Below are 288,358 nucleotides of genomic sequence, written 5' to 3' on the forward strand. Positions count from 1 at the left end.
GTGAGTTCTATTCTAAATTCATCCCAAATTTTGCTGCCAAAACTGTCCATCTACGTGAACCTTTGTGTGGGCTCAGGTGTGTCAAAGTGAAATTGTTCAGATCAAGAGTCAGCTTGGTGTTCGTGTAATTTTAACTCCTGTTGATCCTTTGTTGTAGTGCATTGTTTCAGACGATGCCAGTTTGAATGATCTCGGTGGTATGATTACTCAAATCAAGCAGGGTGTCGAGCATACTGTTGGGTTTGCCTCCCGCTCTCTGCATCAAAGTTCTAAATAGTTGTCAGATTCTCAGAGTCTTTTTGTCAGAGAGGGTTTCAAAGGAAATGTCTGATTTTCTTGGTTAGTCTGGTATTGTTGATCGTCGTTTCACTCTTTATTACCCTCAAGCAAACGGTTTTATTGAGCGCATGGATCGCATTTTGGTTGAGTTTGTTTTCAACAGGGTGGAGGTTAGTTAAGCTGTGCAGAGCATGTTGTTGGCTCATCGCACTACCCCTTGTTTGGCTGTTGGGAAGAGTCCTTTTGAATTGTTGCATGGGAGAGTGGCCACTTTTGGTATGTGTCATGCTTGGATGAGGCGTTGGGGTTTGTGTTCAAGGGCTACCACCTCTCTTGCTGGTAGTACGGGGGGTGGTGAGCTGAGCCAGCCTTCTGCTGAAGCTTCATCCAATGGTTCAAAGTATGTGATGGGATGGAGTTCTAAGGTTCAAGTGGGTGATTGGGTGAAAATCAAGCTTCCTCATAAGGTTCCTAAGTTTGGTCGTCCTGTTCAGGTGGATGCAACTTCTTGTTTTGCAGTAAGAGTCAACGGGAAGAGTTGGGGGAATCGCTCAAGGATTTACAGGATTCCAAATCAAATTGTATGCCAAATGGGTCTGGAAATCGGACTAGAACACTCGTCGGACATGTCTGATCAAGGCGTTTCGAATTCCAGTGTCCCTGGGAGTTCTGCTCATATTCCTTTTTTACGAAGAAGTGGAAGAAATAGAGTCCCAAAGAAACACAAGAATCTGTGAATATTGTTCTTGTTCCTTTTCATGGTTTTTGCATAAATGATGTGCATATTTTGTTGTTCTGTGCTATGAATTGTTACTTGCTATGTTTTGAGTTTTTCTTGCATCTTGACTCTTTTGCATTCTTCTTCTCTCTTTTCTTCTTGTGTTTTTTCGCTTCCTCCCTTGCAGAGTTAAGTTTGAATTTTTCCCCTTTTGTTTGTGTGGTAAAGAAAGGAGATGTTGTAGTAATGCATTTACTTGTTTAGTGAGCCTATCTCTATGGTTGTGGAATGTTGATGTTCAAACCGCCAGGGAATGTTGGTCATTCCCTGGAAGCTGTGGAGACGAATGGTCAATAAACATATGGTTTCTGCATTTACCCTGTTTGGAGTGGTCACGTCAGAACCCTACCTCCAAAGTGAAGACTACTTCTCCGGCATATACGCAGCATATAGGTTCACCTAAAGCAGTAGAGTAGCAGTTCTGCATGTGCACTTCTGCAGAAAGCCTCTTGTCTTCCAGTCCCCGAGACTGACCTCAAACTAGACAGGCATGTGGGAGTGTTCAAAACTGCTACATACATTTAAGTGAATACAATACATAAATGAAACATAACAGACAGTCATTATTATCCAATAGTTATAAAGTGGTAAATCTCACACACACATCATGAGCCCACCAAACCAACCAGGGCTGGATTGGCCGTTGTGCCCCTCAGGCATTTTCCTGGTGGGCTCTAATGTAGGAGCTGTTATCAGACTGGATGGGCTACAATGACCCAGCCATGACCCCCACAGCCGAATTCTAGTCACAGCCTCCTTCAATGTGGGACTAGTTTTAACATGCTTGTTAAGGCTGGTTTTGGTTTCCATGCATATGGAGTGAGCAAATACAAGTAATCAATTATTATTAATCTCATTTTTTAGGCACATACTACCCAGTAAAGTCTCCTGACACAGCTTACACATTTGAAAAAGAGTCATTCAGCTGCTCTGACTGTTTATTCTAGATACTTGTAAAAGAGGATTGCCTACAAAACTCCAAGCACAAGTGGGGTTTTACAATGTATTAGAAAATTCCACCCACTAAGAGTAGAATGTTCTAAAGTAAAAAGGGCGAAAGATGAAAACAAACATTGGAATGTTGGAGCTCTGGGCTTATACCAGCCCTTGTAGGTTCGGGTTTATTCCAATGTCTTCAATGGAGCTCTCAACATACCAATGTTCTACTATAGCTTTGATGGTACCCGTAGCTGGCTTTACCGGCCATTAAAGGCCCACTCCAGCGTTAAAGGCCCAAGCCAAAGGTGAGGGCCTTCAATAAGGGAGAAGACTTTAATGGCCTGTAGAGCCCGCTACAAAGGCTTTTAGAACATTCTGCCCCTAGACGGCAGAATGTTCTAATTTGTAAAACAAAGGCCTCACGGAGCGGAGGGGAATGAATCCCCCTCGGCTCTGTGAGGCCTTTGGCATGTTGGAGCTCCAGCTTATACCGGCCATTAAAAACCTGGAGCACTCCATTGTTTTCATGGAACGCCCAACATTCCAATGTTCTAATATGAGTAATTCTCTTTGCTAGGTATTGAGGAGTTTTGTCAAGGTAAATTTGGTACACTTCACTCTGCCCTTAAATGAGACACGATGCACATTAAGCTAGATCTGTTTTTGGCTATTGTACATGAATGTTTTATTAAAATAACCTTTCAGACTCCTGCTATATTCCTGAGTCCCTCAATATGGAAGCTAGTATTGTAGTACAACTGGGTGTGTCAGTAAACTACACAAAAAGGAAATTTTTATGTATTTGGAGGTTATTAAATTGAAGTGTTTCACTTTGTGGTTACTTCAGAGCCCCGGCAGAAAAACTTTCACATTTCTGAAGTGAGAAGAGGTCAGACTCCAGTCAGAGATGCTACGAGAACCATGTTCAAAACTCCTGTCTCGCAATCCCTCTTGTGTTACTAGTTTGGTTAAAAGCTAGTTTGAACAGTTCAGTGTTAAAGTTTTCCAAACTCAATGTGGTTGAGTTTGATTAATAAGTGTTGACTAAGAATATTCCAGAGTCTTTGTACGTCCAGCAATCTGCCTCTGTGTTTAGATCTTTCGAATAATTTAGATGATAACTAGAGGGTTCTGGTAGAAGCATAATGGGGCTTCAGTTTATGCAAGTATCTGGTACCTTTGTCCTAGCATGCTTTAAAGAAGGTGTAGAAGAGCCAAAATGTAATCCTGGAATCCACTGTGATGGGATTAATATAGTCCTGCTTAAAATGGTCAGGGGATATCCTGACTGTTTGCTTCTGACATCTTTGTAGCCCTGCAAAGGTTTTTTGGGGGAAACCAGATTAGCTTATGTGGTGCCAGTTAAGGATTATTAGGACACAAAGTCTTGTTGGTTTCAGTCTGTGGTCGATATGTGATGAGAGCAAGTCTCAGGAAACTGAGGGCCATATTATCAAGAAAGGGCGATACATTATCGGTGCTTTTATCGGCAGGAAACTGCCGCTAAAGCGGCGATAATGGGCTTGATAATATGGCCTTGTGAATTCCCATAGAAGCCCAGGTTAACACCAGAACCTGGGATTCTATGGGAATTCACAAGGGCATATTATCAAGCCCATTATCGCCGCTTTAGCGGCAGTTTCCTGACGATAAAAGCGCCGATAATGTATCGCCCTTTCTTGATAATATGGCTCTGAGAGCTGCATGTTCACACCGTTTGCCTTGAGGATCAAAAGTAACATCAGCATCTATAAGGATCCCATGGTTCCTTACTTTTTGGAAGTGAAACATTTTACCAAGGCATGAAAGGTAGTAAAAGTATAGTATTATATCTAATGCTTTTATCAGTGCTTTATTGACTATGATTATTGCAATATGCAATTAGAGATACAATGCTTCTTTTAGCAAACAAAGTAGTGCATTATAACAAAATCAAATATATTTATCGTATTTATGATATGTCCATTCTGCTATTACAGTTTGTGGATCATGTTGTTGAATTTTTGCAAAGGCAAAAAGAAAGTTTAAAAATAAATATGATCTTGGCACTCAGCCTCATTTCTCTTAGTATGAAAGTAAGATCATTTTTGTGGAACTTGTAATTCTAGGATGGGGCATATACTCTTTAACTTACTAACTTCCCTCCATCTTTGACTGGAGCTGGGCCTGTGAAGTGCCTGGTATTGCCATCACCATTTAGAACACACTAAAACTAATAAAACAAAACAAATGTAATAAATAAACAAATAAATGAACAAATGCACAGATAAGTTAATACATAAATAAATAATTCAATTCCACTATGGAATTTCATTATTCCCTTTTGTCTGATTTAGTCTGTGTTTGATAAGACCCTGATTACAGGTGTCTCGGAGGAAACTTTCTATTTATGGCAACTAATAAAATCCAACCCCTGGTGTTCCAAATGTATCGAGAATAATAAAATGCGCCTACTCAAAGGGGAATAACTGGCAAAATGTTGTGCTTACTGCTCAAAATTCACATGTGATAATAAATAGTATTTATTTTTCCCTCTTAAATTCTGTCAGGCTTGACCTGTGAAAAATCTACAAAGGGTGAGGACTTTTTTGCACATGGTAATTACCGAGTGTGGTTACATTTTTAAAAATCGAATTCCCCCTCCCCCGAGCAAACAAAGGGTTGCACGGGGGAGGGGTTCTTTCACCCACTTTTAATCAGGGCCTCAAGCTCATAGCATTTTGTAGAATCAATCCTATAATGTGTTCTTTGTTACTATGTTTAATTCTTACTTGGCTTCTCGCAGTTGATTCCAGTGATGTCATCAGTCAAGTTCTCAATACAGTTGCAGATCTGCCTGTTGGAAAGCACAGTGCAGGGCAGGTGCTCACTGCACACTGAAGGAGGCCACGCGTATCCGTGTTCACATGTGCAGGTCCTCTTTTCGCCCACGCCTCTGCATACTAGGAAAAAATACAAGTCACCCTGGGCAGGAATGTGTCACATCTGTGATGGTACTGTTTTGGCTGCCTAGCACCAATGCAGGCACCCTTGCTCCAGCCAACGTGGGTGCCTAAATTGTAAGGTAGATTATTTTTGAGCATGAAGCAGCACCTTTCTGCACAAAAACCATCCCCTGAGGCATTTTCCTCTTTAGCACACATAGAAAGAGAGAAAAATAAGGAGAAATAAAGATATTTCTCCTTGTTACGCATCCCTGGGGAGATGTAGATTTTTGGCTTATTCCCAGGTCTACATACACATAGAAATGGGACTGTGCAAGTAATGTCGCTGTGATATAGAAGAAAAACCACACAAGATGTTAATACTGCCCTCACCGACAGAAATCTGTGGCATGCTTCATCATAGAGCTGCTAATACGCCTCCGTGCAAGCCAACGTTGGAGGTGGAGTAATAGGCAGGGGACACACAACAAACAAATAGAAAAACAGTGTGGGATCAAAAGAAGGGTGCAGAGAAAATACTTAAAACTGACCAAGGGATCTCCAGGAAAACCTTTTAATGATGGACTTCCTGGTCAGATTGAAAAAGTAATTAAAAAAACAAGTGGATGGTGGTATGGTGGGCCTTCACGAACCACCTACCCCTCCAATCTGCAAACTGTTAGAAGTATAACCCTGCAAATCTTCTATCCTCATGAGCACCAAAACCCCTGCCTAATTCAGTAATCAGTGAGGCTCCATTTAATGAAACACCTGTCTACAGGCTTTTACACGGTGTGATAAAACTCCACCCTAAAAGACCTATGCTTTTTACAATATATATATTTGGGCTTACTCCAAATGTCAAATCTTTGCAGCATGTTTACACCCTAATGTGCCATCACACGATGCTAAAACGTTTATTAATTGGAGGAATACACCAAGTTATGCGATATGTACTTACCCATTGTTATGTCAGTGCTAGTGATATTCATGCTCCCATCGCTGGCTGAGAGATTGTAATTTTTCAGAGTCCTTAGAAAATCCGTCACATCATTTATTCTGCTCTCATTATGCAATACAACATCAATTTCTGCCTCATATTCCAAAATAAAACTTTGTCCTGAATTATGAGTAAAATAAGGAAAAAAGTAATTATTTTCAAAACGTTTCTTTAGATAACGTAACAGGTGATGCAACAAAACATTACATGAGCCCATATAGCTGTTGGTAAGACTAGTCCAAACCTATACCAATGGCTGGACACATACTTAAATTCACCCAACACCCTATTATAAACAGTGACCAATTAAAAATAAACATTATATATACAGTCTACAATTCATTACATACATTACAGAAATATAATCTGTAATCATAATATTTAAAATTATAGAACAGTTTCATAGTACAGCTCACAGTCTCTCCAAAAAATACTGCTTCTTTGTTGCTCAATGCTTTAGAACCCTGCCTCACAGTAGCTTCAATAACATATTGCCATTATCAAAGAGATTCAACAAATACTTACAGCCTCTGAATGCCTAGCCCTGTCAAGAGCAGATGTGGAAGTGCATCAATAACAAGAAATATGTTTTCTTATCATCCTACCTGGAACCAACAGCTTTGTTCTTCCGGGGCAACTCTTCTTACTTAATCATTCTACATATGCACCATCTGCAAACACCCAAATACGTTCAAACCAAATTTCCCTAACTTGCTTTGAAGGTAGAATTAGTAAATAACATCAAACTTCATGGTCAACTAAAGCATAAAATAAACAAAATAAAAACAGATCTCCTACCTATTTTTATCTTAGTTCTGCATGCCTACTCCTTCAATCTCTTTTAAAGTTTCAGAGACCTGGAACCCACAGGATGTTTTACAAGAACTCTTACTTACCTAACTAGTAGGTGACATGCTTCACATTGGGTTCCCACCCTGGTTGCCGAATGCTCCCAAGGTGTGCTGCGACGCATGAATACAGCATAGTTGGGTATTTTCAGTAATCAAATAACTGTGTCTGTGTCTATTTAAAGTGATGATTAAAATTGGCTAGATATTCACAAATTTTGATAGTGATATTATTTGTGGCAATCTCAGTCAATATTAAAAGCAAGTGGTGGTTATATGTGGGATAGTTAGTTGGTTCATCTTATCCTGGGTGTGGTCATCAACGTGGCTTCCTTCAGGAGCATGCAAGTAGCGGGTGTATGTAGTAAGTACTTACAAGACTCCTGAAGGATTCGATCACAATGCCACTTGTGTCATATCATTATGTGGTATGCTGTCTATTGCTACCTGGGATACTGCTCAGGATTGGGCCTGTGGTCACACTTTTGTCGTAGTACCTCACCCTCAGTTACACCTTTTGCGATCTTTGCATCCCCAGGAAAGGGGAAAATATATTTATGAAGATGTCGAGCGTTTTGGGCATCGTTACACTACAGCTTTCATAATTTGAGAACTTTGGCATGATCTAAAGTTAAGAGAACTAGTGCTCATTTGATAATGGGTATGTGGCTTTGTGATAGCAGACAGGTGCTTCTCCCAAGCACCTGTTATGGGGGTATGAGCCGAATAATTGGGGTGCACTTTACCACTGTCCTTATCTTACACTGTAGACTTATGTGATAGTATGCACAGGGAATGTAATTAGGCATCTTTATTTTCATATATCAAGTATGGAGTTTTGATGAGGAGGCGCTAGGGGGCGCACAGCGGAATGGCTGCTTAAGCGAGCAGCTCCGCCGGGAAGGTCAAGTACCGCGATTTACGGTTGTGTACACGGCAGATACACGTCTTCGAGGCTCATGGAAGGGAGTAAGAACACCAAGTGAACCCCCGACGCGGCTCCTGGAGTAGTGGCGCGCCCCCATCTGGATAATATCGGCACCGGTAGGAGAAGGGTGCCCAGCACTGACATGGCGCCAGCCCACCTCTGCGACAACTGACGGCGGAGCCAAGCACCGATCACAGACCTCTCCCCGCGCCCAGCGTTTCAAACTTTGCTCGACACCGGGAGAACGCGCGGTGTGCTCTGCAGGAAACCCGACCGGCGCTGACTGGTGTCAAAATCGAGGGAACCTCATATCTATTAGAGGGCACCTCCATCACTGTTCCAACACGCAAAATGGCGGCGCCGGAGGACTCATTGCGGTGATTGCGGGGAGATACCGCCGAAGACCCGGAGCCCCGCAGGTGCAGGTACAGCCTTTAAACTTAGCGAATTTTAACAGCGCGGGAGGGCACGACCTAATCCCACAATTACGACGTGACTGCAGCATACTGACGAATACTGGCAGAATGTCGTTATGGGATCTCAAAATGGCGGCGCCCGTTGCACAATCACAAACGGGCGGCCAGAAATGACTTCACGCGCCATCTCTCTCATGCTGCCCATATAGGTCCTGCACAATCTGCGCGCTTACACGCATGGGCTTAAGACACTCAACGCTTGGAACTGCCCGACCTGCTGACAACGCACATCGTAACCTCCCCGCGTGACGACTTTGGGAGTTAACCACCGCAAGCTCCATTGGATGAATAGCGACAACGCCAACGCCAGCATGCGACCTCAACTGCCTGCCCAGCTTCCTTGACCGCATGAACACCCAGACACCGCACTACTGTTCGTAGGTGCCCACGGGGGTCCCGGTAAGCCCGAACCAAATCTGTGGCTGCTCACGCCTGAAAGCACGACGTGAGAGGGTGCAAGACAATCAGCACTGACCAACTGCACGTGAGAAACGCCGGGGGATCCTATACACACCACAGCGCATGAAACACTGCTGTACGTGTGATAGACCCGGCACCACCAGCATAGCGGAGAGGGATCGACCTGGCCATCCGACCTGAGCCCCACCCAAACGCCAGCACGCCATCGAGTGGAATATCGCATCGCACCGTCCACAGACAGACTAGAGTGGAGGAAGCTCGACCACCGCTCGCGCTGACTGAGCCTACATACCACACGCAATACCATAAGCGACCCTTTGTACCGCCATCACTGCTACCCGCGTAGGTGGCATCTCCAACAAAACCAATCATGGGCAAACCCGACAGACAGCAACCAAAAATCACATTTGAGGCACGCAAGGCCCCAAAAGGCCCAGCGGAGACGGTGGAAGACGACGCTGCGGGTAGCGCCTCGGAAGAAAGGAACATGGTGGACATTCTAAAGGCCATTCAAACCAACCTCCAAGATATAAACGGCAAACTTGACAGCCTCACAGGTCGCATGGACAAAATGAATGCTAGAATGGAGCAACATGGGGAGAGACTGGACGACGCGGAGAAGCGAATATCCACGGTGGAAGATGATACACACACTGCCAACACCAAATGCACGGGCATGGAGAAAGTCCTGGAAGTGATCAAAGCAAAGGCGGAGGAATTGGAAGCGTGTTCGCGTCGAAACAACGTACGCATCGCAGGCCTTCCCGAGACGACCAACACAGGATGCATGGAACCCTATATCGAACAGTTATGCAAAGACATCTTTGGTGAGAGTTCTTTATCCTCTGTATTTATCGTAGAAAGGGCGCACAGATCGCTAGCGCCGAAACCACCAACTGGCGCGACTCCCAGGCCCATAATCGCCAGGGTACTAAATTACAGAGATAGAGATACCATCCTACGTCTAGCAAGGGAGAAGGGCTCCATCACCCATCAAGGTAAGAAATTGGACTTCTACCCGGATCACACCTACACAGTTCAACAGGCGAGAAAGGAGTTCAACACCGCCAAGGCCAAACTACGGGAATTGCAGATACCGTATGCCATGCTATATCCAGCACGCCTTAAAGTAACTTGGGAGGAGAAGCCACTTTTCCTAACTACCCCCAGGGCAGCCATGGACTTCATTAAAAAGGTGACGTCTAAGAACAAAAAGGTGAACCGCAGAGAGACCCTGCCAGAATCAGAGTAAGGTAAGGTATCGAACTGCTACAGTAGATAATATGAACTATGCTATACCTGTCGCCAGGTACCTTACAACACAGCCCCTCAGATCAGGTTCACCGGACCTACAGACCATGGCATATTCAGAAACTGTGTCCGTATGGGCAATACTGAGCAGGTTACACCTGGGGGACACATCATCGTACTGCCCTGCACTAATTGCCTAATTCATGTCGACAGACTCACATTTGAATTGACACGAGAGCTACGACCAAGGTGCCTAAGCGCAACGTGTATAAAGTGGTACAGGGAGCATGGGCCAAGACACTCTGCATGTGCCTACTGTTGTATGCCATATAAGCGGCATGCTACAGACAACACCCTATCCATCTGTTGGTGAAAGCTATGCTGCCTTTACAACCTAAACTCTACATTTCTAGATTATGACCTGACCCCGTCCTTTTGATAGGATGGTGTAAGTGTACCTCCGGCGGACCTCCTAATGGGAGATCCCCAAGAAGTTATGGTTATCAATGATGTTACACAGGGGATATGGCTTCGGCAAAATTGGGTTGCTGATGTGGGTGGGTGTGGGACCAGTTGGGGTTTAGTTACATTGACAATACCAGTATGTTTGAGATGCATTGCTGACTCCCGGAGTACCTTTAAACCATGTGACGTCAATACCCATCAATATCTGGTAACGAATTGTGCACTTTCCGTTTTACATTTAAACTGTACATGGTTATGTGTCATTTCACTGTTGGATAATGGCTAAGAATAATGAGTTGAACCTGTTAACATGGAACGTGCGGGGCATTGTCAACCCGAAAAAGACTAGACAAATATTTGCGAGTCTGGATAGACATCACATAGACATTGTATTATTGCAAGAAACACATATAGCTCCGACCATGTGCAGAAAGATTGGGTCCAGATGGGCTGAGTCATGCCACTCGTCCTCATACTCATCATACTCAAGGGGAGTGATGACGCTGGTCAGAAAGGGTGTTAACTATAGAATAAACAAATCCATTTCAGACCCCAATGGTAGATATGTAATAGTGTCAGGGCTTTTACGTGGTCAACTCCTAACGCTTGTAAATGTGTACGGACCAAATGTAGACTCCCCCGACTTTTTTCAGGAACTATGGAATAGGTTGATAGAATTCACTAACACGACCATACTCTGGGGCGGGGATCTCAATGTCGCACTGAATGACATCCTGGACCGTTCAGGAGCTACTACAGAGCCACATAAGCAAGCCAGAGGCAAGATACACGACATGATGTGCACTTTCCCATTACATGATATCTGGAGAGCTAGGAATCCTGATATGACTGCTGCCACACACATTAACGCAATGTATAGTAGCTGGTCCAGAATAGACTACTGGTTCGGATCTGATAAGGCACTGCTATGGACAGACAACATTTCTGTACTCCCCAGGACCGTTTCGGATCACAATCCGATCAGGTTACAGGTCAGAATTCCATACTACACGCCCCCGCCGTTCAGCTGGCGCTTTAATGCCAAAGCACTTCTGGACCCCCTCTACGCGGACAAAATAGCGACGGCGGTCACAGAATTCTTCCAATTCAATGTAGCGTCAGTCGAAGATCCAGGCATTCTTTGGGAGGCTTTTAAAGTGACACTGAGAGGGGTTTGTATTAGCACCAAAGTGGGAATACTGCGTGACATTAGAGATGAAATAAAGAAATGTGAAGAAACGATAAGAACGTTGGAAATGGAATATGATAGGACGCAAGATGTTACTGTACTTGGGGAATTGAGGAAGGCATTTACCGAACACCAAACATATGCAACTGATGAACTAAAATATATTACTAAACGACCACTGGCCAAACGGTATGGCGAGGGTGGGAGACCTGGCAGAATACTTGCTTCTAAAATATGTGAAGGGAAATCTCCGCAATACATAACACAAATTAGAGATTCCACTGGCGTCCCTCTGACACGACCCGACGACATACTACACCGCTTTGTAGATAATTACAGAGAACTGTACGAATCCAAATCCACACCACCCCGGGTAGAAACGTTGGAATATCCGAATGATATCGCCATTGCCTGGTTATCAGACAGGCAACGTGAATACCTAGCAATGCCGATCACAATAGACGAGGTAAAGGACGTAATTCGCTCCTTACCCAACGGCAAAGCACCAGGCTCAGACGGATTCACCTGCAAATTTTATAAAACCTACGCTGACGCCTTAGCACCACACCTAGTTGCGATGTACGGAAATGCATTTGATCAGGCCACACTCCCACCATCACTACGGGAAGCGGTACTAATAACACTACTAAAGCCCAACAAAAGCCCTGACTGCTGTGACTCCTATCGTCCCCTATCGCTACTAAACGTAGACTCGAAGATACTGGCAAAATTACTAGCAGTCAGATTACAGCCCCTGATGACTAATTTGATATTACCGGACCAGGCGGGGTTCATACCCACTAGAGCAACCTCCCACAACACAAGGACGTTGTTCGCACTGTCCCACTACTTAACCCCTGACACTAAAGCAATTGCGGTCATGCTTGATGCGGCCAAGGCATTCGATTCCATTGAATGGCCGTACCTACTCACGATACTCCAGCGAATGGGCTTTCCACCACGGTTTCTAACATGGGTACAACTCCTATATACCAAACCAGTAGCCAGGGTCCGGGTAAACGGTTATATTTCAAACCCCTTTCACATTGGCCGAGGCACAAGGCAGGGTTGCCCTCTGTCACCACTGTTGTTCGCGCTCGCGCTGGAGCCGATCATATAATCATATAATCACTCGGCCCTACATTTCCCAGGCCGGCCGCTGCATATTTCCATGTATGCGGATGACATGCTGTTATACATTAGAGACCCAGAACAAAATTTAAACCCGATCTTTCGTGAATATATCAAATTTGGCAGACACTCCGGACTGCAGATTAATTGGGACAAATCGGTAATAATCCCCCTAACAGACTCCACCGCACGACACACCATAGATTTCCCGCTAGATTGGCAAACGGACCCGGTCAGATATTTAGGGATCTGGTACAGCAGAAACCCTGAAGAAGTTATCCGCACAAACTATGGCAGAGTACTGGACAAACTGAAGGGACAGGTTGACCGATGGATACAGATGCCATTGTCACTAGCTGACCGGATTGCCATAGTCAAAATGAATGTCCTCCCCAAACTTCTATACCTATTCAACAATATCCCAATCACACCCCCGAAGGCGGTGTTCAAAAATATAACCACGATGATTCTAAGACTCATCTGGGCGGGCAAACAGGCACGCGTAGACCTGCGCACATTAACTTTGCCCTACGAAAGGGGTGGCTTCTGTGTCCCTGACTTTTATTTATACTACCTCTGTGCCCAGGCGCAATTTATCACATATTGGTATCACACAGTTCCTTACCTAACACACACAGCGGTGGAGGAAGGGGACGCCTTTCCGACACCCATCACTGCAGTGATTACGCATAAATGCCCACCGTTACACGCGGCGGATATTAATACAGTGGACACTACAGTGGCCGCTTGGAACTCCATTAGCCGCCTAACGCACAAAACGCCTCTCTATGCTCCCGCGATGCCGTTACACCATCACCCCCAGATATTTGTCACTAATGCACAAGTAGGTATGGGTCTTCTCGCACAGGCGGGTATTGACAAGTTTGGAGATCTCTATCACGATGGCACATTCAGGAACATAGATGAATTATCTTATATCAGCAATCAAACGGTCATGTTCCGCTTCACGTATTATAGGCTGCAAAGGGCAATTCGCGTCCTATACCCAAACTACCCGACTGAACCCCCCTGTTTGGACGCACTGCAATGCGTCATCACCTCTTCCAATTCAACGCACCTAGTCTCCCGACTATACAAACAGACCCAAAGCGAAATCCCATTCACATCCACTAAAGCATGGACGCGTTGGAATGAGTCCTTAACTGACCCACTGACTGAAAAAGAATGGTACACTGCATGCGCACTGATCAAACTACTCACTTCTAATGGAAATTTACGCATTCTGCACCTGAAGTACCTCCACCAATCATATCACACCCCATCACGACTACACAGGTTTGGGTTGCGGGAAGATGCCAAATGTAAAAGATGGTGGGCACAGGGCGCAGACTTTATTCACTTGGCCTGGTCATGCCCGAAGATACAAGACTATTGGGGGCAAGTGATCACAATTCTCCGGAAAATGGTGGGAGTGGAGATTGAATGCTCCATAAAGTTGTGCCTCCTGGGCTTGCTGCAAGGGGTGAAAGCGGGGAAGCGTAAATATTGTGCAATCTCCCTGTTGTTAGCCAAACGACAAATATCGCAATGTTGGGGCGGCACAAGAGTACCGAACACGAAACAGTGGCTAAAAGACATAGCGGACTGTAAGTCCCAATTGCAAACTTATGAAGAAGAGCTGCCGGCAAGGTCCAGACCAAAAGACTATTGGGTTTATTTAACGGACTATTTGCACAATGTGGAAAACCCGGACTCTCCGTGAATCTTAATGTCCTTTGCACAAGTTATCTCAGGTTTAAGATGTGACAATTGTGCACTACTTCAATATTGCCAGGTATACTAAACAGTTGATTATGATGTCTCATTGTAAACATGCATGTTGGGAGGACGGATGCGGGAATGTACTGGTAGTTGTCGTATTGCCATTTCTGATGGTTGTACTTTATTGTTTTGAAAATCAATAAAACAGATTTAAAAAAAAAAGTATGGAGTTTTGATGCTTGAACCCCTGGTTGCGTTCATTTGTTCCACAGTGCGGGGCCTCGTGTACCTGAGCATGGTCCAGGTGAGGTGAGGTCCAGTCCCCTGTCATTCCGGGTGAGCAATAAAGTTTTTATGTTATTGTTTGTACCAGATAAGAATAAGAGCATGTGTGGTTGTTGGAATTATACAAAAAGGTTTTTCTTTGTTATTAACAAGAGTGATGTACACACGTTCTTCTAGATCACGTTGAGTAACCAGTGACTTGGAGGATCAGTACTTGAATGTAGGTACAGGTTGTATCGTTCCTACTAGTTTTGTCTATATTCTTTTCACCGATTAGTTGTGTGTCTTATTTGTATTCACACACAACAGTAGCAACTATTGTAAGAGCAGTGGCCCTGATGAAAGCCAAGGGACGTCTTGCCCGGTAGGCAGAAACATGTTGGCCCTATTTTCGACAGTCATTTGTTTTATACTGTCATTTGCGCTGTCCCTGTTTTTTCTTTTTTTTTTTCTTTTTTTTTCTTAATGTACAATTTTAATTGCATTATGGCTATAACACTCTACTGGTGGCATGCTTTTTTGGCACAGGCTTGGAATAAAAAATAAAGAAACAATAAGCATTGCACTATCGCCAAGACCACGCCTATTGGCTTTGTCAATGCCTGTTTCAAGATGTTCCCCGTGTTACAGCATTCATTTCCAGATACATATTGTGTGTTTTACCAATAGATGTATTCCACAAGTATTTAAAATGTCATTTAACTATACCCGAATCTGCTTAAGCAGAACAATATAATCAACAGTAGACAGAATGATGCACAATGACATATAGACCACATCTGGTCTTTCAGAAATCAGTAAAACTTACAGCCGTCGCTGGATGGATAAACTCATCTCAGATTCACTGAACAGTGCAACATTGCGGCGATCCACTGGGTGGCGACTACGAACAACAGATAACATTTTATTTCAGTAATTTTTTATTGTATATAGACAAAAATATATATTTACATGGAGCATGGTATATACATGGGTGGAGGAAGATGGAAAAGAAAAGGAGAAGAAAAACGCCCGGGATGGGGGGGTTAGCTGTTTAGCTTCCAGTCTCATTCAGCTAGTTCGATTGCCAGTCTTTCAAGTCCTGCTTGTCCTTGTCGTCTGCCGCCCCGTCGTATTGCTTGGTTGCATCTCTGTCCCACGCCCCAGAGGATGGAAAGGATAGAGAGGATAGGGAAAGATAGGAAAAGAAAGGAGCTCTGCAGGCTGTTTCCCTTTTGTGTGCCCTCGGACCAGCGAGGTGTGCCACCTCGTGCATTGTCTAGATTAGCCGCCTATGGGGGTTTGTGCGATGATAAGTAGAGGTCTAGGGAACCCCACATGTTCGACTGCCTGTGAGTTTTTGGCGAGTGTTTCGCTGTGATGTTGTCAGCCCCCCTTAGGAAGGTGATCCAGTTAAGCCATGCCTGTGGCGCAGCTTTCGATGTGTCTTTCCAATTGCTTAGGACTGTTTTGACTGCAGCCGTCAGTAGTAGGTCAATGAGGTCGCGGTCTTCTGTGGTTGCGATTGATGGGGATGTGAAGCCCAGGACTAGGCTTGGGAAATCAATGTGTAGGGCTACTCCTGTGATCTCATTAATAAGTGTTTCTATTTTCCCCCAGAATCCCCTAACCTTAGGGCAGCTGAGTATTAGGTGTACCAGGTCTCCCTTCCCCTTGTCGCAGTTCCAGCAGGAGTCGCTCTCTCGGATCCCCATGGAGGCTAGGCGGGCCGGTGTCCAGTATGCCTTATGTACTAGCCAATATTTGGTCTGGTTTAGGGTTGCCGTTACCTTTTTCCTAGTGGTGGATCTCCATAGTTCTGCTCTCTCGTCCTCACTTAGCACCTTCCCCGCTAAAGCTCCCCAGAAGTTCGTGACCTTATCATTGAGTTTGGTGGATTTGGGGCATAGGGTTTTGTATAGGTGTGCCACTTGGTGTCCTACTGTGTTGAGATTAGCGGCGTGTTTTATGAGGGATGGTGTTAGACTGTTAAGGTTTGCCTTCCTGATTGCTACCTTTATTTTCAGAAAATTGTACAGTTCTATGTTCTGTAGGTTGAGTTCTTCCTTGAGGGTGTCGAAAGTTGCGTGCGTGCCTTGTTTCTGAAGGTCGTGGGCAGTGGAGATGCCGTGCCTATACCATTAGTGCATGTTGAGAACCCTGTCCCTGTACTTTATTGTGGGGTTGTGCCAGATGGACTCGAATTGACTTTTCCTGATGCTTGTTGTCAGTAGTTTGTCGACATTTAGAAGCGCTGCTTTTGTGTTTTTTAGGACAGGGTTGTCCTTGATTGCTGGGTGACGGGTGGCCGTGAGAAGGGTGATGGGGTTCATACCTTTTAGTAGTCCTCGCTCAAATGTCAGCCATGCGGGGGTGTATTCCTGTCTCGGGTCGAGCCAATGAAGCCCCTGTCTGGCTATGCACGCTATCTGGAATCGTTTGAAATTGGTTAAGTTAAGACCACCCAGATCTTTTGAAAGTCTGAGCTTGTGTAGGCTTATTCTGTGTTTTTCCCCCTCCACAAGAAACTGTTCAGCATTTTGTCTAGTCTCTTGTGGAAGTCTTCTGTGTTTATTAGTGGAAGCATGCTCAACATATAGTTAACCATTGGCGTGAGCATCATTTTGATCGCTTCTACTCTTCCCCACCATGTTGTGAATTTGGGTGACCACCATTCTACTCTGTCCTTAATTTTCTGGAGGGTTGCTTGCTCATTGTGTTCCAGTGTTGCTCTTAGATCTCTCTCGAAAAGGAGGCCCAAATATTTAATGGGCTTCTGTTGCCATGTTAGTCCGGACGTTCCTAATACCGTTTTTGTTGTATGGACGTTCAGTGGTTTGCATTCGGATTTGTCCCTGTTGAGTTTGTAACCCGAGACTTGGGCATATTGCTCTATTGTGTCGGTCAGTGCCTTGATGGATCTCTCTGGGTCTTCTGTGACTATTAGTACGTCATCCGCATATGCCGCTAACTTGAAGTTTTCTTCTCCTATAGGTATTCCTGCTATTTCTGTGTTCGTTCTGATCATCGTTAGGAGTGGTTCTATGGCTAGTAGGAATAGGGCTGGTGATAATGGGCATCCTTGTCTCGTCCCCCGACCTAGGTTAAGTATGTCTGATGTGCCTCCGTTTACTACCACCCGCGCTTTGGGGTCTTTGTATAGGGCCATCACCATCTTCCTGTACTTTGGTCCTAACCCAAATTTCCCCATGCATTGATCTAGGAATGGCCATGACACCCTGTTGAACGCTTTCTCAGCGTCTAAGGCTATCATGACTGCTGCGTTGTTACTTTTGGAAGAGTGGTTAATTATGTGGCATAGTAGCCTTGTATTGTCGTGGGCCATGCGGTTCTTGAGGTAGCCTACTTGGGAGTTGTGTATGAGCTTTGGTAGGTATGCGTTGAGTCTATTTGCAAGTATTTTTGCGTATATCTTGCAGTTTACATTTATGAGTGAGATTGGTCTGAAATTCTTTGCCTCGTTTGTGTCTTTCCCTTCCTTTGGTATTACTATTATATTTGCCTCTGCCATTGACTGTGTCATACGTCCCTTCTGGACACATTCCGTGAAGACCTCTTTCATGGTTGGTTTGAGAGTGTGCAGGTACTGCTTATAAAAACCAGCCGTGAAGCCGTCTGGCCCTGGTGCCTTGTTATCTTTAAGGCTTGCCGTGGCTCTCCCTACCTCATCCTCCGTTATAGTCAGCTCGAGGATGTCACGTTCCTGATCTGATAGTGTTGGTGTGGGTATGCTTCCTAAAATTTCTATGCCCCCATCGTCCTTTAGCGTTTCATCTTTTGTGCACAGACCCTCGTAGAAGTCTCTGAAGACCCCCAGAATGTCTTTGTTTGCAGTCTGGGACTTGTTATGTCTGTCTTTAATGGCCCCTATCGTGTGCTGTTTCTGTTTCCCCCTTAGATAAGATGCTAAGTTTTTCCCCGCTTTGTTTGCGGTGCACAGGTTAATAGATTTGTATTTGTTGATCCAGGTCCCTGCTCTCTCACTCAGTATTCTATTCAGTTCGTACTTCCTTTTAGTCAGGCTTGTGAGGGTATTCTTATCTTCTAGTTTGGCTATGTGGCTATTCTCCAGATTTTTTATTTCTTTCTCTAGGTCTACAATTGTTTTATTTCTCTCTTTGTTCATCCTACCCTTGACCATCAAGCCCCTGATGGTGGCTTTTAGGGCGTCCCATAGCATCTCCCTGTCTGTCTCCGGGGTATCATTGATTGACAAGTATTCTTTTATTGCCACCTCTATCTCTGCTTTCGCTGAGACGTCGAGGAGCAGATTGTCATCAAATCGCCATCTTCGAGTTGGCTTTTCATTGTGCTACCCTGATAGGGTTAGGCTTATGTGCGAGTGATCTGATATTGTCCTAGGTCCAATCTCTGTGTGGTCTATGGTGAGTATGCGTTTCTGACATGAGGATGTAGTCAATTCGGCTGTATGAGTTGGGTGGGTTGGAATAAAAGGTATATTCTCTGGCGTCTGGGTTGCTTAGGCGCCAAGGGTCCCTCAGGCTGAGTTTGGAGCACAGATTCTTCAGGATGTTGGGTTTGTTTGTTGATTGGCTCGGTTTGTGTGGGTGTTTGTCGAGCGCTGGGTCTAGAACCTGGTTCATGTCTCCTGCGAAGATTAGAAGGTCGCCTAGTGGTAGTGTGTGTAGTTGTGCTCCTACCCCCTCCCAGAACGGTTTGTCGTCGGTGTTAGGGCCATATATGTTGGCCACGTGAATTGTTTCTCCCGCTCTTCTTAGGCTGGTCACAAGAGTTCTTCCCTGGGTGTCTGCCTGTGAGTCTACCAATGTTAGTTTGGAGTTTTTGCTGGTGAGTGTTACTACCCCTTTTTTCTTGTTCTGCGCTGGTGACCCCACGACATCGCCTATCCAGTTGGCATTCAGGCGCTTTATGTTCTCTGCCTCCAGTCTTGTCTCCTGGAGTACATAGATATCACTCTTAAGGTTCCTGAGGTGGTCGAGCACTTTCCTCCTTTTCACCGGGCTATTCAGACCCTTGACGTTTAGAGATACTATCTTAATGTCAGTTGCGATGCTTGTCTGGTGGTTGTGTGTCATTTGTGATGCTTTGCATTTTGCGGTCCATGTGGCCTTGCCCTGTGTGTGTTGCTGTGGCCCCCTCCTTCTGGTCCCTGGGTTGTGTGTGGGTCTCTGTGCTTACGTCTGCGTTTGCTGCTCCTAGATGTGGGTGTAGAGAGAAAGTGGAAGAAGAGAAAGTGAAAAAAAGTAGACCCATGTATGCGCTCCCCGCTCCCCCCACCCTCCCCTGCCCCCCTCGACCTCCCCTCCCCTCCCGCCCCCCGCCCTCCCTTACTTGCTGAGTGGGTGTGCGACGACAAAGTTCCTTTGCGCCGCATCGTCCCTGAGGTAGAGTTTGTGTTCTTAGTCTGGTCAAGCCTTGAAAGTTAAAGGAGGCCCAGTCCAACTCTGTCTCTGTCGCTTCTACGGTTGTTCCTCGTTTTCGTTTGGCCGTGTGGCCCTTGAGACTAGTCTTTTGTCCTTTCAAAAATTTTCTATGTATCGTGAGGTAGACATGTTGTCTTGTAGTTTGTAGTGCGCCTTACTCCGATTGTCCGTTCTCGTCTGGTGAGGCACTTCTTTTCGCTGCACCAGGGTTTTTTGTCTCTTCCATCTCTTCCGCCGGTGGTCCTTGCAGATAGCGTCTCAAGTCTCCTGGGTTTTCGAATACCATTGTTTTCCATTTTTCCGTTACCTTGAACCTGGCCGGGCCAACGAAGCTGAAATGGGCGCCTCTTTTGCGCAGGGTATCTCTGAGGGCTAGGACACCTTTCCTAGTTTCGACTGTTGACTTAGAGTAATCCTGGGTCAGCACGATCTTGCAGCCTTCCCATGTCAGGTTCTGATTTTTCCTGGCAAAGGCAAAAATGGCGTCGGTTTGGCTTAGTCTCAGCGGATTACATATTATTGGTCTTGCTCCTTTGCCTGTCGTCGGTTTCCCTGCTGGCACTCTATAGGCCTTTTGCACCTCGAACCTCCTTTCGAAGGTTATGCCTGTGAGTTTGGGGATCAGCTCTTCTAGCATGGTTGCACACGAGCCTGCTTTGTCCTCTGCCCCTTCTGGCACACCCAGGATCCTTACGTTGCCTCTTCTTGCCCTGTCGTCCTGCTCCGCTAGTTGTTTTTGTATGGCTTTCGTGGCCTTCTGCCATTCTGCTATGGCCTTGGTGTTTCCAGCGGTTGCGTCTTCCACCGAGCTTATTCGGCCTTCTGCTTCTTCCATTCTTGTGTTGGTTTTGTGATGGTCCGCTCTTATTGCCGCTAGCTCAAGTTGCATGTTCTCCACCTTAAGTTTTGTTTCTTTCCCCACTTCATTACCTTTGTTGATTCTTCTTAGGATGCTCTCTAGGGTGGCTGTTTCACCTTTAGTTTTCAGTGGGGATCCCTGATTGTCTATTTTGGGCTTCTTTTGGTCTCCCATCGTCTTCCCCTCGTTACCAGCCATGGTTCCAATGCCCCTTCTTGACAGAATGTTGCCTAGACGCCCCCCATTTTGGACCACCTCTGGTGTGCTTGTTAGAGTTGCCTTTGATGTTGGTGCGTAAATTCCTTGGGATCTATATCTGCTGGGCTCTCTGATGTGCCTTGTTCTTGTCTTTGCTTTGGGTCCTGCCAGCATGTGCTTTGTCTCGTTCGCGGCTATTGCGCCGCTTGCTCGTGAAACTTGCGGAGCTTAGCGGCTAGGGGCCTTGAGTGGATATTGGTTGAGGCGTGGTTGCTTTGTTTGTGCACTGGGTATCGCCTTGCCACCTGCGCCTGTTGGTGTGTTGATTTCCACCACCGATTCACCTCTGCTTATTCCCTTGCTGTAACAGTTTCTGCCTTGCCTTGCTGGCTTGTGCGCTTTTTAGCCCAGTGCGTCCTCCTTTGCCTCTGTTCTGCCTCCATTCGTGTCGCTTTCTAGGCACTTTGCGCGCTTCTGCGGACTTGGGCTAGCGCTTCCTTTGTACTTTCGTGCCCTGTCCTTCTGTGCCCTCCTTCGTCTGCCAGCCGCAGCCCTCGGGATTTTCCGCGGTGGGCCTCACTATTACTTCTGCTTCTTAGCCCCGCACTCGGGCTTGAAAGCTTACCGCCCCGGCCGCGATCGTGTTCGCTGTGTTTGTAGTCTGCGCGCTCTGCCGGGCGTACACCACTTCCGGGGTACCTTGTTTACTGTGTGTTCTACTTCCGGTAATGGCGGCCCCCTTTGTGTGGCGGGGGTTTCGCTCTCGCTCCCGACCCTTCGTTACCCATCCTTCGTTATCGGTAAGTATGCGTCGCTGCCTTTTTCCGCCGTTGGTCGCTTGTCTGCTCTTTCTGCGGGCCCCTTCACGGTTGTGCCTTCCCTCGTTTGACCTCCAGCCGCTCAGTTTGCTCCGCTTCGCACCTCTCTCCTGCTCACCTCTGGCGCCTCTGCTTCTGTGCTCACTGTCACTGTCGCTGCATCCGGGAGCTCACCGGGGGGTGTTCGTGTGCGGCTCTCCTCCTTTCCTTCTTCCGCGGTTTCCTCTTCTGGTCGCGCTGGTTTCTCCTTTCCTCTACTTGCTGGTCACCATTTTGAGGTTGCCCCTCGGCTGGGTCTCGGGAGCTTCGGGGGCAATTATCTTCGTCTTGCCTCGATCCTTCCCGGCACAGCTTCGGCACGCTTGCAGCCTTGGTCTTCCCCTGCTTGAAACTGCTTCTCTTGGGTTGCACAAACTCGTTTGGCGGGTAGTAGGGGCCTTTGTTCACCTCAGGGGTGCAGAGCGAGTGGACCTAGACGACCGTCCACATTGCCGTCCAAGCCACGCCCCCCGCTGTTCCTGTTTTTTAATTAGGGGATGTGCCACGTTTCGATTAAAGAATTGTTTAGACACACCACCCTATTTTATATTCACCACTTTTTCTGTATGTTGCACTGTATCTTTATCACTTTTCACCAACCATCATAAACTGGCCAACAATTGGAGGTTCATTTTACTGTGGACCGTACCCAGTATTCACAATCTACTGTGTGGCGTGGGGTCTAGATGATCTAGGGACCCGCCAGGCCACGGTGTGGACGGCCAAATGATAGGACGGATCACTTGGTTTGTTTGATGGTTATCCACAAAGTTGACCAGTCTGTGATCGTTGTTCTAGGAATTTTTTTCTAGAGATTACCTTTCCCACTTCCCACACATGTCTCCTCTGTTCTCCTTTGTTTGACTTTTAGCAGTTATTACATGGTGACCGTAGCACCAACTGACATAGTAGTAGTTTTGTCAGTATGACAAGTATAATGTATGGCTTATAGACCTCCTGTGTTCTTGTTTGTGATTTACTAGCTATAAATTGCCAATCAAACTTCAGTATTTTTGGTTGTGTACAGGTGTCTGATTTTCAATTAAATTCATGCTTTTTTTCTCACGTTGTTGCAATCAGTGGTTAAACTGTCTTACAAAAAAGTTCCACAGCAGTTAGGCTTCAGTAGAATCAAACATGCCAGAAGGATGAATCATTTTCCAAACAGTTATGTGACACTGGGGATGCTCCATGTCCTTTTCCACCATGGGAACATGAGGGAGGGAGATGTGTGGTGCAGCCGCAGGAGTGGTTGACTCCGGAGAACAGGGCTCGCGGTCCGATCCCCGGTGCAGGCGGCAGCTCAGCTCACTTAATCTCCCCGACAGCCCTCAGCACCTTGTGAACGCTAGAGGTGATTAGTTCACACTTTACAAATACTGGATACACATACAGCCCTGCCAAGTACCATGCCTCAGGCGTTAGACTAATGCATTTAAATGTGGTGGTCCACAACCACCACACTGAAATGCTAAGTCACGCATATTATAAGGCCTGTGGTCCTCATCTTTCAATTGCTGCTGTCAAGCGCTGGCCTGTTTAATTATCAATGGACTAGCTCAGCAGCCGGCAGGGTGCGGTGCGTGCAGCTTGAGGATGGCCTGGGTAAGCTCGCTACAAATCATGCAAGGCTGCTAGATAGTTGAAATAATCACGATCAGCCATGTGGCATTCCGCACTTGCAATCACATCACAGTTAGTGCTGCCAATGGGCGGCAGATGTATTCTGCACTGAGAGCCCACTCGCTGTAAAATGCATCTGGCAGTTTCACGGCCAAGCGTGAGTCTGATCCCTGAGGTCCCCAAGAGTGCCACCGTGGTCTGGGTGGCGACTGAATCGCGTGTCCGTGGCGCCACCTGAGCATTACATATGTCGACGAGCAGGAAATGGTCTACACTTACCTTTTACTTCGGATGCTATGAATTTTGAAGAGAAACTTTCGAAGGGCAGTTTTGCCCTCTGAGACAAACAGGCCATGTCAGAGTGTAGTGAGTGAATATAGGAGAACAAAATATGAAGGAACGTCACAATCCATATAGCGAGGCATAAATAACCATGAGGAACACTAGAGACTACGAAAAGAAAGACAAGAAGGGATACAAAGAAGATACCGGAACATGAATGAGCAAGGAATATGCAACAATGGCCTGTGAAAAAGAGAAGAAAGAGAGAGGAGAAAAAAAGAAGGAAACAGCTAAGAAACAGGACAAGGCAAAGATGCCAGTCCTGAAAAGAAAGAGAAGAGCTAAGTAGTAGAGGCATGGAGACGCCAGCGCGGGCGCCTGTCCAACAGAGCAAGGAAAACGCGGGAATATAAGCAGGATATATTCAAGAAGAAATAAAGTTATAGCCAGACATGACAAGAAAGAAACCGGGACAAGGCCACAACAGTTGTCAAGACAATAGGAAAATGATTGCAGAGATTAGAAGAAAGTTAGTTTCAGTCATTGGTGTCCATCGTGGGTGAAACGACGGTGAGAAGATATTCTCGAAGCTTCTGCGGATCCTCAAAGGTACGTGAACGACCATTGTGGGTTATTTTGCAGAGACAAGGATGAAGGATTCCATATTGGATGTTGAGTTCCCTCATGCGTGGACGTAGATTAAGGAATTCCTTGCGACGAGCATTCGTAGCATTCGATAAGTCCTGGGATATGTAGATGGTGTTACCAGACCATATGAGGCGACGTTTTGCTCTTGCAGCTTTAAGAACAGTCATCAATTCAGTGAATTCCAGAAAAAGCAAGATGATACCTCTAGGTTTGGCTGGGTTGGATGTCGGTCGACCCAGACGGTGCGCACGCTGAATATTTAGTGGGACAGATTCTGGTGGGAGGCCCAAAAGCTCGTAAAGGAGTTTGCGGACGAAGGTCACCATATCGCCCTCCCCAAGGGACTCCGGAACACCATAAATACGGAGGTTGTTCCGCCTGTTACGGTTTTCAAGGTCCTCAGTGTGAAGTTTCAGCTGCTGTATCTCCTTTTCAAGAACAGGAATTTTTGTAGATACATCCTGGACATCACTAATACGTTGTTCTAGTTGCGAGACTTTGTTTTCCATGACTACCCATCTGTCTTCAATCTGCTTGAGCTTCTCATTAGTTGCCACCATGAACGGTTGTAAGCCACGGACCTCTTCTAAGATGGAGTCTAGCACCGGGTTTTGAGAGGTGCGAATTGGGGACGGAGGGTCATTCTTGAGGCGTTTTGGGTTTGTTCCGGTGACAGACGCTCTCGGATGTCCCACGGTCTGAGACATGATGCCAACAGAGGGGCAGACCAGGAAGACCACAAGAAGAGAAGCCAAACCAAATAATAAAAATTATGAGACCCTCAAAGTAATGAATAGAGAATACTTGGTGGAAGAAGTCCTGGACTGGGTGATATGCAGCACTGGAGAAGCAGTAATTCCAACCAATAGGACAGGCGTCTAGAGGCAGCAAGAGTCAGAGAATCACAGCCAAGGAACCAACCAAGGATATAACGAGGGAGAAAGCAGCAGAGCGTCCATAGGGGTTGGAAACCATGTGGTTTATACGTTGAGCAACGAGGGGTTAATGGCGACAGAAATGCAGGAATAGATCAGGTGCGCAGGTATCACCTCAAAATGGCCGCCTATATGCAGTACTAGTAGCAAGAGAAGAGCTGAGAGGAACTCTGGCGCCAAGATTCATAAAAATGTAGAGGAAGCATTCTGCACAGTATTCATGACATACCTTGTCCAACTGTGACTTGTGGCGGCAGCATATGAACAGGAGCGATGGTAAATCCGCCAAAAAACGGGACGCGAGCGCGGCGGCACAAAATGGCGGCCGCCCACGTCCCTGTACTGAAAATAGAAGCTGCCGCGGAAAAAGACGTTAAAGCAGCAATTTGAAGTGCCGCCGCCGCTCGCAAAGTACGGGGACCATGTTCCGCCGTACGAAATTAACTTTCCCCGGTGTCCGTATGAGGGAAGAATGCAGAAAAGGCAGAGTAGGTCCCGCGTCGTCACGGAGCTCAGCCGGGCAGCGCCATTCCACGTCGGCGTTTTGTATTCCTAACATGTTTGTCTTCCTTGTTTCTCCCTTTAGTTCCTTACCTGCAGTGTTCTGGGCCCAACTGTTACCCTCCTCCCTTACCTCCCATCATGTGTAACTTCGTAACGTGGAATGTTCGTGGTCTTGGCAACCCAGTTAAGCGTCAAAAGGTATTGTCCCACTTATCCAAATTGAATGCTCAGATTGCTTTTCTCCAAGAAACGCATTGTTCAGATGTCGAATCGCTAAAACTCAAGAGGGCTTGGGTGGGTCAAGTGGTGTATTCTCCGGCAATTGATAAGAAAGGGGGGGTTGCTATTTTATTCCGTAAAGGTCTCGATGTTCAAATTTTATCCTCTCAATCGGATGCTGAAGGTCGCTGGGTTATGTCAAAAGTGTCTATACAAAGCAAAACTATGGTGCTACTCAATATCTATGGTCCTGTCCGTCCTGACCCTAAATTCTGGAATGATATTAAAATCCTCATTTCATCTATTGACTGCCCTAATGTTGTCATAGCTGGTGACCTTAACCAATGGTTGGATCCATTCTCAGATAGGCTATCCTCATCCAAATTCCAGCCGGATAAGACTCATAAAGCTTTCCAATCTGCAATTGCCTCCCGTCCCCTTTTTGACGTGTGGAAAACATGTAATCTTGATTCACTCGAATATACATTCTACTCTAATGTACATCATACCAGGTCCAGAATTGACTATATTCTGGTTAGTAAATCTCTTCTCCCTGCTATTCAGACGTCTGAAATTGGTTCTATTTTTCTTTCGGACCATGCACCTGTGTATGCCACTTTTGACCTGTCCCACACTACCACCCCTTTTACTCGCTGGAAATTTAACACTTTCCTTCTCTCTGATTCGGATTTCATGTCTAAAGTTAAGTGTTTTATTTCTGAGTATTTCTCCCTCAATTTACCCCAAGACACATCAGTTTCAAACAATTGGGATGCTTTTAAAGCTGCACTGCGAGGGTTTACAATTTCTTATGTATCTAGGAAGAAGAAACTTAACAGGGCCAAATACAATGCCCAACTCGCCAACATTAAGACCCTAGAACATTCTTACTTCTCTTCCAAGAATCCTGACACTCTCCGTTTCCTTATTAAAGCCAAATCTGAACTTAATCAAATTGCCACAGTTGAAGCTTGCAACACCCTTTTAAAGATCAAATCCAAATTTCATGGGGGTCAAAATAAAGCGGGGAAAATGTTAGCAAATTACCTTAAAATCAAATCTGAACGCAAATCGATTGGCTCTATTCTTAATGAACACACTAATACAAAGGTCTCCTCTGATGAGGATATTGCAAAGGTCTTTCATGATTATTATAAACTCTTATATACAGATGATACACTGCCTGGTGATGAGGATCTCTCTCGTTTCTTTGAAGGCCTTCCCCCTCCTCCAGCACTTCCTACTGAATTTCAGCAATTAGAAGCTGACATTACCCCTCAGGAAATACTTAAGGCTATTACCTTCCTTAAGAAAGCGAAAGCCCCTGGCCCAGATGGTCTCCCTATCGAATTTTATGCCAACTTGCATTCCATTTTTGTTCCTCACCTTTTACAACTTTTTAACTCCTTTATTGCAAATGCCAAAGCGTCAGGTACATTTTTGGATGCCCTTATAATCATCATTCCCAAACCGGACAAGGACCATTCCCTTTGCAAAAATTATCGCCCCATTTCCCTTATTAATTACGACTGTAAAATTTTTGCCAAAATCCTAGCTGCCCGACTAGAATCCCTTATTCCTCTGTTAATCACGACCGATCAAGTTGGCTTCGTAAAAGGGAGACTTGCTGCAGACAATGCCCGTGTTTTTACAAATATTATCTCCCACAGCAACCGTTTTAAGGCCCCTTTAGCTGCCCTTTCCCTTGACGCTGAGAAAGCGTTTGATCGAATTAATTGGAAATTCATGTTTAAGGCATTGCATTGGTTTGGGTTTGGTCCTCATTTCATTTCCCTGGTTAGACTCCTTTACTCTGCTCCCCGCGCCAGTGTTTTTGTTAATAATCAATTCTCTAAGTTTTTCCCTTTATCCAGAGGAACGAGACAAGGCTGTCCTCTCTCCCCTTTACTTTTTATTCTTTGCCTAGAGCCCTTCCTTATTAAAATCCGCTCTAATCCCCTCATTCAGGGATTCACACATTCCTCGATTGAGACGAAACTCTCGGCCTACGCCGATGATGTTCTGGTCTACATGGCTAACCCTGTCTCCTCCCTTCCTCCATTTTTAGAAGAAGTCCGCGTATATTCATCTGTTTCTGGTTATAAACTTAATCTCTCCAAAACGGAAGTCCTACCCCTTAACTCATCCTGTTACCAATATATGTTTGCTTCCACAGATTTTGCATGGTGTCCCTCCAAGATCAAATACCTGGGTATTTGGTTCTCCTCCACCCTGCGTGACACACTCAAAATGACCTTTACCTCCCTTACTCAAAAAATTCAATCACTCCTTCAGACGTGGTCTCCTCTTTTCCTTTCATGGTGGGGTCGCTTAGACACCATCAAAATGATGATTTCCCCACATATTTTATACACTGTTTCCATGCTTCCTGTACAGATCCCTAAATTGTATTTTAATAAGCTAAACTCCATCTGCTCTAAATTTTTGTGGAACAATAAACGACCCCGCATTTCCCTACAAAAACTTATACGCCCTAAATCTGAAGGGGGAGTTCGCTTCCCTGACTTCCAATCATACCATACGGCCTTTTTACTAAAACAAGCCTTTTCATTGGCGTTTGATTTTACTGATACCCCATTACCCAGATGGATTGTAGTTGAGAGATCTTTGTTAAAGGATTTCACTTTTCAACAATCACTTTTTATGTCCAACTGCTCATTTTTGACGCATTACCCTGTGTTGAAATATTCCCATACACTGCTACACAATATTTTTTCAAAAGACTCATCGCCCTTACAGATTTTTCTTTCCTCCAGTATTTGGTACAACAAATATCTTAAATACAAGGGTAAATCTTTCTACTTCAAATATTGGAAAGAAAAGGATATTATGTTTGTCTATCAATTCTTTTCAGATTCATCCGTTATTTCATTTGATGAAATGCTAACTAAGTTTGATTTATCTGTACAACATCGTAATGAATATGATATTATTACGAATGCCATTGTGTCTCACCTATCTACCCTGCCTTCGTTTGATACCCTTCCTTCCCTTACTCCTTCCACCCCTCTTTACCCGTTGTTTACTCAACAAATACCCAAAGCTGTGTTGATTTATAAAATGTTAGTAGAGAATGTTGGTCCTAGACCTAAAACTGTTCATGAAGTTGCTTGGGAAACTGATTTCTCTTTATCGTTATCTATTGATACTTGGAATCGATTATGGTCCAAACTGTTTAAGACTTCGGTTTCGGCCCGTATTACTCAATCACTTTTTTTCATTTACCACAGAGTTCTGTTTACCCCAGTACACATTACCAAATTCTCCCCTTCCTCCTCTCCCCTTTGTTGGTCCTGTTCATCTCACCCAGGCACACTCAAACACCTCTTATTTGAATGCCCACGAGTTCTCACCTTTTGGAAATCAGTTTGGAAATACTGTATGCGTATTTTTCACTTTTCTGAACCATTTTCATCGTTGCATATTTTTCTAGGTTCTATATCTGATGTTTTGGACTTACACTCTTATAATGCAAAATTGTTTGACCTATTCATTGCAACTGCATACAAAGTAATCCTGTCTTGCTGGAAGGATAACTCTAAATTGTCTGTGCAGACTTGGTGGAATTTTGTGTGTGATGAGCATAGAATTGCTATTGCTTCTTCTTCGTCTGTCACCTTAAAAATTAAGTCTGATCTTACTTGGCTACCTTTCTCCACCTTCTTATCCTCTTCTCCCCCCCCTTAACCCCCCTTCCCTCCTTTCTCTTTCTCTCCTCCTCTTTTTCTCTTTCATTCTTTTTCTTTTTTCCTCTCTATAAGATTTTTCTTCAAATTACATGATTTTACTTTACCGTTTTTCTTTTTCTATTCTCAAAAAGTGTCTTTCATGATTATCTCCTATTGACTTTGTGTTATCTTATGTTGTGATATTATGATGTATCATTTTTCTTATGCTTAATAAAAAACTTTATTAAACTGAAAAAAAAAAGAGTGTAGTGAGTGGCAGAGTGCAGTGAGTAGTTGACTTGACTTGACCCAGCGCAGCGCACTTTGCATATGAGCCACAAAAGAAAGTAAAAAAATGTAATTTTTGGAAATATCGTTTTTCTCACTAAACTTTGTGCACGTGCATTCAACTCCTCCAGCAGGCAGATGTGATGAACGCTAGTGTGTGGGTAGTGTAAAAAATGCTACTCTAATGGCCATTTTGAATTCAGGCAAATATCAGCCTGAACTTTTAATACTGTAAAGAGACACTACACACAAACACTGCTGCCATTTTAAAGTCGGGAAAATGCTAGCCCGAAGGACTATTGGGATTTGAAGGTTGGAGGGTGTGGAATGTGGGGACAGGCAGTTGAAAAGGTTATGGCATTATTTGAAGTCATGTTGTTTTAAACTGACAATAAACTTAGAGAAAAGGTCTTCCTGTTGTGTATAATTATGAGGATTACACTGAGGAGATGTGGCCTCACACATCCTGGGAGACTTGGCCCGGCTGCACGTGTGACAGAGAAGCCCTGGAGTAGACTAATGCTACTTGATTGGTTGCCAGGGAGGAGCAGGGAGGCCCAGACATTTACTCTATGTGCCTTATTAGGATAGCCAGACACACACACTACGACCTTCACTTCACTATTCGTGCCCTTTGCTGAGTGCTGTCACACAAACAGCCTCATACAAAGCACACTCTGTAGCATTGCTGAGTGCAGGCATGAGGCAGAGACACAAACTCTAAACACAAGGCTATTTTCATGTTGTGCACAGAACAAGATAACACACAGGGGGAAATTATTGTATAGAAATGTGCTCCACACCAGGAATGTATACAGTTAACACTTGGTTATTTATAGCATTTATTCAGTCTACATAAACTCCTCTTCATTGCTTGATTTTGCTTGTGAGTGTTACTCATAGTTGTTGAAATGGCACTCATAAGTACACCGAATTTATAAAAATGTCACACATAGCAATCTGAAACCTTAGCAGCTATGCATATAAACAACACATGTTTATTCCTTCCTATTGTCAGAGTAGATTTACATGATATTCTGGTGGCGTTGGGAGTGGATGGCACATGTACATGGTCATTCATAAGGTTTATCGATATGCACACAATTTCCACTCCATAGGTGGATCATGCAGTTGACATGTCAATCCTCTCCCACTCCCCTCGGAACTTCTACTCTACACTAAGGGCCAATTCCGATCTTGGTCGGAAGGGCCTCTGATGGGATCCGGAATGACCAAATCTGATTAGGAGCCACTGTTTCCATTCGAATCGTCCTCCATTCTGAATGTATTCGTACGATGTGAAGATCTCGTCTGTGACAGACGAATCGTTTCCAAACCCGAATCTGTCTTTCCGGACCCGAATCATGTTGCACATTGGACTCAGATTCCGAACGAGCGAGTACGTTGCACGATTCGGAGAGCCATTTTGACTCGGTCTCAGCGAGACAAAATGGCAGCCGGCCCCCCTTCACCCGGAGTCCTCCCCATTGGTCAAGGGAGGGTGCGCATGGGTCCCCCTGATCCAAGAATGCACAGTGTGGCAGGCGACATGCAGTGCCCGCCACAGGGTGTACACTTTTCCCCACCCACCCCTTTTTTGCTATGGGAGCCTGTGTACGCGTCGGTATACAGGCTACCATAGAGTTCAATGGGAGTCCGAGCGAATGAAGCCCATCAGCATACGGCTGCATCATACTCGTTCGGTCACGCTCACACAGAGTGATTCACTAGTAAAGCCTTCCGGATCTGAGTCTTATGGAGTACTTTCCTAGTGAGATTGGAATCGGGGCCCTAAGTACAGCAGAAAATCTGCCATACTTGCACTCTTTAATAGATTTTAAGTGGAATTTCAAACCATAATATATATACAAATTTTAAATCTGTAATCAAGTTTAAGAGAATATAACCTCAATGTAACTTTTTACACATAGGTTTAAAGAAATGTTTTGTAAATCAGGTGCAACAGCATGATACCTTGTTTTACTTAATAACATAAGACTATAAAGCAACCACAAGAATATCACATCATTTTCTCTACACATACAGTCCACCTTCTCTTCATCTCTACCATCGAACCCTCATCATAGAAAATTAGAGACCTTCGGGCAAGCTTGTAATGAATGAACCCAAGAACGTTTAAATTATAGGACAACTTTAAGAGTTTTATTGTTTATTTACATAACTAGTTGGAGGAGAGTAGGACCTTACCATCACGTTTTGTTCTTGTGAAGATGCGGTTCTGTTTTGTTTCCACAACACTGCGTTTCTGAAATAAAGCACATTTGCCGTTAGCATGAAATGTGTTTTGTATTCCATTATCACTATAGTGACATGTTTAACTAAGCGTGTTCATTCCACAGTATTGCATGCTGCCTCTCGAAGTCATATTAAGGGCCTGCAACCACACTCCGGTGTACCACAACGGATGTATGACATTACAACGCATGCTTTTACCACGCATGCCTTTACAACGCGGTATTTACAACGCATGCCTTTACAATGCATAGCGCTTTGGGGTGCTGGATAGTGAATAGTTTAATTTACTATTCCAACTCCAGTCCCCGTGGATAGTAGGGAAGGTGTTGGATAGTAAATTAAATCTATTCCCTATCCTAGAGCACCCCCCTCCAGCTCAATGCGTTGTAATGGTTTGCGTTGTAAAAGTTGCGTCGTGAAAGCACTGCATGGTAAAAGTTGCGTTGTAAAGGATGTTTCCCACCACAACACTGAAAAGAATCGATCAGATAGATTCACTATCTACACTCTTGCTTCTCCAGGCATTAAATTGTTTTACGCTCAGGATTCTGGACTGGTGTGAACAGTGGACTCACTTTAATATTGAATTCATATCTTGGTCAGAGGTTGTACGTTTAGAAGGCAAGACCTTTAGTGGTGCCATTCAAATCGAGGTTCAACTGGATTAATGGAAGTGTGACTCATATGTGTTGGAAGTAGGAGTGAAAGAGGTGCTGCAGCACCCTCTAAAAACATGCTGGAGTTCAGAATGTGAAAGAATAATTTAAGATGTCATGAAATGTTGTTTCTATCTTATTACGTAGGATTTGTGTTAAAAAACAATGGTCAAATTCTAGTCTATGTCTTCTGCCATATTGCTGCTTATTCTTTTAATACAAGATTGGTGTTTTCTTTCTTTGACTGTAAACTGAGAGGATTCTGTGAAGTGAACAATGTGGCAATCTTGCTGGGGGACAGGGAGTCTGGAAGGAAAGGCTGTAGGATGTCAACAACATTTAATTTCCACCCATTACCATTTGTGTGCTATATAGTTTTATCTGTGCAAATATTTGGCCATTTCAATGGAAAATGTGCTGTCTGTAAATGACAGTGCATCGGGCTTTAGTAGTATGTGTGACAGTGTGTTAAAAAAATGCACCACCGGCAATACACTACATCTTACTACTCTCCTGCTATATGGGCTTGGCTCATTGGCTACACTTGTTCTAAGTAGAACACTTAAAAGTTTCATAATCCCTATGACTTCAGTGATGCAATGTTGATGGCACACACTAAATGTGATGGGAGGCTGCTTGAAATAAATCTAACCACTTGCAATAGCTCAGGGTAGCACTCCAACACATCGTTATTTTGCTCATCAAGCAGCACCTTGTTGTTTTTGTATTTGATTGCCCAAGTGCACCAGGTATGCCCAAATGTGCGTCCTGGGATCACGGTGCCACTGGAACCAAGCTATACCTGGCTAAAGAGGGTAACACCGGCCCTAGGTTGCCTGTGTTCCAGTTCAGGGGGGATCGGGCCTGGTGATCAGGCTGGATTTTTATTATGAGGAGCAGGTTAAAAGCTGATTTGCAAATTCTGGGTACAAACTGAGCTGGCAAGGTGGGCAAAAAGTGATGGACTGGGATGCAGCCCGAGGGATTGCCAGTGGCTGAGATTGATTCAGCATTCCATCCATCGTCTTGTTTCTGTAGTATTGATGACAGCACCACCAATTTGAAAATCATCCCGGCTCCACTGGTGTGATTCAAGAAAACCTTAAAGTGGGAAATCCAATCTTTGATCTTACAGCTCTATGCTCAATAATGTTGCTACTAAATGGTATATCGTTATGCGATAATAAGAGAGGGGAACAAGGGGGGTGCTTCACTTAAGCCAAAATGAAAGTTAACGGTTTCTGTTTTAGTAAGGTGCATTTATTATATGGCTATGAAATGTATTTCCATTACATGAAATACTATGAAATGTTTTAAGAAGCGGTAAAATGGGTCAATGAGTTAATTCTCGCCACCCCTGACGCCTGTTGTTCACGAGCGAGGGGGGCGTGGCTCTACTAGCATCAGGAGGAGACAAAAGGGAGAGAATGACCATGGAGCAGCTTCAAAAGAAGCACTCACTGCTTCGTGCTCCCCGTAAGAGTGATTACCAATTCTCTTTTTTGGAGGTAGGGGTGAGGTCGGAGTCCTCCTGGTGCATCTGGGGCCCTTTCGGAGGCCTGACCGCTCTGCTAGGCCCATCTTGGGCAAGATGTCTACAACCTGGCTTGATTCCCCGTGCAGCGCAGGATCTACCTGCAGACTGCAGCAACCACCTTCGTCCACCATCATGCAGCCTTCTACACCGATGGCCAGCACCAGCTCTGGGATCTTTCCAGGCCCAAGAACAGAGCTTGTGAGTGCACCCTGATAAACTGGCTGATTGAGCAATGCAAGCACCCCAGCAATGGCGAGAAGATCATGTTGTGTAAATATATAATATATATTTGTTCAACTCTAATCTCTTCAACTTTCCTTAAAATGTAATCTTGAGTGAATTTGTAATGTGTATATATGTACCACTAGTATCTGTAGTAGACATATGTCTATACTACCCTTCTTTTGTGAATTTAGAGTTTATCTGTTTCGTATCTTTTATGTAATTATTGTACTCTGAAGTCCTTATGTAATGGAACTGGTTCTATTGTAAAGCTCTTTGACAACTTCGGGTAAAGTTTGCGGTATGTAAAAATGCACAGAAAATAAATAAATAAATGTGTTGGCCAGGCGAGGACTATTGCTCGCCCCCGGGGGGCACACTCAAGGAAAGTAATGTCAGCCTGATGGGAGTGGCAAAACAAAATGGCAATGGTTCTATTTTAAATGGGGCATTTATACTTTGGCACAGGGTGGGGTCAGCACAGAGCTATTCACATAAAGATATGGAGCAGAGCTGGTCGATATCAACACAGTGCATTGCATGGCAACAATTGAAGCACTCCCTTTGCCTCCTCACTACTATTTAGGCTTCCTAATTGGTTTATGGAAGCTGGGGGAGTGGTTTGTGGAAGTGTTCGGCTGTGCAGCTCCTATTTCAGGGATAATAAGAATGCATCATATATGCTGTAGTCCAAGTGTTGGCTGTTTATTACTCAGGATGGACACCCGAGGGGGGCGAAGTCCGGCCGCCGACTGAAATGACCACCTCTTTGTAGACCTCCGAGACTACGGAGGGGAGAATTCTTCCACACAGCTGCCAACAGGTGTCCCTGGAGCCAGAATGACAGCAACATGAATGAGACAACAGCCACATAACTTTGAGGTTATTTTAAATTACAGTTTAACCAAGTTTTTCAATGAAGTCCTGAAGAACCAGTCTTTCCTTCAGCTGAGCCTCACAACTCATTCTGTCAAGAAACAGTCAGCTGCTCAAGAGATAAGTGACTTTCCTTGCTTTTAAACACTGAGGCTGCTTCAGGGGAATTTAATTACTCTTGAACTCTGTTTGAACTCTTCACACTGGCAGAGGAGAAGGGCAGGAGTTTTCCTGTCAGCAGAGTGTGTGGAGGAAAAATAAGAGCACCATTTATGAAGCTGAGTGAGTCTGTGAAAAATGACTCATTATATCAGGAAACAAAACAGCTTGATTCTAAAGAGTTAAGAAAAATCCCCTTTCTTGAAGTGGAAAGACTGCTGCCTGTTTTTGAACTGCTGTTCTACTTCTCACACAACACAGGGGAAGCATATGAGAACTTTCATCTCTGACGTATTGACAGCTTAGAGTCTGCTGTATAACGTGGGAATTCCTATCAGCAGAGAGCATAGAGGGAATTTGGCTTGGCAGGGCTAATACTGTATTTTTCAGCAACCCTTATTTGAAAACATGCAGCCATAGTCTTTAGAATCCCAGAAGTCTGAAAAATGTCAGGGAACACAGCAGGGGAAAGCTGTGTGACATTTCTGATTGCTGGGTGATTGTTTTTCAGCAACCACTGAAACACAACCTGAATCTGAGGAGTTACGTGGAATTCCCTTTCTTGAAGTGGAAAGGCTGTTGGGTGTTTTTGAATTGCTGTTGTACTTCTCACATGGCGCTGGGGAAGCATATGAGAACTTTCAAACCTGAGGTATGACAGCTTAGACTCTGGTTCACATTTAAGTGGGCAAGGAAATTCCTACCAGCAAAGGGTGCAGAGCAAACTTAGATACACAGGGGAAAGCTGTGTGACATTTCTGGTAGACTGTTTTTCAGCACCCCTTGTTTGAAAACATGCTGCCATATTATTTGAGAATCCTAGAAGTCTGTCCATATCCAAATATTTCTTTTTGTTTATAGTGTTACTACCTAACTACTTTGTGAGGCGACTGGATATCATAATTGTTTACTAGGCAGTACTTATTTCTCGTCTTCTCTAACACTGAAGTATAACAGTTTGACCAGTGGAAAACCTAATAGAAAGCCTTTGTTTACACAAGTAGTAGGGAACACTCTACGTTCGGGTACTTCTACTACTGTCCCACAAGAAACTGCTTCCATGGACCTTATTTTAAAAGAGATCTCTGCTGTTGGACAACAATTGGGCTCTATGGAGGTCAAAATCTCACATCTCATGACAGTATTAAGTCAATAAGGATGGACCTAAACTCTTTTCATACCAAAGCGGAAACTCTAGATAAACAAACCACCCTCTGGGAAGAAAGATTAGATAACGCAGAGTATTGGGGTCCAGATATCTGGCATTTAAAAAATAAAGTAATAGCTCTGGATGCCAGGGCTTGCAGAAATAAAGTTTGCTTTTATGGAATTCCAGAAAAAATGGAAAATAATAAAAATGTGAAGAGCTTGCTACTAACCTTAATACCGTGGCTACTTTTGAGCATCCCCTTGAGTTGGAGAGAGCTCACAGGATTCGGTCAAGAGCTTTCACTTTAACCCTTGAATATACACCTAGACCCTATGGTGTGTCTCCTGCGTCATGAGCAGGTCCGTCAATAACAGCTGCTCATAAACATGGTCCTTATGACTTGGTAGGCCATAAAGTATTTATTGCTGCGGACTTCTCCACTGAAACAAATGACAAGCAAAAAGCATTCCTGCAACTTCAAGACTTCAGAAATGGGATATTAAATATGGTCTTTCAGAACCTGCTACAATGTGGATCACAATGGATGGGAAATCAGGGGATTACACAGAGCCCGAGGATCTAGTACACTTTCTGGACAGTTTAGAGGACCAACCAATGGACTTAACACCTTCACCCTTGACTGAAACAACTATGAACAGTCAACTTCAATTACAGAATGATCCTCAAAGCCACTGTGCTGGTAGATTACATGTCCGTACCTTTAAGAAACAGTCTGACAGAGATAAAGTGGTCACCTGTGTAGAAGTACTCACACAGGAAATTTCCAGAGACAAATCGAGATTACCTCTGAAGTCATCCATGTCTTTTGATAAGGTATCGGATGCTAAACCTTCCACTGTTGCTTCTTCTAGCTAGTTGAGTATATATCATGCTATATACTAATATAATTGTATTACTATTTTACAGCAGTTATTACCTCTCATGGATATGATTCATTTTCTTTTCTCCTACATTGATGTTCAATATACCATGTATATCTCAAACTGTATTTGTATATGAAAATCTCCTAGATGGACTTTATAATTCCATGGCATGGTTCTTTTTATAATCTGTTTGCCAAGTTTGTTTTTCTTTTCCCCCCTGCAGAGTCTGCATCTCGCATTGATGTTTAGACCCACCGACGTAAGACATAAATTGTTTGATCTGTAGTGTTCTTTTCCTTTCTAGCAGTTAGAATGGTGTACTTACACCAATTAGAGTTTAATATTAGCAATATTTTGAGATTATACTTGCACATATTGGTTTCGAGTTAATTATACTCTGTATAGTTTTTTTTTCCGCTTTATTAATTTTCCATTTCCACATTTCCCACATCATTTATCAACCTTCCTTTCCCTTTTTACCCTTTGATCCATTCTCACACAATACAAACATACTATAACATTTCCAGTCAGTATCATGACAACTAGTCCTATGCACATTGTGTCCATCAATCTCAATGGCTTTACTAATTACATTAAAAAAAAGAAGAATATTTTCTATTTAGCCTCCAAACATACAGATAGTGCTCTCATTCAAGAGACACATCTATCCGGTATAGAATCAGAAAAATTAAAACAAGATTGGGTAGGCCAGATTCTTTACAGCTGCAAACCCCCTTCTCACACATTGGGAGTTCCTATATCCCATACAATTACTAGAAAAATTTGTTGTAGCCATTTTGATGCAGAAAAAACTGAAATGTCAAATATTACAGTCCTGGTCAGATGAAGATGGTCAGTTTGTTTTAGCCAAGCTTAAAATCATATTAGGAGTGGGTTCTATCTATGCCCCCACTGGAAACACAGATCCTTTTTTCCTTCATCTAAACAGAATTCTAACAGAGATGGGAGTTTTCAAAATAGCTTTGGAGGATGACTGGAATCTTGCCCCGGATGTGATCTTAGACAGAACAGGCCCCCTAGACATGACACATGGAAGAGATAGAGCGATCCTGGGAGACATCCGTGAAGATTATGGGTTGAATGACATTTGGCATTTCCTACATCCTTCAGATAAGGGGTTTACATATCACTCTGCAGTACATGATTCCTATTCAAGAATAACCTACTACCTTATTTCACATTCTATCATACCACAAGTACTTGATGGTGGCATTTTAGAAATTGCACTTTCAGATCATGCCCCTAGCAGTATAAAGCCCTGAAACGCCCTTGCAGGAAACCATGGCGTTTAAACATATCCTGATATAAAAACTTACAGAAAAATCACAATTACAATTACATTTGACTACTTATATGAAAGACAACAAAGGTTCTGTTTCTTCATCACAACTTTTATGGGCTACTGCAAAAGCCACCATTCGGGGGCAAATAATGGGAGATTCTGCCATAGCCAATAAACGTAGAACAGAACAACAGACTATTTTAGAAAATGATATCAAAACCCTGACACATGCTCATTTTACCAATCCAACCGAAGCTTCCAGATGTAGATTGGAAAAGGCTAAAATGTAGCTTAATACACTATATACTTTGAAAGCAGAATATATGTATATAGACTTTAGGGTCGAAATTACTTACAAGAAGAAAAAGCTGGTTGTGTATCAACGGCATGACTAACCCGTTGCGTGCTGCCGTTGGCCGTCGCGAGCTCTACCTTCGTAGTGCTGCGCACGTCCAACGGCCGACGCGGCCCCACCCGCGCACGGAAACGCCATCACCGCGGCGAAATTACCGCCGCGGTTAATGGGTTAAAACAGAGAGAAGCTATGACACCTATTCCTGCTATTTATAATTGAGAAGGTAAGCTTATAACTAAGACTCAGGAAATAGCTAATACATTTGCAGATTATTATGAGAAGTTACATGGCTCAGTGGTTGATGATGATCACCACAAAGATCGATAATCTTTTGATAAAATAACACTCCTATGACTCAATTAACAGAATCTGCTCATACTAGCAGGTGAAATAACAAAGGATGAAATTGCCCAAGCACTCTCCAATCTTCCATACAATAAAGCACCTGGGGAATTTTACCACTGGTTAAAACCAGAAGCAACAGACACCCTTTATGATGCCTATAACGAAGCAAAGGAAACTGGGAGCCTCTCCTCTTTCACAAATAAAGTCATCATAACGGTCCTTCCCTAGCCTGCGAAAGATCCATTATACTGCAGTAGCTATCGACCAATTTCCCTTCTGAATACAGATTCAAAGTTGTTAGACACCATTCTTGCCAAAAAACTCATACAAGTTATCGCTAAACTCATACAGGCAGAAACTCTCGTAACCATGTATGCAGTTTAGCTCACATATTCTGGCTTTCTGTCAGGGACTGTCCGGGACTATGTGGGGAACACAATAATTTACAACAAGGGGTGGTGATGGACAGAGTCTCTGAATTAAGCAGAGTACTCTCACCCAGTCAAGAGATCAGGGCTAGATCCAACACCGTTTTTTAGCTCATTGCACCATCCCAGTTTCAGAACCTGGCTGTATGCAAATTAGTCTGTCCCTGGCCCAGTGCATCATGGGAACAGGGCAGACCAGACTACAAAACCCAATTCTTACACTGGGAAGGAAACAAGCTTCCGGGGACCGGTTTCTGCCATTTCAGGCGTCTTCGGCCCGGCTTGCTTGAATCCTGATGGTGCAATGAGCAAGGGACTCCCATCTGAGTATACCCTTCCACGCTTAGGGTGGACAAAATAATTTACAACAAGGGGTGGTGATGGACAGAGTCTCTGAATTAAGCAGAGTACTCTCACCCAGTCAAGAGATCAGGGCTAGATCCAACACCGTTTTTTAGCTCATTGCACCATCCCAGTTTCAGAACCTGGCTGTATGCAAATTAGTCTGTCCCTGGCCCAGTGCATCATGGGAACAGGGCAGACCAGACTACAAAAGCCAATTCTTACACTGGGAAGGAAACAAGCTTCCGGGGACCGGTTTCTGCCATTTCAGGCGTCTTCGGCCCGGCTTGCTTGAATCCTGATGGTGCAATGAGCAAGGGACTCACATCTGAGTATACCCTTCCACGCTTAGGGTGGACAAAATAATTTACAACAAGGGGTGGTGATGGACAGAGTCTCTGAATTAGGCAGAGTACTCTCACCCAGTCAAGAGATCAGGGCTAGATCCAACACCGTTTTTTAGCTCATTGCACCATCCCAGTTTCAGAACCTGGCTGTATGCAAATTAGTCTGTCCCTGGCCCAGTGCATCATGGGAACAGGGCAGACCAGACTACAAAAGCCAATTCTTACACTGGGAAGGAAACAAGCTTCCGGGGACCGGTTTCTGCCTTTTCAGGCGTCTTCGGCCCGGCTTGCTTGAATCCTGATGGTGCAATGAGCAAGGGACTCACATCTGAGTATACCCTTCCACGCTTAGGGTGGACAAAATAATTTACAACAAGGGGTGGTGATGGACAGAGTCTCTGAATTAAGCAGAGTACTCTCACCCAGTCAAGAAATCAGGGCTAGATCCAACCCCGTTTTTAGCTCATTGCACCATCCCAGTTTCAGAACCTGGCTGTATGCAAATTAGTCTGTCCCTGGCCCAGTGCATCATGGGAACAGGGCAGACCAGACTACAAAAGCCAATTCTTACACTGGGAAGGAAACAAGCTTCCGGGGACCGGTTTCTGCCATTTCAGGCGTCTTCGGCCCGGCTTGCTTGAATCCTGATGGTGCAATGAGCAAGGGACTCACATCTGAGTATACCCTTCCACGCTTAGGGTGGACAAAATATTTTACAACAAGGGGTGGTGATGGACAGAGTCTCTGAATTAAGCAGAGTACTCTCACCCAGTCAAGAGATTAGGGCTAGATCCAACACCGTTTTTTAGCTCATTGCACCATCCCAGTTTCAGAACCTGGCTGTATGCAAATTAGTCTGTCCCTGGCCCAGTGCATCATGGGAACAGGGCAGACCAGACTACAAAAGCCAATTCTTACACTCAGTAAGAATTGGTCCCCGGTAGCTTGTCTCCTTTCTGGTGAAGAATTGGCTTGGTAGTTTGGTCTGCCCTGTTCCCATGATGCACTAGGCCAGGGACAGACTAATTTACATATAGCCAGGTTCTGAGCTGGGATGGGGCAGTGAGCTAAATAACGGTGATGGATCAAGCCCTGATCCTTGGACTGGGTAAGAGTGGTCTGCTTAATTCAGACACTCTGTTCATCACCACCCCCTTTTCTGAATCGTATGTGGGGAACACAGTCAGGGACTTGGGCAAGGACTAGGCACTGGGTAGAAAACGTAGACAGGAAGAGGAGTACAGCGCTGCCCAGGATCATGCAGGGAGTTAGAGGAGAAAGAGGGATCCAAAGGGGAAGCCTGTACAAGTGAACGAGGGGTAAGACTCAGAAAGGAAGGGCACTCACAAGGCAATTTAGCATTCAGAATAACTACACCCAGGATGAATGTGCAAGACAAATATATGAAACAACATTAACAATAAAGGGGGGTGTGGGGTAAAGCACTCAGGAGCTCCACACGGGAAGACTGAAGCTCAGTACGTTTCTTACCCACAATTACTGTTACAGATACTGACTGCAAATACCCACATGTAGGATATGGATACAAAGGCAGGGTCTGTGGAGCTTATACCTATGGTGATGTTATACATGTAACTCAAAGACAATACTCACAGTGAACAAGAAACACCACCTAGGTAGTCAGCTGTGCCCACGGATCCTGGCGATCAAACAGGAACACGCAAGGCAGTAACAGCAAAGGGGTAGAACTAAACACAAGCACAATAGACAAGGAGCTAGCAAGGAGGAGTGCTTGACAGGAAAGGAAGGAAATGATCGGGCACACTTGGCAGAAAGCAGGTAACAAACATACAAGGTAACAGAAGTAAGACAGCAGAATAGAAAGACAGCAAATTAGAACTGTATCCAAGGAAATGCGAAGTAAGGCAGGGACTGGAAACAGATATACAGAAAGGGAGGCTACAAGGGTATACTAGAATAGTGCAGGTTAAGGAATCAAGAAAACAAAGAAGCATAGAAGGCAGTATTGGGGCAGGAACAAAAAGTGAGGTAAGGCTCAGGAGTCAAGGCAGCACTGCAGGCAGTGCTGGTTCAGGAACAGGGAATCACTAAAGCTTCAAGGAGTCAAGGTAGCACTGCAGGCAGTGCTAGTTTAGGAACAGGGAAATTACTAGAGCTCAGGAGTCAAGGTAGCACTGCAGGCAGTACTGGTTCAAGGAAACAGGAAATAGCTACAGCTCAGGAAACAAGGAGTCAAGAGATGTAAACACGAAGAACTACCATGTTAGAAGATTTTTCGCGCTGAGACTGTGTTTTCAAAATAGATTGAAATAACTTAACACAAGAATTGTTCCTGTTTCGTTTGGCTTTTTTAATCACGGTGCATTGAATTGTAGATAAACTTTTCTCAAAAGATCTATGAAGACGTGAGTGCGGATTTGCACCGAAAGAAACCAATTAGAAACCCCTACCGGGTTGGAATTAACACCGGTCAAGTGCAAGTACATTACACGGCATCATTAAATTTAAGCTCTGAAGAGTCAGAGCAATCAGAACTCTGACGAAACACGTGTCGGCTGGCGTGACATTGCTTGAGCAATAAAGAGAAAATTGCTCTCATCAGAAGAATTGGAGAATAATTTCTAGGATCATACTGACCTAACTAACGATTACATTACTATGTGTCAAATGTGATATTGTGTGTGCATAGGAATTTGTTTTCAAATTGTCAGGTGTTGTTTTCAATACCTTTGTAGGGGTTGAGAGGGTTTCCCCTTTCCTGTGGCACCACCATTTATAACTATTCAGCCAGACAGGCAGTCATAAACTTAGCAGAGCGCAAGTATTCCCTGTGAGTTAAAACCCTGTATCTTTGTAAATACAAGGAGTCAAGAGAGCACTGCAAGCAATGAAAATCAGGAACAAGAAATAGCTAAGCCCAGGAACAAAGAATAACTATAGCTCCGGAACTCAGGAAACAAGGTAGCACTGCAAGCAGTGCTAATTCAGGATAAGGGAAACTGCTGCAGTTCAGGAACAAGGAATACTAAGGCTCAGGGGTCAGGGTAGCACTGCAGGCAGTGCTAATTCAGGAACAAGGAACAAGGAAAACAGCAGCAGGTCAGGAACAAGGCATAACTAAAGCTCAGGAAACAAGAACAGCAAACGCTCAGGGAGCTCTGGAAACAAGGATCGGTCTCACCGGTAAACAGCTACAATGACCAACCTTTGCCTGAAGGGAGCTGGGGCTTAAAAGAGCTCACAGTAATGACTTGCAGCTGGTGTGAGCAGGCTAGAAGCAGCCAGCCACAGGTGAGCTGAATTCCTCCACCCATCCGTGGCCTGCAGGGGCGGAGACAAAGCAGTGAACAGGGAATTCTGGGTAATGGAGTTTCAGGCATGAGTAGGCTGGCTTTAAGTCTGAGCAGGCTGGCTTTCACAAAACCCGGCATGGATTGGGAATGGATGTCAATTCCCAAATAGTGTCCAAATGGCTGGAAGTCAAGATATGCATCCAAGGGAGTGTCAGGTAGCATATTAGAACACTGGAGAGTCCCACAGTTCAGCCCCCTGGTGGTAGACACGAGAACACAGGGAGCGAATCGTGACACTTTCCAAGGATGCTGGAGAAGACAGAGTAGCCTTATCCTTAGAAGCAGAGAGGGCCTTAGACCGTATTGAATGGAGCTATATGTTTCATACACTACACAGGCTGGGATTAGGCAATAAATATATCTCTTCGGTCAAATGGTTATATGAGAAACCATCCGCACAAGTGAATTGTGGGAGTTTCCTTTCAAAATCTTTTTTAGTGCAAAGATGAACCAGCCAGGGTTGCCCTTTATTGCCCCTTTTATTCCTTCTTGCACTTGAACCACTGGCTGTGGCAATAAGACAGTGTTCACAAATAGCAGGCATTCCTACACCAGCAGGGATCTCAAAAATACTTCTTTATGCAGATGACATATTGCTCACACTTACTAATCTGCCTACTTCACTTCCGACACTCATGTCTACCATTTCTCGCTTTTCAATCATTTTTGGCTACAAAGTCAATTGGAATAGGAGTGAAGCTCTCCCATTGTCCAGGGGTACAATGAAAACAGCTAATTTGGACTATAATTTTCAATGGAAAGTGGACCACCTGAAGTATCTAGGTATTTATATCAACACAGGTTTAGAACGTATGATTCAAGATAACTTAGATTCACTTATTGCCAAAACTAAGTCTGAGTATGAAAAATGGTCCCAGTGAAAATTATTAAAGTGCCCTGTTTCACTTATGTTTTAAGTATGTTGCCTTTGACAGTTAAAATATCAATATTGTGAGATATTAAAAACCCTTTATTTGGGGATCTCTGACACCTAGGCTTAAAATCTAAAAAAATATGCTCACAGGCAATATGGGGGCCTTAGTTTACCATGCACAGCACTCCATTTATCTCAATTGGTTTATCTTTGGCCCAGACAAGATGATCCCCCTACTATAGGTTCTTGTTGAAAGACAAACTGTACAGGCAACTTCAGGTTTGCTAATGTTTTTCACTCATAAACCACCTGCTTTACAAACTTTTAACCCTATTATTCAATCTATGCTTAAGATTTGGATACATGCCACAAACTCCTCAAGAGTAACTCGAGACGACATGGAAATGCCCCCCATATGGCATAACGCCTATATTAGAATAGGTAAACAGATTATTTTCTGGGATATTTGGGCTAATGTTGGATAATTTACTCCCTTTAGATACTTACAAGTAAAACAAGCCCTAGTTCATAGACTAGGACCATATCCTTGGTTAGTTGAGGATTCCCCAGTGTTATAATACTTAGAAATTTGGGGGAATTTCCAAGGCGCAGTCTCTGGATTTTATAATCTCATAGTGCATAAATTACACTCATACCCATTACTGGCACAACGTCACGTCAAATGGCAAGGGTTAATTACTGTAGCTTATTCCAATGAAAAATGGCTGGATGTTAATATGAACATGGATAAGGGAATCAGAGAGGCCAGAACAAAATTTACTCTCTTCAAATTTCTTTATAACTGGTATTGGTCACCACAAAAACTCAAGACAGCAGGTTTACTACACAAATCTACCTGTTAGAGGTGCCCACAGGAGGACTGCAATATACCACACATTTTATTCCGATGTCCATAGGAATATTGGTCTTCCATAACTGCCTCTCTATACAGAGCTATACAAGTGACCATTCCTTTAATGGAAAAATGTGTTCCATTACATGATGTTACTGATCTCCCAAATCTAACCATACAAGACGATTGATAGCTATTGCACTCACCATAGGAAAAAATTGTATATTAAGACATAGGAGGACACCAGAATGTCCTACACATGATGAATGGCTTATTGAAATGTATAAAATAGAATCATATGAAAAACTCATTTATAGATTGCAGGACAATGTTGAAACTTTCATCCAAATTTAGAACCCTTTTCTAGCTAATAAATATTCTATTTCTGGTAATATTCCTGATAATATTTCAGATTTTTCTTATAATTAGAAACTACATTAAGAGAATCACTTCCTTTTTCATCTCCTTATTAATTAATTACCATCATTATTTATATTCATGCTGTTGCTGCTGTCACGAAGACTGTTGATACTTTAGCCATTAACACTGTTATTTGAATTAGGACTCACTGTTCACCTATTGGAGTTGAGTTAGGAGGAATATCTCCACTTAAAATGTTATATCTGTGGCTACTATCCTCCAACTATCTATAATATATGGTTTACTACATATAGTATACTCAGCCGCGGCCGGTAGTGGGAGTACCGGCGGGCGGTGACGTGAGGAGTGGGAGGGGAAGGGTGGGGTGTAGTAATGTATGGATTACGGACTTTAAAAGGTAAGTAAACATAAAAATAAATAAAACGAATTTCGTTGCACACACTGCATGACCAAATGCGACGCAGTGTGTGCAACGAAATTCATTTCATTTATTTTTATGTTTACTTACCTTTTAAAGTCCATAATCCATACATTACTACCCCCCACCATGCCCCTCCCCCTCCCCATATCACCGCCCGGCCGGTAGTCCCACTACCGGCCGCGGCTGAGTATACTATCTATATCATCTCCTCTGTAGTCCACCTTTGCTATTTCTTCCTTTTCAGGTTTTATAAGGATCTCAGATATTGTATCTTTTGATATAGTTATCTTTTTTGTGTTTAGAAATCTGAGAAGTTAACATTTCATAGTAATATACTGTGTGACCATAATTTGATATATTGTTTACACTCCTTTTTTATGTATTGTTTATAAACTGATATTTGTACTTCCTAATGAAAATATACAACAACAAAAAAAGGATGGACACCTGCTAGAAGAACGTACTGCAGTCGCAGCATAGCGTTGCGGACTGTTGCCAGGCTTGGGTTTGGCAACTGTGAGGTACAATTGAAACATCAGCTGCCAGAGAGCCCTGCTTCTGAGCACCCGGGTATTGTTTGGGGTTTTGTCAGACTCTGGAAAAATGGTGTGTGTTGTAAGCTGTGATACCTGTTACACAGTAGAAATGTGGCTCTGAGACCATCACTGGTTCACCTGGAACGAGGTGCTTACGCAATTAGAACCCTTGACTGACACGGCTGGTGATGGCTCCAGCTTTTGCCACTTTAGATGTGTGCTGAATGGATTCCTTAGTCAGAGATGATTCAAATTACTGGGTGCGCAGCTTCTCTATATACAGCAAGGTTCCCAGAGCATTGTTTTAAAGAAAATATGTAACACACTGGTCTTCCTCTAGAAGCATACATTTTGCACAAAGCCCTCACCTATTTCAGGGATCCCATGTACATACTACCAGAAAAAAATTAGAAATGTTTTTTTAATTTAACAGTGATAGAGCTGATTTTTTTTTTTTTTTTTTTTTTTAAATCATGCAAGAATAAGCATTTGCTACTGGTCTGCGCACGAGCCGAGCTTCTTGAAAATAGTTTGCATGTAAATGAAGCAGCAGATATCAAGTAAAAAATTAAAAATACTCTACAGATCTCAAAATAGTGTAATTCTTTAACAAAGGGCAGCGTGTCCCCTCAGTACATCAGATTATATCACAGCATTAATAGGTGTTTATTAAAAGTAGTTGTTTTTAAAGATTACATTTAGAAACTAAGCACCACGGGGCAAGTCAATTGTCAAGTGTGGCATATGTGTGTCGTAGAGTCTTATAAAAGACTAGGGGCCCGATGTAGGTAGGACTTGTTTACCGAATCTTAATTACCGAATTTTACCGATTCGGTAATTAAGAATCGATAAATAAGAAGGGAGGACATGTAGGAGCATCCAGATGTTCCTATTACCGAATCGGTAAAATTTCTGTATTTACCGATTCGGTAAATACCGACCGGTAATGCCCATTCATTCCTATGGGCTTTGAAGCCCATAGGAATGAATAGGCATTACCGATTCGGTATTTACCGAATCGGTAAATAGAGAATTACACAAGGGTGCAGGGGGTGTCACTTTGACACCCTCTGGCACCCCCAAAAGAGGCTCGGGTGCCATGTGGCAGGCATACCTGCCTCAAGGGCAGGTCTGCCTGTCATATGGCATAGGTGTGCATGCACACATGTGCATGCACACCGGAATCGGTATTTTAACATCAAATTGAATTTGATGCTAAAATACCGATTCGGTAAGGCTTGTGGGACTCAGAAGAGTCCCACCTACATATCAAATTTACCGATTCTGTAAAATATGTGGCCCTACATACCATTTCTAAAATACCGGTCGGTAACGGCCGAAAATACAGATTTTCGGCTGTTACCGACCGACCTACATCGGGCCCCAAATCAGTGGTCTTCAAAATGTTTAATGCCATGCCCCCCACCCGAGTATAAAAAAAATCATTTACCCCCCCACCGCCCCCAGAATTGTTCAAAATTATTCTAATAAATGTGCAATGTTTCAATAGGTCTAGATTTATTTAAATATTACAGTCATGTTAAACCTTTTAATAATGCAGTCAAACACAATTGCCAAACATACAGTTCTAGTTAGCTAGGCCTCCCTAACATGAAAAAGTATTCACAGTGTGATTATCCAAAACGGGGGCGGGGACGTTTGACGAATATCTGGAGTCCCTTCCCTTTTGAAACCTACTCCCAAACAGATATAAACGACAAAATTTTTTATTATTGGTCCATTACAGAGTGGCTTACTGCTGACCATTTATTTTCAGCTTAAAACAAAGCACTGCTATCAGCATGATGCTTCTTTTAGCTAGAGCTTGGCACCCCCTGGGATCATCTACAGTCCCCTTAAGGTCCACTCCCCCGGTTTGAAGACCCATCTCTGGACTAGAGGGTTTTATACAACACGCATTCTGAACTCATGTATCTGAAGGTGCTTTCAAATGGGATAGTGAGAAAAAGGAGGCAGGTTGAAATAAAATATTTGTCTAGGAACACACGATGTGGTCAAACCTGGAAGCCGCGCTTGAGTCCAAGTTTTCTTGTTTCACGTTGTGTAATTCAACCAGAGATGGGTATCTATTTCTCTCTCTGTTTTTATATCAAAGGTCAATGCTTTGCTTTTAATTCCTTGTGCATGAAGTCAGAGGGAGGGTGCCAGGCAGAAGCCACATGAAAGCTCAGCTCGTTTTGGGCCTCAGGGTCCAAAAGGACTCCAAGCTGAGCCAGAGCCAGGCATCTGGCTTGAGCCTGGCTTGGAGCATTCAGTGGCTCACCCACCTCTACTGAACATTAGGGAATGCAATGTTATTTTTCTTCTAAAGGTTTTTTTGCATTCTCTGAGACAAAATGCCGCTCTCATGGAAATCTGCATCCCTAGTAGTATCGAATGTGCCCTGAAGTTATGTGCGCTCCTGTGATAAGGGTGACACGAGGGCAGGCCTTAGGGTATATTTCAAAGGGATTATTTTTGTGCCACTGAGAGTGGGTGCTTTCTGTTTTCTGTGTACTCATAATGGTATGTGATATTCACAACCTCCCTGCTACCCTTCTCTCCAAGCATGTCAATTTCAACACACCCCAAACAGGGTAAAATGTGTTTGTGATTTCTTAATGACTATGAGGAACGTTCTCCTTAAATTAGTCAGGCTCACTTGCTTCTCTCGCTAATGTTAACTCTTCTCAAACTTTTACGTCCCACCAACTTGAGAAGTGACCAGCCACCACTGCTTCCCTCTGACAACTAATGTGATCTTTAGGTCACAGTTCAATTAGTGTCAAGACTGATTCTACCTTCCATCTGTCTGAAGTCGATAAACTCGGCCCAATAAATTGTGTAATATTAACGCCCGTTATCACCGTTATTAGAACTGGCAGAAGTGGTGTATGACGTATTAAATAAACATTACGTTTGAATTAGGAATATATAGTAAAGCAGAGGTTAAAAATGGTAAGGTCTGAATAAAGCTCTATGAGTTCCTTATCTTGGTTCTGTACTGCCATCATACCTGAATTGAGACTTTGTTGTTGGTGCTCACAACGAAAACGTTGATTTCCAGGAAAAATATAAGCCAGAGGTAAATGCATAAGGATGACATTCTTGGAAAAAGTGGGATCCGTCCTGGGAAACACATAAAAAGAAAAGATGTCAGCAAAGACTTTTTATTCTAGTTCACATACTGACTTTGAATCAGACGTTGCTTCAGTAATGAGTTTGAGACTATTGGGCTGATTGTCAAATACAAACAAGCTCTGGTAAAGCAACTAGGTCTCGCCTATGCACGAGCTATTGAATTGCCAATGTGTTTTAGCCATGTTGTACACCAGCGTGGCTGCTGTTCAGCATGGATAAAGGTTAGGGGCACAAAGGAGAGTGCTGTGGAGTGTCATACAGTGGAAAGGCAAAGAGTGGAGTGGAGCATTGTAGAGCGAAGTAGTACAGAGTATTGTGTATTGGAGTGGCAGAGTGTGGCGGTGTGTAGAGTGGAATGTATAGGAGTGGCACAGAGTAGAGTGGACTGGTGTAGAGTGCACTGTCGTACAGTGTTGCAGAGTATAGTGGCACTGAGTACAGTGACACCGAATGCTGTGGCCCACAATGCAGCGTCGTAGAATGAAATGGCATAGATTCGAATGGTGCATAATAGAGTGCAATGGTGCAGAGTGAAGTTGCACAGAGTGGAGTGGTGCAGAGCAGAGTAGAGTGGCATAGAGTGCAGTGGCAAAGAGTGCAGTAGAGTAGAGTGGTACAGAGTGGAGTAGCGTAGAGTTGAGTGATGCAGAAGGCAGTGGTGCAGACTAGAGTCAAGTGGCATAAAGTGCAATGGCGAAGAGTGCAGAGCAGAGTTGAGTAGCATGGAGTGCAGTGGAGTAGAGTGGTGCAGAGTAAAGTAGCATGAGTGGTCAGAGAACCGCAGCATAGAGTGGTCCAGAGTAGAGTATAGTGCTGTAGAGTAGAGTGCAGTTGTGTAGAGTGCATTGGCCTAGAGTCCAGAGGTTAAGAGTAGAATGACGTTGTACGCAGTAGCATGGAGAGGGGTGGAGAAGAGGGCAGTAGAGTTTAGTGGCACTGAGTGCAGTGTTGCACAGCAGAGTGTCAGAGTGCAGTTGCATAGAATGGAGTAGCCTGGTGAAGAGAGCAGTGGCGTAGAGTACAGTGATGAAGAATAGAGTGCATTGGCATAGAGTGCAGTGTTTAAGAGTAGAGTGGTGTAGAGCACAGTGGCATAGAGTGGAGTGGTGCAGAGTGGAGTAGAGTGCAGTGGTGTAGAGAAGATTGTTTCACAGTAAAGTCAAGTGGCATATAGTGGAGTGGTCCAGGGTAGAGTGCAGTTGCGCAGCGTGGCACTGAGTATAATGGTGTAGAGTAAAGGGGTCTAGAGTGCAGTGATGCACAGTATAGTTGGTGCCTGTTTCGGGATTCTTAAGAGCCTTAGGAAGGTCTTGGAGCTTCTGCCAATCAAAGCCCGTCAAACTCTAGTGCATGCACTAGTCACGTCCAAGATGGACTACGGCAACCTGCTCTATCTGGGGACTCTTGAGAAGAACCTGAGCCGCCTGCAGGTCCTGCAGAATGCTGCGGCGCGGCTGGTTCTCAAATTACCCAGAAGAGCATCATCTAAAGCTGCGCTCCAGGCCCTGCACTGGCTCCCGGTGAGAAGCAGGGTGGAATTTAAAGCACTATGCACATGCCACCGGATAGTTAACGGCAGGGCACCCCTCCCTCTGCAGGGCCTGCTAACACAATATGAGCCCTCCCGTGATCTCAGATCTTCCGGCTCTGGGCGCCTATCCATTCCTAAGGTATCTAAAGTACGGATGGGCGGTAGATCCTTTAGGTATCTGGCGGCCTCAAGCTGGAATAAACTTCCTGTGGCACTGCGCCTGGAACCTTCAGAGCGCACCTTTAGAGCCAAGTTAAAAACCTTCCTATTTGCCCGGTAGTTGGGTCCCTGTCCCGGTATTTCCCTAGCAGCACTTGCCTCTTAGCGCGGGGACACGCCGTGGTGCGTCACCAAGCGCTCTATAAGACCCCCTATTATTATTATTATTATTATATTAGAGTGGCATATAGTGGATTGGCATAGAGGGCATGGGCATAGATTTGAGTGTTACCCTAGTAAAGGGATTTGGCTTAGAGGGTACTGCCATAGAATGCAGGGGCGTAGAGTGCAGTATTGCAGAATGGCATAGTGTACAGTGGCGTAGAGTGGAGTTGTGCACAGTAGGAGTGCATGTCCTTAGATTCCGATGTGGTGTAAGTGTTGGATGAGGATGGGTTGGGTGACTTTGTCAAATAAACTGGGTTATGGTCTTATGTGGAGAACAGACGAGTAAAAAGTGTCATTCCTAATGATTTGTCATTATTGCTGTGAGATCATGGATATTTGGCACTCTTTTTTCTGCTATGTGCAGCTCAGAGGCATATGTGTCAGGTTCTTGATGCCCCTCTGATCTGTCTTAACCTAGAACACAAATAAGTATACATTCCCAATGAGGACAGGTGACAAAGGATTATACATGAGAATGATTTAATTAAAAGATTCTGAAATGATCTTATAGTGGTCTATTCTAAATAGATAAGGTGTGCATTAAAATATTCTAATCTGAACGATCCTTTGAGACTCCATTTAAGGTTGGACAACAAGACTCGTTTTACAGCCAAAAGACCATACAATAAAGTGCTTGTATTCCATTGTAAATGGAATATATGACCTCATTTAGAAGTGGAAATATGGCCGACGATATCCGCTGGGACATCAGCGACCCCAACATCCACCGCCAAGTTGAAAACTGCCCACCTAATTTACAGAGCACTGCTGTGTCAGAGGGGATCTCTTTAGCCAAAAGTGGATTCACCATTGTGGCAGAAGCAAACACTGAGTGCTGGGCACCCTGCCATGTCACTGTAGAATTTAAAGAAATCTGTGAAACAAAGTTAGGATGGTCTACAAGTTGTTTCAAACTGGAGACATATTGAAAGGGGTGTTGTTTATATATTCACATGACCTTTGCAAAAATAAAGCAGGTAAGAAGGAACAGTGACTATAGTAAATTTGTGTGACATTAAATGAAGCTACAGTAATGCACTTACCTGGTTCCATCTTGTTTCTGAGCGATTATCACTAATATTATCATGATGGAAAATAAGAACTCGGAGCTAGTAAATGATATACAGGGCTGTGTATTAAATACATCTAAAGATGTAAGATATAAAATAGTATTATGATGAATATCTATTCACAGTATGATACAGCTATGCGGAACCCGCGAAAACAGAAATACTGGTAGGCCTAGCTTTGGATGAACCATACTTACGTCAATTAAAAGTCAACTGTAGGTATTCGGATCAAATTAGCCATTAGTTTCTTTCAGGTCAGCAGGGTTTCTAAAGAGTTAAATAAATAAACATATGAGAATTATATCATTGGTTCCTATTTAGCCAAAGATAAGTTTTTTTTTTCAAAAAATCAATCAGTTAAAGGCATTAAGATCAAGTGACAACATACTAAACACACGTGTGGACTTTTCCACAATGCACGTGTGGTACACTGGCTAGAATAGGAAGTCAATCCGTCCACTTCACAGATGTAAGCAGGTTTCCCTAATGGTTCCTAATGGTTCCTTGCTTCACATTTGACAGCTAGGCTAGAGCAGCAAGGAAGACATTAGGGAATATCTACGAAGTGCCATGGATAACAGCATAAAAAGACATTAACACATTTGAGAAATGACGCACCGATAGGTCCACAGCCAGTGAGGACTATTGTTCAAGGGAATCGAAAAACATAATGGGAAATATGAAAAAAATACCCATAAGAATCAAAACTAGCTAAATTTATCAAAATAGGAAGTCTAGAAAAAAGCTCCAGAAAAAGCACATATTCAATGCATTATCACAAAGGGGAAAAATCGCAGTTGTGTGGATAGTAACCATAACTTAAAAATGTTAGTGTTTTTCCAGTTTTAATTCCTTATCAGAACTGCAGTTTAACTGTAGTTTTGTAAGCTAATTTCTGAGGGGTTTTTAAACTTTGTTTAGATGTTATAAACAATACGAACCATATCTCCACGATAACCATGGCTCTGTCCAAACTCTAAATGGCCGGCTAACCCCTGCTGCGCATTGCTTTCGGCCATGCTGTGAAGAAGTTGACTGCATTGCCGGCCACCTACTGCTGAGCATGGCCTTTGGAAGAGTTTTGGGTTCATGGACCCCAGACACATGTCACCTTGCTGGACCTTCTGTAGGGTCCTCAGACCCAGTCAAAGGTACGAGAAACATCTGGTATGTTCAACAAGGTCCCATGAGTCTTAATGGGTTTAACTTAGCGCATTCTTGGAAGACTCCCAGTTATTGGATCCCACCCAGTATGGATTTCGGGAGGGACACAGCACGGAGTCCGCCCTCCTTAAATCCACTGAGGAAATCAGGACCATACTGGATCAGGGAGGAAGCGCCGCCATGATAATGTTAGATCTCTCTGCGGCTTTTGATACTGTCCATCATGGAATACTGATGGACAGGCTACAGGAGATTGGGGTGAAGGGTACCGCCTGGAAGTTGCTTAAATCCTTCCTATCCAAGAGAGTTCAGACTGTGTCGCTTGGGGAGTTCACAGCCAAACCTTTCGCTTTGCCCTGTGGAGTCCCACAGGGGTCATCCATTAGTCCGACTCTTTTTCATATTTATGTTTCCCAACTTGCTCTTTTGATTGAATCCTTTGGTTTTAATCTAACATCATATGTAGATGACACTCAAATGGTAGAGTCACTGCTACCTGATGGGATACAGGAAACATCAACCCGCTTCCAGGATTGCATGACAGTAGTTGGTAACTGGATGACCCAAAACTGCCTTAAGCTTAATTCCAGTAAGACAGAGGTGGTTTTGTTTGGCAACAACCCGGCCTTATGGTCACCAGCATGGTAGCCGGATTCAATGGGCCCTCTTCCGACTCCGATAAGGAAGGTAAAGAACCTAGGAGTCTATAAAGATAATACGCTTAATTTCAAGGACCAGATGAATGCGGTGACTTCTGCAAAGTCTTACATTTTGAGATCTTGCAAGAAGATCATGCCGTTTCTTCCTAAAGATTGCCAACAAACGGTCATCACTGTCTTGGTCATGTCCAAACTGGACTATTGTAATAGCCTTTATCTCAATATCCAGGAAGGGCTTATGAAGAGACTTCAGTTGCTGCAGAATGCACCAGCCAGTCTGCTCTCCGGCACACCTAAGTATGCTTCTATCTCAGCTGAGATTAAAAAGCTACACTGGCTGCGTGTTAAAAACGCGTCCGTTTCAACGCTATGTGTGTGGTCCACAAACCCCTTCAAGGCTACAGACCCCTTCAGCTGAAAATTAACTTCCAGTGGTATGTTCCTAGAAGACAGGGCGCTCCTCAGAAGCAAAACAGATATCAGTGCCCTTTGTAAAGAAGTCCAACTGGGGGGCAAAAGTTTTGTGGTTGAAGCTGCCAAGGCATGGAACAACTTACCGATGCATCTAAGGTGTATAACCAATCACCTGAACTTCAGGAGGGCCTTTAAGACCTGGCTCTTCCAGTCTAACTAGTTATCCACTCTCTTCCGTGTTTAGGCCTCCATAGGACATTTGGTTTCAGAGCCAGGACACCCTCGGGTAACAGTTTGCGCTTAAAAAGTTTCAATAACATGACATAACATAACCATGAGCCAGGGTTTGTGGACTTAAGAGCCACATCGGGGTCTTAGTAGTAGTAATAATTCTTTATTTAGATATATAAAAACATTTCTTTAAAAGATTATTCCAACACATTAAGTACAATTTTGCAGATTAAAAGAGTAAAAAAAAAGGAAAATAAAATTTGGCCTTTCTTATCAGTGCTTACTGCGACATATCAATTTAAAAATTAACACTCCCGGACAATGCAGGTAAAGTTAAAATACATATCATTCTACACAGTTATCAGCAGAGCCTTAGCCGTTTCCAATTTTTTTAAAATACTGTAAACTTGCTGAACGAATTTGACCAATTTTATATTTAAAACAGTATTCTCTAAAGACAGAGCAGCAATAAGGGCGTGCCTACAAGTCCGGACTCCCAGCCTGTTCCATTCTGGCCTGAGTAGGCGTCTGCGTTGAAGAATAAAGAAAGTGTGGAACAGAGGGAGTTAGGGTTTAGTGGGACTGAGGGGGGAGCTGGACCATATAAACTATTAAACAACAAAGAAATGCCACCACCCTCGTATCTTAATGAAAAGAAATCTATCTAATAGAGACCAAGTGCAACCTCATGAAACTTGGTACGGTATTTTTATTTATACCAGTTATTCTTGTTTTTGAATTTTTTTTTAAAAAGAAGTTTTTTCTTTATAGCAGAAAAAGGGGGAAATACACAATTGGACAATTATACAATATTTACAATTCTGACAACAACACGCTGAATCAAGACAATATTACAAGAACACAAGACATTATATATACAATATACATCTTCATCATTGTTTTGAAAATTAATTCATAAATTGAACAAACAAAGCGATGTGAAAACAAGAGCAAGGACAAAAGTGCAACTTCTTCAAAATTGATCATTCAATGATATAACTTGCTCTTGTAAGTATGCCGACGCGTTTCAGGTTCGAGTATCGAATTTTCGAACCCTCATCAGGGCTTTGTTATTCGTCTGTGTGGGGTACAAAAATAATAAAGTTTTGTTGAAAGCCTATACACCTCAATGGACTGCCTCCTTTTGTGTGTTAGAATTCTAAAGAGAAATACCTGTGTTTTTCAGGCAGGGCATCTTTTCATCTATACCTCTTTAAGACGTGGCTTCAAGCTTTTATTTCTAAAGTGAACAAAGCGTGAATTGTGTTAAGGAGGGCCCGACAGTCTTGGCGCTGCTCCGGGGTCAGAGCCTCGGAGAGTTGGACCCCGTCCACCGAACCATCTTTTTCCCCGGCCCCCAGTAGGTCAGGGAGGGGCTCGGAGTCCTCTTCGGCCCCACTGTCTGTAGCCATCAGCAGGCTGAGCTCCGAGCGCACGAAGTGGGGTTTGAGTCTGTTGGCGTGGAGGACCCGGAGGGGGTTCCGGGGGGATTCCATGTCGATGAGGTAGGTGACGGGGCTCTTACGCTTGATCACCTTGAAGGGCCCCGTCCATTTGTCCTGTAAGGCACAAGGTTCGATGAGGGACATCACCCATACCTGCTGGCCCGGCTCGAATTCGATGGAGGAGGCATGTTGATCGTACCACTTCTTCATGTCCTCCTGACTGGCTTCAAGATTGGCTTTGGCGAGCTCTCTGAATCGCCGGGTCTGATTACGGAGGGTCAGGAGGTACTTGTAGACGTCTGAAGGGGTCTTCAGGGGGGCCATTTCCCACTCTTCTTTAACTAGGCTGAGAGGCCCGCGAACAGGGTGTCCGTACAGGAGTTCGAAAGGGCTGAAGCCGAGGGACTTCTGGGGGACTTCTCGGTAGGCGAAGAGGAGGCACGGTAGTAGCACGTCCCACTGGCGGCGTAGGGGTTCTTCCAGCCCCATGATCATCCGCTTGAGAGTGCGGTTGAATCGCTCGACCAGTCCGTTTCCTTGCGGGTGATAGGGGGTTGGGAATTGGTAGGTGACTCCGCACTGTTGCCATAGGGATTTCATATATTTGGAGATAAAGTTCGGGCCCCTGTCGCTGACGACTTCCCTGGGGAAGCCCACTCGAGAGAAGATCCCCATTAAGGCTCGACCTACTACTGGTGCTGTTACAGTTCGAAGGGGAACCGCCTCAGGATAGCGGGTGGCGTGGTCCACCAGGACCAGGATGAATCGATGCCCTTGTGCTGTTCGGGGGTCCAGGGGCCCCACAATGTCTATTCCCACCCTTTCGAACGGGGTGGTCACAACGGGGAATGGTTGAAGAGGTGCCTTGAGCTTGCGGCCGCTCTTCCCGCTGGCCTGGCAGGTCGGGCAGGACCGGCAGTGGGTGGAGACGTCATTTCTCATTTTCGGCCAGTAAAAGTGAGTCACCAGGCGGTTGTATGTTTTGTCTTGCCCCAAGTGTCCAGCCAGGGGGACATCATGGGCCAAGTTCAGAAGTTCAGAAGGAAGTCTCTGAAACGGAGGGGCACCACCAGCACTCGACTGGCCCCCAGCTCCGCTATTCTTTGTTCGCTGTACAGTAGGTCATTGTCCCAATAGATCCAGTGGGCCCCTGCGGTGTCTCCTGTGCCCTGGGCGAGCGCTTGCTGTCGCAGTCCCTCGAGGGAGGGACATGTCTTTTGCTCTTGCCGGAATTGTTCTTGGGTGGGCCCCCTTCCTGACGCCACTGAGCCAGGTCCGGGAGGTCTTGGGGCTGAGCGGGCTCTTCGTGGGTTTGGGTGGGTTCCTCTGAAGCGATCGGGGGAGGAGGTGCTGGCCATTCGGGTTCTTCAGATCTAGGGATGGTGTCGGCGGCCATGGACCGGGTTGTTACGCACGCCCAGCCCGGGAGGCCTAACATCCCCAGGTGCTCTCTTCTTTCAACGGCTGCCCACGAGATCGTTCCCCAGGAGGCAGTCCACGGGGGCATCGTCGCGGACAGTCACTTTTAACATACCGGAGACTCCTCCCCATTCGAAGGGGACGCAGGCCATCCGACACAGGCTCTCCGAATTGTCGGCCGATCGGACGGGGCAAAGAACGTTTGGCAGGCTTTGTTCTGGGGTCACCAGGTGACAACGGACGGCCGTCACACTGGCCCCTGTGTCACGCAGGGCTTCGGCCTTACGCCCATTTATGTTCACCCACTGGCTGTATTTCCTGGTGTTGGCTGGTAGGGGAGCCCGCGGGATCAGGTCTCTTCCCCCTAGGCAGGCCAGGGTCATGGCGGCAGGTTCCCACTCGGGCTGCTCCTGCTCATACTCTTCAGGCTCTTCGGAGACTTGCTCTTCTCCTAGGGCGGCGGCAGCCACCTGGCGGGGTCCGGTGGTCTGGTTCTTTGGGCAGGTCGGGTCACTGGCATAGTGGCCGACTCGCTGGCATCGATGACACGTAACGTTGGCTCGGAACCCCGGGCGCATCGGGGGGTTGCCCCGGCCGGCCGGGTGCGGGGTGTTGTTGACGGGAGCGGCCGGGACGGCGTCTCTGCCCCGGCCCTGTCCTCCTCCTCCTCCTCGGGGACGATGATGACCTTGGTTGGTTCTGTTCTGCTCGTTTGGCCCACTCCGGGTCACTCGGGTGCTCTCCCATCGGTCAGCCTCGGCGGCGAGCTGCCGTGGGTCAGTCAATTTACTGTCGAGGAGGTGCTGCCTGAGCTCGACGAAGCAGTTGTTGGAGAGGTGCTCCCACACAATGAGGTTGAAGAGCTGTTCGTAGGTTGTTACGTTGCTACCCTTGATCCATCCCTCGAAGGCTCGGCTGAAATAGTTTACATATTCTACCTCTGGCGGTACATCTCGGGCGTCAGCCCATATCGACTGAGGAGGGCGGCCTTCATGTGGTCATAGGACGTCATTTGATGGTCCGGAAGCTGCAGCAGGGCATCCCGGCCTTCATTGACGAATCTCCCCCATAGACCGGCTCCCCAGTCACTTCGAGCGATCCGGTGGGCAGTCATGGCGATCTCGTAGGCCTTGAACCACTGCTGTATGTCGTCGTTCCGATAGTATTCACGGACCACATCCTTGGGGATGTGGACCTTCTGTTCGGTAGTACCTGGGGGGCGCGGTTGCTCGGACACCCCTAGGTCTTTGTTCTGTTTGCGCATTTCTATCTCCGCTAGCTTGCACTCGTGTTCGTATGCCAGTTTTTTTTCTTCGAGTTCTCTCTGTCTCTGCTTTTCCTCTCGCTCTTCTTGGAGCCGTAAGTGTTCTAAGTTCATCTTTTGTTCTGCCAGTTTCAATTCTCCGTCTAATTTGAGCCGTGCCAGCTCTAACTCGTGTAGTCTATTTTTCTCTCGTTCTCGGATCTCTTCCCGGGAGAGATCCGTTCTCCTTTCTTCCGTCAGAGTGGTGTTTGTTTCCGGGGCTTCGGGGTCCCGGGGTCCGGCGATATTTGTCTCTGCCCAGGATTCTAGGGCGTGTTTGAAGTCCTCTTTCGTGCTCAGACCGGTGGTGGCAATGCCTAGTTCTATGCAAAATTGTTTTAGCTCTCGGTGGTTGTACTCTTCCAGTTTTTCCATCTGGAATTTCTCTGCAGATCCGCTCTCTCTGGTCGTCATTGTGGATTAGTCGTAGGGTGAGTTACTCTCTGTACGGTTTACGCGTTGGTTCGGATCGCGCCGCTGGCCACCAATGTTAGACGGGGACCTGGAGGGTCGGCCGAGCACAAGGGGAGAGGCCTCCAGTGAGGGCCGTCTCCAGCGATCGTACAGACAAGTAACTTCCCCCCCCACAGATGGACACCACACGAAGATCAGAGTAACACCTTTTATAGGCAGTTCTTGAAGTAAGGTAGTACGATACAAGGAGATCAGGACACGATGATCCTCTCAATTCTAGTCTCTAGTAGGGGAAAGGGGTAGCGGGACAGTCTTGGTACCTACGGGTACTGAGGTGAAACGGCGGTAGCTCACAATCCTCGAGCTCGGTGGTCGGACGGGTCGGACCGCGACAGCGCCAGCAGGTCCCGAAGAGATCGTAGGTGGCAACGGGCCGCGGCAGCGCCAGCAGGTCCCAACGAGGATGGAAGGTACAACGGGCCGCGGCAGCGCCAGCAGGTCCCACGAGGATGAAGGTGGCAGAAGGCCGCGGCAGCGCCAGCAGGCAGGACGATAGTTCACAAGGCAGGGCTGCGGCAGCGCCAGCAGTCCGTCAAGGATGAGTTCTTCTCGGTGTCTCTCGACTCCAGGATACAACTGCCTTCCTGCTCTGGGGCTGCCTCGGTTATAGGTCTGGCGCCCTTTGATGTCCGGACCCTCGCACTGGGAGGTCGGGAGGTCCGGGATGAGGGAGTCCAGACACCCAGCAGGGGGGTGGAGCCAGCAACCGGGGAGGCTGGGGGCGATCGGCACCTGGCGGGGGAGAGCCATCGACACTTCTTTCTCCCATTAGCCTGCCAAGTGGTCCGTTCACCTCCTGGATGGATGGTGGTGCCGGGATGGCGGGGCCTGGCCGGGCCCAGGGTTGGGGTCGAGCTGAGGCCACGCGGCCGCGTGGTGCAGTGTCCAAGATGGCGGCTGGGCCGGGCAATGGGGCTGACGGGGGCCCGTGACACAGAGATATCCGGGAGCAGGCGTCCCGGAGGGGACGGGTTGCGGGTTGCTTCTGCGGGTAGCCCCCGGAGAGCCGGTGTCTGGGCCCTGTCGTGCGGGGAGGGAGCGAGCCCTTCGTGGGGCCTGTCCAACAAATTGTGTCACAAGCTTCTCCTCAGCTCCTAAGGACTGTGTAACAAATATTTCTGCGCCTTATTTACCTCACTGCACAGCGTCTGATGCCTTGTGAAGGGAGGGGATTGTGGTCACAGGGCCGGCCTAATCAGAGAGAAAAAAGTAATCGTATGCTATTCATTTCACTGATAGAAATATAAATATCGTGGTTCCGTTTGCCTCATACCTTGAAACAGCCTGTTCAAGTTCTGTAAAGAATGTTTCCCTCTATTGTTGGCATGCTGCTTTTGTGTAGAATCACCTGTTGTGCAAAATGAGGGCTAATAAGTATCTGAGAGAGAGGGCGCCGAGTTAAATAATTCAGGCAACCATCTCGTATATTCGGCAAGATCCTACCTGTACTGCTTGATCAATGCCGGTGTTCTTTCCGGAATGCTCGCGGAGTCTCAGTCTGCTCGTTGCGCACTGAACAGAGAAAGGAAACCCTGTCAAGAAAAGAACTTATCTATAAAGTGACTGGTACCGCGAGTGGCTCAGAAAAGGAGAGCGTACATACCTTGAGAAGTACGCAGATCACCTTCACTTGCTGCCTTCGCCATCCACTTCTCACTGAAGGGTGTAACAGTGACGAGTGGCCATTTTGGTTATTTAGCTTGTTTGCTTTGCAAGGATTGTGGGATATGTAGTCCCTTAGTATGGATCTTATGCGCAATGACGTTAGTAATTGCTTAAAGCCAGGAAAAGGATGACACTACATGTGCAGACCTTATCTCACTATTGTACAGTTATTAAAAGCTGATGAATCACATGTGGGCGTGCGAACCGGAGGGGTGATTTTGGAATGACATATGGAATATTTCATATATTTAAGTGCATCTATCAACATCGCGAATGATCAACCAATCAAAGCCGTGATATTTCGGACATACTGTTAAGCCCTGTCAAAGTACTATTAAATTTCAAGATAAGATACGCTTCCTTTTGAAGCAACACTCGGTCAGCCTCTGCTGGGCGCTGTACTGCACTCATTATGAAAAGTACTGTCCATTTGAAATCATGCTCGCTATGGGACATCTCTAAGAAATGTTCCACCATGGGGGCAGTTTGGACCTTCTTTTTAATTCGGGACCTATGCTGGCTAATGCGTAGGTTCACTTGCTGATTTGTCTTGCCAATATAGATTTTTGGGCACGGGCAAATTATTGCGTACACGACATTTTTAGTCTTGCAATTGGAGAAGTTCAAGTGTTTCCACTTGACTCCATGATGTTCAAACTCTTTCCCCTCAATTGTGCTGGAGCACGCAACACAGTTACCACACCTATGGTGCCCTTCTACCGGCTTCATATTCCAACAAGACAAAATGTCATGTTTTGGTTTGGGCTGTGCCAGGTTGGCTCTTACAATTTGCTGGCCAATACTTTTGTTCTTTTTGTATGCAAAGATCGGGCGAGGAAATGGACATTCTAACCCGTCTAGGATGTGCCAATTTTTTAGAATCATTTGCCTCATTTTATGTGTGTCAGGGCAGAAAGTGGTAACACAAACCGGACGGTCCAGTACCTTCTTTTCTTTTGGTTGTAATAAACATTCACGTGGAGTGAATCGTGCTCGTTTAGAGTGTTTCAACAATTTTTTGGGGTAGCCTCTGTGGGTCATCTCCTCACAGAATATCTGTGCATGGTGGTCAAACTCACTGATCTCTGTGCAATTTCTGCGTATTCGCAATAGTTGCCCGTAGGGTAAATTGGCTTTCAAATTTCTTGGATGGTAGCTCTTGTGATGCAAAATGGTATTTTTATCGGTCAATTTCTTGTGTAGGGAAAGCCTGGATTTGTTTGGGGATATTTTGATATGGCACAAATTGGGATTTGTTCCTCAAGCCTGTTATTTCGTTATCTACCAGTGCTGGTTGATTGAAAAAAAGGCTTTGAGCCTCAGCTTCCTACAACATTCAAGTGTCTCTATTTTGAGTTTGGTGAAGTCAGTCCTTACACTAGGGACAAATTTCAGACCGAGATTCAAGACAGACTCTTCATGAATTGTCAATCTACGATCAGACAAATTTACAACAACATTTGGTTTTTCTATGATTTGTAAAACCTGTTTCTTGTTCGCATTTCCCATGCAGGTTTGTACCTGCTTTTTTGTTGTTGACCCCTGTCTAAAAAAGACACTTGTTTTCTTGAATTATTCCCCCTCCAGCACAATTGAGGGGAAAGAGTTTGAACATCATGGAGTCAAGTGGAAACACTTGGACGTCTCCAATTGCAAGACTAAAAATGTCGTGTACGCAATAATATGCCCGTGCCAAAAAATCTATATTGGCAAGACAAATCAGCAAGTGAACCTACGCATTAGCCAGCATAGGTCCCGAATTAAAAAGAAGGTCCAAACTGCCCCCATGGTGGAACATTTCTTAGAGATGTCCCATAGCGAGCATGATTTCAAATGGACAGTACTTTTCATAATGAGTGCAGTACAGCGCCCAGCAGAGGCTGACCGAGTGTTGCTTCAAAAGGAAGCGTATCTTATCTTGAAATTTAATAGTACTTTGACAGGGCTTAACAGTATGTCCGAAATATCACGGCTTTGATTGGTTGATCATTCGCGATGTTGATAGATGCACTTAAATATATGAAATGTTCCATATGTCATTCCAAAATCACCCCTCCGGTTCGCACGCCCACATGTGATTCATCAGCTTTTAATAACTGTACAATAGTGAGATAAGGTCTGCACATGTAGTGTCATCCTTTTCCTGGCTTTAAGCAATTACTAACGTCATTGCGCATAAGATCCATACTAAGGGACTACATATCCCGCAATCCTTGCAAAGCAAACAAGCTAAATAACCAAAATGGCCACTCGTCACTGTTACACCCTTCAGTGAGAAGTGGATGGCGAAGGCAGCAAGTGAAGGTGATCTGCGTACTTCTCAAGGTATGTACGCTCTCCTTTTCTGAGCCACTCGCGGTACCAGTCACTTTACAGATAAGTTCTTTTCTTGACAGGGTTTCCTTTCTCTGTTCAGTGCGCAACGAGCAGACTGAGACTCCGTGAGCATTCCGGAAAGAACACCGGCATTGATCAAGCAGTACAGGTAGGATCTTGCCGAATATACGAGATGGTTGCCTGAATTATTTAACTCGGCGCCCTCTCTCTCGGATACTTATTAGCCCTCATTTTGCACAACAGGTCATTCTTCACAAAAGCGGCGTGCCAACAATAGAGGGAAACATTCTTTACAGAACTTGAACAGGCTGTTTCAAGGTATGAGGCAAACGGAACCGCGATATTTATATTTCTATCAGTGAAATGAATAGCATACGATTACTTTTTTCTCTCTGATTAGGCCGGCCCTGTGACCACAATCCCCTCCCTTCACAAGGCATCAGACGCTGTGCAGTGAGGTAAATAAGGCGCAGAAATATTTGTTACACTGTCCTTAGGAGCTGAGGAGAAGCTTGTGACACAATTCACGCTTTGTTCACTTTAGAAATAAAAGCTTGAAGCCACGTCTTAAAGAGGTATAGATGAAAAGATGCCCTGCCTGAAAAACACAGGTATTTCTCTTTAGAATTCTAACACACAAAAGGAGGCAGTCCATTGAGGTGTATAGGCTTTCAACAAAACTTTATTATTTTTGTACCCCACACAGACGAATAACAAAGCCCTGATGAGGGTTCGAAAATCCGATACTCGAACCTGAAACGCGTCGGCATACTTACAAGAGCAAGTTTTATCATTGAATGATCAATTTTGAAGACGTTGCACTTTTGTCCTTGCTCTTGTTTTCACATCGCTTTGTTTGTTCAATTTATGAATTCATTTTCAAAACAATGATGAAGATGTATATTGTATATATAATGTCTTGTGTTCTTGTAATATTGTCTTGATTCACCGTGTTGTTGTCAGAATTGTAAATATTGTATAATTGTCCAATTGTGTATTTCCCCCCTTTTTCTGCTATAAAGAAAAAACTTCTTTTTCAAAAAACAATTCAAAAACAAGAATAACTGGTATAAATAAAAATACCGTACCAAGTTTCATGAGGTTGCACTTGGTCTCTAATAGATAGATTTCTTTTCATTAAGATACGAGGGTGGTGGCATTTCTTTGTTGTTTAATAGAAGAATAAAGAAAGGGCATATACAAAGCACGTGCAGAATAGTCTCATTTGCTGCCCCACACCCTCTGCACATTAGATCGTCCCTTTTTCGGCGCCATACTGGGAGATTTTGAAGGAAACGCCAGTCTCCCAGTCTAAGGGCTATCAGACATCGCTTTAGATGATGAGAAAATGTTACCGAAAGGTAATTGCCCGGGGATAGTCGTTTATAAGAGTTGGCTACTGCCCAAGCATGACTACGTTTCGCAAGAAGGGCTTTGTCCATAATCAGGGATTTCAATCTTATGCATTTTTTAATTGTGTTTTTAAAGACAGTCTGGCTTGGATTAAGAGCCCAGAGATCCGCAGCAGACATTTGTTGAATGTGGTCATTTAGGAGGCGGCCAAATGATCCCCCCGGGTTGTTCACACTGATTTCCTTCCAGACTAGGAATTCCAGGGTACCTGCTTCTGCCTGTCTTAATTTGTGGATCAGCTTAAGATATGAGCCAACGTTGGAGGCTTCATAATTAATTAAGCCCAGCTCTAGTCTGACCTGTGCTGGCGAAGAAGAACTCGGCAAGTGAACCAGTTTCTTATAGAGTTTGGTTGTACGTTTATTTAAGGTGTTATTCATTTTACCCTTAAAAATCTCTATGCCATACGAAAGTATGGGCCCGATCTTTGCTCTAAGCACTTCCAGTAGGGGCAAGACAGTGGGGCCTGAGAGTCTCCTCGATAACTTAGCCAAGGACACCAATAGAGCTGTAGCCTTGGCTGCAATCACAGTGTTCTGTTTGGTGAAACTGCCCCTGGAGTCAAGATGGACCCCTAAGTATTTGTAAGATTGGCAGATTGAGAGGCTTTCTTTATCTATCGACCAGCCTCCACCGCTGTAGCGTTTTTTGCCAAACGGGACAATCATGGTTTTTTTCATGTTAATTTCTAACTGGTTGTTGGCCGTGTATTGCATTAAGGCATCAAGGAGTCTTTGTAGCCCCACTCTGGTGAGACTGAACAGTGCCAGGTGGTCGGCATATAAGAGATTACATAATGCCGTACCTCCTACTTTGGGTGGATGGCTGATTACCTTCTCTAGAGTGCTTGATAGGTCAGCAATGAATAGGTTGAAGAGGAGGGGGGCCAGCACGCATCCCTGTTTGACACCACGAAAGGTCGAGATTTTCCGGGAGAGATGCGAGACAGACCCTAACTTCACTCGAACCCATGTGTTGGAATACAGCAGGATAATTGGATTCAGAATGTTGTCTGGGATTCCCCACTGCCTCAGTTTTTGCCAGAGTGCTGCCCTGGGCACCCTGTCAAATGCTGCTTTGAAATCAACAAAGCAGCAAAAAATCGACTTCGAGCTTGAAAGAGCTTTGTCAATGATGGTAGAGATTGTCAGTAGATTTGTCATTGTACCTGAGTTGGGAACAAACCCTGTTTGATTCAGGGGAATCAAATTGTTGTCCTTTGCCCATTGTCTGAGATCCTCCAAAATGAGGCCTGCAAAATGCTTTGCCTCTATATCCAACAGGGCAATTAATTTGTAATTGTTCGGATTGCCTCGTGCTCCAGCTTTATAAATAGGATGAATGATAGCACCTCTCCAAGAGTCCGGAATTATTTGAGAACTCAAGGTGTAATTAAAGAGGTTTGATAGCACCATAGACCAGAAGGGGACATCGGACTTGAATAGCCTTTGTGGCAGGCCATTCGGGCCCGGTGCTCCATCTTGTCTCCCTTTTGTCAGTGCTTTAGCTACTCTTTCTTCAGACATCGGGGTCTTCAAACCCTGCCTTGGAGTCCGTGGACCCTGCAGCAATATTTATGTTTGTATTTTTATCTCAGGGGCCTATTTGGAGCCCCTTGCCCCCCACATAAGCCAAGTTAGTCAGGGGATGTCAACAGTGATGGCCAACACAAACAAAAATTGGTGGAGCGGATAGGGGGTGTGGGGGCAGAGCAGGGGGTCAATATAAAAAAACTAAAGACTTAACTAAAGCTGCCAGCTGCCTCATACCTCTGTGTTCCTCTGCTTCCTGGTCCCAGCAGATTCGCTCATGCTATTACCAACCATGAGAGCAGTACAGGGATTTGCCTGAGCGGGATGGTTTAAAACTGTGCTTTCTCTCCATAATGGCTGTGCAATACAGTACATGTCTTTTTGGCCAGCCTAAGATGGTCGACCAAAAAAACATGGATACTTACAACTGCACATATCATTCCATTCCTCATCCCTCTCATGGCTTGGCCCGCCCTCCCAACACACGGTGGCTCAGCCAGCAGCCGAAAAATATTATGATAATAAAATATTCTTTTATTTTTCAGCTGCTGGCTCTAAGCTAGTGGGGGGACACTCCTCCGCCACTGTGGAGGAGCCGGTGCTGGACGTCAATCCTGTCCCTTATCATTCCTAGTTTTTTTGTTTTTTAGGACAAGGCACTGAGCCCAACATCTTTCAATGGTGATATGAACACATTTTTCCCTCTTACAGTTGGTCAAGCAGGTGCTTAGGGTCTGTGGACCTAAACTATTATCAGACATCCATCAGGCATTTGGAGGCACATGCATCAAGCAGTTTACCATTTGCAAACGGGCCAATTCGCAGCATCAGCCTGTTTACGACTGGTAAAATGCCTTCTCTGATGCATCAAAGGCATTGCATTCGCAAAATAGGTAATCACAATCTTTGTGATTACCTAATTTGCTAATTCATTTAGGGAATCCTAAATGCGATGCATGCAGGATTTCCAAAATGCGACTTTGCATTTAGGAATCGCTAATTGCCATCAACTTCAAGTTGATGGTAATTTGCAAATCCTCTTAAAAATGCACACAAGTGCATTTTTCAAGTGCCATGTGACGCACACACATGCCCTTAGGGCATTTGTGTGGGCCACCTGTGCACACTTACCTTTTTGGGGGGTGCATCAGGGTGGCCTTAGGCCCCCTAGCACCCTTGCAATTGCATTCGCTATTTGCGATTAACAATTTGGTAATCGCAAATTGCGAATGCATACCCATTCATTCCTATGGGTCTATAGGCCCATACAAATGAATGGGAATGTAAGATTCCCTACATTCCTCGTAACAGACATAAATATAAGGCAATTAATATAAAGTTAATACTGGAACTTTTTTGGTTTGGCTATATTTTTAGAAGCTTCCACCACAATGCTAATGGTAATGGTAATGGAATAACGGTGGTCAAGGAAAAAAGCGGTAACAATAAGTGCTGGATTTGGAGTTGTGTTACAACACAACGTGAGTGGTGAGTTTGTAGTCTGTAAAAATACATATGGAGTGCAAGTCAAGTGGAAATTTGGGGGATACCCCTTTTTTAATATAAAATAATTGGGGAGCCCACCATTTAATCTTAAATAGAGATGTAGTGTGACATTTCTATTTAGTAAAATGGAACATGTTGACAGCATGTAAAAAGTAATTTTTTTTTTTTTTAAATAAAGGGGACAAGTATTCAAAGTGTTTATAGTTTTGAAAAAATGGAAAGCCCTCTGTGCTCATGTCTTTTTCCAAATATATTTCCCTTTTTTTGTATAGATTAATATACTACACCCACAATTTTGAGGAGGAAAAAAACCCCTGATGTTCTATGTCCTGAAGAAAGTGATTCTAAAAATTAAGTTGTACACCACCGAAACGAGTCAACGCCAGTTAACTGGAATCCAACTACAAGGAACCCTGGGAAGAAATAAATAGTTATCCTGCTACATCTCGATTTGGGGCGTATATTTAGTTTTAGCCATTTACACATCGATCAAATACAAGAGTTCACGGTTCAAGAGCGCAGTGTATAAATGAGTGGAAGTGTGTGTTATCCTTTTTCCATGGAAGGTTTCGTCTCTACTTGATGCATGTGCCCCTTGTTTCCCTGGTTTGGAACTACATGCCAGCTACATTGACACATTTCAGCATACCTCTGGCCTACATCAGATGGGTCAAGTTATTTTACACTGCCCCCATGGAGTGGGCTAAAACGGGTCTCCATATCTCCCAATCCTGCCCAGTTAGATGAGGCACTAGGTAGGGTTGTCATCTTTCCTCCTTCCTCTTCATCCTCGCTGTGGAACCCATAGCACAAAGACTTAGACAGGAGGCAGTACATAAAGGCATTCCAGTGGACACCACATTCCATACCATCTCACTATATGCCAACAAAATGATCTTCAATTTCAAAGATATACAAGAAGAGCGGATAGAGTCGCCCAAAGGCTATCTACATTTTGGACCCTTTCTGGTTGCCACATTACCGAAGCCAAATCTCTCTCATACTTCTTTGCTGGCACATATGCTAAACCCAACCTATGCTTTGGTGAATTTGTTATTCCAGTAGCCCCTCCACTTTCCGTTACTTCTGGATTCAAATATACAGCAATAGCCTTGGCATATTAGAAGGCAACCTCTCACATGCAATTGCAGCGCTCAAATCACAGGTGGCCTTTTGTACAACATTATCCCTATCCGTAGCTGGTCGGCTGGCACTGGTCACAATGGTGATGTTGCAGCTCATTCTATACCACTTTGTGAGCTTACCAATCGTGAACCCTCCTGGGTTTTTTCCAGCAAATGAACACTCCGTTGACTGACCTAAAATCTGAGCAAGAACACTGCAGAGTCAGCTTATCAAAGCTCCAACTGCCAATGGATAACGGAGGGATGGGAGCTCCTGGTTTTAGGGAATTCTGTATAGCTGGACAACTGCAGTGGTTAGCATACTGGCTTGCTGGCCATAACCTATCACAAATAAATCTTACTGTAGCATAATTAGAAAGCGGCAGGCTTCATCGCTTGTTATGTCCGGGTGCCGCATTTCTACCCACACATACACTGCTATTACATATTGCGAAGTGATACTGGAAGATGGCAAGTGGTATTCCTCGGTTTAGGTGCCTTACATCCCTATACGTGGCCTCCCCACTGCCTCAGGTACATTAACGAGTAGGAGGCTTATACCATTCGAATGCCAAGGGATCACCAAGTGGGGAACCTGTTTGCTGAAAGAACTCTCATTATTTATTAAGATTTCACATAGGCACACATACAACCTCCCAGCAACCTGTTTCCTAAAACATATCAGTCTCCTGCAATATGTACGTAGACACTGGGCAGCAGGTGATCACGAGACACTATCATATGAAATATTAGCCCCCAATCCGCTCCCCGGGGGCAGAAAGCCCACAAGATGCCAGGAATTTTTCTTTGGGCAATTTAATTAGGGTGCGGGCTGCCCAAAACGGGCATGCCAATGCCCCCACTCCACCACCACACATGCAGCCTTTCTACGCCAGGGCAGTAGCCCCCAATCTGACCTCTCACAAAACAACCTGGCTGTGCAAGGGGAATCACCTCGGCTTTTGGCCCCGGGCCCGGCGGCCATCTTGGAAAACTACCAAACCCACACATTTCTGAAAACTAGACACCTGGGGAGTCCAGCGAGGTATGTCTTGCGTGGATCCCGCAATTTTTTCCTACCCAGAATGCCCTGCAAACCTCAAATTTAGCTGAAAAAATCATTTTCTTCTCAAATTTCTGTGTGGGAAAGTTGTGGAATCTACGTGGATCCACACATTTCCTACCACCCAGCATTCCCCCAGGTCTCCTGATAAAAATGATACCTCACTTGCATGGGTGGGTCCAGCACCCGCGACAGGTAAGGGCCCAAAACGTATTGAGGAGACATCAAAATGACCTATCTCAAAACAACCTGGCTTTGCAAGGCAGGTCACCTGGGTTTTTGGCCCCGGGCGCGGCGGCCATCTTAGAAACCTACCAAATCTACACATCTCTGAAAACTAGACGCCGGGCGAGTCCAGTGAGGTATGGCTTGCGGGGTTCCCCCAATGTTTTCCTACTCAGAATGCCCTGCAACCCTCAAATTTAGTTGCAAAAAAACACATTTTCCACATATTTTTGGGTAGCATCACCATGCCAGCACAAATGTCCTACCCCACAGGGTTGCGCTCAATCGCCCAAATAAAATGAGACCTTACTTGTCTGGGTGGGGCAAGGGCCTTGGAGGAGCCCAAAACATAGGGAATGAGGATATAGCACAAAGAATTTTAAGAGCTACATATTAAATAAAATAAGTTTTGAGCCAATTCTGCATTGGACACCCACACAAGTGAGGTAACATTTTATTCGGGACACTAAGGATAATGCTGTGGGGTAGGACATTTGGGCCGCCACGGTGATTCCACACAAAAATATGTAGAAAAAGTAGTTTATTCAGCTAAATCTGACTTTTGCCGGGATTCTGGGTAGGGAAACGTTGGGGAATCCATGCAAGCCATACCTCATTAGACTCCCCAGGGTGTCTAGTTTTCAGACATGTGTAGGATTGGTAGGTTTCCCCAAGTGGCCACCGAGCCAGGGGCCAAAAACTCATGAGACCCCCCCCCCCCAAAACCAGGTCGTTTTGTTATAGATAATTTTAATGTCTCCACAGTACGATTTGGGCCATTTCCTGTTTCAGCCTTTATGCCTACCCACACAATGCTGTGTATTTGGAAATGTGTGCATCCACGCAGATTCCATAACTTTCCCACACAGAAATGTGAGAAAAAAAGTGACTTTTTCAGCTAAATTAGAGGTTTGCAGGGGATTCTCAGCAGGGAAATGTTGGGGACACACGCAAGCCATACCTTGCTGGACTCTCCAGAGTGTCTAGATTTCAGAAATGTGTCGGTTTGGTAGGTTTCCCTAGATGGCTGCCGAGCCTGGGGCCAAAATCTCATGGCTTCCCCCTTGCAAAACCAGGTTTTTTTGTGATATTTGATTTTGAAGTCGCCTCAATAGGTTCTGGGCCCTTCCCTGTCACGGGTACTTAACCGGCCCAACCAAGTGAGGTACCATTTTTCTCAGAAGACTTTAGGGAATGCGGGGTGGGTGGAATTTTGTGGATCCACGCAGATTCTAGAACTTTCTACCACAGAAATGTGAGGCAAATATAGTTTTTGTGACACATTTTGAGGTTTGCAAGGGAATCTGGGTAACAGAACTTAGTGAGAGCCAGACGAGTCACCCCATCCTGGATTTACCTGGGTGTCTAGTTTTCAAAAATGTATAGGTTTGCTAGGTTTCCCTAGGTGCCGGCAGAGCTAGGGTTAAAAATCTACAGTTAGGCACTTTACTCGGTTTTCACTGTGAAAATGTGGTGTGTCCACCTTGCGTTTTGGGCCGTTTCCTGTAGCTGGCACTAAGCCTACCCACACAAGTGAGATAATATTTTTCTTGAAAGACGTTGGGGAACACAGGGTGGGTGACATTTTGTGGATCCACGCTGATTTCAGAACTTTCCACCACTGATATGTGAGGAACATGTGTTTCTTTGGACAATTTTTTAGCTTTGCTAGGGATTCTGGATAAAGAACCTGGGGCCAGATGTAGGTGGCCATTTACCGGCCAGTAACGGCCGATTTCGGCCGTTACCGACCGGTAAATGGGTTATTGGGATATAGGGGGCCAATTTTACCGATTCGGTAAATTTACCGATTCGGTAAAATACCGAATCTGTAATTTTACCGATTCGGTAACTTCTAGATGTAGGTGGGACTCTTCTGAGTCCCAAAGGCCTTTCAGATTCGGTATTTTACCACCCAATCCAATTGGGTGATAAAATACCGAATCCAGGTGTGCATGCACATGTGTGCATGCACACCTATGCCATGTGACAGACAGACATGCCCTTAGGGCATGTCTGCGTGCCACATGGCACACATGCCTGTATTTGGGGTGCTAGAGGGTGTCAAAGTGACACCCCCTGCACCCTTGCTGGAATCGGTATTTACCGATTCGGTAATGCCCATTGATTCCATATTACCAAATCGGAATTTACAGAATCGGTAAATACCGAATCTTAACGATTCGGTATTTACCGATTCTGTAATACCTACATCCCCCCCTCTATTTTACCACTTCTTAAATACCGAATCGGTAAAATTCGGTATTTAAGAAGTGGTAAAATGAAATTACCTACATCTAGGCCCAGGTGAGAGCCAGTCAAATTACCCATTCCTGGATTCCCCTGGGTGCCTAGTTTTAAAAAATGTATAGGTTTGCTAGGTTTCTCTAGGTGCAGGCAGAGCTAGGGTTAAAAGACTATAGCGAGGGTTAATTTTCACTGTGAAAATGTGGTGTGTTCGCGTTGTGTTTTGGGCCGTTTCCTGTTGCGGGCACAAGCCCTACCCACACAAGTGAGATACCATTTTTATCAGAAGATTTGGTGTAACACAGAATTGTAGAGACACTGTTATTACTTATTGATGTTCGATGCATTTCTGCCTTCAAATGAAAGACAAAGGGGCAGATTTACAAGCCCCTTGCAGCACTTTTACGCCGCCATTGCGTCACTTTTGTGGCGCAGCGGCGTCATAAACAATGCACCACAGTGCGACATATTTACAACATGACGCATCTAGTGAGATGCGTTACATTATAAAGCCCTGCCCTACATTATACCTGCGTCAAGTATAATGTATGCAGGGTGGGCGTTCTGTCGCAGGGAGATCCTGTAAAAGTGACGCAGTGAAATCTACAAGATTTCAATGAGTCACTTTTACGTCCCTGCTGCATCAAAACCTTACGCCTGCTTGTAGCAGGCGTATGGAGGGACGCAGCACAGCAAGTATAGGGAGCCCGAGCAGTGCTGGAGTTGCGTCGCGGCTTGCGACACAACTCCAGCACTGCGTCACCTTTACAGCATCAGATACGTCATGCCCTGCATTGTACATGCAAAAAACACAGTTGATGGACAGAATGTAGAACAATGTCATACATTCATCCCAGTACAAGGATATGGGCCTAAATCCATCGTTTTTTTGCACTCCACACCACCCTGGGTTAGACACTGGCTATATGCAAATCAGCTCTGACCCTGTGCCTCATGGGAACAGTCCAGTCGAAACTACCAAGCCATGTCTTTCCCAGACCGGAATCAAGCATCCAAGGACCGGTTTCTGGCTATCAGCCTTCATCAGCCTGAATAGCTTGACTCCAGTGGTGTGGAGAGCCTGGGACTCACGTCTGAGCATACCCAGCCCACTCGGGGTGAAAATTGCAAAAAACACAGTTGATGGACAGAATGTAGAACAATGTCATACATTCATCCCAGTACAAGGATATGGGCCTAAATCCATAGTTTTTTTGCACTCCACACCACCCTGGGTTAGACACTGGCTATATGCAAATCAGCTCTGACCCTGTGCCTCATGGGAACAGTCCAGTCCGAACTACCAAGCCATATCTTTCCCAGACCGGAATCAAGCATCCAAGGACCGGTTTCTGGCTATCAGCCTTCATGAGCCTGAATAGCTTGACTCCAGTGGTGTGGAGAGCCTGGGACTCACGTCTGAGCATTCCCAGCCCATTCGGGGGGAAAATTGCAAAAAACACAGTTGATGGACAGAATGTAGAACAATGTCATACATTCATCCCAGTACAAGAATATGGGCCTAAATCCATCGTTTTTTCGCACTCCACACCACCCTGGGTTAGACACTGGCTATATGCAAATCAGCTCTGACCCTGTGCCTCATGGGAACAGTCCAGTCCGAACTACCAAGCCATGTCTTTCCCAGACCGGAATCAAGCATCCAAGGACCGGTTTCTGGCTATCAGCCTTCATCAGCCTGAATAGCTTGATTCCAGTGGTGTGGAGAGCCTGGGACTCACGTCTGAGCATACCCAGCCCACTCGGGGTGAAAATTGCAAAAGACACAGTTGATGGACAGAATGTAGAACAATGTCATACATTCATCCCAGTACAAGGATATGGGCCTAAATCCATCATTTTTTCGCACTCCACACCACCCTGGGTTAGACACTGGCTATATGCAAATCAGCTCTGACCCTGTGCCTCATGGGAACAGTCCAGTCCGAACTACCAAGCCATGTCTTTCCCAGACCGGAATCAAGCATCCAAGGACCGGTTTCTGGCTATCAGCCTTCATCAGCCTGAATAGCTTGACTCCAGTGGTGTGGAGAGCCTGGGACTCACGTCTGAGCATACCCAGCCCACTCGGGGTGAAAATTGCAAAAAACACAGTTGATGGACAGAATGTAGAACAATGTCATACATTCATCCCAGTACAAGAATATGGGCCTAAATCCATCGTTTTTTCGCACTCCACACCACCCTGGGTTAGACACTGGCTATATGCAAATCAGCACTGACCCTGTGCCTCATGGGAACAGTCCAGTCCGAACTACAGGGTGGTGTGGAGTGCAAAAAAACGATGGATTTAGGCCCAGATCTTTGTACTGGGGTGAATGTATGACATTGTTCTACATTCTGTCCATCAACTGTGTTTTTTGCAATTTTCACCCCGAGTGGGCTGGGTATGCTCAGACGTGAGTCACAGGCTCTCCACACCACTGGAGTCAAGCTATCCAGGCTGAATGAAGGCTGATAGCCAGAAACCGGTCCTTGGATGCTTGATTCCGGTCTGGGAAAGACATGGCTTGGTAGTTCGGACTGGACTGTTCCCATGAGGCACAGGGTCAGAGCTGACATGGTGGTGTGGAGTGCAAAAAAACGATGGATTTAGGCCCAGATCTTTGTACTGGGGTGAATGTGTGACATTGTTCTACATTCTGTCCATCAACTGTGTTTTTTGCAATTTTCACCCCGAGTGGGCTGGGTATGCTCAGAGGTGAGTCCCAGGCTCTCCACACCACTGGAGTCAAGCTATCCAGGCTGAATGAAGGCTGATAGCCAGAAACCGGTCCTTGGATGCTTGATTCCGGTCTGGGAAAGACATGGCTTGGTAGTTCGGACTGGACTGTTCCCATGAGGCACAGGGTCAGAGCTGATTTGCATATAGCCAGTGTCTAACTCAGGGTGGTGTGGAGTGCAAAAAAACGATTGATTTAGGCCCAGATCTTTGTACTGGGGTGAATGTATGACATTGTTCTACATTCTGTCCATCAACTGTGTTTTTTGCAATTTTCACCCCGAGTGGGCTGGGTATGCTCAGACGTGAGTCCCAGGCTCTCCACACCACTGGAGTCAAGCTATCCAGGCTGAATGAAGGCTGATAGCCAGAAACCGGTCCTTGGATGCTTGATTCCGGTCTGGGAAAGACATGGCTTGGTAGTTCGGACTGGACTGTTCCCATAAGGCACAGGGTCAGAGCTGATTTGCATATAGCCAGTGTCTAACCCAGGGTGGTGTGGAGTGCAAAAAAACGATGGATTTAGGCCCAGATCTTTGTACTGGGGTGACTGTATGACATTGTTCTACATTCTGTCCATCAACTGTGTTTTTTGCAATTTTCACCCCGAGTGGGCTGGGTATGCTCAGACGTGAGTCCCAGGCTCTCCACACCACTGGAGTCAAGCTATCCAGGCTGAATGAAGGCTGATAGCCAGAAACCGGTCCTTGGATGCTTGATTCCGGTCTGGGAAAGACATGGCTTGGTAGTTCGGACTGGACTGTTCCCATGAGGCACAGGGTCAGAGCTGATTTGCATATAGCCAGTGTCTAACCCAGGGTGGTGTGGAGTGCAAAAAAACTATGGATTTAGGCCCAGATCTTTGTACTGGGGTGAATGTATGACATTGTTCTACATTCTGTCCATCAACTGTGTTTTTTGCAATTTTCACCCCGAGTGGGCTGGGTATGCTCAGACGTGAGTCCCAGGCTCTCCACACCACTGGAGACAAGCCATCCAGGCTGAATGAAGGCTGATAGCCAGAAACCGGTCCTTGGATGCTTGATTCCGGTCTGGGAAAGACATGGCTTGGTAGTTCGGACTGGACTGTTCCCATGAGGCACAGGGTCAGAGCTGATTTGCATATAGCCAGTGTCTAACCCAGGGTGGTGTGGAGCACAAAAAAACGATGGATTGAGGCCCAGATCTTTGTACTGGGGTGAATGTATGACATTGTTCTACATTCTGTCCATCAACTGTGTTTTTTGCAATTTTCACCCCGAGTGGGCTGGGTATGCTCAGACGTGAGTCCCAGGCTCTCCACACCACTGGAGTCAAGCTATCCCGGCTGAATGAAGGCTGATAGCCAGAAACCGGTCCTTGGATGCTTGATTCCGGTCTGGGAAAGACATGGCTTGGTAGTTCGGACTGGACTGTTCCCATGAGGCACAGGGTCAGAGCTGATTTGCATATAGCCAGTGTCTAACCCAGGGTGGTGTGGAGTGCAAAAAAACGATGGATTTAGGCCTAGATCTTTGTACTGGGGTGAAAGTATGACATTGTTCTACATTCTGTCCATCAACTGTGTTTTTTGCAATTTTCACCCCGAGGGGGCTGGGTATGCTCAGACGTGAGTCCCAGGCTCTCCACACCACTGGAGTCAAGCTATCCAGGCTGAATGAAGGCTGATAGCCAGAAACCGGTCCTTGGATGCTTGATTCCGTTCTGGGAAAGACATGGCTTGGTAGTTCGGACTGGACTGTTCCCATGAGGCACAGGGTCAGAGCTGATTTGCATATAGCCAGTGTCTAACCCAGGGTGGTGTGGAGTGCAAAAAACGATGGATTTAGGCCCAGATCTTTGTACTGGGGTGAATGTATGACATTGTTCTACATTCTGTCCATCAACTGTGTTTTTTGCTGCATTGTACATGCGGCGCATACCTGGTGGTTCTAGGGGTTTCTGCCATGGCGCAAAATACCTGAAGCATTCCTGCTGATATGCAGGGATGCGCCAGTTATTGTAAATCTGCCCCAAAGTGTAAAAAAGAAGTCATCTTGAAAAATGACCTATAATTCTCATGCTAGCATGTGTACTCCCAATTTTGGAAATGTGTAAATATCTACTGTTTCTAAACTCTATATTTTGTTCCCATTATAGAAATACATAGGTGTCTTTCATCCCAATTTTCCATGTGTTCATATTCCCAAAACAATTGCTATATATGCGGTATTTAATAAAAAAACATTGCAAGGCACTGCTCAGTTATTGGCTCTGGGTTTGTCGGGTTCTTGGTGAACCTATATATATCCCCACAACCAGAAAGGTCCAGCAAATGTAACGGTATATTGCTTTCAAACAGCTGTCATAATTTGAAGAACTTACAGGTGAAAACGTTGACACAAATGCCTGTTTTTACAACTAATTTTTCCTATATTTAACTCTTAGTTTCTATTAGAAACCTTGAAGGATCTACACAAACGACCCCTTGCTGAATTCAGTGTTTTGTCTACTTTTCTGAAATGTATTGTTTTCTAGGATCCATTATTGCTTTCATACCCATTTCTACCATTAACTGGATAGAGGCGGAAAGCCTGTCCCAGAAAAATGCCAAAACTGTGTAAAACATTTTGGTTTTCTGACAAAAGTCTTCTTGTCCCTGAAAGCTGGAAAGATGGTGATTTCAGCACCACAACCCCTTTTTTGATACCATTTGCAGGAAAAAAATCATCTGGAGCCCTTTTTTCCCCAAAACAATTTTAACTGTATATTGGCTAATTTCTGGCTCCCCTCCAGGGGAATCCACAAACCCTGGGTACTTTTAGAATCCCAATGATGTTGGAAAAAAAGGATGTAAATTTGGCGTGGATAGCTTATGTGGTCAAAATGTTACAGGGGCCTAAGCGCGAACTACCCCAAATAGCCAAAAAAAGGCTTAGGACGCCAGGGGGGGGGGGGGGGGGGGTAAGGGGAATAAGCCCAGCAGCAAAGGGGTTAAACTCTAATTTCTTGAAAACTGTGTTATGGATTTACAGCGCAACACAAGCAAACTTGCATGCCTAAATAGGTATAATATGGCCCATTGGCCATTGCATGATCCCAAATACATGAGCAGCGGGGTCAAACAGAGGACTGTAGGGGGGATGATGGGACAAAGAAAGAAAGGCTGTGGGGGTTTGTCAGGGAGAGGTCAGGAACATGCAGAAAGGCTGTAAGGGACACATTGTGGGGTAATGGAGGACACAGGGAGGGGCTGCAGGTGAAACAGGATACATGTATAGCTGCAGAGCAAAGACAATTTGGTACACAAACTGGCTACAGGGAGATGAAGGGGTTGACTGTGAGTCAGCAGGACTTACAGTAATAGAGGACAGGACACAATTTAAAGAGGGCCTGTGCATTTCAAAGGTGGCCTTTTGAACTGATCTCATCTTCAAAGGCCATTGCTGGTATAACGGATAAGCCCTCTCTATAGGATGTATCTTTTAAAGAAAGCTGCAATTAAGCACAAGGATTTGGCACATTTTAAGAGCCTGCATCTAAAAATGCTTTCCAGGATCTTCACAGGAAGGGTAGGTTGAGCCTACAGCTGGATGAAAGAGTACTACCTCTGTGTAAATTGCAGTGTGAATACAATTGTCAGAGTAAGAGGCCCCTCAGATAAAATCATACCTTTTGCCTGACCCAACAAACTAGGGGCCATTTCATCCTGTTTCAAGCAGTCAAGACATTTTGAGTCTGGTTTCTCAATAGACTTTCCTGTAAATGCAAAATCACCACAGTGGCCCATGCTGCTAAAAAGAATACAGCTGCTCTCATAGCTGCCATACCACATACTGACGGAGGTTGGGGGATTAGAGATTTGACCATTGTAAACCAGCTCCAATGAAAGGGATCACATAATTACAAACTCGACAATCTCAAGCAGCCAGCTGTGTCTAAACATAAAGAATTTGGAGCCCATCCCTGCATCCTTTAAGAACATCCACTGGCTTACACTGGACAAAGAGGAAATAAAAAAATTCCTTTGTAATGCCTTCAAAGCATGAGAGTTCCTCATTCCTAAATATTTACTTTCATTTTTCCTCCCTAAGTAGCCTTGAATTCTAGCAACACAAACCTGAATGCACAAACCAGCGGCAACCATAAGCCACACACTGGTCTTCAATACAGGTGCTAGATGCACTACTATGGAACTCGCCATGAAACCATACAAACTATTGAAACTTATTGCTGGAAAGAAATATGTGAAATAGGTCTCCTTCCCCCTAAAAGCATCTGGGATTACGTCCCATTCCTGACATACAGGAATTGAGGTGGGGTCTTACTAAAAAAAAGTAAGTTGTTACAAACGTATAGCAGTTTGTAGTAAGCCTTGGAATGCTGCTGGATGACTACAAAACTTACTAGAAAGTGCAGTTTGTGAATCAGGTCCTAAGTCTCTAATCTGCAGCAGTGCTACAAATGTTCTTCCATTGAAAGCTTGTGATATCTAAAACAGTTCTTGATGGAACTTCATTGGCTTCCCTTGCCAACCCACACCATCTTCTGAACTAGCTGCATCATTTACAAATCCATCATGACCATTAACCCTGCTTATCTTGTAGAGAAGCTCACCATCTATGGTAATTCTTGACATACCTGTAGCCGGTACACCATCAGAAGCCTTGAAAATATAAAACAAGGCAGCAGGTGTTGTTTATATATGAACCCTGGATGTGGAACAACACCCCCAATCAATAAGGACTGCTCCATTGATGCTCCAATTTAGGAAAAAGTTGAAGACCAGCCTTTTAAAGAATACCATGTGACAATGCATTAACAGTCCACAAACCTGCTACCTCTCCTAATACTCGTTGACTTTTATGCTTGTACTTGACCATGTACAGTGCTCCTCTATCTTTTGGTTAAGCTCACGCTATATATATATATAAACCACTTAAACACATATATATACTTCAACATGTTTTTTTTGTGAGAAAATACACAATATAGAAGAGTATATTGCGCAAAGGGGGGAAAACTTGGGTTACCGCATTTATCTCAATTCAAGATGGAAAATCAGAAGCAGTACAGCATCCGTAATTGAAGCCACACTTTCTTTCAATTTTGTGGGTGCCAATCAGATCCCTTTGGAGGATCTTCGGACCTAGCAAGATAACTCTAAAGTTTATGAGTTTTAGCTCTTTCATGCCCAACCCAAGCCATTTTAGCTAATTTCTCAAAAAACTACTGAACGAATTTACACCAAATAGGAAAAAGCCCAATCCTTGGTTCTACCTTCATGCCAAATTGAGTGTAATTATATTCAGCAATTCTTAGGGCATCCAATATAATAGAATTCCATGGGAATTCAAATGGAAAAAACACATAAAGGGCCAAGGTACGGATACCTTGACAACCTAGCCATTATCGAGGCAGTCGACTAATGAGGTTAAAGTTGAATTAATACACGAAATGAAATAAACATGCCACAAGCAAGGGCTATGATCCGTTAGCCATGGCAAGCAACAATATTGTAAATCTGGTACTCTTAGGGGCCAATTCAGTAAAGAATGCATAATATTTCATTCGTTTTTTGTGTATGCAAAACGGCACCATGGTTGGAGGTGTTGCAAAAGGTACATGGGAAAGTTGTTGCCACCACTATTGTGCTTATTACCCAGAGGTCCACTCAGGATGACATGCTAGTGCTTTAATCAGGCTTTAACAGCACAACTATTATTGTGTGTAAAGAGTTGGTCTCACTAATAGATGTTTAATTGTATCCGTCTAGTGTGGTACCAGAATATGGTTGTCAGAAGCTCTGACTTCAACATAGAACTCTAAATATCATTTACAAAATATGACCTAATTGGAGGCAATATTAGCAAATCTACACCCAACGGTGATATTTGTTTAAACAATGTTTAGGATATGACATGTATGTCAGACGATATTTTTGAATATGATATTGTGTCGTACAACTGTGTCGGTAGGTACCTAGAAAAGGTGTATGTAAATATTCAAGAGAATAATTAGATTTTTTTTGTGAAAAATGCATGTTTCTAACAATACTGTAAGCTTTTACTGATTTTGCCATGTGGGATTGTGTGAATAATTGCAGCTGGAATATTTCTCTCATTGGAAACCAGTGAAAACATGTTAACACAAAGTTTATATGCATATTCCTCAAGTCTATGTAACCAGTCAACCAGTGTTCTTTTGGAATAACTGAATGTTCTTAATTAACCACTGGGTATACCTTTATCCTATCATAATGTGCATTCCATTATATACTGCTGGCCAGATACGAATACGTCTTACTATCCTTAGGCTAGATTCCGACAGGTGATATAGTATACAGAATACCACATTTACCTGGAATTGAGAAGCAAATGAGATATCCCAATGTAAACCTTTTGAGATTCTGAGTTTTACTTAACATTGAATTGTGTGGATGGTGAGTAAATGGTCAGTGATTCTATCCTTCAAGCATTCAAGCGTAACAGGATGAAATAAATCCTTTCCTCGACTGTTTGCATAATATCTGTGACAAGATCCATTTGTTTCTATTTCCGGAGAGCCTAAGGTACAGCTGTGCATCACCTGCATACACATGATAGCCAAACCCCTCTGGCTCTCAGGAAGTTAAGAAATGTTTCATGAAGTTGTTAAATAATACCGGAGACAATGCTGCCCTTGTGCCACTCTCAATCCCCTAAATGTTTGTGACATCAGTAAAGTATGGATGTTGGCTTACTATTTTTATACATACATTCCTTATCTTACATTTGAAAGCAAGATATGGTTCTGTAGAAATCACCCCAAGCACTGGCAAATTTACCTTTCACAGTTTGACTTGAAACACATAGGTAAGCGGCTTGGGCATTGGAAATGAGAAGTGAATAGCAAAGTAGCAACAGGTAAATATTTGCTCATTTCAAAAGTTGACAGTTGATTCTGATAATCTCTAAAGTGCCCGGAACCTTCATAAACTACACAAGGAGTGGTAAAGTAAGAGACAGACATACAGTTGTCACTTTGTGACATATGAAATTAAATTAAATGAAAATTGGGTTTATATAGCGCACATCTACCCAGAGGCCTCGTAGCGCTTTGGACCGGGTGGGCGGAGAGCAGAGCCAGACAGTGATGGATTAGTGGAAAACAAAAGTTTTCAAGAGTTTGCGGAAGATTTGAAGGTTATGTTCGCTGTGAAGAGCGAGAGGCAGGGAGTTCCCAAAAATTGAGGCATTCCGAGAGAATGACCGTCCAACCCATCTGGCCCGGCGAATTTTCCTTACAATTGCCAAGAAGGCCGTACTAGAACGTAGATTTCTAGAACGTTGGTAGGGAATGACCAGAGAGCAAATCATAGCGGGTCCTGATTTCCACATGGCTCTGTGGGCTAAGCACATGGCCTTGAATCGAATTCTGGATTGAATTGGCAGCCAGTGGAGCTTCTGCAAAGCAGGTGACACTGATTGCCTTTGGGGAGGCTCCAGGAGTAGGCGGGCCGCACTATTCTGGATTACCTGAAGTTTTTTAATGGTGGCCAGTGGAGCGCCCAAATACAGAGCATTTCCGTAATCTAAACGGGAGAGAATAAGGGCCTGAACCATGATTCTCCGGGCTTGAAAGGAAAGCAAAGGTAAGATTTTCCTCAACAGTCTCATCAAGCCGAAACAGGTGGCGGAGAGTTTGGTGGCTTGGTGGTTAAAGCACAGCTCACTATCCAACCACACGCCCAAGCTCTTTATCTGGTCTTTGGGGATCGGCATAGTGCCAAGGCAAGTAGGCCACACCAGAGCCATGCTAGGTGATGGGGACTTACATATTGTATGCTTGTACTATTTCTCTTAATTTTTGTCTGCACCTAAATCTTTGTTCAAAACTAGGATCATTTGTTGTTAATTTGAGCTAGAGTTTTACTGTTTGATTTAATAAAGACGTGACTATATAGCGCAGACTCTCAAACGACAGTCAGTTCCAAGGACATAGTACTGCACAACAAGACATGCCTACAGGAAAAGGCAGTGGGAATTTGGAGTATGAGGAAACGTTCAATTAGGACAAGTTCAAAAAAAATCCTAATGTAGGAGATGATCAACGACAATCAAAAGTTCCTTGGGTTTCCTCATGAAATGGTGAAAGAAAAATCTACAATAGAAAAACCGAAATGCCCCGAGACATTTCACTAATGTTGGACTTGGGACTTTTTGGCAGGTTCACCCCTAAACTATTTGCCTTTAGCCTCTGGCATGGTGGTAGTGATTTTAGGCCTCTGCGCACTTTAGCACTGTGGCCCAGTGTAAAGTGCATGCACACTCTGAGTGCGTGTGCTGAGAGTAGCCTGCTCTCCCATAGGAATGCATGGGGGACATGTGTGCCCGTGGTAATTCCTGATATGTTGGAAGTGCAGGGTCGAGTTTAGTATGTGCGAACTTGTGAGAATGAATGCTGTGCAATGGTGTGCGCAGATTTATTGTGTCTAGTGGAGAAGTGCCACTTTTAGAAGTTGGCATTTCTGTGTTCTGTGAGATGTGAATTGCCTGTCTGGCTTGTGAGTGACAGGGGCTGGCTGGTGTGGTTGGCTCGAGGAGCCAGGATGAGTCTGCCCAGTGGTGAATAGGGAGATCTCCATGTAGATAAGAGGGAGGGGTTGCACCTGGGACCAGAATAGGGCTGTGCCTTCCCTCCACAATGCTGGCTCCACCTCCTGTGGTGTGTCTGATGTTCCTGGCCTGTCTTGTGAAACAGAGAGAGGAGCTAGGCAAAACAAAGAGCTCCTGAACCAGTTGTATCTGGTTCCCCTATGCCCTAAACTGCTAGAACAAAGGATTTTGTGGTATAGGAAGGGGCTGTGACCCCATGTAAAGCGTTCTTGTTTTTGGACTGGAAACTACCAGGGGCGTGCTGCTGCTGAGGCTCAGGGGAAGTTTGCCTCCTTGGTCTCTGCCCTGCCCCTGGATGCCTGGAGGACTTCTTTTCTTGGGACCCTTCTTCCTTGCCTGGGTGCCAGGACCCTAAAGAGACTTTGGCAGCCCCTTTTTGTGCCCTGGGTGTCCTGCGCTGCCTTTCTTTTAATTTCCCCCAGGAAAACGTGTGGGTTGCGCAGCGCTGATGCTGTAGCCCTTTCAGAGGGAATCCCCAATCTAGGGATTCCCCCCTCCTTGTGCGCATTGCGGGTGCCCACCCCGCTTATTTTTGTATTTACTTGCAGGTGCCCTCCCTGCATTATGCCGCTTCTTTTTATATTTAATAGCAGGTGCCCCCCCTGCGTTTGCATTTTTATGTTTAGTGCGCAGGTGCCCACCCTGCGTCTTCGTTTTACTTGCTCTAGTAATGAGGGTGCCCACCCCGCTTATTTGAGACCAACCCGGGTGCCAACCCCGCTTCTACATATATTTTCAATCTCGAGGGAGCCTAGCCCTCGTTTGCCCCAAAGAAAAGAATCACCACCGCCGTTCGTGCTTCCAAACCGGAAGCCAGGCACCTCCTGCCCGTGACATGGGCGTGGCCTGAAATCCGGCTGGGAGAAGCCGGTGCAATGCGAGGACAACACGGGGCCTCGAGGTGGAAGAGGAGTGCCGGTAGAGCCTCGCAGGCTCAACATCCGAGTCCTGGGTCCCAGGAGGGGGCCCGGGTGAAGCAGGGAAGTGGCGGCCGAGGCTGCCAATAGCCTCGCAGGGTTCCCGTGATGGAGGAGAGAGCCCTGCGTTGTGCTGAATGAGGGTGCCCCAGAGCCTGCCTTCCGCCAGAGAGGAGACCAAAGTCCTGCTACTGAGTCCCGGTAAGTGGAGCTCGAGTCTTGTAGTGCCATCGAGGCACAGGGCCCAGGGCGATTTCCTGAGCAGGCCCCGCCTGATAGGGGGGTCGCTCCAACTTGGGGCCATGTTTATTTTTAAAAGCCCGTATGGCTCTAGCGAATGCGCAACCTTTCCTGAGCGGACCCGCCGTTGCGGGTCGCTCCATTGACGTGGCATGATTATGTCAGAGCCCCCTGTGGCTCCTTGGGGACAAAGTTATTTACAAGCCCCGTGTTCTTTCCCAGGGAAGTGCCCTTCGAGGCACAGGGCCATTTTCAACATTTGAGGGCATAGTTGTTTTCAGAGCCTAGATGGCTCCAACATTGCCGTATTTATTTACCGAGCCCCAGGTGGCTCCAAAGTTGTGCTAATTGTTTTCAGAGCCCCGTGGCTCCAACGGAGGGGGTACATTTGTATAAAAGAGCCATTGCGAGCCCATGCCTCCTTTTCCTATTTCCGGCTGCCCAGCATGTAGTGGGCAACTGCACCGTATAGGTTTTTCATTTTAGGGGACATGTTGTTCAACCCAGGAGTGAGACGCACTGCTTCGGCCCATCTTGGCCTGCACAGCTACGCAGCACTTAGTGCCAGCTGCTACGTTTAGGCCCTGCCTTTGAGATTGACAACTGCACAGCAAGTAGTGGGCAGCTGCAACGTTTAGGTTTGCGCCAGTGCGCACCCTTGACTGTCGCTGCATTGGTAGCACGCCCCGACTTTGGATAGACGGCATTTGAGCCCCTTAGAGATGGCCAGTTGGCCCTGGGGACTAGTAGGTTTATAGGGTGCAAGGCCCTAGTGTGTGTTATGTAGGTGCTAGGAAATGTAATGTTATTAATATGTTTTATACACCTTCATTTATGCCTATAGATGTGCTTTTATGATTATTAGGTTCTGTCTTATGTTTTATTTGATTCTCTACTGTGGTCTAGGTTTGATTTATTCCCTACTGCAGTTTATGTGTTAGTCAGTTTGTTTCCTAATGCAAGTTATGTTTAGGAGATTATGGTCTACTATATTTTGGCTTATGAGGTTGGCGCAGAATAGAGTTCTCGCCTTATGTGATACTGTACATATTACAGGCCATTGTTTTTTTTGTGGAACAACAGGGTAAAGCACATGCTGTGCCAAAAGGTTTTGACACAGCATGTACTTTGGGATTTAACTCCCCTTCCTCCTCAGGTAGTATAGTTTGTTTTAAGGACCATGTGAAGAAAGGTAATTTGACCAAGGAGTCTAGAGGGAGTGCTTCTTATGATTTTGCTCTGGAGGTAAATTGGTGCAGGTCCTTTTAAGCATGACAAAGTGAGGCAGACTATTTTGAAGGTGAGACTGTCTTTCACCAGCATCTGCTAGAGGTTTCTGCACTGCTGAGTTTTGTCCAACCATAAATGAGATCTACTGCAGCATGTTTTATAGCCTATATATTAGGTAAGATGGCTTTGAGGGTATCTGTTGCGTATTAAGCTCCAGTTCTCAAGTGTTTTAACTCCTAATGGACGGTGTTCAGTGGGAATCAGCGTTACAGTTTTCTTGAGCAAATTTAGGTGGTGGAAACAGGAGTTGAGCACTGCTCCAGTTTGGGAGTTAACACTGGAGTCATCATCCCACGGGGTTCCTTGATTTATAACTATAGATCTATTGGGACGCTTCTCCAAAGAAAGTTAAAGGGGGCAGGTGAATGTCTTTGAGAAGTGAAGTGTGCCAAGCACCTGTTGTAAGGTGTCATGTAGTTGTGTCCCTATTTTATCCATTTGTCTCATCCCTCCCCATGACCTGATGTGGCTTCATCTCATATTCTTATGGCTGCATGATATCTGGCACACAACCAGTCTTATCTCTTTGTTCCATGCTCCATGGGGACACTGTGTTCAGTGTTTGTTCTGTGACAGCTGGGATACTTTGCTGTAAGGTAATCCCTGCCTGGATGTTCAGCTTCAAATTGTTCAATTTCCTCCTGCTTCATAAAGAACTTCCACAAGACAAGAATGTGTGGCTCAACCAGCTTGCAGTTGCTTTTAGGCTATTTGTGACAAACTGGCAAGGAGACTGTCTGGATGTGCGGATGCAGGGATGTCTACAAGAGATCCAAGAGTAGCTATCTCTGCTTGATTCAGTTCTTATGGTAACAGCTTCTATTTACACCACTAGGATTTTGGTTTGATCAAACATCTAAATTAAAAGGTATAGGTCTCAGGTCATGACGGCTTGCACCTATCACACATGCTTTCAAAAATTATAAGGCTGATATCCATGATAAACTCTGCCTACTAGAAAATGTATTACATCAAGGATTGATCAGGCTAAGCCTTTTATTCAGATGTGGGTGACAAGCAAATATAGTGCAAAGATTGTCCACTTCTAAACATCCCAGTAATTACTGGATCCTGTACTTGTATGCCATCTGGTAACTGGCAGATATTTACTTCTAGAGAAAGGGCGTGATAATTACTGGCAGAAAAATCTATCTCCAAAGGATGCAGCTGTTCCCTCCATTGTTAAAACGAGAGCTGGTAAACTTGAGAAAAACTAGCACAAACAGTGTTTCCAATAGTAATTAATTGAATGACCCCTCTGACAGCAAAGGGTTGCTGGAAACATATTGGAAGGTGAAATTGAGGTGCTCTACACAGTGAAGTATTACAATTTTTCATCAGGGTACTTTCCAGAGCTGACAACAATGGTTTTGTAGCAAGATATGGGGACATATTTCTGGATCCACTTCAAATTACCCTCTAGGAGCTTGATGACAAGTGGCGCAATAACCTAGACAGTCCCAATAATGGATGTGGATCCATCTGGCTTACACGGTATTTTTTTCACACAGTGATTTCGGCCGCTGAAAAAAGACCCAATCAAAACATGGGGGAATTATCATGGACGCACCAATACCACATCTTATTCCCCTAAACCTAGTAATCCCAAATTATTCCCAGTCCCCAGAATTACTGGGTCACGCGGCAATGGTAATTCTGGGGCAGAGAAATAAGGGGGACTATTGCAGGGCACTCTCAATGAGGTCTATACCTCTAAATGCAGTATAACCTATCTCATAGCGACATTCAAAAGACTCCATAGGTAGGCTTTAGGTGCAATCTTTCAATTTTGTCTTTAAGACGGTATTGTTATTACTCAACAGCTGAGCTCTCTGCTGTGGTATCCTGTAGAAATGTTGATCAAGTTAATAATGCTGGAAACCACTCACAGTGACATTAGAGCTAAAAGGTCTGGGTACCTGTAAAAGTCCCAACAAACACTTTCCTGCTTATTCTGAAAATTTAGGATTATCCTCTCAAAGATCTCCCCAATTTAACAAATTGGACGAAGGGACAAGGGGTATTAAACTGCAAGTCTTATAGGCAAGTTGTAGAGCACCTTCTGCTTTTCCGGGAGAGACCCATGTGAAGTTTAGGAAGGCTTTAAAATTGAGGATTATCTAGGACTGCCTTGTGTTACAATTCATTACTTATACCTCCTAAAGCTCATTTACAATTTTTATGATCGCTCCAGCTCTGTGAGTTGGACTGTGAAACGTATGATAGTGCTCAATCTGGAAAAAAAACTTTAGGACATAGTGTAGGAAAGTAGGTTACCCCCACTTTTTGCCTGGTGTTATGCTGTTTCTGTCTAGTCTGACTGGGATTCTGCTAATCAGGACCCCAGGCTCTGTGCTTCCTCCCCTAAATTTGCTATGGTAAGTACTTAGGTACACCCCAGATTGACTACTGGTGTACCTTTATAAGTCCCTGGTATATGGTACCTAGGCATAGGTACACCAAGGGTCTACCATGGGCTGAAGCATGTATTATGCCTCCCATGAGAGACCACTCAATTTGTGACTCCAGGCCTGCCATTGCAGTCTGTGTAAGCTGGTGCGAGCACCACTTACAACAGATATAGGTTGCCCTATATCTGAGGTCAGTACACTTAAAACCTATAAGTCACCCCTAAGGCAGGCCTTTTATTCCTCAAGGCAGGATGCTCGGTTCTAAGTGTGAAGGTGCCCCTGCATGAGCAGGATACACATACAACCTTCGGGGTCCATTCTCCCAGGTTGTAAGGGCATCAGTCATTACGACATATAGAGTGGCCATGCGTCATTACACGATGATCATAAACTGGCTGTAACAAACCCTGTTATGTTTGGTATCAAACATGTTGGAATCATACCCCCAAACTGTAAACGGAGTGGGTGGTATGATTCAATGCACTGTAAATCTCCTCCGGGAGGCCCTCAGTGCACCCGGTACCAGACTTCCAGAACCAGACAGCAAGCTAGGGCTGCTGTCGACCACAGACATGTTTCTGCCCTCCTGCTGCTTAGCCAAGCTCGAGCAGGGAAGTCAGAACTAAAGCTATCCTTTCACAGGGAGGTGTGACCACCTCTCAGACAGGGTTTAGTGTATTGGGGAAGGGTGCTGGCACTTGCCAGTGCCACTGAAACTGTTTGAAGGGCACATTTGGTGCCCTTCTTGCATACTCCAGTTCAAACCAGTTCAGGGAGCTATTGGTTCTCTCTCTGGCTTGAAACTGGCCTAAGGACCTGGGAGTATTCTCCCCACTGTCCAGCCCCACCTCATGGAGGGACCACTGAATCGTCCCAACCCTTTCCTTAGGGTATTTAACAGATTACATGTTGGTGCATATTTAGATTTGTCATGGGATTCAATTCCGATTCAACTCTGCATCCTCTTCAGCCATCTGGACCCTCTGACCGAGATGGACTGACCGTGTTGGACTGACCGCATCAAACTTCACACTAGGAACCGAGACTGCAACTGAGAAGATTACGACTGCTCCTGGTCTCTACGTCCTGCAAGTCTGTTGCCTCGTCAGTGTCTGTGCCCCATACAGGTCGTTCACAGGCCCTGTGGACATCCAAGACATCAGTATCCCTCATCAACACCGCTGGAATCAACCCCTGTGCACCGCGTCGGCTGGCTGTTGCTAAGGCTGGCGACTCTTGTCTCCAGAGAACTTTGGGTCCTTTTCAAGTGGGCTCACCTTATTACTCGGGGCCTACTCCGACTTCCCTTCTTGTGGTGAGTCACTTGGACCTTGCTGGTCCTACCTTTGCACCTTTGTTGTTTGCCACATTTTTTTGAGGTTGCTAAGGCTTGTTGGTGCTCCTCTGAAAGTACACCGACCATTCAGCTCTCATTTTCCAGCATGGGACAGCTAGTGAACAGCTTCTGGTCTTCCATAGTGTCGCCTGTTCCACACAGCAGCAGTTCCAAAGTCATCGTCAACTCTCCTGCATCTCCAGGTATCGGTGGGCATTTGTCTCCTGTGCCCCCTGGTCACTCCTGAGTAGCATAAACTCTGTCCCCTCTGCATGCAGGTACTTCTCAACTTGAATCCACATTTGGGTTCCACCGGACACTTTCGCCTTCTTCAGCAGCGGCATCTTCCTGACATCCTCCATTGGGTTCGAGGGTGGTTTCCAATGCCACATCACACCTAGGCACCCGGATTCCCAGGTGTAGGTATCCTGGTTCCTAGGGTATTCAGGGGCGGGGTATCTCTCCAACCTTCTGACACCTTACCAGTGGACCCTGAAAAGACCCCTTGGAAGACCTTCTGTCTTCCAAGGGGTCTCTTCAGGGTCCACTGGTAAGGGTCCTACTTCTTTAAAATTGCACCCACGACTTACCCATTAACTTGAATTGAGTATGCTGTCATGTTCCCACACTGAACACTGCCTCCGTGGGATTCTTAGGGTACTTACTCCGGGTGGTTCTTTAGGTCCCTAGCATTTCTACGTCTTCTGAGTATAGTCTTGACTCGAGTGTTGGTTCCAATGGATCCACAGAGGCTTGAAGAGCATTTAGGCCCACATCCAAGGGTCCAGCACAGGGGTGGTACCACTTGGCAGGGTAGACTCACGGATAGCAGGGTCCAGGTGCATGTGCAGGGTTGTTGAAATCCTGTTGTGTCCCTCAGACTTCAGATCAGGAGGCCAGCCAACTAGCCCATGGAGTCATTCTGGGGTTCTGGGTTCATTCAAGACATGCAGGTCCAGCCCTTCGCACTCAGCCAAGAGGGCAGCAGGCAGTAGGTCAGCACAGCAGGGCAGCAGTACTTCAGAGCAGCAGTCATCGACTGGCAGTCCTTTCAGCAGCACAGCAATCCTTCCTGGCAGATTATCCACAAGTCCAGAAGCGCACTGAAGTGGTGGTGTCTGACGTTCAGTATTCATACCCAGCTGCACCTTTGAAGTAGAGAGAAGGTTCTAGAGGCAGGCCTTTCAATTGTGCAGGTGCCCTGCCTTCCTGGTCCAGGCTCCAGACTAACTACAGTGGGTGTGCATCCCTTTGTGTGGAGGCAGGACACAGGCTACTCAAGTGTAGGTAGGGCTAGGCCCAGTTCCTCCCTCCAACTCTGCCAGAGATGGCCCATCCAGGCACACGTAGGCTCCCTATTGTCTGTGACTTTCTAGGAGGACTACACAACACCCAACTGTCAACTTCACATATTTCTAAAAGTGGCATTTTCAAAATTGTAATTTAAGATCCAACTGCACTATAAGGTATGTGTTTTCATTCAATCTCCAAAAACACCAAACATGAAATGGTTACTTGCTCCCATTTGGAACGTACCGCTTATTAAACCTAAGAGGGAAACTCTAAGGCTATCTTATGGGAGAGGTAAGCCTGCAGGAGTGAAAAACGAATTTAAAAGTGTTTTTACTACCAGGACATGTAACACATAAAAGTACGTATCCTACCTCTTAAATAGATTGCACCTTGCTCTCTGGGCTGTCCAGGGCCTACCCTAGGGGTGACGTACATGCATTGAAAAGGAAGATTCGGGTCAGGCATAAGGTTTATGTTACCAGGTCAAAATGGCTGTTCAAAACTGCACACATGGGCTGGATTGGCAGGCCTTAGACATGTTTTAAGTGCTACTTAAGTGGGTGGCACAGTCCTGGGCCCAGGTAGTGCCACCTTACTATGTACCTACAAGAATATTAAATATGCAAATTTGATATAAGACAAACATACTCAGGCAGACGCATCAAGCAAAATACCTCCCGGTAAAATAGCGATTCAGTAAAACAGGCCGATACCGACCGCAAAACCCCTAAATGCAATGCATCAACACAAATCGGTAAATATTGAAGAATCGCTAAAAAATTCCCCTCGGTAAACTACCGAATCGCTATCCAGCCAATCGGAAATAACGAATACCAAAGCAGGCCCCGGAAATACCGAATCGCTAATAAAGAATCGCAACGGAATGCATCAAAAATCGCAAATACCGAAAAGCTCAAAAATCGCTATTTAGCATGAGCAAAATAAGAGGAATCTCAACCTGGAGGTAAAGTTATACAAATGATGAAAAATTAATATTATTTTTTTTCTGACAGGTACTGACAATCAGTAACCCTTCAAAATGACCCTGGAACCCTGTTAGTCAACCAAAATGGCTGCCCCCTACGTGCTTGCTCGGAGGAGTGAATCAATGCCCTGGCCCAGCGAAGGAGGATGATCCAGGATAGGGTCTTCAAGGTGCGCACCACATTGCTCGGGCAAACAGAGGAGCAGGTGTACGATAAGTACAGACTCAGCCCTGCCATGATAATGTGTCTATTAGAGAATCTGGAACCACATCTCCAGCAACAGACCCTTAGGACCCACGCAATACCAGCCCATGTCCAGGTCCTATGCAGCCTGCACCTGCTGGCGTCTGGAAGCTTCCAGGGGGTAATAGCAGAGCCCGGAGGCGTGTCGCAAAGCGCACTATCACGCTTCTTCCACAGGTTCCTGGACGCCATGCTAGCATCGATACATCGCCACATCACCTTCCCCACGACCCCCCAACAGTTGAACCGCACCAAGCGTGAGTTCTACCAGGTGGCCCAATTCCCCCATGTGATAGGGTGTGTCGACTGCACCCATGTCCACATCTGTCCTCCCTCAGCCACCGAATACATCTACCGCAACCGGAAGTCATACCATTCCATTAATGTGCAGGTTGTGTGCAATGCCAAGCACATCATTACGGACCTCGTAGCCCAATTCCCAGGGAGCACACACGATGCATACATCTTCCGTCACAGTGGCATCCACAGGTGCCTGATCAACGGTGATTTTGGAGTTGGACACCTACTAGGCACGTATTGATGCAACACCATTAAATCCATCCCCACATGTACCATAGCATTCATGCCGCTAACCGTACTCTCCCCATCTTGCAGGTGACAGCGCTTACACCTTGCGTGAGTATCTACTAACTCCCTACCTCAACCCAGCAACACCACAAGAGCAGCGCTACAACAGAGCACACATCAGCACAAGGAATGTTGTAGAGCGCACATTCGGCATCCTCAAGAGTCACTTCAGAATATTGCACAAGACAGGAGGTGCCTTGCAGTATGACCCAGTGACCTGCTGCCAGATCATAGCTGTCTGTGCCATCCTGCATAACATCGCAACAAGAAGGGGGATACCCATAGAGGTGTACGGTGAGGACGAGCTACGTGCACAGCAACCCCCCCCCCAACACCGACAGGCACATGTGCCCAACACAGCAGAAGGGCAAAGGAGGCGGACATACATCACACGGCATCACTTCTGAGACAAGTAAGAAAGAGCCATGACAAGATGATATGCATTGCAAGGGTTTAATGCCCATTGACACCTGACTGGTGCTGATTAATGTAACCGAACCATGACGCAGCGTAAATTAAAACAAAAGAGAAAATGTCAATTGACAACACAGGTGCTGCATGTGCCACTACAGTTGGCCCATGGTTAACTCACCATGGCCAGGGAGCCATTGGATCATGGCTATTTACGTTTGCCACGGACACCCAGCCTCCTGTCCCGTGTCTCCTCAACATCTCCTTGATCACTCACAGTGGCTGGTGCACTTCGCGCGCTGCGCCTCCTCCCGCTTGTCTCAGGCATGGTGACACTGCTCACACTTGAGGCTGCCTCACTCACCTCATCCCCTCCTGCACTGCTGATACTGGCAGTTCCAAACTGCAGATGCTCCACTGCAGTGGTCACTCTCTCGAGGGTCCTTGCCACATCCCCACAATAATGGCCCATGTCCACCTGCAGGGACACCGATCTGCGGGCTACCACAGCTGTGCTGTTGCACAGCTTCTTGATGGCCTTAATTGTGGCATTGGTACTGAGTGAGTACTGCTCATGTCTCCTGAGCTTACTCCGTTGGCCTGCAACAACAGCGCGTGTGAGTTCCTGTAGGCATACCTTAATGTCATTGTTGCCCTCTGCACCGGCTGTGGTCAGCTCTCGCACAGCGTCAGTCATTAATGAACACCTGTTGGACATCCTTGTCATGCTAATTTTCATTGCACCCATGTGTTTTGCCTGCAGGCGCTGAACACGCAGCATCCGGCTCTCCACGACTCCATACACATCTGCAGGATCTACTGTTGTCGCTGCAGCCCTACCCAGGGATCCGGCCCGCTGTCTAGCTCGCAGACGTGCTGCTGTTCGTGCGGTTGGGGTGACGACAGCCTGCTGCTGTACATTTGTGGCTGCTGTCCACTTCCTCTCGGACGCCTGAGGGAGGTACCGACGGACAGAGCGGGGCCTCATTTTCCCGAGCGGATGCCGGGTGAGGTGAGGTGTTTCTCCACGCAATGCGCGGATTGTTACCAGATATTTATCTCTTACATGGATATTGGGGCTCCAAGTTCATGGTAGATATATGCATTTCATACTTTTTCTAGCACGATATTTTTCTTTAAATTCACGTTGTTGCAGTAGCTCATCATTTAGGTCCTGATGAAAGCCCGACAATAAGTCTGAAGGGCTGAAACATGTTGACCATCTGCACAAGCGCCACAGTGTAGTCATAAGTTTCAACTACCTGGCGTGTTTTTAATATTGACACCCAGACATCTTGATTAAATATATTTTTGTCTGAGTCGTTAATTTTAAACATTTCACCACAGCACTGCACATACACCTAAGTATCAGTTTGGCTTGAGTGTACATCTTCCCATCCAATTCCGCACCATCGGCTGATGATTTGGGCGGCAACATTTTTTGGATGTTATGACAATATATCCCATATGATGAAACTCCGCCAAAATATGGGTGGTCGGATGGGAATATCTCAGCCTACGGATACTCTTACACTTGTTTTAGCCTGATCTTGCAGTCATTTGTACAAACACCTTAGACCTTTCATTTTCTTTTGTGTATTAGATATTGCTGGCCTCAGCTCCATCTCCATCTCCTGCAGGGAGGGGACATTTGCCCTGCGGCTATGTGTGGCTGGCAGGACTTGTGGAGGTGGAGGTGGTGTTGGTGTTGCTGTCCGCGGTGGTGGTCGTGGTGTTCTTGGCCGCGGTGATGGTGTTGGTGTTGCTGTCCGCAGTGGTGGTGGTGGTAGTGGTGTTCTTGGCCGCGGTGGTGGTGGTGGTGTTCTTGTCCGCGGTGCTGGTTGTGGTGGTAAAGTTTGCGGTGGTGGTGAAGGGGAAGGACTGCCTCCATGTTCCAGCGTGTTCTCCGCATCGGTCACCACTGGGGTCTCACAGATGACTAGGCGGGCGCTGTCATCTGATTCCATGGGGGAGGCATCTGTGTGTGAAACAGAGCATTGTTATGATTTTGTGAATATTGTAATTTTATGCTTTAGCCATCTACATAAAGGACATATGGGAACTGAAATTTGGCCCTTGACTGCTGTTTTCATGTCATGCACCTCAGGGGTCAGACAGGAACCCTTTCATGTTATGACTACAACTCCCATGAAGCAACACTCTGTTGAGGGATTGTGCTTTAGGCATGGCTACTTGTGCACTGTGTTTGGCTTGGGGAAATGGGCAGGGGTTGACAAGACGCTGCATATCTGCGCTGGCATGCATCTTACCTTGTCCGCCTTCCGCAGCATCTGAGGTGTCCAGTTGGGTGACCCCCACAACAGCATCCGGTTCGATGGTCGACTCCACAAGGTCTTCGAGGGCTGGGTTCGGTGTCACATTTGAGGACCCACCACCTGTGCCAGCCGCATCCTTCACCCTTTCCGTGATCTTTTCCTTAGCCCTTTTGCGGAGGTCGTACCACCGTTTTTTAAGGTCCTCGATGCTGCGGTGGGTGACTCCCACAGCATTCACACTGTCCTTGATGCGCAGCCACATCCTGCGCTTCTCCGCCTCTGACACCTTCAGGGACAGTCTGCCAAACAGTTTTTCATGCCTGCTGCTGACACCCTCTATCAGAATCTCAAGTTCCTTGTCGGAAAACTTTCGTTTTCTCTTCCTGGTGTTGTCCTTTCCCTTGGGTGCTTCTTTCTCCATGATGCACTGCTGTGCAGGTCCTGGTCACTGCTGGCTATGTATTGCTCCTCTGCTCCTGGGCTCTGCCTCCTCCTCTGAGCTCCTCAGGGAACTGAGTGAAGCATGTGCTGAGCTACTTCCTGGTTGTGACATCATCAGCCTGCTTCTGAAGCGCCACATGTTTTTGCCGATTTCGCTAATACCGACTTCGCTAATACCGAATTCACAGATACCGATTCGGTATTTGCTAATTCGGTATTTGCGAAATCGGTATCTCGTAGGCATCTCGCAAAGTTTTACCGATTTTTACCGATTCGGTAATATTTAGCGATTTTATTGATGCATCGCGGTTTGCATGTCCTTATTAGCGATTCCTTATTTTTCGCTAATAACGACTAGGAATACCGATTTTTGATGCATCTGCCAGACTGTCTTTTAAGGAGAGAGCACAAGCACTTTAGCACTGGTTAGCCTTTGTAAAGTGTACAGAGTCCTAAGGCCAGCACAAACAAAAGACAGCAAAACACGAGGTCTGAGGGCAAAACATTAGTGGAAAAAGAACGCCAAAAAATGTCAGGTCTAACAAGGTGAAATGCATTTCATCAGTATCTTGAGTAACCTTTCTCTGTGAGGGGACACCACAAAAAAGTCAAGTGAGATACCAGCGGGAGACAGGTTCAGGAAAAAAAGGTCTCTTTGTGAAACAATTTCTAATCAAACCAGTCTCCTATAGACAAGCAAAATATATAGAAAATGTCATGTTATGCAAAATAGCAACATCACATCTTCCACTTAACACGAAATGCAGAAATCAGGTGAGATTATGGCAGAGTAATACAAATTTTGCATAGGCCCTAATGTCTGCACATGTCTATGTACAGCTGTAGATGAGTGGGAGGTCTGTAGCCTGCCAACTGAGGGCAAACAAAGCAAACACAAGGATATGATGGACGGAGCGCTGAAACTTTTCAGACACTCACCTATAGTCACAGATCTGGGTTTGCTTTGTACGCCCTAAGTTGGCAGGGCATGCCCAGACGTGGATTCCTTGCTCACTTTGCCACTGGATTCAAACTAGCCTGGCTGATATGGGATGTTATACCAAAACCGTTCCCAGGATGCTTGTTTCTGGTTCAGGGAAGCCCTGGCTTGGCAGTTCTGACTGGACTGTTCCCATGAGGTACAGGGTGAAGACTGATTTAAATATAGCTGGGTCTGACCTGAGGTGGCGAAGTGAGCTAAAGAACGATGACGGATTCAACCCAGACCTGTGACTGGGGATGAGTGTCTGAAAAGTTTCAGCACTCCGCCATCATCTCCTTGTGTTTGCTAAGCAGGAAAATGCCCACTTTCTAAAAGTGTAATTTTCAAACACGCAATTTAAAAACCAACTTCACCAAGATTTTGAATTCAGAGACCCCAAACTCCAAATCTCTATCAGCTCTCAATGGGAAATGACACTTAGCAGATATTTCAAGGAAATCCCGATGTTACCTATATGATGGATAGCCCTTGCAGTGGTGAAAAACTAAATTAGCAGTATTTCACTGTTACGACATGTAAAACACACCGGCACATCTTCTACCTTTTAAATACAATGCACCCTGCCCATGGGTCTGACTTGAACTTACATTAGGGGTGACTTTCATGTAACAAAAGGGAAATGCCAGTTCAAAACTACACACAAAGACAAGGTAATGGCAGGTCTGAGACATGTTTTCAGGGCAACTCATGTGGGTTGCACAATAATATTAATACCAATTCCTATTTGTAAAGCACAACCATATTACTCCTTAAGGTTTCCATGTACTGGGAGCTGTTGGGGAGATTAAGTGAGCTATAGCCCAGAGTCACATGATGGTGAGCGGAGCTGCCGTGGGGATTGAACCGTAATCCCAGCACTCAGGAGTCAACCGCTCTGGCTGCTGCACCTCACCTCGCCCAATAGTAGCATTTGATTTACAGGCCCTGGACACACTTGGTGCACTTTACTAGGGACTTACTAGTACATCAAATATGCCAATCATGGATAAACTAATCAAAAATACAATTTACACAGAGGCCACTTGCACTTTAGCAATGTTCAGCAGTAGTAAAGTGTCAAGAGTTATAAAACCAGCAAAACCGAAATGCAGCACACAGTAAAAAACCAGGAGGTCAGAAGCAAAAAGACAGGAGAAATAACATCAAAGATGCCAGGTCTAACAGGTCAGTACTGACCATAAGTAATACCTTCCTTCAAAGTAGGGATGGGTGCGAATTCCACTCCACCAGTGGAGTTCGCAGAGTTTTGCCAACTCCATGAAGAGCGCGGAGTTCCGAAAACACCATGAAGCAGTTCAGAGTTTTTCCTCTCGTGCGGCTTGCCAACATTAAGTTGGTAAGTGAGAAAAACCATACACTAGGCAACCTACAGGTGAAATTTCTCAATGCAGTCGCAGCAGGTTGCTACCGCTTCCATTGAGAAACCTGCCACTCGCGTTGTGGAAGCTGTCGCTCGAGTAGAACATCTGCAAGTGTACCAGCATTGTTGGAGGGATTGTTTTTGTGCAGGAAGGAATCCTCAGTGGCATTTTCCTCAATCTCCATGTGTTGCACAGTGCAGCACACATAGAAAAAGGAAACAATGACAACAAATAAATATATTTCTCCTTGTGTCACATTTGGTGGGAAGGAGTACAATTCTGACACATTTCCAAGTCTAACAGTGTTGATAAATCTGGGAAAGTGTCAGAATGCAAGAGTGGATGCGTGGGAACACTCACACTCAACCCATGGCACTGCCGCAGAGTAGCGCAAGGCAGCTTTATGTGCTACCTTACCTTACTCTAGATTTGTCAAGCCCAGCAGAGCCACGCAAGGTGGCCTTGCATGGCTTAGTGAATTACATTTAGGTTTTGCAACGCACTTGCATACCCTTGCATAGTGCAAGGGCAATGCAAAACTTTGAATCAATGTCTAAGCATGCATCACCTGCTTGAGTAAGCAATGGACTGCTCTGCCTCATTGCTCTGTAAAGGTTGAATGCTAAAAGGGAGTACTTTTTCCTCCAGTCTTGGGTCCAACCGCACTGTGGAACAGGATACTTGTGGCAAACAACTACAATTGCTGCAACTGAAGCTCAGTAACCACAGATTGACATGAAACCCCAAAAATCAGGGCTCACAAACAATAATGCAGCGGTTATAGTGTGACCGGGTATATTAAACTAGCCTCATCTCTCAGCACCCAAGAAAAAAACTCTGACTGAAACATCAAAGTGGATTAAAATGCCTATCAGACAGTCCCCCAAGTAAAATGTAAATGTCTAATCCAATAAAGCATGATGTGAGAAATAGTAAAATAATCCAGAGTCCATACATTTCACATACTGCCAAAATACCATCCCATGTTCTAAAGGCATAACATGTAACATGAAGGAGTAGACCACTTTATGGATTGTCCATTCCCACCATTAGATCACAGAGAGTCAAAAGAGCCACTTCACATCTCCCACCAATGTCACTGTGTCCAGTACAAAACCCGCCAGCCTATAATCAGCACCCATCTATCACCCAAAATAATTACTGCTACTGTTCCTAATGGTTGACTGGGCATGGTGTGTCTTCCAAATATGGGGTAGTATAATCTTTTTGTTCTCTTTCATTTGAAACTCTGCAATTAAAACCCTTTGGACTGACAGATTACCAATCTAGGGTTAATTTGATATTGCACAAGCGCTCGTCTGACTCTACCAGGGCAGAGTGATGTCCATTGTCATTAAAGAGCATTCACTATAACCAGCACAAAGTAGCCTTCACTGACAACATCTGCACCATGGCTGATCATGTCTTTTTTTAAAGATATTTTTATTGCACAGATTTTCCATTTTTGCAAACACAAGGGGAGGGAATCTAGAGGACAAACCACAGAGAGCATAGTATCAAAACTTGTTCGCAAAAAATACGAGACCTGTGAACCAAATCGAGCAGCATTATTATATGTCACTGAATAATAAATAGCAGCTATGATGTAATAATATATGCTTAATCTTCATTCAATAAAACAGAAATGGGCCTTACCCTAACACCCATAACATGTACACAAGGGATGAAAGACAATATAAATCACACCTTACATACGATAAAGCTTCTGCAGAGATCCTGACATCAATGATTTTCAACCCCAGATTTAGACGAATCCGGCTTTGGGTAAGAATTTCCATAGAAAATACATTGCAGATAGATCCCTTAGAGAAAGAGACAGAAACATTGAGGCTGAGAGCACCTTTGTTTGCTTCATTCTGGATAATAAGACAGTTCTATCTGTCCGGCTGGTCCTCTATCCATTCTACATAGGGCGCCCACATTTGATTCCCCTTCTTTCAGGCCTTCTTTCCTTTACATGAATAAAGTGATATCTCCAAATCACAAATTGCCACTAATCGCACTAGCCATTGATTAAAAGAGTGTGGTAAATGATCAAGCCAAGCCGATGCAATGCGTTATCGATATACAGCCATGGCCATGAACGAGAATAACTGGGTAGAACTGGGAACCTCTCCATTATGTACTCTTAGCAGTATATGCTGGGGGTAAGGGATACATTGATTTTATGGATTTTGTAGAAGAACTTAGGCGAATTCCAATTGAAGCCCATGTTAAATGTGAAGGACATGTAACATGGGCTTCAATTGGAATTCCACAGAGCATATGATCAAGCCCATTATCCCCGTTTTAGTGGCAGATTTCCAAGGAAAGGATGTCCTGCACATCTAACGTGGGTTTCTATTGGAATTCTATTACGCATATTAGCAAGCCCATTATCGCTGTTTTAGCTGCAGTTTCCTGCCGCTGAAACGGCGACAATTTTAACACGTTTCTTGCTAATATGCCCCATAGTTTGACCCAATGATGAAGCATGACACCCTAGGTGTGTGAGGGCACCAAGATCCGACTTTCAGATCTTCCGGTGATGCATACTTTAGGCACTGTATTAAACTGGCTGTATCCATTTGGCATTTGAGGAACTACCCTGATTATGATAGCTAATGACCTGTTCTCAGGAGGAGCTTGGATGTATGATCTCAGTAAATTATCTCGCTCTTCCTTCCTTCCATTCATTTAAATATTTATATATTTATAAATATTTATTATATTAAATTTTAACCATCAATCTGAATTTATTGTCTTTTTGATTATGTTTTATTCAGGTCTGTATTTCAAATTTGCTTTATTAATATTTTGAGATAACAGTTAATAAAGTATGAGTGTGTGTTAGGGAGGCTAAACTGTGTTAATTTATGGTTCTTGTTACTGAGTAAATATGTGGCAAACCTGGGTTGTTAGAAACCCAGGGCTTTCTTAAAGCCAGGAGTACATGCATTAATTTTTCCACGACTTTTAGTTTGATTTGGCTTAGGGATTGTCCTATTTTTAGTTTCTGGTAGATTTGTTCTTTTTTTAAGTATTTCTAGCAATTGGTAGAGTGCAGGGGGCTTCCTCCAAGTGTTCCTTTGACTGAAATTCTTTGACTGCGTTTTTGTCTTTGCTTCTTGGGACTATGTGCTGTCATAAACATTACACCAAGGAATGTGATATGTTGATCAGTGCCTGTGACCATATCAGCGCAGGCAACCAACCTGAATATCCTCAAAATAAGAGACTAATATACTCACTACTCACTCCTAAACGTACAGACTGGCACTATCCTAGAAGATTGATCCAGAAAGCCAACAAAAGGGCACAAAACGTTCACAGAGAGAACTTACTACTAGACAGTAAGAAAAAGGAAAAGAAAAAGAAAAAGCTCATCTATGTGAGTACATACAGCAACATCTCTGACCAGGTCAAGAAAGAATAATTTCTAAGCACTAGGGGATACTAACATGCAACCAGTTTAGTTTTGAAAAGCCACCCTTTTCTTTTAAAAGGAACTCTAGTCTCACGGACCTCTTGTTCCAGACGAGACCGAGAAGAAGCATCACACACAGGGAACCCTTAGTGGCCTTCCTACGGTTACTGACCATTTTCTTTGTGGGCAATGCTCGGTATGCCCCAAGACGAAACCTACAAAAACTTTTGAGTTTAGCTTGATAATACCATGGAAACAGAGAAACTATGCACATTTTTAACAATGTGATATATAGGCATGATGTCAAGAAAAATCAAGACAAGGATTACTGAACATTGCAACAATATCAGCTGTCAAAGATTGTAGAACAAACTAACTGAACCGTATGTGGAGAAATGACACAGCAACACAAATCTCTACTGGACTATAATTGAGAAGATACTAACAAGTAATGATGTGCCACATGCCCTTCTGGAGCAGAAACAATGCGGTGTACAGGCTCGGCACCAACAAACACGGCCTGAGTGATGATATCTCCTGGGACCAGCTAGATTCTGCATTGTAAGCACAAGGGCTCTGCCCTGAATCCCCACTAACTTTAATTAGATGAACTAACAGTCTATCAAGGCCTGATTATGGTAAATTATGTGAAAATACAAGGAACCAAGTGTGAATTCCACTTATAAAATAGATGTATTAAGAACATCTTTCTGTATTAGAAACATGTATAATCTGCAATTAATTGGAAAAAGGATAGAGTAAGAGTATCCCTCAACATGTAAACGTGTATACATTTCCAAGTGCAGTTTATAATCCATAGATAATAAAACATTTTTTTAGGCAGTTTATGCTTCCATTAATTGAGAATAAAGATCTTTGCTAGTACTATATTTTCATTTGGACTACTATTCTCTGCCTTTATGCCACACTGCAAACGATCCCTTTATGACTCAAACGCACCCCCATTGGCAAGACTATGTTTCCCACAAGTACTTAGGACATGCACATGCCTAAATTATAAAAAATACATCACTGCGCAACCCACGCATGCTTTATGTCAGGAGATATAGCCGGTAGGAGAACGAGGCTAAGTTAGGTCTAAGGGTGACATGGCACCCTTGATGATTTAAGTAGACACTGGTTGAGTGGTGTTCCAGCTCTCTACAGTTTGTATTGGACTTCACTGTCTCTATGTTCTGGCTATTCCTGATGTGGCTGTTTTTCAACTATGCAATTACAATGCGTATGACTATTGAATAACAGAGTGTGACTGCTGGGGCATGTTGCTTTAACAATTGTTAAGTATACACCTCCATGGTGGATACATCCCCCCACTGTTTGGGTTGCTGGAAGTGCTATTTTTGTTAAGTGTTACTAACACTGTTGCAATAAGTTAGCTGTCATTATGTCTCCCTACAGGACGCAATAAAGTGGATCCACTATTGAGAAATTTGTGGACCACTACCTTTGATTTTGTATTTTTCCTTTATATGCAAGTTTTGTTCTGAGCAGAAGTGATACTATAAGGTCCTGATGAATGTAAATACACCCCCTAGGTCTAGTTGGCAGAAATATGTCGACCAATGATCAATGACACACGGAAGCAGGGTCCGTTGACTGCTGCAGTGTCTCTTCACTCCCTTTTGATCCTGACACAGGCACACAAAAATAAAAATAAAGTTGCATGCCTGCTCTGGAGCTAGTTTTAATTATCACTATCACTTTTTTCACATATTTTATGTTCTGCCAGCTTCACCACCTTTTAGATCTGCACAGGGCTTCTACCATATATCAAAACATCCGAAGAGCTCCTCTTTCTTACAGAGGGAGCTGTAGCCGCACCGTGGTCTGCTGTCAAAGTGCACGGGGAATCCCAGTGATAAATCATGCCACCTCTGGTGGTTGAGGGCATTCATCCTAAAAAAGGAATAGTTCAGCTAGGTTTTTCATTATTTCCTGTTTTGCTTAGACCTGGGCCTTTTTTGGGTGAAAGATTTTAAAGCACTGGTTTAGCATGCCTCAACAATCCTACCTGCTTACACAAACATTCCAGACACTTCCGGTTGTCCAGACTTGCACACATCCCACACCTATGGAAATCCAGATCCGGTGGTGGAGCCTTCTCCTACATCACTCCTAAAGCATGGACTGACCTGCCATTACACATGGGAAACCTCCACCTAACTTCTTGAATTCCACAAGAAGCTGAAGACCTGACTTTTCAAGTAGTCACACCAGGCCTTAGGTTTGGCTACGCTCACACCTGCTGAGCACCAGGATACCCTCCAAGGTGAAAGTGTGCTCTATAAATCTGTATAACATAACAGGACATTCTTGTCAGGGAACTGTCACCGATTTGCACCACCCTCCCTGTTTGTCATATGGTGACTGTTTTAAATTCTGGAGTTGATTGTTTTTCTCCTCCTACCCGTAGGTAAGGCTTAACCTGATTAGATGTCTGAACTTAGATAATAACATTCACTTGGTTTAGGCAATTCTGGTTCATTGGAAAAGACTGCCCTTTCCTTTCTCATTTACATTAACTCCCTTCTTCTTTCCTCTAAACTGCAATATGGCGTTCTTACCGAGAGAGTACGCCTCCCTCCCGTCCCCTCATTACCAAAGCACACCGTCTGCGGCATACCGAAAGGCTCATCCTAACGCTCCCCAACATCAATAAGACACCACTCGCAGACATCGTCAGATCACACAACATAAACATAATCTCCAACGCCGGTGATACCCAGCTCATCTTCTCGCTATCAAAGGACCACACCTTGGCAAAGACCAACTTCCATAACTGTATGAAGAACGTCTCGGCATGGATGAATCTCAATAAGGATAAAACTGAAGTTCTGATCTTTGGCAGACACACCACCCTCTGGAACGACTCCTGGTGGCTGGCGGAACTTGGACCCACCACCATGCCAAAAGACCACACCTGAAACCTCAGCATCATCCTGGACAGCAAACTCTCCATTAAACATCAGTTCAATTGCATTTCCTCAGCCTGCTTCCACACGTGGGCATGCTCCGCAAAGACTTCAGGTGGCTCCCCATCAGCACAAGGAAAACAATGATGCAGGCCCTCATCGCAAGCCAACTAGACTACGACAATACACTCTATGCAGGCACCACCATCGAACTCATGCAAAGAGTCCAGGCGATCCGAAATGCAGCTGCCAGACTGATCCTCAACCTGCCCAAGAGGACACACATCACCCAGCACCTGAAGGACCTCCACTCACTTCCCGTCCAGAAAAGATACCATTTCAAGCTTCTGACCCACACCTACAAAGCCTTGCACAACCAAAAACCCACCTACATGAAGCACTGCCTGCATATCCATTGACATACCAGGAATCTCCGCTCACATAGATCCCAAGTATCCACCACTTCCACTCCGAAGGACGCTCCTCTTCCCACCTCGTGGCCAAAGCCTGGAATGCCCTCCTCCTTCACCTCCACCACACCCTCATTGACCCACTTCAGGAATGGACATGTGGCCTTGCTTTTCAACTCATACCATCAGAACAGCACCTGGATATCCTCTAGGATGATAAGCCACGCAATACAAGTACTACTTGGTTGACTGATTGATCTCTGCCTGACATCATGCCTGCTGAAATGATTTATTGGGAAGGGGTTCCATCCCAACATGTCCGATTCTTCCATAATATCCACAGGAACCCATTTCAGACAGTTTAATGCAGGAAACTCTTTTGTGCATGTGCACTATATGATCCGGGGCAGCAGTAGCCAGGATATGGATACCTTCATGGATATGGACCATGAAGGTATGGTGTTTGTGGCTTCCTCTCATGGGACCAATCACATAAAAAGCTCATAGTGTATGGTAGTGCTCATTTGTAGGAATCTCTTTGTAGGCTGTTTTATTTCTCTTTCTCTCCTGAGTCTTGTCACTATTTATGACCCTGTCAAAGTCCATTGTGAAGTACTGCAGGGCTCTTTTCTCACCCCCTGCTTTTCGTCTTTTAGGTGGGATCACTAGACACTCAAGTTAAAGTCTCAAAAGGCTGAGCTTTTTCTTCTATATCTAAACAAAAAGGAGGAACTCCCAGTCAAATCTTCAATCCATCTCAAGGACAAGGACTGAGTACCAAACACTATCACCTAGGCTAATTGTATTAGCACTAAGTTCAACAACTACTCTGCTTTGATCTACACATCAAAGGGATGGCCAAGAATACAGAACTAGGGCCCAGATGTAGGTAATAGCAAATTACCGAATGGTAAATACCGAATTTTACCGATTCGGTATTTACTATTCGGTAATTGCTATGTAGGTAAAAAATTCGGTAAAAATACCGAATCGGTAAGATTCGGTAAATAAAGAATCGGTAAATCTACCGATTTTACAAGGGGGACAGGGTGTCACTTTGACACCCTGTTGCACCCCTGTTTCAGGCTTGTGTGCCATGTGGCACACAGACATGCCCTTAGGGCATGTCTGTGTGCCACATGGCACAGGTGTACATGCACAGATGTGCATGTACACAGGAATTCGTTATTTACCATGTAATAGTATTACAAGGTAAATACCGAATCCTGAATGGCCTGTAGCACTGTTAACAGTGCTAACTACATAGCAAATTACAGATTCAGTATTTTTACCGATCAGTAATTTTACCGAATCTGTAAAATTTATAGAATCAGTAAATTTACCGATTCTGTAATTTTACCGATTCGGTAAAATTACCGATTCGGTAAAATTACCGAATCTGTAGGTTTTTCAAACCCCTACATACCAATGTCCAAATACCGGTCGGAAACGGCCGAAATTCAGTATTTTCGTCCGTTTCCGACCGGTATTTGCACACCTACATCTGGCCCTAGAGCTTGTCCATAGTCTCAACCATTTCCAACCAAAAGAAGACTCTAAGCTGGGCGTTCATGCCCATGTCAAATTACATATAGACTACGGAAATTAGCTACTGGCTGGGCTGCACAAAAGTCACCTCGTTCCCCTCAAGGCAGTCCTCTATTCAACGGCTTGTATGGTCTCAAATACAAAGACTTCTCAGCACATCACACAAGTTATTTCTCCACTAGTTTCAATTCCTATGGAGGTCACACTGCATTTAATACTGAATTCATCTCATATAATGCTATTCTTGTGAACAAATTGAATCCTTAGCTCAACAAAATAAACTTTTTTCTGGTAGAAACAGAACTTTATTTTCATAATATGCACTTTGCATCTTGATTATCTTAAATCTTGCACTGCAAAGATAACATCATATATGGAAGCCCTACTTTTCCTGTTGCTTTGATAATTTCTTTGCTTTTCTAACTGTTATAAAGCATACTGCGAGCTAAATATAACTCTAATATCATACATTGTTGCATGGCAATCCTATAGTTTCCAGAAGTAATATCAATATCTAAACATTCATGGTTTACTGTTTGTTTGGAAATACATTAAATCATAACACCTTCTACACTGCTACACAAACAATCATTTGAACAGTATACTAAGTTATAAGAATGACTTGCGCTCAGCTAAACTAAACTGACCTGCTATTTTGGTGTAGGAGGCACTAATTGCATCCCTCCCTAGTCCATGTTTTTACAAGTGTTTCTCTTTTGTCAATGAATCCTTGTTTATCAATTTATCAATGTGTGTTGTGCTACTTTGCCAAGTTTCTGTGGTAATAATGCATTAATAATATTTGTGTCCAAGGAGGAACCAACTATTGGCTTGTAATTAAGTTGCAGACATACAGGGTTGCAAGTTGAATCCCACATGAACAACTATCCTTAACAACAAGCCAACAGCAACTCTCTTAGCGCACACAAGAAGGTGACTCATCAGGATTATTTCTCACACAGATGGAAGATATGCACAACATAACCTTCCTTGAAAGCCACGGATATGTACAAATGCCTGTGACATACACTTGATCACTCGACACCACCCTCAAATGAATTGACCACTTCCAAATGTAGTTAAGTCACCTTTTCTCAGTGGTCACCCCAGATTTTTGTTTACTTGTTCTGGACCCTATTTTGCCCTTATTGGGATTATTTGGCATTGACACTGTCTGTGCTACAGTGTGTGGGCTCTGCTCCTCAAATGCTATTCAACTCATTAGCAGAGTAAAGGGGGTTTGGGGCACACTGCCTCACATCCTAGTTTGCCCCTTTGTAGCACCCCCTTCTGTTGAAAAGGCTCCCTTGAGCCAGCAAGAAGATGTGGAGGCATTTCCAGCAACCTCAGATGAAATCGTTTTTTGTTCTCTACTCATGAATGACAAAATCCCCAAAAACATGGATAGAGTTGCACAGCAGTATCTGCCCCACCTTTGGTGAAAAACAGTGTTAACATTGAAGTAAGCGCTAATTGTGTACTGCGTTTAGTGGAATTCAAAGGTGTGACCTGTGCTGGGATGTAAGCAGAGTGCTCCCAACCCCCCTACTATGGTCGAGAAGTTGTACTTTGGTACCAAAAGTGTACCTGTGGCGTGGAAGTAAAATCGCATTTGTGGGATGCAGTGCACATTTACATCACCTACATACATGACAAAAATGTATGGCTGCCAATAGCATGATATTACTCTGACTGGGCAATAGTTTATTAGCATTGCAATGCCACTTGGAATGGAAGAGTTTCTTTACAATGCAGTAAAGCATATTTTAATATATTATTAGGTCACCCCTGAAGTGTGCCTTGTGACACATCAGGGCTTTGTCCGAACGTTATTTTCCTGTTACTTTTGAAAAACTAGGGTGATAGGCATGAATTACTGGGGACAAAATAATTGTATGAACTAATATATACTATTAAATTGGTTCATAAAATTCCAAATTGTAGTGGTTTCCAATCTGACCTACCTCTTTAATGTTAATGAGGGAGGTCAAAAATTGCAACTGACTAATACTGGAGCCATCACAGCAATGGTAATCTGATGGGGTCAGCATTCCACCATGTCTGTGATGGCTTTTAAATAAAGCTTTTAAAAATGCTGCCAATTTTCCTTAAAGAAAAATATATTTTTGCCTATTCTCTACAAACTTTTTTTTAATTCACTAAGGGAAATGGGTTCCAAAGGGACCCTTTAACTTCTACGGATGGTTTACCACCTCCTTTAAGGTATTGTTAACTTTTAAATTTGTTCCTATCAGATTTCAGTCGAAAAACATTGAGTCATAGTATCCTTATTCAGTATTTGTAACAAACACTGTTAGAAATGGGATTTGTGGTTGGCTACGGCTTGCGCCAAAGCCAGGCAGAAACTACCACTCTAGTCAGGGCAAGGGAGTTACACGCCCAAAGATAACCCATGCTCCCCCCCTTGGTAGCTTGGTACGAGCAGTCAGGCTTATCCCAGAGGCCATGTATAAAGCATTTGCGCACGCACACAGCAACAACATCCCAGGCCCACCACGAAAGGAACTCCACACAAGGTTATCTAAAAAATAGCCTTTGTATTCTCATAACACATTAGAATAATGATCACACAATATACACCGTGCCAACTGGCACTGGGCAATATTTACAAGGGATTATGTACACATGATAGGGCCACATGGACCACTGTCAGAACCATCACAAAGGGAACTTAGTAAAAGTAAAACAGATCATAAACGTACAACCAGTAAACACTGGTTATCACTGTACTTAGCATCAGCCTGTAACATTGTAACATAAACTACATTATGCACAGTATCACATCAGGCACGAACTACATTCTGCGCCACCCTCAACAGCATAAACACATTATGCAATCCTCTCATAAGTCTAAACGCATTAGACTCTAACCTCCTACGCATTACTCACATTAGGGGCATAAATCACACAGTGAAACATAATTTCACTACTACAAACCATAATAGTCAAAACAACCTCCTAATCATAAGGACACATTTAGAGGTATAGAACAGGGTGCGTACATCATACTACATACAGTACACCCAAATCATAGTGCACAAGAAACACATTTCCAGGGAAATAACACTTAAAACAACTTTAGACACAATAATCCCTTTCTATGGGCCCGATTCACAGAATGAACTTAAGACTAAATCCTAAACTTACTACTATTTGGTATTCACAGAATGCACTTACTACTTTCGGGATTCACAGAGTGAACTTACTACTTTCGGGATTCACAGAATAAACTTACTACTTTCGGTATTCACAGAATTGATTTAAGACTACTAAATCTAAGTCCGAAATCGGGGAGTAAATTCCGGCCCGGAGGCGGAGCTTCCGGCTTGGGGGTGGAGCTTGTGGCCTGGAGGCGGAGCTTGCGGCCCGGAGGCGGGGCTTGCGGCTTGGAGGCGGAGCTTCCGGCTCGGAGGTGGGGATTTTTGCCATGCTGAAATCTCCAACTCAGGGCCGCAAGCTCCGACTCCGGGCCAGAAGCTCCGCCTATGGGCTGGAAGCTCCGCCTCCGGGCCGCAAGCTCCGCCCCCAAGCCGGAAGCTCCGCCTCCGGGCCGGAATTTACTCCCCGATTTCAGATTTAGAGTTAGTAGTCTTAAATCTATTCTGTGAATACCGAAAGTAGTAAGTTTATTCTGTGAATCCCGAAAGTAGTAAATTCACTCTGTGAATCCCGAAAGTAGTAAGTGCATTCTGTGAATACCAAATAGTAGTAAGTTTAGGATTTAGTCTTAAGTTCATTCTGTGAATCGGGCCCTATGTGACTATCTAAAATGCAGAGTTTTGTAATGCAGCCAGTTGTCGCTGTGGTACTGCGCAGACACAAGTCCTAATCCCACCGCTGTTTACCAATGTTAGAAATGGGATTTCTGGTTGGCTAAGGCTTGTGCCAAAGCCAAGCAGAAACCACCACTCTAGTCAGGGCAAGGGAGTTGCACGCCCAAAGATAGCCCCTGCTCACCCCCTTGGTAGTTTGGCACGAGCAGTCAGGCTTATCCCGAAGGCCATGTGTAAAGCATTTGCACACGCACACAGCAACAACATCCCAGGCACACCACAAAAGGAACTCCACACCATAATAGTCAAAACAACCTCCTACTCATAAGGACACATTTAGAGGTATAGAACAGGGTGCGTACATCATACTACATACAGTACATTTCCTAGCACCAATATCCCATTTGGGCCTGGCGCCCTACAAACCTTCCAGTCCCCCATGTCAACTGGCCATCTCCAAAGGGGTTCAAATGCCCTGTGTCCAATAGTCAGGGTGCGCTGCCAAGGCTGCGGAAGCCAAGGGTGCGTACTTTGCGCAGGCCTAAACGGAGAAGCTGGCACTACGTGCTGCGCAGCTGGGAATGGGATGGGGGCGAAGGAGTGCGTCTCACCCCTAACTTCAGCATGTCCCCTAAAGCAAACAAAGACCTAAACGGTGCAGCTGCCCACTACCTGTTGGGCAGCTGTGAATATTAAAATGCGGCATGGGCTTTCAATGGCCCTTAAAACAAAGGTGCCAAATGTTGGAGCCACACGGGGCTCTGAAAATGATTTATGCCCCCAAGCCTTGGAGCCACTCAGGTTCTAAAAAAATAATTATGCCCGTGGGAGCCACACAGGCTCGGGGAAACAACTGTGCCCCACGCTGGAGCCACGTAGGCTCCGAAACTTTCTATGCCCCTTGTTGGAGCCACCTTGAAGCGGCCCGCTGCCATCTGGGGCCGCTCTGACTCGGGCTCTAAAAATAATCAGGGCAAACGACGTGTGAGCAGCCCACTCTCCTGGCGGGACCGCTCAGACGGTGCCTCGGACGGGCACCAACAGCAAAGAAACATTACTCACCGGCTCTGTAGGGCAGGACCTCTCAGCTCCCTTCTGTTCCAGTCCCCACTCACCGGACATGACTCCTCTCTGCGGGACTCCTGCAGACTTCAGGCAGGGTTGCTCTCTCGCTGGCGCAGGGAATCTGCGGGGCTCTCTCCTCACTGTGAGAGCCCCGCACACAGGGGACAAGGTCCTGCTGGTCAAGAACCTGCGATGCTCTGTGCGGCTTCTCCCGGGCCAGGGGAAGCAAAAGTGGAGCCTGCGAGGCTCTGGCATGTGTCGCCGCCCCCCCCTCAACCAGGCGGATGGCCGGACTTCTGCTTCCGGCTTAACACTTCCCAGGCAGTGGCGGTGAAACGCGGGGTGGGCTCCCGCTCTAATTTAAAAGCATTGGCAGGGTGGGCACCCGCCTAAATTAAAAATAGGAAGCGGGATGGGCACCCGCGTAAAATTAAAAATAGGAAGCGGGGTAGGTACCCATAAATTAAAATAAAAGTAAATAAATCCGAGGCTGCCATGTGGGGTGGGCACTCATGGTAAATATAAAAATAAGCCGGGTGGGAACCGCAAGGCCGGTATCATGAAGGAATCCCCATGAAGGGGATTCCCTCTTAAAGGGGCTGCAGCGCAGCGCTGCGCAGCCCCCAGGCTCTCCTCTCTTGGGGCAAACGAAAGAAATACAGCACAGCGCTTCCAGGGCCCCAAAGTGCAGCAAAAGTCCTACAGGTCCTGGACAGCAAACAAGTAGAAGAAAAGGTACCCAATTAACCCCCAGATGCATCAACAACTCATTTTGCGATTTCTTAATAGCGAAAAATACCGATTCGCTATTAAGGAATAGCAAAATGGAATGCATCAAGAAATCACTAAAAAAATAGCGATTTCTTAGAATTCCTTAATTGCGACTCGCAAATTGCGACTCGCAATTAAGGAATACCTCCCCATTCATTCCTATGGGCCTAGAGGCCCATAGGAATGAATGGGAAGACAATCTCAATTTGCGAATCGCAATTAGCGAATCGCAAATTGAGATTGCGATTTCAAGGGTGTAGTGGTGTCTAAAGGACACCCTGTTGCACCCCTGAAATTGATCTGTGCACATATGTTGCGTACACACATACCCTTAGGGCATGTGTGTGCGCAACATGAAACTTTGAAAAATGCACTTTAGTGCCTTTTTCAAAGTTTTTGCAAATTACCATGAAGTTGTACTTCATGGTAATTTGCGTGCCCTATTAGCAAATTCGCTATTTTTAAAACGTTCATGCATTGCATTTAAGGAATCTCAATTTGAGATTCCTTAAATGCAAATAATCGCAATTTAGCGATTTCTCAATTTGCGATTTTTGCATTTGGGATGATGCATCCCAAATGCAAAAATACCGGTCGCAAAGGGGCAGATTCTGAGAATCTGCCCCTTTGCGAGCGGATTTTTGTTTGATGCATCTAGCTGTATGTCTTTTAGAGAAGAAGGGGCCATCTGGCCCAGGAAGGCAAGCCCTCATGGCAGCCCCCACTTGACCCCAGCAGCAGCAGGCACAGGCAGGAACAGCACACCAAGAGTGATCAATTTCATGGGATCACAGCGCCTATATTTATACAACATTTCCCTTTGTCTCAAAGTGCTGAGTTTGGGGGAACCAGGTACAACTGGTTCAGGAGCACTTTGTGTACAGGACTCCTTCCTTCATTTCACAGGACAGGCCAGGGACATCAGACGCACCACAGGAGGTGGAGCCAGCATTGTGGAGGGAAGATACAGTCCTATTCAGGTCCCGGGTGCAACTCCTCCCTCCCGTCTACATGCAGATCTCCCTATTTACCACTGGCCAGACTCATCCTGGCTCCTGGAGCCACCCACATCATCCAACATCTGTCACTCACAAGCCAGACATGCAATTCACATCATGCAGACAGACATACAGCCACAGAAATGCCAACTACTAAAAGTGGCATTTCTAAAATAACCACAATAAATCTGCGCACACTATTGCGCAGCCTTTATTCACACGAGTTTGCACATTCTAAACTCGACCCTGCACTCCCCTCATACCAGGAATTACCATGGACACACATATCCCCCATGCATACCTATGGTAGGGCAGGCCAATCTCACCACACGCACTCAGAGAGCGCACGCAGTTTACACTGGGCCACAGTGCTAAAGTGCGCAGAGGCCTAAAATCACTACCACCATGTCAGAGCTTAAGGCAAACAGTTCAGGGGTGAACCTGCCAAAAAGGCCCAAGTCCAACACAACCCCCTTCCAGCCAAAACGCAGAGTAGACCAATCATTCCCTTGATGGGCTTCCCTGCTTCGGGCGAGAAAACATGGATGCGGGCCTGCAACAGCAGGGACACCATCTGGTTTTACGCCACTCTGAACCAACCTGGTTCCATCTGAATAAAAACTCTCAGGCCCAACTAGGCTTCCCCACTGGTACTCCCTAGTTGTCAACAGCCAGGCCCTAGGCCACCCAGATACCACTGGTCCTTGCCAATCCACAGAGTGGGGGCAGTAACCCCTGGCATACAATAGCCATTCTCCACTCTCTTTTCAGTGTAGTTCCAAACTACCACTGATCCTTCAACCTAGGGTCCGCACCCTCAGGCTGACCAGAGGTCACGGGAAAAAAGTCTCCTCACCGTACCTCTAATTCTGGGGTTGTGCACCCTCCCGGGGGAAGCACCCTCCAGAACACAACTCTCCCACCAGTTCAGGGCCTCCCTCCATCAACTGGTCTACCAACTGGGATCCACATTCACCGGATGCACCGGGGTCAGAGGCGAGGACTCCCTCTATCTGCACCCCCTTCCAGAGTTCTGCACCATCCCACTGTAGAACAGGGTCCCTTCACTTAAGAAAGGTCCCACCTGCTCTCAGGGTAGTACTATCACACTCAGCCAAGGACCCTAAAGATCCTGGCTAGGACTGCACCACCACTTCTGGGAAACACAGGGTCCCTTCACTTAAGATAGGCCCCACCCAAATATTCAGCAAGCTCCTTATTTCAGAGAACTCACACCAAATCGTCCAGTGCAAAACATAACTCATCCACACTCCCCCCACAAGACTGGTGAGACAGTATCTACTGCCCCTGAATCTCAACCTGCACCCCTCTTACTGAGCACCAGGTACTATACTCTGGGAACTGGGAATGGGACTTCACGCACTGGACACACTTCAGCTGCCACCACTGGATCCCACCCTTACTGATGAATTCAGAAAACTCACACTGCACTTAGGGGATGATCTACCCTCCTGAGCGAGTGACTCCATACCAATTAAGTCCCAACTGTAGGCCAACCCAAGAACCAGCGCAATGGCTCAAGGGCAGTCACTCCTCCAGATTTTCTGGTTTCTGTCCTTGGCAGGACACTCAACTCATAGTGCACAAGAAACACATTTCCAAGGCAATGACACTAAAAACAAATTTAGACACAATAATCCCTTTCCATGTGACTATCTAAAATGCAGAGTTTTGTAATGCAGCCAGTTGTCACTGTGGTACTGCGCAGACACAAGTACTAATCCCACCGCTGATTACCAATGTTAGAAATGGGATTTCAGGTTGGCTAAGGCTTGCGCCAAACCCAGGCAGAAACCACCACTCTAGTCAGGGCAAGGGAGTTACACGCCCAAAGATAGCCTCTGCTCCCCCCTTGGTAGCTTGGCACGAGCAGTCAGGCTTATCCGGAGGCCATGTGCATTTGCGCACGCACACAGCAACAACATCCCAGGCACACCACAAAAGGAACTCCACACAAGATTATCTTAAAAATAGCCTTTGTATTCTCATAACACATTAGAATATTATTCACACAATATACACTGTGCCATCTGGCACTGGGCAATATTTACAAGGGATTATATACACATGACAAGGCCACATGGACCACTGTCAGAACCATCAAAAAGTAAAACAGATCATAAATGTACAACCAGTAAACACTAGTAATCACTGTATTTAGCATCAGCCTGTAACATAAACTACAGTATGCACAGTATCACATCAGGCATGAACTACATTCTGCGCCAACCTCACCAGCATAAACACATTATGCAATCCTCTCATAAGTCTAAATGCAATAGACCCTAACCTCCTCATAACTCACATTAGCGGCATAAATCACACAGTGAAACATATCTCACTAGCACAAACCATAATAGTCAAAACAACCTCCTAATCATAAGGACACATTTAGAGGTATAGAACAGGGTGCGTAAATCATACTACATACAGTACATTTCCTAGCACCTGAATCACATTAGGGCCTGGCGCCCTACAAACCTCTCAGTCCCCCTGGCCAACTGGCCATCTCCAAAGGGGCTCAAATGTCCTGTGTCCAACAGTCAGGGGGCGCTGCTAAGGCAGCGGAAGTCAAGGGTGTGCACTTTGCAAATGCCTAAACGGAGCAGCTGGCACTAAGTGCTCGCAGCTGGGAATGGGATGGGGGCAAAGGATTGCGTCTCACCCCTAACTTCAACATTTCCCCTAAAGCAAAGAAAGACCTAAACGGTGCAGCTGCCCACTATTTTCTGGGCAGCTGGGAATATTAAAATGCGGCATGGGTTCTCAATGGCCCTTAAAACAAAGGTGCCATACGTTAGAGCTACACAGGGCTCTGAAAATGAGTTATGCCCCCAAGTGTTGGAGCCACTCAGGCTCTAAAAAAATAATTATGCCCATGGGAACTACGCAGGCTCGGGGAGCAACTGTGCCCCACGCTAGAGCCACGTAGGCTCCGAAACTTGCTATGCCCCCTTTTGGAGCCACCTTGGAGCGGCCCGCTGCCATCTGGGGCCGCTCTGACTCGGGCTCTAAAAATAATCAGGGCAAACTACGTGGGAGCGGCCCACTCTCCTGGCGGGACCGCTCAGACGGTGCCTCGGACGGGCACCAACAGCAAAGAGCCATTACTCACCGGCTCTGCAGGGCAGGACCTCTCAGCTCCCTTCTGCTCCGGTCTCCGCTCACCGGACATGACTCCTCTCTGTGGTACTCCTGCAGACTTCAGGCAGGGTTCCTCTATCACTGGCGCAGGGAATCTGCGGGGCTCTCTCCTCACTATGAGAGCCCCGCACACAGGGGACCGGGTCCTGCTGGTCAAGAGCCCGCGAGGCTCTGTGCGGCTTCTATACCCAGCCGGGGGAAGCGGAAGTGGAGCCCGCGAGGCTCCGGCATGCGTCGCCAACCCCGCCCACACTAGGCGGATGGCCGGACTTCTGGTTGCAGCTTTACGCTTCCCAGGCTGGAGCAGTGAAACGCGGGGTGGACTCCCGCTCTAATTTAAAAGCATTGGCAGGGTGGGCACCCGCCTAAATAAAAAATAGAAAGCGGAGTGGGCACTCGCCTAAATTTAAAATAGGAAGCAGGGTGGGCACCCGTAAATTAAAATAAAAGTAAATACATCCAAGTCTGCCAATATAAAAATAAGCGGGGTGGGCACCCTTAAGGCCGGTATCACGGGGGAATCCCCACAATGGGATGAGGCTCTCCTCTCTTGGGGCAAACGAAAGAAATAAAGCACGTCGCTCCCAGGGCGCCAAAGTGCAGCAAAAGTCCTACAGGTCCTAAACTGAAAACAAGTAGAAGAAAAGGTTCCCAATTAAGTCTTTTAGAGAAGAAGGGGCCATGCAGGGCCCAGGAAGGCAAGCCCTTATGGCAGCCCCCCCTGGGTCCCAGCAGCAGCACGACCAGGCAGGAACAGCACACCAAGAGTAAAAAATGTCATGGGGTCACAGCCCCCATATTTATACAACATTTCCCTTTGTCTCAAAGTGCAGGGTTTGGGGGAACCAGATACAACTGGCTCAGGAGCACTTTGTGTACATGACTCCTTCCTTCTTTTCACAGGACAGGCCAGAGACATCAGACGCACCACAGGAGGTGGAGCCAGCATTGTGGAGGAAAGGCACAGTCCTATTCATATCCCAGGTGCAACTCCTCCCTCCCATCTACATGCAGATCTCCCTATTCACCACTGGCCAGACTCATCCTGGCTCCTGGATCCACCCACATCATCCAGCACCTGTCACTCACAAGCCAGACATGCAATTCACATCATGCAGGCAGACACACAGCACACAGAAATGCCAACTACTAAAAGTAGCATTTCTAAAATAACCACAATAAATCTGCATACACTATTGCGCAGCATTTATTCACACGAGTTCGCACATACTAAACTCGACCCTGCACTTCCCTCATACCAGGAATTACCATGGACACACATATCCCCCATGCATTCCTATGGGAGGGCAGGCCAATCTCACCACACGCACTCAGAGAGCGCACAGACTTTACACTGGGCCACAGTGCTAAAGTGCGCAGGGGCCTAAAATCACTACCGCCATGTCAGAGCTTAAGGCAAAAAGTTCAGGGGTGAACCAGCCAAAAAGGGCCAAGTCCAACAAACACCTACAACACTCCCCTTCAGATACCAAGTCAGTATCCATTTGCAATCCCATTTTAACAGTAAGAAAAAAAATGTCACTCCTAAAACAGCGTTAGCATACAGCAGCGGTCCGTGCAGGTAAAAGGTAACATGATAAATAGTTATTTTTATTATTTTCATTATTTGGTGAGTAATATTTAATTATTATTATTTAATGGTGTTTGTTGTTAATTTATTGTCAATTAAATGTTTTTAATTTGATAGCTTTTATTAATTAGTAATTGTATTTTATTGATGTTGATGTATTTAAAATATTATTTATACATTATTTCAAATATAAGAATAATTTATAAGTATGTTAAAATAAAATTCTACGTTGTTAAATGCACCCTCTGGAGTGGGAATAGTAATTTTTACCCACCCGCTATCCAACGTTTTCCCTACTGTTGCACTCTCTGGAGTGGAAATAGTAATTTTTCCCCCTACGCTATCCAAATGTTTCCCTACTGTTGCACTCTTTGGAGTTGGAATAGTAATTTTACCCCTATGCTATCCAACGCTTTCCCTACTGTTGCACTCACTGGAATGGAAATAGTAACTTTTACCCACCCGCTATCCAACGCTTTCCCTACTGTTGCACTCTCTGGAGTGGGAATAGTAATTTTTACCCACCCGCTATCCAACGCTTTCCCTACTGTTGCATTCTCTGGAGTGGGAATAGTAATTTTTACCCACCCGCTATCCAACGCTTTCCCTACTGTTGCACCCACTGGAGTGGGAATGGTAATTTTTACCCACTTGCTATCCAACGTTTTCCCTACTTTTGCACTCACTGGAGTGGGAATAGTAATTTTTACCCATCCGCTATCCAACGCTTTCCCTACTGTTGCACTCTTTGGAGTGGGAATAGTCATTTTTACCCACCCGCTATCCAACGCTTTCCCTACTGTTGCACTCTCTGGAGTGGGAATAGTAATTTTCCCCCCTATGCTATCCAACTCTTTCCCTACTGTTGCAGTCTTTGGAGTTGGAACAGTAATTTTACCCCTACGCTATCCAACGCTTTCCCTACTGTTGCACCCACTGGAGTGGGAATAGTAATTGTTACCCACCCGCTATCCAACGCTTTCCCTACTGTTGCACTCTCTGGAGTGGGAATAGTAATTTTTCCCCCTACGCTATCCAACTCTTTCCCTACTGTTCCACTCTTTGGAGTTGGAATAGTAATTTTACCCCTAAGCTATCCAACGCTTTCCCTACTGTTGCACCCACTGGAGTGGGAATAGTAATTTTTACCCATCCGCTATCCAACGCTTTCCCTACTGTTGCACTCTCTGGAGTGGGAATAGTAATTTTTACCCACCCGCTATCCAACGCTTTCCGTAATGTTGCCCTCTCTGGAGTGGGAATAGTAATTTTCCCCCTACGCTATCCAACTCTTTCCCTACTGTTCCACTCTTTGGAGTTGGAATAGTAATTATACCCTACGCTATCCAACACTTTCCCTACTGTTGCACCCTCTGGAGTTGGAATGGTAATTTTTACCCGTACGCTATCCAACGCTTTCCCTACTGTTGCAATCTCTGGAGTGGGAATAGTAATTTTTACCCACCCGCTATCCAACGCTTTCCCTACTGTTGCACTCACTTGAGTGGGAATAGTAATTTTTACCCACCCGCTATCCAACGCTTTCCCTATTGTTACACTCTTTGGAGTGGGAATAGTAATTTTTTACCCTACGCTATCCAACTGTTTCCCTACTGTTGCACTCTTTGGAGTTGAAATAGTAATTTTACCCCTATGCTATCCAAAGATTTCCCTACTGTTGCACCCTCTGGAGTTGGAATAGTAATTTTTACCTGTACGCTATCCAACGCTTTCCCTATTGTTGCACTCACTGGAGTGGGAATAGTAATTTTTACCCACCCGCTATCCAACGCTTTCCCTACTGTTGCAATCTCTGGAGTGGGAATAGTAATTTTTCCCCCTACGCTATCCAACGCTTTCCCTACTATTGCAGTTACTGGAGTGGGAATAGTAATTTTTACCCACCTGCTATCCAACGCTTTCACTACTGTTGCACCCTTTGGAGTTTGAATAGTAATTTTTACCCTTACGCTAACCAATAATATTTATATTTATTTATGTATTTAATATGTTACATAATGTTGTATTTAATCAATTTTTTAAATATTGAAAGTATATTTAATTGTTGTTATTTATTAAATATAATTATTTATTATCATTTAGGTTACTATTTTATGAGTGTTGATGTATTTTTAATTTATAGTATTTGTTAATATTTTTAATTAATTTCATAAATATATATATATCTTAATTAAGTATATATTATATATTGTATGTTTAATTTTAATTAAATGTTTAATATTAAATATGTTTTATTTATTCATTTTAAACATTATAACAAATTTTTAAATAAGTTTAAATTATATATAAGTATTATTTATTTAATGTAACTTTTTTTTACTGAAAAAAAACGATAATTTTAATTACGATATTTTTAACATCGATATTTTAATTTCGATATTTTTGTACTTACCATGTTGTAGATAGGGTGTCGATATACTTGCTTTCGATATTCCTGTGCAGATATTTTGTCTGTTGATATTTGCATTCTCGATATTCTGTCATAGATTCGGGTATTTCCCCCTCCCTGGCTATGGTGCGTTAGATACAAATAAGAAGCCTTGGGTGGACCGCACCCCCCACACTTCTCTCGCAATGTATGACGCCACCTGTCTGCCAGGATGGTGGCAAGCAGCCAGAAAATGGTGCACTGTATGGGCAAAGCAGAACACAGGGCCAGAAGACGACCCCGTAAACAGAAGGCAGTGAGATATCCACTGATCACATTATGTAAACCGGCGAGATAGCATCACCAGACTGCTGATGATTAGCAGCACTGATAATATTGGCCCAATATTCACACGAGTGGCATATTTGCTTGGCAAATCAATGTATGTACCAATGGTGATGGCAGCTTTCATAGAACAAGCATTAGCCGCGCGGCCGTAAAAGTAAAGTATTTAATTTTGCGGCCGCGTGGCTTTACTTTTACGGCCGCGCTGCCGCGAAATGAAATTTAAAAAAAATGTGAGAGGTGATGCGAGTGGTGCGCACACGCATCACCGCAAGTGCTACCTTGCCGGCCACCAGCTTGCTATTACGCGCATGCGCGCGCGCTCTTGTGCTTGTGATAGTAAGCTGGTCGCAGGAAGTGTAGCACTTTTCAAAGCAGCTACTAAATGTCTCGGCCAGGCTAGCGCATGCGCTGGATCAGGCCGAGACCTAAAAAGGAAAAAAAAAGCCGGCAAATCACCAGATGCCCTGCCCCCTTTCTCCACTACTCTGTAAGCAGGCCTCCCAGCGTGCTCCTGGTTGGAGGATGAAGTCCCCTTGGCTGCTGAGGGTCCTTAGGGGCCAACAAGGCCTCCTGTTACCTCTAGTACGGGATTGCTGAGAGGTGGTCGGAGGCCACACCCACTTTCGCCACCACTCTGCAAACTAAGGCTGAACTCCTGTTCCAGCAGGCAGGAGCCATCAAAGTGCTTCTGCCCGCAGGAAGCTGGGGTTTTATCTCTTTCCCTGCCCGCATGTCACTGACAATGTTACAAGTGTTGTAATATATGAGGTCATAAGCAGTGCATTGTGGAGGCGTAAGTTATAGTTAGCTCAGGTAACTATAACTGCTGAATTTCACTGGTTTTGTATGAGTGAAATCTGAGTCCAACTATAACATCCTGTAACCTTAAGTTGTTTCAGTAAATATATATACTGAGTAGATTTGAGTGTGGAATCAAATTGAGGTTGCTTTGCTTTGCATAATCAGATGAGTAAGAATAAATGGTTGGCATCTTCCCACCAACAGATGTCCTCTGTATGTAGTGTTGCTTATAGGAAGCACAGAGTGATGGTACAGTTTGTTATTTTCTTTGTTCTCTCTCTTTTTGTTAGACACATTTTATGCCCCAGAGCACAGCTTTGTATTTCCCCCGCCCTTGATGCCACTGCACGCCGTTGTTTACCTTGCAACAGCCATGTTTGTCAGGAAGGCGCACAAACGTAGTAACCTTATTGCATGCATTTTCTGTCCATTTCTGTGCCTGTGAAATCTTGCAAGAGCGGTGTGCGTGTTAAGGGTTTGCTTAGGGGAAACCAAACTTCAACCAGGTCAGTTATATGTTGAACAGCCTCAGAAGGGTCAACTAAAATGGGGAAGCACATTGTATTTCTATACCAGTTTTTTTCCAGGTCAGAATCTTAACTTATGTTTGTAAAGTAGGTAATGTGTTTTTAGAGACCAAAAATGTGCTTGCAGTCATCGATGTTTTTTATTTTTTGAACTACGAGCACCAAACAATTTTCTCAGTACTAACGTTATACAAACGGCGTGACAAAAACAAAAAAAGACTGCCAGACAAAGCCATACCTGTTGACTTTGCCAATGCTTGTTTTCTTTTTCCATTCTCTCGCTTAAGGAATGGCGTCATCCCCAAATCTCTTCTGTTAGACACCAGCATTCAAAAGGGCCGTGCCAAAGCGAACACTAGTTAGCTGCTGAGTTTGTTGTACTGGGTTTTTATTAGACGGTCCTGTGTCAGGCTGGCATATTAACAGACTTAACACATTCTTCTTATGTGCTGTTAAATTTAGGGCCACTTCTGAAGCTTTGAGATATTAGCTACAGGTGTCTGTTCTTGTGTGAGTTTTCCTTTTTCAGTGTTACTGCATTTCTGCGCTAACAACCTTGTTGGTTCATGCTTTTTAATCATTGAAATATTATTGCACTTTTTAAATTTATTCTAACAAGCAGCAAACTGGTGCAATCAGATGTATGGGTGGCATGTTTCAGTGGGCACCGTATGCAGCTGCCACTTATTCATGTAAGTAAGGAGATGTTATGTCAAAATATTCACATTCTTTAAACCTTTGCCTCTGATTTGCTTCTTGCACACTTTTATTTTTTGTCTAGCTTGTCATATGAGATTACAGCGTTGTTTGCGGCACTGCATGTAGGGATAGTTGGCTTTGAGTTGCCCTTTTAACACTTTCTTTGCTTGTTTTTAAAGTCGCCACTTCGTGCGTATGCTGTTTGCTGTTTGTTGCATCAGTCTCTTGCGCACACCTTCTTACAGGTCTTCCTTTCGTCACCATAAATTCCACCCTCCCCCAGAAAAAGCCCTTTTCTGCTGCTGCTTGGGAGAGACCAGCATGCTGGGCTCTCCACCTATTTGTGCTCAGCAGCAGTAGATGCCTGTCATGAACGCCAGAGCGCCGAAGCTTGGTCAAAATGCTGTGGTACAGCTCTGAACACAACGGCACTGGTCATACTAGACTATAACACTGCCTAAAACTCGCCACCAAACACACTCATGTCCTGCCTCACGAACCTTCCCGTGTGAAGGCTCGCTTATTTTTTTCTTCGACTTCAACTCACTTGTGCCATCTTTTTTGTCCCCATGCCTTTCCCTATCCTATACTTTCCTAATCTTATTTTACTTCCCCTTTCCATAGTTTTTCTCCGGTCCGTCTTTTCTCTGTAACCCCTTATTTCTACCTCAGCATCCTTCCAACCTTTCTACGCGAGTCCTTTTCTTGCTGTCACACCTTGTTTGCTCCAGATCAACCAGATGTTTTGTTTTACAATCACTGCCTCTTTCTCCCCCCAGTCCCCACACCCCTCCCACCCCCGCCTGCCTATTTTCTGCCATGTTTTTCGCTTTCTCCCCGCCATTAGCCCTCCCTTTTCTTCTCCTCCTCACAGGTTTCTCCTCTGTTGTTGGTGGCTCTGCATTTCACCGCAGAAACTGTTACATTTGTAACGACACATGCATCTTCACTGCAGTGCAGACGAGGAAACAGAATTCTTACATTTAAAACAAGAAAACATTACAATTTCATAATGCTTCAACCATGGCCATGTGCCAACCATTGTCACAAATGGAAGCAGCCTCTTGCTGGTTCACATGTTGTTTTCTTTGATTTTCACGAACATGGAGAAGCCATCAAGAGGCATCATGGCAGACAATAACACTCACTTAATGACTGCATTGCATGCAAAAAGGAAGTGTACAGGTTTCTATCTCGAAAGATTTGATGCACGTTCATCTCTTCATTGTCCAGACTGTCAAAGCACAAAAAATGAGAACGGGGCAAAATACAATTATATCCCAGGCAATACCTATTGGAGGCTATTGGCCCTCTAATTAATATCACAATGCACAGGCCTAGTGAAGAGTGCGAGCGTATAGCTTCCAGCCCATTAATGACCTTTTTCACATTAACAACCACAAGGCTACACGTCACACATTACAACACTAGACTAACAAGCATTCGCAATACAATCGGTCTTGCCTTTGGAACCTTATATGTATTTAGCTATGCAGCACATTAGCCTGGGTGCTGAAACATCTACTGTTCTTTAACATGGAGGGAAAGTAAGCACCAAACTGCGCGACACGCCAGCTATGGGAACATATGGAGAGAAATATTGCCTTTCAGCAGAAAATGGTATAGTCCAAAGCTCTGTTTTTAATACAAACTCAGGGCCATCAGTGGTAATATCACTGAAAATACAAGATTTAAAAAAAATATTATTGTCTCTGGGTGCTTGTGGAAGACAATATCTATGAACTGGAATCTAGAGAATGCTAGTGTGATTCTGGTATTTTACTGACCTCTGCTGATCGTTTTCTATCAAGAAAGTTAAATAGAGGCAGTTGCCAGGAAAATTTTAAAAAAGAAAGTCTTTCAGCAGAAAGGAATTCTGGTATTTTAGTGACCTCTACTGGTTGTTTTCTATCAAGACAGTTAAATAGTGGCAGTTGAACAGGAAAAAAAGTCCCTAAGCGGAAGCAGACAAGTCCTAGGACTGATTTCCAGAGCCCACAAAGTCCATACACATATAAGTATAGTAGAGCAAATTGCGCAAGCGCTTCGGGAGGGCTCACCGCTTCATCCGACCCTCCGGTCTGTATTAGGCTCCTCTGCAATGTTCACAGGTTCCCTTGAATTAAAATTGGGTCCGATGCGTTTCGGGGCCACAAACGCCCCTTCCTCATGGACTGTGCGCAGTTCAACACCAAGTTCTCTTCACGCTGGTCAAACGCGTTTTAGTTTGAACAGCTGGCGTCGTCCTCCCTGAGTGGGTGGAGTCTGGCAACACTGGGACTCTTGGTCAACGTAGTCCTGTGAAGTGAAACAAAATAGTAACCTTAAGTAGGCTGGCGTGTCTGCACTTTCATTACTGTCATTAAAATCCTTAAGTAGGATGGGAGGGAAGCTGCGGGCATCACGTTATATTCAAATGGATGTTGTGCTGACAGGCGAGTGTGCTTGATCTCGCCTCAGTCTCTTAGGACAGGATACATGTTCCGCCATCAGAGTGGAGCTCCTTCCGCGACCAAGGCAGGCCGCCTGAATATAGTAGAGCAAATTGCGCAAGCGCTTCGGGAGGGCTCACCGCTTCATCCGACCCTCTGGTCTGTATTAGGCTCCTCTGCAATGTTCACAGGTTCCCTTGAATTAAAATTGGGTCCGACGCGTTTCGGGGCCACAAACGCCCCTTCCTCATGGACTGTGCGCAGTTCAACACCAAGTTCTCTTCACGCTGGTCAAACGCATTTTAGTTTGAACAGCTGGCGTCGTCCTCCCTGAGTGGGTGGAGTCTGGCAACACTGGGACTCTTGGTCAACGTAGTCCTGTGAAGTGAAACAAAATAGTAACCTTAAGTAGGCTGGCGTGTCTGCACTTTCATTACTGTCATTAAAATCCTTAAGTAGGATGGGAGGGAAGCTGCGAGCATCACGTTATATTCAAATGGATGTTGCGCTGACAGGCGAGTGTGCTTGATCTCGCCTCAGTCTCTTAGGACAGGATACATGTTCCGCCATCAGAGTGGAGCTCCTTCCGCGACCAAGGCAGCCCGCCTGAATATAGTAGAGCAAATTGCGCAAGCGCTTCAGGAGGGCTCACCGCTTCATCCGACCCTCCGGTCTATATTAGGCTCCTCTGCAATGTTCACAGGTTCCCTTGAATTAAAATAGGGTCCGACGCATTTCGGGGCCACAAACGCCCCTTCCTCATGGACTGTGCGCAGTTCAACACCAAGTTCTCTTCACGCTGGTCAAACGCGTTTTAGTTTGAACAGCTGGCGTCGTCCTCCCTGAGTGGCTGGAGTCTGGCAACACTGGGACTCTTGGTCAACGTAGTCCTGTGAAGTGAAACAAAATAGTAACCTTAAGTAGGCTGGCGTGTCTGCACTTTCATTACTGTCATTAAAATCCTTAAGTAGGATGGGAGGGAAGCTGCGGGCATCACGTTATATTCAAATGGATGTTACGCTGACAGGCGAGTGTGCTTGATCTCGCCTCAGTCTCTTAGGACAGGATACATGTTCCGCCATCAGAGTGGAGCTCCTTCCGCGACCAAGGCAGGCCGCCTGAATATAGTAGAGCAAATTGCGCAAGCGCTTCGGGAGGGCTCACCGCTTCATCCGACCCTCCGGTCTGTATTAGGCTCCTCTGCAATGTTCACAGGTTCCCTTGAATTAAAATTGGGTCCGACGCGTTTCGGGGCCACAAACGCCCCTTCCTCATGGACTGTGCGCAGTTCAACACCAAGTTCTCTTCACGCTGGTCAAACGCGTTTTAGTTTGAACAGCTGGCGTCGTCCTCCCTGAGTGGGTGGAGTCTGGCAACACTGGGACTCTTGGTCAACGTAGTCCTGTGAAGTGAAACAAAATAGTAACCTTAAGTAGGCTGGCGTGTCTGCACTTTCATTACTGTCATTAAAATCCTTAAGTAGGATGGGAGGGAAGCTGCGGGCATCACGTTATATTCAAATGGATGTTGCGCTGACAGGCGAGTGTGCTTGATCTCGCCTCAGTCTCTTAGGACAGGATACATGTTCCGCCATCAGAGTGGAGCTCCTTCCGCGACCAAGGCAGGCCGCCTGAATATAGTAGAGCAAATTGCGCAAGCGCTTCGGGAGGGCTCACCGCTTCATCCGACCCTCCGGTCTGTATTAGGCTCCTCTGCAATGTTCACAGGTTCCCTTAAATTAAAATAGGGTCCGACGCGTTTCGGGGCCACAAACGCCCCTTCCTCATGGACTGTGCGCAGTTCAACACCAAGTTCTCTTCACGCTGGTCAAACGCGTTTTAGTTTGAACAGCTGGTGTCGTCCTCCCTGAGTGGCTGGAGTCTGGCAACACTGGGACTCTTGGTCAACGTAGTCCTGTGAAGTGAAACAAAATAGTAACCTTAAGTAGGCTGGCGTGTCTGCACTTTCATTACTGTCATTAAAATCCTTAAGTAGGATGGGAGGGAAGCTGTGGGCATCACGTTATATTCAAATGGATGTTGCGCTGACAGGCGAGTGTGCTTGATCTCGCCTCAGTCTCTTAGGACAGGATACATGTTCCGCCATCAGAGTGGAGCTCCTTCCGCGACCAAGGCAGGCCGCCTGAATATAGTAGAGCAAATTGCGCAAGCGCTTCGGGAGGGCTCACCGCTTCATCCGACCCTCCGGTCTGTATTAGGCTCCTCTGCAATGTTCACAGGTTCCCTTGAATTAAAATTGGGTCCGATGAGTTTCGGGGCCACAAACGCCCCTTCCTCATGGACTGTGCGCAGTTCAACACCAAGTTCTCTTCACGCTGGTCAAACGCGTTTTAGTTTGAACAGCTGGCGTCATCCTCCCTGATTGGGTGGAGTCTGGCAACACTGGGACTCTTGGTCAACGTAGTCCTGTGAAGTGAAACAAAATAGTAACCTTAAGTAGACTGGCGTGTCTGCACTTTCATTACTGTCATTAAAATCCTTAAGTAGGATGGGAGGGAAGCTGCGGGCATCACGTTATATTCAAATGGATGTTGCGCTGACAGGCGAGTGTGCTTGATCTCGCCTCAGTCTCTTAGGACAGGATACATGTTCCGCCATCAGAGTGGAGCTCCTTCCGCGACCAAGGCAGGCCGCCTGAATATAGTAGAGCAAATTGCGCAAGCGCTTCGGGAGGGCTCACCGCTTCATCCGACCCTCCGGTCTGTATTAGGCTCCTCTGCAATGTTCACAGGTTCCCTTGAATTAAAATAGGGTCCGACGCGTTTCGGAGCCACAAACGCCCCTTCCTCATGGACTGTGCGCAGTTCAACACCAAGTTCTCTTCACGCTGGTCAAAAGCGTTTTAGTTTGAACAGCTGGCGTCGTCCTCCCTGAGTGGGTGGAGTCTGGCAACACTGGGACTCTTGGTCAACGTAGTCCTGTGAAGTGAAACAAAATAGTAACCTTAAGTAGGCTGGCGTGTCTGCACTTTCATTACTGTCATTAAAATCCTTAAGTAGGATGGGAGGGAAGCTGTGGGCATCACGTTATATTCAAATGGATGTTGCGCTGATAGGCGAGTGTGCTTGATCTCGCCTCAGTCTCTTAGGACAGGATTCATGTTCCACCATCAGAGTGGAGCTCCTTCCGCGACCAAGGCAGGCCGCCTGAATATAGTAGAGCAAATTGCGCAAGCGCTTCGGGAGGGCTCACCGCTTCATCCGACCCTCCGGTCTGTATTAGGCTCCTCTGCAATGTTCAGAGGTTCCCTTGAATTAAAATTGGGTCCGACGCGTTTCGGGGCCACAAACGCCCCTTCCTCATGGACTGTGCGCAGTTCAACACCAAGTTCTCTTCACGCTGGTCAAACGCGTTTTAGTTTGAACAGCTGGCGTCATCCTCCCTGAGTGGGTGGAGTCTGGCAACACTGGGACTCTTGGTCAACGTAGTCCTGTGAAGTGAAACAAAATAGTAACCTTAAGTAGGCTGGCGTGTCTGCACTTTCATTACTGTCATTAAAATCCTTAAGTAGGATGGCAGGGAAGCTGCGGGCATCACGTTATATTCAAATGGATGTTGCGCTGACAGGCGAGTGTGCTTGATCTCGCCTCAGTCTCTTAGGACAGGATACATGTTCCGCCATCAGAGTGGAGCTCCTTCCGCGACCAAGGCAGGCCGCCTGAATATAGTAGAGCAAATTGCGCAAGTGCTTCGGGAGGGCTCACCGCTTCATCCGACCCTCTGGTCTGTATTAGGCTCCTCTGCAATGTTCACAGGTTCCCTTGAATTAAAATTGGGTCCAATGCGTTTCGGGGCCACAAACACCCCTTCCTCATGGACTGTGCGCAGTTCAACACCAAGTTCTCTTCACGCTGGTCAAACGCGTTTTAGTTTGAACAGCTGGCGTCGTCCTCCCTGAGTGGGTGGAGTCTGGCAACACTGGGACTCTTGGTCAACGTAGTCCTGTGAAGTGAAACAAAATAGTAACCTTAAGTAGACTGGCGTGTCTGCACTTTCATTACTGTCATTAAAATCCTTAAGTAGGATGGGAGAGAAGCTGCGGGCATCACGTTATATTCAAATGGATGTTGCGCTGACAGGTGAGTGTGCTTGATCTCGCCTCAGTCTCTTAGGACAGGATACATGTTCCGCCATCAAAGTGGAGCTCCTTCCGCGACCAAGGCAGTCCGCCTGAATATAGTAGAGCAAATTGCGCAAGCGCTTCGGGAGGGCTCACCGCTTCATCCGACCCTCCGGTCTGTATTAGGCTCCTCTGCAATGTTCACAGGTTCCCTTGAATTAAAATTGGGTCCGATGCGTTTCGGGGCCACAAACGCCCCTTCCTCATGGACTGTGCGCAGTTCAACACCAAGTTCTCTTCACGCTGGTCAAACGCGTTTTAGTTTGAACAGCTGGCGTCGTCCTCCCTGACTGGGTGGAGTCTGGCAACACTGGGACTCTTGGTCAACGTAGTCCTGTGAAGTGAAACAAAATAGTAACCTTAAGTAGACTGGCGTGTCTGCACTTTCATTACTGTCATTGAAATCCTTAAGTAGGATGGGAGGGAAGCTGCGGGCATCACGTTATATTGAAATGGATGTTGCGCTGACAGGCGAGTGTGCTTGATCTCGCCTCAGTCTCTTAGGACAGGATACATGTTCCGCCATCAGAGTGGAGCTCCTTCCGCGACCAAGGCAGGCCGCCTGAATATAGTAGAACAAATTGCGCAAGCGCTTCGGGAGGGCTCACCGCTTCATCCGACCCTCCGGTCTGTATTAGGCTCCTCTGCAATGTTCACAGGTTCCCCTGAATTAAAATAGGGTCCGACGCGTTTCGGAGCCACAAACGCCCCTTCCTGATGGACTGTGCGCAGTTCAACACAAAGTTCTCTTCACGCTGGTCAAAAGCGTTTTAGTTTGAACAGCTGGCGTCGTCCTCCCTGAGTGGGTGGAGTCTGGCAACACTGGGACTCTTGGTCAACGTAGTCCTGTGAAGTGAAACAAAATAGTAACCTTAAGTAGGCAGGCGTGTCTGCACTTTCATTACTGTCATTAAAATCCTTAAGTAGGATGGGAGGGAAGCTGCGGGCATCACGTTATATTCAAATGGATGTTGCGCTGACAGGCGAGTGTGCTTGATCTCGCCTCAGTCGCTTAGGACAGGATACATGTTCCGCCATCAGAGTGGAGCTCCTTCCGCGACCAAGGCAGGCCGCCTGAATATAGTAGAGCAAATTGCGCAAGCGCTTCGGGAGGGCTCACCGCTTCATCCGACCCTCCGGTCTGTATTAGGCTCCTCTGCAAAGTTCACAGGTTCCCTTGAATTAAAATTGGGTCCGACGCTTTTCGGGGCCACAAACGCCCCTTCCTCATGGACTGTGCGCAGTTCAACACCAAGTTCTCTTCATTCTGGTCAAACGCGTTTTAGTTTGAACAGCTGGCGTCGTCCTCCCTGAGTGAGTGGAGTCTGGCAACACTGGGACTCTTGGTCAACGTAGTCCTGTGAAGTGAAACAAAATAGTAACCTTAAGTAGGCTGGCGTGTCTGCACTTTCATTACTGTCATTAAAATCCTTAAGTAGGATGGGAGGGAAGCTGCGGGCATCACGTTATATTCAAATGGATGTTGCGCTGACAGGCGAGTGTGCTTGATCTCGCCTCAGTCTCTTAGGACAGGATACATGTTCCGCCATCAGAGTGGAGCTCCTTCCGCGACCAAGGAAGGCCGCCTGAATATAGTAGAACAAATTGCGCACAGTCCATGAGGAAGGGGCGTTTGTGGCCCCGAAACGCGTCGGACTCAATTTTAACTCAAGGGAATCTGTGAACATTGCAGAGGAGCCAAATTACAGACCAGAGGGTCGGATGAAGCGGTGAGCCCTCCCGAAGCGCTTGCGCATTTGCTCTACTATATTCAGGCGGCCTGCCTTGGTCGCGGAAGGAGCTCCACTCTGATGGTGGAACTTGTATCCTGTCCTAAGAGACTGAGGCGATAACACACACACTCGCCTATCAGCGCAACATCCAATTTGAACAAAACCTGATGCCCGCAGCCTCCCTGCCATCCTACTTAAGGATCTTACTGACAGTAATAAAAGTGCAGACACGCCAACCTACTCAAGGTTACTATTTTGTTTCACTTCACAGGACTACGTTGACCAAAAGTCCCGGTGTTGCCAAACTCCACCCACTCAGGGAGGACGACGCCAGCTGCTCAAACTAAGACGTGTTTGACTAGCGTGAAGCGAACTTGGTGTTGAACTGCGCACAGTCCATGAGGAAGGGGCGTTTGTGGCCCCGAAACTCATCGGACCCAATTTTAATTCAAGGGAATCTGTGAACATTGCAGAGGAGTCAAATTACAGACCGGAGGGTCGGATGAAGCGGTGAACCCTCCCAAAGCGCTTGCGCATTTGCTCTACTACACATATAAGTATATACTAAAGTATAAACAAGAGGTCTCGAATGCTCGACCTAAAAAATGCACTAATGTATTATGAAAACAGAAGTGAGATCAAGGTTGTCCTCCTCGGAAGGATGTCATAAATCATTCTGTTATCTAGCCAGATTTCAGATGTGGGTGTCAGTGACTGCTGTCATATAGGACCAGCAGTGCGTTGGATTTAGGGATTTCTAAAGCAGTTACCATATGTCTGCCGGCAACAGAAATGTAATCAACATAGCCTTGCCTTATTGCTTTATAAAATGTTTAATTCCTTCTCAGCTAGGTTGGTGCTATACCAGTCCCAATACATATATTTTAGAGATTTTCTCAGAGAGGGTCAATGTTTCTTAAAATAAGCTGGTTTCATTGTCACTCTCGTAATTTTGAGCACAGAATACCACATTATGACACAAAATTCAACAGACCACATAATTAAAATCCAAAACATAAAATACCATTCCACATAATTCCACTCTATTACACAATCCCACGCCACAGAATTCCACTACACTCAAAACAAGCATTTGCAATGCAATAGGTCTCGCATTAGGAAAGTTTGAGCTATTGTTCTTGTAAATGACAATTTTTTATTTTATGTGTTGGTTTTGAAAATAGCTAAATTAATAGCTTTGTCATTTACAATGTCAATAGTTATTATGTGGTGGTGCTGTGGTGGTGCTGAGTGATGCTGTGGTGGTGCAGAGTGATGCTGGGGTGGCGCTGAGTGATGCTGTGGTGGTGCTGAGTGGTGCTGTGGTGGTGCTGAGTGGTGCTGTGGTGGTGCTGAGTGATGCTGGGGTGGGGCTGAGTGATGCTGTGGTGGCACTGAGTGGTGCTGTGGTGGTGCTGAGTGATGCTGTGGTGGTGCTGAGTGATGCTGTGGTGGTGCTGAGTGATGCGGTGGTGGTGCTGAGTGATGCTGTGGTGGCGCTGAGTGATGCTGGGGTGGCGCTGAGACCTAAAAAACTTTATGATTCGGGATCTTTCATTGGTGGATGCAATTTAAATTTCAATACAGCAGGACCAAAAATTATCACTATCTGCCAAGATACTGGAGATGCAGCCATAAAATAGGGACTTAAAATTTTCCTTTCCTTTTATATGTATCCTAAATATGGACAACAAAAGAAGCGATTTGGAGGTATTTATTACAAACTGGTGAAATGGTTAATTCAAATTGTATCACATCAAGTAATGCAATTAAAGAGTACAAGCTATGCTTCTAGACAGTTTAAACGGTTAGTAAATTGTGAAGTGCAGCCATCTCTGGTTAATTTTGTAATATTTTACCAGGTATTTAAAAAACGGCGTGGAGAGTTGAGAAATTTTTGGGCTCCTCTACGCAACCTATCATCAAGGGATTTCACCCCAGAATCAAGCTTCACTGGCAGAAACTGAGGATACAGAAAGGCTGACTGCTCAATGGAATCTTAGAAACTTATTTTTACTGGCCCTAATAGACAAGCACTTGCTTTGCGGGCAGACAGAGACTCGCAGAAACATCGGCTTTGGAGAGAGTTTAAACTTAACACCGGCCATTCACATTATGCTTTATTGAAAGCATCCCTAAAGATATATCATATCTGATATGGCAAGTCGTAGACACATGGCTTTGGTGGGAGCTTTAACTTAAACCTGTAAAACGGATAGGACACGCCGATATAAACACTTATACCGTGTCCTACATCTGCAGTAGCAAAACAAGGGTTTAAATGCATTAGTGCGGTGGGAGGGTAAACGTAAAGTGCGCTAACGAGGTGAAGATTATTCATGAAGTGTGAGGAGGGCTGGGGGCGGGTGCGTCTGTAAGGGGCCGTGTGTGAAAATTCCCGTTCCCAAGGTTAACAAGTCTTCTTTTTTTCCTTTCCCCATTTTACTGTTGCCCGGGCCTTCATGTTGTCTAGATCACCTTGTTTTTTTCTCCCCCAAACCCTCGATTGGTACAACTGCTGCTTTATTTTACTTTTTAATTACCCACCCTTCGCCCACTTCAACGTTGCTTTTTTTTTATATCTACGTCATCACCGTTATTAAGACTGTGACAGAGCTCCGTACCTGTAATGACCGTTCTAAAATGGCTATCAGATATGCATGCTGTGTAAACCCCCCCAAAAACAAACTGTCTGGCAGCCTTGTCTCCTCAGGGACTGTGATGCGCGTTAGAACATTATGTCAGAAAGACATGCTTTTTCCTATGACACAAATGTTTGTCTGCTATGCGTTCAGGATTTCCACATGTCCACACAGATCAAGGCATAAAAGTGCATTCCAAGTGCATTTGCAACTGTAGAGGAATACTATAAAGTATTGGATAATTTAATGAACGGTAAATCAACATCTAAACCATTAGAAACAAGCAAACTCACCGCCGCAGCCCGGCTTCAACAGGAAGCCAGGCAACCTTTGTTTGGACGGGGGCGGGGCCAGACAAATACAGGAAGCAGACGGGAGTCTACCCCGCGCTCCTGTGCCCGCCGGAAGATTTGCGTCTCAGTTAGCGGGGCTCCCGTGGAGCCCCGCGGCACACGCCTGTTGCCCAGAATGACCCGCTGGCTGCCGAGGGACACAAGAAGAACCTGGTGAGTGGGGTGTGAGGGGGATGTGTGCACTCTGCCATGCCATGCTGTCTGAGTCAGAAGTGCACACGCCCAACGTTATCAATCCTTAGTTGTAGGGGGGGCGGCGGGGGGGTCTTGGTGCGCTTGTGTGTGTGCTGTGTGTGCGCGCGCGTGTGTGTGTATGCGACGGCGGGGGTGGGTTCTCTGTATGTATGGGTACGTGCGTGGGCGCTCGTGTGTGTGTATGCGCATGCGTATGTGGTGTTGGAGCTTCCGAGGCAGGAAATGGGCATGGCGCCGTGCGCGCCCACGAGGTGAAATCTGCGCTCGTGCCCATCTCGTGTCCACATTCCCAGAAACGGGTGACAATAGTCGTCGAGCAGACAGCATTGATTGCACATCTAGGCTCGACCTAACCACTAACCTAGCCACATAATTCCACTGCACACCATGTCACATAATTCCACTACACACATCCACTCCACACCATACAATTACTCACCACACAATTCCACACCTAACAATTCCAATCCAGCCCACGTAATTCCACTTCACACCACATACATGCACTCCACTCCATAACACCTGGGTAAAATACATTGTCGTTTACAAAACTAATAGCTATAACTGGCAAGACCTATTGGCAATGCCAATGTGTGTTCTGTCATCTCGTACAAGGTTTCTGGAAAATTCATAATCAATATTTAGACGGATATTTGTGTCAGATGATGAATCATTCGGAAGTTGAAATTATTTGACATTTACATTCTGGGGCAAGTCAATCAACGATTTAAATAAAGTTTCCCCATTTTAGAATAGGGTTACAGATTTTGGTGAATTGTTGTTGAGTAGGCTGCTTTAATGTTATTAATGCATGGTTGGTATAAACTAAACAAAATATTGAAATAAACTGTTGATAAACTAAAATGCTGTTCAGGGCGCACTCTGCAAGAACACGTGATTTTTGTAGACTCAGACAGCGCCTCGCGCAGCATCGAGCTGTTTACTGAGTGGGGTGCTTCCGGGATGACCTCCTTGCATATTAATTGGGTCATGTAACGTCGCCTGTCAGAAAGCAGAGCCTCCGCCAGCGAGTGCGTGAGACCCTTTCACCAACCCTCTCGCTGGAGGCGCCCCGTTACCCGATCACTGAATGAGGCTATCTGACATTTTATGAAGGTGTAGAGTTCGCCGACATGTGTGCAGCAGCACCGATTTTCAGGGGTATCTTTCATCGCTCTTCCCGAAGACACTGGCTTTTTCTTGAGATAAAGCTGGTGTAAATTTCAGTTTCAAAACGGACTGCATTGTATGTCACAGAAGAGGTCGACATGTGTGGCAGTGCTTTCCAGATTGCCTTTCCTTCCTCCCTTAACGTAAAGTGGAGCACTGCTTTGTTTTTGTTAGCCCTAAAGGCCTCTCATCTGCCCTAAGAGGGCTACCGTTTTAAATGTGAATGTGTGCGTGCGTTTTCAAAGTATGATTGTTTTTATAGGAAACGTCCTCACTGAGATTCTCTTTCTAAGAGACCTGTAATGCAATATGGCCACGCAGTATCCAGTACATTTCTATGCCTTGTGGAGCAGTATTTACCAAATGCAATAATTATTTCCTCCCACTTCAGAGTACCGCACCTCGAAAAGTTGGCTGACTCAGTCACACTTCAAGGTTTTCGCATGTTCGAAGCTGCAATATTTAGAATCTGCTGAAGATTGAGTGGGGGAAACGTGCTATATGTTCACACATAATGTAATCACGATTTGGATAAAAAAACTTGTTGCACCCAAATCAGGATTGAAGGCCTCATACTGTATGATATCAGATAGATGTAATCAACCCACCACTAAGCGAGCAATACCTCTTTATTTAGATGTTTGTGGGAAAATGTGGAATGAAGTGTGCTGGGGGTAATGTTTCTAGCATTTTCCAACAATCTTCAGTATTCTGGGTCATAATAATTACCTATGGTTTTGAAAGTTCTACACCGTCAGCCTTTTGAGTCGTTGGAAATTACATTTTTAACATGCATCTCAGCAAAGGTGGTTTCTCTGGTGGCAATCACCTTGTGTAGGGTTGATTGGATATTTTAATAATGCTTACTTTTATTTTGAGATTTTTTCCAAACAGAGTGGCGCTCCATCCAAGTCCAATATTCAAACAAAAGTCTCAACCACAATTTCATTCATCAAAGAAAATTGTTTTGCTGGTTTCTGATCCATTCAGACAGTAGGATACCCTCATCACTGGATGTAAATAGAGCACTTTTGAGTGATTTGGACAGAACAAAAGATGCTTGTATTTCGGAGATTTGTTGTTTCTTATGGGCCTGCTAACAAAGGGAAATAACAACAGCCACTCTTAGTAGGCGGGTTCGTCAAGCTGTTTCCCAAGCCCATACCATCGAAGGGTTAGCCTTTTTGGGGAACCTTCAGGGTCAATCTATTAGTGGAAAGGCTGCTTCAGGACCAAAAGTAAATGGAAGAAATATGAAGTGCCGCTACTTAGTCAATTGCTAATGCGTTTGTTAAACATTATCAATTAGTTGTTAGTAACAATGATAATATTGTTTTAGGTTCTTGTGTTCTAAAATCTATCAATGTTAGAAATTGGGTCTGTAGTTAGCAGAGGTATGCACCCTGTCCAAGTAGGGACAACAATCCTATTCAGGGTAAGGCGCAACAAAACCTAAATTATCCTGTGCTTACCATCTGGTAGCTTGGCACAAAGCAGGAAGGCTTAATTTAGAAAGCAATGTGAAAAGTATTTATGTAATAGCTCATACAGTAACAAATAAAAAAACACCACAGTTTAGAAACATAAAGTATGACTTTATAAAACGAGACCAAAACGAGAAAAAATCCAATATGTAGAATTTGCAATATTAATTTTTTGAAAGAATAAAAAAAGTTATAGCACTTAGAAGCAAATAGCGCTTTTGGGGTTACTTGAGTTCAGGCTGAATCAGGGCAAAGTCAAAAGTTGGGCAGTTTGTGAAGGACTGGCTACAGGACTGATGCAGGCCCCGATGATCAGAGAATCTTATACTGGTCGCAACAGCGAGATGCGGGGCACAGTCGAGTGATGTGTCGATGTCGATCCCGCAGTGGTGGCGATGCGTGTGTTCCGCAGATGAGACCACGAGCAGGGATGCTTGGTTCCGAGGTGAAATGCACCGGGTTTCTCCATGCAGTCGAGGGGATGTATCTTATCTCTCCAAGCGATACCAAAGGGGATTCCGTCCATTAATTGTTATTTTTGCATTTGTCCCCCCAAGTGGGACAGGTATGCCCAGACGTGGATCCCGTGCTCTCCATGCCACTGGAGTCCAGCTATTCTGGCTGATGAGGGTTGAAAGCCCGAAACCGGTACTAGGATGCTTGTTTCCAGTTCAGGCTGGACTGTTCCATTGGGTGCAGGCTCAAGACTGATTTTCATATGGCTGGGTCCAAACTGGAATGGCATGGTGAGCAAAAAATACGATGGATTTATCCCCATATCTATGCACTGGGGTGAACGTATGACATTGTTCTGCATTTTGTCCATCAATTGTTGTTTTTGCATTTGTCCCCCCAAGTGGGACGGGTATGCCCAGACGTGGGTCCTGTGCTCTCCATGCCACTGGAGTCAAGCTATCCTGGCTGATGAGGGCTGAAAGTCGGAAACCGGTCCATGGATGCTTGTTTCCAGTTCAGGGAGGACATGGCCTGGCAGTTTGGGCTGGACTGCTCCCATTGGGCGCAGGGTCAAGACTGATTTGCATATGGCTGGGTCCAAACTGGAATGGCATGGTGAGCAAAAAAACGCTGGATTTAGGCCCAGATCCCTACACTGGGGTGAATGTATGACATTGTTCTGCATTCTGTCCATCAATTGTTGTTTTTGCATTTATCTCTCCAATTGGTGGCGGTGGGGTTGCGAGGTTCCAATGCATCGGGGCTCTCAAGGCAATGCATTAGTTCTGAGACTGATGTGCCAATTCAACTCCTGTAACCCTAGTTGATGCACCAGTTCTGCTGCATGCAGACAGGAGATGCGTTGATTTCCGGGATGTAAGTATCTGGGTCCACTTCCAGTGAACCAGGCACTGGACACTTTGCTATCCCTGAGTCTCAAGCAAGAGGAGGCAAGCCAACAAGCCATGGGAGCATATGTAATACAGAAGCAGAGTGAAGCTCTCCTTCAGCAGAGTCAGAGAGCAGCAGGCAGTAGGGCAGCACAAGAGAAAAGCAGGCTTTCCACGTCAACAGTCCAGCAAGGAGTCCTTTGAGCAGCACAGCAGTTATTCTGTCAGAGTTTCAGTTGTCGATCCAGTCTGGTTTGGTGGGGTCAGAAGCGCAGTACTTATACCCAAATGTGCCTTTGAAGTGGGGAAACTTCACAGAGTATCTTTGAATTGCACCAGTATCCCTTTCAACCCAGCCCTGTCTGCCAGGTTATCTGGGGGGGGGGGGGGGTAATCAGTCCGTTGTGTGGGGTCAAGCCACTGCCTGTTGAAGTGTATGTGTTAGCCCATTTCTGCCCAGGAAGGGCAATCAGAATGCAGATGTATGTAGATGGGTACTCAGCCACACCTAGCCTTCCTGTGCTTATGGCTGTCTGAAACTAATGCACAAAGTGTAACTGCCATTCAGCCCAGACGTGTATTGGAGACAGGCTGCAAGGCACAAAGAGCAACAAGAGCAGATAAATATCAACTTTTTAAAAGTGGCATTTCTAAAACAGTAAAATTAAATACAGCTTTACCAGTAGACAGGATTAATCATTACTATTCCAAAGATGAGAAACATGATGCAGCTACTCCTTTATAATCAGGTATTACAGCTTAAGGGTATTTTCAGGACTTTTCCTTGCCAGTCTATGAGAGGAGTAGGCCTCACTGTGAAAAACAAATGTAGCTGTTTGTCACTACCAGGAAATGTAAAACTTAAATGGACACGGCCTACCCTTTACTTATACAGCACCCTGTCCTATGGGTTACCCAGGGCCTACCTTAGGGTTGACATTAATGTAAGAAAAGGGGAGTTTGAGGCTCCGAAGTGGCAAGCCACAGACCTATTAGAAGGCTACTTAGGTGGGTGACACAAGCAGTGGTGCAGGCCCACTAGTAGCATTTAATTTACAGGTCTGGGCCTCATGTAGTGCACTTTACTAGGGACTTATAAGTAAACTTATTATGCCAATTGGGTATGAGCCTATGTTACTATGTTTTTGGGAGAGAGCACCCTTCCTCCCAGTCTAGTTAGGTCTTGCCTGCCACCTCACTTGTGCTGTCTGCTGGGAGGCGTACTGTTTACTATAAATGGCTTGGAGCCCGCCCATTGCTTACCATTCGTTGGCATCATTGTCAGTTTTCTTTGCTGACTCCTAACTTCCCAGTGCATACCAGGCATCATTTCCTTTTGTTTCTGTGAAATATGGACCAAGCAAAGATTGGTTCATCTTCATTAAAGTCCGTCCGCAGCTCGCATTATTTCAGGTAGTATCTCTTCTTCCCTTCCGACCCTCCTTCGTGTTGATTCTTCCCCTTCTGGTGGTACGATATATATGTTGCTCCATTACCCACTAGCCCTTCCCAGTTTAAACCCTTCGGTGCTCATGACGAGCTGAGCTCGTCATGGCATATACCTCTCAGGTGCTCATGACGAGCTGAGCTCGTCATGACCACACCCGTTTTTATTGCTGTCCAGCACAGCAGGGGAAACTCTCTAGCAGCGATGAAGTTAAAATACATTTATTTGTAAACAAACAAGTTCTCACCGACACCTTGTACATACTAACAAGGCATCATATGTTTACACAGATCATAATTGGTAAGACATTGTATTATAATTGCATTTATATAGCAGAAGGCTTTGAAGTGTGTTAGAAGGTGTCTCTGACCATCTGAGCCGCCCGGATTTTTCACTTTTTTAACACATAATTTCTAAGCTTTTACTCTGGAAGAGTCTCATGACCAGGGACACACCCACAGTGAACTCATGATGAAACAGACTGCATTTGGATTGAACAGGTGTCCCCCTTCTGAGAGAAGGATGCTGCGCTGCAGCTGAGGTAAGGGGCACCAGACTGGTTACATGTAGACATGTGTGCACACACGTGTGCATCCATGTAAGGGCTGACCGGGGGGATTCCTGTCATGCTCAGCCCAGGAACAGGTGCACCTAGAATGGTGTGGCATTATGCAGAGTTGGGTGGTGACATGGAATAGGCTTTATAGTATGGGAAGACACATGTGAGGGAAAGACAGTGTGCTTTAACTGTTTTCACTATAGGGACACTCCAGTACTCTCCTATGAAGATGGAGACCATGTGGGGTAGTTTCACTTCCGTATGACCTACAAACTCCAGATATGCACCAAAGTACACTGTAAGTTGTGTAGAAATAATTATTCTGCTGAGTCCAAAGCTTATGGGTCATCCAGAAATGTCATATTCCTCTAACTCAGATCATAACCAGAGCTTGGCTGGGTGTGACCTAGCCAGGCTGGATTAATGACCTTCCTCCCCAAGCTGTAGAACCAGAGGCCTAGCCCTTCACTGCAAGCTTTCCAAGGGTGAAGGTCTCCTCTCCAAGAGGGAGAGATGGGGGGCGGAGCTGCAGGTTATCCATCAGCAGCTGTCACCTGGTGGCAGGCACCAAGCTGCTCTGGGCCATTAAGGCAGCAAACGGGGGAAGGGGGCTTTTCAGAGACCATGTAGCCTGGGACCCCTGGATGGCACCATTTTGAACTATGCCAGGGGCTGTGCAGGAAGGAGGGAGCAGATACAGAGATGTGATGTGTTGCTGCAGGATAGGGCAGAAGAGCCTTTTTGCCAGCCCCATCCAAATTCTTTTAAAATGTCTTGTGCAGGAAGAGAAGCTCTCTCTGGGGTGGAGTCTTGCTGAGGAAGACTGGTGCTGGAGCCTGGTGCCATGGGCAGTTGGAAGGAGGACTCCCTGACTGTCCCAGGACCCTGGTTTGAGCCTGTGGGGGAGTCCATGACCAGTGAGAAGAAGCCTGGGTCTCTGCGCAAGGAGAGGAGAGGCCCAGTAGGTGAGCCAGGCGAAAGGCTGGTGCAGGGAGCCAGTGAAGATAGCTCCCTGTCCAGTTCTTGGAGTCCAGGTGTTACCACTTTTTCCTGTTTCCCTGTTGCTCTCATATGTTGGTGCTACCTCCTCCCTTTCCAATGAGTTCCTTCCCCTTTAAATTAAAGTCTTGGCAGCCGGGTGAGAAGGGAGGCGGTACATAAGGCCCTCCCTTCCATAGATCCAGTGCTTGGCTTTAATGGATTCTCCTTGTCTCAGGCCCCGAGAGAACGCTGGAGCGTTTTCCCTCTGTGTCCAGACCCCGACTTGATTCCTGCGCTTCCTTCCATTCCTTCCCTTCCGCCCCCATCCTCTCTTTTCTTTATATAGCCTATATACGAGCACTTTCTCTCTTCTCACTACATATAGTGAGACGGAGAGCTCTCTACCCTTGGAGTTGGAAGACTTCCAAACTCCACGGGTTCATGAAAACAACGCGGCTGAAGCCGCTGTGGATTATTAATGAAGCAGGAACCGCTGAAGAAAAAGCACAGACGCGGCCATTGCCGCGTGTGATCCGGAAGCGGCTGAAGCCGCTGAGGATTATTAAAGCGGCAGGAGCCGCCTACTGAAACCCCGGGACGCGGCCGTTGCCGCTGACGGTTTCAAACACGGCAGGAGTCGCTTACATAACAACTCCCGGTTGCGGCCGTTGCCGCTTGAGGTTTAAACACGGCTGAAGCCGCTGGGGGGGCAAGAGAGGCGGCAGGAGCCGCAGAGAAAAAGCGAACGCGGCCGAAGCCGCTTGAGAATACATCAACGCGGCAGGAGCCGCCAACAGAAAAGGGGCAGACACGGTTGTTACCGCTCATCAGACGAACGCGGTAAGAAGGCCGCCCTATGCTCTAAGACCCTGCTAATGCTATTGCACCGTATGTGACTTTGCAGTAAGACGGTGAATGAACCGTCCTTCCTTTCCAGGAACCTCAGTAATTCAACTTTAATCCGCCAGTAAGCACTTTTGTTGTTTTTTGAGCCTTGTTGAGCCAGCTGCACCTTCGTTCACCTAGGGGTGGAGCGCATTCCCTAAGTTCCGGTTGGCAGCATTGTTACTTTCCTTCCTATTGCTTACTTTTGTGGCTTTCTGTTCAACGAGGCGCACGGCACGAGCCGGCGGCATCGCCTCCCACGCCTGATATTCTTTTTTTATGGTATACTTAGAGGCGCACGGCAGGAACCGGCAGCACCGCCTCCCACGCTCAATGTCCCGAGACTTCTTGTGGCTGGAATTCCCTATTTTATCTTGATGTCAACAGAGCCAGTCACCCCATATCCAAGACGTTGATAAACTTCTTTTAGGGTAAGAGGAGCGGTATGTCTTACATGTCTTATTTTTGTTAAGAACAGTTCTTGTTGACATTCCTAAACCTGCTAGATAATCCTCTGGTACTTTTCTGTTTTCCAGGACCTACTGAAGGTCATCCCCAGAAGCCCTGTGATTCCTTCTCCTTTGGACAACATCCCTCCCTGAGATGTCCCGCCTAGAATTTTTCCTTACCTGCTAAAGACACCTCTTTCACAAGGTAAAATCTCCCCCTTCCCCTGGAAATCAATCGCCCAGACAGTTGAGATCTGTGTGGAGGATTGGTTTGGAGGTGAGAGGGGAGGCTCTCATCGTTCCTGCGGTACCTGCTATTCAGGTGAGTGTGGTTTGTGACACCAGGAGAGCGAAGGAAAGTGCTCCCAGTGGGTAGGGTAGGCCACCAGAAGCAGGAAGAAGCCAAGCTGGTGAGAGTCGGTCCCCCGGGGGCTGAGATATGCCCCCCAGAAGGTAGGTGACCGTTGACCTCTGAGTAGACCGACCACGAAGTACGTGGGGCTCTGCCGCCGGTCTTGTATGTGCCCCCAGGTGTTGGTCAGGTCCCGGGGGCTGCGCCCACAAGAAGTCAAGTCTGATAGTGCCATCGCGCTCCCCGTGAAACTGCTCAAAAGGGGTGCCAGGAGCCCACCCTGGCCCCCGATAACACTGGAGGGAGGGGAGCATCGTCGTGCCTCGCTCGCGGAAGAAGAGAAGCCGGGGAGTGCCGTTGCACTCCTAGCGAAGAATTACATGGGGCCAGAGACCCCAACTCCAGGCCCTGTTGCCCAGAAGACAAGCCGGGAAGAGCTGTACCGATCCGTGCATAGATGTACCAGGGGCCCGGACCCCAACTCCGGTCCCCATAACTACAGGGGAAGACGGAGAGTGCGATGGGGAAGACTTCCTATGGGGCCCGGGATCCCCAAGTTTGGGCCCCGCGATCAGGAGGGGGGAGTGCCGCAGCACTCCCCCGCAGTAACGGGAAGGCAAGGGAGGTGCCGTTGCACTCTCCGGAGGACCCGCTGGTCCAGAGGCAGCCTCCGTGTCTGCCTGCAGGAACAGGCAGACTAGAACAGAAGTACCGGCTCTTGCGGCAGCACGTGAGGGTGCTGGCCAGTCGGGGAGCCGGCGGGAGCTGTGAGAGGGGGGCTCCCCAAGCAGCTCCCCAAAGATCCTGCCATGCGGGGAGCCCTGGTGGGACTGTGTCTCCGAGAAGCGGCAGGAGCGGCCGGAGGATGTGGCCACTACTGTTACGGTGCAAAGATGCAAGGGGAGCTGCAGAAGCAACACAGGTTCCCCCAGCACGAAGATGGAAAGTCCCTCCCTAAGTCTCTGAGGGACTTGAAAGAAACAACCCTTCAAGGGCTCATTCATGTGCCAACAGCATCCTGTGGCTGGAACTTTTGTTTTTCAGCTGGGGGTGTGTTTGGGACTGCACCAAGGTGTGAAGGGATGAACTGGGGATGTCTGAAGAAAGGCATTTCTTGGAGGTGAAGAGGTGCAATAACACAAACGGTGCATTTACCTGATGTTATTTGTTTTGAGGGACTGAAAGTTACGTGTAGTATGAAATTATAAGCGAAGTGGGGTTATGTTGCTGGACATTCCTGCTAGGGTGAAGGGCTGAACTGGGGATGTCTGAAGAAGGGCATTTTCTGGAGGTGAAGAGGTGCAATAACACAAAAGGTGCATTTACCTGATGTTATTTGTTTTGAGGGACTGAAAGTCACGTGCAATATGAAATTATAAGCGAAGTGGTGCTGGACATTCCTGCTAGGGTGTCGGGCTTTATATGCTTAATCCTGTGATTATAACTGCGATGTCTTTTAGGGGCTTTAATTGCAATGCATTATAAATGTTATCAGTCATGATAAGTACTGTCCTTTTAAGTGATGCCTAAACATGTATTCTTGCTGCTGCGTTAGGCGCAGAACAACCCAGACTGTTAGCCACTAAGATGTAGAGGTGTATACTGTATGATCAGTATGAGATGCTCAGTCAGGGTTATGTGTCACCATGGCAGGTGTGCCCATTCTAATGCTTGTTGACGTAATGGGGTGGGTCGCCACTGGGATGGTGCCAGTGGGGAAGGCCCTCACTCCAGGTTATGTTCAACCCTTTGCATTAGGGAGCAAGATGATGTGCATACAGAGGAATAGTGGTACAAGACCAAACACCCCCTCTGGGAGGGGTGGAAATGTTATACGTCACGAAGTAAGTCCAACAGCTTATGTATATTTGTAAATTGTTGCATAGTATTGAGTACTGTGTGTGTTTAATAAATGTACTCTACCTTTTATAAAGCAAATTACAGACTGGGCAATCAATTATTGAGTGCTATTTCTGCGTACTGGTAAATGATGATTACTAGCCCACACCACCTCCTTTGAGTAATCCTGAGACTGCTCTGCAATGCTACCCTCTGAGACTCAAGCGCTACAATGGGGTGTTTGGTTCCCAGTGAAGGACAAATGTAGTCATGTTAATTGTGCATGCCTCACAGATACTGCCTCGTTTTCCAACAAAGCTCTATCTGACAATTCAGTGGGAATTCAGACAACTTCCCATGCCACTCCACTCCACTCAGTGCCATTCCATTCCACAACACTCCATTCAATGCCAATCCACTCCACTCAGTGCCACTCCACTCCACTCAATGGCACTCCACCCCATTCCACTCCACTCAATGCCACTCTGCTCCACTCAATGCCACTTTTCTCCAGTCCACTCCATTCCACTCCACGCCTTTCCACTTCACTCAATGCCAATCCACTCCACTCCATTCCACTCCAACCCACTCAATGCCACTCCACTCCACCCAAAGCCAATCCACTCAATGCAACTCTGCTCTACTCAGTAACACTCCAATCGGCTCAATGCCACTCCACTCCACTCAGTGCCACTTCACTCAATGCCCCTCCACTATATTCCACTCAAATCCACTCCACTCCACGCTTCCCCACTCTTTTCTACTAAATGCCACTTCACTCCACTCCACACCACTCCAATCTACTGAACTCAACTCCAATCCACAGCACACCTCTCCACTCCATGACACTCCACTCTCTACCACTCCACTCAATGCTACCACACTCCACTCCACTCCAATCCTGTCCACTTCATGTAATGCCACTCCCCTCAATGCTCCTCCATGCCACTCAATTCAATGCCACCCTACTCCACTCCAAAGCAGAAAAGAAATATTTTTCTAAATTACAGATTGGCATCACAGAGTAGGCAGGTATCTCATCTGCCTTATTAAAAGTGTCATAGGATATAATGCACTTGTATTAAGGCTGACGGGCTCTCTGAACGTTTATTATGGAGTAACCCATCATCCAAACTCCAAAATAGGTCCTATTTACGCAAACAAATTCTTCAATAATTTCCTTAAAGCTTAAGGATATCTGGCTCAGGGGGCTAAGTTACCTCATGTGGTTAGGACTGGTATGGGGAAGATGGATGAAGAGGTAATCAGAAATACTGTTTTGGTACCATGATATGGTAACAGCTATGTGTGCTATTCACACATCAAATAATGAATCTTCTGCTTTTCATAAAATGTGGTAATAGGAGAAAAAACAATAACATATGTACTACATATATCACTACATTTGCATTAATAAAGGATTATAAATGAAACCATCATTCTGCTTTTATTCGTTTCCTCCCACTTTTTCTCCAGTTTCTCCCCAACAAAATATCCATATTGGATCGCAATTTATACCATCCATGACCACCAACAATCCTCTCATTTCTCCGCAGAAAAGATTTGAGGCAATACACAAAAAATTAAAAATGTTATTGATTTCTGCTATAAGCGTGGTTAACTATACATGCCGATATAGTGAGCCATCTTCAGGCAGAATGTTTACATAGATCTTACAAACCTCACTAGCTATTGGTTCATGCGTCTGGTATACTCTTGTCCAAAAAAAAAAAAAAAAAAAATAACTAGACTATTGGGGTAACCTACTAGATTAGCTCCTGAGGTAATCTGTGCACACAGTTGTCAGTCTATGCAAGGTTGTCCTTTCCATCTTTCTGTACACTTCAGTTGTGCGTGTACAATAAAATACATTCATAGATAGGGGTGGCATGCTGTAGAATTGGTAATTGCAATTGGGCTAGGTTAGAATTCATTTTCTTCCAAGTACTCATAAAGAGCCACTTCAAAGTGGTTGCACAATACAGGGGCAAGCATGTTGCCCTCCTTGAGCCCTTCTGAGTTGTTGACTTTGCACGAGACTGAGCCGTAGTTTTCAATTTTTATTCTGACCCAAGTATTTGTGTATAGGGGCTGTATTGCCTTCAAGATTCCAGAGGAATTTACCATTTATGCAGTTTGGACCAAAGAACATTCTTTGAGACTTTGTCAAAAGCCCATTTAAGGTAGATAAACCTGGTATATGGAGTTGACTCCATTTTTTTAGAAATTTTAAAATTAGAGCTGGTAAGGTGATGATATTTTGAGTCCCCATTCCATGTCTAAAAGCTGATTTTGTGAGTGGGATAATCAACCTGATAATCAACCTGTCAGGGTTCCAAACTTCTAGGTCTTGCAAAATGGCATTGGCAAAGTATTTATCCTGTATGTCTAGTAATGCTATCAGCCTGTTGTTTGGGTGGTATGTGGTGTTACCCTTTTTCTACATTGGATGCAGAATTGGCCCGTGTCAAGAATCTTGGATTGTTTGACCAGCAAGATTGACCAGTAGCAAGATTTATTTTAAAGAGCACAGCAGGTAAACCATTGGGTCCAGGAGAACCATTCATTCCTTCTTTTTTCTATGGAAAACCTAGGTTCCTTGTGAGATTTACAAAGCTCTCTTTTTTTGTAGCCACTGGTCGTATGGGTGATGATCCTACATCAGCAGAAAAGCTTTGCCAGAATTGAGATTGTATGTAGCTACGAAAGGGCTGTCAGAGTTAGTCATAACACAAGGAGATGATGGACGAAGGGCTGAAACTTTTCAGACACTCACCCCAGTCACATATCTGGGTTGAGTCCATCATCGTTCCTTAGCTCGCTTTGCCAGCCCTGTTCAGACCCAGCCATATGCAAATCAGTTTTGACCCTGCGCCTCATGGGAACAGTCCAGCCCGAACTGCCAAGCCAAGTCTTTCCTGGACTGAAAACAAGCATCCTGGAACCGGTTTCTGGGCAACACCCCTCATCAGCCAGACTAGCTTGAATCTAGTGGCAAAGTGAGTAAGGGACCCACGTCTGGGCATACCCTGCAAATTTAGGGCAAACAAAGCAAACACAAGGAGATGATAGACAGAGCACTGAAACTTTTCAGACACACCCCCACTCACAGATCTGGGTTGAATCCATCATCGTTCTTTAGCTCACTTCGCCACCCCAGTTCAGACCCAGCCATATGCAAATCAGTTTTAACCTTGCTCCTCCAACAGATTCAAGGTAAGTAACCCAGTTGTTCTTGTGGATTAATTGTTTTTCTAGACAGCCATGTGAATGTGCCACTTAGTTGACGATATCCCAGAATTGCATGGAATTACCTTTTCAGTAGGCATCAAATGTGTTGTTCCAGAGTTTGTTCTGAGAAGGCTATCTTGCTAACCAGACATCCTATTTATAAACTTCCTTTATTTTTTTGAGTTTTTGCTTCTGTGTTTGGTTCACTATATATTTTTTTATAAAAAGGCCTCTTGTTTCCCTTCAAAGTTATGCTTTCTGTGTTTTTTTAAGTCTTGAACTATCTGTCCAACTGGAAGGACTTTATTTTCTGTGTCCTAATTTTTGCACTTGCTTCTTTTAAATATTCTGTATGGATGTCTGATGCATATGATTCCCATTATGTTTTATAACCAGGAGGGTTCAGCGTCGGGGGCACAGGTAAGCATGTTGGGGTGAAGTCAACAGATGACGGAGTAGTTATTATTTATTTATTTAATTATACCTCTTCCATCGTCTGTTGACTTCCCCCTGATCCCTACCATGCTTACCTGTGCCGGCTGCCACTGGGAGGGTTATGTTCAACGGATTGATGAAAGTTTGACAGGCCAGATAGTATCTATTCTGATTTGGAAGACAAGTCTAACGTGTTCCCTCTCCAGTTCAACGATCTGAAGATGGTGATTGCGCTCAACTCTGTTTTCTATTCTGGATTTTTGAAAAAAGGCCTAAACTGACTATAGTGTAGTCTAGGATGGCATTCCTGAAGACCGAGAAGTGAGTGGGTTCACCAGTCAATCTTTTGGGAATCTGCTGTTAAGAGCGCTTGAGCCCAAGGAGCAAAGGTTAGTTGTCAGGCCTTCCCCTAGACTTTCTCATCTTTGTTTCAGGATCTCTATCAGAGGGCTTTGCCATAACAGATCCAGGGTGTGGACTACCTCTTCTTGATCAGGAATAAACATCAGGTGGAGATTAAAATCCTCTTTAACAAGGTTAGGTGTTCTGGAAAACTATGAGACAGAGCAGAGTTTGATTCGAAAAGTTCGGTGATGCTTGCCTTTTGAGTTTCAGACAGGCATTTATATATACAGTAGGAAATATTAAGGACAATAGGACGTTCCCTAAGCACAAGTTTGAATTGTATGTAACTAGCAGAGATTTTTTCTACATATCAAAGTAAGTTATTTTTCAGTTCTGATTGAAATATGAAATCTATATGCATGTTTTTGATTTCTTTTACTTCTGTTGTTATCCTTAAAATTTCGAAAGGTCTGCTAGTTTGTCAATTATTGCCTTCCCCCTGCATAGGTCTTGTTCTTCCCGTGGAGTTTAAACTTACCTCCTTTGAATTATTGACGATAAGACTTAGTAGATCCACCTTCTTGTCAATTGCTGCAATTGTTGTACAGCCATTAGATCTAGGAGATCAATTTGTAACTCTAGTTTGGTCGACTGATAATTCAGTGCTTTGACTGGTTTATTTAATGAACCTATTAAGAATTGGCCATGGTGATTTCTGATCAGTTTTACAATGCTGCATGTGTGGTACCAGGAACTTATTGGTGGAAGAGCAAAACCAGACCAGACTACAATGGCAGCCGCGGGCAAGTGTCTGTGCGACAATGATTCGGCGGTCCCACCTGCCCGGTTATGATCAGACAGCTGTGCAGATGGTCAGAAAGTGCCTTTTCCTGATGCGGCGTGCACTGTGGCCCAAGAAAAGGGCTGCAGCACAAGCCGCAGTAGTAAAAGACCCTTTTTGGCACATCCATGCTCCGTGTGCAGGCAACTTGTGTCGCCTTCCACTTGATGCATGGATGTGTGGAGGGTGACAACATGTTCCCCCCTGGGCCACTTAGAAGTGGCCTATGGTTGCCCTGCTTGGGGCCCACAAAGTCCCTTTCAGGCTGCCTTCTCGTGACGATTGCACTGCCATGAAAAGGCAGTCAGAAACAGACATCCTAATCCCTACGGCGGTGCCTGTGCAGGCACATCCTCCATTGCAGGGTTAGGTATGAGCGTATGTAAAAACTTAGTCAGACGGGTTGCTAATAACTTGGCGAGTATTTTCACTTCTGCGTTCAAAAGTGAGATCGGTCTATAGGAGGAAAACTCATCTCTAGGTTTACCTGCTTTTTATGTATAACTAATATGTTAGCTATTCTCTGATCTCTAGGGAGGGTGCCCAAATCGCGACTTTCTTGAAACATTCGGAGGAGGATAGTGACGATCTTATATGCTATCTGTTTATATAGTTCAATCAGTATGCCATTAGGACTTCTCGCTTTTCTGGATTTTAGCGCCCCAATCGCCTGTATGACTTCACATTCCATTATTTCTACTTCTAGGGCCTCTCTATCATCCTCTACAAGTTTTGGTACAGGTAAATGAACCAATAATTTCCAAGCTTCCTCAATTGTGGCCGTTGGTGAAGCCTCGTAGATGTGATTACATAGTATGACGCAAATTCGTTTGCAATGGGCTCTCCCTGCCTTACCGCCGTACCATCTCTCCGTTTAATCTCATAGACCCTTCTGGTTGCCTCTTCTCTTCTATCTAACCAGGCCAACAGTTTTCCGGCCTTTTCACCCACCTTGTATAGGTTATGCTGTGTTGACCGGTATCTAGCCTTGGCTGCTTCCTCAGCGGTATCTCTAAACTCCTTCTGTTTAAGCTGGAGGCTATGTTGCAGTGCATCATTATAATCGTGTAATATTTTTGCTTCTAGGTCTTGTAACTCACTTTCTAATTTTTCTAGTTTTGCCCTTTTTTCATTCTTGTGGCCTGCTATCAGGGAGATCCCTTGCCTTCTGATGACTGTCTTATAGGGTTCCCACAAAATATTGGCAGAGTCCACTGTGTCCTCATTTTCTACTATGTAATTATCTGTGGCTTCGTGGAGTTGAGTACCGATTTGGGGTATTTTAAGATACCATGGGTGTAGTTTCCCCTGGTAAGTACGATTGGTGGAACCTGAGTTATAATGTACACACTGGGGAGTGATCAGAAATGCCTAATGCCAGGTGGCGCGGATCTTGGAAAAGTGGGATTAAATGTGCCAATGTGAAAATATAGTCAATACGAGAAAGGGTGCCATGGGTTGAAGGTGTATTTCTTTGCTGTGGGGTTGAGTGTCCACCAGACATCTATAAGGCCTAAGGCTGATAGGAAGTCGTTCCTATTAGTCCCCGCTTGTTCCTGAGGTCCTGCCTGCCAGCGATCTGCCTAAGGGGAGAGAGCAGCATTGCAGTCCCCTCCCATTACCAAGTTACCCACTAAGAGTTCCAGGAGTAGCGCCCCCAGTTTTGGAAGTAGCTGTGTCTATAGTCGCGGTGGGACATATAGTGAAATTAGATAGAGTAACTGCCCCTCCCATGTTCCTGTGACGGCCATGTATCTGCTGCCATCATCATAAATAATATTTTGGACTATGAAGGGGAAGGATGTACGTATAAAGATACCAGCCCCCCTAGAATCTCTGGTATATTCTGCATTCGCTATCAATTAGTTCTGCCACCTATTTAGTGCCCCATAGTGTATTCCCTGGATGTGGGTCTCCTGCAGCAGGACCACCTCAGGTGTATCTTTTCAGATATTTTGGGACCACCCCTCACTTAATTCTATCCCCAAGGCTGTTAACGTTCCAGGAGAGAATCTTAAATCCTTTGGAAGGTGGCATTCAATCTACTTGACCTCCACTTCGGGGTGTGTTCCAAACCCTCTCTTAATGAACTCTGAGTGTGGGGGGGGAGATGGTGTCCCCCGCCGCTCAACTCCAGCCCACCTCCAAAATGCACTGTGTTGCTGATCAATAAAGAAAACAGTTAACCAAAACATTCCTAGTAAAACTAAGCCTAAACCCTCCTTCCCGCCTCCCTGCATGACGTACCAAGAACTATGCAGAGTGCCTTTGTACCCTTTAAGAAACATATTTAGGGCGGGAGGGAGACCACAATCCAACCCTTCCCGTTGCCGCTAATACTCATTAATAAATGTTATTACATTTATCCTAACACAAAGTCTAAGAAGAAAAGTTTGACTTATTGGTAAGTCTACCACTTAGGGCCCGATTCCGATGCTAACGGCATTTGCTCTTTCCAAATTGGATCGGGAACGTGTCTTCCCGATTGAAGGCCTGATTAGGATGCGGTTAGGAACATAGGCTCCCATTGAAGTCAATGGGAGTCCAACCAAATCGTATCTGGAAGCATCCAGATGCATCCCATTCCGAGTGGGTCGGAAACCATTTCCAAACCGAATCGATCGGGAAGATTTCCTAACCTGATTGGAATTGGGCCCCTATTCAGGAGATCTCTGTTCATGTACAGTTCTGGCCTCCTTGTTCTTCTTGTACACTTTAAGCGAGGTGTTAAAACTTCCAACTGAAACATATACTCTTGACTAGTTCTCATTGCGAGCAGTGGCGGCTGGTGACATTTGAAAGTAGTGAGCGTAAACGTTGGCCATGATTTTTATATACAAGCGATGTAAACAAGTTCTATGGACAAACCTGGGATCCAGGGGTAGTCCCTCTCCTGAGAAAGTAATGAAAACAAATTGGCAAATGGTGCATTTTAAAGCAAATGAATGTAGGAATAAAGCAAGGCTTATTAAACAGTGGGAATGTATATTCTTGAAATATTAAACACATTAAAAACTGCCCCTATTGCTCTTGCATTAATTTGTTCAACAGTTGCTGTAATGTGTAAATTGTTCTGCATGACAATGTTAGCCCTTTAAAATGTATGCTTGCCCAGTGTCTTGCACTAAATGTAGCAATACTTTTGAAAAAATATGCTCTAATCAGACTTTGAGAAGCACCCACAGAAGCGACCAGTCATATAGAAATATGTGCAGACAGGTCTTTAAGTGAGATGGAAAAAGTGGATGCTTTCTATAAAGGAACATGCCAAATATATTTCTGTGATTCCCATAGTGTGCATTCAGACCGGTACTTTGGTTTCTCTCTGTGATGTAATTTTATTCAGATAAATGGCACAGCAACTGACAGATGCCTAAAGCCTATCAGTATGATTGGCTTTGTCACTGGGTGTTAGCTGTTTAAGATAAATGAGTAACAACATTGATTTCATTTAAATAATTAAAATTGGAAATGTTTAAATTCTGAAATAGTGAGTCTGTGAATTTAAAAGCACTGAGGCCTGTGGAAGGGGTTTTGGCCTTCAATTATGTGTGCTTTATGTTAGATATGTATCCTCTTTTTCTCGGCATATCTTGTCCATCTTCACATCTTCAACCCCCTCTCTTTCCTCTGCAGCATCCTCTTTTCACTCTTCCTCAAATGCCCTTCCTTAGCATCTCTGTCACTTCAATGCTACCAGCTTGCACTGCACTCCCTCAAATTTAAGCACTTTAATTTATGTTACTTTTGCCTTGCAAATATTTTGAGATCAGTGTACCCCCTTCATACACATATCCACAGAATTTCAGTTGCAAATGGAATACACAAACATTGTTCTGTGTGCTCTGCAGAGAGGCCAATCCACTGACAGGCACTTTGTTTGGCTTTAGCCTTAGCACTGGAGTGCACAATCAAAGCCCCTCATAAACGCCTGGCATGGCTCAAGTTCAAAGTATGCCCAGAAAATAAATATAGATAAACAACAGCATTATAAAATAGCTAACTAGTGGGGAATGCAAAATTAGGTGAAGCCTGTAAAATAAGAGAGGAACTAAATAGCTGAATTCCATTCCCTTAAAGTTTTTAATATTCATTGTTTGCAAGTCAATCCATGTTTTTAGCAGCAGTGTTAACTTAGAGGCATGTACACAGGGCCCGTTTTAATACCATAAATCAGAGAACTGTCCACTATAAGCATATGTTACACAGTAAGCACATATATCTTGCTTTGGGCCTGACTCAGATATTTGGATCCATTTCGCAAGGAAACAAGAGCGAACCCTGCTTCTCATTTGGATCCATTTCACAAGGGTGCAAATGCTGCAGCTCCACTTCTAACGAAGCAAGCAATGTGCAGGGAGGGCCTGGGCTGCCACAGTGGGGGAGGTTAGAGTGATGAGGGGTCTTGGCACAAAATACAGAACACAGCATTAGCTTGCAATCACGTACCATTAACGAGAACAAGGCACCAGATAAAAAGTGCTTGCATCCACTCTCACGTATGACGAAAGGGTGGGATCTATATCTTTGAATAACAGACGTCTGAAATCACGCAGGGGTGAAGACTCCTATGCCCGAAACCATGGTGCTTATTGCGTCACTGGCCCACAGTGTGCATACAACCAGAGGCCCCAATGGCAATGAAGGGCTTTAGAAAGCCCTTCGTTGTGCGTCACATTAAGAAAGTTGATTTACTACCTGTCTTCCGTCTCGTGCTTCAGAGCGAGGCGGGCAGACAGCCTGAAACAGACAACCCAGACTTAAATACATCAATTTACTTAGAGATATGATCGTATCTCTATATAAATCGATCTATTTTATATTTTTTTATGTAAATAAGTAGGAATTTTCAGAGGGGCACAGCCCCACAGCCCTAATGGAGAAACTGCCCCTGATTGCGAGTCTTCTGCTGGATCAGTCAAGTCTTTGTTGTGGGGACCAGAGGGTAAAAAAGGACCTCTTTGGTATCTCCTGATACCTCTGTTGGATTCCGAAAATAGAACTTGAATCTGAAGCCAGTTCAGACAATGACAGAATCAGACTCCATGAACTCCAGTTACGTATGTACACAATTTACTGGGGTCCTTGGCTCTTCTATATACGGAGGTTCTACAGCCATTCAACCAATCTCATGCGTCCTCTGGGGTGTCCATGTTTTTCCTTCTGCAAGCACTTGCAGTTTTGCTGGGAACAACATGGCATATTTTAGGTCTTTTTTCCACAGGGCTTTCTTAACCTCTAGGAAGGACCGTTGTTGCCTCTGTACCTTGATTGTAAAATCCAGAAAAAAGGAAACTACACCATTGTCTCCTTTTACAGGAGAAGCATCTCGTAAAGTCTGCATTATCACATCACGGTCCCTGAAATAAAAAATGCGGGCAATAATAGGTCTCGGTGAGGCCCCTGGCCTTGGTGGAAACCCAGGGACTCAGTAAACTCGTTCCACCGAGAAAAATTTAGAAAGGCTTTTGATGTTTGAGTATAAGGTCTTCTACAAACAAGTCTAATGCGGGGCTCTCTGCCCTCTCCGGCACTCCAATTATTCTTACATTGTTTCGGCGTGATAGGCCGTCTGCATCTTTAAATTCTAGCCTCTAGCACTTTGACTACGCTGCATAGTTCACATAATTGAGTTAGCAGTATTTTGGTGTCAGTCTTGAGAGAGGCAATGGTCTCTTCTGCCTCTTTGACTCGGGAACCGACGTTACGGATATCTGCCCACATCAATGTCATTTCCGTGGTTGTGGTGTCATTTTTAACCTCCAAGAGGTTTTGATATCTTTGATAGCTGCCATAACATTTTGCAGAGTCGGTTGTTCATGATTCGTCGGAGGCCGGGCCTCATCCTGGGATTGCTGGTGTAACGCCTGGGGGCTCGGTGACTCCATCCAGGGATGGGAATATTTTTCCACCTTGGTTTGCGACGTTGCCTATAAACCCTTGGACCCAGACATTATGCAGACTTCAGCGTTGATTGAGGAATGGTTGGGTGTTCGTAAAGTGCCAGCCTCAAAGGGGATGGGGAGATGCACGGGGGAGAAGGCTGTCTCCGCCGCCTACCTTTGGGAGATTGAGTCTCCTGCAGTTGCCTGTCTGGTCATGCCCTTCCCATCCCAGTGCCACTCCGAGCGATCAGCACCAAGTCTGCACATTTTTAGCCCTCAACATCGACCCCGTAGTAACACAACGACTGCTCGGCCTAGACCCTCCTCACTGATCTAAGACTATGGGCAAATATTGTTCCAGACAGTTCCGGGGGGCAGCGCTCGAACTGTTGGCCCTGTTGCTTTTGCATGTTTCAGGAGCCCACCGGGCAGCTCCCCAACGGGTACGATCTCACCAAAGAGGGAGGGGTGCCAGCTCTAAGTCTGCACCCACCCCACCTCAGCCTGGTATCACTTTGTGCACTCACTGCTGTTTGGGGCCTGTCGGTTCTTCTTCTCTGCGCTGTAGGGACCACCTTCGTCCCCCGGTCACCTCCCACTCAGATGAGGAGGGCTATATTTGGAAATGTCCGAGACCATAGGAGCAGTAAAATCCTTTTCCCTAACTGCCCAGCTCTTTATCACCGTAGCCCCAGTCCTATTTTTGGGTCTCGCTGGGGAAGTCAGGCCTCAGGGCGGGAACATGCCAGCCGCAGAGGCTTCCGTAGTCTAGGCCCCAAAGCGTAGAGAAATTCAACCCCCCAGCACCACCTCACCATGTGCGGGGACGTTGTTCCAACGACATCACAGCCGATTGAATCGATTGGATCGGCCAGCCATTTCACTCCTGGGGGCCCTTCTGTACCCATTCAGGGGGTCTAAGCCCGGAGATAGAGTTGCAACAACCGGAGAGGCCCACGCTCACTTTGCCGTGGAGTTCGCCCCTCCCACTTGCTCTGTGGCTGGCGAAGTCTCCCCGAAGCAGTCTGCTAGTACACCTGGAAGCGGGTGGTCACGCGCCGTAGCCCGCTGCCGATCTGCAGGATCGCGGGTCGGTTTAGCGAATCGTGGCACTGATGTCTTTCCCAATTAGGATTCCCACAGCAGAACTCACATCACCAGGCGGGGTTGCAGCATCCAGCAAAACCCGCCTCCTCTTTGCACCACATTTGTTGCCTGTGCGCTCAGGATCGAAGGCTAGTCACGCTGTCACTGGCACTCCTGAACCTCACTCATTGTCTTATCGGAGCTCGTGTCACCACGCCCGCGCTCCAGCGATTGTGGTGGGTACAGCGATGTAGGCCGCGCTTCAGTGCTGACGCGCCCACTCACAACTGGCGTAGTTTTACTGATCTCCACACGATCGCGGCGGATTAAGACAGAGCTCTCTGTCTACAGATCCTAGGACCGGTTTTGGGGTTTGACCCCTCATCAGCCAGGATAGCTTGATTCCAGTGGCACAGTGAGCCCAGGACCCTTGTCTGGGCACACCTGGCGCACTTAGGGTGAGAAAGCAAAAGACACACAATTGATGGACGGAATGCAGAACAAATCAAACCATTCACCCCCAGTCAAAAGAATCAAGCTATCCTGGCTGAGGAGGGGTGAAACCCCGAAACCGGTCCTAGGATGCTTGTTTCAAGTCCGGGGAGAACCTGGCCTGGCAGTTCGGGCTGGACTGTTCCCATTGGGTGCAGGGTCAAGACTGATTTGCATATGACTGGGTCCAAACTGGAATGGCATGGTGAGCAAAAAAACGATAGATTTAGGCCCAGATCTCTGTACTGGGGTGAATGTATGACATTGTATTGCATTATGTCCATCAATTGTTCTTTTTGCATTTGATTAGGAGTTTTGCCAAGCTGCTCCGAAGACTTCACATGAAGAGTGTAGTTAGATGCAGTACGTAGATTTAAATATACTATTCCTATTCCAATCCAAGCAACAATAAGGAAAGTGTTGCAATTAGTAGGGATTAGATTTACTATTCCCACACCAATATAAACAAAATAAGGGAACATTTTGAACTCTGGAGGGGTTAGATATACCATTCCAAATCCTAATCACTTCAAACAAAAATCAATACTTAACAACATAAAATAAAATAAAATAAGAATATATGCACAATAAGTAAATACAATTAATTGTAACTGAGAAAAATGAATAATGCAATCTGACAAATATACAGCAGATTAACTGAATTTAAAATGCACTTCCCTTTCTACTACCCAAAACACACCTGTCAAAAAACCTTCAGTATAAATGATGAATAAAAAACTGATACTTTTTAAATGGCACTTAATAAAAATCAAACAGATAAAATTAAAACAAAAAATATACAATTTGTTTTAAAAGGTATGTTATTAAATATGTTTATCAATGTATAAACAATACATTAAAATGCAACAGATAATTCGCATAAATAATTAATGAAATATTATACATGCGTAACCACCAATTATACAATTAAGTAACATTCAAAATTAATTTGAAAAAAACTCAAAATATATAAATTAAATAACATCTGCTATTAATAATAAATTAGTAATTAAACTGTAGAATTTCAAACTAAACATTAAAAATTACACAACACCCTTAATAATGAATATAGTAATTGGTCAATAATAAAATTTACACAATTAATTACAAAATAAATAGTTAACCAGTATTAACTATTAATTAAAATACAGTACTTTATCATTTAAATAATGTCCCACCCTATTTCCCTTCAAATTGAACAACCTACTACTAAATATTGAATTAGTAATTAAACTATAGAAAATAAAAATGACACATTAAAAATCACAAAATGCACTTACATAATTAAAATAACAATTAGTCAAACAAATTACATAATTAGTTAACAGTTCAATATTCAATTAACATAAAATATTAATTTAAAACAAAACCAATAATATAATTACATTGTAGTCTTTTTCTTAACAAAACCAATAACCTGCAACTAAACAATAAATTACTAACTAAATGCAACAAAATTAATTGATTTTTAAAATTAAAAACTATATCCAAACATTATATATCAATCGATCAAATGATAATACTTAAAATGAATATGACTAATCGATATTACAATAATTAAAGCACAACAGTCATTTGCACCATATTAAAGTAAACATTAAATGCAATAGTATTTGAAAAAGCTATATTATATACATAAAAAGGCTAACTTCTTGCAGTCTATGTTTTAGTTCTCTGCTTTTTTTAACATTACAATATTCTTGACTCAAAATTCATGCAATATCCTTGTTATTCATCACAATTACCATGCCTATTTTGCAATAATTCACGGTATACATGCCTAAGGAAAATACCCAACGCAAATCCAGATGATACCTAATAGATTAATCATTGTAGGAGGGATTGAAAGCTAACATTTTTCTTGGGTTTTCAGTTTGAACCTAGGTACCTCCTCTGCATCATGCATAAAGACTTTGGGCCTTATTATGATGTCGGTGGACTGCCACCGACAGGCTTTTGGTGGCAGTCCCACCAACATGCACGATAGAGGTACGACCGTCGCATAACGATGCGTTTGGTTGGACCGCAGCGGTCGGAGGGGCAGACTGCCATCTTTGACACGCTCAAGGAGGCCAACAGGGCAGCTGTCAGACCGTAATCCTTACAATGGTGGCGGTGCCTGCACAGGCACCGCCGTAGGGTTTCGATCTCCATTTCACACAGCCTTTTCATGGCGGTCCCACTGCCATGGAAAGGCTATCAGACAGGGACTTCAGGGGCCCTGGCAGGGCCCCGTCCACCGTGGGCCTCTTCTATGTGCCTGGGGGGCACATGTGGTGCCCCCCCCAAACATCCATGCACCATGTGCCATGTAGTGCCTGGCAAATGGTGCATGGATGTTTAAAAACATCAATTTTTCAATTGCGACTTGTGCTGCTGCTCTTTTCCAGACCGCAACACAAATAGCAATTGAAAAGGGGATTTTTCCATTCGCCTACGTGGCTTTCATATCATAATCTGGTGCGTGGGACCTCTGACTACTTTTCGGGCGGTCCCACTCTTGCTGCAATGGCAGTTGGACGCTCGTCTGACCGCCATCATAATAAGACCCTTTGTAATTTTTCACAAGGCTTGCCAATGTTCTTATTTTAAACAGTTATTGTATACAGATTTCTATTAAAAGGCTTGGCATTCTTTAATACCTTTGAACTTTACTACCTTTAGTGACATTTAGCAAACATAGGTTTGCTTTGATATTATAGCATGGTTTGGATCTGTGAGATCCTTATGTTCTTTCTTTAAATCTATTATTGTCTTTTAAGAGTGGGAACACTGCTTTTTCCTGCAAGTTTTTGAAAAATAAAGTTCATTTTTGGCATATTTCCAATATGTCAAAGAATCATTTAGGTTGGCTGCTTGCTGAAGTGCAAGGCATGCTCCTTTGAACCTGAGATCATTCAGAGGCTGATGGATCGAAATTGACAAAGAATGTTTTTAATGATACTGGCATATGTAAACAATCTTGTGGGGCACCTTGCCATCAAAAAGCCTAAAGAATGGGTTTTTGGTACTTCTCTTGGCCCAGCATGGACATGTATGATGAGAAATATTGCTCAACCTGCCCCACTTGTCTGAAGTCTGGTTAAGTCTAGTGGTCATGACAAAGCACACCTGGCACCAATGTCAGTGGTTGTTGCTCCATTTGAGAGGAATGGGATGAACCACTGTAGGTGGCAAAAAAATACTTGCTGTGTTAGCCCATGCACATGTACCCCAAAACAGTGCTCCTCTGAAGCTGTGCCCTGTTTAAGATGTTGAACATAGAGGGAATTAATCCCTTACAAAGTCTGTCCTAAGCCCAGTGATACTTGAAATAAGTCAGGTATTGACAGACATTGGGGCATATCTACTAAGGGCTTCTGTTGCCCTTGCGTGCCACTAGTCATCGCAAGGTAACACAAGTCCTGAAATGGTATTTCCTTAGCCAGACAAAGCCACCTTGTATGGCTATGTGTTTTTTAGTAAATCCAAAGTAATGAAAGGCAGTGCATATCGCTCCCTTGAGTAACCTTGTGGAAGGGAGGAGTTCCACGGGTGGAGTGTGGGCGGTTCCCATGCATTCACCCATGGTTTTTGACACAATCCCAGATTTACTAAAGTCAATAAACCTAGGATTGAGCCAAAATGCTATGCCTTCCTGACCGAGGCGTAACAAGGAGAAATTCCTTTATTTCTCCTTGTTACTACCTCTATCTATGCATGCTACATTCTGCAGCACAGATTGAATAATGAAAATGCCTCAAAAAATGGTTTCTCTGCAGGAAGGTGTCCCTTCCTTCACTCCTTACAGAATGGTTCAAAGGTGCCTGCATTGGCGCTAGGCTGCCACAAGTGCGCCAACAATAGGAGACAGAAGAAAGCACCATATCTTTTTTGTTGGCTCCCTTTCAGACTGCATGGTGCAGCAAGTTGTCTTACTGCATTGCCTGAAATATTAGTTAATATACCTCCAGGTTCTTTGTGGATTACAGAAGCTGCAATTTGGTCGCAGAAAAATGACATGCACTGCATTCCCTTACCTGTCGACCTCAGCATAGGTTGGGCGCTGCCCATTTTCTCTGCAGCTTTGACTTGACTTGTGGGTACAGGAAGATTGCCTTGAACCATGGTGCCAAGGAGAAGACTGTATGCTTTTCAATTAAAGGTCTGTTATAGCTCAGTGTTTAGCCAGATGAATAAATGCACCAAATACCTTTCAGAGATTTGGAACCCATACATGCAATTTCAAGTTTTCAGCAACATGACCATACCACGTCACACCAGGGAAGATGTCTAGTGGTCGCCCCTTCCACATTAAGCCGAAAGATTCGGAGCACATATTTCCCCTTTCTGTGTATTATCTTAATAAATGTTCATGTTCACAAATAGTATGTGTTCACAAACACTGTAACACGTGCTTACTGGAGACAGTTCAAAATTATCTTTGGGACCTGTGTCATTAAGGTTTTCCTTGCCTGGTCTTTAACCAGGCAAGGCTGCTGCCCACAAAAAAACAAGATCCCATTCGCCACTTACTTTTCGTCCTTCTTCTGTTGTCTCCAGGACCTGTCTGAGGGGAGTGCTCAAGTTTTCCAATCATAGCAGGCCTAACCCTCTGGGTGGTTTCAGGGCCAACTGCATGTAGGAACTTGCCACCATTGTCTACTCCAGAAAGAGTTTAAGAGGTTGATAGGTTTCAGTTTCCCTACCCCGCCCACTTTCTAATTATGCCTATAAGTTAGCAGAGTGTGTCTAACAATTGATATATTCACTAATGCATTTCCTTTTATATTCTAACGGTAGTTGCTCATTTATGCGTGAGACATTATTACAGAGTGTTCTTAGCTTAGCCTGTGTGCCACCATTTTGAAGCATTCCCCTTTTCGTGCGAGTTGCACTTGCTCATCCCCCCTCCCGTAGGAATAGGAATATTCCACATGTCATCAGTTTTGCCTCTCGGCCCACTGTGACTGAAACTACCAGCGAAACCCCTTATCACTCTGTTCTCATGTTCTGGAGATGCTCAAGCCTGGCTCCGTGTCCTTGGGGGCTGATAGGAGAATGTTGCAATCCCAGGTGCAGATGCCTACTGTATGAGACCATTGTTCACCATCTCAGGGGTTCAGTACTTTTCCGCAAATGGGCGTGCCTTACTCTGCTTTTTCGCATTATAATGTGTTACTGTAATGATGTGAGTCAGTCCTTCTCGGCGCACTCTTAGGGGTGAGGTCGAACAGGGCCCTCTCATATGGGAGCTTATGGCCTAATAAACGAATTGTTTTTTATTCTTCTCCACTGTCCGGCTGACTTATTATTGGGTAATAATAGGTGAGTGCCGTAAGTCACTCGGGTGGATTTGAGCCACGCTTATCAGATGGCGCCCGAACAGGTACTCCGCGATTATACCCTTTCTCACCCGTAAGGGGGTAGCAGAAGGCCGGGGACCCTCTGGTCGGCACGGTGGGCCCGGGTGCCCACTTGATGCCGAGCTTGGTTCTCGCAGCGCTGCCCCGCCCTGCTGATCGGAAGAGGTCCCGGTCCATGATCCTACGCCGGAGTCCAGAAGGCGGAACTTTGGAGCTGACCGTGTTGGTCCAGGCAGTCGGAGGTGGAGAATGGTAGAAGTTGGTACCGCGCATAGAAGGTGAGTGGTCGGACTGTTGCTTGGAGGAGCCGGAGTGCTCCGAGGGACCGGTGCGTCTCTGGTGATTGGAGGAGCCGGCGCGCTCCTGGGGCTAGTGTGCTCCGGGGAACTCAGAGTGCAAGTGGCGCTCTGACAGACTTGGCGGAGATTGGGTGAACGTTGTTTTGTGGTCATCCGACTAGATAATACTGTAGTCGGCGGGTGGCTTGCCACGGGGGGACCTCGGGGCTCACCTGAACACCTAGGGTGGTGGTTCGCGGAGATGAGCACTGAGTCCCGCGTGGTGTAGCGCGTGCCGATCTGTAGTGTTGCCCGGGAGACGGATATGTTCCCCAGTCTCGGAATAGCAGGTGTGTGCTGTTCGGTCTGCGGTAGGATCCAGGTTCCCCAGGACTTGGTCGACGGGCCTTGTACCAGTTTGTAACACGTGTTTTGGTACGGATTTGAGGTAGCGTATACTGAAGTTGTGAGTGGGATCTACCGGTGAGTGAGCGAGTGTGCAAGTGCGAGTTTTTTTTCTGCTAGTGTGTGATCGTGTGATAGCAGGATGCCGTGTTTCAGTAAATTACGGTGTTTAGAGTGTTGTGGTGATGTCTCAGACGTTAGATTGGCTGAGAGCCAACCTGCCCCGGTGGAGGGCTCTCCGAATTTCGACATGTACGTTAAGCATGGCTTACCCCCGATTTTGTTTTCTACTTTGTGGCATAAATACACCAAAGATAATGTGGATTTACAGTGGCCTTTGCTTGGCTCTTTTGATGGAGCAAAGCTAGATTATCTACAAGACAGATTGTTTGCTAGGCGCAGCCGCCAGAGTATGTTCGATTCTTTGAGGATGTGGCAGAAGGAGGTACGAGAACGGCAAATGAGGGAAGAGAAAGTGACTCAAAAGAGAGCGGCACAGACGATGGCGCAGAAAGACAGGGAACATACTAAGAAAGAAAATGAGCAGCGAATTGAACGCGCAGATAGACGTTTTAGGCTATTGGATAATAAGAGCTATGTAGTGAGAGAAGATGACCAAGATGAGATGGAGGACATTTTGAACACCCGCCCCCCTCCCCCATATGCCCCGCAGTCCTTGTACCCCGTGTTGGTGGATTCCACCTCCTCGGCGGCGGTTTCAGTTCCCCAAATGGGTGCCCCTCCCATGTCCGGTGCACCTGCTTCCTCTGTGGCTGAACGAACTTCCCCCTCTGTCACTGCACCCCTGCTCTCTTTCTCTGCGGCAAGCCCAATTGTGCCTGCTGTGCTCTCCCCGGTGTTCTCTACTGGCTCTGCTATTCCCGCTGTTTCAGCCAGTGCTACCCCTCAGAGCGCGCTGCTGACTCCCACTAGAGGAGCGGGAGGCGGACTGTTTACTCAGGTACGGAAGTTACTTACACGTTCTGCTGTTGGGTTGGATGAGAAGACAATGGTAGCCAATCAAGATTGTCAATGGGCCAGAAATAACATTTATTCATTGGAAGACATCTGGTCTACCATGAAAGATTATGAGTCTTTGATGCAGCAACATGCTTTGTGGCATATGTCGATGATATTGATAGCGTTGTGGGAACAAGGATATGGTGGGGAGGCACCAGCGATTCTCCGAGATATCAAGAATAATGCCTATAGGGCCAACACTGGAATGAAGGATGTGTTCCGTAGTCTGAGGTTCTTGTTAGAATATAGAAACGAGTTGCCAGAAGCGGGAGAACCCCATTATCCAGGGGTTCACCCGATGCGTGAAGTGCATCCTATATTTCACCCTGAGGTACCTGATATGATAGACCCAACAACACAGGTTGTGACCCGAGATCGTATTGACGCTCATTTACAGGAACAGTGGGTGTATACGCCCTGGAAAAGGAGCGAGGTATTAGCTTTGAAGGCTCAGTTGCCTGACTCTAGAAAGAATCCGACAGCTTATTATAAAGAATTGACAGAGGCGGCTTCCTCGACGGTCATGACTTTAGCAGATATCGAATTGTTTTTCGGATTATTGGTCCCCGTGGATGTGTGGAGACAGGTGAAGGGTTCAGATCATGTAGAAGAGCTGGGTGGTACTTGGGAAGCGTTCAAAGATTGGGATAAGGAGCGGAAGCCAGGAGAAAAACCGAAGGCTGAGATACTAGCGCTGCCAGGGCGAATAATAAAGTATATGCACTCACTCATCCCACCTAAAAAGGTAGATTGGGACAAGTTGACGGCCTGCAGACAGAAAAAGGATGAGGCAGTTTCAGATTTCTTTACCCGTTTTGAGGAAACGTTCATGGATTTTAGCGGGCAGGATATATCTCAAGATGGCGGGTTGCGACTTTTTGTTAACAGATTTGTAACGAATCTGTTGCCAGAAATATCAACCCGATTGCAAGCGTCAGAGAGTACATGGACGACATCCACTCCCTCTGGGATTTTGAGTATGGCCCAGTATTACGAGCATAGGGAAAATGAAAATAAGGACAGGCAAGAAAAGAAGGCGAAGGATTTGAAGACAAAGGTGTTATTACAGCAAGTGGCGAAGGGACGGGGACGTGGAGCCCCGCCCATGGCGGCTGGTCGAGGAGGAGGAGGTAGTTACGGAAGGGGAGAGAAAAGAGAGCGTTTGGGCCAGAACCAGTGTGCCAACTGCAAACAGGAGGGGCACTGGTGGAAAGACTGTCCACTGCTCCGGTCCACTGCTGGACAGGGCAGGGGACGGGTACGGGGAGACGCGAATAAGGATAATAGGCAGTCTGAAGAAGGCAGGAGACCAGGTGGGAATTACTTTGACGGGGGAAGAGACAGGCAACACTTTCAAAAGGAGGGTGACGATTACGGAGATCGGCAGTACTATAATGACGCATACGCTATGGATGACTTGACAGGATTTTCTTATAACTAGGACAGCGTAGGGCAGAGCGAGGGACCTGTTTCTGTGGATGTTGATCAACGTGGGCCTTATGTAACGGCAGACTTGTCGGGATCCCCTCAGAAATTTTTAGTGGATACAGGTGCTACGAAAAGATCTGTGGCACATTCCCAGGTGCCAGGGGCGGCTCTGTCTGGCAAGACTAATATTTCCGTGGGATTCTCTGGTACCCCAGTGGTTAGCCCCATCTCTAAGCCTCTTGCACTTACGATTGGCCCTTTCACTGTTGACTCTCCTTTTCTTTTAACATCGAATTGTGGTGAGAATTTACTGGGTTTGGATCTGTTGAAAAGATTGAATGCTACAATTTACTGTTCTCCAGACGGTGTGTACCTCACGATGGGTCCTTCTGTCGCGCGTGCGCAGCAGTGTTTCTCGAAAGATGAGCCCCTCCCGGTTGAGTTGGAGGGTGTTCCTGTGAGTCTGTGGGCCAGCAGCGATACTGATGTGGGGAAAATGGACATTGACCCAGTGTCCATAAAAGTTAAGGTGGGAGCGAAGTTGCCTCGGATACCCCAGTATATAATATCTAGTGATGGTGAGAGGGCTCTGCTACACATAATACAGGACTTGATCCGGTCTGGGGTAGTAGAAGAAACAGATTCTAACAGTTGCAATAGCCCCATCCTTCCGATACTTAAGAGACCCTCAGGTGCTGCAGGCGAGGGTACACCTGATGTTTATCGTTTTGTGATTGATTTACGCCACATTAACAAGGTGGTTGAGCCTCAGTATCCGGTGGTCTCCGATATCACCACTATTTTGACCATGATACCTTCCACAGCTAAGTATTTTTCTGTACTGGACCTTAAGAATGCTTTCTTTAGTATCCCTGTGCATCCAGATAGCCGTTATCTCTTCGGATTCTCATTGGCTGGCCGCAGCTTTAGATTTTGTAGAATTCCTCAAGGTTATACGGAAAGTCCCAGTATTTACAGTCAAGCTCTGAAAGCACAGTTGGATGATTTGGAGCTCCCACAGGGGAATGTTTTGTTGCAATATGTGGATGATATTCTCATTGCCTCAGATACAGAGGATGGATGCCGTGAGTCTACTGTTAAATTGTTGCATCATTTGGCCTGTAAGGGACACAAGGTGTCTCTTCCTAAATTTCAATACTGTCGACAGGAGGTTACCTATCGGAGCGCATCAAGGCGATAACTAACATGGCTGTACCTAACACGCAGCGAGAGGTGCGCGCATTTTTGGGCATAACATCGTACTGTCGCCAGTGGATACCTAATTATGCTTTACTAACAAAACCCCTTCTGTATCTGACTACTAAAGAAGTGCGCGAACCCCTGCCTTGGACTCCAGCATGTCAGGAGGCGTTTGAGTCATTAAAAACTGCTTTATGTTCTGCACCCGTCCTGGGGACACCCGATTACCGGAAGCCCTTTGTACTCTACGTGCACGAGGCGGAAGGTTGCGCGCTGTCTGTCCTAACTCAGAGTTTTGGTGGGAAATAGAGACCTTGTGCTTACTTCTCTGCTATGCTTGACAACGTGGCAAGAGCATTGCCGAGCTGTCTAAGGGCTACAGCGGCTGTTGCGGTCTCGATAAGACAATCGGCAGGGCTCGTACTGGGCACACCCCTCACAGTAATGGTACCACATGCCGTGGACATTTTGCTAAACAGGACACAGACGCAGCATTTAACTAGTGCTCGTCTAACGGGTTATGAGATGACATTATTTGCACCACATGTAACGATAAAAAGATGTGCCACCCTGAACCCAGCCACGCTATTACCCCTCCCTTCAGATGAGAAAGACGATGAGGTCCATGATTGCCTGTTTCGGACAGAGGAGGAAACAAAAGGAAGAGTAGATTTGACAGATAAGCCCCTCGATGATCCTGAGGGGGAGCTGTATGTTGATGGGTCCTGTTTTAAATTAGCAGATGGTGCCACAATGGCAGCATACGCAGTTACGACTTTAAAAACAGTGGTAGAGACTTCTAGAGTCCCGTACAATTCAGCTCAAGCTGCAGAGATAATAGCATTGATGCGAGCGTGTGAATTAAGTGAAGGATTGGATGTGAACATTTACACGGACAGCCAATACGCCTTTGGCGTGGCTCATAGTTATGGGAGACTGTGGGCGGAGAGGGGATTTTTGACATCACATGGACAGAAAATTCAAAATGGCCCATTGATATTACGACTGTTGGCAGCTCTGACACTTCCCAAACGATTAGCTGTGATTAAGTGTAGTGCGCACAAGGCAGTGGTGGATGATGTAGGACGAGGAAATGCATTTGCAGACCAAACAGCTAGAGAAACTGCTAGGACAAAACTTCCACGAATGTTCGTGGCAGGACCAGCTAGGTGGGTACCAGATGTTAACATGTTTGCAGACACTGTACAGAGTGTGCGGAACATACAAGAGAAAGCAACTGAGGAGGAGTTGAAACAATGGAAGGATGGAGGGGGGCGGTTGGACTCGGATGAGTGTTGGACGGATGTGTCAGACAAACGACGATGGTTGCTCCCGAACGCATACGTCCTCCCAGTAGTGACGATGGCACATGGACCAGCTCATATTAGTGCAAAGGGGATATGCAAATTATTAGATCCGGTGTGGAGTAATAAGAACATTTCCAGGGTGGCGACACATTTAGTACAGCAGTGCATGGTTTGCTTAAGACATAATCCTGGGAAGGGAACACCCGTCCCTGTAGGCAATTTCGCACCTCCATCCTACCCCTTTGAGGTGATACAGATGGATTACATTGAAATGGAAATGGTGAATAACCTTAAATACGTCCTTGTGGTGGTATGCTCATTCAATAGGTGGGTGGAGGCTTTCCCAACAAAGGACTGTACAGCCATATCGACAGCTAAGATGTTGATCAAGGAGTATTTTAGTAGGTATGGTTTACCCAGGGTGATCTGGAGCGATAACGGCACGTCCTTCAATGCTGAACTGATTAAACAGATCTGTAAGGGATTACAAATCTCTCAAAAATTCCACGCAGCCCAACATCCACAGGCGGCGGGTTTGGTTGAAAGATTTAACGGTACATTGAAGCTAAAAATGGCCAAGATACAGGAGAGTACAGGGCTGCGTTGGCCAGACGCGCTTCCCCTTGCCTTGCTTTCCACAAGAGTAACAGTGAATTCTAAGACAGGAGTTTCCCCCCATGAAGTTATATTTGGCAGGCCCGCCAATGTGTGGGGTGTTCCTAGACCCAAATGTTTCTCAGAGATTGAATATCCTTTGTTGATAGATTATCTGTACGCTTTGACTAAAGATCTTCGTTCTATTCATCAGCAGGTAGCAGACACACTGAAGCCGTTGCCTGAGGGGCCGGGTCACGACATCCACCCAGGGGACTGGGTCGTGGTGAAGAAATACCAGCGGAAGTCCTGTTTGGAGCTTAGGTGGTCCGAGCCGAAGTTGGTGCTCCTTACCACCCGCACCGCACTTCGAGTTGAGGGTCGGAAGGCGTGGACCCATGCCTTCCACGTGAAGAAAGTTCCTTTACCTCTACCTTATGATGCGTGGGTCCAAGGTGGCGTTGCAGATCACGAGACCGAATGCGTGCCCAGATACATCCCCTTCTCTGATGCTTTACTGACAGAGGGGGAACACAACGAGAACGCGCGGAGGCCAGCCCTGAGTACTAGTAGTGAGGCTTCTTTTGGTCGCAGTGCACAAACAACGGAAGCCACCCCTTTTGAAAGTGATTCTCCAATTCTGTTCACAGATCCTGAAGTGTGAGGGAGCACTCGCTATAACTTGCGGCCCAGAAAAGAGAGGCGAAAGAACTGAGCACTGGAAGACGGGCTGAGATAGGGATTAGAAGTGGACTATATTGAACAGGTTAGTCTAGCGATAGGGATGGACTGCTGAAAGAGCCCTGGTGCACTATTGAGACACTGCTGAACGGGACGCTAGAGTTGTGTGTGGGCCCAGGTTCAGTGCTCCTGAGTTGCTGCAGTTGTGCGACTCCGTCGAGGGATTAGGTTTTGCGAGACTGAAAGCCTGCCTATGAGGCTTTAACGGACATAGGGAGAAGGGCCCTTTTGCAGGGTGAAGCACCCCTCTGGCCGGTTTTGGAGTGTCTGGAACATTTTAGAAGTACCCCCCTTAGTGTTTGGAACTTTTAGGACATCCCTTGGTTCGTTCAGTAGGGTAAATGTATCCCTTTGGCCGCCCTATCCCCGAGGAGGAACAGCCTTTCGCTGCTCCTCGCAGACCAGAACCAGATTCACCGTGGTCTGCCCTACCACGAAAAGGCAAAATAGTGGTTATTGTGGTGTTCATTATTATATTCTTGATAATACTTGGAATACTGTTCTTTCTAGATGAAGCTTACCCTGTCCACAAACTGGTTCCTACTCCCTCTCCCTTACCAGAGCAAAATATGATTACCGTTGATTATGGTGAACAATGTATGAGGAAGGGCTACCGTGATAATGTCTTCATAAAAACTTTACATCATGCTCATGCTGTGTATAATGTGACGGATTGCTGGGTTTGTGGGTTGCTTCCTTCTGCTGCATATAAGAAGGACAGGTTACTGGCACTTCAATTGACCCCTGTGAATAGCTGTGTGGGCTGGTATACTCTGATTGGGATGGTAAAGTTCTTTCAGCAGCCTGATTCTCTGACTCCCCGGCTCCCTGACACTAGGTCAACACTGACAATGCGAGTACGCCCTCTGCCCCCTTCATCCCTTGGACGGTTATTTACTGACGGACGTTTTGACCAAACATTCCTAGAAACCTGCTCGAAGAAGGTAGAATGATTTGGGATGCCTAACGACTCTGACAAAGTGAGGGAGAGCTTCCTGCAGTTGAACTCTTCCCTATCATACAGACACCCTCCTGCAGCAAACAGTAGTGGTCACTCTTTGGTACCCCTAGCGACGGTGGGACCTTCACCTTACTTTTGTATCCAGGGTAGAGGTCCGATTAAAGTGGGTGACAGCCTTTGCAATGTGACTGCCTCGGTTCGCCTGCCCCTCAGTCCTTCAATGGTTACCCCCCCGAATATCTATTTTGTATGTGGAAATAATGGGTATTTGTGGTTGCCTGAGGGTTGGGGTGGAACATGTTACTTGGCGTACTTACTTCCACCTGTTTATGTGGCACCTTCAGATTATCATAAAACTCACCGGAGGTTTGCCATCATGCAAGGACTGCGCAAAAGGAGGGACCTCCAGGTGGAGGACGTCGATCAGACTGACACTTCTGGGCAGCAATTCACAGATTTCTCGAAGGGTTTGTTACCATTCTGGGGTCCTATCTTTAACAGTAGAGCCATTAGGCGTCTGTCGAGGGTGATGGAAAAGGTGGTGACTACGGAGGCTGACATTGCAGCCAATATGTCCCTTGAGATGCAGGCTATGAGATTATTTACGATCCAGAACAGGATGGTGCTAGACGTCATCCTTGCAGATAGGGGTGGAGCTTGTCGCGTCATCGAGACTTCTTGCTGTGTGTATATTCCTGACTCCGCCCCGACCGTTAATTTAGCTGTACAAAAACTCCATAGGTTGGCAGCCGAACTCCATCAGGACACCAGTACCTGGTCCTTGCAGACATGGTTGTGGGGTCTTTTCTCCTCCTGGGGTTGGAAAATACTGATGGGTTTAGTGGGAGTAGTTGGTGTCCTTCTGACATGTTGCCTTTGTGTGTATTGCCTTCCTCCTTGTTGCTCTATGTGTGCCAGTAACATACGAGTTTCTAAAAGACGGACAAAACAATTCCCTGTTTCCAACGATCTTGAACTATATGATCCCCGCTGGTTGATGCTTATTGATGATGATGTTCTTGATTAGCATGCTATACTGGCCCTTAGACTTGATGTAAAGATTCTCCTTTTGGCTAATAAAGGTATCATTTATGTTAGCCACACTTGCTAAAAGGAGGGTCTGATAGGTTTCAGTTTCCCTACCCCGCCCACTTTCTAATTATGCCTATAAGTTAGCAGAGTGTGTCTAACAATTGATATATTCACTAATGCATTTCCTTTTATATTCTAACGGTAGTTGCTCATTTATGCATGAGACATTATTACAGAGTGTTCTTAGCTTAGCCTGTGTGCCACCATTTTGAAGCATTCCCCTTTTCGTGCGAGTTGCACTTGCTCATCCCCCTCCCGTAGGAATAGGAATATTCCACATGTCAGCAGTTTTGCCTCTCGGCCCACTGTGACTGAAACTACCAGCGAAATCCCTTATCACTCTGTTCTCATGTGCTGGAGATGCTCAAGCCTGGCTCCGTGTCCTTGGGGGCTGATAGGAGAAGTTGCAATCCCAGGTGCAGATGCCTACTGTATGAGACCATTGTTCACCATCTAAGGGGTTCAGTACTTTTCCACAAATGGGCGTGCCTTACTCTGCTTTTTCGCATTATAATGTGTTACTGTAATGATGTGAGTCAGTCCTTCTCGGCGCACTCTTAGGGGTGAGGTCGAACAGGGCCCTCTCATATGGGAGCTTATGGCCTAATAAACTAATTGTTTTTTATTCTTCTCCACTGTCCGGCTGACTTATTATTGGGTAATAATAGGTGAGTGCCGTAAGTCACTCGGGTGGATTTGAGCCACGCTTATCAAGGTGCAGCTCTCATAAACAACATTGAGGAGTTAAAACTCTGCCTGTCACTGATTGGCCAGAGGGTTGCTGCCCAACTACCAAAGCGTTGACATTTAAGTTGGATTGCCTCTCTCTTTAGAAGGAGATCTACACAGACAGTAAACAGACCTACGTGGACTCTGTTGTGTCGATTCCAGAACATGAAAGTGAGCGATGCACATTTTTTCGAGGCTAGATGTTAATAAAGGTCTTGCTGAATGTCTACTTCCATAGCTCACTACTGCTTATCAGCTTGACTGCATGAAAGGCTCCAAACTTCCCAAGGAGACTAGCAATATTGAGACAGTATTTAGTGGCCCTTTCTGCCCCTCACCACAAGCAATGGAAGAGCTACTTCAAGAACCACATCAATAAGTACAGGCAAATTCAGTGGTGGCACTGACTGGTGAGCGCTTTCCCTCCATGCACAACCTTTTATTATTTATTTGTCCTTCAGTCTTGCTGAATTGAGAAGGATCTGACAAGTACTTTTGCGCACCCACTGTACTCACATAGCTCTGCGTAAAACTGCAGTCTTCCCCATTCTGTATCTACAGAGATGTTTCCTCCTGACGGTGGTTCCACTTACCTGGAGTCTTTAGGACACCCTGGTTGGGAGATATCCACATACCACTAAGCCAAAACTGGAAGATGAACTAATCTATCTGGTCACTTTATTCCACTCCGAATCTCTGAGACACTCTTATTTGTCTTTGCAGAATTACTTTGTGTCTCTTTTACTATTAGCCACTGTCTTACTCTTAATCATTTTTGGTGCTCGTGATCAATAGGATCTTGAGCAGAAAAGAGTGGGGATCATATACCTTCTAATGAAAAAAACAATCAAAGGTAGGTAGGAACTGGAAGAGAGTGAGTGCAGACATTGTGGGCCCACTGATTATTAACGGTGAACATCCGCGTTCAGGGGATCCTAACGTGGATGCAGCTCTCTTTAATGCTAGGATCCCAGCCTCCCTCGATGAGGTAGCCCCACTGAGAACTCCTAAATCTCTGAGAGAGTCTCCCTCAGCCCCCTGGTACTCGGATGATCTTGGGAGGTTAAAAGGTGGATGCAAGAGATTGGAAAGGCAATGGATGAAGAAGTATGCACTAGATGCGAAGCAGGAGTAAAAGATAGCTTTAGAAAAATTGGGTACAATTATGGGCGTTGCCAGAAAGGATTGCTTCATTAAACAGATTGAGGGTGTGGAGCACTCAAGTAAAAAGATTTTTAGGATTGTCAAAGCCTCCAACCTGCCTGCGGCTGACGGGAACATTCTGCCCTCCCTAGCTCTATACTCTAATATATCCAACTTCTTTGGGAAGAAGATTTAGAATGCATACTCTTTTACAGCGGAAGAGTCATTTTTGGCTCTTCAGGCTCCAGCAACCTGCAAGTCTGAGGGCGCCTTTACAGAAGTTGCCCATATAACCTTGCAAGAATCACTGGCTGAAAAACCAAGCCCCCCCCCCCCGTTGACCCCTGGCCTCCCAAGATTTTCAGATCACTGGCTCACTGGATTATTCCGGTATTGAATTATATCTGGAATGTCATTGTCTTCGGGCATCTTTCCTGATGCCTGGAAACAGGCTCTCCTATTTACCCCTCTTGAAGAGACATAATGCTGACCCCTTGGAGCTGGAGAACTACCGCCCTATTTCTTTGCTACCAGCACCGGCGAAGATGTTGGAAAAATTAGCACAACGCCAACTCACCAAGTATGTTGAATCTCTTGACAGCCTACATGACACTCAATAAGGCTTCTGGACAGGATATAGCACTGAAATGGCCCTAGTGGAGGTGGCAGAGTCTATAAGAATGTCAATGGAGGCGGGAGCATGTGCTATGCTCATCCTGCTGGATCTCTCCGCTGCCTTTGACAAGGTGGCTCATCCCATATTGTTAAACATACTTGAACAGCTTGGTGTTCAGGGCACAGTCCTTGCCTGGATCCAGTCATACCTCTATAACCGTATTTCTTCTACCAAACCAATCATCACCTAAGCCTTTGAGGTGTGGGGTACCACAGGCCTTGGCATTAAGCTCCCTGCTCTATAATATCTATCTGGTACCACTCTTCAATCTTATTGACTCTGGAATTGAAGGCTGTTTCGTATGCAGATGACACCTAGCTGATATTCTCTTTCAGAGATCAGTCAAGGGACCCGTTTGCTAGATGAACGGGTTACCTGAAAGACATCACTAGTTGGATGAATAACAACAAGTTAAAACTAAAGGCTGACAAGTAGGAGATCCTATTCTTTGGTCAGCCCTCCCCTTCTTCCGCAGGACTTTGGTGGCCTCCTGAATTGGACACCCCTCCTTGTCCGACAGAGGCAGCTAGAAACCTGGGCGTCAAGTGGGACTCAGATCTATCTTTTGAAACCCACATACACCATGTCTCGTCGGTCTGTTTTGGCAAGCTAAAAATGCTAAGAAAATTTCTGCACCTTTTACAACAAGATAGCAGGAGGACAGTAGTACATGCAACGGTTACCTCCCATCTAGACTATGTGAATAGTCTGTACCTGGCCCTCCCCAGTTATCTAATTCACAGACTTCAGATGATTCAGACCACGCCTGCAAGACTCATTCGCAGAGTGCCTTTTCGTCATCACATTTCCCCTCACATCAGGTTCCTCCATTGGCTCCCAGTTGTAAAATGCATTGAATTCAAGGCCTTGACCCTTGTTTTCCAGGCCATGCACAATATAGGACCTAGATACCTCAGAAAAAGACTTCTACGGCACCAATTGGCCGCATTCTTAGATCTAACCCTAAGTTCCTAATGTGCGTTCCCCGGTTTGTCAAGGCCAGAAAGGGAGGAAGGGCCTTTGCGGTCAGGACAGCTATGCTATGGAATGTTCTACCTCTACAACTCCGCATGCTGGACTCTGAATTTGCCTTCCGTAAGCACCTCAAAACGTGGCTTTTTGGTGAGGTTTAATCGCTGCACCAATCTATTCACCTGTTCTGCTGCTAAGCGCCGGGACACCCCAGTTTGAGGTAGCTGTTTGCGCTCTACAAATAACTCTTTTAATATTATTATTATAATGAGATTTTGGTGGAAGAATTGTTCTCTTCCATTTTGCAGCATGTTATTCAACGTCCTTTAACAATCAATAAAGAAATATATTTGCCACTCTTTTCCATAGTGTTGGAAAATCTCTTGTGCTGATATTAACTGCTTTGTGTTACCCTTTTGTTTCTTTTTCAGGTATATTCTTGTCCCTGCAATCATCTAATGAATGTATATGCTAAAAAGCGTGACCCTCCAGAGTTCATGGTTGACCATTGTCAACTCTGTTATCCCTTCAAACTGTGAGATTTGTTTCATCGGTATGTCACTTTTATTGTGCATATTTACATATTTTGAAATATTAATAAAGTGTTGTGCCTTTACTGAAAGTCATAGCACTGGTTATACATTCATATCTCTACTGCAACTGTGATAACATACTGTCACATTCAACCTCATATCATATCCACAGACTAACTATGACTGTTTGTCCACAGCTATCGAGAAAGTCAAAGAGGCCTGGAAGACCAATTTTCCATCGCAGAATGAGACCCTCGTATCCTGCTTAGTGGGGAACAGCACAAATCTCACCTTTAATATTGCCTCGTTGTTCCAGCAACCATAACAATCAGAGAAAAGGGCTGACTGTGGAGGAAATCTAAATAACAATACGTGTGCCAGGACTGATAGTTTCTTTGAAGAATGCGATTTGATAATGATCTTTATGAATAAAACATAAACATCTGCTTAGACATTTGCATCATTTAATGATATAACTCAATTTTTTTCTTTTTCAAATTTTTTAGAAGAAAAATATATTTACTGTGTGAGAAAACATTTCATACACTCAATACTATATACAAATATATACAAAATATACAACACATTTACAAATAAACCAATTGCACTTACACCACATCCACACCTGTTTTGAACTTCACACACAAACTAAACAAGTGTCCCTAGGGGCACCACAGTACAATTGAAGAAAAATTAAGGAAAAAACAAAAATCATATTTCAATAATGAGAATTAATTGTACAACAACGTTTGTAGTGATTTTTAAATTTACAACAAACAATCGACTTAAATCAACAATGATCACTTCTTGGTTCAGGTGACCTGGGACTAGGTCGACGCGTTTCGAACCCTCAAACTGGTGGGGTTCTCATCAGGACCAACAAGACTCTACAAAACACAAACACAAAACCAATTTGTGGAGAGTCTACTAGAAAACCTCATCTTAAGTGCCTGACCGATTATGACCTCTCCTACCTTAGGTCTTCTCAACAACCAATCCCATGCGTGGTAACGCTGTCTTGGGATCTGAAATTTAAATGAATTCAATATCAACCACTCTATTCATCACCAATCCAAACGGATAATCACAGAACCTCAGTTAGTGACAATCAGACCTAGCAACTCCCATTCTCAGAGACTTACCCCTGTTGAAAGCAATCAGGGCTCCAATATTCTGGTTCTCACACCGTGTCCTAGCAACGCCGTGGACTACTCGTTAGGGTCCATGTCTTTTCTTACTTCTTAAAAGTTGCCTGTGGGGAAGGACCGACAATCCATGAGAAATGTCTGGAGGAGGTTTGGGGGGGGGGAAATTGTCGTGTAGTTCTGCATTAAACCGATGTGGCATAAGCCCCTGAAGATTCCTGTCGGTGAAGTGACTTAAAACGCTTTGTCCCATTGCGCCGCTAAAGGCACATTACTGCGTGCAAAGTCCCGTCTAAATTTGAGGTGTAGTGTGGGTAGCGTTTGCCACCGCTACCTGAATCAGACATTTTGCGTATACCGGGGCAAGGTCTCTGCGAACCACATTCTGTCGTCACGTGAACATGGCTGCAACTGACTAAACTAATGCAAGCGGGGGATGAAGTTTCTTGTTGGAAACCTATGCGGATTATTGGACGGATCATGCAAAGTAAACAGCTTCACACTATCTCTGGGTGCTATCTCGGCGATTTAACTTTCTTGCATTCGGGCAGTGCGCGGCATGAGGGCTCCTCGCTGCATGCACAGAAGTTAGTGCAATCCAGCGCGGATCGCGCTTGCAGGCGCTGTCTCTTACCTAAAGGTCAATTCTTCTTGTCCAACGGAGTGCAGAGCCTTCTAGACACGTACTGTCATTACGTGGGCGAGGCTGGGACTGTGTTGCCTGAAGCGAGTTGGGGATTTTACTTCCTGGTGATCACATGGTCCTACAGTGGCTCGGCTTTCTGGGAGATGTAGTTTGGGTAGTCTGATACAAGTTGGGGGTTTTACAGCTTGGTGCTCAAAGAACCAACAGTAACACAGCTGTCTGGGAGACGTAGTTTAATAGATTAAGCAATCGGTAGATGATTAACAAAGCTGAAAATAAGAATCTTGATATTTTCATTGCAATGAGTAGTGGCTATATGGAGTTGCAATAGGACATTCAATGTTTGAAAATTTCGGAAATTTCATTGAGGCCATTAATTGCTGTATTATATTTCATAATTAGCATTGCCTCCCTTTGGTTCAGTCTCGCATCTAGGTCATTCCCTCGTTTGTTTATTTCAATTTTAGATATCACCGTCCATTTGAGGTCAGATTCCTTATGTTTTGTTGCCATCCAATGGTTAACGAGTGGTGCATTTGCCACATTTCTTCTTACCCGTGATTTATGTTGCGTGATCCTCTGGCGAATCTAATTCACAGACTTCAGATGATTCAGACCACGCCTGCAAGACTCATTCGTAGAGTGCCTTTTCGTCATCACATTTCCCCTCACATCAGGTTCCTCCATTGGCTCCCAGTTGTAAAATGCATTGAATTCAAGGCCTTGACCCTTGTTTTCCAGGCCATGCACAATATAGGACCTAGATACCTCAGAAAAAGACTTCCACGGCACCAATCGGCCGCATTCTTAGATCTAACCCTAAGTTCCTAATGTGCGTTCCCCGGTTTGTCAAGGCCAGAAAGGGAGGAAGGGAGTTTGCGGTCAGGACAGCTATGCTATGGAATGTTCTACCTCTACAACTCCGCATGCTGGACTCTGAATTTGCCTTCCGTAAGCACCTCAAAACGTGGCTTTTTGGCGAGGTTTAATCGCTGCACCAATCTATTCACCTGTTCTGCTGCTAAGCGCCGGGACACCCCAGTTTGAGGTAGCTGTTTGCGCTCTACAAATAACTCTTTTAATATTATTATTATTAATGAGATTTTGGTGGAAGAATTGTTCTCTTCCATTTTGCAGCATGTTATTCATGGTCCTTTAACAATCAATAACGAAATACATTTGCCACTCTTTTCCATAGTGTTGGAAAATCTCTTGTGCTGATATTAACTGCTTTGTGTTACCCTTTTGTTTCTTTTTCAGGTATATTCTTGTCCCTGCAATCATCTAATGAATGTATATGCTAAAAAGCGTGACCCTCCAGAGTTCATGGTTGACCATTGTCAACTCTGTTATCCCTTCAAACTGTGAGATTTGTTTCATCGGTATGTCACTTTTATTGTGCATATTTACATATTTTGAAATATTAATAAAGTGTTGTGCCTTTACTGAAAGTCATAGCACTGGTTTTACATTCATATCTCTACTGCAACTGTGATAACATACTGTCACATTCAACCTCATATCATATCCACAGACTAACTATGACTGTTTGTCCACAGCTATCGAGAAAGTCAAAGAGGCCTGGATGACAAATTTTCCATCGCAGAATGAGACCCTCGTATCCTGCTTAGTGGGGAACAGCACAAATCTCACCTTTAATATTGCCTCGTTGTTCCAGCAACCATAACAATCAGAGAAAAGGGCTGACTGTGGAGGAAAGGCATTAATAGTGGTCTAGCAGAATAAGACCAATAGTGATACCTAAGGGAAGAGTGCTGTGTATCAGGATAGGCTTGTTGATGGACAGTTGTCTATAATGTCGCTTGGGCCCCTTTATGTAAAACAACACTCAATAAACTGTACACCTATAATGATATATTGGTGCCAGTATGTAGGGCTGCATTCAATTTCAATGGTTGTATCTTTGAAAATATGAGTTGAAAGAAGCAGCTGGGCACATCATCCAAAAGTCAAAATCAGACTATAATGGGCTTATTAACAAGCCCAGTGCTCCGCCCGAACGTCACTTTTAGTGACGTTCTGGCGGTGCACTTGGCTTATCCACATGTATTAGGCCATGTAAAGCAACCCTGCATGGCTTTACATGGCCTCATAGATACGTAGTAAGGCCAAGCAGCACAAGTCGCTGCGTTGTCTCACACTGTAATGGGGAGCCGTGCCATTGGTGGTATGGTGGGTGTTCCCACACAACACCTACGGCATTTGACACATTCCCAGATGTACAACATGCAGTGAACCTGGGAATGTTTCAAAAGGGTGAACAACCTTTACAACGAAACTATTACAACGCACTACCATTACAACGCGATCATTACAACGCAAACCATTAGAACGCATTGTGCTGGGGGGCGCTCTAGGATAGGGAATAAGTTTAATTTTCTATCCAACACCTTCCCTAGTGTCCACTGGGACTGGAGTTGGAATAGAAAATTATACTTACCACTATCCAGCATCTCTAAGCGCTATGCGTTGTAAAGGTTTGCGATGTAAAAACCGCGTTGTAAAGGCAGGCGTTGTAATAGCCTGCGTTGTAACGTCATACATCCTTTCAAAAGCCTACGCCTCCCCAGGGAAGGCATAGAGGAGGTGCAACTTAGAGAAATAACATTATTTCTCCTCGTTTCCTCCTCTTTCTATGTGTGCTCCTTCAGCAGCACACTTAGAGAAAGGAAATTGCCTCCATTGATTGTTTTTGTGCAGGAATGCTTCCCTTCCTGCACAAAAACAATCCTCCCAACAACGCATACGGCCTTGCACCATGGTGCAAGCATGCCTGCGTTTGCGCGAGGCAGCCCTTTGAGAGCCAGCGCAGTAAAAGAGGACAGGAATGCACCGTTTCTTACAAATATGATGCATTCTTGCCCTTTTCTTTTGCCATAGAGCAGTGCATCAGAAAGGCTTGTGGTGCTGCCCTACACCAAAAAATTTTAAATGAGGCCCTCAGTGATTAAGAGTGATGACACGGGGATCGATGGAGTGGAGATGAGTTGGGCAGGACGCTGAGTAGGGGTTGGCCAAAGGAAGAATAAATAGGGCCTCATTTACGAGTTTTTGATGCAGTGCAGCGCAGCGCAGCAAGGCACTTTTCTGCACTGCCCTGCATCAAAAGGAAAGGGCAGGAATGTGCCGTACTTATGATGTATGGTGCATTCCTGTCCTTTCCCACTGAGCTGGCGCCGTTTTGGCTGCCTTGTGCCAACACAAACACCCTTGCATCATAGTGCAAGGATGTCTGCATTGATGGCAGGATTGTTTTTTTGCAGGAAGGAGGACCTTCCTGCACAACAACAATCCACGGAGGCTTTCCACTTAGTGTTTGTGCTGCATTCTGCAGCACACACAGAAAGAGGAAACAACTAGGAGAAATGAAGTTATTTCCCCTCGTTAGACCTCCCCTGGCGAGGTGCACAGTTTTGAAATATTCCCAGGTTTACACTTCCTTGTAATTCTGGGAATGCGTCAAAACTCTTTGGTGTTGCATACGGAAAACCCACCGTAATGCCCATGGAACACACCCCCTGACGCAGTGGAAGGCAACGCAGCGACTTGCACTACGTTGTCTTTCACCACATCTACGAGGCCATGAAATGCCACACAAAGTGGCTTTGTGTGGCCTCTTACATATGGGTCTAAGGCACCGGAGGATCAAAAAAAGTGACACACCGGCGGTGCAAGGGGCTTGTAAATAAGCGCCATCGAGTTTATATTCTTCCAAGCTCATCCGGGACACTTGTGAGTACTGAGTACAGCTGGAAATTAAATCAGACGGGTATGATTTAACTTCAACAAGAAATGTTACAATTGGTTGTAAACAGCACTGAACCTAACAGAAAAATAACGGGATTACAACTCAGTTCCCATTTCTTCACAAACACTTCAGCCTCTGCCGAGGATACTGATATTATGATTTGAAAATGATAATGTGTGTGGATATCTAGAATTCATTTATCAAGAGCTAGTTATAAAAATATGTGTTTGATGAGATCAAATGTTATATTGAATAAAGCTGTAAATATGTTCATAATCTATTGATGACACATCTGTTTTTTTGTTAGCAGTTCATGTGATTGTCTGGGAAGAAAAATATCAACAAATGTTTCCTGTTTAATTTTGCTATCGTTTTCCAGTGGTCCTTTTAGCTCTATATTGACTATAAAGCACATTAAAACCATAACATGTTTCAACCATTACATTAGCTGGGTTTCCAAGCTAGCTTCGTCAAGGTTGGCAGGGCCGGACTGGGAACGAAAACCGGCCCTGGCAAAGTGCTCGGCCGGCCCCGCCCCCGGGCGACCTATTGTCCGTGCATAGGTGAATGATATAAGGAAAAATGCAGAACGAAAGAAAATATTATTTTGGAAATCTATACCTAAATTCATCTTACTGCACACCACTTAAACAATCTCAGGGACTTTTTAACAGTCATAGAACATGCAAAATAAAATTCAAACAAAAACAAAAATAATTTAAAACAGTTTAAGAGTATGTAGTTTCAGAATACGATTAACAAATATTGGCAAAGCCAATGGGTCGCTGTGTTGAAATCTATTGACTTTGTAAGGTTCATATGTGTTAGATGGCTGCACAAATGCTTTCGCATCTAAGGCTGCCATCTTGAAACATATTTGTAAGTCAAAATAAAGTGCTTTCAAAGATGGGCACCAAGGATGTGTACGCATCTGCAGTGTCAATCTTGAGTATGATTTATTTTAATAAATCTTGTTCAAAGATGGCCACCGACTATGTGTACACATCTTCAAAGGTTATCTTTGAACATGTTTGTTTTAAAAATAAATTAACATCCAGAGATACCCACTGCACAGGGATGTGCATGATCTAACAATGGGCAACCTTCTTGGGATTGTCAGAAAGACATTTTATGATTTGCAACAGGCAGCAAGAGAGAAGAAGCATAACTTACAAAAATAAATAAGTGGGTGGAAGCAGGGCACAAGTCCTAAAAAAGAAGTGGGGGGACGCTGACGTCATGACAGGAAGTGACGTCACGAAAGGTGGCCTGTACCATCAGATTCATTGCCTGCCCTCGCTCACCCCTTAGATGCGATTGCATCAGAGAAGCCAGTGCGTGAGCAGCGTTCTGAATGAGCTCCGCTCTCGCCCCAGAGAGGCCAAAGAGTGAATGTGTGGCTCCATTTGCTCAAGTTATCGAGCTCCCGGTACAATAAGTGGGGGGACGCCATCCACCCGCATGGTACCCTGACTGGAGCCCTGGGTGGAAGAGATGCTCAAGGCGTGGGGAGAAGAAGGAAGAAAGAGGTGGGAGAGGAGGGAGGCAGGGGAGGGAAAGGAAATAAACAATCAAACAACTGTGAGACAGAAGAGCTCCTCCATGGGCCAAAGACAAATAATAAGGAGGAGAGCCTTCCTAGAAGGAGTAGGGAAGAAAGACAGATAACTAAACTATCCAGTTATGAGCTCAGAGCTGACCGAAATCCCACTCTAATTATAAAATGTGCATTTGGAAACAATAGGTTTTGCCAATAAACAGCCAGATCTGTCTGTATCCAAGACCTATAAAAAGTGTTCATTTGTTGATGGGGCAAATGAGAAAGCATGGTATTGAAAATCCTATCATACACAAGCGCTCTACCAATACCAAATAACTCTCCTTTTAGCAGTGATTCAATAAAACATTTCTTAAGATAGCAGCAGAGGCATTTGCTGGTCCCGAAGCATGCACCCATTGCATTGACAAGCTGAAGCCCACATCACCCTCTCCAAAGGACCAACGACTAATGCTAATTCAGTGGCGTAGCTAGACCTTTTGCCGCCCGGTGACGGCTGCAGGTAAGAGAGGGGAAGACCGGTGATCCCTCTCGAGGGCCGCAGGTAGAAGCAGGGGGTGCTGGCTATCCCTGCATTTGCAGTGACGGCTGCAGGTAAGAGCAGGTGGTGCCGCCACCCAAATTTGTGCCGCCCGGGGCAGACCGCCCGCACTTAATTTTAGCACAATGTTTGAAAACACATCTGTCGATCACCTTCAAAAACATCAAATCACTTAATCTTCCTGTGCCTAACAAAACATGAATGTGTCCGTCTGTAAAGCAACTGGTCGCATGTAAAGCGCTCTGATACCCTTGAGTCAAGTCGCGCTATATACAACTCCAGAAAAAAAATTCCTAACGCCCATCATGTTCTCCTTGAATTGAAATTCAACTGTGAAAAAAAATGTTACTCATATTCATAAAAGAAAACTAGTAGTATAGATTTAAAAGGAAGCAACCATAAACTGTGCGCCTCCAGCTCACACCTCTTCATCCATCACACTGCTAAGCACTACGGGGCAGATTTATGATAACTGGCGCATCCCCAGGGATGCGCCAGTTATTTTGCGCCGCAGCTCCGCCACCCATGGTGCGCCGCATTTGCAATGCGGCGCACCATGGGGCAAAAACGGCACAGATGCGTGACGCATCTGTGCCATAAAGGTGGCGCATTGCTGGAGTTGCGTCGCAAGCGCGACGCAGCTCCAGCAATGCTCGGGGTGCCTTATCTGTCCAATGCTGCGTCAAGCCTTACGCCTGCTTCAAGCAGGCGCAGGGTTTCGATGCAGCATTGGCCTGAAAGTGACTGAGTGAAATCTTATAGATTTCCCTCAGCCACTTTTGCGAGGCGCACCTGCCCCGGAACGCCCACCCTGCGCCGGAACGCCCACACATGGCGCAGGGCTTTACAACGTGACGCATCTGCCTAGATGCGTCACGTTGTAAATGGGTCATAGGGATGCGCCACGTTTACGCCGCAGTTGCATGACGCAAACGTGGCGCATGACCAACATAAATCTGCCCCTTAGTCTCAAAAAATGATAACTGCAGCCCGGTGGTAATCATGGGTCACGTCGCTACACTTCTCACATCGGATCAAAACAAAGACACTCACTTCCAGCCACACACCCTACATGGTGTAGTGTGGTAAACATGTAGGCATGAACCCCAGCGCCTCTCATTGGGGTAGTAAGTCCTATATCAATGTTGCAATACACTACAATAGATTTCAATACACTCGAAACTGAAATCTATTGGAGTTGGTCCCTTTCCTCTGCACCTCAGACAATGGCATAGTCCTGTCTCCTCTAAGATCTATGGCTCCCATATCTGATACAATTTTAGGGTGGTTTGTGCTGTAATACTCTAGTGCAATTGCTCAAGTAACACTACAAAGCATCAAGTTCCTAACAAAAACACACATTTAGCACTCTAGTCATCGGCCCTGTCTCTACCACACTGTACATATAAATAAATCATTTCCATGAACAGTTAGTCCCATGTAGTCTTTAAAATCACTGGTGATCTGATGGCTAATTTTAGGGGGAAACTTCAAATAATAATTAAACAACTTGCTATAGCTGAAGAAAGAATTAATTGTAGGCACCAAACACGGGACACAAAACTGCATTTTATACAGTACCTTGGGTACTGCTATTTGAAGGCATGGTCAGTGACATTTACACTCAATGGATCCGATTCACAAGGGTAAACTTAGACCAAAAGTCTAAGTTTAGACTTCAAGGGGGTCATTATGATGGCGGGCCGATCACCACTACCTGGCTGGTGGTGGCGTGATTTACCCACCGCCACATGGTGAGGGGTACCGCGGTGGACGGAAACTCTGTCCGCTGCTTTTCCGCCGGTCGGCAATCATTACAACTGTCGGCCGGGCGGAACTGGGGCTTGATATGGTAGCAGTGTCTGGAAGGCACCACCTTCCATATCACGATGCGGGATATTCAAGGCCGCCGCCATGGAATGGCTGGCAGTCAAGTGCTTTGGGGGCCCATTGCGGGCCCCCGGGGGGGTGGGGGCTGCACTTGGGGGGTACCTATGGTACCCCCCTTCATTGCCATGCACAAGGTGGCAGTCACCGCACGGTGCCTGCCACGTTGTGCATGGCAATGCGCAACATGCCTCTTTGGCATTGCTGCGGGTGCTTACAGCAATGTTGAAGATGCAAAGTGCGACTGCCAGGGTGGCGGTCTCATTCTAATTGGCGGTGCCGGACCCCTGCACTGCTGACGGCCGGTCGCATACCTTTAGGGTGGCGGGCGGACTAAAGTCCACCCGTCATCCTAATGGGGTTCCAAGTCTAAGTTTCGACCTAAAGTCTAACTTTGCGAGTAGTAAAGTTAGACATTTGGTCTAAGTTTAGACAAAAATTCTAATCGGACCAATTGTTTTTCACTTTGTTACAAAAACAGATAGAGAAGTATCTTTGCCAGTGGTAATTGTTTTGCACAGGGTGATAATGGGATGTGCTGCTTTGAATGAAAAGGTAGTAAGTTTCCTGTAGTTTGTAAATTGAGCAGCAGAACCGGATAATGACAGGACTCAGTAAGACAATTTGACAGCCCAGTTGCAAGTACAATAATACACTACCTGAAAAATAGCAACATAGACACAACATTGCAAAGCATCAATAAAACTATAACAAATAAGAACAAAAAATAATAGCACACTGCTACTGAATACCGTTTGTTGTTGTGTTGTGCCGGTGTATCATGGTGTTCTGCTGCTGTTGTATGTTTTTGTGTTGTATGTTGTCGATTTTTGTTTTGCAATGTTGTTATAGTAGTATTTTGTTGCGCTAGTGCATTGTGGTGGTCTGTTGTTTTGTTGTTGCTGCAATTCATATGAGGCCAATCTGCTTAGACATACAAACAACCTTGTCACACTATTCTACTGCCACAAACCTACTTTCATGATAAAGTGGCAAAATGTGTGCATACAGTATTTAACAGCTCTGATGCAAAAGTGTTCCTTGAACCCACAGGTTATCGTCAAAAGAAGCTTAAAAACACTAAAACCCCGAGTTTTGAATTGCTGCATCAGGAATCAACATATACAGCCAGATCCTAAAAGCGACCGTGGGGTCTGCCTTTGACATACACCTCGGTGCGATGTACATGTTGTCTTCATAGTGGATGCTGCTTCTCCTTCATTGGTTTATAGGCACAGAGATAATCTGCCTGTAATTCTCTTTGCGCCGATGCCCTCACGGCGCTGGTGTTGTGATTTCAACAACGCACTCTTCTGCACTGTATCGCACAGTTCTACTTCTATAGCGCCATATAACCTGCACGGGGCTCCGAAGCGCAATTCTGTGGACGGGTCGCACGCATGTCGGAGCGCAGAAATAATCTCAGTCCACACCAAATGTTAGACACCGGCATTTCGTCTTGCGTGGACCAGAAACGGGTTCTATTCCAAACTGAAGGACCGCAGGTGCTCAGCACCGAATACAACGTGTAAGCCCCGTGTTCTGGAGGGAGCGCTCTCACGAGGAAGCACAACGCACCCCAAAGTACCACAGCAGCAGAACCTGTGAACTCCAGCTTGGATCCTACACGTTTAAAATTACTAGCATTTTTGTCAGAAATTGCTTTGAAGCCTTCGAAATATAACATTAGAATGTGGTGTATATGTTATCCGTAGCGCTGAAGGAATTTGGAAAGTACAAATTCTTGTTTCTAATTTACACAAACAAGTAAGACATTTTTCATTTTGGATTTTGTTTCGCAATGAACAGTAGCTGCATCATACACCTTTGCTAAGGTTCACTTACCTGCAGACACTTCCCGGCTCTCTTTTACACAAGGCCGGCGGGACCCTATGGAGTGGAAGGTTCTCGGACTCCGCTATACCTGGTGGCGCCCCGGCCCATGCTTCCTCGTGAAGTGTCTGCGGAGGTGAGCAATAAACCGGGGAGATGGCTCGCGCGCCTCACTCGCGGCGATCATCCACCTGCCTCCTGGGGGTTCCAGAGCCGAAGATGCCGCCACGCCCCGGAGGACAACAATCGGCCGGGAAGGGGATAGCTGGGATCGCGTGTCATAATCCCACAGATAGTTACAACAGGGCGGCCTCACAACAGTAAAAAAAATGAAATCAGTGGGCGGCATCACAAATCTACAGCCTCTCTCCGAAAGGTTCAGAGCAGGTCTGCTTTTAAATCGTTATGTTGTTATATTGGGTGTGTATGCATATAAAATCTAGGTATTCACTGCTTTTTATAGAGAAGATTGAAAAAAAAAAGTATTAATCACTTCTCTTACATCAAAGAGCGGATTTAGACTCGGTCTTTGCTTCTGCCCGGCCGCAGGGGTCTCCAGAGGCCAAAAGAATGCAGTAAAAAAAGGCAGCCGCCTCCTTGGGTCTCCATACCTGAGAAGGCAAAGGAAGACTTGTAAAGTGTACGCATGACACTTAAAACCCTGGTTCATGTAAAATAAGTGGGTAAACTGACAAAATATCGACTCTCAAAATATCTCCCTAACAAAGTATCGTGACCAAAATATCGATGTAAAAAATATAGACATCCTACACTTATAATGGTAAGCACAAAAATATTGACAACAAATATCGATGTCATTAATATAGTTGTATAAAATGTTGATGTTTAAATATATATAAAATAAAATAATAAATATATTAAATAGTAAAAAAATTTTTTTAAAATATATCTTAACAAAGTGTTGGACAGCGGAGGGGTAACATTTACTTGTCACACTCCAGTCAGTACAACAGTAGGGAAAGTGTTGGATTGCAGAGGGGTAACATTTTCTATTCCCACTCCAATACGTGCAACAGTAGGGAAAGTGTTGGATAGCGGAGGGGTAGAATGTACTATTCCCACCACAGTCAGTACAACAGTAGGGAAAGTGAAGTGGTGGATTGCAGAGGGGTAGCAGAGGGGTAACATTTTCTATTCCCACTCCAATACGTGAAACAGAAGGGAAAGTTTGGATACCAGAGGGGTAAAATTTACTATTCCCACTCCAGACAGTACAACAGAAGGGAAAGTGTTGGATAGCAGAGGAGTAAAATGTACTATTCCCACTCCAATCAGTACAACGTTAGGGAAAGTGTTGAATCGTGGAGAGGTGACATTTACTATTCACACTCCAATAAGTGCAACAGTAGGGACAGTTTTGGATAGCTGAGGGGTAAAATGTGCTATTCCCACTCCAGTCTGTTCAACATTATAAACAAACAAATTATCTTCAACAAAATAACATTATTTTAAAAATAAAATTAATAAAAAATATATAAATATGTTGAAAAATAAAATACGAACATATTTAATATTAGAAAATAAAATAAAAACATATCTCAATCCTAAATACATATCACAAATAACTACAACTATTATTATAAATGCAATACAAAAATAATGTTCATACAAATAAATATTTTTATTTAGAAAATATTACCAAAAATATTAATTATTACATACATCTAGTTTAGTTACATCTCACCCTATAACACCACAAAATTCACAACCTGCACCTAAAGATAGTTTTACACTATTAATATAAATATTCATTAACAAACTAATTTTCATTAATTCAAAACGATTTACACAATTAACATAATTATTATAGTATTCATTAATATTAGCTTCAAAAATAATTATGAATTTTTTTAAATTAATTGACTTCCCAACCCATACCCCTACAAAACCCAAAGCCCACAATTAAAATCTGAAAACTTTGCCTAATTAGCATAATTAATTATCAATTAAACAAGTATTATTAATTAGAAACCAAATTAAAATAGTTTTACCCCTATAATCCCCACAACCCTCACCTCAAATTAATTACACAATTAAAATTAATTTTCAAATAAATAACAGTATTTAACAATTAATTATGAAGTAATCGAAATTAATTTACTCCCCACCTTTTACCCCTATAAACCCAAATCCCACACCTAAAAAATTTAATATAACACTTAACATAATAAATTATCAATGAAATATTTCATATTAATTATTGATCAAAAATAAATTACTTCCCACCCATTACCCCTAACCCCACAGCCAACCCCACAACCCACACCTACAAAAATTCCACAATTAACATAATTATAAATTAGTTAATATTAATTAACACCTAATTATTAATTAATTAAAAATAAGTGACTTCCCAGCCATTACCCCTATCACCCCACAATCCACATACGATTAGCATAATTAACTATCAATTAATTAATATTCATTAACAAATAATTATTGAATAATTTTAAAAAATACTTCCCACCCATACCCCTATAACCCCACAACCCGCACCTAAAACCTAAAAAAATTCACAATCAACATAATTAATTATCAATCAATTGATTAGTAGTAATTAACAAATAATTATTTATTAAAAATTAAATTACTGGGGGCGTGGCTTGCGCGCCATCTGCAGAGGACATCTCTCCCGTGAGCTCCTCTACGGACTGATCCGCGGATGCCGTGAGGACCCTTCCTGCCATTTTTCGGACGGCTTTTCTGGTGTATAACAGTGTCGGAAGGTGGATAGTCTACAATGGAGCGCCTATGCAGCCTCTTTGAGCGACATTTCACCGCATATTCACAACGGTAACTTTTCTCTGTCCTTTCACCACGGACGGCCGCCATTTTGTTTACAGATTATGTGAATGTCTCTCTTCATCGCTTCTTCAATCCCCACTTCTTCGCTCCAGCATTAGCTTGTTCTGGATATAATAGTATGGTGCTACTCTTTCTGCTGACTGTGTGGAGTTTCTTTCTATTGTGTCCGGTTTACCTACTTATGCCTGCTGCGAACCTGTTTCCATGAGGAAAAACGGCCGCCATTTTGAGTCTCCTGACGACGATGTTTCTACTTCTAAATGTGAGCTTTGTGGTGATTGCCTCATCGTCTTTTCGTGACATTTGACCTCCTGGTCTCCCATAACCATCTGCCTCCTGCATTTTGACATTACTGTACCTATACTTGCCAATACTGGCCATATTGTGTTCCGGCTTTTACTTCGTATTTTCCTCCGGTCTGACACCTTACTATACTGCTGTGTTGTACCACCTTGTCCATGTACTGGTCATAGTTGATACCTTTCCCACGGTGCTGTGTGGCTTTTTGTTGACTCCGCACTGAAGTATAGTGCCCTTGTTTGGCGATTCCTTTTTTCTTCGCCTTATATTTGCCACACGTTGTTTGTCCCCGTTGTCATAGTGCATCTCTAAACCAGTTCCAGCATTACAATTTTTCTGGACTCTGCTTCTCACGGTGGTACATCTCTACTTCATATCTGCTTCTGGTATCCTGTACCATGGCGAATGTCTCTACCTCGCCGAAGTTGTCGCAGACCGGAACAAAGCCTAAAAGGCCTAAAAATGACACGCCCTCCCCCATTAACTCTTCGACTAATCCAGTACTTGATTCCATCCTCGAAGAGGTGCGTGGTCTTCAACCTTTTATGTCTGCTACTAATGCTAAACTTCAACAGATTGAGGAGCGCTGGGTGGTTATGGAAAATAAAGTTTTGAATTTAGAACAGCGCATGAGAGATGTCCAAGACCTTTCAACTAAGATTCCACTATTGGAACAAAAGATCCACAAGCTCAAACTGCACACCGAGGATTTGGAAAATCGCAATAGACGAAATAATCTACGTGTTTACGGTGTTCCGGAAAATTTGGAGGGGGCTGACATGGTCTCCTTTATTCGGAAATTTCTCCAGGAACTTTTGGAACTCCAACCATTGTCACATCCCCTCAACATCCAGCGAGCGCATCGCCTTGGCCGCATCACTTCTACTGCCTCCAAACCACGTGGCATCATCATGCTGTTCTTGGAGTTCACAGAGTTAATGGCTGTCTTGAAGGCTGCCAGGGCCAAACGTCGTCTCCAGTGGTCTGGTCATAACATTTTCATTGCACAGGATCTTTCATCTGCTACAAATGCTCGGCGTAAAGAATTCCTGAACCTCCGTCCCATGATGCGACAGCTGAACATTCAGTATGGAATCTTACATCCCTGCTTCTGCAAGATCACACACAACGGTCGTACCAGATCCTATGATGATCCACAGAAACTTCGTGACTATCTGCTAAGTGTCTCTCCTTCTACAATGGACACTGCTAGCTAATGCTTTTATGTATTTCTTTGTTCTTCCTTTTCATTTCCATTATTCTATTCTATCTGACCTCTCTTAATTTTATCTTCCTTTCTACTTTCGTCAGATTCTTCCCTCACATCCTTGTGTTTTTTCTTTTCATATTGTCCGTCTCTTGAGTGCTCGTGGGTCATGTCCTCTCTCTGGTGTACCCTCGCCTCACATGTTTTGGTTGCTCTCTTTTTCTCAGATCAAGCCTTCGTGCCTTGATCTGTTCCCTTTTTTTCTCTCTATCTTTGCCTATCTTTCTTATTTTTCTCTTTTCTCTCGTTCTCTTTCCTATCTTCTTCCTCAGTGGTCTCTACTTTTTTCCCTTCTCGTCCGATTAATTCCTCCTCATTTTTTAACTCCTGTTGCTTTTCTAATCGTGAGCGTCCTACGAATCCACTGTTTCACTGCTATTTTTTGTCTCCCCTTTTATAGTGCTTTCCTTGCCATGTGTCGCCTCCAATTGTCGCCCATCCCTCCCTCCTCCCAACATGTGTAATTTTGTTTCCTGGAATGTTCGTGGTCTTGGTCATCCTGTCAAGCGTCAGAAGGTATTGTCACATTTAACCAAATTTCATTCACAGGTTGTTTTCCTTCAAGAAACGCATTGCTCAGACGTTGAATCGCTTAAGCTTAAGAGACATTGGGTGGGTCAGGTTGTGTTTTCTCCTGCTGTTCTCAAAAAAGGAGGGGTCGCTCTATTGTTCCATAAAGCTTTAAATGTTCAAATCATTTCCTCTCAAAATGATAGTGAAGGACGTTGGGCAATGGCAAAGGTTGTTATACACAACAAGACGATGGTTTTATTGAATATTTATGGCCCTGTTCGCCCAGACCCAAAATTTTGGAAAGATATCAAAGTGCTCATTGCGTCCATAGATTGCCCTGATTTTATAGTAGCTAGTGATTTTAACCAATGGCTAGATCCTTTTTCAGACCGACTGTCCTCTAGTAAATTTCAACCTGACAAATCTCATAAGTGTTTTCAGTCTGCCATTGCCTCTCGTCCTTTATATGATTCCTGGAAAATGTGTAACCCTGATTTATTGGAATATACTTTTTTTTCTAATGTTCATCACACACGTTCGAGAATTGATTATATTATGGTTAGTAAGTCTCTTCTCCCCTCCATCCAAAAATCTGTTATTGGTTCTATTTTTATCTCTGATCATGCTCCTGTGTACACTACCCTTGATATCTCCCTTACCTCCTCTAAATTCAGCCGGTGGAAATTCAATTCTTTTCTCTTGTCCGATACCACTTTCATGAAGAAATGTACAGAGTTTTTCAACGAATACTTTTCGTTTAATAAGCCCTCTGATACCTCAATTCCCATCACCTGGGATGCTTTTAAAGCCTCCTTTCGAGCTTTTACGATTTCTTATGTTTCTACAAAAAAGAAGCTCAATAAACAAAAGTATGAAGATCAACTTAAACAGATTAAAAACCTTGAACACACATATTTTACTTCTAAATCCTCCTCTGCCCTTCAGGACTTGATTCTTGCCAAAACAGAACTCAACAAAATTATCACTAATGAAGCTTGCCACACCCTCCTTAAAATAAAATCTAAATTTCATGGTGGCCAGAACAAAGCAGGGAAAATGCTGGCCAATTATTTGAAAATAAAATCAGAACGCAAAGCTGTTGGTCCCATCTTTAATGATACTCTTAATAAATTGGGTACCTCCGATGAAGACATTGCTGAAGTATTTCACAATTATTATCAAACCCTTTACTCTGATGATACACACCCCTCTGATGCAAACTTATCAACGTTTTTTGAAGGTCTTCCTTCCCCTCCTTCCCTTCCGGTGGACTTCTCTTCCTTGGAATGTGACATTACTCTTCAGGAAATTAATACAGCCATCCACTCTCTCAAAAAATCAAAAGCCCCTGGTCCCGATGGTTTGCCTGTCGAGTTTTATTCCTCCTTCCATTCCTTTTTTGCCCCTTAACTCCTCCAGTTATTTAATTCCTTTATTTCTGAGGCTAAGGCCTCTCGGTCCTTTTTGGATGCCCTCATTGTAATCATTCCCAAACCTGATAAGGATTACTCACAATGTAAAAATTACCGCCCCATATCTTTAATTAATTATGATTGTAAGATTTTCGCTAAAATCCTTGCTTCTCGCCTTGATTCCATTATCCCTCGCTTAATCAAAACAGATCAGGTGGGATTTGTTAAGGGTAGACTTGCTGCTGATAATGCTCGTCTCTTTTCCAATGTTCTTGCTCATAGTAAAAATGTCAAAACCCCCTTGGCAGCCCTTTCCCTGGATGCTGAGAAAGCTTTCGATCGTATTAATTGGCAATTTATGTTCCGTACCCTCCATTGGTTTGGTTTTGGTCCGAAATTTATATCCTTGGTTAAGCTTCTTTACTCATCCCCCCGTGCCAGTATTTTTGTCAACAACCAATTTTCCAGATTCTTTTCACTGACTAGAGGCACAAGACAAGGTTGTCCCCTTTCCCCTTTATTATTTATTTTATGTCTTGAGCCCTTTTTAGAGCGCATTCGTTCCAACCCCGACATTACTGGTATAAAATTTTCCTCTGTTGAAACTAAATTGTCTGCGTATGCTGATGATGTCCTCATTTACATGTCTAATCCGGAATCTTCTCTTCCACCTTTTTTAAATGAAGTTCAGTTGTATTCCTCCATATCAGGTTATAAGCTTAATTTATCCAAAACGGAAGTCCTGCCCCTTAACTCACTTTGTTTTCAATACATGCTTAGTAACACTGATTTTGCATGGTGCCCAACTAAAATTAAGTACCTTGGTATATGGTTTTCTTCTTCTCTGAGGGATACCCTTAAATTGACCTTTGACTCCCTGATTGGCAAAATCCAATCTCTTCTTCAAATTTGGTCCCCCTTATTTCTGTCCTGGTGGGGCAGATTGGACACCGTCAAAATGATGATTACCCCACATGTTTTATACACAGTTTCCATGCTTCTTTCAAAATTCCCAAATCCTTCTTTTCTCGTATTAATTCTGTATGTACAAAATTTCTGTGGAATAATAAACATCCTCGCATTGGTTTACATAAGTTTATCCGACCTAAAAATGAAGGTGGTGTTCGATTCCCTGATTTTAGCTCATACCACTCTGCCTTCTTAATCAAACAATCCTTCTCCTTGGCTTATGATTTCCTTGTTACTCCTGTCCCTAAGTGGGTTCTTCTGGAACGCTCTCTTCTGAAAGATTTCTCCTTTCAACATATTACCTTTATGTCAAATTGTACCTTTATATCCAAATATCCCATTTTGAAATATTCCCAATCTCTATTACAAAATGTTTTTTCCTCTACCCTCTCCCCCTTGCAATGTTTTTTATCCTCTGTGGTTTGGTATAACAAATTTCTTAGATATAAAGGTAAATCGTTCTATTTTAAACATTGGAAGGAAAAGGATATACTATTTGTTCATCAATTTTTTCTTGATTCCTCCCTTATTTCCTTTCCAGTACTGCAAAACATGTTTAATTTACCATCCTCATTTCACTCTGAATATACTATTATAATATCTGCTATTCAATCTCACTTGTCTTCTCTGCCTTCTTCTTCCGAATCTTTTTCTTCCTTCACTCCTGTCACTCCACTTTATCCTTTATTTTCTACTCAACTTCCTAAAGCTGCTCTTGTATATTCACTTTTACTATCCAATACTTCTGTTCGCTCTAAATCTACAGTGGAGCCCGTTTGGGAGACTGATCTTGCTGTCTCCTTCGATACTGTACTGTGGGATCGTTTATGGTCTAGGATTTTTAGAGTCTCCGTTGCTGCACGCATTACCCAATCCTTGCTTTTTATATATCATAGAGTTGTTATTACCCCGGTTACGATTCATAAATTCTCTCCTACTTCTTCTCCTTTATGTTGGTCTTGTTCCAAAGTTCCAGGTACCCTAAGACACCAACTATACGACTGTTCCCCTGTTTTATCTTTTTGGACTGATGTTTGGAATATTTGTATGAAAATTTTATCTATTTCTTCCCCGTTATCTTTTTTATACATATTTTTAGGTTCTTTATCTGATGATATTAATATTGTTACACCCTCTTCAGCTAAATTGTTAGACCTATTTATTGCCCTTGCACTTAAAGTTATTTTATCGTGTTGGAAAGACAATTCTAAACTCTCTGTCCACACATGGTGGAACTACATTTGTGATGAACACAGAATTTCTATTGCTTCCTCCACCTCTGTTCCTCTGAAAATTAAATCCGATCTGTTATGGCTTCCCTTCACTTCCTATCTTTCCTCTAATCCTTCTCCTTTACCACGTGCTATTATTCCTACATGATCCCTCTGGTTACCCTCACTCTCTCTTCTCTCTCTCTTTCATTCTTTCCTTCTCTTTTGCTTTCTTCTTTCTTTCTCTTTTCTTCTCTCCTCTCTTTCTTTTTTCTTTTTCTCTTTTTTCTCTCTTCCTTATATAAATTCCTCTGAACTGATGTCATTCGATATTATATTCATAGATACTTGTTTCCAATTTCTCATGACATGTCTTTTGTATTTCTTTTTAATGCTTAATAAAAAATTTCTTAAACAAAAAACAAAAAAAAATTAAATTACTCCCCACCCTTTACCACTATAAACCCCACAACCCACACATAAAAATGTACCCCCAAAAAATTAAAAGCACAATTATCACAATTAAATATCAATTAAATAAATATTAATAAATAAAAAATAATAATTATTTTTTATAATTAAATTACCCCCACCCTACTCCTCCATAAACTTTCAACCCACTACAGAACTAAAAATACAACATTTATTTAAATTAAAATGTTATAACTACTAAAAATTTAACACATATATTAAAAAACATAAACAACATTTATACAAAAAAATTACATCAGATACATTTAAAAAAAATACTAAAATACATAATGCTAATTAAAAAATGATATCTTAAACAACTATACTTGTGCAAATGGCATTAATGACTTCTACATTTAAGAAATCGATATTTCTTACCTTCAAATCGATATTCTTGATATCGATATTTCCATGTCACGATTTGATTTGATTTATAATTTATAAAGCGCCTCAATCACCTCCCAAGCGGGTAACAAACTGCTTTAGTAGGCCAGAGAAAAGAAACATATTAGAATAAAGTAGTCTTCACAAGACTATGGAACTGCTGGTGATTGGAGCACTCCCGCAAATGGATAGGTAGTTGGTTCCAGTAGGTAGGGGTTAAGTGGAAGAAGGCGTTACCACCTACCCAAGATTTTTTACAACGTGGAATCACAAGTAGAGATTTGGTCCCTGAGCGTAACACCCTAGGTGGCTGGTATTTCGGAAGTTTATCTGGAAGATAACTGGGGCCTTTGCCATTTAGAGATATATGCATAATGCAACAGATCTTAAAACGGATCCGCTTCAGCACTGGGACCAATGCAATCTCTGTAAGAGGGGGAGGGAGGGGGTAAGGGAGAGAAGGTTGGATACCAGTAGGGCTGCTGTTTTTTGGACCACTTGCAATCTGTTCAATGATGGTTCATTAGCTGAGATCAGCAGAGCATTGCAATAATCTAGGTGACTTAATACCAGTGTCTGGATAAGGGTTTTCCAAATGGACAGGGGCAGAAAGGGAAATACCCTTCGCAGGAGGCCAAGAGCATGGAGCAAGGATATTTTAAATTTGATATTCTTGTTCTTTTTGTCTAAACACCAAATGAGTCTACATAAGAAACGTGTTGCTTAATCAAGCAAACAATGCTTTGATTGATTGGCACGGTCCCTATGTGAAGGCCAATCAATTTCCTATGATGGTAGCTGTATTTGCATATAATGTTTTGCAACTTCCATCAAGTGCAAATATAGATGTGCAAGGCACAACAGGCCCCTAGTCTTGAACAAATAAACTAATCCATATAAAGTATATATTTTTGAAATTATTAATGTGGGTGTCCTCCAATTTTATACCTTCACTGTTTTTGTTACGCCTGCTGACCAAAGGTAAGGTGTTTGTGCTCCCCCATTGATGTAAGGGAATTGGTATACACCCGATTGCCACGTCTAGCTTACCTCTAACTCCCAAGTACATGGTACCAAATGTCACCAGTGGACTGTAGCAGCCACTGTGCCACCTACTGCAGTAAAACAGCAAACCTGACCCCACAGCTACCATTGTAGCCTGGCAGCAGTTCAAAACTGGTAATTTGACATGTCAAAATCAATCCTTTTTTCCAGGCCTAAACTTTCCTTTTAAATAATAATAAATCACCCTAAGTTAGGTCTTACTGCTAATAAGGCAAGGTGAATGGTATTATTTAAAAGTAGGATGTGTAAAAGTTTAAAGTTCCACATCTTTAGTGTTCTAACTGTAGCTATATTTGCTGCTTCCATAGGAAAACATTGGATTACGTTATTAAACCCTATAATGCTAAGTTTGAGTTGGTAGCGGCTAGAAATATATCTAATTTAATAGTTAAATAAAATGTAATTTAATGGTAAAGTTGGATTTTGTCTATTTAACAAAAGGCACTGTGAGATATTGGGTTGTTAGTAATCTGGGGTGTGAGTCCTGGTCAAGTAACAGCCACAATTCCTTGCAGGGGGAACCACAAAAAGTCACAAAATTAACCTGTTCTTAACCCTGGGTAGCTTGGCACAAAAAGCAATCAGGCTTAAATTGGAGGCAATGTGTAAAGTATTTATGCAGCACACAAACAGAAAGAAAGTGAAGGTGACTTGGCTTTGGGGGCCAATATGACAGTTTCTCTTTAACGCAGCCACGCATCGTAACCCACTACAATCCAGAATCTATCTGCCAAATTGCCCGACATCGTCCTCGCCTAGGACTACACTGCTCTTCAGTGTAGGAAGCAGTAACTGCGTTCCTGTGGCTTTGGCTCTGACAGGAACAAGGCGGCTTTATGCTGAGGTCTGGTGCCGGCATTGCTGCCGCTGCCCACGAAGGTCCAAACACAGATGAAAAGACCGGTGCAACTGGACACTCTTCTCTCTTCCTCTTCCTCACTGTGTGAGATGGAGGCACAGTGGGACGCTTGATCACCCCACCCGGGAGCGATGCGATCTCGGCTCTGCTCCTGGCTGTGCCTGAGAACCTACTGATGTTGTGCGTCATGTGGCGATCGTTGCAGCGCCATTATGCACCTTCAAGCCTTCTTTTCTGCTGGGGAGGGGGCGGGCTCTACCTCCACTGAGAGGGGCTCTCCCTGGAACTTCTGAACACGACCCGGACCAGGGCTGATCCAGGAAGCACCGGGGTGAGATGCGCTCCCCGTCGCTGACAACACATGGTGACTGGCCCGAGGCCTGATATCAGCACAGCCAGCAACTACCTACGAAGGAATCCGCACTGTGAGAGTGACCAGTGAGTCTGAACACACTTTTCCCTCTCCGTTCCTCATTGTTGAGGGTGGATATGCTGCAGAACACCCAATTTCTGTGACTGGATGTGACATAAACGTGGCTTTGCTCCAGTCAGGGCTGGCGGAGCTGCTGATGCCAGTAGCCGCTTGACAGCTGCGCTGCTTCAAGCTTTTACTTCCTCCCCGAAGACCCCTCTACCTGGCACTGTGGACAGTATCCTTGCCAGTATTGATTTTGAGGGTGCTGGAGTGAGACGCAATCTCAATAGAGAGCTGCTGAACCGGTGCTTGCCCTGCGAAGTGGAGGTACTGCCCTCTTACACAAGCCACCCAAAGCAGCATGCGGTGAGCTGGGACAGCCCTCCATTCTCAACCTCCCTTCATCTCCTCCCAGTTACTGGATCTCCCTTGTCAGCCGGCTGGATGTCCACATAGATTTTCACTGCTCATAGACAATTTGGCAGTACCACTAAAGCAGCTCACATTCAAGTCTGGTTGGGGCAATGCCTAGATCTGCCTTTACACAGTTCAGTTACAGCCTTGCAGTGATCCGGATGACCAAGATAACCTCTTGTGGCTGTGGAGTGACTATACCACTGCTGTGGCCTTCACTTTGTAGGGCTGCATGTGCTGCACTACACACCAAGGGCCACGTGGGCTCTGCCTACCACTGGCTCCTGCATTGAATGTACCTCATTATTGGCCTTGGACAATCACACTTGGGGCCTCTGCGTGTCCCCATTATCATCCCCCTTCCACGCTGGATAGGCAACCCACACGATCGCTATAGACTGCCTTACCTTCAGACGTGAGGACAGGGCAGCTGATGCTGCAGTGTTGTGGTGTACTTCTAGACACCCACCCCTGTTTGCAATTGCAAAAAAATCAATACAACTCTCTGAGGACAAACAAAGGGTACAGCACCTGAGGGGCACCACTTGAGGTTAGGAACTCACTTCAGATGGGTCCAGATGGTGGTGCAGGAACCATTTATGTCCCTCGGGCTCAGATCAGGAGCCCAGCAGACAAGCCCTTGGAGTCACTCTAGTAGCCCTGGGTTCAAGTTGAAGTTGCAGGTCAATTTCTTCTTCCCTAGGCAAGAGGGCAGAAAGGCAGCAATTCAGCAAGGCAGAAGCAGGTCAGCAGTCCTTGTTTCTGGCAGAGTACCACAGGTCCAGAAGGGTATTGAAGAGTTGGTGTCTGAGGTCCCCTTTTATACACTGGTTCCCTCCTTCTGGAAGGTGGGAGAAGCTAGATGGGAGAAGCTCCTAGACTGGTGGTTTGAAGTGAATGAAATTTCCTGATTCCCCTGTGCTGGCTCCAAGCTGGCTGCAGTGACAACGGGTAGGTGTTATGTCCTTTGTATGAGGGCAGAGCACTTCCGATTCAATTGCGAGTGGGGCTGTGCTCAGCTCTGCACCCTCATCCTGCTAACAAATGTCTCATTAAGGCACACCTAATCCCTCTATTGTATGGCTGTATGAGAGGAATTCGCAAAGTCTATCAGTCTGTTACACCCAGTTATGTGACTCAACACAGGCTACAGGCACAAAAGTACTAAGGGCAGAAAAATGTAAACTTTCTGAAACTGGCATTTCAACTAAGACATACACTCAAAAATGCGAGTACATGCTAACGTGAGACCCCAGGGATTGGGGACAGACAACATCAATTGACACATGGCATCCAATGTAGAGGTTAAAGTCCACTCATAGAAGGTCAGTGGGATGAACACCATGTCTAAATACCATAAATTATATGCCTATCTTGCTAGGAGGGGGGTACAGATCGTCCTGTTGCAGGAAGCACATACAATTGCCAGAGAGGGGGGGCACTCTACAAAGCAGGTGGCAAGGTCAGGCCTTCTATACAGACTACTCCCCCTTTTGCCAGGGGGGTATTGGTGTGGATTAAACCAGAGGTACCTTTTCAGCAATCTGGCCACTTGGTGGATACAGAGAGGCATTATGTAGTGGTGACCGGTAAATGAGAGGGCCTTGATGTCACTATTGGGAACCTCTCTGACCCGAATGTGGATCTAATTTCATTCCCAGTAGCCCTCTCCAGAACATTGGCACCATACCTAGTAGGGAGACTACAATTGTGGGGGATACATCTAACTAGATAGCTCCCACCTGCCCCCAAGGGAGTCCCCACTTGTAAGGATGGCTGAGGCTTTGAAGGGATGGCAGTCCCAATAGGGTATCATTGACTCATGGAGAACATTGGACCGGAAGAAAGGGACTTTTCCTTTTTTCACGCCTTCATGATTTACACATCTGGCTAGATGCTATCCTCTGTGCACCTGATATGCATTATCTCATTATAACTAGTGAGTATTTAGCCAGAACGATTTCTGATCACAATCCCCTACTGTTAGCATTACGTTGGCTGAGGACCCAATCGTGTATCCCTACTTGGCGGCTTAAACGGGAATCGCTAGAGGATCAGTTTTGTAGTCCACATCACTGATGGCTATAAGACAGTATTTGTGAAGAACGAAGGCACAGCATCAAGCCCACTTGTAGTGTTGGAAGCCTTCAAATCTGTGAATAGGGGCAGATGTATCTTTGAGGCAGCAGATATTCATGGGACCCTCCTATTGGATACATTGGCAGTGGACAAAACGTTGTGGGATATTGAGGAACATTGGGAATCCCAGGAGGCCTCAATGGAAGCTAAAGAAAAAGTGTCCGAACAGGTTGAAAGTTGGCTGTGCTCCGACCACAGGAACTACAGGAACAGAGCCATTGTAGAGATGGATTGTACCAGGGTGCTGCTAGCATGGCTAGCTAATCCTGAAAAAAGGGGCTTAGTCATCTTAGAATTTAGAGAAGAGCACACTGCCATGCTCTTTCGGCTACAGGATACCAATAGTGTGCTCCACGATTATTATACTGACCTATCAGACAGGGTGACCAGAACAGAGGCAGACATAGATACCTTTTTGGGGTCTCTGGTATTGCCAACCGTGTCTGAGGCAGAGGTGGACTCCCTAGGAGGGGACACTGTATTTCCCGAGGTCAGGGCCACCATTAAATCAACGGCTAGGAACAAAACCCCGCCACGGACGGCTTGCCGGTAGAACTCTACTCTGTGTTTATCAAGGAGCTGGGCCCCCAGCTAGTGGAACTCTATAATTTAGCAAAATGAATTGGCAGACTTCCTGCAAATATGCAAAAAGCCCTGGTTGTGCCGCTCTTAAAATCCAGTAATCTGGCCTTTGATAAAACAGCCTAAAGAATGCTATCAATGCTCAATCTGAATGACAAGATCCTGAGCAAAATTCTGGCCACACGGCATCTCCCATACATGGCTACCCTTGTTCATCAGTAACAAGCGGGATAATTACCCGGCCATAATACGGCCCTTAATATTCGAGGACTTCTACGTTTGTTGGAGGCTGAGTCATATGGCAAAGAGGAGGCCACAGTCTTTGCCTTGGATAGAGAAAAAGCCTTCAATAGCCTGGAATGGCCCTTTCTTTTTAGAGTGATGCAAATGTTCGGGCTGAGACCTAGATTTTTGGAATGGAATGGCTTACCAAATATAGGCTCTTGGGCTATAGTATGGATGAGGGTACGATCTCGGACAGCTATCAAGTGGACAGAAGGTTCTAGGCAAGGGTGTCCCTTGTCACCCTTTATGTTTGCCCTTGCATAGAGCCTCTGGCCAGTCGGCCAGAACAGGAACCTCCTACTGGGGCCTGAAAGTACTAGGCAAACAACACCATATTACATTATACGCCGATGACCTTTTACTTTTCCTCCGCACCGTAAGGGAGGATTTTGAGGGGGCGAGAGCGCTCCTTGCGCACCTCAGAAGGGTCTCGGGCCTATAAGTTAATGGGAGAAAATCAAATCGTGCTTGTTTACTACAGATGCCAGTAAGGATAGACTAGCAGTTGTGGGTGACGTATTATGGGAATCCAGATGCCTCCAGTACCTACGAGTTCAAATCTATCATGACCCTGCTGACCTCCTGGAGTGCAATATTGGAAAAGCCATCAGCGTGGAGAAGGCGAGTATGGTGTTGTGGTCTACTCTTCTCCTCTCGTTGATCAGCAGAGTCGCCCTATTGAAAATGGCAGCTCTGCCACAGGTGCTATACTTCTTTGTAGTCCTCTCATCTTGGATCCTAGTGGGTGTATTCTGAAACTTACAATCATTGCTAACAGGGTTTATCTGAGGGTCTGGCAGATGCAGAGTGTCACCTGCTACGCTGCAGAGACCCACAGCAGCAGCCTGCCTGACTCTTCCAGACTTTGATAGCCATTACCTGGCTGTGCAGCTTCAATAGTTCACACAGTGGGTGGCTGGGAGGGTCCGTCGGACAGAGAACTTGGACCAATCTATGCCAGATCTTCGCCTGCTGTCCTGCATTGTATTGAAGCTGCCCGCCCAAGGAGGTTCACTGTATACCGTGATATCTTTTGATACCAGCCGCAGCCCATTCAGGTAAGAGCAGTGCGGCGGTAGGGCCGGGTGGGTGGGATTCCAACAGACAATGACGAGGGGAAATTAATTATTTATTTGATTTTCCCTCGTCATCGTCCGTCATTATAACCACCCACCCAGCCCCACTGCTTCACCACTGTTACCTGCACAGACCACAGCTGTTTGATACAATGGTTCCCACATACCTGTAAGACTAAAGTGACCAGCTGGTTCCAGGACCTGGCACTCCTCCTGGCCAAAAGAGAGATTGGAAGACACTGGAAGTCCCCAAGGAGGCCCAACGTAGAGGGATGGAAGAGGGAGGTTGTATGCTGGATGGTCTAGGAGTGGGCTATCTGCCTGAGAGAGGCCAGACAGGGCCAAGGATACCTAGAGGCTGCATGGGTATGGAAGGCATTAGTAGAATAGTTGAAACACCCAGATTCCTCCTCCCTCGAGGAGACACTAGACACCCCCTGATTATGCAGGTAGCCCTCCCAGAAACTACGTTGGAATCCTGTTCTGAGGACATGTAGTCTTCCTTAGTATGAAGGTTTGGCAGAGGACGCAGGGACTAGATGACATGGACTGGCATGGGACACTATCCTACACCCTCTTAACGCTGTGCCTGCAACGATAATAGATTGCTTTCACATAGTTGGTAACTTTCCCAGCTATGCTACACCTGGAAGGGAAAGGGAAGGGGGAGTTTAGACTGTTTATTATAGTTAGGTTCGCAGTATATAGATAAGGCAACTTTTGGTTACATATAAATAATAAAGAGAGGTCCCCCCAACAAGGGAAGGGGGATTGTGTTCAATATATTTCAGAAATTTAGCATAAGTCGATAGGTGTATAAGGACCCAGCTACATTTAACGATTTAGTGCTCCTGCGTATCCGTTGGTAGCAGCATGCCCCTGTCCGTAGACAACAGGGATAAAGCATGCCACCAAGGGGAAACCCGGGTGGGTGAGGGTTTTATGAAAAGGAAACGCTTTTCTTTTTCTCTTGTGTTTTCTGCAAGGTATTGAGCAAAATCCCCCTTCCCTTGTTAAGGGGACCTCTCTTGATTATTTATATGGTGCCATGGAGGACAGGTCACTACTTCTACCTACCACTACCTTTGGAAACATACTGATGGAACTTGCTCAGGATAACAAATACTTTCAACCCTCTACTTACATATTGATCGCTGGACTAACGTTATGGCATACCAGGCCCAAACAGGTGGGAGGTTGTCTGGACTTTTAGTTTCACTGAATTTATAAATATGTAATTGCCTATTTGTTTCCTATTGTACCAGGGACATGGTTCTCTTTTTGTGAACAATAACTATTCGTTTTGTTTTTTTTAAAAAACTTTATAAAACTGCCTTTTTCAAAATTGTAATAATCAAAGTAAATTTACAATTAAAAAATGGTTTTCATTATACTTCCAAAGACACCAAACATGACCTAAATACTTGCTCCCAATTGTAAATTACAGTAGCGAAAAACAAATGTAGGAGTTTTTCACTACCAGGACATGTTAACCTTAAAGGGACATGCCCAACATTTTACTTACATTGCACCCTGCTGTATGGGCAAACTGCGGCCTACATCAGGGGTGACTCATATGTAATAAAAGGAAAGTTTTAAGGCTCAGCAAGGAAGTTTCTTGTCAAGTCAACATGGCAGTTTAAAACTGCATTCAGACTGCAATGACAAGAAGCCTGGGACATATTTTAAGGTTCTACCTAAGTCGATGGCACAATAAGTGGTGCAAACCCACTAATAGCATTTAATTACAGGCCCTGGGTATATGGTATATAATTATACAAGGAACTTAAAAGTATATTAAATATGCAAATTTGATATAAACCAATTTAACCATATTTTAGGGGAGTGAGCACAAGCACTTAGCGGTGGTAAAGTGCACAGAGTCGTAAGTCCAACAAAAATGAGTTCAGCAAGAAGAGGAGGGAAAATGCAAAAAGTTTGTAGGTGACCCTCCAGAAAGGACCAGGCCCAATAGACACTTTTAGGGAGTTGACAATTTTTTTCCTAAATCCTCTAAGGCCCATCTGTAAGTATTCTAAATGTCATCTGGCAGCTGATGGCTCCCCTGGGGTGAGTTGTGAATTGCTCCAATGACAGGGGCAAAGGGCCTTGGGTGTGAGGAGGTGCTGTCTGTGGCCTGGGAGGTGTGCCCAGCCCCTTGATCCCCTGTCACAAACAGATGTAGCTCACAACTGGGTTTGTCCCCATTCACTGACCTCCCCTAGTTGGACTGGAACCAATACCAGTAGGAAGTGGAGCTGCCCCAGAACTGGTTTAGAGTGACCACAAGGGAGGGGTTGCCTATTTCCATAGCCATACATCTGAGCAGACACAGTTGGATTTAGGGACAGAGGGGCACTGTCTGATAGTTTACAGTAAAACACAAAGGAAGTGCTGCAGATGTGGGTTGGGTCTCCCCTGGGAACATTTACCCCATTGATTAAGGAATTACCAGGAGTTTTCCCCACTCACAGGCAGGCACTGGTCATAAATGTGGCATTTCCAGTACCCTCCTCAGGACATTGCTTGACTAGAGGAAGATGCAGAAGTGGACTGCCCTGCTGTCTAATGACCTGAGAAGACTGGACTTGCTTTTCATGAACCAGGGTCCCAGAAGTGAGTCTCAGGGTTGTAAGGCTAATCTCCTATTTGAGCTACGGGGACACCAGAAGCTTTAAGAGGTATTTTTCTGCACTTTTAGCTGACCGGTCCCAACTGGACCTGCCTTCTGGCCTCTGGTGGATAGAGTTTTGAGCCCCTGGGCTTTAGGCTAGTGTCACAATGTACTCTTCCTAAAGTTTCCTGAAAACTGAGACTTCAAAACACTTTGGCAACTTTTTCTCTGAGGACTGGGACCAACCTGCCAATCTGATCTGAAGAAGGTGCATTGCCACTGGGCAAACGGCTCAGGTTGCTCTTATTACACTCTTCTCCACAGCAGCAAAATCAGTTCAGCTGGATATTGCTTAGAAGGTATCTGGCTTCATGGGTCCCACTTCGGCTACAGCCATGCCCTACTTCAAGAAGCCAAGCTCCAAAAAAGTGATTAAGTCCGAAGATAGATATCTTTACAAGCGAAGGCACAAAAAATACCGAGCCTACTAGGGAATTCATATTTCTCCCACTCAGAGATTGCCCGCCAAAAGTCAATGGGTTCACTGAAATCTCGTCCAGTGGCTATTCGACCACATGGTGCCATCTTTGCCCAAAGCCTGTTGCCTTGCCTCTCTGAGGATTTTTGACTTCCTCATAGGAGACTAACATATAGATTCATCAAAGTGCCATTCTGCGAATTTCAAATAGCGAAAAATAGCAAGTCGCAATTTGAAAATCGCAGAATGGCATTAATGAAGAAATGCGATTGAATAATGCGAATCGAAATCTGCCGCAATTTCCGATTGCGATTGTGCCACAATCGATTAAATTTCGCAGAATCGCCCGTTTCCCATGTTGAAATTGCGATTTCGCAATGAGCGAAATCGCAATTTGCGATCTCGCTAACTGCAAGATCGCAAAAACGGGAAGTCACATTTCGAGCCCATTGATGACATCACAACCAGGAAGTAGGCTTTTCCCTCCCACAAACAGATCACTGAGCCAGACAGTGGAAGCAGCATTGTGAAGAGCTTAACAACAGTGATTTTGCAGCACCCCAGCAGGACGCATACCACCAACATGTTCCAGGAAGCAGCAGGGAGCAGTGGCCAAGGAAGGAAGAGAAAAATAAAATTCTCTGAACAAGAACTTGAGTACCTCATAGAGGGGGTCTGCAATGACCATGGACGCCTCTTCGGCAAGGACTCCCGGAGGTTGCCAGAGGCAGACAAGCGCCGGATCTGGCTGCACATCCGCGCAAAAGTAAATGCAGTCGGGGTGACCCAGCGGTCAATCGACGACTTGAAGAAGCGCTGGTACGACCTGAGAGGTCGTGCAAAGGAGCGCATTGCGGAAAGGCTTGGGGAGCGAGTTGCCACCGGTGGAGGGGATCCAATTGCCACACCCAACACTCCATTGGAGGACCGTGTCGAGGACACCCTCACACCAGAAGCCTGCGTCGGTGTTACTCAGCTGGACTTGTCCCGACCCAGTCAACAATCACAAGGTAAGTGCCATGCGACTGAGACCCCGTCCCCTAACAATGCCCATGACTCCTGAGCTAGCAATATGACATCCCAGTAATGCAGGCCATGCACACCTGAAATGCCCCAATGCATTGTGGTAGTTGTAGTGTAATCATAATTACCCAGATAGCTCAACACAGCCAGACCTGTCAAATCAAAGTAATTCCAAAAGCCAGTCAGGGAAAGCAAGCCTGCATGCAGTAGCAACATCTCATGTGCAAGATACATATCATTAATCATGCACCCTTTTAAATCACAGGTGCTGCCGACCAACCGAGCACTGACAGTGAGGCCCTGCATATCGAGGAGTTACCGGAGGACACTGAGGGTGAGGGCCAATCTGACCAACAACCAGGTCCATCCCAGCCACCTGCAGTGATTCCACCACCACCACCCCGTGTGGACAGGGCCACCCCTGCAGCCACAGGTGTCCAGCCACCGCCCCAACAGACACCATGGCAGTTGTACAAGCCACACCACCAGTGGCTAGGAGGCAGACGAGGCGCACAGCCGCAGCAAGATCCCAGTCCAGCGGACTGAGGCGCCAGCAGCGTCAAGCCTCAACAGGCACGGGCAGGGCACTCCATCTACCTGATCCTGGCCTGGCCATTGAACGCCGCATGCTGGCGGTACACCAAACACAGGCGCGTCACCTGGCAGCGATACATCTTCAGCTGCAGAAGACTGCCAACAATGTCAGACAGATGACCTCAGCTGTCCGTGAAAATAGTCAGCTGCTGGTAGCCCAGCAGGACATGACCCGCCGCCGCCACCGCCAACTACGCCTACACCGGGTCAAACCACTTAGTAGGCAATGCTACATCGCAACTATCCCGCAGATCACTTGCCATGCAGGGGCAAATGGTACAGTGTTGCCTGGATGTGGCTAGATCACTTGAACAGCTGACAGCAGCAGTTCTCAGCATGCAGCCCACTGCCCATGGTGAACCAGGGGGGGTGACGATGTCAGCGAGGTCGCGTCGACCAACAGCAGCATGTCCTTGCCGCCGGTGCCTGAATGCCGCCGCAGCAGCAGGCCCACAGCAGGATCACGGGCCAACACCGTCCCTCAGGATCCTGAGAGACGACTCGGTGCGCCTGGACATAGGCGCCAGTGACACCGTGAACACTGTCTGTAGGGCCATGCTGGACACCTAAGCAAGCCCTCTACCCCTGCATGGGGAGGTATGAAACAATACTGTCCTCATGTGACACCAAGGAAATCAAAGGCCACATTATTGTGAATTAACAATAAAAATTTATGGTCTCACTTAACTCCAACTCATGTCATTATTACATTTGTCATGCATGAGTGCAGTGTTGTGTGAGGGGAATGGGTGCACTAGAAACAGTTAATAGTGATGTGGTTGCGGCGCCTGTGTCCTTCTGCAGGATTTTCCCCGCGTGCATGACACACATGTGGAGGTGGGCGGTTGTCCCCTTCCGACTCACTGCCAGATATCTCCACTGGTATCCTGCGCTTGGTAGCAATGTTGTGGAGTATTGCACACACGGCCACGATGCGGCAGCAGACCTCAGGCGTGTATTTGATGGCCCCACCAGTCTTGTGAAGTATGCGGAAACGGCTCTTCAAAAGGCCAAATGTACTCTCAATGCAATTTCTTGTGCGTATGTGTGCAGCATTGTAACGCCGTTGCTGTGGTGTGGCAGGGTTGAGGTATGGGGTGAGGAGGTACTCACGGAGACCGTAGGCGCTGTCACCTGAAGGAAAGAAGCACAGGGTGAGTGCCTGTTCTGCGCAGATACATGATCACAGTGTACTATTTGGGGGCATGTGTACTTACCTAGTAGGTGTCCTTCGCCAAAGTCTCCCCTGGCCAGTCGTGTGTGCATGCCGCTGTGCCGGAATATGAAGGAGTCATGTGTGCTCCCCGGATATTGTGCCACTATGTCCGTGATGATTGTCTTGGCATTGCACACCATCTGGATATTGAGGGAGTGGTAGGACTTGCGGTTGCGGTACATGTATTCCGTTTGTGCTGGTGGGCAGATGTGGATGTGGGTACAGTCAATGCATCTTATTAGATGTGGGAGTTGCGCGATGTTGTAGAACTGAAGCTTGGTGTTATTCAAGTCCTATTGGGTGGCCGGGAATGAGATGTAGTGGTGTAGCCGGGTCAGCATTGCCTCCAGGAAACTCCTTAGGCAGCGGGACATGGTGGGCTGGGATATCCCCCCTGCAACAGCGACTATCCCCCGGAAGCTTCCGGAGGCCAGTAGGTGCAGTCTGCACAAGACCTGGACATGGGTGGGCACGGCATTGGTCCTCCTTGTTGGGTGCTGCATCAGGGGGTCTAGGTCCCGGATCAGCTTGATGGACATTGCCCCATTCAGGCGGTACTTAGAGTAACTTTGCTCATCAGTTTGGCCCAGAAGGGTGACCCGCTAGCGGAATATTCGCTCCTGGATCCTGCGTCTGTTCCCTGCTGCTCGCTGTAGCCTTCGCCGCCTGACCACCATGTAGAGTCCTGGCATTGTGAGAGTCCTCATGCTCCAGCTGCGTATCCTTAAGTGTGTTTGGTCAGGCCTGCACCTGTTGGTAGTTTGTTAAAGTATTTCTTTTTTATTTTTTTTCCTTAATGGTTACCACCTGGTTTGGGTTCTCCTTAAATTGCGCGTCGCCAATAGCGATTTTGGGGTTTTCCGCATTTTGCGATTTTACTTGAATAGTGATAGCGATTATTTAGCGATTTCGCAAATCAATTCGCAGAATCCATGGTTTCTCGCAATTTCCGATTCGCTAATGGCTTTCTTCCTGGATTCTGCGAATTACTTTGCGAAATCGCAATTTTTCTTTAGCGAATTCGCAATTTTAGAGTTTTCACTATCAAGAATTGCTTTTCTTCAAATTGCGATCGCAATTGCTAATTCGCAGCTATTGCGATCGCAATTTGGCTTCATGAATCTGGCTGTGAGTTCATAGTTAATACTTTTCACTAGGATGAACCTGGTCCCTGGATCCAACCCTGGACTGTCTTAAACCGTACCTCTGGCCAAGTCAAGTGCAACCAGATGACTGGTGCTTAATACTTTTTGACACTATTTGATTGGATTTTTGTCACCTTGGTGTGATTCTATTTATGTTTATATATATTTTTTCATTTTATTTATTGAAATTTACTCTATTTTCTAAATTGGTTTGGGATTTATCTTGTGTTGTGTTTTAACTTTATTAATGTTTGAGTACTGCATGAATACTTTACACCTTGACTCTAAGTTAAGTTTGTCGCCTATGTGCCATAGCTACTACGGGGTTGAGTACAGGTTAATTTAGTGGCTTTAAGGGTTCACTCTGACAAGCACTCCCCAATTGCTCAAAATGATCAAGGCGATGAGGACTGCAACTTGAAAAAAGAATCTGTTTAGTTCTATCAAGGTGAGAATGCTGTGTTTGTAGTTCTTCAAGCCCTTATTGAGGTGTGCTGTGCATGTAAGATGTCCTAATGGGAGGCAAATGTGAATCTTGGGAGACCAAGGAGCAGGGCTTTGCAGCAATACCAATGCAAGACTATGAGGGTTTTAACAACAGTTCTGATGTAACTTTCTGGGAATTCTGCAGAGGAGAGAGCTGATATTAAGTCATCTTGGTGTTCTGTGTTCCTTGAGGATAAGGTTGGGGTCTATGGTGAATCTGATGACAACGTCTTGGTTGAAAGTTGCAGTTTGAATTTTGTCACTTGCATTTAGTTGAGCTAGATTTTGACAAGTTGTAGCTTTTTAGGTCTCGCCTAGGGTAGCAGCGCATGCGCTGTTGCTCAGCGAGACATATAGTGAGAGAGGAGATTTGAGAAGGAGACTTGAAGCCCAGCCCATAATTTTCATTGGGTCGCATCAGCGTTTATGCTAAACGCTGGCTTCCCATTGAAAATGATGCTTTTTGGTCACTGCACTTTCTCTCTTTTGGACGGTGTAATAAAGTGCAGTCACACCAGTAGATGATGAAATGATGAAGTATTTATTCTTCAAGTTTTCATGTAAAGATAAAACGTCCTGTCCACACAGCACAGATGTAGCAACTGACAAGAAGATTCTCAAAGAGCTTTCAACAATAACATTCTAGAACAGTAGGAAGCTTATCTAAGCATATATAAAAGCAAGCAAAGATATTACACACCTTTCCTCTTTGCATAGTTACTTAAAAATAAATCATGAAAGGACACTACACAATTACTTTAAAACAAAGTCATGAAGGGATACGACAACTTCTACGTAACACATTATTATTTCCGCATGTTTCATTGCGAGCATTAGGTGTAGCAGAGATATAGTTACGTAGAGGCGCAATTCTACTTAAATTCCAGATGCGACCATCACTCAAGTTGACAGCATTTTGAAAACATTTTTTAACAATGAAAGGAGAAGAATATTTAGATAATCCACAATTTTTCTTGGGTAAACGAACATTCACCCGGTCACCCACTTGAACACGAGTGTGTGAAACAGTATTCCTATTATCAAAATAATGCTTTCTTTGTAAAGATTTTAGTTTTTGAGAGTAATTGAGATTATCAGAAGAAGCATCAGAAACTTTTCTAGAATCAAATTTATGAAATTTGTCTCTCATCCATGACTGAAATAAGTGAGTGTTAGGACTACGTCCTCTAAACAGTTCAAACGGAACTTTGTTAGTGGTGGAATGGGGTGTAATACGATAAATTCTCACCCGCTCAGTAATCTCTAATTTCCAGTCTTTTCCCTGAGCTTTGGCTAACTGTATTGAGCCTTTGAGAACTCAATTGAATAGATAGAGAGAACATCGTTTATGTTTAATACCATTCCTAGTTAAATACTCCTCCATTTCCCTTGAGACCAACTGTACTCCATTGTTGGTCAGTAGAGAATCAGGAAGATCTTCTTTAGCAAAAATTTCTTCAAGAAAATTAACAACATCTTTTGTCTCTGTGTTCTTTACAATATGATTTCCGGCCATCTGTAAAACATGTCAATTAAAACTAAGACATAATATTGGCCAGAAGAACCAGAAATAGGCCCTAGAAGATCAAGAGCAATCTCCTCCCAGCATCTTTACGTGGTCTCGCGAGATTAACACGTCGGGTTCGAGAGAGTTGGCTTTGCTGTGAGTCAAGATACAGCAAGTGCACGATAAACCAACAAGATACTTCAATGTGAATTCGTCGCTCAGGCTCTAAGAAATTAAATAGATGAAACAGATCTAAGAATCGTGAAGACAGAGGCACACTCACGAGTTGGTAACACCATAGAGAACTTTCCAGGGGGTCACATTTCTATGCAATTATTGATTGTCCTGAAGATGGTCTTAAGGAGTCAACAACTATAAGACCGAAACGTCGACTAAATTGTCCAGATCCTTTTCATTTTGATTAAATCTACGCAACGTCATTCCTTCTGTGTAACATAAGAGTCGTTGATGATAACTTTTGCAGGACTGGGCTTCAGTTCAGATCGATTAATGGAGTGATTGACTTAATTCCTGTTCATTTGAAATATTTTTTATATTCAATTTTAATTATTTAACTTTACCCTTCAAAATACATAAAAATAATCCATTTTTTCATAAAATCAAATTTCCGTGTAGCAATTTCTTTCATTTTATTGATTTGTTTCTTCATCTTGAGCAGTGAGACTCAAATAATAGCAAACAGATACCATTTGGGTTGGATAGACAACAAGAACTGATTAACTTAGATGTCTATAATCTGTGATTGATTCAGATAAGACAATTTCCCTTGCTGGCACACCGTCTTCTATAATCAATTATCAGCCTGAGCCCGCAAGGGTAGATTGGGTAACCCACTGTCTTTCTATAACTTTTAAAAGTGGCATTTTAAAAATTATAATTAACAAAGCAATTAAAAAAAGTATTAAAAAACCCAACTTTACTGTTAAATAGGGTTTTTCCTAACAATTCCAAAGACACCATACATGACATAGCTACCAGATCCCAATTGGAAATAACAACTTATTAAATGTAATAAAGAATCTCCAATGCTAACCCACGGGTGAAGTAGTGAAAAACAAATGAAGGAGTGTTTCACTGCCAGGACCTGGGACATGTAAAATTTAGAGGTACATGTCCAACCTTTTATTTACGATGTGCCCTGCCCTATAGGCTATCTAGGGCCTACCTTAGCTGTGACTTATATCTAATAAAAGGGGCGTTTAAGGCTTGGCAAGGGGCTTTTATTACCCAGGCACTACAGCAGGTTAAAACTGTATTCCTGCTGAAGTAGCAGGCCTGGGACATATGTTTAGGTGCTACTTAAGAGGGTGGCACACTAACTGCCAGATTCATCAAAGACCTGTTTTGCGAGTCTTTAATAGCGATTCATAAGGAATCACTATTAAGGACTTGCAAAACGGGATTCATGTAGGAATTGCAAAAAATATTGCGATTCCTACATGTTCCTTATTTGCGATTAGCAAATTGCTAATCGCAAATAAGGAATAACTACAGGCCCATAGGAATGAATGGGGAGTTATTCCTTATACCTACAGGCCCATAGGAATGAATGGGGAGTTATTCCTTATTTGCGATTAGCAATTTGCTAATCGCAAATAAGGATGCGATTTCAAGGGTGCAGGGGTGTCCAAAGGACACCCTGTAGCACCCCTGAAATGTGAATTTACACTGATGTTGTGCACACACATGTCCAAAGGACATGTGTGTGTGTAACATGCAACTTAGAAAAATGCATTTAAATGCATTTTTCTAAGTTTTCGCTATTTACCACGAGGTTTGACTTCGTGGTAAATAGCGGTCCTAAATTGCGAATTCGCAATTTTTAAATGTTTCATGAATAGCATTTAAGGAATCTCTAATAGAGATTCCTTAAATGCTAATCCTCGCAAATTTGCGAATTCTTTATTAGCGATTTTTGCATTTGGGATGATGAATCCCAAATGCAAAAATTGGACTCGCAAAGGGCCAGATTCTCAGAATCTGGCCCTTTTGCGAGCGCATTTTGCTTGATGAATCTGGCTGTAAGTGCTGTAGACTCACTGGTAGCATTTAACTTACAGGTCCTGGGTACACTACTTTACAAGTGACTTAAAAATAAATTAAATATGCCAATTGGGTGTAAGCCAATTTAAGTATGTTTTAGGAGAGTGAGAACAGGCACTTTAGCACTAGTTAGCAGTGGTAAAGTGAACAGAGTCATAAGGCCAACAAAAATAAGTCCAGAAAAATGGAGTTTGAGGGGAGACCACCATAAGGGCATCAGGTCTAACAGAGTCATAGTGAGAAAAGAGGATCAGCCTTAAATTGGATCAAATGATCCCTCAAAAATCAGTAGCAGGATGTAGGCATAGGTTCAAGTGAATACACAAAAGGCAAAGTCTTATGTAGTGTGCTTCAAATGCCCAACCAATGATAATTGTTCTTCACTACATAACCATAATAACATTAAGCATTTTTATTACATAATACCAGCTTAAGTTTCCAAAACATAGTAAACACACTCAAACAAACAATATCACAATGCGCAGGCATCATACACTTCTCTGGAATTGTCAGTTATTGAGTTAATAATTTGGCTCAAGCTCCCACTGATGCCTTCCATTTTAACACCAAAAGCTCCAGGCAGACAAAGTTGGAATTCATAGAAGCTGATGATGCTATGCCACTAGGGTGTTTTCTTCACTTAGCCTGATCTGAAGTCCTGTTTTTAACTTAGTCCATTTTTTTTAATTCTCAAAATACTCCAGCAGTGGAAAACTTAATGCAGTAGATCTGCTGGGCACATTAAGAGCGCATACCTTCACCATGATCTACAGCTGAACCCTTTTGAAAAAGTCCTTGTTTTTCTGGTAATGCCACTGCTGGTTTCTCAAATAGTCCTTGCTTCCTTGGAACAGGAGTTTAGGCACACTGGGGCATATCATGAAGGCACCGTGATAAACTTATCGCCTCTTTGGCATCCGTTTTCGGGCGAAAAGTGGTGATAATTTTATCGCACTATCAGCATGGGCACGCTAAGCGTGTTCCCATGCCTCAGCGCTGGTTTCCCTAATGCCCATCTTTGCATCGCCAATGAGATGCAAAGTGGGCGTACCCTGACAAACTAACGTGCTAAGCAATTATAAAAGTAGCGCTAACCGCGCTTAACGCAAGTTTCTTTACGCCTGCTTACAATCTGACTTAGCATTTATATCCAATGGAAGGTGGATATTATGGCTAAGTCTGCCCTGCCCTAGCAGCAACGTATCGCCTTTCTTTGTTTGATTATCGCTGGATTTCCAGCGATAATCTCACAATTTACTGCTGACTCTGAATTTTTTTATCGCATTTTTGATAAGCGTTGCTGATAGCGCGCTATCTCAGCGATAAAATCCAGCGATAGCTGGCGATAATTATCCTCTTGCTAAGCGCGCTCAGAGATAAATATCGCCAGCTGTTGCTGATATGCTCCCATGTCTTTGTCCAGCTAGGGTTCTCTCAATATCCACTGCACTCAACTCACAACGACAGTTGGAATCTTCTTCAGAGGTAATTCTTCTGCCTTTTGTCTCCCTGTAACATAGGACATGAGGCCAGTGTGATGACTAGTGGAGAGAGATTTCTGAGCATGTCAAAAGCAGAAATTAGGAGTCCTTCAGTCTTTTTCTCCTAGAAATCCAGCAGAATCATTGATCATCATGCCGGTGTTCTTCCGAGGTTCAGGAAGACTGTGAGGAGGTGGTGTTATACTGTACACTACCAAATGACTGGAAAGTTCCCTACACCGTATCCAGGCAATATTTCCACAGAAATCCAACTTCAGCACCTCTCTCACTTTACTCATCCAAATGACTCATCCCTGCTAAGTGATCAGTTCGCAACACTACAACAGCCTTTCTGCCTTTGGAAGTGGCTGGACTACCTAGTTCTTCATGAGGTCAGCACGTCCTGCTCAATTGGAATGTAAGTCACATTAACTGACGGACTACTATACCAGGCTTATGAAAAATATACTTGCACCATTCAATTCCAATGTTAACAAACATTTAAAAGTGCTTTTCAAAGTATATGTCATTTTCGCAGGCTGAGTTATCAAAATCAACTTTCATTTATAATCAGACATGTTCGTGGAAAATGAAACTTTGCTGTTTCTAACTGGGGGCGTATTTTTATTTACTTTATATCATGTCTAGCATTTATAATCAAGCGCTCAGCAACATATCTTCTAAGGCACAGTTAGATGTAACATAATAAATGTACAAAATTTGATTTTACATGGCAAAGGTCTTTTCTTTGCCACGTGTCACTACAGTAAATGTAAAGCTGCAGCAGAAGCAGGACACCATCGTGTTCTCTAGAACTATAAACTTTAGCCATATAGCCGTGTCATTTAATATACATTCAAGTTAACAAATTGCATTATTTTCTACTTTCCTGAAGCATTTTCTTCAGTATGTCAATTGGCTGTAACCAATTTTCTATACATTTTTAGGAATTCACATACTGTGGCACTGAATGGTAGTGATGCATTAATAATAACATCCACAATAGGTCAATAAAAATCAAATAATCTGTGGGGACTGTAATTTTTAGGGCCTTAGGCCCTCATGCAGCACGAATGACCACATGGTTACTGGAACTGGAACTGGCCAAGGGCACGTGCGCCCGGACCCTTTTATTGGCAGGGTCACCTGATCGGTGATGCATGTGATGGATGGGTGTGGGGTGGGTGTAGAGGTCAGTCCTTGGGGAGTGGCTGGGTACAATGTACATGTGCTGGAACACTAGACTGTGTCCAGCAGATCAATACATCCCTCCCAAACTTTATTGAAAAAGAAACAAACACAGTCCAACCTGAGGGTAATAACAAACAACAAAACAAAACACTACTCAGCCTCTTCAGTCAGTCTTCAAGGGAACTGTGGCTCTGTACCGCCTGGTCTCACAGTGTTCATGTCTATTTACACAGTTCACTTGGACGGTGGAGTCCAGTGCGGAGATATCTTTGAAAATGCCCTGTCTCCATGGATGGCCAACCTGCAAAGACAGAAGACGACAGTGTGGTGGTTGAGATTCTTCCTCGACAGTAGTGGTGCTTCCTGGTATCTGTTGGTGGATGAGTTTCAGATTTCCCTCTTGTGCCAGAACTCCTCTCTCACAGGAATTTCTTTGAGGCCCTTTCTGCCGGGCTGCCAAGTGACTGTGTGGGCTGTGTGGGGCCTCTCGCAGGCTGCGTGAAGGCGTCACTGAGGAAGTGCCAACAGGACCACATCCAAGTCGCTCGTGCAGCCACAAGGGGCAATTGCCTCTGGGTCTGTGTGCTCTGACCGTCAGGACTCTGGTGCACATACCTTCATCAGATACTCTTTTGGTGACCAGTCTCCTTCAGCGACCTCAGTGCCTCCTGGTACTTGTCGTGGAGCTGTTTCAGGCTCATCTCGTGTGTCGGATTTCCCCTCTCACCAGAATTCCCTGAGGCCCTTGCCCCTTGATTTCCACGGACATGAAGGATGTTTTGGAGCCTCTTATAGGCCCCACGTCCAATGTCACTGAAGAAATCCCAATAGGACCACGACCAGGTCTCTCATGCAAATCTCAAAGGTGTATGGTACAAATGGTGGAGTATGCTCTCTTCAGGTTCACTGGGTATAACAGAAGGTTTCAGGGTTGCCAGTCTCCCATGACACCAGCGACGTCTCTAACTTCCGGTTGTTTTGCAGGCATACAGCTCCACTCTGGTGGTGCGATGCTCCTTAGGTGACTTATATTATGAGCTTGATACCAATGATTATTATTAATGACTGTCAGTGATCTTCCGTGTGACGGTTCTATTACAGTCTTCTCTCTCCTCTTCTTTCATATTCTTCTGTGCGATATAGTACTGTGGCCTTGTGCCACCCTCTTTTGCTATTGCTGTTTCGTGTGACATGCATTGTGCCACCTTCTTCTCCTCTTTCTTCTTTGCAACATGGCATTGTGATATCTGGTCATGCACTTCTATTTGACTCTTCCATGATATATATATAAATGCTCTTCTTCTCTTTGACCAGGACTCTCAATGTGATATGCACTTCACATGGTCACGCCCTACTATTATAACTGACTCTTTTCTCTTCTGTCTCCTGATCAGGCCTATTATTGTGACCTTCTCTTCACTGGGACTTTCCTGGACAAGTCCTGTCCTATCTGTAGGACCTGACTCTTGTGCTGTTGATAGGTAATGACTTTTCCACTTGTTGACCTCTCACAATTCTTCTTTCTCCTTGTGGACCTCTCACAATTCCTGCCTGTTCCGTTAGGGATCTTCATGGTGCTCCACTCCCTTGCTTGAGAGTCACCCTTTGTCCTTCGCCCCTTCTTCACTCAAAGAGGCACTGCTGATACCTTGGTTCTACGCCGTCATTGGTCCTGCCCAAGTGCAGGCATGCTTGTCAAGATCTGTCACTCCAAGTGACTCATTCAGTGGGCCAACTGTGGCCATTCCATGCTGGAGTGGCTGACTGACACGGCCTCTGTCGTGTGACAGTCCTTCTTGTTTTCTGAGGCCTCCCGCTCTTTCCAGGGCTCCTGTTCGGCTGTCAGATTTCCTGTTGCGGCCCTCTGCACACCCGTGCCCACGTGTTCCCAATCTTTCTCCATAGGAGCCCTTGGGTGGCACCGTGCATGCCCTTACCTCTCTTGCGGTGGTGACCGTTACTGGGTTGCTTGGAACTTTGCTGCCTTCTGTTCTATTTCCTTACCTGTGCCTTTCTCAGATTCTTGACACTTCACAGTCTTGGGACACTCTGCAAAGGTTTACAGTCTCTCTCATTAACCTAACACATAGCAGTTCATACAGGGGCACAGCAGGTCTCTCTTTGCCAACTTGAAAAGGACCAGGGCCTTGCAATGGTCATGGGTATTTAGTTTTTTCTTGTGGCAGGGCCTGGAGCTGTCTCTCCCTTCACTGCTGCAGTACTATAAAGATACTAGCTAGGAGGCAGTACCACTAGCAACCTCCAGGCAGCACCAGATACTATCTGCACCAGCCTTTGCAGCTTTGCCAATGCTGCGGGCCATGCTACTACTCCCAGATGCTACATGTTGAAACTCTAGGCAGATGCAGCTGTCGTGACTGCCACATTTACTTTATCCAGGGGAACTTGCCACGTTGACTATAGGCAGCAGCAGCCTTCCCTGTGTTGCTGGCCATTTCTCTGTGCACCGTTCTCTTTTGAACTGGTGTGGTAACCACCAGCGGCCCCTAGGTGGCCATGCAGTCACTTCTCCTGAAACCCCTGTGGATTCTCCGATGCGGCAGATCGTCATGCCCACGTAGGCGTCAGTGGGACAGATGTAGGGAAGGCAAATCAGTGCGGGTGTGGCATCTTTCTTGGCCACCAGTGCCCGCTCCATGTTAAGTGCAACTCCATTGCACATGGGCGGTGCTGAGGCGGGAGTCTACATTCAGGGCAGGGAGCAGCCCCTTTACTCCGGCAGCCGAATTATGGGCTCTCAGTTAGCTAGGCTGCCAATGAAGGTCCCTCCACTTCCCCGCGGCTGTAGGCAGGTGGCCGCCCTGGCACACTGCACTCACTACAGTCTAGGCTTACCTGGGCAGGAGCTTCAAACGGAGCTCTCAATGCAGATGTTGGCCGGCTTGTCTTTGTGCAACCCTTAATCTCAGGCCCTGAGCCTCTCCCCTGTAAACGGGTGCCATGTGGATGCCGGTATCCGCATTGGTGCATCTCCCTCGACTTGGGGGCACCGCTGGCTCTCTGAAAGCAGAGTAGCAGGCAGGCTAGTCTGCGATCCTTCACCCAAGGTAGGGCAGTCCTCCACCTTCACAGTTCACAGTGGCCCAGTGCCTGGGAGGACATGGCCGGCCCGATGATTCAGCCATATTTTCACCCCTCACAGTGCTTTCCTTGGTCAGTGTGGTCGCATCTGCTGCTGCGCTTCAACTCCACTTTCTTTTTACACGTCACTGCAGGCACTTAAGCACAGTCTCTATTTCGGCCTTCAGAAGTGCCGGATGGAGGTCCACTTCTTGGGGTCCTGGTCTGCAGCATAGAGGAACTTCACAAACAGTGCCAGCTGCAACTCATTACACCCTTTTCACTCACCTTTACTTGAGGCCTCAGGCTGCTATCTTCAGGGCTCGCCTCATGCCTGATGGCTCAGCGGGCACTTTGCCTGGTCCGCAACTGCCTCACTGGGGTCACGGCGGGCAGGCCATTTGGCCAGCTCTCCTTTCTTGCTTCGGGGAACACCACAAGTCGGTGTGCTGGCACTGGGTCATGGCAGGCACCTGCTGCAGGGTCATGCGCAGGCTGGCACCAGCTTCTTCACCCACTAGGTGCCTTCAACACAGGCTACGCTTCCCCCTTTGCCAACTTTAGGGCTGCTGCACACTCACACGCGGGGTCAACCCACTCGTCGCCTTTGTAATGTTCAGGGCCCTGGGCCCTCATGCAGCACGAATGACCACACGGACACATGGTTACTCTAACTGGAACTGGTCCAGGACACATGCGTCTGGCGTCTTTTATTGGCAGGGTCACCAGATCCGTGATACCTGTGATGGATTGGTAAAGGGTGGGTGTAGAGGTCAGCCCTCGGGAGTGGCTGGTTACATAGGGCATGTGCTGGAACACCAGACCATGTCCAGCAGATCACTGTAGATACCACCCAGAAAAAAAGACATCCTGCAATGATGAAAGCTTTCTCATATCTAAAAAGCATAAAAATGGAAACTCACCGCTCGAGGCAAAAAGGAGAACGCCCCCCTTTATTTGGCTCACGGTACACATATTGCCAGGAGTCAGTATATGTGCATCAAAACTATCTTTTACTACACAAGTAAACTTGGTGGATATATTGACCAACTCATCACTTATCTGAATCACTACTATTCTAAAGAAATGACAGTGTGGAATTGATCAGAGCATTGGTCATTGGTCAACTGCAATATAGGCTATGCACCCGTTCACAAAATTATTTTGGCAGACTACAACAAGTAGGATGATGCACGACTGGCTCTCAAATGGAATACATGTAATCATATAAAGCCTAAATTAAACTGACTGCATTGACTCCCCTGAAGGGGACAGGATATATTTAAAATCCTGTGCACCAACCGTAGAGCTTTCTGGCACAGAGAACCGTTATTTTCACTCTAACTCCACTGCATCCTAATTAAGTACATCATCATGCTGGGCAATGCCACCTGCCATCAGCCACAAGCTCGAACGGTAAAAAGACAGGGACTAAAGGGTTAAAGAGACAAAGATTCTGGAAATTCCTTAACCAAGTTCTTAGAACATGGCATGGCCGGTGGGTTGAGGCTAACCTGTGAAAAGGCTATAATTGAAACGAAATCCTGTGACTAAAATGTTAGGGCACACGTGTGTACACACACACACACAAACACTCCACACCCCCCAACAGAGGATGGCTGGACTCCATTTGCTCGAGTTTGACAACATACTTGTATCCATCGTACAACATAACTGCACACAAAATAACTCCCTGTCCCGTAGTACCCATTCTCCCCTTTCAATTGGACCAACCATTGTCTGCAAAATCGGTATCTTTCGTAAAATCTGAAAAAAATAGAATAAAATGGTGCCGTTGCCACACTAACTAAATAAGCTGTCAATTATTGTCAGAGAGGTATTAACAAATTAATAGAGGACTGCACAAAGGGCCACTCTGAAGAGGCTAGAGGGCGGCACGTGGTGCAATACAGAAAAAGTAAAATGAATAGACGCATCAATACATGTCCTTAGTATTCTACTAAAACTAAAAGGTAGTTTCACGATTGGAGATGGGAAAGGAATAATGATGCTAGACACAATAAAAAGTATAAACTAACACTTTGATTAGCAGGTGCACTGCACGGGACCTCCACAGAATTCCGATCTATAATTATACAGTATAAAAGACGTAAGTAAAACAAACACATCATGTAAATGTTGAACTAGTCAAACAGGCTCGACTGCATTTTACAATTATGGTTAGGTTTATTTATGAGGCAACAGGAGGATTTATTTATGTTATATTTCCTATTTAGAGGTTGCTAAGAAAAACCTTGCCGAAGTGGCACACCTCCGGAAATAGGTCAATGTCAATAACAAAGGCAAATGGACTAAATAGAGAAGAACGAGAGATAAGATTTAAAATGTTACAGTAAACATTTAGCAAGCAATGCCACATGCCTCACAGCAGATTTGTATATGATTCAATGTATTGTGATCCCAAAGAACACATTCTAAGGTTTTCTACTTGTTCATGCAAGGAACAATTGGTTTCACTTAATGGAACTGCAAATACATGCAGCTATTTCAAGCAAAGCACAGGGTGTATACAGCAAAGGTATATTGCAATTGTATCACGGATTCTGATGTGATTAGGTCCCCGAGGAACAGAAAAAAAGTTAAGTGAGCAATGCAGAACATATTTTATAAAAGTTAATATTTTAGCAAATGACCCAAGAGTAAATTAAATACGGTATTTATTATATTTAGGCAGAGTATTTTTTATCGAAATCTCTCACTTATGGTAAGCTGTGTAAATTATAACTGTAATTTCCACCATGCCAACATTACCGACATAACTGATAACGTCTTGAATGACATCATAGATATATTGCCTAAACTCTTGAGCAAGACTGGAGGCAGCTGAAGAGCCACGGATGAAAAACGCTGTGAAGTCCAGCTCGGTGTTGGAAGACATATTTGTTCATCATCCTGGCCACACCAAAGGCTAAAAGGCTGCGGGTGGTGAAGAGGGATGGGGTTGGGAAATGTACACAAAGGAATTCCTCTCCTTCCACAGAGCCAGGCAACAATGGTTTTATAGGAGAGGTGGATCAGTGGAGCTACAGATATGCTCTCAGTCATTGGGAAAGGCTGAGAGCATCTGGAAATTCTCCTGGTCCTGTGAAGGGCATGGAGGTGTATAGAGGCCGACAAATTTTAGGTCTTGACTAGGCAGCACATAGGCAGTGCATGCGCTGTCTCTTCAACACATGTTGTATTTAGAATATGAGCTTGGAGCACCGCTCATCTTTTTAATTAGTTCCTCTCTCCGTCCCCTGGTAATGACAGCTTATGTTTGGTGGATACACTTAGTAGTCCCTCCTTTTGGACATTTGTATCCTCCCATGAGGACTTTCCCTGCTACATGTGCGCTTACTTATCAGGTTAAGTAGAGAGCTTTAAGAGCACTCTTATTTTGTTGTTGGCCTGCCTCTGCTTAATATGTGTTCAATTTACTTAGCTTTGACAGCTTAATTTGCCATGCCATTACTTAATCTCCCTGTGCCCTCCCACCCCCTCAACCCTCCTACAACACTGCTTGCTTGTCCTAACCTGTAGTGTAGTTCCTATATTCCCAATAGGCTCTGCGCATTGGAATAATATAAACAGCAGTGCAGACGTAGGACTGAGGTCGACTAGGTCTCTACTGACTATATTAGACTTAATTAGTTTTGCCAGCTAGCTCAGAGGTCACAAGAAACTTTCTCGAATAAACAAGGAGGAGCTTAACTTCCCTGGATAGACAAGAAGGGATTAGCTTCTGACAACCATAAAACATGACAACTTTGCTCCCTCAGAATAAGAGTGTATCTCTAGAGTCGTGTGAAAACAATAGACAGCTATTTTGCTCAGTCAATCGTGCATACTTAGTTTCACCAGAGTGCAGAGAATAGAGAGACGGGCGTTTTCAATAAAAGGTGTTATTTATTGAGCAGTCTTCTTTCTCATGCAAGAGAAATGAATTGCCACAATTGCAATACTTAGCATAAAGTAAAGTGCGTACAGTAAAAGGAGTATTATAAAATAATACTGTAAAAGCATGGATATGGTTTCTTAGCCATATGATACTTTAAAATAGATAAAATATATACATACAAATATACATTGACTAACGTACTCAACTGATGCTTCTAAATACGCCTACCCCGGTGTACCTGACCTAAGCCTAATACGTGGGAAGGAGTAAATAAGTAGCAGTTTAAGTTAAGTTGGTTTTGCCAAGAATCTGAATCAAGAATTCTCTTTAAGGGTTTAGTCAGCTCTGTACCTGGGTAATAGAAAGCAGGAGGTCTGGTATCTCTTTCTCAGGACTCGATATCCCAGCAACCCGCAAGGGCGGCTGAGAACACCGGAGCTGGATTTCTCGGCAGGAGAAAAGACAGCGTCTCTCTCAGTGCGTCAAAAGGGAGGGTCGGCGTCCGTGGGCTCTCCGCATCAGCTGGGCTCTCGGGCAAGTAGATAGCCGATCTGCTCCAAACCACTGTTTGTTTGCTTAAGGCAACGTTGGTATATTTATACCTGAAAGGTGCCGGGTTTGACGTAAGGTTGGACATAAGACGTCAATAAAGATGTCACTAAGAACTGGCCGTTCTTAGAGTGCTCACAGGAGTTCTAGGACAAATCAAAACAAAAGCCATGGGGAATTCCCAGGTTGCTGGAGGTTTGGTTTGTTTACAGAACTCGTGGTACTTTCTAGGAGCCGGAAGAAGTAGCCTTGCTTAATTTGGACTGCATGGGCTATGACTTAATATGGATATGATTCTTATGCCTTTATAAAGATATTATCTATTATAACCACATAAGGGCATAAATCAGGAATATCGAATTAGGGTCCTAGATAGAATTACAACACCCACTCCGCGATCTAATGTCCCTCCTTACTCAAAACTAAGCAATAGTAAACATATAAATGTGCATGTGTTTTCCAACCCACCCCAAAATACATAATTCGCATTTGAAATGGTAATGGTAAATACACGAAAATGAGTATTGGTACTGTACGCTTTTCAAGCAGTGGTATCATTCAGCTAAAAATGCATATATATATCAGCTGAATGAAATTGCAAAAATTTACACATGAAATGGCTCTTAATACAGAAGAGAAGGTCGAGACCATTCCATCACATAATAATACAAATTCTGTACATGTGCTAGAGGCTGAGGTAAAATATTGTCTCTAGAGTTCCTAAAATAGAAGCTCTGTTCTCTAAGAATAGTTCTACTTTAAGCAGAGTACATGTGCCTGAAAAAGGTAAATATTTTGGAAGTGGAAAAAAAATAATTTCGCTTTCAGGGGAAAAAAATAGTTCCAAATGTTTTCAGTAGCTTTTGTTTATCAAAGCTGAAGGCCGAATTCAGTGTTCAGGGAACGCTGTGTGCTCGTTTGTTTTTAGAAAGTTATTCTTTCTGTTCAGGGGAGAACATAATTTCAGACAGACTCGCAAAAAATTGGTCTACAACATCAGGTGAAAGTTCGACCAAGTTTGAAAATGCTGCAACTGTACAGTCGTGAGAATGATTGCTATCATTGATGTCAGGATCAGCAATGCTCACTGAAGGTTGTACCTGGGTGATGCTGCTCTCATCTCGTACTCCACTGCCACATACTCGTAGTGGTGAAGTCTCAACGAATGCCATCATCAGAATAGGTAGCCGTTGGGGACAACACGATGCATGAGTCGTTACCGGACCTAGCAAGGTATCTGTATCCATTGGTACTGCTGATGGTAGTGCAAGACAGATGTCCAACACGCATTCTTCTCCGCATAGCATACATCGAAGCACAGGTAAGATGGAATTTTGCCAGATAGGTCTGAATGAAAGAAACCAGGTCATATTCAGATCTCTTAGCCGGGCTAATCCGAGGACTTTACTTATGCGGTCCCGATAGCGTATAGCTAGGATCGTTCCTTCCATCGTTGCTTGAGGCTTGTCTGCGACTTGGCTTGCCATATCGGAGCAGAAGAATCAAAAATAAAATTCCTGCTACGAGTCCCAAAATTAGAGGTAGGCCACGAAAGACGGAATGGACAAAATTGGGGAAGATGCCCACAACTGTTTCGAAGGGTGTTAACAGTCCTGAAAAAATTGTCTTAAATACATGTGCAATGCCACTGGTATCTGACATATTTAGAATTTGGCTTAGCATTTCTACGAAATGCGCGGGGCAATTTCTGTGAATTTTGCTGACATTACTAAATCTGACATCATATTATTTATATTTTCAAAGTCCCAATCATCAGAGAAAGTACTTGGTGTTACAAAGTCACTTAATGAAACCTTGAACTGATGTGGATATTTCAAGAGCTCAATCGGGCCAAAAATGTCAAAGTCAGTTCTGTCCCATGCTACCCCACTGGGTATTGGATTGGCTGTGACGTTCACTGATGATAGTTCTCTTTTCTCGATGTGAGATGACTTGTGAGGCTTTAGGACCAAGTTGATGTTCTGACTTGCTGTGTCCATTGTACTGTATTTTCCTTCAACGAATTTTCCCAAACAAAGAACCATGATGAGCCAAAGCAGGAGGAAAAGTACACCTAACACAATCCAAAATTCAATCCATGGAGAAATCAGATTGGTTTCTTTGAGTTGATGAAAGAGATCTGTTACTTTATCTTTAATAGTTTTTGTTGCTGGCGTTTCTTCATGTTCACTTGGATCTTCAGAAAAGTCATCGAAATTGATGAAGTAGCCAGATGCAGTTCTGTCAATTGTTGGAATTGCTTCCAAATTTTCATTTGCTTTTGGATTTTTCTTTGTTTCACTAGCATAGTCTGAGGCTACATCGTTGTAGACTGGTGTTTCTTGACGAACTGTTGCAATTTGGGTTTCAGGAGGCACAGGTTCCATGGCATTATTGCATAGTCCTTTTTTATTCACTGCAGGTTTATCAAAAGTGATTAGTCTCTCAGTTTGAACCTCTTGTATTGTAGCAAATTTGGGTGTTCTGCTATTTCTTGGGAGTCCACTGGGCCTACTACTTATTAGTGGCCACATGATTGTGGTTTTACCAGGTCGATGGATACAACTCGGTTCTCCTTTTTACCAGCAAGCGGCGGTAGTACAACTGTTCTTGTTCCGCTGACAGCTAAGACAGGTACTGCTTTTCTGTAAAAAGGCACAAATTCCTTCTTTACCGCGATCTTCTCTCTGACCAGATCCCCAATCTTTGGAATCCAGACAGGTCTTGCTGGGACAGGTGGTTTTTCTTCAGTGGCTGTTGGCTGTCGCTTTAACTTTACGTTGCTCAGGTTTCGTCTTGTTTCATTTCAGTCCTGTAAAACAGCCAAACGGTCTTTGATAACAAAGCATTTTTCTTCTACCACTGAAGTCTGACTTCAAGGTCTTGAATATGCATTCTTGTACCGAACAATAGTTCGTACGGACTGAGACCTTTTAGAGAATTTCTTGGCATATTATTAAGACGACGTTGGACACTTGTTAAATGTTGGACCCACCCATCACCCGAACCTAATATCCTCGCCGTTATAGATTGCTTTATGTCCCGTTTTTTTCTTTCCACTACCGCATTTCCCTCAGGATGGAATGGACAAGAGTACCGCAATGCAATGCCCATGCTGGTCAAGGCCTCCTTATAAGCTCGAGAGCTAAAAGCAGGACCCTGGTCAGAATGTAGCATGCCAATTGCGTATGTGCCGATAAAGACTCGCAAATCTTTTATTACAGTTCTGGCGTCAGCCGAGCGCTGGTGTCTACATTTTAAGTGAATCTAGTCTTAAATATTATGGGACGCATTTCTCCTACTGGATTTTTGCGTATAGATAGCCTTATGCTTTCTAAAAGAAGGTTCCTGGCAATACCCCGGTCAGTTCACGACTGCGATCTCTGTTGCAGTTTGGACAGCCCATTACAAATTTTTTGTTTTGCAGGCCCCTCCCCGGCCACCAGTATTCTGATTGTAATTCCTTCAGAGATTCCTTGATCTCTTGATGGCTTAGACCCAATCCCATATCTGCTTCTTGAATCAAGAAGACTCTCCTGTTCATGTTTGGAATTACTCTATCCCCCACTCCAGGGATTCGAGCAAAAGGAACGGAGTTTGCATCGATTATGTATGTATAAGTGAGTGGATAGTTCAGAGGTAATGCTGTACAGTCGCCTTGTAAAGAAGATTTTACCGCCAGCATAGTTTTTCCGTCTATGTATTTATCTGAACGCTTTTTTGTGGCTACGGAAGCCGGTTGAGCTGCTTCCGCTGTGGCTCTGTGAGCCAATGAATTCCCTGCAACGTGAACGCCATCACGTTGATGACTCAGTGTATGTATCACGTGAGTCTTTTGTAGTTCTTTCTGCAAAAGAACTACCTGTTCCCAAAGCTTTTTATGCTTTATTGTGGCACCTGTGTCATCTTTGTAATCCTTTTGAACCCAGTTCTGCAAGTCATTATTGTAAGACTTGACGCAGTAATGCGAATCGCACACTATTAGTGTGGGGAATTCGCGATCGGCATTTTCAAGCGCCATCTTTAAAGATCTTATTTCAGCTCGCTGAGTTGAACAGTTTCTGAGTGATTCAGTTTTTGTCACTATTGGTCTGAATTTACCAAAGCGCCAGCGACCTTTAACAATCGCGCACGCTGCGTTGTAAGATTTTTTCTCTACATCGTAGTGTTGTGCAAATCTGTCCATGTAGATTACACATGTGTATTGTTCGAGAGGCAGAATTTCGATTGGCAGAGGATATTCTTTTTCATATTCTAGATTTTCTAGTTGTTTCATTTTCGGGTCAAAATAGTATTTCACGTCTTCTGCAGCAAGAGAATTTTCACATTGTATCCATTTTGGATCTAATGCCACAGCAGTCAAATTGCGTGGGCTTGTTAATGCCTCAAGGGCTGATTCTGCTGTTAAAACAGTTAATCTTCTGCCTTGGGCTTGGGCTCTTTCTTTTGCCACAGCAGTTTGAACCGCTATTAGAATTTTTTCAGTAGAACTGAATTTAATTTCAGCTTGTGTGTACAAGTGTGATTTGTAAGCTATTGGTACCGTTTCTCCCTCATTAGAGGTCAGGTACGTGAATCCGCATCTTCCTGGGATGACTCGGATTACAAGGTTGCGTATGTTTTCGTGTGTTTGCAATTTTGTTTTAGCTAACATGTCTGTTTGCAATGATCTTAAAATTTCTGTATGTTTTTGAGTCCAATTGATTGGTTTGAAATCAGGTTTTATTAATTCATAGAGAGGTTTAACCCTCTCTGCATAATTTAGAATGTATGTTCTTCCGAAATTCAGGAAACCTAGTATTGATTGTAAGTTCTTCAGCGTTTTTGGTGCTTGGAGTAGAGCGCACTTCTCTAAGAAGTTGTCTGCTAGGCTTTTGCCTTCACTTGATAATTCATATCCTAAAAATAGGACAGTTAGATGGGCAATTCGTGACTTTTTAAAGTTGAATTTGTAACCCTCAGCCGGGAACCCAAGTATTATGGTGTTCACTCTTTTCAAGTGAGTATCCAGGTCATCATCTGTGAGATAGATGTCATCGACATAGGATAATGCCTCATCATCATATATTTGTAGTAACTCTGTTACCCTTGCTGAGAATAATCCTGGGCTATTCTTGAATCCCTGTGGGAGTCGACAGAAGTGTTTTTGCGACCCCATTATTGAGAACGCGGTCAAATACCTGCTCTCAGGTGCAATGTTTTGACAAAAGAATCCATTAGAAATGTCTAATGTCATTTTGTATTTTTTGCGCACGATGTTATTCATTAGTGCTGCACTGTGTGAGTTTTGTACTGCAAATGTTTTGCAACATGAGTTATGGTGTCTGTAGTCCAAAACTAGACGATATGAATCGTCTGGCTTGGAGACAGGAAACAAAGGATTGTTCATTTGTGAGGTGCATGTTTCAATCACCCCCTGGTATTCAAGTTGATCTAAGATCTCCCTGACTTGCTTTTTAGCTTCTTGTTTAATTGGGTACTGCCTTTGTGCAGTGGGTTGACATTTTAACTGGATTTTGTGAGGAGGAGAGTCCTCATCCCATCCTACATGATTTTTATATAATGCAGGAGCTTAAGCTACTGCCCATTTTCTTGCATATGTATATTTTCTATGACTTGGAATATGATTTGAGAAGGCAGGCATAATCATTTCTTCGCCATGAGGGCACTCCCTGACAAACTCTGGTGGCCAGTCTTTTTCAGCTAAAAGGATATCATAGCCTTTTGAAAGGTTATCCCAAAAGAGACCCCTTACTTCCCTAGTCTTGTCCCCCTCTATACGTAATGTTATTTCGTATATTTTATGAGGTTTGCTAACTCTGGTATCCGCAGTTTCCACTTGAATGTATTCATTCGTGTCCACTGTCTCCAGAAGATTCATCAGGATCTTGCGAGCTATGGTCACTTCTGCTGCGCTGTCTAGCATTGTCTGGGCCCACTCTCCGTTTTTCAGTTGTGTCCTCAGTATCCTCGGCATGTTTAATTATTTTAATACTGGCTACCCTCTTTCTTGGAAATTGTAATTTTTTACTTTGATGAGCAGGTTCCTTGTCTTTGGACTTGACGTGCTCCTCTTTGTGTTCTGACCGTCCTCTTCTTTCCGATTTCTGTGAGGAAGTCTGAAAAGATCGAGAGGGACGTATATCAATATCTTGATATCTATCAGGCTTTCTTAATTTATCCCTATCTCTAAGGTTGTATCTTTTCTCAGAGGGCTCCCTCTGGGAAGACTTGTCACCTCGTTCTGGAGATCTATCTCTTCGTTGAGGAGACCTTCCTCAGGACTGGAATCGTTTTTCTCTGGGAGTGGATTGTTTATTTCCACCCCAGCTCTTTTTGGAATGTTTAGATTATTTTTAATAAAGGTTTTTTCAGGATTTTCAAGTAGTTGGGGTTTTACTGGTTTCCCACCCAAACTATCTCTACCTAGTTCTTCATAGGATTTTTCTATGATTCTGGCAAGTTCAAATGGTTGTTCTGCTATATCTGTTTCTTTCAATTTCTGGTGGATCGCCACAGATGCTGCTTCTCCTTTTATGTTGGCTAACAATAGAGCCGAGACCTGCTTGAAGTCTTTCAGTAATTTCATACCCAGAGTTAAAGCAGGTTCTGGAACGCATTCATTTTGAATCTGTCTTAGCACATTTGGTATTACCGCCATAGACGGAACACCATGTGTTTTTGTGTAAATGGAAGCAAAGACTGTGCCCCAAGTGTCACAGTCCTCCACATGTGGTGCGATCCCCATTGGAAGACAGATAGTCAGAATTCTGTGTTTTTCAGTAGGCGTAATATCAGGAAATACTGCCTCTATTTGAGTGATTTTCTGAGCTAACCAGAATGGAATTTGTTCCCGTTTTGTAGGCACTTTACCAAGACATGATTGTATGTTCTGTGGTGTAATTTTGTTTGTGTTCCCCTGATGAGGGGTCAGCTGTGGAATGTTGATTGCTGGTTGGACCGTTGAAGTCCGCATTACATGATGGACAAATTGTCTATGTATTTTAATTAGCTGTTTTAGCTGAGCTAAAAGTTCCCGGTCTGTCATTGTTTCAATGACGGGATGTGGTGTGTAGCTGGCTAGAACTGGCCACGTTGCTCCTGGTCTACCTAGTGGACCGAGCCTGGTGATGTGATTTTTTTGTTTTAGGGCGCCTTTAAACCAGAGCAGGTGCTCTTGGTAATTTAATGGGATTTCAGCCTCCTCGCAAGGAGTGTATTCATCCGGAGGTTCCTCTATTTTATAATAGTGGAATTTGTGTGTTACAGCATTTGCTGCTGGAAAGTTTATCCATGAGTAGAATACCTCTGTCTGCCGATATTCATGGGCCTCTACCACGAATATGACTGTACCACCTCGTGATGTCAGTCCGTTTTCTATAAGGTTAATAGTTATAGTTTTTCTTATGTTGACCGGAATGAATATAGCATTTGGGTCATTTTCTTGGAGACTTGTGTCATCCGCTAGGAGTCGAGCTGCTATTGTAGCTGCCTCCCTTTCGTCTTCTCTTTCCGTCATTTTTACTAACAGAAAGTTTTTTGTTGCAGATCAAGTTTCAAAGGAAACAAAGATTAGGTGCACAATATTTTCGAACACTGTATCCTTCAACGTTGACTAAACCAAAAACTATACATAGGATTCTCATCCTACTAAGTTCCGGCGGATTTTAACCTTTTACCCACTCCAGACGTCTTTTGGAGTATTTACGGGAAAAAGGGTTCTGTGTGAAAAAGCACGCCTGAGTTACTCTAGTGTCTTGCGTTAGATTATCGCCTTACCAAACGTTGGGCGCCATGTAGTGTAGTTCCTATATTCCCAATAGGCTCTGCGCATTAGAATATTATAAACAGCAGTGTAGACGTAGGTCTTTACTGACTATATTAGACTTAATTAGTTTTGCCAGCTAGCTCAGAGGTCACTAGAAACTTTCTCGAATAAACAAGGAGGAGTTTAACTTCCCTGGATAGACAAGAAGGGATTAGCTTCTGACAACCATAAAACATGACAACTTTGCTCCCTCAGAATAAGAGTGTATCTTTAGAGTTGTGTGAAAACAATAGACAGCTATTTTACTCAGTCAATCGTGCATACTTAGTTTCACCAGAGTGCAGAGAATAGAGAGACGGGCGTTTTCAATAAAAGGTGTTATTTATTGAGCAGTCTTCTTTCTCATGCAAGAGAAATGAATTGCCACAATTGCAATACTTAGCATAAAGTAAAGTGCGTACAGTAAAAGGAGTATTATAAAATAATACTGTAAAAGCATGGATATGGTTTCTTAGCCATATGATACTTTAAAATAGATAAAATATATACATACAAATATACATTGACTAACGTACTCAACTGGTGCTTCTAAATACGGCTACCCCGGTGTACCTGACCTAAGCCTAATACGTGGGAAGGAGTAAATAAGTAGCAGTTTAAGTTAAGTTGGTTTTGCCAAGAATCTGAATCAAGAATTCTCTTTAAGGGTTTAGTCAGCTCCGTACCTGGGTAATAGAAAGCAGGAGGTCTGGTATCTCTTTCTCAGGACTCGATATCCCAGCAACCCGCAAGGGCGGCTGAGAACACCGGAGCTAGATTTCTCGGCAGGAGAAAAGACAGCGTCTCTCTCAGTGCATCAAAAGGAAGGGGCGGCGCCCGTGGGCTCTCCGCATCAGCTGGGCTCTCGGGCAAGTAGATAGCCGCTCTGCTCCAAACCACCGTGTGTTTGCTTAAGGCAACGTTGGTATATTTATACCTGAAAGCTGCCGGGTTTGACGTAAGGTTGGACATAAGACGTCAATAAAGATGTCACTAAGAACTGGCCGTTCTTAGAGTGCTCACAGGAGTTTTAGGACAAATCAAAACAAAAGCCATGGGGAATTCCCAGGTTGCTGGAGGTTTGGTTTGTTTACAGAACTCGTTGTACTTTCTAGGAGCCGGGGGAAGTAGCCTTGCTTAATTTGGACTGCATGGGCTATGACTTAATATGGATATGATTCTTATGCCTTTATAAGGATATTATCTATTATAACCACATAAGGGCATAAATCAGGAATATCGAATTAGGGTCCTAGATAGAATTACAACAAACCACCCATCCAACATTGCTGCTTTTTTTGTTTAATTTAAATGACCACTTCTCATTTTTAATCTCCCTGTGCTGTCTCTCCTCACCACCTTACCCCTCCCATAACACTGTTTGACCGCCCCCAGCACCCATTCGATATTGCTGCAAGTGCTGGTTTTTAATTTAAATTAGTACATTTATATTTCACGGGCAAGGGGGAGATTACGTGATTTAGCCAGATTCACAGGCTGTTGAGCAGATACAGAGGCTCAAACTCGGATCCCCAGCTCAGCAGCTGAAACCACTGCAATACATCCTCTCACTCTGGGGATCAATTTTGGAGTCGCCCTTTGTTGCCACAGCAGTACCAGCAAATCACCTCAAAGAAGCTTCTCTTATGTCAGGGGACTCTGCGGCTGTGCGCCTTTTATAAGAACGGTGCCCACTGCTTCAACAACAATGCGCCAGTGCTTCTTTAATTACATTACCAATTCTCATACTTAATCTCCCTTTGCTGTCTCTTACCACCCCGTCACAACTGCCACAACACTGCTTGCCCACCCCCACCACCACTCCAAGATCGCTGCGGTGTGTGGAAAACTTGTAATATTTTACTTGGCTTAAGCAACAGCAATTTTGGCTGTGGTGTCCATTTAAGTTTCCTTCGCATCTCTTTCGTCTTTTCACTCTGCTTCTGCTATCTATTTTAGTGGACTTCCTGACTCGGCTAAAAGCAATGTACGTGCTGAGAGTTTGTAGCTGCCAGTACACCTGTTAACTGTCAATCATTTACTGCTGCCATTAGCATTTCTGCTCCCCCTCACACTTTGCTGACCATGTAGTTATTCATCTGCCCTTGTTTGCTGCTAACTATTTCTAAAACTTGTTCTTCCTATTTCTGTTCACATGCTTACACTGCACAAAACCTGTATAAAATGGGCACTGGTTTGTGAAGCCAGTGTGCTACCTCAGGCAGCACTTGAGAGTGCTGTGTGGGTGTGGTCCCAATCATGAGTGATTAATATACTTGTTATTTATTTCCAACTCCAGTGCTGATCTCTATTTTGTTGGTCTTTGAACCCTTGGACAAAAGGGTGAGCCTGCACCATGGTACTCCTAAAAAGGTATATTTCCACAGTGGGGGCCCAAGTCGCGGGGCCCCATTGGAGACACGACCATCCTAAGGAGTGGTCTTGTGAGAGGATTGGAATTTTGCGGAGGAAGCGCACTGCACGAGGAGACCTTTGTTTTTGCAGGCCGATGTGACTTTTACGGTTTTTCCGATTTGATCCTCCAGGTGGTGGCTGGTCACAACTGGGATTTTCTTTGGCGCACTTATGTACTGACCGTTAGGTCGACCAGAGATCAGCAGATTCTGTTTGGTAAGGTCGCTAAAGCCGCACTCTTGATTTGTTAAGTTTTTGCTTTTTGTTTGAATTTGTTATTCAATCTTTGCAAAGTTTGAAGGCAGGGAATGTGGAGATTTTTCTCCTTTTTAAATATTTTGAAGTAGTAATATTTTACTCATTGGTAAAGCATGCCTGTTCTCAGCACACCCTGTAGGTGGTGTTGCTGCACTGGTGGTACCAAAGTTTAGAAAAAAGTCAGCTGGCTCCCCCAGAGAGGACACCTAATAGAGACATGTATGTCAAATATGCTATTTCTTCCATAATGTACGGTCCACTTTGGAACAAATACACAAACAAAGATTCTGATCTGTAATGGCCAGTGAATGGGTCATTTGATTTTAAAAAGGTTCAATATGTAGAGCAGTGTTTATTTAAAACAAAACGTAGACAGGATATGTTTGATTGTGTGCATATGTGGGAGAAAGATGTGCAAGAGAGCAAAAAGAGCAGAAGCTACAGCAGAAAAAGAACAACGAAAAACGATATATCAAAAAGCGCTAGAATTAAAAAAATAAAGATAAGAAGGAAAAAATAGAAAAAGAAGATAGGGAACGTCGATTAGAGGTAAATTACCAGTACCCTATTAGATGCCCTATTTATCCCATCATTTATAAACCTCAGGATGACTGGATCTTATTAGAATGCCCCCCACCCTTGTATAAATTTCCCACTCCAAGTGCCCTTGATGAGGTTTCTGGCGATGAGCATTTGTCTTCAGGAGAAAAAGATAAAGGTAAACAAGATGGGCAACAGACTCGTTCTACTTTGACTAAGGCAGAAAAGGATACCTTAAAAACTGCTGCTAGGGAGAAGGCTTGCCGGCCTCACACTGCATCGCTCATTGTAACAATGATTCAACAGTGGAAAAAATGCAATTTTATTTTGTAGAAAAATGTGTTTGGGAGGTAATATTTGATTATAGACAAATTTCTCAGGAATTAGAGCCAAAGGATATAAATACTGATTATAAACAATTAACAGATGGGACTTTCCCTTTTTCGGCCTTATCTGATATGATTAGACGAATGGTTAAAATACGAGACGCAACATTACGTTTACGAAAGGAGCAAGAATTAGCTAGAAAACAGAAAGGTGTAGAAACAGTTCAATCCCCAGCACAGAAAGTAGATGCTCAGGTGGAAGAGGTTCCACCCAGTAGTATTACAGTTACTGTGAAACATATTTGTGAAGCTGCACCCCTGTATGTTCCTCCAAAGGGTGTGGGAACAAATGGTGACAAAACTTCGGATGATGCAAAGAGATATTTTATATATAATTGGGTTTACCCTCCTTGGAGGAGAGCTGATGTGATGGCTCTTAAGGCTGCCGTCTTCTATGAGAAGGTGGAAGGAGCCATTAGCTCCTGCACTATGACCTTGCCAGATATTGATATGTTCTTTGAGCTTATTTTGCTTCCTGATATGTGGAGAACAATACGTAAAATAGATGACAATGTAGCATATGGTGATACCTGGGAACATTTAGAACAAATAGATGCGGAAAGGGAGCCGACACAGAAACCACAGAAGGAGATCTTCCTAAAGCTATTGTGACTAAGTTAAAGGCTCTCATACCCCCTAAGAAAATAGATTGGACTACGTTAGCGTACTATAAACAGAAAATGGACGAGTTAGTTTCTGACTTCTTTTCAAGGTTTGAGGAAAACATTCCATGATTTTAGTGATCAGTCATTGGCCGATGATACAAGTAAACATTTGTTTGTTGACAAACTTGTCGCTAATATGTTACCAGAAATAGCTAGCCGCTTAAAGGCCAGCGAGAGTTCTTGGACAACGTCTTCCCCATTTTCCCTTTTGACTATGGCCCAATATTATGAGCGTCAGGAACAGGAAGCAAAAGGCAGGGAGGATAAGAAGGTTAAAGAATTTAACACAAAAGTTATGTTGGCTCAAGTATATGGTCCACCATTTAGGGGAAGCGGAAGAGGCAGACGTGCAATGTATAAACCTCGGGTGCTCCCTCTCCTTGAGCAAATTTGTCCCCTGATTAGTGTGCTTACTGTAAAGAGACTGGGCATTGGCGTTCTGAGTGCCCTCTTTTGCGAAGTCAGCAGTACTAACGGGGAAGGGGTAGTGTGAGGAGACACCCAGGGAATTTAGGAAACAGGGGAGGTACAGGAGCTCGCCCCAGATTTGAAGCAGTTGAACAAGGACCAAATTACTCTAATACTTTTGATAAACGAAATCAACATCAAATGTCTGCTTATTCTGCTGATGCCCTTGCAGATTCCGATTATACATAGGGATGCCTAGGATGGGTTTAGGAACCCCTTGAGGTGCCAGTAGATCAAATGGGTCCTTATGTTGACACAAATGTCTTGGGACCTACTGATCAGTTTCTGGTTGATACAGGGGCTACTCGTAGTGGTCTGTCTAAAAAAATGGATCCTAGGGCTCCCCTGTCTGGCACAATGATGACATCGATAGGATTCGATGGGACACCTACACCTAGCCCACTTTCACAGCCACTTGAATTCAGACTTGATAAATTTACTACACCATGTCCATTTCTGCTTTCCCCTACCACACCGGACAACATTGTGGGTATCGATATGCTTAAATATTTTCGTGCCACAATACGTTGTTCTCCGGAAGGTGTGCGTGTTATTTTAAATAACAATTATCCAATGGTTGAGAGATCCTGTCTTGTCAATGAGGATGCGGCTTTGGCATCCTTAACTAGTGTGAAGAAGGAACACTGTTATTGTTACCATTTCTTGCTCCCCATCATCACAAAGTCTCTAGAAAGAAATTACAATTTTGTAGACAGCAGGTTACCTATTTAGGTCACCTCCTGTCTAAGGAGGGACGTGCACCCACATCAGATCACATTCAGACTATTTTAGATACTCCTGTGTCCCATACTCAGAAAGATGTCCGTGCATTGATTGGCCTTACTTTTTTTTGTAGGCAGTGGATCCCCAGTTTTTCACACATTATTAAACATTTGTTGGCCCTTTTTGACTAAACGATTCAGAAAAGGGGGTGGTGATGGACAGAGCATCTAAATTAAGCAGAACACTCATACCCAGTCAAAAGATCAGGGCTTGATCCATCACCGTTTTTTAGCTCACTGCACCATCCCAGTTCAGAACCTGGCTACATGCAAATTAGTCTGTCCCTGGCCCAGTGCATCATGGGAACAGTGCAGACCAAACTACCAAGCCAATTCTTTACTGGAAAGGAAACAAGCTTCCGGGGACCGGTTTCTGGCATTGCAGCCGTCTTCGGCCCGGCTTGCTTGAATCCTGATGGTGCAGTGAGCAAGGGACTCATGTCTGAGCATACCCTTCCACTCCTATAGTGGCCAAAACGATTCAGAAAAGGGGGTGGTGATGGACAGAGCATCTGAATTAAGCAGAACACTCATACCCAGTCAAAAGATCAGGGCTTGATCCATCACCGTTTTTTAGCTCACTGCACCATCCCAGTTCAGAACCTGGCTACATGCAAATTAGTCTGTCCCTGGCCCAGTGCATCATGGGAACAGGGCAGACCAAACTACCAAGCCAATTCTTTACTGGAAAGGAAACAAGCTTCCGGGGACCGGTTTTTGGCATTGCAGCCGTCTTCGGCCCGGCTTGCTTGAATCCTGATGGTGCAGTGAGCAAGGGACTCATGTCTGAGCATACCCTTCCACTCCTATAGTGGCCAAAACGATTCAGAAAAGGGGGTGGTGATGGACAGAGCATCTGAATTAGGCAGAACACTCATACCCAGTCAAAAGATCAGGGCTTGATCCATCACCGTTTTTTAGCTCACTGCACCATCCGAGTTCAGAACCTGGCTACATGCAAATTAGTCTGTCCCTAGCCCAGTGCATCATGGGAACAGGGCAGACCAAACTACCAAGCCAATTCTTTACTGGAAAGGAAACAAGCTTTCGGGGACCGGTTTCTGGCATTGCAGCCGTCTTCGGCCCGGCTTGCTTGAATCCTGATGGTGCAGTGAGCAAGGGACTCATGTCTGAGCATACCCTTCCACTCCTATAGTGGGCAAAACGATTCAGAAAAGGGGGTGGTGATGGACAGAGCATCTGAATTAAGCAGAACACTCATACCCAGTCAAAAGATCAGGGCTTGATCCATCACCGTTTTTTAGCTCACTGCACCATCCCAGTTCAGAACCTGGCTACATGCAAATTAGTCTGTCCCTGGCCCAGTGCACCATGGGAACAGGGCAGACCAATCTACCAAGCCAATTCTTTACTGGAAAGGAAACAAGCTTCCGGGGACCGGTTTCTGGCATTGCAGCCGTCTTCGGCCCGGCTTGCTTGAATCCTGATGGTGCAGTGAGCAAGGGACTCATGTCTGAGCATACCCTTCCACTCCTATAGTGGCCAAGCCGGGCCGAAGACGGCTGTAATGCCAGAAACCGGTCCCCGGAATCTTGTTTCCTTTCCAGTAAAGAATTGGCTTGGTAGTTTGGTCTGCCCTGTTCCCATGATGCACTGGGCCAGGGACAGACTCATTTGCATGTAGCCAGGTTCTGAACTGGGATGGTGCAGTGAGCTAAAAAACAGTGATGGATCAAGCCCTGATCTTTTGACTGGGTATGAGTGTTCTGCTTAATTCAGATGCTCTGTCCATCACCACCCCCTTTTCTGAATCGTTTTGGCCACCACAAGCGTGGAAGGGTATGCTCAGATGTGAGTCCCTTGCTCACTGCACCATCAGGATTCAAGCAAGCCGGGCCGAAGACGGCTGTAATGCCAGAAACCGGTCCCCGGAAGCTTGTTTCTTTTCCAGTAAAGAATTGGCTTGGTAGTTTGGTCTGCCCTGTTCCCATGATGCACTGGGCCAGGGACAGACTAATTTGCATGTAGCCAGGTTCTGAACTGGGATGGTGCAGTGAGCTAAAAAACGGTGATGGACAAAGCCCTGATCTTTTGACTGGGTATGAGTGTTCTGCTTAATTCAGATGCTCTGTCCATCACCACCCCCTTTTCTGAATCCTTTTTGACTAAAGACACTCTTTTTTCGCAACTTAAGACTGAGGGTGTTTTTTGAAAATCGAGACATCCAGGATGGACACAAAGGTGACACACCATTCCGCCCGAAGTCGACGTTTACGCCACAGTTGGCAGTCCTTCCCCCCAGATTGCCGCCTTTGAGGAAGCAGTGATCCACGACATGGAAACATCCAATTTAACACAATCGGGACACTTTTCCAATCTTTCCAACTGTGAGAAAGAGGTATTGAAGGAACTGGGGTCTAACAAAGAAATTATCCTACAGCCCGCGGATAAGGGCGGGGCGACGGTGATTATGGACGTAGAGGCTTATCGATGAGAATGCCTTCGTCTTTTGGCCGACTCAAGAACTTACCACAAACTGAGGGAGGATCCTACGGAGGAGATCACCAGAGAAATCATGATAGTGGTGGAAGAGGCAAGAATCAATGATTGGATTATGCAACAGGAAGCGGAGTTCCTTGTGAACAAACAACCAAGGACCCCGTACTTCTATGCCCTTCCTAAGATTCACAAAGCAGTGAGACCCCCTCCCGGGAGACCTATCGTCTCCGGGATGGGGTCCCTACTGGAACCCCTCTCACAGTTTTGTGATTTCTATCTAAAGCCGATGGTTCAAAAATTACCGACATATTTGAGGGACACCTTGGATGTTCTGAATTTGCTAAAGGATATGCCTTTCAATCCTGATGAATAATTTCTTATAGGGCTCGATATAGAGGCCCTATATACGAACATTCCGCAACTGGAAACCCTTAGGGTCCTGGAAACTCTACTCTTTGAAGGGGAATGGTCCTATGAAACACCACAGGCTTTTATCTTACACCTGGCTGAGATAGCTCTCACAAAAAATTTCTTCGAGTTCGAAGGGGGGCTGTATCTCTAAACCCACGGAAAGTCCATGGGGAGCGTTTTCCCCCCGAGTTTAGCTGGACTATACGTTGGGGCGTTTGAGCAAGTGACGGTTTTGGACGCCAACGGCCCATGGGCAAGTAACCTAAGTTTGTGGCGACGTTATATCGATGACGTCTTAGTGATTTGAAGGGCCGAGAGAACATCTGTTGATCTATTCTTAGAATGGCTGAATGCCCAAAATCCACTCCTCCATTTCACTTCGACCATCACTAAGACCCATTTACCATTCCTGGATCTAGTGATAGAACCCTGCAGTGGCATCCTGAAGACGAAGGTATTCCATAAACCAACGGACAAAAATGCCTTATTGGCATTTGAGAGTTTCCATCCTCGCTCTCTACGGGAAAATCTGCCAGTGGGCCAATTTTTCCGGATCCGTCGTAACTGTTCGGAGAGGAATTACTTTGTCGTGGAATCAGAAGCTCTGACGCATAAATTACAGCAGCGGGGATACCCATCGAAGGTCATCAAAAGGGCCAAGAAAAGAGCACTGAATGCGAACCGTGACTCTTTACTCTCCAAAACCATGAGACCCCAAACCAAGAAACCGGTGTTTGTGTCAACCTTTAACATGCGTCTCAACAAATAAAACGCCTAGTTCTAAAGAACTGGAAGATACTGAATACAGGGGACATGAACATAGAGACACCTCTTTTCTCCTTCAGACGCAGCCAAAATCTGAAGGATCTCCTCATACACACTAGACCCAGGGACCTGGGGGGAGTTAGGGAAACAATTACATTGCCAGGCCTACCCAGACTGACAGGCCACACACGGTGTGGGACGTGCAGTGTCTGCCACCTTACGAGCAATACAAAATCTATAGATCTGGGCCTACGCACTCCCTGGGAACAGTGATCCCATACCAACTGTAATTCCCAGGGAGTGATCTACTTGATAACATGCCCATGTCAGAAAATGTATGTGGGGATGACAAGTAGAAAGGTGCGAGTGAGGATAACAGAACACCGTAGCACGATAAGGTGTGGCAAGATGAATACTAAACTTACAACACACTTTCAAGAGGCAGGACACAGTATTGAGGACCTGAGATGGACCGTGATAGAAAGGGTCCAACTAGGCAGGTATCAAACAGATGAACAGAGAGTGTTGCTCCAACGGGAGCAGAGATGGGTGTATCGGTTGAGGAGGCACTTGGTGGGACTCAATGATGACATCCCATGGCAGGCATTAGGCAGACAATAGATATCACTTACGGAAACTAGATTGTTATTTTTGAGGTCTGCCTTGGACATAGGAAGAGAGGGAGATTCCTCTGCATATCCTGCATCTATTTGTACTATACTATAATTATATCATCGAGATTTCTCTTCACACTATATCGGAGGTCCCCGTTCCGGGATGGTGCACCCAGAAAATTAATATACATGAGGAAATGCTATGAGACCAGCAAGTAGCGTGAATGATCGTACTTTTCACTTTTCCCAGACCTTGGATGATAATACATTACGGTATATGATTTACCCCTTGAACTTATCAGCAAGGTGTGATTGAACACTTTCAATCATCACTGATAGGTGGATAGAACAGGTAGGGTAATCCTAGAGGTCTTGTGGAAACTACACTTCCCATGTATCTCAGTACGCCTTACGCGCATAGTGCCCCACGTCATGACGATGACGTTGGGGTCACGTTGGGGTCACGTGGGACGCCTTGTCTTGCAGCCGGGTTTTAAACTTCTCATTGATGCCGCGCCCACCAACTGCGCGGTGTCACGGACTGCAGGCATACAGGACAGGGCGAACCTTCGGAACAGTAAGGAGGGGATAAAGGGTTGAGTGTACGGGCATGAATTGACAGAAGAGCCCCGATGGCGGGATCATAACGGGGGTAATCTGATAGTGCACTAGACCTCTGGTGTGCCTCGGGACGCGGGGGAGCAGATGGTAACATTGCCTTCCGCATTACTATGTTGCAGGTTGTGTTCTTTGGAGACCCGCCTGCTGGACACCAGTTCGGGTTTATGGATTACATAAACTCGGTGAGTATGCAGAGGTAAAGAAAAAGAAAGAGAAAAAAACATATATATGAGGATGTTGATAGGCAACATACCTAACAGATGTGGGGTTGAGTGTTCAGGTGAGCTCCCAGACAGGGGGGTATTTAGAGTGGGTGTGAATGCACGTGGTGTTAGGCGTGTAAGAAACTTTGTCGCAATGGGCATAGGAGTGTTTTATGCTTCACATTCCTAGGGGGCACCATCCAGGACCGGGGAGTGAAGCATGAGCAGGCGCATTGACACTGCTATACCAATATTCATTAAACACATGATCATCATTTATAGGAGACTTGAAATGAGTTGAGGGTTAGATAGAGAGTGATTGTGACAATTGGGTGTTTCTCTGTTTACTCTCCTGCAGTGAATGTATTCCCGCATGACTGGGATCAGTCTCCACACATAACTCAGGAAGGGTACGGATCTAGCAGACCTGCTCTATCCTTGGGGTCCATCAACCGAACTACGGGAGGACCAAGAGTGGCGCTGATTGCGACGGTCCTGATGAAGACCGGGGTGACCCGTAGAGCAACGAATCAAGCGGTCGAAACATGTTGACTCTAGCAGTGGTAGGAGGGAAGTCTTGAGATACTTCACTTTCTCTTTAAGGCATTTCCCATCGTTTTCTTATTTTCAATCCTGGTAGGGGTACCAAGAGACGTCTAATAAAGTGACTTTTTTGGTTTGCACCCTTAATCAGTTTTAACCACCTCCCTTGAACTGCACTTTTGGTCGCACTATCAGTTTCAGTCACTAGGTGTTTGCACGGCCCATACCACATTTTTTGGTATGTGTTGTATGTGTTGAACTCATTTGGTTGTACGTCTTGTTAAGTGGAATTTATTATTTTTTCCCCCTCCCTAATGCTCCGCCCTGAGTGTGGCTACACTAGGGCGTATTGTAAGCAGGCCCGATGATGAAGCATGTCACATACTTCGGTATGTGAGTGAGGGCAGTTTTTCCAAATAGAGCAATTTGCCTTATTGTTTTTGTTTTTGTTGCATACTCTATACACCCCCTTCGTGTGTACATGTGTACATTTGAGGTTCTTGGGGGTCTGGGGTGGTAGAGTCTAAACACTTTTGACCCTCTCCCCTTTTTCATGCTGAGTACACTGTTAGTGTTACCATTTCATGCTCCCCATCATCACAAAGTCTTTAGAAAGAAATTACAATTTTGTAGACAGCAGGTTACCTATTTAGGTCACCTCCTGTCTAAGGAGGGACGTGCACCCACATCAGATCACATTCAGACTATTTTAGATACTCCTGTGCCCCATACTCAGAAAGATGTTCGTGCACTGATTGGCCTTACTTTTGTTTGTAGGTTAGTGGATCCCCAGTTTTTCACACATTATTAAACGTTTGTTGGCCCTTTTTGACTAAAGACACTCTGATGCCTTTCCCATGGACTACTGAATGTCAGAATGCCTTCCAACAGTCACACCAAGCTCTTTGTTCTGCACTAGTATTAAGAACTCCAGACTACACTCGCTAATAAGAGCATGTGAGCTTATTACAGACTTACTTGTCAATATTTTTGCTGACAGCCAGTACGCATTCAGGGTGGCATATAATTTTGGTCGCTTATGGAAAGAAAGGGGTTGCCTCACCTCACATGGGACACAGATATTGCATGGAGAATTAGTGCATAATCTTCTTATTGTCCTAACCTATCCTAAGAAAGTAGCAATTGTTAAATGTAGCGCACACAAGAAAGTGACTGATAAAATAGGAGCAGGTAAATGCATTTGCGGATCACACAGCCCGTGAGACGGCAATGCAGTGAAGTACCACCTCCATGTATGTGGTGAAGTCTCTAGCTGAACATTGGCATGATGCCAGGTAGGAAGTGCTGGACATGCAACAATCTGCCTCTACTGGTGAACTAGATCAATGATCTAAGGAGGGAACACTGGATGATGAGGGCTGTTGGAGGAATAAAGATATGACCAAATGGAAGTTACCCACAGCCTACTTATATCCCATGATTCACATGGCACATGGGCCTGCACATGTTGGTGCATCCTCAATAGCAAGGCAATTTATGAAAGTTGGGATCATCCTGATATTGCTGGCACTGCTAAAAAGATAGTCCAGTCTTTTCTGGTCTGTCTCCAGTATAATCCTGGAAAGTGAACGCAAACTCCAACAGGAGGATTTGCAACTCCTACTGCAGCTTTTGAGGTCCTGAAAATGGACAACGGACATCATTTCATTGGGCAAGTTGTAGAATATGTCATGAAAGGGTTGGTGATTAAGCAGAAATTTCATGCCACTTTTCACCCACAGTCAGCAGGCCTGGTAGATCATTACAACTCCACCCTGAAATTGAAATTGGCTTTCACGACTTGGAAATGGCCTGAGGCACTGTTCCTAACTCTGCTTTACACCAGATCAATATCACATACACGGTCTGGCCTTATACCGCATGAAATAGTCATTTAGAAGCCCATGAATATTTGGGAGGTCCCCAAGCCTCGCCCTATACATGATGTACCCCATGTGTTGATGAGTGACTATTTTTCCAAGTTAACTGACAGCTTGTCTCCTATTTATCAGCAGATACGGGAAGTTCTTCCAGACAGGTCGCGGGGTGAAGGTCATGATCTGCAGCCTGGCAATTCCATGCCGCATGCCCTCGTGAGCCCAGCTGCATTGATAGATCACCACGACATTCTGATTACCGAGAAAGGGCGAGCTGCATCACCTGAAAGACCTGAGGAAGTCTTCCCGGACCACACGATCGTTGGTACATCTAGAAATCTGCTTCGATCCAGGAAGAAAGACATTTCATCGCAGAAAGAGACTGTTTGAGCCACTGTTCTGGGTGTTTAAAGACTGACTACAAAGGGGGATAGCCTATTAGTGACTACTTGTCTCAATGTTAGTGAAGAAACCAACGCCTGCCCAGGACCTTAGGGCCTCATCTATTTTGTTGTTTACCGATGAAAATGAGCTCGCCTAAGAAGAAGGAGATCGCTGCGACAATGTGCAACAACTGTACAATCTGCCTCCTTGGTCTGACTATTGCCATCATCACTACTGTAATGTGGGTAATGGAGGAAGTAATGCCTGGAGTGTCCTTACCTAACATTGCTGTTACAGCACTTGCTGCAAAAGCACCCCGAAGATGCTGGAGCAAGATCACCACCGACCAGCTCACCACCTCCCTGAGCCAAAACCCACCTATGAACTCCACGGACCTCAACGTAGCAGCCCGCAACCTCACACAGTAGATCGCTGACTGCGCCGATGCCCTCGCACCACTGAAGAACCCCCCAAGCAACCCCAACAGCAAAAAAGCCTCATGGTTCACCAACGATCTCAAAGACTCCAAGAAATCCTGCCGTGTCCTCGAGAAAGCCTGGCGCCACGACCAATCAGCGAAAAACATGACATCCCTCAAGAACGCCATCCGCAAACACCACCAGCTGATCCGCACCACCAAAAGGTCATCTTTCAAAGAACGACTGGACAACAACGCCCACAACAGCAAGGAACTCTTCAGCATCGTGAAAGAGCTTTCCAGCCCCAACGCCAGCAACAATGACATCACGCCGTCACAAGACCTCTGCAACTCCCTCGCCACTTTCTTCCACCGCAAGATCGCCGACATACACGACAGCTTCGGCGCTCAGACCACAGACCACACCGCCAAACCAGCGCCCCCAACACCACCCTCTGCACCTGGACCCCCGCCAACACGGAAGACACCACCCTCACAATGAACACCATCCACTTAGGCTCCCCGGCCGACCCCTGCCCACACCACATCTTCAACAAAGCAGACTCCATCATCGCACCGCAGCTCCGGGACATCATCAACAACTCCTTCTCATCAGCCACCTTCCCGGAGAGCTGGAAACACGCGGAGATCAACGCCCTCCTGAAGAAACCCACCGCAGACCCCACAGACCTCAAGAACTTCCGCCCCATCTCGCTCCTCCCCTTCCCCGCAAAACTCATCGAGAAAACCGTCAACAAGCAGCTGACCACCTTCCTCGAGACGAACAGCTCCCTCGACCCATCGCAATCTGGATTCCGAGCGAACCACATCACAGCCACCGATGACATCAGGACCATGATGGACAACGGAGATACTGTCGCCCTCATCCTCCTTGACCTATCGGCTGCTTTCGACACGGTCTGCCACCGCACCCTGACAACCCGACTTCACCACGCTGGAATCCAAGGAAAGGCCCTGGAATGGATCACCTCCTTCCTCTCCGACAGAACCCAAAGAGTCCGACTCCCGCCCTTCTGCGCAGCTGCCACCAAGATCATCTGCGGCGTTCCCCAAGGCTCTTCACTCAGTCCTACCCTCTTCAATGTCTATATGAGCCTCCTCACAGCCATTGCACGCAAGCACAACCTCAACATCATCTCCTACACCGACGACACCCAACTGATCCTCTCACTCACCAATGACCCCGCCACTGCCAAAGCCAGCTTCCAGGAAGGTATGAAAGACGTTGCAGAATGGATGAAGCTCAGCCGTCTGAAACTGAACTCAGACAAGACGGAAGTCCTCATCCTCGGCCCATCCACCTCCGTCTGGAACGACTCCTGGTGGCCCCCGGCTCTGGGCACCTCCCCCCCCCAAGCCCACGGACCACGCACGCAACCTGGGTTTCATCCTCGACTCCTTCCTCGCGATGACCTGGCAAGTCAACGCCGTGACCTCTTCCTGCTTCAACACCCTCCGTATGCTCCGAAAGATCTTCCGTTGGATCCCCACTGGAACCAGGGGGTGACGAGGCCCTCGTCACCAGTCAGTTGGACTACGGGAACGCGCTCTACGCTGGGACCACCGCCAAACTTCAGAAAAGACTTCAGCGCATACAGAACGCATCTGCACGCCTCATCCTTGACATCCCCCGACACAGCCACATCTCCTCCCACCTGAGAGACCTGCACTGGCTCCCCGTCAGCAAGAGGATCACCTTCAGACTTCTCACCCACACACACAAGGCTCTCCACGACATGGGCCCCGAATACCTCAACAACCGCCTCACGTTCTACACACCCGCCCGCAAGCTATGTTCCGCCTACCTCGCCCTCGCCGCCTTGCCATGGATCCGCAGAACCACCGCCGGAGGTAGATCCTTCACCTACCTGGCGGCCAAGACATGGAACTCCCTCCCCACCCACCTGCGTCTGACCTAGGACCACCTCTCCTTCAGGAAGCACCTCAAGACCTGGCTTTTCGAGCAGTAGCTCCCCCCCCCCACCCTCAGCACCTTGAGACACTCGCGGGTGAGTAGCACGCTCTACAAAGGTCCTTGATTGATTGATTGATTGATTGATTTGCCGCAACATGAACAGGGATACCGGCAAAATCTGAGAATCAATTCATTTCTTCAAATGTTGCATCAGAAACACCAGCTAAGCAATGCTACTAAACGTTGGGTTTGTGGCGAGATTCCTCCTCATCAGAACATAAAAGGTATCCCGTTGTCACGGCTGCAACTAAGTTGGCAGGGTATGCCCAGACGTGGGTCTCTTGCTCACTTTGCCACTGGATTCAGCTAGCCTGGCTGATGATGGCTGATTAGCCAGAACCCGGTCCCAGGATGCTTGTTTCACCCAACTAAGTTGGCAGGGTATGCCCAGACGTGGGTCCCTTGCTCACTTTGCCACTGGATTCAAGCTAGCCTGGCTGATGATGGCTGATTAGCCAGAAACTGGTCCCAGGATGCTTGTTTCCCATCCAGGGAAGAAATGGCTTGGCAGTTCAGGCTGGACTGTTCCCATAAGGCACAGGGTCAGACTGATTTGCATATGGCCATGTCTGAACTGGGGTGGCGGAGTGAGCTAAAGAATGATGATGGATTAAACCCAGATCAGTTGACTGGGGGTGAGTGCTTGCAATGTTCAATACTCCGTCCATCGTCCCCTTTGGTTTTGCTTTGTTCCCCTAAGTTGGCAGGATATGCCCAGACGTAGGCCCCTTGCTCACTTTGCCACTGGATTCAAGCTAGCCTGGCTGATGACAGCTGATTAGCCAGAAACCGCCCCCAGGATACTTGTTTCCAGTCCAGGGAAGACATGGCTTGGCAGATTGGGCTGGACTGTTCCCATGAGGCACAGGGTCAAACTGATTTGCATATGGCCATGTCTGAACTGGGGTGGTGGAGTGAGCTAAAGAATGATGATGGATTAAACCCAGATCATTTGACTGGGGGTAAGTGCTGTTAGGATTTGTGTCCAGTCCCCTTTCTATGACCATGCACTATCCATCACATGACTTACCTGATTGGGGGATTTAAGCTGTGTATGCCCTTTCCTTTTTGCTTGGTATCTTTTCTAGGTTTGGTTCCAGGTCCTGGGTGTTTTATAGTCTGGTTCTGGAGAGTTTTGTGCTTTTGGGCTCATAAGCACTTTTTGATTAAGTCTTCTCCTGTTCCTTGCCCCGTGCCTTTTTTCCTTGTTCTTCCTCCCTTCCTCCCTTACTTTTCCCTTGGACCTTTTTTTGGATTCCTGCACTTCTTCGTGTGGATCGTTTGGGACATTTCTCACTTCTGGGCCAGAGCCTAGTACTTGTTGGGGGTTCTGGGGCTCCAGTACCCTCATTTGGGCTTCGCGTTTGGAGGACTGCACCATTGTGGGGCTAGAGAGACGCTTCACAACATACCGGAGTAACGCACGGTTGTGCGTGTGACCAGCGTATCCAGCCTTCGCATCTTTTGCATTCACTCGACTTTGTTGTGCCGCTTTGGGCGTTTTTGGCGTCTGTGGATTTGGAACGGAGCAGAGAGGGTGCCTTAGTGCTTCGCTCCTATATGTTCGTGGATCTTTTCCTAATTCCCTCGTTATTGTGATTCATGAATCCCTTACTTGAGACAGGGGGTATTTTCAGTCATTACTTGACTTTTCCCCCCTAATAATTCCTATGAGAAGGGTTGGGCTTTTTGTTGGATTCGACTTCCTGAGCTTTAACAGAGAGCAAGGCATTGAAGTAAGAAAGGACCACGGCCCCCACAGGACATCCTTTGCATACAGCTCTGGTAAGGAAGTCAATGGTGTTGTACATGGGTATGGCATGGTCATGGTTAAAGGTGGGAGGGGTTTGATGTATGTTAGTACAGAGTAGTAATGTTGTGCCTTGTTTCGTAGGTGCAGACACGTGGAGGGTCCAACAGACATAGAAGCGGTTCCCTTGTCTCTCTTCCTTGTTTTCCTTTTTACCCTGTACCGGTGTTCATCTGCTTTCTCATCGTGTGCTATCCGGTGAGCGGCATATGGGCAGGGGTAGCGGATTGGGCCATACGTGGTTCCTGTAGTGTTGTGGGCATTCTGAGGTGGAACCTAACAGAATACCAAGCCTAAGATTACATATACACTGCCCGGACGAGTATGGATGAACTGCTTAATCCCACGGGTGGGGCAACTAGTCCCCTCACTATGCAGGACCTGATGGGAGTTATTACTGCATTACAAGTTCAGGTTCAGGACCTGAAACAGGAACTGGGTGCAGCAAAGGCCAGAGAAGAGGCACCGTCTAGGGGTCAAGGTCCCGTTTTGCAGCCCGTGACATTTCAGTGCGACAGAGGGGCCGGACAGGGATCTAGTGGGGGGGCTCCTATCGCTGTAACAGTGAATTCACCGGTTCCTGTCCCTTTGGCAGCCCCAGAGAGGTTTTCAGGGGATAGCGAGAAATTTAGTATATTCATGAATCAGTGCCAGTTGCACTTTATGTGTAGACCTACTGCCTTTCCAGACGACTCGGCTAAGGTTGCTTTTATCATCTCATATTTGGCTGACACGGCTGCCCTGTGGGCTATTCACCTGGTAGACAATGATGATCGAGTGTTGTATAATTACTCTGCTTTTAGAGAGTTGATGCGGGGATTGTTTGCGAAACACGCATTCATGCAGGCCAGCGATGCTGAACTGTTGAAGCTACGGCAGGGCAGACAGGATCTGTTGACAAATATTTCCACATTCAATCGGCTGGTGTCGGAAACCCAGTGGCCTATGGCAAAAAGAACTTCCTTGTTTTATCAGGGGCTATGCAAGGATCTCAAAGACATAGTATCCCAGGTAGTTGATCCCCCTGATGAATGTGCTGCTTTTATCGACCTAGTGGTTAAATTGAATCATAGGTTGTTAGAGAGACGCGGTGAACGCAACCGTTTTCAGTCCACACGTGGGGGCTTTGGTAAACATGACATAAAACCAGTGGTGGAGCATAAAACAGGGCCTGAACCTATGGAAATAGGTTGAATTAGAGGTAGCCTGTCCCCCGAAGAGAAGAAACGAAGGAAAGAGAAGAATTTGTGTTTATATTGTGGTCAGGGAGGTCATTATGCCAGGGGGTGCCCTGTGAAGCCTTCCAATACTCCATACAGTAAGAAGGTGGCTCCTTTACAGCATGAAGGTAGCCTTTTTAGTGGGGACGAGTCCATGGTGTCGAATGAGATACAGGGGGCAGTAGAACGAGTACCTAGACATTTTATAATCTCTGCTTACCTGATGATTTCCAATAGTAACGGAGTGCCAGTTTCAGTACTATTGGATTCTGGGGCTACAAGGAACTTTATTGACATATCACTGGCTGACAAATTGTTGATACCTTGTGTCTATAAAGAACAACCTGAGCCAGTGCGGGCTATAGATGGGACGGAGTTGACCTCTGGTTCCATTACTCGACGAACAGAACCATTGTGTCTGTTATGCGAGAATGGACATTCTGAGTCCGTATGTTTTGACCTGATAGATGCCCCTTCATTTGGTCTGTTGTTAGGGGTGCCATGGCTAGAAAAGCACAACCCCAAGATAGATTGGGTCCGTTGGTTGGTGACTCTGGACTCCGCACATTGTTTGAGGACTTGTTATCAGGAGGCTACCGACTGGGTGTCCCCATTGACATGTGCAGTGAGTGATATGGGATTGGTACCCTCTCGTTATTCACTTTTCAAAGATGTCTTTGATGAGGTTCAAGCGGAGGGCCTTCCCCCCCATCGCCCGTTTGATTGTACGATCGACCTGGTGCCGGGCGCCACCTTGCCATGTTGTCGTATTTATGCGCTTTCTGAACCAGAGGAGTTACATCTGAAGGAATATCTGGATGACATGTTGAGAAAGGGGTATATACGTCCGTCTTGTTCGCCGGTTTCCTCAGCTATTTTCTTTATTCCGAAAAAGGAGGGAACATTGCGGGCTTGTGTGGACTACAGGACACTGAATAAAGCTACAGTGAAGAATAAATATCCTCTTCCGCTTATTCCAGTGTTAATGGATCAGTTGCGTAAGGCTACGGTGTTCACAAAATTGGATTTACGGGGCGCGTACCATCTTATTCGAGTTCGCCCCGGCGATGAATGGAAAACTGCTTTTAAAACGAAATTTGGCTTGTACGAGTATTGCGTGATGCCATTTGGCTTGTGCAATGCGCCGGCAGCCTTTCAGTTTTTCATCAATGAGGTGCTCCGAGATTATCTAGATATGAGTGTCATCGTCTATCTAGATGATATATTGATCTACTCGGAGACTAATGTTGAACACCATAAGCATGTTGCTCAAGTTTTGCAGAAACTACAGGACCACCATTTATATGCTAAACTTGAGAAGTGCCAATTCAGTACACCAGAAGTGGAGTTTTTGGGCTTTAATATTTCAGCAGGAGGGATTCAGATGGACCCTAGAAAGATAGATTCTATCGTCACTTGGCCTACACCATCATCGGCCAAGGATATACAGGTCCTTCTGGGGTTCGCCAACTTTTATAGGCGTTTTATCTCCCATTTCTCCGATATTGTTGCACCTACGTTACGGTTGTTGAGGAAAGGGGTTCCTTTTGTCTGGTCCTCTGAGGCACAAAACGCCTTCCAGCGGTTACTTGGGAAATTTACAACAGCACCTGTATTGGTGCATCCTGATCCTTCCCTGCTGTTTTTTGTGGAAACAGATGCCTCGTTGTGCGCTGTGGGAGGAGTCCTGTCACAAAGGAACAGTGAGACCGGGTTTATGCACCCCATTGCCTTCTTTTCCAAAACTTTATTGCCCGCAGAACGTAATTACACCGTGGTCGAAAGGGAGTTGTTGGCCATCAAACTCTCTTTAGAGGAATGGAGGCATTATTTGTGGGGTGCGAGGCACTCCATTACTATTTACACCGACCACAAGAACCTGGAGTTCTTCCGTTCTGCTAGAGCTTTGACACCTCGCCAGATGCGGTGGGTCCTTTTTTTAACAAATATGATTTTGTTATAATATATCGGCACGCAGCTCAGCAAGTAAAATCAGATGCTCTCTCCCGTATTCATGTAGATCCTAGGGAGGTAGGGCCGGTAGAGGAGGCACGGACCATGATCAACAGTGAACGCATAGTAGGGGTAACATCATCTGACGAGTTTACTTCTTCAGTGAAGGATCGCATGAGACAGGTTGATTTGGCCCCCTGGGTGTCATTGCCTCAGGTTGAGATCCAGGATGGGTTATTATATCATAATGGTCGATTGTTTGTGCCTCCTGCATTGAGGGAGTCAGTTCTGCAGTGGTGTCACACGTCTGCATTGGTGGCACATCCAGGAGTGCAGAAAACCAAGGAAATGTGTTTGAGGTGGTTTTGGTGAGAATCTCTGGTTCAGGACATTCAGGGTTATGTAGCTGCATGCCCGATTTGTGCCACGGAAGCCTACGCATTGTAAACCATCCGGGTTGTTGCAGCCCTTGGAGGTACCTCTGGCTCCATGGCATACTGTTAGCATGGATTTCGTGACTGACCTTCCATCTGTTTCTGGGTTTACAGCCATTTTTGTGGTGGTGGATTTGTTTACGAAAATGGCACATTTTATACCTTTGCCCAAGATCCCCACTGCCAGGGAAATGGCTTTGGTGTTTATGACTTCTGTGGTTAAGATGCATGGGCTGCCGTCGGCTGTAGTTAATGATAGGGGGGCTCAATTTGTATCCCACTTCTGGACAGAGCTATGTTCTGTGCTGAAGGTGGAAATAAGGTTGTCCTCGGCTTACCATCTGCAATCCGATGGACAGACCGAGTGCACAAACCAAACAATGGAACAATATCTCCAGTGCCTCGTATCCTCCCTTTCTTGTGATTGGGTAACTGCACTCCCTTTGGCAGAGTTTGCGTACAACAACAGCTTGCACTCTGCTTTGGGCATGACTCCCTTTTTCTGTTCTATGGGTTATCACCCTAGGGCATTAGCTATCCAGCCTACGGGACATGTGCCAGCCATAGATGATGTGTGTAAATCTCTGAATAACATCTGGAGTATTGCACGGGTTAATCTACAGGAGGCTAAGGCCAGTATGAAAGCACATGCCGACAAACATAGGGCTCCAGCTCCTCTGTATAAAGTGGGTGGGCGAGTTTGGTTGGCTACTCGTAACCTCCGGATACAGGGGTCCCGTAAATTACAGCCCAGGTTTGTGGGCCCTTTCCCTATTGTGAAGGTAATTAATCCAGTGGCAGTGAAGCTTGAGTTGCCTGATGAGTATAAAGTCCATCCTGTGTTTCATATGTCCTTGTTGAAACCGTATGTACCATCAGCCCAGGAGTTACCACCTCCTCCTCCTTTGTTGGTTGATGGTCAGGAGGACTTTGAGGTCCATGCTATACTGGACTCGAGACGCAGGAGGGGTTGTTTGTTTTATCTAGTGGACTGGAAGGGGTTTACCCCTGAGGATCGGACCTGGGAACTGGCAGGGGGGGTGCATGCTCCCAGGTTGGTCAGTTTGTTCCATAAGCGGCATCCCTCTAAGCGCAGTCCTGTAGGGAGGGTCGTTGGGGGGAGGTACTGTTAGGATTCGTGTCCAGTCCCCTTTCTATGACCATGCACTATCCATCACATGACTTACCTGATTGGGGGATTTAAGCTGTGTATGCCCCTTCCTTTTTGCTTGGTATCTTTTCTAGGTTTGGTTCCAGGTCCTGGGTGTTTTATAGTCTGGTTCTGGAGAGTTTTGTGCTTTTGGGCTCATGAGCACTTTTTGATTAAGTCTTCTCCTGTTCCTTGCCCCGTGCCTTTTTTCCTTGTTCTTCCTCCCTTCCTCCCTTACTTTTCCCTTGGACCTTTTTTTGGATTCCTGCACTTTTTCGTGTGGATCGTTTGGGACATTTCTCACTTCTGGGCCAGAGCCTAGTACTTGTTGGGGGTTCTGGGGCTCCAGTACCCTCATTTGGGCTTCGCGTTTGGAGGACTGCACCATTGTGGGGCTAGAGAGACGCTGCGCAACATACCAGAGTAATGCACGGCTGTGCGTGTGACCAGCGTATCCAGCTTCCGCATCTTTTGCATTCACTCGACTTCGTTGTGCCGCTTTGGGCGTTTTTGGCGTCTGTGGATTCGGAACGGATCAGAGAGGGTGCTTTAGTGCTTCGCTCCTATATGTTCGTGTATCTTTTCCTAGTTCCCTCGTTATTGTGATTCATGAATCCCTTACTTGAGACAGGGGTTTTTTCAGTCATTACTTGACTTTTTCCCCCATTAATAATTCCTATGAGAAGGGTTGGGCTTTTTGTTGGATTCGACTTCCTGAGCTTTAACAGAGAGCAAGGCATTGAAGTAAGAAAGGACCACGGACCCCACAGGACATCCTTTGCATACAGCTCTGGTAAGGATGTCAATGGTGTTGTACATGGGTATGGCATGGTCATGGTTAAAGGTGGGAGGGGTTTGATGTATGGTAGTACAGAGTAGTAATGTTTTGCCTTGTTTCGTAGGTGCAGACACGTGGAGGGTCCAACAGACATAGAAGCGGTTCCCTTGTCTCTCTTCCTTGTTTTCCTTTTTACCCTCTCCCACCCTCTCCCGGTGTTCATCTGCTTTCTCATCATGTGCTATCCGGTGAGCGGCATATGGGCAGGGGTAGCGGATTGGGCCATACGTCGTTCTTGCAGTGTTGTGGGCATTCTGAGGTGGAACTTAACAAGTGCTTCCAATGTTCAACACTCCCTCCATCATCCCCTTTGGTTTTGCTTTGTTCCCCTAAGATGGCAGGGTATGCCCAGACATGGGTCCCTTGCTCACTATGACATTGGATTCAAGCTAGCCTGGCTGATGAGGGCTGATTAGCCAGAAACTGGTCCCAGGATGCTTGTTTCCGGTCCAGAGAAGACATGGCTTGGCAGTTCGGGCTGGACAGTTCCCATGAGGCACAGGGTCAGACTGATTTGCATTTGGCCATGTCTGAACTGGGGTGGCGGAGTGAGCTAAAGAATGATGATGGATTAAACCCAGATCGGTTGACTGGGGGTGAGTGCTTCCAATGTTAAACACTCCGTCCATCATCCCCTCTGGTTTTGCTTTGTTCCCCTAAGTTGGCAGGGTATGCCCAGACGTGGGTCCCTTGCTCACTTTGCCACTGTATTCAAGCTAGCCTGGCTGATGACGGCTGATTAGCCAGAAACTCTGTCCCAGGATGCTTGTTTCCAGTCCAGAGAAGTCATGGCTCGGCAGTTCGGGCTGGACAGTTCCCATGAGGCACAGGGTCAGACTGATTCGCATTTGGCCATGTCTGAACTGGGGTGGCGGAGTGAGCTAAAGAATGATGATGGATTAAACCCAGATCAGTTGACTGGGGGTGAGTGCTTCCAATGTTAAACACTCAGTCCATCATCCCCTCTGGTTTTGCTTTGTTCCCCTAAGTTGGCAGGGTATGCCCAGACGTGGGTCCCTTGCTCACTTTGCCACTGTATTCAAGCTATCCTGGCTGATGGCGGCTGATTAGCCAGAAACTCTGTCCCAGGATGCTTGTTTCTGGTCCAGGGAAGACATGGCTTGGCAGTTCAGGCTGGACTGTCCCCATGAGGCACGGGGTTAGACTGATTTGCATATGGCCATGTCTGAACTGTGGTGGCGGAGTGAGCTAAAGAATGATGATGGAATAAACTCAGATCAGTTGACTGGGGGTGAGTGCTTACAATGTTCAACACTCCGTCCATCATCCCCTTTGGTTTTGCTTTGCTCCCAAATGAAAACTGACCAGATCTGATGCTGAGCAACACAGAGCCCTAATGAGCTGCAAATCTCCCTACCACTGAAAGCTCACTGGGTTCAATGGTGACTATTGCTGAGCCACACCATGCAGATCCCGACTAAAAGCTTCACTGGATCTGATACAGAGTGCCACAGAGCTTCACAGCTCCCAACTGAAAGCTCACTGGATCTGACGCCAAGTGACACAGAGCCTACAGAGCCATGCATCTCCCAACTGAAAGTTTCACCAGATCAAACACAAAGCAACACAGATGCTGTTGCACCTCGCATCTCCCACCTGAAAACTTCACCGGGCGCAAAGCGGAGTGACCCAGAGTTACACAGAACGCACTGTGCAGTCCTTGCACCAAAGTCAGTAGGCAAAACATTCAGCTGGATGAACCTGAACCTGTATCCGCCCTTTGCTCCAATGTGTCCCGGTTCCGTGCAACCACATACTCACAATTGATTTCTAGTTCTGTTCATTGAATTTTTGTCATTTTGTGTCTCTTCATTTTGAAAAAATTACTCTATTTTTTAAATTGGTATGGGATTTTATTTGTGTTGTATTTTTGCTTTACTGATGGTTGAGTACTGCATACTTTAAATATTGCCTCAATGTTAAGCCTGACTGCTTTGTGCCAAGCTACCAGGCAGCCATAGGGTTAAGTACAGGTTCATTTATTGACTTGTGTGGCTCATTCTGACAAGGATTGTGATTAGAATTTGAGGTGGGATATTACCCCACTCAAATGATACTCCGATTTCTTACACAGGGACTTTAACAGCAGCAGTTCTTATGGGTGTGACGCTGTTGTGTTATAAAAAGAACTGCATGTGGAATTTAGCTTCCCTGAAGAATCTCTTAAAATGGGAATTCCCTTAAATAATTGTGTCTACTTAGCAAATCTTTACTCTTCCTCCTTTCAGAAGCAAAGTTGTTTTATAATATGGATCAATACATATTTCAAATCATTTAGAATTCTCTTAAAAACATATTCTCAATTATGATTTCAAAATCATCCTATCTAAACATGCCCTAATCATGCGATTTTATTTTTGTTCAATTTGTTAATTAAACTAGCCTTCCCCCCCCGCCCTCTTTTTTATATTCTCATATACAAGGTATTTGTCATTGCAAAGAGGAACTGGAAATCTAACCTAAGCACGCAAGCAGATATGATAGTCATTTTCAATCCGAATCACAGCTTTCATAATTGCCTGTTTTTACATAGTAAATAGTCTGGAGAGGTTGTTTCAGAATATAGGGGCATATTACCAAGGCGGGCAATATGAGATTATCGCTGCTTTAGTGGCCGTTTTCGGATGCTAAGCGGTGATAATGTTATTGCCCTATTAGCAAGCTGTCGCTAACAGCAGTTAGCGACAGCTTGTAGGCGATAGCAAGCGGATTGGGGCCCGCTTTGCATGTCAGCGATATTTATCGCTAATGACATGCAAAGTGGGCGTACCCAACCTGTTAGCGACTGAAATCAGTTGCTAACATTCCTATCGCCTATTATCAACGCAGGCGTAGCGATGGAAATATTGGCACTAAGCGCGAATATCTCCAAAACCTAGCGCCTGCTCAGACCAGTTCTTAGCCTGTGTTTTCAATGGGAGGTGGATATTCAGGCTAAGACCCTATTAGCGATAATGCCTGAATATCGCTGGATTTCCAGCGATATTCACGCATTTCGCCGCTATCGCCGGAAATGTTATTGCTTTAGAGATAAACGTTGCTAATAGCACGTTATCTCTGCGATAAAATCTGGTGATGCACGGCGATAAAGAAAATGTCGCTAAGCTTGTTTATCGATAAATATCGCTAGTTGTTGATATGCCCCATTGTCTTTTAAGGTCGAAACATACCAGACAATGCAGCTTTCTGGTTTGCTAACGGCATCCCTGGGGTGGGGACATTTGGAAAGATTCCCTGATAATGCACTCCGCCCGTAACTTACCATTGGCTTTACTTCTTTTCTATTTGCTGGCTTTATTTGTTTTAGGCTGTCCAGCTTGAGTTCTTCCCTTCCCTTCCCAAAAAGCCAATTTACTGTATTCTTCCACCAGTACCGTATTTCTGTAAATAGGCCATTAAAACTTGTTCTAATCTTGTCACATTTGCTGTGAATTTAAAGGCAAGTCAAATGTCAGGCTCCGTCTTCCAGGCAGCTGGGTGTCTATTTTTCTTTCTCTGGCTCAAAATGAGAGGATTTATTTTACAAACATGCTGGCTATGGGTGTGCTGTGCACTTATTTTTTTTCTAGCTCAAAACAAAATGTAAATGTTCGTCAATTAACTGTGCAGATAATGAAAGCACAAATGAAGCACATTGTTTTGGTATTTCAGAAATCTGGTCGAAACAAATATTTTAATACGATTAAAACAAAACAATTCACTAGGTGATGACATTTCCCCACTTTGGGGCTTATTTGCAAGCCTCTTGCGCCACTTTTGCATCACTTTTCCCATGTTAAAAATGACGCAAAAGTGGCGCAAGGGTCTTGTAAATCTGACCCTTTATTGTTTGTGCGCTCTATACTTTTATCAATACAACTGTATGTCTGTGGAAATGTAATGGTAATTTCATAGATGTGTTGTCTGTAATAGCATTGCATTGCCACACCATGCGTACTCCACTTTACCCCAATCCTCTCTACTCTGCAGTATTCCATGCCACTGCACTCTACTCTGCACCACTCCACACTACGCCACCCCATGCACTCTACACCACCATACACTGTGTCACTTGCCTCAACAACTCTCTAGTCTACACCGCTATACCCTATGCCAATGCACTTTACCCCCACACTACTCTACTATGCACCACTGCACTCTTCGCCACTGCACTGCACTCTATATCAAGCTGCTATAAGCCACTGTAATCTACTCTGCACCACAGCACTTTATGACACTCTACTCTACGCCACTGCACTCTGCTCTGAAATAGTCTACTCAATGACACTGAACTCTACGCTACTCTATCTCAGTCAACACCATTCTACTCTATGCCACTCCACTCTACGCCACTGCAATCTACCCTGTGCCACTCTATTTAACTCTACCTCACTGCACTCCACTCCACTGCACTCTATACCGCTGCATTCTCTGTCACTGCACTCTATGCCTCAGCACTCAACGCCAATGCATTCTACACCACTTTACTCAATGCCAATACACTCTACACCACTGCACACTATGTCTATCTACTCTGCACCACTGCACTGTATGCCACTATATTCTACAACACTCTACTCTATACCTCTGCATTCTAATCTACACCATTACACTCTACATCACTTTACTCTGCTCCCCTCTATGCCACTGCACTCTACACTAATGCACTCTATGCCACTCTACTCTACAGAACTGCACTCTATGACACTCTACTTTGCAGCACAGCACTCTCTGCCACTGAACTCCTACTCTGGGCCACTCTATGCCTCTGCACCACTCTACACAACTCTACTGAACTATGTGCCTATGTACTCTACTCTAGGGCACTACACTCTATGCCACTCTATTCTGCTGTGCACTATTCGACTCTACTCTGCAACACTCTACTCTATGCCAGTGCACTCTACCCGATTCTACCCCACTCTACTATGCACCACTTCACTCTTTGATTGCACTACTGTACTCTGCACCACTGTACTCTATGACAATGCACTTAATGCCACTGCACTCTACACGCTGCACTCTAAACCAATCTACTCTGCAAGACGGAACTCTCCACCACTGATCTCAATGCCACTCTACTCTGCACCACTACACTTTAGGCCACTGCACTCTACTCTGCACGACTCAACTCTATGCCACTCTAATGCACTCTATGCCACAACACTCTGCATGACTCCACACTAATCTAATCTATTCTGTACCACTGCACTCCACGCCACTGCACTCTATGCCACTCTATGCCACTGCACTCTACGTTACTCTACTCTACACCTCTGCATTCTACAATGCACCACTCAACTCTTCCCTAAACCACTTCACTCTATGCCACTTCATTCTACTCTGAAATAATCTACTGTACACCAATTCACTCTACATCACTGCACTCTATGGTGCTCTACTACACTGTGGGCCACTTGTTTCTATGCCATTGCACTCTACACCACTGCAATCTACTCTGCTCCACTCTACTCTACTGCACTCTGTGTTAATGGACTGAATGCCACTTCACTCAAAACCAATGCACTCTATCTCAATCTACTCTGCACCACTGTAATTCATGCCAAAACACTCCAGTCCACTCCACTCCACAATATTCCATTCTATGATGGTCTACTCTTTTAAACTCCACTCAAGTCTATGACATGCTACTCAACTCTATGCCACTCCACTGTATAATACTCTACTCCAAGTTATACCACTCTATGACACTACTCCACTCTATGACGCTCTACGCAACTCCCCCATGCCACTCCATGCCCCTTTACTGCCCTCTATGCCACAATACTCCACTCCACTGCTTCACTCAATGCTACTCTACCCTGACACTCTATGCCACTGCTCTCTACTTGACTCTACAACACTCTATTGCACTCTATGCCATTTCACTCTCCTACACTACTCCTCTCTATGCTGCTCCACTCTATGACAATCTATTCCGCTCTATGTCACTCTACTCTACAACACTCTACACAACACCCTCTACGTCACTCCACTCTGCTCTACACCAGTTCACAATACCCTTCCATTCTATGACACTCTACTCCCTCCATGACTCTCCACAACCCTCTATAGCACCACACTCTATACCACTCATCTTTATGCCACTCGTCTGTAGTCTACAACACTCAACGCCACTCCACAACTATCTGCGCCACTTAATAACACTCCACTTTATGACACTCCACGCCACTCACCTTTACCACTCTAACTTTTAGCCATGCTGGTGTACAACATCTCTAAACATATTGGCAAAGCCAATATTTCTTGCATAGGCGAGACCTATTGGCATTGCTGCTGCTTGGTATACACTCAGCACCCATTGTTTACATCTTACTGGTTTTTGACTGTAAAGTGCCAAACAGTTTTCTGACAGTTGCTGAAAATTATTTAGCATGACATTAATGAGGTCACTTCTACGGCTATCATGTAGCGCCATCTGGTGGCATCTGAAAACATACAAATCTAGATACTCTGCCAATTAACCAAAGATATTTCGTTTATTTATTTCTAAATAAAAACTGCCTACAAATATGAAATATCAGATTTATTTATAGCTTATTAGGTAAATGCATGCAAGCAAATACACACTTATTACTGTCCATGTTTAGATTGTATAACATTCTTCAAATTTCGCTGAGAACATCTGGCTGGATGACATTAAGACAACAAGTTACAAGACGTATGCAGGAACATGGCCTTCTTCAATTAAATAGCTGCTCCGTGTTACCACTCTTGTTTACCCGAGAGGAAAGACTATCAACCGGTTTACTTGATCTGTAGTCCTAGGAGAATAATCACTAAAGTACCTATAACTTGTGCCACCATCATGCAGTGTTGTCATCAATGAACGCATTTCAGATGTTACAATGATGTTATCAATGATGTCATCAAACATGTCTTTATGTAATATGGGAGGTAATCAGTTGTGCGTGGTGAGAGTGAGAGCTATATTTACTTTAGGGCTTGAGTTATAGTTACTTGATATAATTATCACTGGTGAATTTCAGTGGCTTTGTTAGTTTAAAACAGTAAAACGCCTCTTTAACATTTGTTTTTTTAATGAATTTCTAAGTGTTTTAATACAAAGTAAGATATTATTACAATTCTTAACTGTAACATAACTTTAACCTTTGTTTTTTACAATACAGCGAATATGTATATATATTCAAAGGGGTAAGTGGTTATACATAGGTTTTATTTAATTGGGACTTAGAACAGTTGACTGGGATGTGAGCCCTGGTCAAGCAGCAACCACAATCCTTGTCAGGGTAAGGCACAACCTAAACCTAGAATAACCTGTGCTCAACCCACTGGTAGCTTGCCATAAAGCACTGAGTCTTACATTAAAGCCAAGAAATAAAGTGAAAATACTCAAGCAAAAATGATACCACACTAGGGGGTCAATTAGGATGGCGGACGGATGCAGGCGGTGGCGATCCGTCCGCCAAACTTGCTCATCCGCCACCTATTTTCCCCCCGCCATATTACAATGGCAGGAGGGACCGTGGCGGACGGGAAGACCGTCCGCCGCTTTTCCGCCACGGTCGCCTTGCGACCGCGGTGGAAAAGCTCTAATATGGTGGCGGTGTCTGTCAGACACCGTCAGCCATATTAGGATGTGCTGGGGGCTATGCCTTTCCGTGGCAGCAATGCCGACACAAAAAGGCATACGGTACTTGCTTTGGGGGCCTGTTGCGGGCCTCCAGGGTGAAGGGGGTATGGGGGGTGCACATGGGGGGGTACCTATGGTACCCCCCTGCGTTTCAAAATACAACATGGCAGGCACGGCGCGTTGCCTGTCATGTGCTTTGAAACGCACAACATGCATTTTTAACACTGCGGCGGGCGGAGCTTTCAGCACCGCACGCCGAAATGTTAAAAATGCGGGATGCACCCGCCACTGTGGCGGGTGCATCCTAATTCCATGGACGGGACCTTTGCCCCCGTGGCGGACGGTCCCGTCCTCAGACAGGATGGCGGACGGACTTTGTCTGTCCGCCATCCTAATGGACCTCCAAGTTAGAAAAATAGTATGATTTTTAATAAATAAAAACAAGACCAAAACAACAAAAAAACAATAGGTAGACCCAGAGATATTGAATTTTAAATATTTTTCTGAAACTAGTGACAAACGGCACAAAACACCAACTGTGGATATATGCTCGCTCTGGACAGGGCAAAACTCAAAAGTTCTGGACTACCGGGATGGAGCTCAGGCCAGCTACAGGGAGCCAGTTAGGCCCGCTGACCAAAGCAACTTTTAAATCTTGGTTTGTGGAGTGTTGCAAGGACCCAAGTCAAAGATGCTTAGGTTCCGAGGTATAGCGAGGATCTGATGCAAGGTCCTGTGATGCAAGAGCATCATCGTCGAGGTTCCCATCGACGAGCGCTTGCAACGTGATGTCCAGCATCAAGGATGCATCGCGCAGTCAGGGTGATGCATCGGTTCCAAGGGGCTGCGATACTGCGATGCGGAGTTCAGCGTCATAGTCGAAGAGGCTGTCAACGAGGGGTGCGAGGGCATTTGCCGAGGATGCATCATGCAGTGGTGGTTCCAAAGAAGTTAGGGGCTGTGGTGGTGATGCGGATCTTTGCAATGGGTCCAATCCACACAAAAGTGGTGATGCATTGTTTCTACTCGGGGATGTGCCATGCAGTAGAGGAGATGCGTCGGGTCCACAGAGGCTCGCAGAGCACTTTAAGCCCACTTCCAAGAGTCCAGGACTGGTGTTGCACCACTTGGCATGGTAGACTCACAGATGGCAGAGTCCAGAAGCAAGGTTGTTGTAAGCCTGTTATGTCCCTGAAGCTTCAGATCAGGAGGCCATCCACCCAACCTTTGGAGTCACTCTGGGGTTCTGGGTTCAAGAGATGCAGGTCCAGTCCTTCTCACCCAGGCAAGAGCACAGAAGGGCAGCATATCAGGGCAGCAGTTCTTCAGAGCAACATTCCAGCAGAGCAGCATCCTTCCAGCAGCACAGCAGTCCTTCCTGGTACAACCATAGCCACAAGGTCAGAAGTGTACTGAAGAGTTGCTGTCTGAGGTCCAGCATTGACCTCATACCTCACACCAATGTTGCGCCTTTGAAGTGGGGAGAAGCTTCTAAAAAAAATGCATTTGAGGTTCACAGGTGCCCTGCCTTCCTGGCTACAGTCTAACTACAGGGGGTCTATAACTCTTTGTATGGAGGCAAGACTCAGCCTATTCAAATGTAAGTGGGGCTGTATCCAGCCCTCCTTCACATCCTGCAAGTGATGGCTCATCCAGCACACTTAAGCTACCCATTGTGTATGGCTATCTAGGAGGAATAGACAAAGCCCATCTATCAACTACACTGTATCTTATCCTCCAGAGACAGGCTGTTGGTCACCATATAGCTAAGGCACAAAAATATCAACTTTCTAAAAGTGGCATTTTCAAAATTGTAATTTAAAAATTTGTCTCGCACCATAAGTTAGGATTTTTCATTACAATTCCAAAGTTGAACCCAGGGCAGACGGGTGGTTCAGCACTGTTGTGTTAGGCTCATAGGAGAGCCTTAATTGTAGGCTGTCACAGTGAGTGTGCAGCAGCACATTCCTGTGAAAGGTGGTGATGCATTGTTTCTACTCGGGGTTGTGCCATACAACAGAGGAGATGGGTCGGGTCCACAGAGGCTAGCAAAGCACTTTAAGCTCACTTCCAAGAGTCCAGGACTGGTGTGGCACCACTTGGCATGGTAAACTCACAGATTGCAGAGTCCGGATGCAAGGTTGTTGTAAGCCCGTAATGTCCCTGACGCTTCAGTTCAGGAGGCCAGCCACCTAGCCTTTGGAGTCACTCTGGGGTTCTGGGTTCAAGAGATGCAGGTCCAGTCCTTCTCAACCAGGCAAGAGCACAGAAGGCAAGCACATCAGGGCAGCAATGCTTCAGAGTAGCATTCCAGCATAGTAGCATCCTTCCAGCAGCACAGAAGTCCTTTCTGGTACAACCATAGCCACAAGTCCAGACGTGTACTGAAGAGTTGCTGTCTGAGGTCCAGCATTGACCTCAGACCTCACACCAATGTTGTGCCTTTGAAGTGGGGAGAAGCTTCTAAAGGCATGCATTTGAGGTCCACAGGTGTCCTGCCTTCCTGGCTACAGTCTAACTACAGGGGGTCTGTAACTCTTTGTATGGACGCAGGACACAGCCTACTCCTATGTAAGTTGGGCTGTATCCAGCCCTCTTTCACATCCTGCAAGTGATGGCTCATCCAGTGATTGCAGCACATTGCTGCGCGGTGTGCACCATGCTGTGCATGCCACACTGTGCAGGAACGAGGGTGCAATTCCAGGGGGGCACAACATGTGCCCCCTGCATGGCCCTCAAACCCAGAATTGGCAGGGAGCCCAGTTAGGGCCCCTTACCTGCATCTCCACCACCCTTTTTATGGCAGGCTCCCCGCCATGAAATGGCAGTGGATATGCAAGTCAGAATATGCTTGGTGGTGCTGCATCAGCACATCCAGCATATATCTACCCCCTTCCTCACCCCCACTGCAGCGGCATCCTGGATCCCGCCAGAGGCAGTGGTCCGGTGGCAGTCCCACTGCCACACTCGGAATATAACAGGTGTAACCACAGGGGTGGCGATGGTCAAACAGCCACCGCAAGGACAGCAGTCCCAGAACTACAATACTCATAACAGGCCCCTGAGTGTTTGTAGTCTGCTTTACATTTATGTCTAACAAAGGGAGGGACCTAGAGCGCATCAAGGTTCAGCATATGTGCTCCAAATAATCTAATAAATGTATGTGGGGTATGCAGATCCTAAAGAAGAATGTGTGTCTATGTGGGTCAACGACTATTCTGCAGGGTACGCAGTGGGCGTAACCCTGCAAGACTCAAATGCCCTCACACACCTGGATAGGTATCATGCTTCATCATAGGGCATTTGATCGTCGTTGGGTGGGCACTGCAATGTCCGATGGGCACTCTCAATGGGGGCTCTTTGCCGGAGATCTTCTTGTCCGTCGTTTGGTGAATTGCAGGTGTGGGGGCTAAAGGAGTAGATTGGTGTTGAGGAGTGAAGGTGTGAGGTTAAAAATAGGGAAAGAGGTACTTCTCAGTAAAACTTTAATGAACCAGTTCAGTTACCTATATTAGAAATGTGTGGTGCTATCTATTAGACTTTAGTTATCATAGATAGCTATAGGTCAACATGTTTCTAGCTTGCTTGTAGTTATAACAATGATCTAGTAGCTATTCATCAGGACCAATATCAACCTAATCTTCTTAGTGATTGGAGTTCTAATATAAGGGTTCATTGTTTTTCTCTCAATCTTACATCCCTTAATTTGGTATTGATTTGTGATTTGTTCAGCGATGACCTGTAGTTCAAAGGCACATAGTACACAGTACAAATAAAATTTAATATTTCAAAATCATTATTTCCAATGTTGATACTGATTTGCAAATCGTGAAACACATGCCTATTTTGTTACACCAAACGCATGCTTATTTGTTTGCATCAATCACATGATTTGTGCCAAAGTGTGCCACCTGTACATATAAAAAACGCCACAAGACACATGCAAAATAAATCAAAATCCATCACAGTTGATAACTTCCCCAAATCGGGTAACGAATTGTGCCTCCTCGAATTGTGCACAATAGCACGCCGTCTGCTTGCTAAAAAGGTAATCAATGTTTGGGTCAATTTGGCCCTGTTTGATTCAGAGTCTAGAACGAGTTCCATTCAGCAGGGGGTTAGCGACTATGCCATACTTACAGTTTGGTCAGGACTGGGTCTCCGTATGACCTACCCTCGTGTGCTGACTCAGAAGTGTCGGCTCACAGGTAAGTTGGACGTTTTTAACCTGTTCCTGATTGATTAACAAGGACCAGGTGTTGCCAGAATTGGACCCACCCTGCGTGCAAAGTGGGGATTAAATAGGCTGGTTTAGTCTGTTAGTTATCTCCATTGGGAGGACAAGGTTGCTGACATGGTGGCTATCTTAATACTATAATTAAACCAACTGTCCATATCTATATTGAACTAAAGCTTCTACGTATCAACCATTACCAATGGGGGTTGTTAACAGCGTATTCTCAATTTATAAGTCTAAGTCGTGCCTGGCGGGACTACAGTGATCAAAACAGTTAAAATATCATTGATGAGGAACAGCCTCTATGTGTGTTTTTTTCAATTCTCTATCTCTATTATAACATGTAATCCTGAAAGTAACAAGATATTTACAAAATATTAGGAGCATTAAGAGTAGGATTAGCTTTGTATGGTCAGGTAGTTCCGTTCAGCAGTGTGGAAATAGGTCTCACTAACAGAACAATGTCTATGTGGACTGTTCAGTACAAAATGTTAATCCCTTCATTAGGTGTTTTCATTCACAACCACTGTTAGTTATTTATGAGGCAGACAGGTTGCAGCACCTAGAATTACGGTACAATGTAAGGTGATTTCATGTGTCCCTTCTTGGTCAGATCAAGTCTAAACTATGAATGGAGTATCTATATCTCATGCCATGGAATGTCATTGTTTAACCCAATAATGTTGGTGGTAAGGCGGCAGATCCATTGTTGGTCTTTTCTGAACAATACTTGCTTATTCACATTAGGATGTGTTTCTAGTATGATCCGGCGTAGGTCATCTGGTGTGTGATCCCTAGTCAGGAAATGCATACTCATTTTTGTGTTGTACTTTTTGCAGCGGATAGTGCTGCAATGTTTGTTAATTCCTAGTTTAATGGGACGTGTGGCCATTCCAACATACTGTTTTTCATGTGAATGGGTGATAAGATAGACAAAGTTTTTTGTGTTGCAGTTTGTATGTACTTTTAGCCTCCATACCCAGTCCGACCTGAGCTGTACCTCTCTGCTGGTGATCATTGAGGCACAAGCTACACATGAACCCCAAGGACAATGACCTACCAATGGTGGAAGATCCCACAATGGTCTTTGGTCTGACACCTACATCTCGCGTGGACGTGTGTGTATTAACATGTTTTCAAAATTAGTCAATGTTTGTTGATAATCTTGAGTATCTGGTTGGATTGTGATGTAAAGGTAGTGACATATATAAGGCTATCTTCTTACTCTCTTATCCTTGGTTCTAGTAGTGTCTCTCTATTGAAATTACATGCATGTTTGCGTGCTATTGTTACATGGTGCTTAGGGTATTGTCTGCTCTCTAGATTTCCATCAGTGTTAGTGACTGTGTGTCAAAGTCCTGAACTGTATTGCAGTTGCATCGTATACGTAATAATCGTCCATAAGGCAAATTATCACGTAGGGCTTTCGGATGGTGAACGCTGTAAAGTAGAAGACTGTTTCTGTCTGTTGTCTTCTTATATGTGCTGGTAATTATCTCATTGTCCCTTTTCTTCATCACCAGATCCAAGAATGGTAGATCCTTATCTGTGATGGTCTTTAAGAATTTCAAATATGGGTCATGGGTATTGATCCACCTGCAGACAGAAGGTTTCATAAGTTTTTTTATCTCCACTCCAGAAAATGAGGATATCATCTATGTACTTACGGCATAGGAGGATGTTGGAGTCTTATGGGTTGGTTGTGTATAGATGTGTTGTTCCTCAAAGTGTGGCATGTACAGACAAGTTACATTGGGAGCGAAGGTCCTTCCCATTAAATTACCTTGCATTTGTTGGTATAACTGTGTTCCATATTCGAAAAAAATCTGTGAGCGCCAAAGTGGCACATTCCATGATGAAGCTGATGGGTGAGTTCAAAGTCCACTTCTCTGCTAGTAAAGTATTTTCTATGAGTTCTAGAGTCTTTTGTTGTGGTATATTTTACAAGGGACAAAAGTAAGTTTTTGATTCCTGTCATGAAAATGATCGGATATCTGTTTACAATCTCTAACAATTATTAAATCGTCATCAAATTATTCCATTTGCTTTTGAGAAATTTTACGGCAAATGAAATTGTCAATTTGAGTTGGACCATTTACATTGAAAATAGTTCAAGCAGCATTTCTAAAATATACCTTAACAGGCACCCATCTTCCCTCACCATCACACTCTTGAGATATAAGTTGGATGTCAAGATGTTCATCACATAGAATGATCACTCCGGTTTTTTTCCGGAACCTAGAGAGGAAAAAACATTTTCCACCCAGCCCTTTTTTAGCTTCAATATTTCTTTTTCAACAAGATGGGTCTACTGCGGTCATGCAACATTTGCTTTAAGATATGTAAGATGAGCTAACACTCTTTGTCTTTTAATCAGAGAGCCTAAGCCCTTGACATTCCATAAAACTACTCTAAGTACCATACTGAAAAGATAAAACCTAGAAGGCCAGACTTGAAAGAATTGATAAAGAGCAAACATAAACATAGAAACATATCCATTTTGAATTCACGAGGAGAGCAAAGTAGAATTAGATGAGAGGTGAAAAAGAGAGGTTGGAAAAATAGATAAGAACTGGATATGGAAATGAAAAGAGAATGGAAGATAAAGAGAAGCCGAAAGTGCAAGAAGATGCAGCACATATCTACAAACAAAACAAACTGTTGAGGGTGGTGAGGCCACATGATGGAGACGACACGTCTGCACTCCAAGACGGATCATGATGTGACCATCTATGACTGAACATAAGATACAGTGACAATGAGAGTGAAAGAGTTGAGAGTAAAATAACCTGCAAGAATGAAGGTGAAAGGCATATTGGTTTCTCTTGATCACCCACTCCGGTATGCCCGTAACCTTGTTCCCCCACTGCAAAGACTCAAACGTGATATCACAAACTGGAAGTCACTCCCGCTCTCTCTATTGGTTAAGGCGGCCCTTTTTAAAATGATGTCCCTACCTCGCTTCCTCTATGTCTTACAGAACTAGGCCGACCCTGTCCCAAACTCGTATTTTAAGGAAATAGAGGGGCTCCAGCAAGACCTTCTCTGGGGCGGGAGATCGCGTATTGCTTTGTAAAAACGTACGCTCAGCTGGTACGATGGCGGAATCGGATTGCCCGACATTAAAAAATACTACTGGGCAGCACATCTTATAGCAATAAATCACGCCACCTACGGTCGGCCCGGCGACGCAGGGTTCAATATGGACAGATGGCTTTTTCCAAACGGGACCTACACCAGAGCCCTGTACTCCAAACCAGACAGATACCCTCTTACCGGTCCTACCAACCACACAGTTAAAATCTGGCACTCGGCAACCAAATCGCTAGGCTGGAACAATAGGTTGACTCTTGCCACACCTTTGTGGGACTCACAGCAGCTAGAGGACCTGGGAAACTCCAAAGGCTTTGACAAATGGGATCTAATTGGTATTTCCCACATTAGGGACCTTTGGGTCAAAGAGGGCATGAAGCCCTTTGACACCCTCCAACGTCAATATGCACTGGCAGATTCGGAGCGTTTTCGATACCTGCAAGTTCGACACGCATTGCAAACAGTGTTGCCCCGTAACTCCTCCCCACCAGATTTCTCCCCACTGGAGGACAGGCTCCTAGACGGGCACCTACCTGAAAAAGCTATCTCCCTAACTTACCGAAAACTCATTAATAACATGGATGACCCCCTGCTGTCACTACGAGAAAAATGGACTGGAGATGGTATCGAACTAGATGATGAAAACTGGCAGACAGACGTCTCTTCCCTAAAAACTGTTCCCGGCATGTCTCCGCCTGGTGCAGTTACAGATCCTGCACAGAATTTACATAACAGGTCCCCAATTGACACATATGGGTGGCCTGGCCAATGCGTCTTGTAGGAGGGGATGCGCCCACATGGGCACGTTCATGCACATAACATGGCACTGCGAACCAATCCAGGAATATTTGCGTAAGATACACGAAGTAATGAGCAAAACAATGGGGGTCGAAATTAAGCCAGAAGCCCCTAGATGCTTCCTCAACATCTGGGAACCCACTGACCTTAACACAGACGCCACAGAATGGGTCATACTCTGCTGCATGGTCGCCAAGAGAAATATCGCTCAGCTCTGGGGGGGCCTCGCATGCACCCACGGTCACTGATTGGAAGAAAGACCTTGATTGGTGTATGCTGAGGGAAAAGAAAGTTTACATGGCCCGGGGCTGCCCCCGAAAATGGTCAAAGATCTGGTTCCCCTGGAATGAATACCGTGGCAATATATGTACTCCTCCCTGTACTTTTGACTGTCATGATACCCCTTCCCGTGATTTCCAATGCATTATCCTACTGTACCTGTATGAATATTGATTTCATTGTACTCCCTATTATTGACTTTTGTGGAACTGTACCTTTATGTCGAGCTTGTTTAATAAAACGATTTATAAAAAAAAGAAGAAGAATGAAGGTGAAAACAGATATTTGTATCAACATGTGTGTGAATAAAATTCATACAACAATCCGTAAATAGCTTTCAGTCAATGGGAATCTTTAGAAGTATCCATGTCTTCTCTTTTACAGTCATCCAAATATGCCCTCAGCTTGGTAGGATATTCATATCTGATCTTGTTTTTATATGTAACTTTGAAAAGGAAAAGATGAAAAAGACCAAATCTGGTATTAAGAGCACTGAGTTCTGGTTGCATTTATAAGAATTGCTTTTGTCTGTGAGCAGTGGCTTTAGCAATATCTTGAGAGAAATATAAGTTATGACCAGACCATGAAACTTATTTATTTGCCTTTGCAACCATAAAGAACTTGAGTAAGTCAGTATATTCAAGAAAAAGGATAACACCTTTGGGTCTGTTAGATAGAGAAGCAAAGTTCGGTTTATGTCCCAATCTATGTGCTCTTTGAATATTTAAAGAAACAGATGATGGCAATTCTAACACCTTAGGTATAATAGTTTGAAAAAACTAAATAGGATCACCCCGGGCCATACATCTTAGGAGTATTACTCCTGTTGCGATTTTACCAATCATCAACTTTTTTGAAGAAGAAGAGATATTTTAGACTGCATTTTGTTGATCTTTGCACTAGAAATCTCTAGGCTACTCCTCTCTTGTTCAACATCAGTCACTCTTTTCTCCAAGTGATTCCATTTATCATCCAGGGTTTATAATCCCACATTAGCTTTTTCAATACTTGGTCGCAAAACTCTGATCTCTTCTAGGAGGAATTTCATTGATATGGAGGAAGGTATTTTGACTGGTGAAGGAGGATCATTTTTAGGCCACTTATATATTGAGCCGCTAGGGATTAGTGACACTTTAGGTATAAGGGAGCTGGAAGTGATATCTGCTTGAGCCAATTTTGGTAACAATGAAGGGGCATTTGCATTGTGTTTGACCTTATGAGGTTCTTCTATATTTTCAGAGAAGATCCGTATGAGTTCAAAGTATTACCTGAAGATTGAGAAGAACATGGAGTGTTAGTTAATTTTAATGTTCTCGTATTGCCCATGCAGAAAACAGGCTCACAAAATGTTGGTAAAAATCTTAGAATTTGAGAAACCACTTGCTGCTAATGACAAAAGATATCTCAGCTGTAATAAAAGTAATCTGAAAGCAATGTCTAGAAAATGGTTGGTATTAACATCTCTCACTGAGCCTGCACCATCCACATGAATAAAGGTGTTTATCAGTAAGCAGAGTATAATACCTCACACTCCTGACTGGATGATTGAAGTGAAAGCAGAAAATGAAACGAGAATTTGGCATTTGTAATTCTCTAAACTTGCTGTAACAACAGGAAAATAAGAGGAAAAAAATGTTAACAAAATATATCTCTCATTTTGGGACATTTTACTTGCATGCACACAAATAAAATGCCATGTTGCCAGCCAAAAAGTAAAAATTAACTGCCACATTGCCAGCCAAAAAACTAAGGACCATAACACATATGTGAAGTGTGACCCCTTTCAAAAGGCAATAGGAAACTCCAGGAGCTAGCTATTAAATTGCATTTCTTTCTTTCTCTGTTGGGTTTTCAGTATAAACTCATTGCAATTTGAGGCACAGGGTCAGACTGATTTACATATGGCCATGTCTGAACTGGGGTGGTGGAGTGAGCTAATGAATGGTGATGGATTAAACCCAGATCAGTTGACTGGGGGTGAGGGTTTGATTTGCTCAAGCGCTCCGTCCATCTTCCCCTTTGGTATCGCTTTGTTCGCCCTAAGTTGGCAGGGTATGCCCAGACGTGGGTCCCTTGCACACTCTACCACTGGATTCAAGATAGCCTGGCTGATGAGGATTCTGAATCCGAAACTGGACCCAGGATGCTTGTTTCCAGTCCAGGGAAGACATGGCTTGGCAGTTCGGTCTGGACTGTTCCCATGAGGCACAGGGTCAGACTGATTTGCATATGGGCATGTGTCAACTGGGGTGGTGTAGTGAGCTAAAGAATGGTGATGGATTAAACCCAGATCAGTTGACTGGGGGTGAGTGTTTGATTTGCTCAAGCGCTCCGTCCATCATCCCCTTTGGTATCGCTTTGTTCGCCCTAAGTTGGCAGGGTATGCCCAGACATGGGTCCCTTGCTCACTCTACCACTGGATTCAAGATAGCCTGGCTGATGAGGATTATGAATCCAAAACCGGAAACAGGATGCTTGTTTCCGGTCCAGGGAAAACATGGCTTGGCAGTTTGGGCTGGACTGTTCCCATGAGGCACAGGGTCAGACTGATTTGCATATGGCCATGTCTGAACTGGGGTGGTGGAGTGAGCTAAAGAATGGTGATGGATTAAACCCAGATCAGTTGATTGGGGGTGAGCGTTTGATTTGCTCATGCGCTCCGTCCCTCATCCCCTTTGATGACTCTGCAAACGCCACGTCCAACAGTCTATCTTCCAATAATAAAAAGAAATCTATCGATTTCAAACCAAAACACCACTGAAACTGACCAGTGTTACGTACCTGACGTAAGTATTACTTGCGTCATCAGTGATGTAATATGTGCACTCATAATCAGTGCACCATAGCGATGCAAGTCGCTTATGTGGTGAATTTCAGTGCTTTTCTCATTTAAAAAAAGTTGGGTTTGCCCAAAAGCAATGCCGGTTCCCGCAGGAGGCGGGGAGCCAGCGGGAGCGTGGGGGCATTGGGGCTCCCCCCACGGTCCCCAATGAAGAGGCCAGGCCCTGGGGGATGGGGTCCCCGGGACCAGAAGTGGACAAGTCAAGGGGGAACCACACGGCCCCCCTTCCTAATGATTAATAAAAACATTCAAGAATTGGACGACGGGGATAGGGTCTTTGGTGCGAATATAAATTAATGAAGTGCACTGTTTTTTATTTTAGAAAAGTTTGGAGTGGCGATCCTAACGCGGATCTCAGCATGGCCCGCTAGTGTGAACGCACTGGGTGCGTGGCTCTCAGCGGGGCCCCCTAGTGTGGACGCTCTGGGTGCACAGGTTTCTAAACAAAAACAATGATTCTGTCGGGGAATCACAATTGCTTTGCAAAACCATAATTAATACATTTTGTGAAACATATCCAGTGAAGGATATAAGGAGACACACAACACCAAATTAATCCTGAAAGGTAAATCTTTAGTATAGACCTTTTTGACTCAATCCAAACTTAATAGGTAGCTGCCTGCAACAAGAAACACAGTGACTATATCCACATTTAGTGATTGGTCATGACTGGTGACATAGTGCTGTACAAAGATAAAACAAATGACATATATTCATACATATAGACAAAACATTAGGTAATGGATGTACACTTCAGAATACAATGGTCACAATGGGATGAATTATTTCCTTACTTTTGTTGGAACTTTGTGTGGACGGATGGACATAAAGAACGTTGACGTTTTGACCCTATATAATAGTGCAGACTTCTATGCAACTGTGTCCGGTCTTCATCAGGACTCAGGAGGAAGGAAGTTTGTGTACTGACTTCTGACGGTTCTTTGGTTGGAGAATGTTAGCCGACAATCTCGATAAGCAATCTTGAATTGATCAAATCTCTTATGGTTATACTCGATCTGAATTGTGACTCCTGCTAACCGCAGTGTAGGTCGGAGGCAGTGGTCAGCAAGTGCCTACAGCCACATGGTGTTGACTTGAGCTGCTCAGAGTTAGTGGTACCTGAAGCACTCAGCGTGTGCGCAGCCAGTGATGATGTGTGGTGCGGGCAGGCCGCAGTGGAAGCAATGGCTGTTGCCTACTGGGCTTTGCAATTAATAAATCAAGATTGAAATCGAATTATGAGCTCTGCTGACCATAGTGCAGGCATATGGAACAAAAGATGAAATATGTATGGAATACATTGTCGAAATATGTAGGTTTCAGGGACTTTATAATTAGTTGCCTATTGGACTCTGAAATTAATGAATCAAGACTGAATTTGAATTGTGAGCCCTGCCGACCACAGTGTAGGCCGGAGGCAGCAGTCAGCAAGTGCCCACAGGCATGTGGCATAGAGTTGAGCTGCACAGTTAGTGGCACCGGAAGCACTCAGCGTGTGCACAGCCAGCGATGATGCGTGGTACGTCCGGGCCGCACTGGGAGCAATGTCTGTTGCCTACTGGACTCTGCAATTAATAAATCAAGACTGAATTTGAATTGCGAGCCCTGCTGACCGCAGTATAGGCCGGAGGGAGCGGTCAGCAAGGACCCACCGCCATGTGGCGTTGACTTGAGGTGCACAGATTGGGAGTATTTGGTCTTCTTAACCGATTATACTCGCTTACACAATTTGCATTTGCACTAATCTTGAATTATGAGCCCTGCTGAGCGCAGTGTAGGCGGGAGGCAACGGTCAACAAGGGTCCACAGCAACGTGCCGTTGACTTGAGCTACACAGAGTTAGTGGTACCTGAAGCACTCAGCGTATGCACAGCCAGCGATGATGCGTGGTCCGGAAGGCAGCACTTGATGCATTGTCTGTTGCCTACTGGACTGTGTCATCTGCAATCGCTACTCTATCTGAATTATCAGCCCTGCTACCCGCAGTGTAGGCCGGAGGCAGCGGTCAGCAAGAGCCAACAGCCACGTGGCGTTCACTTGAGCTGCACAGACTTAATGGTATCTGAAGCACTCAGCGTGTGTGCAGCCAGCGATGATGCGCGGTCCGGTCCGGCCGCTCTGATAGCAATGTCTTTTGCCTAATGAATTCTGCCTTAATAAGGCTACGTGGCGATGATTTGTGGTGCACTGAGATAGTGGCACCTGAAGTACTCTGTGTGTGCACAGCCAGCGATGATGCGTGGTCTGGGCGGGCCGCACTGATAGAAATGTCTTTTGTCTAATTAATTCTGCCTTAATAAGGCTATGTGGCGATGATTTGTGGTGCACTGAGTTAGTAGCACCTGAAGCACTCAGGGTATGTGCAACCTGCGATGATGCGTGGTTTGTGCGGGCCGCACTGGGAGCAATATCTTTTGCCTAATAAATTCTACCTTAATAAGGCTGCGTGGCGATGACTTGTAGTGCACTGAGATAGTGGCACCCGAAGCACTCAGAGTGTGCGCAGCCAGTGATGATGCGTGGTCCGGGCATGCCGCAGTGTAGGCTGGAAGCAGTGGTCTGCAAGGGCCAACAGCCACTTGAGCTGCACAGAGTTAGGGGTACCTAAAGCACTCAGCGTGTGCACAGCCAGCGATGATGCGTGGTCCGGGGGGATGCACTGGTAGCAATGTCTGTTGTCTAATGAATTCTGCCTTAATAAGGCTACATGGCGATGACTTGTGGTGCACTGAGTTAGTGGCACCTGAAGCACCCAGCGTGTGCGCAGCCTGCGATGATGCATGGTCCGAGTGGGCCGCAGTGGAGAAATGTTTCTTGCCTACAGGACTACGTCATCTGCAATCACGACTCGATCTGAATTGTGAGCACTGCTGTCCGCAGTGTACATCGAAGTCAGTAGTCTGTACAGACATAACTCTGCGGTGCTGTGCCGCTGGGTTTGCAGGGGGTCTGTTTCAAGGAGGCCGGCGGTCACAGTGGCAGCCTCGTGGCAGGGTGAGGGCTGCCACTCTGGCAGACGCGTTCGCCTTCCCAGAAGTGAACCACGCCCAGAGCCCCGGCCTATTTATTCACACTTCTACGCTGGAGTGGCGTACGTTGGACCAGCCCACTCAGCTTCCGGTTCCGATTGCAGGGGGGGACGACACAGCTACATCACTGAGATCTTCCCCACTGCCTGAGGTAACATGGTTGCATCCACTATCCACAACAGTACAAGCACCAGCAGTATATGTACACATGGAGAGGTCTGTGCTCTGCATTGGGAGGTCTGTCCAGCACATCACCGCTACACTTGGCATTGTGTGCATTATTATTGATGGGTGACTTGCCTCCCTCACACATACTCGGTTCCCATGTCTCCCAACATTCCGCTATTGTGTGGCTGAGGGGTCATGCCATTTTGGGAAGGTCCGCTGTTCTGTTCTGCGCTGCCTCGGTGGTAGTATTTGGTGGTTTGAGGGGGAGGTCCTGGGGGTGGTGGCAGTGGGTGTTGTGGCCTGTTGTGGCCTTCTTGGGTGTCTGAGCTACATGGTCTGTAGCTTCATGACATGTGTTGGTCTTCAGATGTGTTCCTGGGCTGGGCTCCCTTTCATACTGTAGGTAGTTGTCCTGCTTTACACCAGTAAAAGCAGATGTTAAATTCCTACTGCTAGCGCGGCTTATCGCCTGTTTTTGGATCGCATCGCAGATTTCGCAGGTTTTTGAAAATATCGGGAAGAGGTGTTTTCATGGTTTTTTTTTCACAGGAACGCCTTTTCTGCATATCATTAGCGTTAATTGTCGCTCTCATAGGTGGCAATGTTTTTTTGAGGAAGCTATAGCTGGAAAACTGGCAATATTGGCAGTTTTCACCAGGTTGAGTATGGGATGATAATCCTTTTGCTGCGGTAAAGTGCTGATAACTCAGCAATAAGTTCTTGAGAATACCATTGCGGGTAGCTGTGCGCAATACAAATTCAATTGGCGCCGGGAAACCCATTGCGGGTAGCTGTGCGCAATACAAATTCAATTGGCGCCGGGAAACCCATTGCGGGTAGCTGTGCGCAATACAAATTCAATAAAATAAATAACAAAAAAAAAAATACACACCATCGTTTTTTTTAATTTTTTCATCCAGATTCGTGCACCCAGCCCCTTTAAAAATAAAAATCTTAATAATTTTTGGGCCCTGGGGCTTTTTGTGGGATCCCCTGAACAGGCAGAGGGGGTCAGGGTGCTTGTATCCTGCCCACTTTTCTTTTTTTTCATCTTTTTTCTTGTGATTCGCATGTAGCTACAACAGAGTCCTGATAAACACAAGGGCTTATTTTAGAGTCACTCTATAACTCAACAGTTGGGACTTATCACTGAGTTATCTACAGTTTAGCACAGCAAAAGTGGCAAAAAAATTATCGCCCCATTCTCAAGTTGGTGCACACTGCCACATTGCCCACAGGCTGACGGTACCAACATAGCGGACAATCAACATCATTGGCCTCTGGTATCTTCCAACTAAAAACTGTGAGAGTCGGAGGAGTCTCACAGCCAGCCCTATTAAACTTACTCACACGTCTTGGATGCGTGTCTACAAAAGCAACTTAGGGCCCCTGCATCCGCACCACCAGCTTGTCTCAATTCATACTATTCCTGCACAACCAACCCCAACCCCAGCCGTTGCTTGACGCCTCTGTGCTCCAGATCCAAGATTGTAGTCAATGAAAAGGGGATGCGCCAGGTCATGAAGTCTAGCAGTCAACAGTAGTGGAAGAACAGTACTTTATTAGAAAAGCATAAATTAAACAGCACAAAAACATCAAACGAGTGACATTGCCAACGGGGAACATCAACTTGTGGATCGAAATAACTGTAGATCGTCCTGGAAATCCCCAAAGTCCTTATTCAGAAACCTGTTGGATAAATCAAAATAATGGTCAAGCGTTAGTATGCTCACAAACGTAATATGGTACAATGTATTGCACTCGGGCAAACCGGAATGCTTACAGGTATGATCAATCCTGCAAAAAGGACCGTAACAGAAGCTTGTGTGGTCGTAACCTTGGTAGGAAAGAAAAGCAACGTTACAAGCCACAACTTCTGTTACGGTCTCATTATGCAGGATTTATCACACCTGTAAGCATCAGGGTTCGTTTCAGCTTGATACACCTGCATGTTCACTTCACCTACATTGCGCAGATACAACTAGAGACCAAGCAAGGGAACCACGCCATAGCAGCCTTCCTGCACGTGTTGGGGGCAACTGACTGAACACGGTAAATGGTCAAAATATCGATTCCAAAATATAGACTAACCTAAATATCGACTCCAAAATATAGAATGGACAAAATATCGAATGGACAGAATATAGACATCAAAAATATCGTTTTGAAGGTAAGTAATGTAATATCGATTTTAAAAATATAGACAGTCAAAATATCGAAGTACACAATATAATTTATTAAAAATATCGTATTTTTAATATTACATTTTTTAAAGTGTTTTGTATGTTAGTATATGTGTGAAAAGTGTATATATTTTTGTAATTTATTTTAAGTAATTAATTTTATGTTATTTAATTTTTGCGTAACTTAATTCTGTAGCAGGTTGTGGGTTTATAGGGGAATAGGGTGGGAAGTAATTTAATTATAATTAATTAAATATGTTAATTAATTAATTGGTATTTATTTAGAATAAATTGTTAATTAATTTTTAATTGGTAATTAATTAATTCTTAATTGATAATTAATTTTTATTAATTGATTAATTGATAATTATGTGAATTAAATTAATTTATTTTCTATAGCGGGTTGTGGGTTTGTAGGGGAATAGGGTGGGAAGTAATTTAATTATAATTAATTAAATATGTTAATTAATTTATTGTTATTTATTTTGAATAAATTGTTAATTATTTTTTAATTGATAATTAATTAATTCTTAATTGATAATTGATTTTTATTAATTGATTAATTGATAATTATGTGAATTATATTAATTTATTTTCACTAGAGTGGGAATAGTAAAATTTACCCCTATGCTATCCAACGCTTTCCCTACTGTTGCACTCTCTGGAGTGGGAATAGTAATATTTACCCCTACGCTATCCAACGCTTTCCCTACTGTTGCACACTCTGGAGTGGGAATAGTAATTTTTACCCCTACGCTATCCAACGCTTTACCTACTGTTGCACTCTCTGGAGTGGGAATAGTAATTTTTACCCCTACGCTATCCAACGCTTTCCGTACTGTTGCACTCTCTGGAGCGGGAATAGTAATTTGTACCCCTACGCTATCCAACGCTTTCCCTACTGTTGCACTCTCTGGAGTGGGAATAGTAATTTTTACCCCTAAGCTATCCAACGCTTTCCCTACTGTTGCACTCTCTGGAGTGGGAATAGTAATTTTTACCTCTACGCTATCCAACGCTTTCCCTACTGTTGACCGCTCTGGAGCGGGAATAGTAATTTGTACCCCTACGCTATCCAATGCTTTCCCTACTCTTGCACTCTCTGGAGTGGGAATAGTCATTTTTACCCCTACGCTATCCAACGCTTTCCCTACTATTGCACTCTCTGGAGTGTTAATAGTAATTTTTACCCCTACGCTATCCAACGCTTTCCCTACTGTTGCACTCTTTAGAGTGGGAATAGTAATTTTTACCCCTACGCTATCCAACGCTTTCCCTACTGTTGCACTCTCTGGAGTGGGAATAGTAATTTTTACCCCTACGCTATCCTACGGTAATAATATTGTGTATTTTTTATTAATATTATGTTAATATATATACATATATGTTTTAACAGATATGATTGTATTTTTTTATAAGTTAAATTAGTTATTTAATTATTTTAAGGTAATTTAAGCATTTTTAAGTATATTTAGCTATTTATTTTTAATATTTTTTTAATTTTACATTATTTTTACAAAGTATATATATAAACAATATTTTGGGTTCGATATTTTGGTACTTACCTGTTTGTAGATAGGAATTCGATATTGTGTCTGTTGATATTTTGGAATCTATATTTTGGGTAGTCTATATTTTGTCCCTCGATATTTAGTCAGTGATCCCTGCACACATGTACTACTTGTGCCCCCTGCCGACACTGCACACAATCACTGCAACAGAAACCACATGCATTCCAACAATGTGCAGGCAAAACTGGATCACCGGGGCCTGTACACTAATGTTGTTGCAAACTTCTCAGGCAGTGTGCATGATTCTTACAACTTTCGCAAGCATCCCAACCCTGGTCCCCAGATCAGTCTACCGCCCAGCGTTGACTGCCCAACCGTACGCACCAGACCTCAATGCTCACCTGCCGCCACCGGCGTGTCTTCAAGAGGGCCCACCATGTGCCGGAGCAACCTCCTCAGCCATTGCTGGATTACGCAGCACAGGCCCCCAGCACATCCTGCTGCACCGCGCCGAGGAGTCATGTCTCTACAGCCAGCTGCCTTTGGCGTACACACGGTCCAGCCGAGCTCACAATTCAAAGCGGGTCTTGATTGTCAGGATACCGTATCGAGGGCACGCATCATCGCAGGCTGCACACCCGCTCAGCTCTGGTGGCACTAACTCAGTGCAGCTCAAGTCATCACCAAGTGGCGGGAGGCCCGTGTCAGCCAAAATGCCTCGGCTGCCACCAACTCTGTTCACCTCAAGTCATCGTCACGTGGCAGGAGGCCAGTGTCCGGCAAAGTGCTTCAGCTGCAACCATCTCTGTGCACCTCAACTCATTGCGACGTTGCGGGAGGCCCGTGTTGGTCAAAGTGCCTCGGCTACCACAAATATAATAAGCGCACAGATACACCCAGATAGAGTGGAAATGGCATTGAGCATGTGCGCCCAGCCCTTTTTATTGGCAGGGTCACATGTTCTGTGATGCCTGTGCTGCATGGGTGTGGTATGGGTGTAAAGCAGCCGTGAAAGAGTGGCTGTGGCATGCTGACAACTAGACCTATGATCAGCAGATCACTACAGGAAAGACCTGAGACATGTAGTGTTGTAGTTCCCTCCCTGTAAGCGTAAGCGGAGTGGACTGGCTGAAACGCACAACCTTGATGACTTTACGAATATGGAGGTTTGAATCAGCACACCGAGCGTATTGGTACAAGATGGGTGCACGACTCCACTTTTTTCTAAAATATATATATATATATATTAATATTTAAGAAAACAGAAGACATATTATTTTAATAACAAACAAACAAAAATATTTTTGGGATATTAAAGTTACAAAATATCCCAATTTTTTTTTCAAAATTACTGAAAAAAACATAGCTTTAATGAACATTATAATTCGAAATAAAAATTTAAAAATCCTTTGAAATTCACTGAAAAAAACATAGGTTTCAGGCACGTTATAGTTAGAAATTAGCAATTAAAAAACCTTTGACATTCACTGAGAATACCATAGGTTTCAGGCTCGTTATAGTTAGAAATTAGTATTTAAAAAACCTTAGAAATGTACTGAAAAAAACATAGGTTTCAGGCATGTTATAGTTAGAAATTAACATTTAAAAAACCTTTGAAATTCACTACAAAAAACCATAGGTTTCAGGCACGTTAGTGTTAGAAATTAGCATTAAAAAAAACCTTAGAAATTCAATGAAAAAACCATAGGTTTCCGGGACGTTATAGTTAGTTGGACATTTCACTCGTACAAAACCAGAGAAATTCCCCCATTATAGTTAGTTCAGCTAATTATAACTTGCACCCCCGCAATGCACTGCTAATAACGTCACATATAACATCATTCATGACATGGTCAGTGACATCACTGACATTCACCCATACAAAACCAATGAAATTCAGCAGTTATAGTTATATCTCGCACTCCCGCAATGCACTGCTCATGACCTCACATATTACATCACTTATGACATGATCAGTTACATCACTGATTACATCATCCGGTGACTGTGAGTGTTAAATATACATACCAAGGTGTATTGGTGAATCAGTGGGTGTATGAGTGCCTGTATGGATAATTCAGTGGATATGTGACTGACTGTATAAGTGAGTGATTAGGTGTCTCAGTGAATGTATGGGTGAGTGAATGGTTGTGTGAATGTCTGTAACAGTCTGTCAGTGTCTAAGTGGCTATATAGGTGTGTGGGTGGGTATGTGAGTGGTCGTATGGGTGATTGATTGGTTGTCTGAGTACCTGTATAGGTGTATGAGTGTTTGTGTGGGTGGGTGAATGGGTATGTTACTTGGTGCATGGATGACTTGGGTGAGTGGCTGAGTCAGTGGTTGTATGGGTTAGTGTGTGTGTGTGTAAAGTACTGTATGGTTGAGTGTGTGTATGGCTATGTGGGTAAGGAGTGGATATGTCAGTTTTATATGGGCAAGAAATTAGGTATGTGGAAGGTAACATGTGAGTGACGGGGTATATGAATGATTGAATGGATGAGTGAGTAAATGTCAGAGTGGTTGTATGAGTGAGTGTGTGCTTGTGTAAGTGACTGTATAGGTGAGTGAGTACGTGTTAGTATCTGTATGAGTAGGTAAGTAGGTGTGTGTGTAGTTGTATTGGTGATTAAGTGGCTGTGTGATTAATTATATGGGTGAGTGAGTAAGTGAGTGAGTAGCTCTATGGCTGACTGACTCAGTTTGTGAGTAGGTATTTGAGTGGGGATGTGAGTAAATGAGTAGATGTGTGTATAGATCTATAAATCAGTGAGTAGGTGTGTAAGTACACCCCCCCTTTCTGCTCCGAAGCCACTGAGATCATCTACGGCGTACCCAGGGCTCACCCCTCATCCAGACACTGTTCAACATCTACAAGGCACCGCTCGCCCACGTCGCCCGACTACATGACCTCAACATCATCTCCTACGCCGACGACACGCAGCTGATCCTATCCCTCACCAAGGACCCCTTCACCGCCAAAACCATACTTCAACGAAGGAATGAAAGCCGTCGCCGAGTGGATGAAGAACAGCCGTCTGAAGCTAAACTCGGACAAGACTGAAGTCCTCATCCTCGGTTCTACCCCCTCAGCCTGGGACAATTCCTGGTGGCCGACCGCACTGGGAACAGCACCAATACCCACCAACCACGCACCCAACCTGGGGTTCATCCTCGACTCTACTTATTCCATGACAAAGCAGGTCAACGCCGTCTCGTCCTCCTGCTTCAACACCTTCTGCATGCTCCGCAAGATCTACAGGTGGATCCCCACCGAAACAAGAACGGTCACCCAGGCTGTCGTCAGCAGCAGGTTGGCCTACGGAAACGCCCTCTACACAGGAACCTCGGCCAAACTCCTGAAACGACTACAACGTATTCAGAACGCCTCTGCATGCCTGATACTCGACAACCCTCGCTGCAGCCACATCACACTCCACCTGAGAGACCTGCACTGGCTCCCCGTTGACAAGAGGATCACCTTCAAGCTCCTCACCCATGCACACAAGGTACTCCACAACACCAGACCAGCATACCTCAACAGACGACTCACCTTCTACACCCCCAACCGCCAGTTCTGCTCCGCCGACCTCACCCTCGCCACCGTACCCTGCATCACAAGAGCGACCTCCGGTGGCAGATCGTTCTCCCACCTCACCTAACTTCATCAAGGGAACTTTTCAAAATTGCTGACTCACTATGCTCTCTTCAACTTCCTGACCCTGTGGTCAGCTCTCAGGACCTCTGTAATAACATCTCCGACTTCTTTCACAACAAAATTCTTGATATCCATACTGCCTTGGAGGTACAAAGGCGTTCCCTGGACAGGGATATTCCTTCTGCCATTTCTAACCTAGATTCCATGGGCGAAGGCCCTTCCAAACAATTTGAACAATTCCCTTTACTGTCTTTGGAAGGACTGAATCTCCTACTTGATAGGACTAAATCCTCCTCCCCCATGGACCCCCTGCCGCTAAAAACTTTGAAGGAGTGCAGGAACAGTATTCTTCCACCTTTGTTAGAGGTTATGAATAGTGCCATCACTCAGGGTTCCTTTCCTTCTGTTTGGAAGAAGGCGACTGTGAGGCCCCTTTTAAAGAAACCCTCTCTGAACCCTGGCATTCTTAAAAACTTTAGGCCCATCTCTCTGCTTCCGGCGCCTGCGAAAATACTGGAGTCACACCATAACCTACATCTCTCCACTTTTCTAGAAACCAATGAGTACTTGGACTGCACCCAGCACGGATTCAGAAAATGTCACAGCACTGAATCCGCTCTCACTGTGGTTGCAGATAACATCCGTCGAAAAGTGGACAGAGGCCAAACTACCATACTGGTCCTATTAGATCTCACAGCCGCATTTGACACCCTGTCTCCCGCCATTTTAACATCTCGGCTTAGGGAGGCAGGGGTCTCTGGGCCGGCTCTGAATCTTCTTAACTCCTTTCTCACGGGTAGAGAACAGAGAGTAAAGCTTGGAGACTTTCTTTCCCCTGCAATGTGGGGTGCCACAGGGGTCGGCCCTTAGTCCGACCCTGTTTAACATCTATGTGGCCCCCCTTGCTAGACTAGTAAGATCGCAGGGGATGGAGGTGGTATCCTACGCCGATGACACCCAGATCATGGTGTCTCTGGCCCATTCCTCTGATCGTTTGTCTGCCATTAGCTTTAGATCATGCATGCAGCATGTAGCGGATTGGATGATCATCAACTCCCTAAAGCTAAATGGCGATAAGACAGAGGTCTTGGTTTTTGGGAAGGACCAAGATGTTTGGTCGAATGAGTGGTGGCCTCTGTCTCTTGGTATCTGCCCCACCCCCTCCCAATCAGCCAGAAATCTCGGTGTGGTTTTTGACACCTCACTCTCCATGAAGCTCCAAGTAAATAGGACGGTGGCCACATGTTGGGGTGTGATCAGGATCCTGAATAGGATCCGTCACTATCTCTCTCTCCAGGCCCGCAAGCAGATTGCAGTCGCTCTTGTAGGCTCAAGGCTTGATTACTGCAACTCTTTGTATGCGGAGTCCAACAAGGGTCTTATTCATCAACTGCAAATAGTGCAGAATGCGGCAGCACGTTTTGTGTTGGCCCTTCCCTTAGCATCCTCTGCTACGACTGCCAGGAGAGACCTTCACTGGCTCCCTGTTCAGTATAGAGTCTTCTTTAAGATTTTATGTCTCACATACAGAGCGCTCAGGGCAGGTCCGGATGATCCTCTTGGGTCTCTGCTTTCACATTATACCCCAACTAGCTCCTTACGATCTGCTGGTCTGTCCCAATTGGTAGTGCCGCGTATACGGCTAGCCACATGGGGAGCAAGAGCCTTTTCTGTAGTGGCCCCTAAGCTTTGGAACTCTCTTCCAACTGAGGTTAAAGTACTTCCCTCAATTGATCTCTTTAAAAAAGCCCTGAAGACCTGGTACTTTATCAAAGCTTATCAGTGATGGACTGTTGGGGTGATCTGCTAGCTGTGTCATTTGTTTTAGGCGCCTTGACGCCCATTGGGCTAAGTATGCGCAGGATAAGACCTACATCATTCATTCATTCATTC

At 45.1% G+C, this 288,358-nt stretch overlaps 1 long non-coding RNA gene across 1 annotated transcript; it reads right to left on the minus strand.

Moving 5' to 3' along the window:
- Positions 1-32,353: 32,353 nt before the first annotated feature.
- LOC144761314 (uncharacterized) lies at positions 32,354-188,640 on the minus strand. The gene is made up of 4 exons (XR_013595670.1): positions 188,531-188,640; positions 53,729-53,798; positions 50,419-50,531; positions 32,354-32,408 (listed from the first exon to the last, which is right to left on the minus strand). It is a non-coding gene; the product is annotated as an uncharacterized LOC144761314 (long non-coding RNA).
- Between the last annotated feature and the right edge of the window lie 99,718 nt (positions 188,641-288,358).

This window comes from Lissotriton helveticus, chromosome 6, assembly GCF_964261635.1.
Source record: "Lissotriton helveticus chromosome 6, aLisHel1.1, whole genome shotgun sequence".
Classification (NCBI taxonomy): Eukaryota; Metazoa; Chordata; class Amphibia; order Caudata; family Salamandridae; genus Lissotriton; species Lissotriton helveticus.